Source organism: Acomys russatus, chromosome 16 (assembly GCF_903995435.1).
Source record: "Acomys russatus chromosome 16, mAcoRus1.1, whole genome shotgun sequence".
Classification (NCBI taxonomy): domain Eukaryota; kingdom Metazoa; phylum Chordata; class Mammalia; order Rodentia; family Muridae; genus Acomys; species Acomys russatus.
This window is the reverse complement of record NC_067152.1, coordinates 26,415,013-26,694,921: the sequence shown is the minus strand read 5'-3', so window position 1 is coordinate 26,694,921 and position 279,909 is coordinate 26,415,013. Positions and strand designations below refer to the sequence as shown.

Here is a 279,909-nt window from a genome sequence, read left to right as displayed (position 1 = left end):
CCCCACAGACAGAAACATGGGTGTGGAGCATAGGTCCAACCTGTTGCCCTGCCCCACCCCTGTCCCATAGCTGTCAATCAATTATTCATTCAGGATACGGGGGGGGGGCAGGGAAAGGCTGAAACAGGGAGGGGGCATACGGGAGATAGACTCTCTGTTGCTCATTCTGTTGTGCCCATTGGCTCACAGGTTTCCTCCTCCTCTTTTGGACTACATTGCACACGGGAGGGTAGTGGAGGATATGGAAGAGGAAGAGAAATAGAGCCAAATGACCTAAGACCCACAGGCCCCTGTATGATGGTGTCTGATGCACAGGTAGTGTGTGAATGTGGGGGTGCCTTATTGATCCCTGTCCCCTCCCCTGGGCTTTGCAAACAGGATGTGTTGCGGTTATCAGGAGCAATGAGGCATGGGCTGATGGGTGTGCTTTTCTGCCGAGAGCGTCATGTTGGCTGCCTTGGAACCCCTTTATGCTCCTCTCACCATGGAAACCCTCAGCATCTCCTGTCTTCTTATGCCTTCTATGTTGGGCTGGATCTGCTCAACACTCCTGTACCACCCCCACCCCCAGATCTGCGGCTTAACCAGACCCCTTGTCAGCCCCCTACTCAGAGCCAGTTGGCTCTGAGGGTCTTGCGTTTCAAGACTCTTCCATTTTGCTTTCAGGGGGTAGATGGTGATTTGCACAGAGAGTTCATACCTTTGCACCATAAAGAAATTTATCTTAAATGCTAGGCATGGTGGCAGACGCCTTTAATCCCAGCCCTCGGGAGGCGGATCGCTGTGAATTCAAGGCCAGTCTGGTCTATAAAGTGAGTCCAGGACAGGCAAGGCTACACAGAGAAACCCTGTCTTGAAAAACAAAAAAACAGACAGACAAACAAACAAAATTATCTTACAACGGTTAATGAACTGGGCTGGAGAAGTGGCTCAGTGGTTAAGAGCACTGGCTGTTCTTCTAGAGAACCAGGGTTCAATTCCCAGCATCTACCTGGAAGGTCACAACAGTCTGTAACTTCAGTTTTAGAGGATCTGATACCCTTATACCAACACACATAAAATAAAATTAGAAAAAAATGGTTAGTGAACAAAGGTATTTTCATTTTTTTTAAAGATTTGTTTATTTATTATTATATATACAGCACTCTGCCTGCATGTACATCTGCAGGCGGAGGAGGACATCAGATCACATTATAGATGGCTGTGAGCCACCATGTGGTTGCTGGGAATTGAACTCATGACCTCTGGAAGAGCAGACAGTGCTCTTAACCACTGAGCCAATTCTCCAGCCCACAAAGGTATTTTCAAAGATGTACCAAAAAGAAAACGATACATTTCTTTTTTTTTTTTTTTTTTTTTTTATGATATGATATGGAGAGAGGTAAGAGAGCAATGATACATTTCTTGATTTATTTGATTAAACTCCTGCCTGAGTGTGACTTGCAAGGTTGTAACAAGCTTTAGGCTGTTTTTGCTTTTTTTTTTTTATAAGTGAGACATTTGCTTTTGTTCATGAATCACTGGGCCCCCTTCTTGTCTCAGGGAGCTTTTATGTCCCTTGGGCCTTGTATAAGGGCAGCGGTACCCACGCTCTCAGCCAGCCTTACTGAGAATTAACAGGTGATGAAGGATGCAGGCTGCACTGTGTCCATGGCAACCAGCGCCCGAATGTTCTAGCGAATAACCACTCTAATCCAGAGCAGGACACGGTGACTCAGCAGATGAAATAAGTGGGGGGAAGAAAAAAAAAAAAGATGAAATGCAGTGCAGGCATTGACAGTAATTAATCGAATCACAAAAATCTCAGAGATGGAGGGAATTAATTGGAAGGGGTGGGGGGGGAGAAGGACAGGGTGAGAGCAGCTCTTCTCACGTCCTGGGGGAGATGCTGATGCTGGTGTTGCTATGGTAACCGGAAATTACAAGCTTTCCAGAGAGCTAGGTTGATTTCTGCCCGTGGATCAGGTTATGCCCACTGGTTGTTCTTCCCCCAGGTAGAGGGATGGCAATTATTATAAACAGTAGCTTGTCTCCTACTCAGCAGCGGTGGCTGTCGCTGTGTCCCCTTGGAGATGAGGGGCCTAGCCCTCTCCCTGAGGAGTGCGCATGCTCACAAAATCCAGCAGTTCCATACAAAGGGAAGGTTTCCTGTCCAGGCCCTCTCCTTTTCTAGTTGTTGAGATGTTTTCTCCTCCAGACAGTGAGGGAAAGGACATGAGGAGTGGTGGGCGGATCTTGCGGGCAGTGCAGTACACAAAGCATCTCACACAGCACCCATGGAAATTTAATACATTTTGCCATTTTTTTTTTTTCTCTTTGTGTACTCTGGACCTCAGTTAGCCTTCTCTGTGAAATGAGAGTCATTCATTCCTGTCTCACAGGGCAGGCAGGGGCGGAGGGGAACAGGAGAAAGCCCACACACACACTCCAAGACCAAGCCTCACTTAGTTGTCACGAGAAGAGGCAGCAGAGAGGTTGAGCCTCCTAAAGGCCACTATCCAACCACTGTGCAGGAAGCTAGGTGTGGAAACCAACACTGACCTGCTGGGTTGCCTCTGTGTCCACTTGCTGGGCCTGTGAAGTTGAAAACCAGACCATGACACTTAGTCTCATGCCTTCCTCATGACCCCCTGGGCCCGGCCATCACAATATGACAACGCCGGTGCCAGGCCAGTAAGCCCTCTGCGGGAGTGAATGTAGTTACTCTCAGCCGTGATCCTAGGACCTAAGTCATGTGGCTCTAGTCTACAGATGAAGAAGCGGAGGTCCATGTAGGGGAGTGCTCTCTGGCCTGAGTTCACGCAGATAAAGAGGAGCTGGCTTGGAGCTCCTCCTGGGAGAGATGTGGGAGGCGGAATGATGGTTCCTCTGAATATGTCCCTAAACTGAGCCTTAGAACCTGTTGCAAACGATGTCACGGAAGTAAACTCAATCTAGATTACCTGTCTGCCTGGACCCAGTTTAACCACACAGTCCTGTAAATCGGATGGCTCAGAAGTCCTAAGGGGGAATCCCACAAGCAGCTGTTGGCTGGGAACGGAAGAGTCTACAGGGCCAAAAGACGGGGAGTTAAAATGTTGCAAACAACAAACTAGCCCAGGTGGCCCCGCCCTTAATCCTAGCATTTGGGAGGCAGAGGCAGGCGGGTCTCTGAGTCTAGGCTACCCTGATCCATAGGTAGGACTACATAAAGAGATTTTTGTCTGTTTGGTTGGTTTTGTTTTTTCCGGACAGGGTAGCCTTGGCTGTCTTGGACTTGCTTCATAGACCAGGCTGGCCTCGAACTCACAGCGATCTGCCTGCCTCTCTGCCTCCCAAGTGCTGGATTAAAGGCGTGTGCCACCACACTCTGCTGAGATGTTGTCTCAAAAAAAAAACAAAAAACAAACAAACAAACAAAAAAAAACCACACAGTTGTAAACAAACAATTCTCTTGGGCGGTTTTTGTTTGTTTGTTTGTCACCCCCCCATAGGGTTTCTCTGTGTAGCCTTGGCTGTCCTGGACTCACTTTGTAGACAAACAAACAGAAACCCCCACAAGCCAGGCGTGGTGGCGGGCGCCTTTAATCCCAGCACTCGGGAGGCAGAGGCAGGAGGATCGCTGTGAGTTCAAGGCCAGCCTGGTCTACAAAGCAAGTCCAGGACAGCCAAGGCTACACAAAGAAACCCTGTCTTGAAAAACCAAACCAAACAAACAAACAAAAAAAGCCCATAGATTTAATCCCTAGCACCACAAAGCAAGAAACAATCCACCCAAACCCCAGATAGTCCGAACTTATTCTCTCTATGGGGCACTGGCATAGTGTGAGCATCCAGGTAACAAGGCACCCTCTGGGATGAGAATGTTTAGTACTTTCATTGCCTGGGCGAGTTGAGAGTCCACGGGCACAAAACCAGCCATCACATCCAGGGTATTCCATTAAGATGACTGCCCCTGGTGAAAGGGCTTCAGTTGCACCCCTTCTCCCGACTCCTCCTCCAATCCCGCCCCCGCGCTCCCGGCTCGCTCCTGCCCACCCACACATCCAGAACCATTATTGATGAGCTAAAACCCCTGTCAGAAGGGCTAGTGCCTCAGCTTACTAATTCGTTCTTAATAGCGAGAGTGGGTGGTGGGGTGGGGTATGGCGGTTGTGTGGCTGTGACTCAGCCTCGTCAGGCAACTGGGGCTTGGATGGAACTAAGAGTGACTCGTGTGCGGAGTTCCTGTCAACATGACCATCTTAACTGCCATGCGGGAGTCGCAGGGCCCCAGGGTGGCAGCCGGGACAGAGTTAGAGATGCCTACCTTCCTGCCTACCCTGAGAGGCCCAGCTGTTTCTAGAGAGCGCATGGATGCCCCTCCCTTCCTTAACCTCTCCTGACCTGCCCCTCCCCTCTCTCACCCAACATCCCCCCCCCCCCCCCCCCCCCCCCCCCCCCCCGCCCCCGCGTGTCTCTTAGGTGTGCCTTAGGCAAGGCTTCACAGTTTAATTGCTTGGGGGAAATCCTCAAACCGAATTCTAGGGGTGAGGTGGGAAGTAGGGCAGAGGTCTGCACACAGGATGAGCATCTGGGTGAGTGAAGGGACAGAGCAGAGGACGATTTGGAACCCCAAGCTCAGGTCCTGAGCTGGCTTTAAGGCAAGGCACATGGGCATTCTGGGTCTTAATTTTCCCACCTGTGAAGCAAGGTGCTGTATACATGGTCGTCCTTGAAATCCTCGGCTACCCAAGTCTGAAGATGCTGAAGCACTTTCTGTAAAATGATGTGCTGTTTGCCCTTAACCGGAATGCACTCTTCCATATGCCTTAGTCTTCTCTCATTATTTATGTTTTTCAAATTACTTTTTCTATAACAACAATTTTTTTTTTCGAGACAGGGTCTCTCTGTGTAGCCTTGGCTGTCCTGGACCCACTTTGTAGACCAGGCTGGCCTGGAACTCACAGCGATCCACCTGCCTCTGCCTCCTGAGTGCTGAGATTAAAGGCGTGCACCACCACGCCTGGCTCAGGGAAGTCTTATACCCTCTACTTAGTAAACAAAACAAAATAAACCAAAAAACCTCTCTACTTAGATGAAAATGACCTTGAACTTCTGATCCTTCTGCCTCCAGTTCTGAAGTGCTGGGATTAAAGGTGCATCTTTGGCTCTCATTTGAAATCTAACACAGTGCAAGTGCCAGGTGTAGTGGTGTATACAGGTTATCAAGGCTGAGATAGGAGGGACAGTTTGAGGCCAACCTGAGCTACATATCAAGATCCTGTCTTCTTCTTCTTCTTCTTCTTCTTCTTCTTCTTCTTCTTCTTCTTCTTCTTTTGTTTTTTGGGTTTTTTTTGTTTTTTTGTTTTTTTTTTGAGACAGGGTCTCACTATGTATCTCTGTCTCTAACTCACAGAGCCTGCCTCTGTCTCTCAAGTGCTGGGATTAAAGGTATGTGTATCAACCACTATGTCTGGTGCAAGATCCTGTCTTTAAAAAAGATGTGTGGCAAACCAGGTGTGGTGGCACATGCCTTTAAATCCCAGCACTTGGGAGGCAGAGGCAGGCGGATCTCTGTGAGTTTGAGGCCAGCCTGGTCTACAAAGTGAATCCAGGACAGGACAGCCAAGGCCACACAGAGAAACCCTGTCTCGAAAAACAAAACAAAACAAAACAAAAAAGGTGTGTGGCAACCCAGACATGATGGTACATGCCAGTAATCCCAGCACTTGGGAAGGCAGAGGCAGGTGGATCTCTGTGAGTTTGAGGCCAGCCTGGTCTACAAAGCAAGTCCAGGGCAGCCAAGGCTACACAGAGAAACCCTGGCTTGAACGACCCCCCCCTAAAAAAAAAGCTGTGTGCGTGTGGGAGTGGTGAAGAAATGGCTCAGTTTAAGAGTAGCTTCGACTCTTGCAGAGGCCCCGAGTTTGATTCATGCAGCCAGCACTTGGGATCCAATCATCTCTCTCCTCTGTGGACATGTGCACACACATGCTGCCCCCATACATATACATAATAAAAAAACCAAACAAAATTTCTTTTCTTTTTTTTTGAGACAGGGTTTCTCTATGTGGTCTTGGCCATCCTGGACTCACTTCGTAGACCAGGCTGGCCTCGAACTCACAGTCATCCGCCTGCCTCTGCCTCCCGAGTGCTGGGATTAAAGGGGTGCGCCACCCTGCCCGGCTCAAAATTTCAAATATAAAGAAAACCAAGAGCAAGTTGGGCAGTGGTAGCACACACCTTTATTTTAATTAATTAATTAATTAACTTATTTTTTGTTTTGGTTTTTTGAGACAGGTTCTCTTTGTGTTAGCCTTGGCTGTCCTGGACTCACTTTGTAGACCAGGCTGGCCTCCAATTCACAGTGACCCACCTGCCTCTGCCTCCTGAGTGCTGGGATTAAAGGTGCATGCCACCACGCCCAGTTTGCCACACACCTTCAATCCCAGCACTCAGAAGGCTGAGGCAGAAAGAGCTCTGAGTTCTAGGCCAGCCTGATCTGTATAATGAGATCTTATCTCAAAGAAAATAGTTTTAATGCATAAGTGGGAAAACGAATTGAAAGGTGCTTGCGTGGCTGGAGTCCTTTCTCGGAGCAGCTTAGAAATGGATGAGGACATGTAGGCTAACTAGGTTATTCTCCACAGGTGAGAGATGAGGGAGCTTCGCTGCAAACCTGTTGGGTCTTCTTGAAACTTATGGGTGGCTGGCTGCCTCTCTAGGCTCTCAACCCCCTCTCCCATCTCCTCTTTTTTTGTTTTTTGTTTTTTGTTTTTTGTTTTGTTTGTTTGTTTTTTGTTTTTTTGAGACCGTGTTTCTCTGTGTAGTCTTGTTTGGTGTGGATCTCTTTGTAGACCAGGCTGGCCTTGAACTCACTGAGATCCGCCTAGCTCTGCTTCCTGAGTGCTGGGATTAAAGGCATGCGCCATCACAGCTGACTCCCATCTCCTCTTGAGAAGCCCAGAACTTGCTTAGTCGATCTCTGCTGTGATCTCTGATTCCTCCACCTCTCTGGCTCCTGGCTTATCTACTATCTATTTACTCACTGGGTTGATCATTTCAGCTATAGAGGTGCGCTTGAATTGCTGCCCCTGCCCTGCTCAGAACCTGACTGACTTGTCAGAGGCCACCACCATCCCTTCTTTAGCTCCTCTCTCTCTCTCTCTCTCTCTCTCTCTCTCTCTCTCTCTCTCTCTCTCTCTCTTTCTCTCTCTCTCTCTCCCTCTGTAAAACCTAGCCAGAGAAATTTCCAGAAGTGGCCATTAAATTCAACTGCGAATTATCTGCCGCTGGATGGTTGCCTGGCAACCTAAGTGAATCATCTCCTGTTCAGTTCCAGGGTCATTTGACATCAGTGCCTATCTCCCCACCACGAACACAGTTGTTTGATCCCACTTTCTGTCCTCTTTTTTTCTTTGTCACTGAGCAGCCTGTCACCTTAAGGTCAGTTGCTTGTCAAGACCCTTTGTCTCAGACTCTCCTGGTGCCTTAGAGGCCCAGCATCTTCACTGTCATTCATCTACTCTTTTATTCAACGTTATTATTTGTGCCTCTTGAAGGGACAAGGTTGATCAGAGGGCCTATGCTCCTTTCCCCTGGAGAGGCCAAAGTATGATGGGAGCTTATGGGTCATGGGTGGTGGGTGGAGAGTCAGTAGGGAAGCCACCTCCCTGCATGTCAGGCTTCTGGTGACTAATGATCTTTACCTTTCTATTCCCACAATAACAATGACTGAGCTGGAGAGAGATTCGGTGGCCTGCATGAGATCTTAAATGGCACTATGTCTTTTTTATTTTTGGTTTTTCTAGACAAGGTTTCTTTCTATAGCCTTGGCTGTCCTGGACTAACTTTGTAGACCAGGCTGGCCTCGAATTTACAGCGATCCGCCTGCCTCTGCCTCCCGAGTTCTGGGATTAAAGGTGTGCGCCACCACCGCCCGGCTCATGGCACTATGTCTTCTAAGCCTTTACCACAGCTCCCTGCGGAGGGTACTACGATGGCTTGAGTTTATAGGCAAGGGAAGAGGAGAAGCAGTTAGGTTTGTGATTGCTGAGAAGGAAGGAAGCAACCCACCGCAGGCCCAAGTGTCCCTGAGTATACTGGTTGAGGGTGCCAGGAACGTGCGAGGCCATGACCCTTCTTTGTCAGGAGCGTTTTTTCCGGGTTGTGTGTATAAAGTGCAGCGTGAGGGATGTCACGACTTTCTCAGATACAAAAAGCCGACTTGCTTTCTGCTTACCACAGAAGCTGTTGACTTTGAATTAGAAACTGCTCAACTTTAACGAAATGATAGCATGTGCAGTCTCCATTTGAGTCCCTCTTGAGTCCCACACCCCCAACCTGAGGGGCCAGAGGGAAGTTACGTAAGTCACACTGCTGGCTAGGTTGTAGGCAACAGAATTGTTCATTTCCCAGCTACTCAGGAGGCCCATGTCCAAGAGGAGTTTAGGCCCATCTTGAACAAGATGGTAGGACCCTGCCTCTAAAGTTTTTTGAGACATGGTATCTCTGTGTAGCCCTGGCTGTCCTGGAACTCACTCTGTAGACCAGGCTGGCCTCAGACTCACAGAGATCCATCTGCCTTGGCTTCCCAAATGCTGGGATTAAAGGCAAAGGCAGGTGGATCTCAGTGAGTTTGAGGTCAGCTTGGTTTCTGGAGTGAGTTCCAGGATAGCCAGGACTACACAGAGAACCCCTATCTCAAAAAAGCTTTAGAGATAGGGTCCTACTGTGTTGCTCAAGATGGCCCTAAACTCCTCTGTGACCTTGGCCTCCTGAGTAGCTGGGACTTCAGACATGAGATACTGTACCCAGCTAGAGCCTTAAAACAAAAGCAAAAACCAACCAACCAACTCAGCTGGCAGATCATAACAGGTGGTCTGCTAATTGTGTGGCCTAAACAGGTGTCAAAAGTCTTATTAAATAAATGTTGATAAGATAAAGACTGATTCAGTAGGTCTGGGTGAGGCTAGAAAGTCTGTGGGCCTAACAAGCTCAGTGAGGGAGGCTGTCTCCAAGGTGAACCGAGAGCTGTCCTACGTCACCAGCTCAGTGTGTAGCCGTCCCTGCTGCTTGCTTCCTCTCATCTCAGAGAAACAGAGTGAGAATCAATGCTTGACACACGCAGTGGCTGTCACATTTATGCCCCGTGTTAACTTACTTCTCAACTTCTTCCTGTTTTTAACCAATTGTCCATGATGGGCACAAATTAACCTTGAAAAATGATGATTAAAGACATTGTAAATTGCTGTGATCTGGTCGGCCATGGCTGGGTGAATGGCTTGGCAACAGTATCTGTGGAGAAGGGAAGTCAATGCAGTGTTGTGGGATTTTGACCACACAGTGAGGTCCTGTAGCCCAATACACACTTGTTTTTGATGGGGACATGGTAGTGAGAATTAAGTTGCGGGATTAGAACTGATGACCTTGTGCATGCTGGGTAGGCACCCCATCACTGAGCTATGTCTCCAGCACACACTCTTATTTATTTATTTATATATATGGATATGGTTGTTTTGCCTGCATGTGTTTGTGTACCATGTGCATTCAGTGCCTGTGAGGCCAGAAGGTAGCTTCAGATCCTTGGGAACTAATTACAGATGGTTGTTAGTAGGAACTGAACCCAGGTCCTCTGAAAGAGCAGCCGGTGCTCTTAACCACTGGGCCATCTCTCCAGCCCCTAGTATTTTTTAAGATGGAGTCTCATATACCCCAGGCTGACCTTGCACTCCTGTTGTCATGACTACATCTCTCCAGTTCTGGGATTAGGCATGTGACCTACCATGCTTGGAGGTGCTGGGGTTTTTCTTTTTAAAGGCAGGGTCTCACTGTGTAGCTCTGGCTCACTAGGTAGATCAGACTGGCCTCTAACTCATGCTTATCTGCCTGCCTCTGTTTCTGAGGTGCTGGGATTAAAGGCATGAATCACCACATCTGTTTTTTTAATCCCATATGTTTTAGCCTCAGAAGTTCTATCCTATCTCATTCCAAACAAATAAAATATCCTGGCAGGTTGGCACACTCTGTTAATCCCAGCACTCGGGAGGCAGAGGCAGGCGGAGCTCTGTGTGTTGGAGGCCAGCCTGGTCTACAAAGCAAGTCCAGGGATAGCCAAGGCTACACAGAGAGACCCTGCCTGTCTCAACCCCCCACCCCCACTCCCCAAAAAGGGAAGAAAGTAAGAAGTGGGGTGTGGTGATACATGCCTGTAATCCCAGCATTTAGGGAGGTCAAGACTACACAGAGAAACCTTGTCTCAAATAAATAAATAGAAAAGTAAATAAATAAATAAATAAAAGAGAGAAAGGAAAGAAGAGAAACTCAGAGGTAGGAGAATCTCTTTGAGTTCAGGCCTAGCCCACAGAGCAAGTTCTAGGCCAGCCAGAGCTACATAAGATCAGACAAAGCATTTATTATTTTTTTTCCTGTTTTGTTTTTTCCTGTTTTGTTTTTGGTTCAAATTTTGGTGATAAACCTTCAGTTAATAGACCCTCAAAGGCTTACGGGACTGGACATTGTTTCGCTAATACCCATGGAGCTAAACTGTTTATGGGGGGGGGGGGGAGGAGGGCTAGAAACCTAATCTGTGACAGGATCCCTAAGAAAACATTCTATAATTCTATAAACACTTAAGGCATCATTAAAAGACTTATATTATGAGCTAATTTTTAAGGTTCTCTCTCTCTCTCTTTCCCTGAGACAGAGTTTCTATGTGCAGCCCTGGCTATCCTGGACTCACTTTTGTAGACCAGGCTGGCTTCAAACTCAGTGATCTGCCTGCCTCCGCCTCCCGAGTGCTGGGTATATGTATCTCTTGAAGTTAAAAATGATCAAGAGGGCCTGTGTGGCTTGCACCTGTAGTCCAAATTTAGAAGAACCTCTGGAGCTCAGGAATTCAAGGCTAGCCTGGGCAACACAGAGGGCCATTAAAAGCCATCTCAGCGACAAAGGCTGATTACAATAAATTGTATTTTATACTATTGCCACAAGGGGGCACTGCCGAGACAGGTGTCTCCGTTTGAATTAGGTTTTGATTATTTTTGTGGATTCCTGTGACATTTTAGTTGGCTGTTTTTGTTGTTTTCCATTCTCCCTAGGACTTCAGGAAAGTTAGGCAAGTGTCCTACCACTATTCCCAGTCCTTTTGATCTTCAACTCTAAATCTTGCAGTTACTTTGTAGATCAGGTCTCTGATTCCTCCTTGCCCCAGCCTTCTAAGGAACTGAGATTGTGCGCCACCAGGCCTGGTTTTAACTTTAAATATGGAAGAAACGGACTAGCAGAAAAATATTAGTACGTTTTATTTCTTCATGTGTTGGGACAGTACTTTGCCTTTTTCAACATGGACGAAACAGAACCTGAGACATGTTTTGTCAGTATGTCAAGAAGCTGTTCGTCTTTGTTTTTCTGAGATAAGAGTTTCTGTGTAGCCTTGGCTGTCCTGGACTTGCTTTGTTGACCGGGCTGGCCCTCAAACTCAAGAGATCCACCTGCCTGTCTCCCAAGTGCTGGGATTAAAGGTGTGATGGCCCAGTTTTAATCCCAGCACTCAGGAGTCAGGGGCAGGTGGATCTGGGTTTGAGGTCGGTCTGGTCTACAGGCCAGCCAGGGCTACACTGTTAAATAGTTTCTCAAAATGTAACAATGTGTGTGTGGGCCATGGAACATATGACAAAAGGCCAACTTGTAGGAGTCAGGTCTCTCAAGTCAGCTTTTCAGAAAGCTTTCCTTCTGAGACGGGAGGGAGTAGAGACACCCCATTTTGAGATCCATGGCCTCTTAGCCAAGCCCTTTCTTCCATGTCATTCCTTCACATACCCCATGATTCCTACCACAGCACACTACATCCACCTAGGACTTCAGGGTCTCTTGAGAATGTACAGAATGTGAGACTGAAGTACACTCACAAAATGCTGACCCAGGACACCTATCACTTTACAGACCCTGGGAATTCCCATTTTCCCTTGATAGGGTTTCTCTGTGTAGCCTTGGCCATCCTGGACTTTGTAGACCAGGCTGGTCTTGAACTCACAGCGATCCGCCGGCCTCTGCCTCCCGAGTGCTGGGATTAAAGGCGTGCGCCACCATGCCCGGCTCCTTTTGTTTTTTGAGACAGGGTTTCTGCATACCCTTGGCCGTGCTGGACTCTTGTAGTCCAGGTGTGTCTCCAAACTCAATGATTCTTGGCCTGCCTATGCCTCCTAGAGCTGGGATTAAAGGTGCTGGCCACTGTGCCTGGTTCCTTGACTACTTTTGTGTAAAGTCAGAAAGCCCGTCCTAGAGAAGAGGTCCTTTTGTAGTTTGAGATGCTCAACAGCTCAGCAAAAACCAAAAACCATTCAGAAATTCAAGACGCTTTAGCAAATCATTCTAACATGTCACAGAGCTTCCCCCAAGCCCAACAACTGTATGGTTCCAAGCACCTCAGACACAGAAATGAACACCTTCCATGTTAGATGGAATGCCACGGCTTTGGTTAGATGCTTCCCAACTAAACCCATCTTTGAGAGATTCCTTTCTGTATACAAACAAGCTAGACAGCAGGTATTTCTGAAAACAAGCTTTATTTAAATAAGGGTTTAAATACATTACATAACATTAAAACTGGTAGGGAAAAGAAAACCAGAAGACCAGTTTGTTCCTTCACATGGCACTGGGCAGCTGCCTGTACTGAATCGAAATCTCTGCAGCTAGCCACATGACTGATGGCGTCAGTTTGGTATTTGTTCCCTTGTCAGAAGTTTAAACCCATACCAGACTGGCCTCACCCTTCAGCATCCTTTAGCTAGATTTATCTGGTTAGAGATGACCCCGGCAGATGTTCCAAGCCCCCTGGAAAGGTGGCCCTTCCTGAGTCCTGCCTACCTGGTTAGACACCAGGGGTCCTTTCTTACTGGAGACTCCCTCTAGTGACTTAGCTGGTGGGTGTGGTGTTACCCATCCTCTGGTTCACCTGGGCTGTTCAAGTGGTGACATTGTCCTAGGGCAGGGGGCTCTAGAGGGCCATCTGAGGAGCTTCTGGGCAGACATAGCCTTCTGTGATCTTGGGGTTCTGGGCCCCACTGAAACATTGCTAATGCTTTGTTTCAGGCTGGACACTGCCAGGGCTGACTGCTTGGCCTGTTTAAATGAGGGACTTCCAGACTAGACAGCATGGCTCTTTTCAGTTTATTGCATGAAGGAGTTACACTAGTCCAAGTTAAAAGCGGACCCCAAATGGTTACATTATACAAGCTGTGAGGTTTTTAAACTTGTGACAAGGGACAGAAGGGAAATTCTACTCATTGCAAGGAAATCCTCACTTAAGCTTCAGAGCCACAAGCACTTAAAACCCATGAACCTTCAGCTGGTCGTCCTTAGCCAGTCCAATCTGCAACGAGAAAAGGACAGGAGTTAAGTCCACAAAATGACACCAGCCACTGGTCTGCAATAGGAATCCCACTAATAGGGGGTATGCCTAGCAAACCTAAACCCCCTAGACACAATGGGTCAACTGAGCACAGTTAAAACAAACCTCCCTTCTGACACCCCCCCCAAACAGGGGGCTCACAACTGAAAACTGGCAGGCCTAAACTCACCTCTATCAGGAACTGGCATATGTTCTTGCGCTGGTCACCCTGTAGCTGAATTACTTCTCCATATTCTGGATGCTCAATTACAGTACCATTGCAGGCAAATTTCTGCAAACACAAAGGGCGTATGTAGCTAAGTAGGAGGCCATGCAACGCAACAGCGCTTAATCCCTTTGTAAGTTTGCACCCTCCCCTGTCCGTAGACAATAAAATGTGCTCTTATCTACAGCCGACCCACCTTCTTAAACGCCTTCACTAGTTTCTTTTTATCGTAATCATCAGCGATCCCTTGGACAGTACTAAGGGTCTTCCTGCCGTTTCTCTGTTGAATTCTTATATAGATATAATCCTCCATGCCCGTAGAAAGCAGGTCATCACCCTTACTTGCATCAGCAAAGGGGTCTGGGGAGAAATAGGAACGTTCAGAGGCGTTGTGGTCCCATTTTCTACCGATCTTTCTAAGCATGCAGGTACCCGCACTAAATTCTTATAAGCTCCGGAGGCGTCCTTTGTTGTCCCTCTCGGAACTGGTCAGTCTTGAGCTGTAGGAAAGTATGGGCCCTCCTCCTGCTTGAGGCCTGCCCTCCCTCCGCAGCCCTAGCTCGAGCAGGCAGCGCCCCACCCGGCTGATGCAACCAACCGGAAGTCGGGTGCCCGAGGCGGAGCCTTCCCTCCCCGCTCCGTGACAACGACGGTGACGTAGAGGACGTGACGCAGGGGTGGCAGGAGGGGGCGGGTGTGGCTCGTAGAGAGGCAGGAGCCATTAGTAAATGCGCCACCCGAGACGCCGGGCCCGCCCGGATGGGCTGACCTCCCACCCTTTTCTTCCGGGCATCCTCGGAGGCCGACCCCAGGCGCAGGTCTCGGGCTCGCGGACACCGCCACCTCTCCATCCCGAGTTAACGATGGCCCGCTGAGCTCAGCGGCTTCCCCGAGCCCCGACCTCGCCACCCCCACCCTCACCCAGGCCCACGACCTTCCCCGGGCTTACCGAAAGAGTGGAGGTTCTGGATAGCGGACATACGATACGATTCCTTTTCCTCGGTGGAAACGGCCTGCGGAAGGCGGCTGCGGGAGAAGGCGGGCAGGGGGGACGGAGCGTCGGGAAGCGAGGGGGCTCGAGGGGGAGGCAGCTGAGTCCTCGGCGGCGGCTCAGTGACTGGGGCGGAGGGGCGGCGCCTGTATTCACTTATATAGCCGCCCCTGTGACGCCAACGCGCTGCCCTCACGTCCCGGCCCCACCCATGGCGTCAAGCGCCAGGGCGCCCGTGCGCCGCGCTTTCTATTGGTCGGGGGGCGGAGCCAAGGCGCAGCGCTTGCGCACTGGAGTTGGTGGCGAGAGGGCGTCCTGTTCACTCAGGGAAGGGTGCGGGGTGGGGGCGGGGCGGGGGAGGGAAAGTTTGGTACCTTTGCGCGCTTGCGCAGTGTGGGTGGTAGTTGTCTGGGCGGCCGAGAAACTGGCAGAGGTTTCGAGCGCGCCTGCGCCTTTGGCACGTTCTACCATCTTGACCCTGTTGGGGTGCTGGTACTAGCCCAAAAGTGGGTTTTAGGGTGAGGATCGATTGGCGTTCTTTAGTGGGATAGTACATACTGGTCATCCCAAATTCGAGAGATCCCGGCTAAGCCATAGACCACCCATCAACCCACCTCTCTCCTTACTTATTCACAGATTTAGCCATTTACTTTTTTTTTTTTTTTTTTTGGTTTTTTTGAGACAGGGTTTCTCTGTGTAGCCTTGGCCATCCTGGACTCACTTTGTAGACCAGGCTGGCCTCGAACTCACAGCGATCCGCCTGCCTCTGCCTCCCGAGTGCTGGGATTAAAGGCATGCGCCACCACGCCCGGCTGATTTAGCCATTTAATTCAAAATAAATATAACGAGATTAAAATCTGAACCGTGGTGGAGCACGCCTTTAATCTTAGCGCTGGGGACGCGGGGAAGCGGGGGCAGGCAGAGGCAGGCGGATCTACAAAGCGAGTCCAGGACAGCTAGGGCTCTGTTACAGAGAAACCCTGTTTTGAAAAACAAAAACCCAACCAAACAAAATCTAAACCTTATATAGAGTATCATTTGGATTGGCACGTTTTAATTAAAATTGGTAACCTACGGGGCATGATGGCGCACGCCTTTAATCCCAGCACTTGGGAGGCAGAGGCAAGCGGATCGCTGTGAGTTCGAGGCCAGCCTGGTCTACAAAGTGAGTCCTGGACAGTCAAGGCTACACAGAGAAACCCTGTCTCGAAAAACAAACAAACAAATAAATAAAATAAAATAAAATTAAATTGGTAACCTAAAGTTGTTTAGATTAATTCTTCTAAGGAAGGAAGTAGTTCTCGAGGTGGGAGTGGGGACCCCAGAAAAATCCAGGCACCAGCGCCTGCTCTTTGTACTCTAAGCCTGTATGTGAGGTAAGGCCTTTAAAGAGCTAAGGTGTGCAGGCCTGGTGGCGCACACCTTTTTTTTTTTTAATTAAAAAAATTTTTTTTTTAATTAAAAATTTTTTTTGTGTGGCGCACACCTTTAATCCTACCACTCAGGAGGCAGAGGCAGGTGGATTGCTGTGAGTTCGAGGCCAGCCTGGCCTACAAAGGGAATCCAGGACAGCCTAGGCTACACAGAGAAACCCTGTCTTGGGGAAAAAAGAAAAAGAAAGAAAGAAAGAACAGAACTCAGGGGGCTGGAGAGATGGCTCAGAGGTTAAGAGCACTAACTGCTCTTCCAAAGGTTCAATTCCCAGCAACCACATGGTGGCTCACAGCCATCTATAATGAGATCTGGTGCTCTCTTCTGGCTGGCAGGCCCACTCTCGGGCAAGAGTTGTATACATAATAAATAAATAAATCTTAAAAAAAAAAAAAAAAAGAACTCAGGTGAAATGTTTTTCAAAGCAGTTAACCTTTCTTTTTGGTTTTTCCAGATAGGGTTTCCTTGTGTAGCCCTGGCTGTCCTGGAACTCGCTCTGTAGAACAGGCTGGCCTTGAACTCAGAGATTGGCCTTCCTCTGCCTCCTGATCGTTGGATTAAAGGCATGCACCACCATCGCCGTTAACCTTTCACCTTATTTTAAAACGTAAAACATTTTCTGCAGTGTTTGGGATGGGAAATAGAGCTAGCATTCTACCACTACATTGTATGACTGACCCACAGTCCATCTCTCAGCCTGCTTACTGAAGGGGGTGAGCAGTGAGTAGAAATCAGAGATCTTCCATCTGAAGCCTCTCAGGAGCCAGAGAGATCAGATAAAGGAAGAGGCAGGCAGTCAAATGTGATGTAACCTGGTTCGTGGGCGCGAGTGTGACAGCTAGAGGCTGCACAGGCCGGCTACTGTGCCAGACTTTGTTCCAATGCTCTCCAAAGGGTGCATGCTTACATAGAATCTCAACCTAAAAACCTGCCAACTGCTAGGTAGGATGGTGCACCCTTGCAATCCCAGCTCCAGGGAGAAGGAAGCCAGAGGAAAGAGTTCAAGGTCAAGTGAGTTTGAGGCTAGATTGGCTGCAGGATAATCCTGTTTCCAAATGGTCAGGTGTGATGGTGCATGCCTTTGATCTTAGCGCTTGTGGGATGGCGGAGGGCAGATCCCTGTGAGTCTGAGCCTCACCAATCTATACAGTGAGACTTCGTTTCAAAACAACAACAACAATAAAAAACTGTTGGGCGTAGTGGCTTGCACTTTTAATGCCAGCACTCTGGAGGCAGAGGCAGGAGGATCTCTCTGAATTCTAACCAGCCTGGTCTACAAAGCAAGATCTAGGACAGCCAGGGCTGATTGTTACACAGAGAAATACTTCCAAAAAACCAAACAAACAAAAAGCCCAAACCAAATGAACAACAATAACAAAAAAACTTGTGTGCTGGCCCCATGAACTGTCCAGTTTCTGCTCTGATCACTAGTCTCACTGTCGCCCTCCTGAAGGTAAAGGATAGTAGGACAGACAGAAAACAAACAGACTGGTGGATCGCTGTGAGTTCGAAGCCAGCCTGGTCTATAAAGCAAGTCCAGGACAGTCAAGGCTAACACAGAGAAACCCTGTCTCAAAAAAAAAAAAAGAAAAGAAAAGAAAAGAAAAGAAAAGAAACAGACTAAGATGATACCGGACTGTGAGAGGTACTGAGGAGAGAAATGGGATATGTGGCCAAGTGACACAGAGTGAGTGACACAGGCCTAGTCTCCTCCTTCAGACGGGGTGGTTAGATAAATCTCCTGGGAGGTGGTGACATTACAGCCTGGACTTACAGGATGGAAGGGAATCTGCTGAAAGCAGAGGACAGGAGAACACTGCCTAGGGAGGAAAAGTCGGGTGGGCGTGAAAGAATTTTATTTTTGGGGTCTGGGCATTGAGACCAAGGTCTTGCACATGCTAGGCAAGTGCCCTAGTCCTGAAAGTTCCCCCCTCTGAATCCCCCTTTTTAAAAGATGAACTTGTTTTGGGGGCTCGTCAAGAGCACTGGCTGTTCTTTGAGAGGACCTGAGTTCTAGTCCCATGCCCTGCGGGGTGACTCACAACGGTCTGTAGCTCCAGTCCCCGGAGGTCTGCCATTCATTCTTCTGGCTTGTGGTGTGCCAACATACACACTGGCAAAATACCCGAATACATAAACAAAAAGAGGGAATAAAAAGATTGTGTATGAATGCATGTCTGATGCGTTCAGAGGCCAGAAGAGAGTGCTGGGTCCCCTAAACTGGAGTGTGGACCCCACCATGGTGCTAGGAATGGAACCTACCCGCTCTGCAAGAACAGTACGTGCTCTTAACTGCTGTGCCACCTTTCTAATTTATTAAACATAAAACCACCTCTGCAGCACCCATAAATGTTTGATTCTTATTTACTAAATGATTGACACCCCCCCATCTCTTTTTTTTTTTGAGGCAGGATGTCATACAGCTTTGACTCACTCTTTTTTTTTTTTTTAATAGATGTGACTTTATTATCCATCCTTTACATATCTTTTTGACTCACTCCTAACTCCTGATTGTTACTCTCCATTTCCCAAATGCTTAAGTTCAGGATGTACCATGGAGCAAGAGCTCTAAACAATATTTAGATTAAATAATTTAGCTCCCTTGATGTCAGGAAAGGGACTGCTATAAGTCATGGGCATCTCAATACCATTAGTCCAAGCTTGAAAACCTGAGGCCCCAGCCCATCTGTCTGGGAACCTTCACACCCATGGATGTGGCTCTGCTGGAGAGATCTACCCAGAATTCAATTCTCTGTGTTATGTTAGACCAGAATCTAATCCCCTCTCCCAATATGCATAATACATAACAATTATACTTTTTTAAAAAATTTAATTAATTACTTTTTTTTTTTTTTTTTTGGTTTTTTGAGACAGAGTTTCTCTGTGTAGCCTTGGCTGTCCTGGACTCTCTTTGTAGACCAGGCTGGCCTCGAACTCACAGGGATCCACCTGCCTCTGCCTCCTGAGGGCTGGGATCAAAGGCGTGCGCCACCACTGCTTGGCTCTTTTTTTTTTTTTTTAAAATAAAGTCCACCCTGTCAGGCCTTTTCTGACTCTTCTTTGCACATATGTGTGTGTTCTCCTCCCTTGGCCTGTTTACCCCAGAACCACGCTTCTGCTTTGTTCTTTGGAATTCTTCGGGTTTTTAGTGGTCTTCAGTCTCCTCTTAGCCCAGTGCTTGTCACTGGGCTCCACGTTTCCCACCGCAGCAGTTCTAGGAAGCTCCCCCAGCTTTCTCACCTGAGAAAGCTGATCTAAGATTAGAGCTGGTGATTGTGTCTGCTCCTCCCTTCCTTGGAATGTGGTATTCTCTCTCTGTGGGTTTGACAGCTTCTAGGCCTCCTCCCAGGCTCACTTGGGGGTGCCCTTGTTCTGAGGAGATTGCTTGCATGTCCTCAAATTGGGTATGATTTATTTTGGTATTATGAGACAGGGTCTCATGTAACTAGGCTGCTCTTGAACTCACTATGGAAGACAGGCTTTGAACTCCTGATGCTCCTGCATCTACCTTGAAAGCGCTGGGAGTATGGACATGCGTCATCATGCTGGCACAATGGTATTGATCACAGTGCAATGTGTTTACCTGTGTTTTGAACTAGCTACGTAACTTGCTAGCCTCATTATTAAAATGAAAACAAAAAGGCCTTAGTTCAAAACAGTAAAAGGTTCAAGGCGAGGACAGCAGGGCATACATTAGGTGTCCTGTAAGTGAGGGGTAATTTTAACTTCCATAGGTCACATGCCCTCAAATCTGGCCCCGCCCCTTCCTTTCTATTCCTGCTAGGTTGTAAACCTAAGGAACAGCACGTTTTGTCTCTTCTACTGTGTATTGGAGGCGCTAAATGGACCTGTAGGCATCGATTGTGGATGCTCAGTTACCGGAAATGGCCAACCCCTGGCTACAGGCTCACCTCTGCCACTCTCAAGTCTGGGAGGACAGGAGTGAGGAGAATCCGTTTCTGTAGGTCTGAGTCTGGGTCTCAAAGAGAACTCCTGGGCCTGGCCTGAAGCAGAGCAGGGAGAGTGGCCCTTCCTAAACCACGTTGCCAGCTCTTTTTGTAGGCATCTGGCCAGCTGGAGCCCTTGTGCATGCCTGGTGTGCTAGCGCATGCTTCCAGATCCCGACCTCCTTGCTTGTAAACAGTGATTGCCACACATACACTTTGCCCCAGGTGGGATACAGGTGAGAGGGTGAGTGACTGGGAAGTGAGAGACTGCTTTTGCTGGAAACCGCCGACTCTTCACTCGGCCTTGCAGAGGTCTGGTGGTAACTAGAAGCAGGATAGAGCCCCCCCCCCCCCCCCCCCCGCTCCCCAGCTTGCATCTGGCTAGGTCGTAATATCATTGTCAACCATCTGCTTCTGCAGTATCCAGATCTCTAGAGCAGCCATTGCACTAAACCTCAAGGGCTCACCTGCCTTTGTGGCTAGTCTGTTCTTAGTATCAATGTTTCTTCCACTGTCTTGGGTGTCAGGAACAAGGGGCCTGACTGATGAGCCCCTTACAACAAAGGGTAGAAATGCTCCCTAAACAGCGGAGACCTTCTTAGCCTTGGCCAAGCCCTGCACAGCCAGTCCAGAGATAATAGTCAGAGGTCACCTGACTACAGCCAAGGAAATTCAGGCTGACAGTAACCTTTAGACCATTGGATGTCTGTTCTTTCTAGTGTGGCCAAGCTGAGATTAAAGCTGCCTTCACCAACCTGTAACCCACAGAGCTCTTATAGTCTCTGCCTTGAGAGTGCTGGGATTAAAGGTGGGCACTAGCATACCTTTTTTTAAAAGACAAATTCCTAGCCGGGTGTGGTGGTGTACACCTGTAATCCCAGCACTCGGAAGGCAGAGGCAGGCGGATCACTGTGGGTTTGAGGCCAGCCTGGTCTACAAAGTGAGTCTAGGACAGCCAAGGCTACACAGAGAAACCCTGTCTCAACAAAACAAAACAAAACAAAACACAACAAATACCTAGGTCTTCTAGGCTGACTTTGAACTTCTAAGTATCTGTGGACTTCACATCTAAGGCATTGAGACTATAGGCGTGTACAAACCATGCCTGCCATGAGAAGCAATATTGCTACTACTTTTATTTTATTTTTAATTTTTTTTGTTTTTTCCTTTTTCAAGACAAGGCTTCTCTGTGTATCCTTGGTTGTCCTGGACTCCCTTTGTAGATGAGCCTGGCCTTGAACTCATGACGATCTGCCTGCCTCTGCTTCCTGAGTGCTGGGATTAAAGGTGTGCACCATCATACTTGGCTTTATTTTTAATTTTTGAGACAAGATCTCATGGAATTGTCTTTGTAGACCAGGCTAGCCTAGAACCTGCAGAGCTCCATCTAATTTCTGCCTCCCAAGTTCTGGGATAAAAGGTGTGTGCTATCATATCCAGCCTTTTTTTTTTTTTTTTTTTTGAGACAGTCTCATATAATTCAGACTGACTCATGTTCCACTTGCCTCCACTTCCCGAGTGCTAGAACTACTGTGCATGACTTTCCTTCTTTCTTTCTCTCTTTCCTTCCTTCCTTCCTTTTTTTTTTTTTTTTTTTCCAAGACAAGGTTTCTCTGTGTAGTCTTGGTTGTCCTGGAACTCTCTTGGTAGACCAGGCTGGATTTGAACTCACTGAGATCAGCCTGCCTCCGCCTACTGAGTGCTGGGACTAAAGGTGTGTGCCACTACCACGTGGCTCATTTATTCATTTATGTAGCTAGCTATCCATCCATCAACTTTATGTGCTGTGGCTATGCATCTCAGGTTTGCTTTAAACTCATGGTCATTTTCCTCCAGCCTCCCTAGGCCTTCTCATCAGCTTTCTGGTGACCTAGTTCTCTTATCTGAACTACACTTCTATTCCCTGTGGAACAACTAGATGGTGTGTAGCCTGGTGTAAAGTCCACAGCTCTAGCAGTCAGGTCAGAATCATTTCCATGGAAAGTCTTGAAAAGCTGCGGGCTAAGCAGGAGCCCAACTCTACGGTAAGGAATCTGAGTATCAGGAAGTCCATCTCTCTCTCTCTCTCTTTTTTTTTTTTTTTTTTCAAGACAGAGTCTTTCTGTGTAGCCTTGACTGTCCTCCACCTGCTTTGTAGATCAGGCTGGTCTCGAACTCACAGAAATCCGCCTGCCTCTGTCTCCTGAGTGCTGGGCTTAAAGGTGTGCACCACCACGCCTGGCACCAGGAAGGCTATCTCTTGCCTGGCTGGTACCTGCCAGGCTTCATTTTTCTCTTCTGTTCCATGGGACCAGTAACATTCTTCTTTTAGGCTCACATTGAAGGGATTCATAGAGTGGAATGCCAGTATAAAGATGTAAATCCTAAAAGTACAGGCTGGAGAGATGGCTCAGTGGTTAAGAACATTGACTGCTCTTCCAGAGTACCCAGGTTCGATTCCCAGCACCCTCATGGCAGCTCACAACTGCCTGTAACTCCAATGTCTGACACCCTCACACAGACATACTTTCAGGCAGAACACATAAAATAAAATAAAATAAAGGGTACAAATGTGAAATTTTTATATGACTAAATAGATTTTCTGCCAGTTTCCCTGAGGAGAGAGCCTCCAAGAGCAGCACGGGACAGGAGCGGTCTACACACAAAGGGATGGAGCTGAGGTGGTCTTCTCTTCAACGGGGGTCCTTTTGGGAGGATACTCTGGCTTTTGTGGCCTTGATAGAATTCCCCAGGGCCCCAAATGTGACACCAGAGTAGGAGAGTCTCTTGCCAGGAAGGGGTGGCGTTCTCTGGGGGGAAAATAAGTATCTCCATGGTAACCAGAGAAGATAGATGCTGTGATCCAAGGTGCCTCCCAGAGTTCTCTTATTGCTGCAGAAAACACTGTGATTGAAAGAATGCTGAGGAGGCTGGAGCCCCATTAAACTCAGGCTTGGGTTGTGGAGCAGCCTGCTGGGGGAGCTGATTGGCAAAGAGTTCACTTAGAATCTAATTGCGGATCTGTGTCTGGCATTTCTTATTCGGGACCTCCCGCCCACAAACATAAATGACTAGGATAGTTCCCTCCAACTCCCACCCACTCGGAAGGTCCCAGCGAATGAATGCTGCTATTCTTGCCACTTGGAAAAAGAGGGAAACCCAGGCCTGCTGCAACCCTGACCCAGGCAGCAAGACCTGCTTGCCGCTTGGGACTCTTCCAACCGATGCTGGTAAGGGAGGGAGGGAACCTTAGGGGATGCTAGCAGGCTTTCCTCCTGGAGCTAGGTGGTGAAACATCAGGTGTACTCCAGTGCCAGAGCCGGCTTGGTACATGTTGTAATGTACTCCCTCCGTCTCCCTGTAGCCTAGATAAACTTTCCCTTGCACTCACTTTCTCTGCCTTTGTCAGGGACTTAACTTCTGCCCACTCACATGGGAATTCAGCTCTGTTCTTTTTCTTTAAAAAAAAAAAAAAAGGTACATTTGCCAGATGTGGTGACGCAGGCCTTTAATCCCAGCTCTAGTAAAGCAGAGGTAGGCGGATCTCTGAGTTCGAGGCCAGCCTGGTCTAGAAAGAGAGTTCCAGGATAGACAGTGCTGTTATACAGAGAAACCCTGTCTCAAAATAAAACAAAACCAAAACCAAAACCCAAAACAAAACAAAACAAACAAACAAACAAACAAAAAACAAACAAGAAAGAAAGAAAGAAAGAAAGAAAGAAAAGGTACATTTAAAACTACTTAATTTATTCATGGGTGAGGCTTGCCACAATATCCATGTTGAAGTCAGAGGACAACTTGCAGGGTTTATTCTCCCCCCTCCCTCCTTCCCCCTAACCCCCACTTCCACCCTTCCCAAAAAAAGAGTACAGGCAGTTGTGAGCTTTCTCTCCAGCCCAAGATTTGGGTCTTGCCTTCCACAATAAGGGACCCTGGGATCAAACCTGGGTGGCAAGCACCCTGTGCTGGCTAATTTTATGTCGACTTGACACAAGCTGAAGTCATTTTGGAAACGGGGAGCCTTAGTTGAAAAAAATGCCCCCCAGACTGGTCTGTGGGCCTTCAGTAATTCTTCACCCTTCCCTCCCTCCCTCCTTCCCTCCTTCCCTCCTTCCTTCCTTCTTTTTCCCTCCCTCCTTCCCTCCCACCTCTCTTTCTTTCCTTCTTTCAAGACAGTGTCTGTCTATATAGCTATTGCTGTTCTGGAACTTACCTGGATTCTCCTGCCTCTGCTTTCCTCATATTGTCATTAAAGCCATGCACCACCATGTTTGGCATGGTGCAGTTTCTTGGTTGATTATTGAGATGGGGCCTCCTGGGCTGGATAGGTCCTGCATGCTATTAAAAAAAACCAAAAACCAAACAACAACAACAACAACAAAAAACCCAAAAAACAGGCTCAGCAAACCAGGAGAAACAAGTCAGTAAACCACAGCATCCTCCATGGCCTCTGCACCAGTTCCTGCCCTGACTTCCTGCCCTGACCTCCCTGGGTGATGGATTACAAGCTGTAAAATAATTAAGATGAAGTAAATCCTTTTGTCCCCAAGGTGGTCTTTTTCTTCTTTGTTTCTTTCTTTAGTTTTTTCTTCTTTTTGAGACAGGGTTTGTGGACCAGGCTGGCCTTGAAATCAGAGAGATCTGCCTGCCTCTTCCTCCCAAGTGCTGGGATTAAAGCTCTGTGTGCCACCACACCCAGCCTTCTTTTCTTTCTTTCTTTCTTTCTTTCTTTCTTTCTTTCTTTCTTTCTTTCTTTCTTTCTTTCTTCTTTTCTTTCTTTCTTTCTTTCTTTCTTTCTTTCTTTCTTTCTTTCTTTCTTTCTTTCTTTCTTCTTTTTGAGACATGGTCTCTATGTACCACTGACACACAAGTTCCCGTGAGACTTAATTTTGCACAAAAACATGTTTGTGACTGTCTTTATGAGGTCAAGGTTGATTTCATGTTATGGCCAGAGGGATTAAAAAAGGAAAGCGTTCCGCCCTGGCGGTGGTGGTGCACGACTTTAATCCCAGCACTTGGTGGGGGGGGGGGCGCAGAGGCAGGCAGATCACTGTGAGTTCGAGGCCAGCCTGGCTACACAGAGAAACCCTGTCTCAAAAACCAAAAAACAACAAACAAACAAACAAACAAACGAAGGCATTCATATTGGCTAGTCAGTGTTTATGGTGCTGGAAGGTGCTATGCATGCTCCACAGAACTCTGAAAGTTACAATGGCTGGCCTGATAATGTGCCCAGAGCAGTGGCAGCAATGTTATGAATGAGAGTGACATTTTTGCTGTTGTTGTTTTATCCAAGAGAATTTTTCTGTGTAGCCTTGGCTGTCCTGGAACTTGCTCCATAGACCAGGCTGGCCTGGAAGTCACAGAGATCCACCTGCCTCTGCTTCCCAAGTGCTGGGATCAAAGGTGTGCACTATCATGCCCAGCCCAGGAATAATATTTCTGATTGGCTCTAAGGGCAGCTTCATGACATGGAATTCATACCTGGCATTATTAAAAGGGCCAGGAAGCTGGGACTGGGTAGGCCCCAGGGGAGAAGCCAGGGCTATTATTGAGCTAAGTAGACATAGTATTAAAGTGACTCCTAATGTCTTATTGCTAAATCTCTGGACCAGAGCATCTCTCAGCTCTCATCACAGTGGTTTCTCCTTGCAGTAGACAGCATTTAACATAGAGACCCAAGACCATCCAATGTGCTGAGAACACTATGAAGTGTTAGGCACTACATTGGACATTTGTAGTTCACTCCAAGCCTCAGGGATCTTTGGAGAAGAGAGGAGGGACATTTGTAAGATTCAGATATGGTGGGTGACTTCAAGGACGGCAGCATTTTCCAGACACATCAGGGGAGGTGCACCTATAAATCCACAGCAGTTGTGACAGCACACACAAGACTCAGGCAAGCTCCTGCAGAGAAAATCCCAGCATAGAGGGCGGTGTGTAGAGGGGGTGAGACATGAAACCTGAGGGGGTGAGACATGAAACCCCACCACTACCTGAGGAGCTATTGGCATTTGATAGCTGCTGGGAGAGGGAGGACCAATTTAAAAATGAAAAAAACAAAAAAACAAACAAACAAAAAAAACAACAACAACAACAAAAAAACAAAACCTTGGTAGTTGACCACACACCAGGGCAGGCCTCACTCCCAAGACTAGCTGGGCAACACAAATTAGACTCAATGGGGAAGGGAAAAAAAAAAAAAAAGAAAAAAGTAATCTGAAAGTTGGGTGGGAAGGAGGGGGGGGGGGGGGAGATAGAGACAGTGCTGAGGGAGGAGTTGAAGGGGTAAATATATCCAAAATGCAGTTTATGCAATTGTCAAATAATTAATAAAATATTTTAAAAAGGAGACACATCCTCTGGCTGATGAAGACCTCACTCAGCACATTCCCCCCAACCCCCAACTTTCCCAGTACACTTCCTTTGCCTCCCCATTAAATCCAATCTATATAGGTTTCTGAAGGCAGAACTTTGAGGCCAGTAGCCCCCCTCATCTTCTTGGGACTAGCCCCTGAATAAATGGGGCGCCCTTCCACCAGTGTTCAGCTCTTAGTTATAGGCCTTTGAATGCCGAGGAGACAGACTCATTCGTTTTCCTTTATTTTTAGTTAATTTAATTTTATGTGTATCTGTGTATTCCTGAGTGTATGTATGTACAGCCACGTGAATGCCCGGTGCTTGTGGAGGTCAGAAGAGGGTGTCAGAGTCCCTGGAACCGGAGTCACAGATGGTAGTGAACCACCATGTGGGTTCTGGAAACTTCCGTCCTCTGCAAGAGCAACAGGTGCTCTTGACCACTGAATGAGGTCTTTAGTCCCAGGTTTTTTTTTTTTTTTTTTTTTTTTTTTTTAAATACATTGTTCTGTTTATATTTATTTAGTCTCATGTGCCTTGAAATAAACTGACTGATTTGGGAACTATCTTTGTTACACTGACTTGTCATTTGATTAGAGGATGAGCAGCTGCCTGTCTTGAGGGACAGGGAGGATAACTACCAAGGGCAGATCCAAAGAGAGGCTGGTGGGCTTTGTGGCATGCTGCCTAGATAATCCCAGCACTCTGGGGGGCCGATGCAGCGGGACTGCGAATTCAAGGTCAGCCTGGGCTGCACATTGATAACGCATCACAAAATAAAACAAAAGGATATAACCGAATGGTTTTTACGTGCACATGGCTTGAGTAATATATATTATATAGGTTTATAAAAATTTCATATTATTAGTATTAATTAATTAATTAACTAATTTTGGTTTTTCCGGGACAGGGTCTCTCTGTGTTAGCCTTGGCTGTCCTGGACTCGCCTTTGTGGACCAGGCTGGCCTGGAACTCACAGCGATCCGCCTGCCTCTGCCTCCCGAGTGCTGGGATCAAAGGCGTGCACCACCACGCCCAGCTTTGGAGTAATCTAATAAATAAGGCTAATGACCATTTAGTAAAGATGGATACTCTACCTCAGTTTACTAGTTTAATAAGCCTATATGATTTCTTTTTTCATTTTTCTGTGGTACTAGGGATGGAGTTCATGCTAGGCAAGTAGGCTCTACTCTACTCTTTAGAGCTTTTGGTTTTTTCGAGACAGGGTTTCTCTGTGTAAGAGAACTCAACCCTTTACATGTTTGTTTCCCTTCTTTCTTTCTTTCTTTTCTCTTCTTTTTCTTTCTTTTTTTAAAGGCAAAAATATCATGTATCCCAGGCTGGCTTTAAACTTGCTATGTAGCCAAAGATGACCTTAAATTTTTGATCCTCCTGCCTCCATCTTTTCCAAGTACTGATAATTATAGATGTGAGCTACTAAGCCAGTTTTTTTTTCCCCTGTGGTGGGGTTTGAATCCAGAATTTGAAAGCCTGGTAAGGGCTCTACCAACTGAGCTACAACCCCACCCTCAGCCCTCATGTGATCTGTTTTACAAAATTTGTCAACAAGTAAAATTAGTTAACCAGGTTCCGTGGTTTCCAACTGGTTTGGTGGTGCCAACTGGTGTAATACCAGTTACTGGGGAAGCAGAGGCCAAAGGATCCAGAGTTCAACCCCATCTGAGGCAACATGGTTCAAAACACAGCAGTCAGGCTGGCGCGATGGCTCAGGGGGCAAAGATGCCTGCTGCGCAGGCCGGACAAACTGAATTCCCTTGCTGCGACCCACGGTGGAAGGAGAAGAGCTGGCATGGAGTTCGAGACTCTGGGAAAAGACCACAGACTTTTTTTCTTTTTCTTTTTAAAATTCATTCATTCATTCATTCATTCATTCATTCATTCATATTACATCTAAATTGTTATCCCATCCCATCTAGCCTCCCATTCCTCCCTCCCTCCCACTTTCCCCCTACTCCCCTCCCCTATGACTGTGACTGAGGGGGACCTCCTCCCCCTGTATATGCTCATAGGGTATCAAGTCTCTTCTTGGTAGCCTGCTATCCTTCCCCTGAGTGCCACTGGGCCTCCCCATCAAGGGGACATGGTCAAATATGGGGCACCAGAGTTCATGTGAAAGTCAGTCCCCACTCTTCACTCATTTGTAGAGAATGACCTGTCCCTTGGCTAGATCTGGGTAGGGGTTCGATGCTTACTGAACATATTGTCCTTGGTTGGTGCCATAGTTTGTGCAGAACCCCTGGGCCCAGATCTACCCATCATAATGTCCTACTTGTAGGTTTCTAGGACCCTCTGGATCCTTCTATTTCCCCATTCTCCCATGCTTCTCTCACCTAGAGTCCCAAAAGGATGTCCTCACATCTATCTCACTTTCCTGGTAGGTGAAGATTTTTATGGGACATGACCCTTGGGCTAGTGTCTAGTTATAAGTGAGTATATACTATTTGACGGATCACAGACTTTTAAAGGGGAAAACCACAAGAAGACTTTGAGTATCTGCACGAGCAAGCCAGGAGCTGTTGTACTTTGCTAAGATTAGGTAGTCAAGGCAACCTCAAAATAGTCCTTTAATGTCTGCATAAGGAGGTTCCAGATGCCAAAAAAAACAAAACAAAAACAAAAACAAAACAAAACAAAAAAACCCAACAAAAAACAAAAAACCAAAAAAACCCCAAACCAAACAAAAAACCCCCCAAAACCAGTCATATCATAACAAGTGGGAGGCCATCGCTGTGCAATTTTAGGTGGGGGTCAAGGAGTAGAACTTATCTTCCAGAAATCTGAGGCAGAACTAAACAGCTATTAGGTACCAAGCTGGATGCCTAGCATAATATCGAGCCCTTCAGACATCACAAAGCAACTGCACAAAGTTGTCCTCTGACCTCAACAGTCATGCTGTGGCACACTAGCCCACGCACACCACACACACATCATCTATCTGTTTACACTAGTAACAGCAAAAAACCAAAACCAAAACAAACAAAAAAGCACCTCAGCATCGGCCACCACCAAACAAGTAATTTGACATGACAGCTCGTTTTATTTAGTGTTAAATTCGCCATTAAAAACGTTTTTTGGCAAAAAAAAAAAAAAAAATTTTTTTTGGCGTCAGGGTGGTGGTGGTGGCGCACGCCTTTAATCCCAGCACTTGGGAGGCAGAGGCAGGCGGATCACTGTGAGTTCGAGGCCAACCTGGTTTACAAAGCGAGTCCAGGACAGCCAAGGCTACACAGAGAAACCCTATCTCGGAAAAACCAAAAAACCAATGAACCTACCAACCAACCAAACAAACGAAAACATTTTTGGGCCTGGCACAGTGGCGCCTGCCTTTAGCCTCTGCACTAGGGAGGCAGAAGCAGATGGATCTTTGTGAGTCCAGGCAGCCAGGGCTATTACACAGAGAAACCCTGCCTGGAAAACTAAACCAACCAACCAACCAAAAAAATAGAAAAAGAAAAAAACCCACCACAACAACAACAAAACATTTTTTGGGCCTGGCACGGTGGTACATGCCTGTAATTCCAGCGCTCACAGAGGCTGATGGGTCTCTGTGAGCTTGAGGCCTGACTTTCCTGGACTTGCTTTATAGACCAGGCTGGCTTCGAGCTTGCAGGGATTGCCTGCTTCTGCCCCAAGTGCTGAGATCGTAGGTGTGGGACATCACGCCCGGCCTGGTGGTGCACTCAGGAGATGGAGCCAGGCAAATCTCTCTGAGTTTGAGGCCAGCCTGGTCTACAAATGAGATCTAAGACAGTCAGGGTAAAATATATAGAGAGACTCCGCCTCAAACAAAACAAAATACCAACAAAACAAAAGAACCTAACCCAAAATACAATAAAAACTTTTTTCCTACACCTTTAATCCCAGCACTCGGGAGGCAGAGGCAGGTGGATTGCTCTGAGTTTGAGGCCAGCCTGGTCAACAAATAGAGTCCAGGACAGCCAAGGCTACACAGACAAACCCTGTCTTGAAAAACCAAAAACCAAACCAAAAAACAAACAAACAAACTTTTTTTTCTGGGAAGGGGCATGGTGATGCCAGCCTGATCTGTATAGAATTCTAAAATTCTAGATTGTTACAGGGCCCCAGACCTTAGTGGGCCCTGAGACCTTAACATGACTGACTTCATGATGAAAGTGCCATTCAGGACATGAAAGGCAGCACGTAGACACTACCATCCGCCAAAAAGAAAACAAAGACCCAATCCATCCAAGTCCACAGTTCTGAGAAAGTCTCTAAATGTACTAACCTTGCTTTTTAGCTTCTAGAGTTCTGCTTCTGGCTAATTGTTTTTGTTAACTGAAGTATGCCAACCTAGACTGACTCTCTCTCTCTCTCTCTCTCTCTCTCTCTCTCTCTCTCTCTCTCTCTCTCTCTCTCTCTCTCTCTCTCTGTGTGTGTGTGTGTGTGTGTGTGTAAAAGCTCACCCTGAGAAGGGTTCCATGCTACACTGGGATCCTGAATGCTGTAGTGTAGTCCCTGACTGGCTAATAAAAACTTTCTATTGTCTTAAAGCCATGTCTGAGCACTCTTCTTTGGTGAATACTCACAATATAGATTAGCCAAGGCTATCTAGTGAGATCCTGCCTTGAGTTTTTCTTTCCCAGTGAGGGAAGGGGCTGTTTTTTTTTTTTTAGAGTCAACTGTCATATGATCAACAGTTGTGCTTCTGCACAAATACTAAAGAGAATTTTTAAAGCAAGGACACAAACAGATACTTGTGCCCCAGTGTGTCCATAGCAAGATAATTTCCAAAAGTCAAAAGGTGGGGATAGCAAGTGGCCATGGGCAGAAAAGTGTGCCATGTGCAATGAAACATTATCCAGTCCCCTAAAGGAAGGGCATTCTAACACATCTACAACATAGGTGAGCTTTGGGACATTATGTGAAATAGCCAGACACAAAAGGACAGATATTACGTGGTTCTGCTATATTGGCTAGTTTTGTGTCAACTTGACCCAGCTAGAGCCGTCAAGAGGAGGGAGCCTCAGCTGAGAAAATGCCTCCCTAAGCTTGGGCTGTAGGCAAGGCTGTAGGGCATTTCCTTAATTAGTGATTGATGGGGGAGGGCCCTGCCCATTGTGGGTGGCACCAGGCCTGGAATGTGATTCTGGGTTCTAGAAGAAAGAAGGGTGAGCAAGCCAAGGAGAGCAATTCAGGAAGCAGCACCCCTCCATGGCCTCTGCATCAACTCCTGCCTCCGGGTTCCTTCCTGGCCTGCTTGAGTTCCTGTCCTGATGTCTGTGGAAGTGTAAGCCAAACAAACCCTTTCCTCCCCAAGTAACCCTAAGTAAGACATCTACCAATTTAGGTGTGTGGGGTAGTCAAATGCATGCATGTAAAAAGTAAAGTAGTGGTTACTGCTTTATCAGGGGAGGGAGTAAGGGGAGAGCCAGTGTTTAATGGTTATGGAGTGTTAACATTTAGTGTGTGTGTATACATGCTGATGCACATGTGGGTGTGGGTGTGAACACACACATGCCATAGCAGTGTGTGTGTGTTTGTTTGTGTGAGACTTACTGTTCAGTTGCTATGAAGAGACACCATGACCAAGGCAATTCAGAAGAAAGTATTTACTTGGGGTGGGGGGGGCTGGCTTACAGTTTCAGAGGATTAGTACATTATCATCCTGGAGGGAGTGTGTCGGCATACAGGTGTGTTGTTGGGGAAGTAGCTGAGAGTGTTACATTCTAGCTGGGTGTGGTGGCACATGCCTTTAATCCCAGCACTCGGGAGGCAGAGGCAGGTGGGTTGCTGTGAGTTCAAGGCCAGCCTGGTCTACAAAGTGAGTCCAGGACAGCCAAAAAAAAAAAAAAAAAAAAAAAAAAAAAAAAGAAAAGAAAAGAAAGAAAAAAAGAAAAGAGAGTGTTACATTCTGATCCACAGGCAGCTAAAGGGGGACAGACAGACGGACGGACAGACAGGGCTTAGTATGGGCTTTCAGAACCTCCAAACCCACTCCCAGTGACACATCTACCCCAACAAGACCAGCTGGAGACTGAGAAAGGACTATATGAGCCTGTGGGGACCCTTCTCATTCAACCCCCCACAGTTGTTCAGAGGACAGTTTTCAGGAGTCAGTTCTCTTCCACCATTCGGGTCCTGGTGGTCCCACTTAGCATCTCTATCCACTGAGCCATCGCTCCCGTCCCTCTGCATTGTGATTTTTATTTTTTTTGAGATGGATCTCTCATTAGCCTCATCCATTTGGCTAGGCTGCTGGCCAATGAGCCCCAGGGACCCATCATTTCTGCCTTCCAAGTGCTGGGATTACAGACACGTGCCACGGCACCCAGCTCTCTTCATATAGACTGCGGGGACTGAACTCAGAGCTGTATCCTGCAAGGGTTTTACTGACTGAGCCGTCTCTCACACCCAGCACGTTTAGTTTGGCTGATGAAAGAGAAAATGAGGAACAACAACACGTTCCAGCACTCAGAAGACGACGACAACGGGTTCCAGCACTCAGAAGACGACGACAACGGGTTCCAGCACTGGATCTCCGGAACTCCCCAGGCTGGCCTCGAACTCACAGGGATCCACCTGCCTCTGCCTCCCCAGTGCTGGGATTAAAGGAGTGCGCCACTACCGCCCGCCTGAGACTCCCCCCCCCCCCGCCCCCTTTTTTTTTGGAGACAGGGTTTCACTGTATTCCTGTATGTCCTGGTTGTCCTGGACTTGCTTTGTAGCTGAGGCTGGCCTCGAACTCAGAGATCCACCTGCCTCTGCTTCCCCAGTGCTGGGATTAAAGGCTTGCGCCACCATGCCTGGTGGAGACCCTTGTCTTAAAAAAAAAAAAAAAAAAAAGTCCCACCAAAACCCAAACCCAAAATAACCTTGATGTAGTGTCTCCTCCAGTTTCGTTTTGTTGTTGTGACTGACATCATGATCAAAAGCAGCTCACGGGATGAAAGAGTTCAGTTTGCACTTCTGGATCCTAGCCAATCATTGAGAGAAGGGAATCTCGATTAAGAAAATGCCTTTAGGGGGCTGGAGAGATGGCTCAGAGATTAAGGGCACTGGCTGCTCTTCCAAAGGTCCTGAGTTCAATTCCCAGCACCCACATGGTGGCTCACAACCATCTACACTGAGATCTGATGCCTTCCTCTGGCCTGCAGGCAGGCATACATGCAGGCAGAACACTGTATAAATAATAAATAAATCTTTAAAATACAACAGGTGTCTGTGTCTTAAACAAACAAACAAACAAACAAACAAAAAAAAAAAAAAAGAAAATGCCTTTAAGCTGGGTGGTGGTGGTGCACACCTTTAATCCCAGCACTGGGGAGGCAGAGGCAGGTGGATCACTGTGAGTTTGAGGCTAGCCTGGTCTACAAAGTGAGTCCAGGACAGTCAAGGCTACACAGAGAAACCCTGTCTTGAAAAACAAAAAACAACAACAACAAACCCCACCCCCCCAAAACAAAACAAAACAAAACAAAACAAAAATGCCTCCTTTAATCCCAGCGCTCAGGAGCCAGAGGCAGGCGGATCTCTGTGAATTCAAGGCCAGCCTGGTCTACAAAGAGAGTCCAGGACAGCCAGGGCTACACAGAGAAACTCTGTCTGGGGGGCATGAGAGGAGAAAATGCCTCCATGAGATCTGGCCTGTGGGTTCCATCCCTGGGCTGGTGGTTGTGAGTCACCATATAGGTACTGGGGAATCAAACCCAGGCCCTTTGGAAGAACAGCCAATGCTCTTAACTACTGAGCCATTGCTTCAGCTTGTTTTGTTTTTTTTGTTTTAAAGATTTATTTATTTATTATTATGAATACAGTACTCTGCCTGCACATACATACTGCAGGCCAGAAAAGGGCACCAACCAGTTTATAGATGGTTGTGAGCCACCATGTGGTTGCTGGGAATTGAACTCAGGACCCTTGGAAGAACAGTCAGTGCTCTTTTTAAAAAAATTTTTTATTAATTTATTCATATTACATCTCAATGGTTATTCCATCCCTTGTATCCTCCCATTCCTCCCTCCCTCCCATTTTCCCCTTACTTCCCTCCCCTATGACTGTGACTGAGGGGGACCTCCTCCCCCTTTATATGCTCATAGGGTATCAGGTCTCTTCTTGGTAGCCTGCTATCCTTCCTCTGAGTGCCACTAGGTCTCCTCCTCCAGGGGACATGGTCAAATATGAGGCACCAGAGTACGTGTGAAAGTCAGACCCCACTCTCCACTCAACTGTGGAGAATGTCCTGTACATTGGCTAGATCTGGGTAAGGGTTTGAAGTTTACGGCCTGTATTGTCCTTGGCTGGTGCTATATTTGAGCAGGACCCCTCAGTCAGTGCTCTTAACCTCTGAGCCATCTCTCTAGCCCTTGTCTTTGTTTTGTTTTGTTTTTGAGACAGTTTTTCTGTGTATCCCTGGCTGCCCTGGAACTCACTCTGTAGACCAGCCTGGCCTCGAACTCAGAGATCTAAGTGCCGCTGCTTACTTAATACTGGGATTAAAGGTGTGTGCCACTAACTGTCCAGTGGTCTTGGTTTCTATAAGAAAGCAGGCTGAGGGCTGGAGAGATGGCTCAGCGATTAAGAGCCCTGCCTGCTCTTGCAAAGATCCTGAGTTCAATTCCCACAGGGTGGCTCACAACCACCTATAATAAGATCTGGTGCCCTTTACTGGTGTGCAGGCACACATGCAGGCAGAACCCTATACATGTAATAAACAAACAAACAAACAAACAAATAAAAAAGAAGAAAACAAGAGGAGCAAACCAGACGCAGCACTCCTCCATGGCCTCTGCATCAGCTCCTGCCTCCAGGTTCCTGCCCAGTTTGAGTTCCTGCCCTGACTTCCTTTGAACTAAGATGTGAAAGTGTAAACCAACTAAATCTTTTCCTCCCCAACTTGCTTTGGTCATGGTGGTTCATCACAGCTAACTAAGGAACGCTAAGACAGTGATCTTGAATTAAAAAAAAATATTTATTTGTATTTATATGTGTGTGTTTGTCCCTGTTGGAGTCTACGTGCACCACTGCTCTGTGTGTGTGTGTGCAGTGCCTGCAAAGGCCAGAGCATGCCAGAGTCCCTGGAGCTGGAGCTACAAGTGATTATGAGCCATTTGAATTAGGTGCTGGGAACCCAGCTGAGGTCCTCTGAAAGAGCAGTGAGCCATACCTCAGCCTTGACCTTAAACACCTGATCCTCTGGTTTCCACTATCTGAGTCCTGCAGTCTTGATGACTCAGGCTGAACCTTGGACCCACTGTGTGGTAGACAAGCTCTCTACCAACCGTGCTATAGAAAATAGCTCAAATATTCCCACATCATTTGGTATGGCTTGGACTAGGGTCTCGATAAATGCTAGTCAGTGTGGCTCAACGTGCCTTAAGTAAATACCCTAAATCTCCAAATTCTCTGTGTAAGTAGCAATCCCCTATTGTAGCTTTTATTCATATCTCATTTCTAGTTGCCCCAAAGACCTCTTTTCCTTGACATGGTCTGTCAGGATCCCAAACCCGGGTCCTGGTCTCCCTGAGGCTTGCCAGGCACCCCGACGGCTTCATCATCCTTACATGTTCCTCCTGTCCCCTCCTCCCCCTTGCTGGGTGACTCTGAGACAGTGGCTGCTTTTCCTGCCACCCCCTCTCCTGTGGTCACATGCTCTGTGCCAAAACTCAAGGGCTCACCCTTTAAATTCTCAAGTGACTTTCCCTTGTGACCTGGATTTAGCATCTCCTGATTTAGTGTCACCATGGCCTTTCATTCTGGGTGTAACCTGACTCCAAGTTCAGTTTGCAGGCCACCCTTACGCCTTTTCATCTCTGTATGCCCTGGAGCCCCAGCTGTGTGACCTGTTTAGCTCAACCCAAGAGGGATTTAGAATTTTAGGGCCTCAGCGGAGTCATAGAACAGATGCAATTACAGAGGCGGCCACACGATGGCAGCAAAGACCGGGTTTGGATACCGGGCTCTTGCTGCCTGGGCCTTAGAGTGCAGCAGGCAAGTGTCTGGGCTCCAGAGGTGTGTGGCACAGCCGTCTCTCTGAGGCTGGGGGACTTTAGGACTGTCGCAGGGGCATCAAGGACGGGGTTGTGTGTCTGTGGACCAGGAAAGGACCTGCACGAGTGTGGGCTGTACTATCTTCCACACTCCCAAGAGCAAGACACGATACATAGGGCTGATGAGTCCAGGCCCACACCACACTCTTTTCCTTTTTAGAATTCTGTGTCTGAGCATGGAAGGGAGGATTCCCTCAGTATCAGACAGCCCCTCTCCCATCTAAGGCCTTTTCCATTAATTTTCCCATCAGCGAAAACAATCCAAAAGAACGCCTGGGATCAAGCTTGTGGACCCGCCTTCGATGCCGCCGATGAATACGATAAAAGAGGATAAACGACGGACTCCCCGCAAGCTACCCTCTGATCTCCACAAGGGTGAAAAAGTCTTGCCGTGTGGCCTCGGGCAATTTCTTTGTGTCTCTGGGGGCAGCTGTGCCCACCTGTGCAGGAAGCGGGGGGGTGGGGTGGGGGTCACTCCTCAGGCATCGCTCAAGCGACAAGTGGTGGGCCCTGCCGCTGTCACCCCTGAGGTCCTGACTATAACTTCCCACCAGAGGCTGGGATGCAATTGTGCCACAGGGCCAGCAGAGGGTGCTGTGCTCCCTGGATCTGGCATCGGCTTCTCCAGGGAGTTGTCTTAGTTGTATGTGTGTGTGTGTGTGTGTGTGTGTGTGTGTGTGTGTGTGTGTGTGTGTGTTGTGGGTGTGTGGGTATGTGTGGGGGGTGAGGGTATGGGGGATAAGGGGGTGGGGTATGGGTGGGGGTGGATCTCTGCAGGTTGGCCTGGAATGCAGTGTGTGGCACCTGTGGGTGTTGACACAGCGTGCAACTGATGGCCAGTGTTCTGGGTGGCAACTGTGGGTTTACCTGCGATCATTCATTTATTCATCCATCCGTCCGTCCATCTGTCCATCCATCCATCCATCCATCCATCGATCCATCCATCCATCCATCCATCCATCCATCCATCCATCCAACTAGTGTTTAAGCACCTGTCAAGGGTCAGGCACTGTAATGGGAGCAAAGGCGAACAAACAGGTGCATATGCTGAGAACCATGCTTGTAGTTCCAGGTGACAGGGTTTAGCCAGGGCGCTGAGGGAGTTCAGAGGAGGAGGACAAGGTAAGTTGACAGCCAGGAAGGCGTGGGGAAGCCAGGGACAGTGGGGCTGTGTGGGGAGCTGAAAAGAACAAGAACAGAAGGCCATATTGTCCTCCAACCCACTCCTCCCGGGGCACGTGGAAACTGCTCAGAAACTAGCCTAGCCTACTGCAGACAGCGTGCAAGTGCATCAGTGTGGAAAGGAGTGGGCACATCCCAGGCCCGGGGTCCTGGGAGCTCAGCTAGCTCCGGTGTGTCTCCTCCCCTCTGTAAAGGTCCTTAGGCTGTGTAGGGGAGGAGGGACACTCCTGTCCCTCCCAGCAGAGATTGGACAGAGGTGGCGTGGGAGCTGAAGGCAGCAGCCAGAGTCTAGTTGAGAATGGAGGGGAAAGGGTTGCTGGGAGAGAGAACTGGTGTGGGCAGCACAGAAAGCTGCCAAAGGTTGCCTGGTGGCTCTGGTGGCCTTGGTCAGGTCCGGGGGCTGGGGGTGGGATGAGCCTGGGCCCATGAGGAGGATAAAATGGGGGTCACTTCATTTCCTTTATGAGGAGCAAAGCTCCCTGGTTGGGAGAGGGGAACAGGTGAGGGTGTGTGTGTGGTCATCTTTAGTGAGTGTGTGTGTGTGTGTGTGTGTGTGTGTGTGTGTGTGTGTGTGTGTGTGTGTGTGGTCATCTTATATGTTCTGCGCAGGTCAGAGAGCAGGAGTTGAGGGCACTGGATCTGATGAAGACTATTTCCGGCCACTGAACAGATTCCTTTCTCATGTAGACGGGACAACTAAGGAAGGGGAGCCCACTTTTCTGGGCTGAATTCTCGGTTCATGGTGGAACATTTTAAAATGCTGGACAATCACTCCTAGAAGCTGGTCAGGAAAAGCTCTCAGTATCGAAATCTACTAGGACGTGCTAAGGCTGAGTCCTTCCACCCCAGTCTCTCTCCCATGAGCGGCACTGAAGTCCACAGAGCTCTTGCCTGGCTGTGTGTGTGTGTGTGTATGCCATGTGTGCCCGTGTGTGTGGAGGTCAGAGGACAGCCCCAGTGGTTGCTCCTCAGCGGCTGTCCATCTTATTTCTTCAGGTCAGGTTACTCATTGGCTTGCAGCTAGTGGAGTAGGCCGGCCGGCCGCTGACGTCCACGTAGGAGTCCAACCGTCTCCTCAGCAGTGAGCTTTCACGTGATCACCCCATACCTGGCTTTCCACCTCTCCCCTAATTGGGTAGAGAACGCAGGTTCAGAGAAGTTAAGTGGCAAACCCCAAGCTGCACAGCCTGTAGGAGTCACACCCAGAGCCTGGCTTCCCAATGCTCTCCCATCTGCTTGGAAGGCCACATCTACTAAGGGTCTGCTGGCTAGGCTACCCCGGGGTGAGGGCTGTCCTGGGGCAGGAGTGAGGTTCTTCTGCCTATGGGTACTGGAGTGCTAAAGGAGCCTGTGGGCTGGGAGGCCACTTCTCAGCAGGTCAGAGCTGTGGTCTCTGAATGGATGGCCCCCGAAGAACACGACATAGGCTGCCTTTTTCCTGGAATACACACAGTGGCTCCCTGTTACCCTCGAGCTGGGACGGAATCTTTCCATCTGGTGCACTTCCGAGCTCGGGAGCCACAATTTATCTCATACCCCTTTCCCCTTCAGCCTCAGCTATACCTTGTCTGTGCCACCCCGTGTTCGTGCCACTTGGCCATCTTTCAGCAACTGGCTGGCACTTGTCACCCCTGACCCCTTGTAGATGCAGTTTCCTCTGTGTCTCTGCCTGGCTAATTTCCTCATTTGCCAGGCTGCTGGAAACCCTCCCATGACACCAGCGAGGTGAGTGGCCACAGAGCTGCCTGCTGCTGTGTTGCCATTCTCCCTACGTGTGCCCTTTTATTACCCCTTTGAGTCCTGTCTGGCTATTTTCCCTCCAACCAGGAAGTTGCAGGGGGGTGGGGGTGGGGTGGGACCACACTGCTCATTACCAGGGGTTTCTCCTACAGCCAGCAGAGGACCTCACACAATGCTCAAGGGAAGTGCTGTGTGGTGGCTAATCTTGGTTGCCCCCCTTGACACACTGGGGAGGAAGGAGCTGCCTCCATCAGACTGGCCTGTCCACAGGTCTGTAGGGCATTGTTGGGTTGTTAACTGAAGTAGTACAGCCCAGCCCACTATGGGTGGTGCAATCCCTAGGCAGGTTGGCGTGGGCTATGTAAGAAAGGCAGCCGAGAAATCCATTGAGCAGTGCTTTCTCTTGTTTTGGCTCCAAGTTTCTGCTTTGGTTTTTCTCGATGAAGGACAGTGGGCCAGAGATAAAAAACAAACCCCCTTTGACTTTGGTCGTGTGTATCACAGCAACAGAAAAGAAGCTGAGACAAGTGGGTTGAGGGCCGGGGAGACGGATCAACGGATTAGATGCTTGCTGCACAACCGTGAGAGCCTGAGGTTGGACTCTGCAGAACTCATGTAAAGGAGAGATGCAAGAGTGTGTGTCTGAACTCCAAGCTTGAGGACGGGAGGCACAGACAGAAGCCCAGAGGGCCATGGGCCACTGGCCTGTGTGTGCAGGAAGGAGCAGCAGGAAGCTCTCTCCAAAACAAGGTGAAAGTTGAGATCTGACATTCAGAGGTGGCCTCTGACCTCCACACACATGCATGTGCATGCACAGAGGGGGGGAGAGAGAGAGAGAGAGAGAGAGAGAGAGAGAGAGAGAGAGAGAGAGAGAGAGAGGAAGAAGAAGAAGAAGAAGAAGAAGAAGAAGAAGAAGAAGAAGAAAAGTGGATTGAAAGAACACAGGAATGATTCATAGCCAGATGGTGGGGCCTTTGTTCAACTGACCTCCAAGGCCTCCTTGCTGGCCGTTGATGTTCTCTGCTCATTTTTCTGCGAGTTAGAGATTTAGGGCCTCAGGCAGCATTTGTTAAGCTCCTCCTGGCACTGTCACATGCTTTCTCACCTTTGTTAGTGGGCACTGTCCTGGGGGGCTTCCAGTTCTGCCTACAATGGCTTGCGTTTTTCCTTTCAGTTATTGACACACTTGACTGTACCAGCCTTGTGCTTGCTTCAATGGACCCTTAAGGGAGCATTCCGTCACGGACAGATCTCCTAGATGCGCTTTTCGATGTGACCACCAGGTGGCAGCAGAGGCCAAAAGTCGGCGATCAGGTCAGTTGCTTGGACTGCCGGCAGGCGGCGCTGCTGTCATTCAGACGCGGCAAGCCTGGGTGAACTAAGGAAGGCTGAGAGGTTGAGTTCTTGTGCCAGGCAGCTGGGTGAGAAGGATGGGTGATCCCTTACTCGCTTCATTTATTTGCGCAGAGAGAAAACAAACAAACAAACAAACAAACAAACAAACAAACAAACAAACAAAAAACAAAACATCGAGGCCTGACTGGTCTACACAGTGAGTCCAGGACAGCCAAGGCTAAACAGAGAAACCCTGTCTTGAAATCCTCGCCCGCCCCCCCCCCCAAAAAAAAAAGAAATAAAAAAGAAAACACATTTATTTGTGCAAAGAGTGGTAACTCCTGCTTTATAGGCCCCACAGGCTGACTGTGAAGGGTGCCTTGCCCTCCAGGCGTGAAAGATGCCCTGGACGAACTGCCAAGCTGGTCCATAGGCTGTGCTTATGGGCTACAACTTTCTCAAGTCACAAACCTATCTTGAGCTGGGAATGTGGCTCGGTGGCATGCTCAAGGCCCACCATGCTAAAGACCTTAAAATCACAAAAGGAGAAACAAGTGTCCCCAAACCACAGTGTTGTTTTTCTGATTTTGTTTTTCCAGATAGGGTTTCTCTGTGTGTGTAGCCTTGGCTGTCCTGGACTCGCTTTGTAGACCAGGCTGGCCTCGAACTCACAGCGATCCGCCTGCCTCTGCCTCCCGAGTGCTGGGATTAAAGGCGTGCGCCACCGTGGCCGATGTCTTTAAAAGAGAGACCCTGCCTGGTGTTGCAGTGTTCATAGTGATACTGTAAACTCTGCATTAAGGGGATGGAGGAAGTGGGTAGGAAGTTCAAGGCTAGCCTGGGCTACATAATACCTTTTTCTCAACAAACAGCAACAAAAGGAAAGGCAGAAGCCAAAGAGCTACCTAAATCTGGGCCTGTTGGTAATTTCCTGTAGTCGGAAAACCTTGGGAGGTTGAGCCGAAGCAGGAGGATTGCCTGAATTTGAGGCTAGCCTGGGCAATATAGCAAAGACTGCCTGACCCTCTCCCCCATTTAAAAAGAGATAAACAATCTATAGCAAAGACTGACCCTCCTTCCACAAGGACAAACCATCTAAAATATAAAAATTATTTTTATTTTGTTCACTTTTAAAAAATGTGTATGGAGGGCTGGAGAGATGGCTCGGCAGTTAAGAGTACTCACTGTCTGCTCCTCCAGAGGTCCTGAGTTCAATTCCCAGCAACCACATGGTGGCTCACAACCATCTAGAATGTAATATGATGTATATGCAGGCCGAGCACTGTATACATAATAATAAATAAATTTAAAAATGTGTTATGGATGTTTTACCTGCATGTATGTCTGCACCACTTGTGTGTCAGGTGCCCTCGGAGGCCAGAAGAGAGTGCCAGATCCCCTAGAACTGGAATTACGGACAGGTGTAAGCTGTCATGTGGGTCCTCTGGAAGAGCAGCCAGTGCTCGTAACTACTGAGCCATCCCTCCAGCTCTGTAAAAATCATTTAAAAAAAAATAGGCATTAAAAAAAAGAGATAGGCAGGGTGATCTTGGCCAGGTGATCTTGGCCAGGTGGAGCCTGTAACCAGGGCTGGGCACACAGTAGGTACTCAACTAGGTATAAGTGGTGCTGTCTGTCCCAGAGCCCCCAGTAGGGCCCTGTGAGACTGCATTGGTCAGGATGCTGTTCTCAAAACCAGGAGATTTGGGGCCCTGCTCCCTCAGTCTCTGGGACTAGTGCTCTAGATGGTAGAGGCCGTGGCTGTTGGCTGCCCCTCCATACCTGTGCTCAGCCTTAGCAGTCCCCTCATAGAGAAGCCTTGTTCTTGCTATCGTGAAAGGCCCCTTCGTCTCCTTCTAAAAATGTGTACAATAAAAGACACCTTCTTTAAGTATGGAGTCCACGAAGTATTTCATTTTTACTTAGATTTTTATTTTTCAGATGGGCTATCATATAGCCCAGGCTGGCCTTGAACTTACCACATAGCCAAGGGCGACCTTGAACTTCTGATTCTCCTGCCTCCACCTCCCAAGTGCTGGAGTGACAGGCGTGTCATCCTGCATGGTTTTATGTGGTGCTGGGGATCCAAGCCAGGGCTTTGGGAATGGCTGGCCGGCAAGTTACCAACTTGTTCAGGGCAGAGAATTGCTACAGGCCTCCCTGCCCCCCTAGCATGTCTGTGTCCCTGTTGCTTAGGGACCTTGGTTGAGGTGGGGCCGGTGGGCACTTGGCGAGGCTGTAGGTTGTGGACCAGCCTGTTCCGCCTGTCTCCCTCTGTTCTCCTGTGTGTCTCTCTGCCCACCTGCTCTGCTCTCAGCTGCTCCAGATGTGGACTGAGACTGTGGCCTCAGCACCTCCTGAGTTGCTGGCCATGTGCTTGCGTGCACTTTCTCCCTCCCTAACGGTCTGAGGGTTCCAGGAAGGCAGAGAGTCTCAGGTGCCCTCCTCAGTGTCTCCATCCTTCTGCCCCAGGGGAGCCACAGTTGGATTCGTAAACAAAGAAAGGACAGTGGGAGACTGGAATCTTAGGGAGCAGGGAAAAGGGAGCCCGTGGAAGGGGAAGAGGGGGTGCCTTAAACTTGGTGGGTCTAGTCCTCTACTCACCATGATGGCTTTGGCCCAAGTTGACTCAAGGAGCCTGGGCTCATTTGCATATCATTTGCATATGCTTTCTATTCCTTCCTCTTCTCCAGGCATCTAGAGGAGCAGGCTGGACCTTGGTGGGGGGCCTGGATAGAGCCTAGGAGGTCTCCGGTCTTGGGGGAGGTACCAGGGCCATAGCTCTCTCCTGGGAGCTAAGCTGGTTTCCAGGACTTCCCTTTTCTGGGTCACTCTCCCAGTCTAGGACTGGCTGGGGCAGCTTGGGTGGCTCTGGGCTGGTCCCTCCTGCCAGGGTATGCTCCTCAGGGCTTCCCCTCGCTTCCCTTCTCCCCTGGACTCCCATCGCCATGCCGTGCACAGCTATTCTTGCCACAGGCTCTCTGTAACAATGAGACAGAATGTTGATCTAGAAGATATGAGAGTCCAAAGTGCAGGAATCTGGTCCCACACCGAACGAAGGCACGGCTATGAGCCTCCACTGTTAAATGTTATGGTCACCTTTAGTGGGTAGGGCCTTGAAGGAGGCACAGAGGAGTTCTGGGCAGCTATCACTTTTTTTGTTTTTGTTTTTGTTTTTTGAGACAGGTCTCTCTGTGTTAGCCTTGGCTGTCCTGGACTCGCTTTGTAGACCAGGCTGGCCTCGAATTCACAGCCTCTGCCTCCCGAGTGCTGGGATTAAAGGTGTGCGCCACCACACCCGGTCCGCCCAGCGTTGCTCTCACATTCTTTTGTCCTCTGCATGCTAGTGATGATGTGGGTGGGCTTCCCTTGACGGTTTCATTGAGTTGGACAGTGGTTATGTAAGCATCCTTCTGCATAAAAATAAGCCATGGAGGCCGGAGAGATGGCTCAGCAGTTAGGACCTGCTGAGGACTTGGAGTTCAGCTCCCAGGCCCCCAACATGAGAAATAAAACAAGAATAGGCTGGAGAGATGGCTCGCTCGCTAAGAGCACTTGTTGCTTTTGCCGAAGACCCACATTCAGTTCCCAGCACCCCACATGGTGACTCACAACCACCTGTAACCCCAATTCCAGAGGGTCTGATTCCTTCTTCTGACCTGTACAGGTACCGGGCATGTGGGTGGTGTATATACATACTTTCAGGCAAATACTTACACACATAAAATAAATCTTTAAAAACAAACAAGAAAAAATCCCCCCTCCCCAAAAAAACCTCCAACAGCCAAGAAGTTGCACGAGTCTGGCCCCAACCTTCAACAAGCACCCCATGTTTGTCAGGCCTTTCCAGAAACTCTCTGTCTTCTACTGACCCATAACCCTGGATACCTGATTCCTACGCGTTCCTTTAAGTGTTTTCTGTATCTACTCTCTTTGTCAGCTGTATTGTGAGGCGGCCAAGGGCCTGTGTGTCCCCTGGTGTCCCCTGGCATGGGATATGAACACAATGACTCCTTAATGTCTCTGAGGGCACTTTATCTACTTAGAGGAGATGTTTCTTTGTCCCCAGAAGGCCAGCACCAGTTAAGAAAGGGGCAGCAGAGAGAGTCAGAGGAGGGAGAGCTAACTTGGGGTTGCCTGGATGGAGGATCTCTGTGTCTGCATCCTCAGCAGCTTGCTCTTTCCTGTGATGATGCCCTGGCATCTTTTCCTGCCTGGTCGACTGTGGGTGGCACTCCCTGTGGTCTGTGGTACCACAGAAGTCTGACTCTTTGCAGAATCCTCTCTTCACATCTGAGGAGGAGGGGGAGGAGGCGGCAGGGGCTGTTTTGGACTTGTTTACCTGAGTCTAACTCGCCCCAGCCACTACTTCAGGGCCTCCCTCCTGCCCTGGTTACAGGGACCTGTCAAGAGGCACAGAGCCCCTCTCTGCCACAGAGACTTTTGGTCACTGGAGGACAGGTCTCTGGCCTCTGTGTCCCACCCCCCTTTTTTTTTGTGAGCAGGAGAATACTTCAGGCAGTTGTGAGGCCAGATAAGCTGGTGGGTCCCCATGGGGGACATTAGGGCCTAAGAGGCGTGGTTAGTGAGGGGTCAGCAGGCTGTCACTTTCAGCTGACAGGCAGTGTGATGGCGATGCCTTCCAAAGCTCTGTCCCCAGAGTCCCCTGGGAGGCAGCTGGAAATGCTGGGGAAAGCCAGGGAGAGCCCAGAGGCTGAGTTTGTTTGTTTGCTTTTTTTTTCTTTTATGAGACAGGGTTTCTCTGTGTAGCCCTGGCTGTCCTGGACTAGCTTTGTAGACCAGGCTGGCCTCGAACTCACAGAGATCCACCTGCCTCTGCCTCCTGAGCACTGGGATTAAAGGTGTGCACCACCATGTCCGGCCCAGGGCCCGAGTTTTGACCAACTCTATCCTAACCTGATACAGTCCTGTTGCTCCTCCTTGACTCAGTTTACCCTTTTGTCAATGAATCCTCCCCATGGGATGGAACCCAAGGACCTCATACATACTGTCAGATCTGAGCTACATCCCCCAACAGTAGCTCACACTTTTGGGCAAGTTTCTAAATGTTAGAAATGTCTACAACTCTAGCTCTTGCGTGCACACCCCATAACTCTGGAGTCCCAGCTAGCTGCCAGGATCAGGGCCTCCATATTCTATGCCTATCTCTCCCAGCTCCGTGGGCACTTGAGTGGGTACCTGCTGGCCTCTCTCCAGCCTGGTCCCTGTTCTAATCCAGGACTCTTGGCTCCTGGCAGCCTGAGCTTGGGCCCAGGATCAGCCCCATGCAAGGCCCTCTGAGCCCACTTGGTGTGCAGGCCCGCCCGCCCGGTCTCTCATCTTTCTCTTTTGTTTTGCCAACATGAGGCTTTGAAAGAGCAGGTCTGAATCACACTGGAATGAGCTCATGTGTTTACTCAAAGCAGAAAACTGGGTCTTGGCATTTCCTGGGGTAAAAGGGGCAGGGGGGAAGGCCAGGGGGGTACATGCTTAAGTTAGAGGAGGGTTCTCTCTTGCCCTCCCTGCTGGGGTGACCACCATTCACAGTTTCTCAGGCTGCCTGCAGGGCCCAAGAGACTAGACTCCATCTTACCTCCAGAACGCCCACGCTGGTGGCACTTCTTGGCCACAACCTCAATTCCTTACTTTCCTTGACCCCCTTTGATTTAAACTGTGCCTTCTCCCCAGCTCCCTAAACCACCCCTGCCCCATCAGGGTGGGGGCGGCTCTGTGATGTCAGTTGGCCGCTGGCCTCCTGCATCAGGTTGCGTGCTCTAGGATGCTAGACAGCCCTCCCCCCTCCCCCTCCCCAACACTCCTATCTCTAGCCTGCCTGTGGCTCAGCACTAGTACAAATGCTTGTCTAGAAGGTCTCGGCCTGTGACAGTGACCTGGTAGGCTACTCTGGGTTATTGCTAGGTCGGGGAGAAACTTTATGTCCTGCCTTCAGGGTCAGTGAGGCAGAGGACCATTCCTTTCCAATCCCTTAGCTTTTCAGACTGTAGCCCTGGCCGCTTGCCCTTTACTTTATCTCCTCCCAGATGGGCTCAGTGATACGGAACTAGCCTTTACTTCCAGGGCGCTCCAAGGCCGGTCACAATTCCTTGTCTGGAGTGGGCCCTGCCACCCCTTAGCGCAAACTTGTGTAGCCCATGACAGGACAATGGAGCATGGGAACTCCTTCAAGAGCTACCTAGTCCGTCTCCCGGTACTTCACAGGAGGGGAAACTGAGGCCCAGGTAGGCGCTGTGACCTGCCTGAAGTCACGGATCCTGGTGTTCGGGGCCCCACCTATATATCCAGGAACTGGATCCTAGGTGGCCTGGACAGACAGAGGTATGAAATCAGTCCTAGAGTTGGGGGACATACATCTCGGAGGCCCAGTCTCTCCAAGGCTCCCCAGATTCCTCCAGTCTACTCTGGGCAGCAGAGAGCTGCCTTTCCCCCCAGCACGTGATCCAGCCAGGCTCTCTCTCCCTAGAGCCAAACAAAGCTAGGAGCAAGTCTGAATCGGCCCTGGGAGCTTCGAGTCCCAGCTGGCCCTCCCTGCCCTGGGGCTCAGGGAGAGGGGATGTGAGCTCCACACCCCAAATCCTTCTGCCTTCTCTCCACACCCACACTTCTGCCTGGGGCCCAAACATGGCAGGGAGCCAGGGAACAGGGAGCCAGGCCCTCACCCTCTGGCCTTGGTAACCGAGGCACAACACCCAACACTGGAGACTGTTTGTCCTGCCAACGCCACACCTAACCAACCTGGGCCTGTAGTTCAGTCGTAAGGGTGGCATAGGACAAAGGGCTCAAGGTCCGTGGCCCGGAGACCCTTATCCTTTTACTATACTCTCCAGGAGTTTCCCAGCTTAGAACGCCTGTCTGTGGTCTCAGCACCTTGGCCCCTACTCCATCCCCAGCTCCCATCCCTGTAGCTCTGGTAGAGGAGAAGCAGGGTGGAGGGTCCAAGCGTGATCCATAGCAGAGGGCCAGAGAGGAGAAGTCCCTTGGCCAGTGAGCCACAGCAGGGTCTCAGGGGAGGGACGCCGTAGTCTCTTTCACTCTATAGGCAGGAGACAGAAGGGAGCTTGGCTCCTTCAGTTCTGGAGGGCTCACTCTGCTGTCTGGTGCTCAGGGTGGGAGGAGCTGCGGCTTGGCTGGGTGGGTGAGGTGGTGGGCTGGGGTACCTGGCGAGGCTGGGATGGCATAGCCGAGGAGAGTAGTGTTTCTGGCCTTCCCTGGCCTGTGGTTTTCATATAGCTGCGCTTGGGATTGTGGGGAGAGAGAAAAGCTAATGTGGGGTTGAGGTGGGGCTGGGGTAGGGGGATGGGGGTGTGGGGGTGACACCTCCTGAGGATTTCTTTTCTAGAAAGAACCAAGGTTACTGGGTTTCAAGGTGTACTGGGGATGGTGGTGGTGAGGCTGAGCTGCCTCAAGTGTCACCTGTCCTAGGTGACAACAGCAGAGGATGTCATGGGGCTCAGTCTGTGTTAAGGAGGTTTGTCAGAGTTGGCCAGTACTTCTGTTCTTAAGGGAAGGTCTCCAGAGACTTGCATTTGTGATTTAAACTTAAAAAAAAAAAACAAAAACAACAACAACAAAAAAAAAACAAAAAGCCCTGGCTGTCCTGGAACTCACTATGTAGCCCCTGCTAGCCTCAAACGTGGAGTGATCCTCCTGCCTCAGCCTCCCGAGTCTGGGATTACAGATGAGAGTGATCACAGTAGACTCGGAATCAGACTTCTGACCTCTTTCTGATGGAGGGCAGGGATCCAGGCTTGGTAGGCTCTCCTCTAAGTCACCAGGCCCACTCAGGGTCCTCAGCTGTTTCTAGCTGCCTGTTAAATGTTTCTGGGTTAAGTTTCTTAGCTCATCCCTCAGTTCCACACGGTAGAACCAGAGGCTAAATGCTGCCCAATTTCCTGCTCACAAAGGGGGCCCGGGCTCAGAGAAGGCTCAGGGTGGGGAGTTAGGGTTCAGTGGGCATTGTCTTACAGGGTCCTCTAGCTCTGCTGACCTTGGTGTGTGTGTGTGTGTGTGTGTGTGTGTGTGTGTGTGTGTGCACTTGCACATGTGCATGTGCTCATACCAGTGGAAGAGTTTCAGGGCAGGAGGGTTACTGTGTATTCTGTGCATACTACACACACACACACACACACACACACACACACACACACACACACACAGCCCAGTATAGTGCAGAAGGGTGCACTGTCTAGTGCCCTGCATCTCCTCCTCAGGGTCATGGGCCAGGTAGGTGCTGAGGGCTCTCAGTCCCAGTCTCAGGTCCTGTCCCCTGCCTGGCTCTGGCCAGGGAGAAACTTCGGGCAGGGTGTGGTGGGAGAGACTTGTACTGCTGAGGTTGCAGCTCTGCAGACCCACCCAGGCTGAGTCAGGGAGCTGGCGGGAGCCAGGGGGGTGGCAGCTTTCCCAGGGCCAGCCTGGGCGAGTCTACATTCCTCCCCAGCAGAGCGGAGCGTCTGGGCTTGGCAGAGCCAGGTGTGTTGTGCCTCTCCCAGCCCCGCCTGCCGCCCTCACCCGAGCCAGCTCAGCGCCCGGGCCTTGTTAGGGACTCACCTGGCAGAAGCCTGGAACTGGGTGTGGGAACTGCTTGCCTTGCATGTCCTTGCTGGGTGGGGCACAGGCTCAGGGAGGACCCTGTGCTGGAGCCCCAGTTCCCACAGTGGCCAGGACAATGACAGGGTTGGCGGGGGTAGGTCAGGGGGTGGGTGGAGGGGGCACAAGGTTTCAGTCCTTGCTCACCCCCCTTTGCCTCTGCAGTTGGAGGGCTGGAGTTTGAGGGTCAACACAACATGTTTGGGGCCTTCGCCCTTGCTGGTGGCTGAGGTGATAGTGGCAGAAGGCTAGATGCCCTGTGAACTGTGGTGGTGGGCGCCCCTGCAGAGGCTGGGAAGCTGCCAGGAGGCACAGTATGCTTGCTCTAGAGGAAGTGCCTTTGTTTGAATCGGCTGGCACTCGGGGTGCCAGGTGGGGTCCTGGGGTAGAGGGCTGGAGTGAGATCCTTTTCCCTTGTAGACGTCCAGTTCTGGGGGATGGCCCTGTTCCTCCGGGTCCCAGTTGGGCTGTCTGCATTGGCACCAGAGACTGGGAAGGGATCTGCACAGGGGGTGTAGGTCAAGGTTGGTTCTAGCCAGTCACTTGTGTCAGAGTCTTCCCACAATCCTCTTCTTCCTTCTGGTTCTCGTCCTTTCCTATAGAGTGAGTATAGGAGTCTTTTACTTGCTCCTGCTCTTGGGTAGAATGTGATGACCAGAACCCAACCTTCCCCACCATGGGACCCTGTGTGTGTGTGTGTGTGTGTGTGTGTGTGTGTGTGTGTGTGAGAGAGAGAGAGAGAGAGAGAGAGAGAGAGAGAGAGAGAGAGAGAGAGAGAGAGAGAGAGAGCGCTTCCTGTTTTCCTCTGAGGTCAGGGTATATGCCCAAGTGGGACTAGGCAGGAAACCTCAAGTCTGGGACTTGGGGACCTTTCCTTGTATTTAAGTTTTTCCTTGATGCCTTTGACAGAGCCCACATATCAGTCTATCTGTTTCTGGCCATAAGATGCCCCCTCCCTTTGCTGACATCTCTCTCCCAGGCCTCAGCAGTTTTGGTCACAACTTGTTTGGTCTCTGCGGGATCCCTCCATTAGAATCCTGTGAGCTGCTTCCTGGGAGCCATGTGGACCCTGGCCAGGCCCAGGACAGCTTGGGCTGCAGACAACACTTCTCATGTCTTGGTGGGAACTGACAGGGCTGGTCCTGGCCCAGGGTGGGTGTGGGAATTCTGTCCTGCATGAGGGGTCAGGAAAGGTGGTAGCAGGGTATGGGGTGAGAGAGAGGAGCGCTGGTGCACTGGGCCATTGGGCCTCCCATGTCTAGAACAGGCCCTGTTGTGAGGACTGTAGGCTGCTTGGCTAGGCCTGGGTGGGGGTGGGGGGCACAGTAGGTACAGTTCCTGAGCCCACCCAGCCCATTGCTGGGATGGGAACAGGACTAGCTTGAGTTGGGGATGGAGCCCTCAGGCGCTTTGGAGGGAAGCCTTCCTTCCTCAGATTTTCTTTAGCTGAGCTTCAGGTGGCATTCTAGAGTGTGACCTTGTTCCTGGGACATCTCTAGTGGCTGGCCGCCTCCTCTCTCTCTTGTCCTGTGCCCAGGAGAAGTGGAAGACAACAATTTGTCCTTGAGTGTTGCAACTCTGCGGGCCTCGCTCTGTGTTCTGCACTGGTGTCCTACAGCTGAGGATCGTTGTGTGTGTGTGTGTGTGTGTGTGTGTGTGTGTGTGTGTGTGTGTGTGTATGTGGTGTGTGGTATGTGTGTGCCACTTGGGGAGGTACTTGTTTCAGGGCAGGAAGGCTACTGTGCATTCAGACTGTGATCTCTATACTAGGGGTCTGGACTGCAAAGGATTCTGGGAGCTGTGCCTGAGAGCTGGGTCTAGGGCAGTCTGGGAAATCCTAGGAACAAGAGAGAACAAGCTGGAAGGGAGTGGCAGCTGCTGGAATGTGTGGGCCTGGTGCACCGCACCCTCTCTCATTCAGGGGTGGGCCCCCTTGGTAGAACCAGCACTTAGCCCTTCCTGTGGCTGTCTGCAGCTCTGCCACCAAGCACCCCTTTCCTGATGGCTCTTAGGGGGCACTCCATACCCCCTCCTTGCTTTTTTTGCTGGGCTACAACCAATTGGCTTGTCTGGGAAAAGCTTTGGTGGGAGACTCCAGAAGCTTCTCAGAGTCTTGGTGTGACCCTATAGCCCTTTGCACAGACAAAGCCTCTGCCTCCCATAGCGGCCTCATTCTGAGGAGTTAGGGAAGGTCATAGCTTGTGAGAGGGCTAGTGGGTGGGTTTCAAGGTCAGCCCAGCTCCCCAGGTGGTAGTTGAGGACTTCTGACCTCACTAGTAAGTTCTGTATATTCTGGGCCCCTGTCGCCAACCTCTGTGAGATAAGCATGTCCTTTTCTGTCCTGTACCCACAGCCTGTAGCATCCAGGCCGCTCTCCTTAATGTGGTATGCAGGGTCTCTTGCAGGCTAGTCTCTGCCCACCTCTCTAGGCTCAGCTTCCATCTCTGTCTCCCCTCCTCTGGGTTGTCTCACTCTTCCCTGAGGGTGTGAGTTCCTTGTGGGCCACTGGCCTTCACATATGACAGTCATATCATCTGTGGACAGTCAATGTCTACCTGGGACCCCTGTCTGTGCTGTGATTTCTCAGACTTTCCTCTTTAGCTGTTCTGCCTCCTGGGCTGGCCCAGGGTGCTTAGGTGGCTCCCATAGTTTAGCCTGCTCAGGCCCTCATGGTGCCTCATAAGGTCCATAACCCCCAATGTGTTCCTTTTCAATTTCCTGGCCAGGCCCCACCTCATACAGGTCAAAGATGAACTAGCTGAAAGGGGACTGAAATTTGAAGGTTTCCTCTGAGGCATGGGGACTTGCATATGCTGTCAGCTTGCTCTAGTCTAGGGGGAGACATCATCCTAGCTTGGGGTTGGAGTCTCCTTGGAAGATGCTAGAAATCTCTCCTGGGATCACTGACAGTTCAAGCTTATTCAGGGATAGACCTGTGAGACTGTAAGGTTTTTAGACTACAGTGTCAGTGGCAGCTTTGTGTGAAGGTGACTGAATGAGTGTGCAATGGGAGAACAAGTGATTGAAAGCACGGACCAAGTATTGAGGGCAAAAGTACACCCATGTGAGTGTAGTGTGTGTGTGTGTGTGTGTGTGTTAGTGTGGGGCTGTGTGAGTTCAAGTCTCTAAGCTGGTGAGTGTGGCTGTGTGTGGTCCTGGGGATATGGGCTGTGAGGTATGTGTCTGTGTGTCAAGTGTCAAGGTGTGCATAGAAACATACGCACATGTGCTAGTGCAAGGGCGTGTGACTATATTTGAATGAGGTCTAGTGAGTGAGCCCAAGTGTGAACTGTGTGTGAATGTATGCGTGCTCCATGCAGGTGTGCAAATGTATGTAAGCTCTGTGCACGTGAGTTGCATGTGCACATGTGTGAACTAGTCACTTGCCTTGTGAAAGTGCTGAGCCTGGCCTCGGGCCCCCCCTCCTCTAAGAGCACAGCCAGCCTGAGTGAAACCCAGAGCCTTTCTATTGATTCTGAGGAGTTCCAGGGGACTGCAGGCTCATTTCTTTTTCTCCCAGAGGAGTTTCCACATTCTAAGGAGAACTTGGAGGCTGTTCTTTCTTTTTAAAAAAGCAATATGGGATAGAGTAAAAATAATACTGGCAAATTATGTATGAGATTTAAGATTAAAGACCTAGAACCCTACTATGCAACATTAGACACTCGACTTAAAAATTTAATTTAAAGCTGGACGTGGTGGTGCATGCCTTTAATGCCAGCACCTGGGAGGCAGAGGCAGGTGGATCACTGTGAGTTTGAGGCCAGCCTGAACTACGAAGTGAGGCCAGGGCAGCCGAGGCTAATACAGAGAGACCCTGTATTGAAAAACAAAAACAAACAAACAAAAAATTAAAATCACGCGTGTGTGTGTGTGTCCCCTTATTTGGGAATATGAGAGTAGAAGTACCCATAGAGGTTAGAGGTGTTGAATTCCCCCTAGTTGGACTTCCATGAGCTGCCTAACATGGCTGCTGGGTCCTCTGGAAGGGAAATGCATGCTTTTAACTGCTGATCCATCTCTCCAAGACCATTGACATGAATCTTTTGGCAAAGCCCTTCCCATGCCCCTCATGGCCCAGGAGTCACCACAGCTCCAAGAGCAGAAGAAGCCCGTCCCAGGCCCACAGGCAAATCAACTGCAATGTCTGCCCAGCTTGCCCTGAGCAGCTCAGTGCTGCCCTCTGCAGGCGCAGCGTCAGGACATGGTGCTTCTCAGCTGCAGCCTGGCTGAGAGCGGACCTGGCTCACTCGGTGAGACCCTCAGAGAAGTGGACACACTGGCAGGGCATGCGCACTTGCAGGACAAGCTCAGATTTGCGTGAGGATTTCCATAGAGGCGTCACATGGCCGCTTCTGCCATTGGTTTGTATCGGGTCTCCAGTCGGGAGTGGGGTGGGGTGTCACACCCTGTGTGACAGCTGCTGTTCTCAGCAGGAAATGGGTGTTGCTTATAAAGAGTAGGGACTGATCCAAAGACCCCCCCCCCCAAACTCAGGACAGTGGAAGGCTTTGGGGTGAGCAGTTTCATAGAGGGAGCTGAGGGGCAGGAAGGAAGGAGTGAAAAGTATGGAAAGCAGGGAAAGCCATCCCAGAGATGGTCCTTTGGGAGCTGAGGTGCAGGTGACACATCTTAATGCACAAACCAATTTGGGACAGGAAAAGTGGACACAGTGGCCCAACTGGGGTTTCGTGCACTGGAAAAGTGGGGGACACAGACTAGAGAGAAATGTGCTGAAGGAGGTGATTTGATCCTGGACCCTAGAGAAGATGTGTGAAGGGTCAGTTGGCAGATAGGTAATCCAGTGTCCCCCTGAATTCCTTGCTTCCTCTCTTAGGTACCCTCTGAGGTGTGAGGAGGCGTAGGACCCAAAGTGGCCAGCAGAGGGTGCTCTAGCCACAGGATTGAAGCTGAGGTTGCGCCTTGTTGTGGTCCTTTCCATTCTTGGAAGGAAACTGGAGCCTGGAACCCTTACAGGGATGCCGAATGGTTTTCCCTTTAGGGACAAGAGGGCCTTATTGAGGTGAGCAGGACTCTACAGTGCTCCCTCTGCTTCCTGCTCTGTTCAGTTTCCATTCTCTGTGCCTCGTGGTGACTTTGAAACGACAACCCCCAGGAACGCAATGGTCCCCAGGAACGCGACGACCCCCCAGGAACATGATGACCCCCCTGACCTGCCCCGGAGGTTCTCCTCTAGGCCCCAGGGTCTGTTGAGAGTCAGTCAGCCTTTTTAGAAAGCTCTTGTGTGTTATAACTGGGGGCTCCGCTCGACTCGCTTGCTTCTCGGGATGGCCTGTAGGGGGAGGGCTTCCTTGTCTGGCGTGCTTGTTCAGCCTAAAGCTAGAGTTCTCAGGACCAGACGCAGCTAGTGCCTCGTGCCACAAAGGGGTAGAGACTTCCACGGGGATGGTTGGTGGGCACAGCTCTCCTGCCAGCTGAACCTGGGACTTGGGGCATGGGTGCTGTCCATCGACTGCTGCGGGGACGATGGGGGTTTATGGAGGAGGGACCTTCAGTTGTGACTTCTTATCTGCTCTCCAGCAGGGAAGCGGCTTCTCCAACTCTGGTGACTCATTTAGTCACTTAATCATTTATTTGACAGGGCATTGTTTGGTGCGTCCATGTCTGGCGGCAGAGAGGGAAGTGGCAGGGTCCCTTTGCTAGGATGGAGAAAGCAGTAAACAAGTGAGGATACACAGGTGGTGTATGCTATGAGAGGCGTAGTGTCTCTCTGCTCCCAGCTTTTTCCCGTTTCCTGGATTATGCCTACATGGTAGAGCTGCCATCATCACTGCCCACCTGCTCAACCCGGAAAGCCATCCCTGCCTGCTTCCCACCTGGCCGGGCTGTGCCTTTGCTGGCCACCCAGTTCCTATCTTCATTTCTGTCTACTGGGCTGTCAGCTCCGCCCTTGATGGGTTCTGGTTCCTTCCCAGTGTCACAGTTGCACTAAGAGAAGCTTCTTTCTCAAACTACTGGGGATGGGGGGGTTCACAGCAAAAACAACAAACAAAAAACCAACCAACCAACCAAAAAACAGTGAATGAATGTGATCCAAAGGGACTTTGGGAAAGCCCCACAGACAACCTGGGAAGTCACTCACACAGTGCACGTGCAGAGGCTAAGCCAAGCCTGTGAAACACTTCACCAGTTGGCAAGGAGAAGACAGGCCAAGGTCAGGAAAGGCCACGGTACAGGGGTCAGCAGGAACCCAGGAAGAGATGCTGGAGGGCAAGTGTCCTGGTTGGTTTTGTTTTATGTTAACTTGACACAAACTAGAGTCATCTGATAGGAGGGAACCTCAACTGAGAAAACACCTCCCTAAGATCCGGTTGTAAGGACTTTTCTTAACTAGTGATTGACGGGGGAGGGCCCAGCCCACTGTGGGTGGTACCATCCCTGCGCTGGTGGTCCTGGGCTCTATAAGAAAACAGGCTGAGCAATCTACCAATAAGCAGCACCAATAAGCAGCCTTAGCATCAGCTCCTGCCTCCAGGTTCCTGCCCTGTATGAGCTCCTGTCCTGCCTTCCTTCGATGACGAACGGTTCTGTGGAAGTGTGAGCCAAATAAACCCTTCCCTCTCAAGTTGCTCTGATCATGGTGTTTCATTGCAGCAATAGAAACCCTAACAGACACAGGAGGGATGCTTTGTGTCACCCAGGAGTTAGGAGTGATACCGAGACAACTGGGGAGCTTTGTTACTTTGGGAAAGGTAACCATAGAGCCCGCAGCAGTGGGGATGGCTAGAGCACACTGGTTTCCAGGGCTGGTAAAAGTTAGTGGAGAAGCTCATTCTCGTTCATGGTTGGGGGCTGTGTGTAGAGGTGGGAGGATCAGAGGGTCAAAGGTCAAAGTCATCTTCCACTACACAGCAAGTCTGAGGCCAGCCCAGTTCATAGGAGACTGTTTTAAGAAAAGTCACTGGGCTGGGTGGTGGTGGCACAAGCCTTTAATCCCAGCACTCAGGAGGCAGAGACAGTTGGATCTCCGTGAGTTCGAGGCCAGCCTGGTCTAAAGAGAGAGTCCAGGACAGCCAGGGATACACAGAGAAACCATATCTTAAAAAACAAACCAAACCAAACCAAAACAGAAAAGTCACTGGGTATGGTGGCATGGGTCTTTAATCCTGGCACTTGGGAGGCAGAGGCAGGTGGATCTCTGTGAGTTACAGGACTGAATAGTCTACAGAGTGAGTTTTTGGATGTTCAGGGCTACATAGTGATGCCCATTTGAAGAAAAAATCTAGAGGACTGTAGAGATGGCTGGTGGCTAAGAGCAGGTGTTGCTCTTCTGGAGGACCAAGTTTTCTCCCATCAGCCACACTGAGTGGCTTACAACCACCTGTAACTCCAGTTCCAGAGGATCTGATTACCTTCTGGCCTCTATGAATACATTCAAATACATATATGCGTACACACATATATTCCCAGGAGTTCAAGGCTGGCCTTGGCAACACAGCAGGACGCCGTCTCAACCAAAACCAAAACCAAAACCAAAATGTCACCCTTTAATCCAGTAATCCCATGGCCAGAATCTTCCCAAAGATTATTTGAAAAAGCTCATACCCTCGTGTGTTCAAGGATGTACACTACATCATTTTATGAAGACAGAAAACACTGGAGTCCAGAGATGCTCGTCAGAGATACTGTTGCCTGGGAGACAGGCCTCAAGATACAGTGTTTCCTTCTGTGAAATTAAAACCTATAAGGTCTGAGGATGTATCACAGTCAGCAGAGTGCTTGGCTAGCATGGGTGAAGCTCTGGGATTGGTTTCTAGCACCCTGTGAACCAGTGCCTGAAATCCCAGCACTGCAGAGAGACAGGAGGACCAGAAGTTCAAGGCCATCCTTTTATATATAGCAAGTTTGAAGCCAGCCTGGGCTTTAACGAAACGTCTATACACATAGGCATATTAAGAATAAGAAAAGGCTGGGAACATGGCTACGTAGGGGAATGCATGCTTAGCATGTACCAGGCCCTGGGTTTGGCCCCCAGCACAGCAAGCAGGTGAAGGAACAAATGAGTGAGCAATGCTTGAATAAAATCTAAACTCCTCAGCATCTCTCCCTTGTGGGTTCCTTCTCAACCTTTGCTCCAGTCAATCCTCAGATGCTCTGCAGGCTCAGACATTTCCCAAAGGGGTTCCAGGAAGCTCTCCAGCCACAAAGCTCCTCCTGGAAGCAGCCTGTGTCCAAGGGAGCTTGGGAAGCACTTAGCCCTGTAGGGAGTCTCACACACCTTCATGTCTGTGCAAGAAGCGACCCGAAGCTGTCAGCCAATTCTGCCTTGCCCGGCCCGGCACACTGTGGATCCTGGTTCTCAGGCCTGACGGCCCCCAGAGGCACCACCCTGTAAGCTCTAGGGTAGTGGTTGTCAACCTGGGGGTCATGACCCCTTTGTGGGGGATCCCCTATCAGGTGTCCTGCATATCAGATGTTTACATTATGATTCATAACAGTAGCAAAATTACAGTTATGAAGTAGCAACAGAGGAATTTTATGGCTGGGGTCAGCACAACATGAGGAACTGTATTAAAGAATTGTAGCATTACAGAGGTTGAGCACCGCTGCTCTAGGGCACCAGCCTCTGTCTGGTGATTCTGTCAGCCAGACTTTTGCCAACTTTCAGCCATCTTCCTGGCTCTCTGAAGAGGAGCCCAGCCCAAGTGCCTTTGCGTCTAGAATGTTCTTCCTTGTGCACGGCTGGCTCCTTTCTCAGCTCCCTTAGCCATAGATGAGGACTTCCCTGGCCTCAGAGAACAAATTCTCTGCTTTGATGATCTCACCGGACTGATTGCTCCATTAGGGTAGAGAAGCCCTCTCTGACGTCACCACCATACTCCCAGAGTCAAGGACAGCATCCAGCACAGAGCACGTGCTTAGCCAATAGAAGACGAGCGACATCTCCTAACAGGCTCTGGTTCTCCAGCACTCTGGTTGCATCATTTCGAGATGCTGACCCAGTTTCCGGCCTTCCCCAGACACCCTGGGCATGGTCCCCTCTCTGCCTGGCTCATTGCTTTCCCCCTGGCTTTGAAACCCAGCCTCTCAGTTCCTCCCTCTGAAACTGCCCAGTGCCTCAGTGCAAGTGACTGGCTCCTTCCTCACCCTGCCAAGGTGCTTGTCCACACATACCATTGTCAGGGCACAGTGCTATTGTGCTCACATGAAGTGCGTGTCTGTCTCTCGCTCATTGCTGGCTCTCGTGAAGGGCAGGGCTGGGCTGACTCAGGATTGCGTTCTGAGCACCCAGCCCAGTGTCTGCCACACAATGAGTGCAGTGAGTGGGTGCTGACGAAAGCCTAACTTTGGGAACTCACTGCCTGTATCTATTCAGCTCAAAGGCCAGCCACTGAAGAGTTAGGCGATGGGACCAGAAACCATCTTTTGGCCGTAAAGAATTGCCAGTGTAGAACAAGAAGTGATTTCCTTAACACGTCTAGCACAAGTGAGAATGATTAACACTCAGGGACCAGAGTGGGCTTGAGGAGTGTATTAGTTTTTTTTTGCTGCTAAGACCAATGATCACCTCAGAGGCTTACACACACACACACACACACACACACACACACACACACACACACCCCTTCCCTTTCAGGACTGGAAGACAGAAGCCCAATCAAGGTGTCAACGATGGCCGTCTTTCTCTGGGGACCCTGGAAGAATCTGGTCCTTGCCTTTTCTAGCTTCAGCGGAGTGGTGGGTCGGGGTGGGGAGACTGGGGTCCTCCACTGAAGTCCCTTGAATCACTGGCATCTGCTTCTGGATTTGCCTGCCTGACTCTGCCTCCCAACTCCAGGACCCCAGTGATGATGCTAGGGTTCCATCTTCAGAGAGTCCCCTTTGCTTTATGAGGTATGGACCCCCAGGTCTTGGAGGTCAGGACAGGTACATGTTTGGGGTTCATAAACAAGGAAGATTATCTCTCATTGCTCTTGAGCCATTGAGGTCACTGTACAGTGCCCATCCCTACCTGTTCACCATATCCTTGTGTGTAATGGGTCAGGCAAGCCTAGCCCTCTTGTTCTGCACTGGAGGGGAGGGGGACTGAGATGGAAAGAGTGTCTTTTCTGAGGCCACACTGAGTCCACATTGGACATCAGATTCCCTGACTTGGGTTTAGAGCCTATTTCATGCACAACACAGTCAGCATTATAGATCAGGCGATGTCTGGTCTTGGGGTGTGTAGATGCTTAGGAAGCTGCTGTCCCTCAGAGCCTTGCTAGAGAAGGCGCATGCCTGTGATACACCGATGACTCTGAGCTTTGAGCTGAAGAACTAAGGAAGGCAGCTGGCTTCGATGCTTGAAGTGTAGGAGTTGGGGCCGGGAGAGGCAGTGCATTGCATGAGCCTAGGCTGCTGCAAAAGGGTGTCCTGTCCTCACCATGGTCCTTAAAAGCAGTGGCTTATAAAGCCATGGCCAGGCAGCTCTGAGTGTTAGCTCAGAAAAGTTTAATGTTTTTTTTCTCTCTCTCTCTCTCTGTTTTTTTTTTTTTTTGCTTTTGTTTTTTGAGACAGGGTTTCTCTGTGTAGCCTTGACCATCCTGGACTCACTTTGTAGACCAAGCTGGCCTCGAACTCACAGCGATCCTACTGCCTCCACCTCCCGAGTGTCTCTCTCTCTTTAAAAAAAAAAAAAAAAGGTCTATTTATTTTTTAAGTATACAGATCTCATTATAGATGGTTGTGAGCCACCATGTGGTTGCTGGGAATTGAACTTATGACCTTTGGAAGAACAGTCAGTACCCTTAACCTCTGAGCCATCTTTCCATCCCCATCATTTTCTCTTTTTAAATCTCTTTCTTTTGGATACTGGCTGAAGTCCTAAGTGTTTTCTCCGGCATGTTTGGCTTTCTCCCTCTTTCTCTTAAGCTACCCTGCTTCCGGCATATGGCTGCTTGCTGACCTCCAGTTGTCGAAGACATCAGCTGAAGTCAAACAGGATGGCTTTCTCCTTTTCTCATCTCTATACCCCTCATTTCAGCGCTGCCAGGGTTTACAACTTGCCTGCCCTGTGGTTTCCCTGGCTCTCATCCTCTGTTCCCAGGTCTCCATGCTCTTCCCAGGTCCTTTGGGTCATTCCAGCCCTCCCTGCCTGCCCTCCCTGTCAGTAAGGCTGGAGAGTCATGGCCAGGAGGGTGAGAGAGTCAGCAGCGAGGTCAGTGGCTGCTATCCTGAGCTAGTGTCCACCTCGGGGGCGGGGGGGAGGGGGGAGAAGCACCCGATACATCAGCCCTGGATGAAACCAGATCATGCGGGTCAAAGGCTCTAGCAAGAGCAAATAAGCTTCTCCATCATCAAGGAAAGTTCCCTTTGCAGCAGATAAAGACCACCGTGGAAACCATAACCTATTCCACAACCTATTAAAACACAGAATTGTGGAGCACAGTCCCGGTGGATACATTTACAACACAACTCCTGCACCCGAGGCTCAGGGAACATTGTGGAAGGGGAGGGGGAGGAGGGGGGGTGTCACAGAAACACTGCAAGAGCCAGAGAAACCTGGAGTTTGCTGCGAGAGTGTGTCTCCTAGGAATGTCAGAAACTACACCCAGAAAGACTCACTAACATTGCTGCCTAGACAGGAGCTGAGAAAAAGATAAGAATAGACACGCTGACATTGGTGGGGGGCTGGTCAGCGGGGGGCGGGGGGTGGCAGGGAGGGAGCCTATGAAGCCTCACAGTCCTACACAAAGAGCTATAGTTACAGACAACTAATGTTATACAGACCAACCGGTTGTATTTATGTATTTAGGAATATACACACATATACATACATGCGTGTAACAACAATTCATGAAAAGTAGAGGCCATACATCTGAAAAAGAGCAATGAGGGATAAACGGGAGGATTTGAAGGAAGGAAAAGAGAAACAATGTAATTATATATTATAACATGAAATGTAAAAGGACATGTGGGTGCCCCCTGGTCATCTGGGTCATTCTGGACTGCACGCCCCCTCCCACATAATTCCTGGAAGCTGGTTAGAGAGGGATGGTGGTGGGGTGGGGCAGAGGGGATGAAGGGGAGTTGGCTTCTCCTTGGAGGGATTCCCCCATGACTCTGGAGAGTTTGGGGCCATTAGGGTGTTCACTATCATTACTGTCCTCTCCAAACAGGAAGGAGACACACGGCACATGACTTGTCGTGGGCCCTGAGGAGGTGGAGGGTGCGGTTGCCTCAGGAGCAGGAGACAAATCATTAGTGGGTGGATCCGGGTGGGGCTGAGCCTCGGTCCTGAGCCTGGAAACAGAATGGAGGAAGAAGAGGATTCCACCTGAAGGCGGGGCTGGCAGGTGTGGCTGGCTGGAAGGATGTATTCTGAAGAGTACCTGGCCAGGAGATGGTGAGGGTGGGGAGGCTGTGAGCGCCCGGCTGGCCCTGCCCATCTGACCTCTGGCAAGGTGCCTCCTGATGAACGGCTCTCACTGCGTTGTATTGAAAAGAGCAGGGGGGCCTAGTGACAAGGGCCTGGGAGCAAAGTGATAGTTTCTAGGTTTTTTTTTTCTCATCTTCCAAGCCATGGTTCCAGTAGGAGACAAACTAGAAGGAACTTTTCTCACTCTCAGTCACCCATTTCTAAGCTTTACCCTTTGTCGAGGGAGGTTTCCTACACTCACTTACTACACACAAGCCTTGATCTAGGGACGAACCTTGGGGGTCTATAGGAGCGGGGCAGCTGGGCAGATGTGACATGACCTCTGTCAACATCAGTACGCATTTGTTAAATGCCAACTATATCCAGGGATATGGAGTGATGGTCAGACGGTCCAGCGTAAGGAGAGACAGCCTTCTTCTGCTCAAGTCTGAGGCAGGCCTGGCCGCAGTTCACTCTGAAGCCGGCTAGCTTTTCAGCAGTCTTTGGAATGAAAGTCTTGGGCGGTAGTCCGGCTTGCAGTCAGTTCCTAGGGTTCTGGAGAACATCCAGAGGTCCCCTCCCCCCGTCCCTCCCCCACCGGGCCTTCCTCTTGCCTCTGTCTCCATCTGGGCTTGGCTCTAGCTGCTCCGGTTCTGGTGTGAAGGAACCCCTTGGATCTCATCTTCTTTCCTGCTCGGCTTCAGCGTGGGCCTAGCTGTTGACAGCTGCAGGGGCAGCAGGGGCCTCTCCCTGCTGGGGCGGAGGGCAAGCCCAGGCAGGACATTCACTGGGCCACAGGGCTTCTATGGCACTCTGATGCCTGGACAGGCCTCCTGCCCTAGCAGGGAGGGTGGGAGCTGCTGGTGCTATCGCTAGGTTGACCTGGCAGCGGCCACTCTGCTACCTTGGCTTCCTCATAGTGTTGTTGTGTGGATCTCAGGAAGGAGGCCCAGGTCTTCTCACCCCTGACCAGGGATAGCCATGCATTGCTGAGGGCTGTGGAGAACTTCCTGGGCCCCTGAGCCATCTTGTGCTAAACTTTATTTTTTCTTATATGGATATGGCCTAGGACCTTATACATGTTAGTCAAGTTATCTTCTTAGCTACATGCCAAGCCCCTTTGGTATTTATTTTATTTTTGCATGCTCTCTCTCTCCTCTTTTTTTTTCTTTTCTTTTAGTATTTCAAGACAAGGTTTCCCTGTGTATCCTTGGCTGTCCTACACTCGCTTTGTAGACCAGGCTGGCCTTGAACGCACAGTGATCTGCCTGCCTCTGCCTCCCAAGTTCTGGGATTAAAGGTGTGTGCCACTACTGCCCAGCTTTTATTTTCAAACGTGAATGTTTCTCCTGCTGTCTATCACCTGTGTGGATCTGCAGAGGTCAGAAAAGGGATTGGATCCCCTGGAACTAAGTTACAGATGGTGTGAGCCGACATGTAGGTGCTGGGAATTGAACTCAGGTCCTCTGCAAAAGCAATACGTTCCCTAAACTGCTGAGCCAGCTCTCCAGCTCCTTATTTTATTTTTGAAACTTACATCTATGGGCCTGGCATGGTGGCACATGCATTTAATCCCAGCACTCAGGAGGCAGAGGCAAGCAGATCACTGTGAGTTCGAGGCCAGTCTGGTCTACAAAGTGAGTCCAGGACAGTCAGGGTGACACAGAGAAACCCTGTCTTGAAAAACCAACCAACCAACCAACCAACCAACCAACCAAGCAAAGAAAAAACCCAAAAGCTCTTACACTTATGCTGGGCATGGTGGCAGATGCCTTTAAATCTCATCAGTTGGGAGGCAGAGACAGAAGGATTTCAGTGAGTTAGAGGCCGGCCTAGTCTACGTAGTGAGTTATAGGACAGCCAGGACTATATATATAGAGACCCTGTCTCAAACAAACAAACAGACAAACAAACAAACAAACAAACAAATCAAAACCCAAACAAACAACCTCCCACATAAAGAACAAACAAACCGAAAATATAAAACGACCCCCCCAAACAACAAAAAACCCCTATTTACTCTGTGTGTGTGTATATGCATATGTGTGCATGTGTGTGGATGTGAATGTGAGAGAGTGAGTGTATGTGTGTGTGTGCGCGCGTGCACGTGTGTGTGTGTGTGTGTATGTGTGCAGCACTTGGAGGTCAGAGGATAACTTGTAGGAGCCATTTCTCTTTCTACTATGTGAGCCCTTGGAACTGAACTCAGACTGTTAGGCTTGGTGATACATAGTTTTACCTACCAAACCACTTTTCTAACCCCTGCTTTTTTTTTTTTTTTTTTTTTTGTTTTTTGTTTTTTTGAGACAGTCTCACTAAGCTACCCAGAATGGCCTGGCTTGCTTTGTAGCTTAGGGAAAGCCATGTATTTGGTATTCTCCTGCCTCAGCTTCTCAAGTAGCAGCAACGACAGGCCGGTACTCCGCAAGGGGCTCCTGCTGTCTTGACTGCCTTTTAGCTGGGTAGGGAAGGCTAGCTAGCTATACCGTCCTTCAGTGTGTGAAGCCTGTCTGGGAGGTGGAGTGGCCTGAAGCCTGCGGTCAGGGGTAAGGGACCTCATGGGGCCAGCTGGCAGTTGGTGGTGATGGTGGTGAGGCATCAGCTGGGACTTTTGGAGGGAGACAGAGGGCTAGCCAACTCTGCTTCTCCAACCGTGCCCTTGAAGCACTGGAGGTAGAAATTAAGCATCAGTTCTTCCTTCCAAGATCTTTGAGGGAACGTGGGGAGTTGATGAACTTAGCCAGGTTTTGAGAACGCTGAAGGCCGGGTGTGCTCGGGGCTGGAGTCCAGGTGAGGCGAATAGGGTGACCCACCCCTACCCATTGGCCCGTAGTCGAGGAAAACAGAGGAGCATGGAGGCAGGGGTGTTGGGGGGCAGGGGCTGTAGGGAGAGGTCTAATGGGCAATCCAGAGAGTGGCCAGTATGGGGGGTGAGGAGACAGTCCTAGGGGAGAAGAGGGTTTTTGAGAGCGTGGCTCTGGCAGGGGTGGGGACAGGCCTCCACAGTTGGCCCTTCCCCTGGGAGGGTGGCTAAGGTAGAACTCTGCCCACTCAGGTGAATGTAGATTCTATGAGGTTCCTCTTCAACCCCAAGATAGTCAAGATTGCCAGGAAGTCCTTCTTTTTTTTTTTTTTTTTGGTTTTTCGAGAACAAGGTCTCTCTGTGTTAGCCTTGGCTGTCCTGGAGTCACTTTGTAGACCAGGCTGGCTTCGAACTCACAGCGATCTACCTGCCTCTGCCTCCCGAGTGCTGGGATTATAGGTGTGCGCCACCACGCCTGGCTCAGGAAGTCCTTCTTGATGTCTAACCTTGTGGTGGCCACCTGACAGGCCTCTTTAGTCCTGGCTCTGGGCCTCCCCTACCAGTAGCCTTCACAGGCTAGGTGGAAACAGGATGAGGCCAGTGTCCTGTCCTTCTCTCCCAGACAGTTCTTATAGATCTCACTCTGGTGCCTCAGAGTAAGGGACATCTCACCTGTGAGAGCCGCCACTTCTAAGCAAGAAGACTTTTTGGCAGTCTGGCCTGTTTCCAGGAGTTCTGGGCCATAATGGGAAAGCCAGCTCCCTCCCTGTCGCTGAGTGTGTGGGCAGGGAGCCCAGGCCACCCGTGTGCCTCCCATCTCTGCCTAGGCCCCGGGCTTGGCCACCCCTGGAGGCTCCACATTCAGACAGGTTCTGCTCAGACGTCAGTGTTCTGGCAGCGCCTAAATCATTAGCGCCATAGAGATTAGGCAGCTAATCTTGTTGGGTGGAGCGGGTGCCAGGCTGTGGGATCTTACTGCTCCTCTACAGGGGTGGCTGCTGGCTCCCAGGACTGGGATGTGGCTCTTCCTCGGGGCATGATTCTCACTCAGGGTCACCCTGACAACAGTCCTTCTTCTCTGTGGCTTGCCCTCCCCTTGTGCTATCTCTGGGAATGCTCTGGGTCTGCTTTCCTCAGTTGTGGGGCAAGGGAACGGGGTGACACACCTTCACTCTCTGGTCACAGGTCTTGTCTCCACCCATCTCTATTTGTCATAGCTTTGCCTATGTCAAAAGACCTTGGGAGATAGTAATGATTTCCCCCTTTATTTAATAGTAATTATTATTGTGTGTGTGCACATGCCATAGAGGTCAGAAGACAGCTTTGTAGAGTCGATTTTCCTGCCTTTATGTGGGTTCTGGGGATTAAACTCAGGTCGCCAAGCTTGTACAGCAAGTGCTTTACCCACTGAGCCGTCTTGTCAACTCTGGTTTCCTTTTGTAGATGAAGAAACAGAGATATCGTATTTCCCGGCATATAAGATGACCCCCAACTTTAACTTTTCCAGTTAAAATATAGAGTTTGTAGCCCGAGTCTGCTGCACAGGGTGTGCATTGGAAGAGGGGTAGCCTTATACAGCAAGTATATTCCTAACTGTCTATTTTAACTGGGAAAGTTAAAGTTGGGAGTTGTCTTTTTTTTTTTTTTTTTTTTTGAAATGGTCTACATTTTATTACTGGACAAGCCACACCCCCACTTTAGACAGGACTAAGTCCCCCCGGGGGTTAAAAATGCTGTACTCCATCTGGTAGGATTGATAGATTCAATATAAAGCCTCAGTCTCGCCACTCTGAATCCTTACAGTCCCAGCTTCGTTCTCCTCAGTGTCTTTTCTTGGAGTTGTACCTGATCTTGTTACCAGTTTTCATCCAGATCCATTGAGGAATAGGCTGGTTTTGATTTTGTTTCTTGGCCAAGAATCGCTTATTTCTGAAAGTCTTGTGAGAAGACACGACGAGAAGCTGAGTTTGACGCAGGAGGAAAGGAGGAGAGAGCAGGAGTCGTCTTATACCCTGGAAAATACGGCATGTTCATTGGGTTCCTGAAAAATCTGAGGTTTAAATCTCCCTTTGGCCAGTGGCCATATCTCATCTTTCTTAGTCAGGAAACCCCACGTCCGAGGCTGTATCTTACCTGGAAAGATTGGACTAGTTCCAAGAGAGAAGAGGGCTCTCCTAACTTAAACTTAGGGGGCCCTTCCAGGACCATCGTGTACCAGGGGTGTTTATCCATGTCTTTCTCCCTGAGACCCTGGAATGCTAGGCAGTGGGCCAGATCAGCTTCCAGGCTCCTGGGCCTGTGGAGCCTCGTTTGAGGCCCTTCCCTGCTCTTGGGCTAGAATCTTTGGACTCCCTGCTACAAGAATGAGCTCAGCTGCCTAATTGTGGTTAAATATGGAAGATCACCCTGCCCCAGGGATGCAGCTCCAACACCACCTTTGTTTTGGAACAGAACAATGGACCACTAAGAGGTCACTCATGCCCAGGCTGGGCAGACACAGGAGGGGGGCCTCAGGATACAGGGATGTATCATCACACAAGTCCAGCCCAAGCCTCAGGCCCTGGGTGGCTGGCTGTGACAGAGACAAATTACAAGGTTGGGGTTTTTGGCTTGGACTTCAAGGACCAGGGGCTCTGTCTCCCTTCAGCCTGGCTATAAAGGGTAGCCCAGGGTCTCCATCCAGTCCAGACCCTGTTACTTGACCTGAGGATAACATGGCCACCACTACCAGCATCCGGCAGTTTTCAACCTCCGGCTCCATTAAGGGCCTTTGTGCTCCTGGTGGAGGCATCTCCCGAATGTCCTCTGTCCGTGTTGGGGGTGCCTGCCGGGCTCCCAGCCTCTTGGGAGGTGGCAGCTGTGGCAATATGTCGGTCACATCCTCCCGCTTCTCGGCGGGCTTGGGAGGAGGCTATGGTGGCGGCTACACCTGCAGCCTGGGTGGGGGCTTTGGCTCCAGTTTCGGTGTGTCGGATGCCCTTCTAGGGGGCGGTGAGAAGGAGACCATGCAGAATCTCAATGACCGGCTGGCCACCTACTTGGACAGAGTGCGTGCCCTGGAGGAGGCCAACACTGATCTGGAGGTGAAGATCCGTGAGTGGTACAAGAAGCAGGGCCCGGGACCGGCTCGTGACTACAGCCCCTACTTCAAGACCATAGAGGACCTGCGGAACAAGGTGGGTGCCCCTCACCTACCTTCTGCTGCCTTCCCAAACTCCATTCCCACAGCTGAAGACCTCCTCCCTCCCCGTCATGGGCATCCATCATTTGGCTCTTCATCTCTCCCTTTCTCACATCTCTGGAATAACCCTGAGCCTGTGTGTGTGTGTTTGTGTGTGGTATCCTGGGCTGTGCCATCTTTGGGAACTCTCCAAGAAGATGGAGAAGGACTTGTCTCTTCCCAGGGAGTTTATTGGGGGGTGGGGGGCCGGGCGATAGAGGAAGGCTGGGAGAGCTTCAGGACCGTGAATGCGGCCGTGGGCATTGCAGGTGTGGAGAGTAGCCTGGTAAAGGGCCTGGGAGGTGGGCGGTGTCTGGTATGGACGCCGCGACATGAGACCGGGCATCATCATCTTTCTCCTGGGGCTGCTCTCCTGCAGCCTCACCTTTCTCCAGGTAGCCCCCCTTGGTGGATCGCACTTGTCCTCTATCCCAGGATCTTGATGTTGCAGTCAACATTTTGTTGTTCAGTCTATGCCCTGCTTCTTGTGCGGACTTCAGAGTCTGTGTGTTCTCAAGGCTGCCTTAGTTGTGGGTCTCCCTTCCTATGTGGCGGCTCCTCTGGGGGTTCTGCTTTTTCAACTCTGGAAGCTAGCCTGATAGAGGAGACTCTTGTTGGCCTCTTACATACTTTCTTTTCTTTTTTTTTTTTTTTTAATCTTTTTTTTTTATTAATTTATTCTTGTTACATCTCAATGTTTATCCCATCCCTTGTATCCTCCTATTCCTCCCCCCCCCCCCATTTTCCCATTATTCCCCTCCCCTATGACTGTTCCTGAGGGGGATTACCTCCCCCTGTATATTCTCATAGGGTATCAAGTCTCTTCTTGGCTACCTGCTGTCCTTCCTCTGAGTGCCACCAGGTCTCCCCCTCCAGGGGACATGGTCAAATGTGAGGCACCAGAGTACGTGATACTTTCTTGATCTCTAAGAAAATAGCTTTGGTGTCTGTAAAGGTGGCTGCTCAGGTCTTAGCACAAACTTGCTCTGGGACGGTTTGGGCACTGAGCCCTAGTGGAAAACAGGGGTTGAGGATCACGGAGAGACAGGCTGGCCCCAGACTGGTCCCAGGAAGCTGTGAGGCCACCCTGAATTCTGGGGTAGAGAGCCAGCCCTAAGGCAGCCCAGCGAGGGGCTTCCGTCGGCTCCTGCCCGGGTCCTCCACCTAGCAGGGCATTTCTATAATCTCCTTGGAAGCAGAGTTCCTAGCTGTGCCAGATCAGATACCAGGCTTTGTTGGGGCAGCGGGGAACCCAGGGGAGTCCTGGTGAGTCAGTGCTCTGCACTTTGGCTTAGTCAGCATCTCACCATCATCCTCAGAGCAGAGGCCCCGCACACCCCCATCCCTCAGTTTCTATACCCTACCCTCAACATTCTGGTTAGGCTTCCCGGGCACACTATATACCAGGTACCTGGGTACAGGGACATCCAGGTCTCTGCAGGCTACAGATGATAAAGTTGAAGAAAGGAAGCAAGTCAGCCCCTAGGCTCAGCCTGACCAGACTACTGCATGGAGCTTAGGGCCTGGAGTCGGGTCTTGGGGGTGGAGGACTGAGGTAGCTGCAGATGTGGGATGGTTCCCTGGGGGGGACATCTTCCTCTTGGGTCAACCTTAAACCACGACAATCTCTACCTAGCTCCTGCCACCAGGTGAGTTTTTCTTCTGTACTTCTCTCTCCCTCCCAAACCCAAGACTTGTTTGGGACCAGCCTGAGGCATTTCCAACAGTTTGGACTGCCCTGGTTTTGAGCAGGGGCCGGTCATAACCTCTTCAATCAATTAATTAGTCACATAATTAGACAAATACACCCTGGGGCCTGACTCTGGGCCAGGTACCATGCCCAGGCCTGAGGAATCCAAAGAGAACCAGACAGGTATGGCCTCGTTTCCAGGCTGCTCTGAGTCCACTGTGGCCGGGGGTGGGGTGGGGGGGACTAACAAAAACTGTGGTGGAAACTGGGATAAGGTTGTCCCAGAGAGGGAGCTGAGGTAGCAGATGTGCTATAAGGGAGGCTGCAGGGAGATGCAGGGGTGGGGAGTAGCTGGGGGGAGTTGCAGGGCTTTTTGGAGCAGGTAGGGGTGAACCTGGAGGTGAATTTAATTGAGGATAAGGCCTAGGCAGCTTAGACAAATGAATGTCACTGAGTCATGTCCCATTGCTCTAAGAGCACTTGGGGGCTTGGCAGCTCCTGAAACAACAGTTGGGTGCTCAGAGGAGGAATCCACAGGGACACTTGTCACCCTTCCTCTGCAAGGCCACATCCAAGCAGGGTACAGCAGAGCCTTCTGGGGGGGGCGCTCTGTGGTGGGTGCTTGCTCATAGCGCTCACAATCACCCCCAGATCCTGGCGGCCACAATCGACAACGCCAGCATTGTGCTACAGATTGACAATGCTCGCCTGGCGGCTGACGACTTCCGCACCAAGTGAGTCTGTGCCTACAGCCTGCCCTGGGGAGCTGGTGGTGGGCTCTCGCTCTACACACACAGCACAAACACGGTGTATGGACCGTGCCCGCTACCTCCAACCCTGCAGGTACGAGACAGAGCTGAACCTGCGCATGAGCGTGGAGGCCGACATCAATGGGCTGCGCAGGGTGCTGGACGAGCTGACCCTGGCCAGAGCTGACCTGGAGATGCAGATCGAGAGCCTCAAGGAGGAGCTGGCCTACCTGAAGAAGAACCACGAGGAGGTGGGGCCATCTTAGGAGACGTTAGAGAAGCCTGTTGTGGCACTGGGAACCACAGAACCACTGCAGGCTGGGTCTGTGGACTTGGTCCAGTCCTCATCACCAGTGGGTTCCCGGTCTGGTGCTGACCCTCAGTGAGCCTTGAGTGAAGCTGGAGGCCCCTCCTCCCAAGAGACTTCCGCTCACCCCTGCAGGCTTGGCTGACTGGGCAGAGACAGTTAACTCACTAATGAGTGAATCAGGCTAACACACAGTGCTAATTATTGTAATTAATTGCAACAAGGCGCATTTGCCCAGCATTACAACTGCTGTTACTTCCACTGACACTGAAAACATGGCTGGGAGAAGGAGGCTCTTGCCTTTTTGGCAGCAAAGAGATAGAGGCCCAGAGAAGGTCAGAGACATGTGTAGCACTGCACAGTGACCCGATATCCATTCTCACCCACGTCTGACTCTACCTCTCTTCTACTCTCCATCCCCCGACTGCTTTCTCTAGAGACTTCTGAGTTTCTATGTCCCCAGAGTGCCGTCCAAGGGTGGAGGCCTAAGAGCCCACTTGGGACTCAAGTAGCCTTGTTGTCCTGCCTTTGTGGCTTCCTTCCCGGCTCAGCAACCAGGGCACCCAGAAAGTGTTTCTTTGAACTTTGAGGCCAAGTGCTTAACTCCTTCTCCCCACCAGACCAGCATTGCTTAACAGGGTCTGGCTTGGAAGGACGCTACCATAGGGTGGCTAGCTCCCCGCTTATGCTATATAGGGCTGATGGCTAAGGGGCAAGGCCACGGGGTCAGGAAGTAGGGCGAGGCTGTCTTCGCTTTCTGTCCCCTTTACTGGAGAACTGTCAGCTTTCTCTTATTTCACACAAACTGGAAAGCAGATGGCAGGCATGCTTGTGTCAGGGTGTGTGTTGAGGGAGACTGATGGAATCCGTAGCCCACTGGGTATGAGGCATGTCGTCTGGCTGCAGCTTTACATGGCCGTCCGTCTGTTTCCCTGAGGACCAGGATCTTTCCCCACAATGGCTTCGGGTGATCTCCTGTTGTACTCTCTGCCCAGGAAATGAATGCCCTTCGTGGCCAGGTGGGCGGGGATGTCAGTGTGGAGATGGACGCAGCCCCCGGTGTGGACCTGAGCCGCATCCTGAATGAGATGCGAGACCAGTATGAGAAGATGGCAGAGAAGAATCGCAAGGATGCTGAGGAGTGGTTCTTCACCAAGGTGGGTGGCAGTGTGGGACAGGCGTGCTCCTGGGTGGTTACCGCTCATGACACCTGCTGGTGTGGCTGGGGTCACTCTCAGACTCCTTGGAAACCACTCAGAGCAGTGCTCAGGCCTTAAGGTAAATGTGAGGCCTGGAGATGCTCAGACACTCAAGGCTTTCCCCTGCTGTGGTTATGGCTGTGGCCTGGGGAACGGATCCAGGCCACCCATCCTGGCTCAGGCTCCACCCACCACAGGTGTTTGCTGCACGTGTGTTTGTTTGGATATGTAGGTCGTGTCTTGGATAAACACCTACTGAGTGAACATCTGTGGGTTCTGGGGACAGTCGCTAGCACACCAGTAATCTCTGGTGACTGCTTTGAGGTGTTGTAGTTCAGCAAGGGCCCCTTGCAGGCGCTAAGGGACCTACATGCGTTCCCTGTGGGGCACAGAGGGCCTCTGGGTGCAGGTGACTATGAGCTCCTCTGAGGCCAGGGAGGGGTAGCTCTGGGAGGATAGGGCTTAGGGATAGCTCCCATCCTTCGTCCCCCTTCTGAAAGCCTCCTTTAACTCTGTGTTCCCCCTGCCTTCCAGACGGAGGAGCTGAACCGTGAAGTGGCCACCAACACGGAGGCCCTGCAGAGCAGCCGGACGGAGATCAGCGAGCTCCGCCGCTCTGTGCAGAACCTGGAGATCGAGCTGCAGTCCCAGCTCAGCATGGTGGGCCACTGTCCCTGTCCTGCCTGGTTCTTGTCACTTCTGTTGAGCCCTGCCACACTGAACCCCCACTGGGGGAGCCAGAAACAACCTATTCCTGCCACACTGAACCCCCACTGGGGGAGCCAGAAACAACCTATTCTGCCCATCCCATGGGTCTCTTTTCTGTCCTAGTTTCTTCCCAGCGGTCGTGGGAATACGTAGAAGTCACCTAGGTGGGACCGCTCTCGGGGTGTCTTGTGTGGGGAAGGGTCCAGCTCTTGTCTGTCTTCACTCTCTGCCTGTCCCTTGGACCACAGAAAGCATCCCTGGAGAACAGTCTGGCAGAGACAGAGGCGCGCTACGGGGCACAGCTGGCGCAGCTGCAGGGCCTCATTAGCAGCGTGGAGCAGCAGCTGTGCGAGCTGCGCTGTGACATGGAAAGGCAGAACCACGAATACCAGGTGCTACTGGACGTGAAGACGCGGCTGGAGCAGGAGATCGCCACCTACCGCCGCCTGCTGGAGGGCGAGGATGCCCAGTGAGTGGGGGGTGGGGGGTGTGGAGGGTGCGGGAGTGGGGTGGGGAGGGCCAAATTTAGGCACCTGGCAGGCCGGGCTGGACACTACTTTATCCAGGGAGTGTCAACAGTTAGATATGAGTGTGGAGGTGTATGGGGGTGAAGCGGAAAGGGCGTGCGTGGGCCTGGCTGTGAGGATTGTCATGGGAGCCATCTGAAAGCATGTAAGCGAGGTCTTGTGGGCCGAGGGGAGCCACAGAGTGACATGGAGCAGAAGGCTGGTCATCTAGATCTAGATCTTTGGGAATATTTACTTCAGCTACGGAGGGAAACATGGGCCAACGTGGAAGTGGACAGAGAGGGGAATGACATCAAGAGGCTGGAACAGGGACTCTGGCCAGCTGACAGTTCTCCAGAGCTAGGGGTGGGTTGTGTGGACAGAAGAGAGGGCCTCCTAAAGGCAGCGAGGTGGGGCGGCCGAATGTGTGTGTGAGCATGGCTCACCGTTGATTCTCAATAAACGCCAAGGGGGATACGTGGAGGGGTGGGTAAATATGACTCTGGGTTTCTGGTTTGGATGATAGTCTGCTGTGATTGGTGACATCATTAACCAGGACAAGGTAAGGTGCAGGGCAGGTGACACTTTGATTTGGAGCTGGGAACATTGATCAAAGTCTCCATGGGGAGCCAAGAGTGCCCTGGGGTCTTGTGCTTAGCTGCATAGTCTAGCCTTTGCTTCCAGTAATAGTGAGTTTTGTCTACAGTCTAATCGGTGTCTCTTGTTTTAAAGAAAGGAATCATATTGGGCCCCTCAGGATATGGAAAATCCACTTGTGCAGTGTCACCTTGTAAATCCTGGTTTAGTGGCCACAACGTAGCCACAACAACACGCCCTTGGCTATTTCTTTCCTCCCTCCTGTTTTGAGGAGCCTGTTCCGTTTGATCTTTGATTCGTTCGCTGTGAACTCCTTGCTATGATCTCCCAATCTGTAGGATCTCTCTTACTCTTTTGGGGGCACACCCTAGCAGTGCGCCCAGGGCCTTCTGGCTTGTGACACCCTGGACTGACAGGTTTCCTTCTCCATGCAGCCTGGCCACTCAATACTCCTCATCCCTGACCTCGCAGCCCTCCCGAGAAGGTAAGGGTCGATCCTGTCCTGCATACGGAACATTGGGGGAGATTAGCGATGCTATAGGCCGGGTGGCAGATTGGGTAGGGGCTCTTGCCTGAGGCTTCCTATGCCCCCTCCTCTGCCATCTGTAGCCATGATGACCAGCCGCCAGGTGCGCACCATCGTGGAAGAAGTCCAGGATGGCAAGGTGGTCTCCTCCCGAGAGCAGGTGCATCGCTCCACCCACTGAGGTCCCTTTCTGCACAGTGATAGACTGGCCTCAGGGGTGTAGGCTGAAGCTCCTTGCATCAACTGCCATGCCTGAGCTCCCATGAGCTAGCTGTTGCCTTCTGGGTCTGCTTTGTGCTGCCCCTTACAGAGAGGCCTCTTGGGTTTTCCTGAGGCACTGCTAATAAAGCTTTGAAGAAGTCTGGTCCTTGAACTCGTCATTTGTCTGGTGGTTGGCTCGGGTAGCGTGGGCTGAGAGAGGCTGGGGAGAGTTCACTTAAGCGTCTGGTATCGCTTGTCTTCTGCCTACTGGCTCTGCCCACTCCATCTAGGCCTGGGCTGCCTTTGGAAGTCAAGAGGGAAGGAGGCAGAAGGACTGAGGGTGGAGGTATGGAACATCCTATTTCTAAGAATCTGCCTCTGGGGCTGTCTCCTGGTGCGAGTCCCTGGGAGGACCTGCAGATGTGCTGGGCCCCACACCTGCTGGAGAACACTTGCATTAAAACAAAGGGACAGGGGTCTGTCTGGGAAAGGTGACTTTCTTGGAGTGGTCGAGGGCCTTGATGGATGAGGGGGTGGCAGCCTGGCAGTCTCAAAGCCAGCCGGAGAAGCCAGACCGGCTCTACCTGGCTCCCTGGGGGTGTGTGTGGGGTGGGGCGGCTGTGTTTGTGAGTGTGGGGGGCGTCCTGTTTGCTTTGGTGGCTTGGCAGCTCCTGGGCTATTGGGGAAATCTCCCAGCTGCTGATGGGGGTTGTCTAGACCTGTCTGGGAGGAGGAACCCATCTGCAGTCTGAGACAAGACCACATTCGCCCAGCAGGCCTCCCAGGACCCTGGGACCTAGGGCTGGGCTTAGGACGGCAGGTGGGGCTAAGTGGATCTATGGGGTGGGGCCTGTGGCCCACCCTGGGGAACCAGTTATGGTCTTTGTCCTGGGGAACCTTGCAGGGGTTGGGTGGGGTGAGATTAACAAGGGATATCATTTAGTTTTTTTCCCCTGGCTGTGACCTGAGCGGTCCCATCCTCTTCTGAGGTCTCTCAGGATACAGAAGAGGGTAAGGAATATGGAAGGAAACAGCCCCTTCATGGTCCCCACAGACTCCTTTTAATAAGGCACCCTTCCCACACAGAGCTCTGTTTTCTTCTGACCTTTAGCCGAACTCTTTTCTGCCCACCTAGTCCTGGAAGCTGTACTGGGAGGAAGGAAGTAGGGAAAAGTCTAGAAGGGAACTCTGGGCTTCCTAGGGGACCCAGGGATGGGGACAGTTTCAGAAAACTGGCCAGGGGGAGCCCCATGCTAGGATGTGTCCCTGGGTGTTGGGGCTGCTTACAGGGGTGACTCTTGGGTTGGGGGTGTTGTAGCTGAGAGAAGAGCCAAGGATTCACTGTGCCAGCCCACCGCTGGAGTGAACTGGGCCTGTTTGGACACTGCATTCCTTGCTAAGCCCCGGTTTCCTGCCTGGGTTGGTAACTAGAGGCTCTGAGATAGTTTCTGTGTTGTGTGGTGGGCCTGGTGGGTTTAGACCCAGATTTCAAGTCAGGATGGGTAGATAGTTTTTCTGACTCCCCAGTTCCCGGACCCAGGCTTTTTACATGTGTGGGATGGCACATTGACTAGGGAAGCCAACTCGGATTAGGGGGTGCCTAACTCCCCACCTCATTTCCCCATCAAGGGTGGCAGCTGCCTGGGAGGGCTGAGTGAAGATGACGTCGCCAGTTCCTCATGTCCGTATTAGGTCATGGGAAATCGTAGCTGGAGGGCCTGCCTGAATCACAGGTGACAGGTCTGAGACCAGAGACAGACAGACAGACACACATACACACACACACACGATCATGTCACCTGGTCCAGGGTTTGGTGAAATGAGGCAGAGCCCCAGTGGTGGGAGGGGAGGGGGCCCATAGCCACCTGGGAACTGGCTGGTGGCCAGTGGTGATGAAAGCCCAGGGGAATGGAAAGAGCAGAGAGCCTGTTGTAATCGCTACGCCCACTGGCTGCTCTATAAAAGAAGCGGGCGAGCCTCAGCGCAGCACGCACCTTGGCGCCTCTCTTCCTCCCAAGCCCTCCAGCTCCACATCCGTTGCCCGCTGCCACCACCATGACCACCACCATCCGCCAATTCACCTCCTCCAGCTCCATCAAGGGCTCCTCTGGCCTGGGTGGCGGCTCATCTCGTACCTCCTGCCGACTGTCTGGCAGCCTGGGTCCAGGCTCCTGCAGGCTGGGGTCGGCTAGTGGCCTGGGCAGTACCCTTGGGGGTAACAATTACTCCAGCTGCTACAGCTTTGGCACTAGCAGTGGCTATGGAGGCAGCTTTGGGGGTGTTGATGGGCTGCTGGCTGGAGGGGAGAAGGCGACCATGCAGAACCTCAACGACCGGCTGGCCACCTACCTGGACAAGGTGCGAGCCCTGGAGGAGGCCAACACGGAGCTGGAGGTGAAGATCCGGGACTGGTACCAGAAGCAGGCCCCAGGGCCAGCCCGTGACTACAGCCCTTACTATCAGACCATCGAGGATTTGAAGAATAAGGTAGGGCCGCTGGCAGGAGGAGCATAAACCATCTACCTTTGGCCTTCATCAAGGCCTGTAGTCAACTGGAGCTGCCACGGAGCAACTGGGGCCCTAGCTTGGCTTCCAGGAGCTTGTTTGACTAAAGCCCTCCCTTTGTGGGGCCAACTGACTCGGCCAGGAACGAGCTGGCATCATGGGACTCCTTTACAGTGTCTGTTTCCTCCTGGGGCTGTCCTCGTGCCATTGATGTCTAGATCACGAGGGTATAGGCAGAGGGCTGGTTCCAGAGGGTGGAGCTGGATTTGTGAGTGTCCCACTAAGACAAGGGGTGGGGATTTTGGTGGTGGGCTCCATAGCAACCCTCAGAGAGGAAGTGGGAGGGGGTGGGGCAGGAGAGTCTCATGGGAATGTTCTAGGGGATTTTTCTTTTCTGGCTTGCTTGGTTTTCCTTTTGTCCCTCAAGATGGTGGCTCAGCCATCTCCAAGGTGAGGTTGAGGACCACAGCCCAGATTCACCAGGGGTGGTGATTTGTGGTGTGGGAATCTTACTGGCTATTGCTCCTCTAGCCATCTTTTTTTTCGGGGAGACTCCCAGTGATGCCTTCTGGGGTGTAGAAAAACCAAGGGGTTCCTCACAGCCTCTCCAGGATTTCTGGAGTTCAGGGATAGCCTTTGCCCTGAGGATATTCTGGCATTGTCTAGCTCCCTGCCCCTCCCAGCCTGAGGCCTCCTCAGCTCTGAGGCTGAGCCTGGTACAAGGAGGGGTCTGCATGAGCAGGCAAGCAGTAGGGTCAGGTTTCAAGTCCCAGCTCAATAGACTCCCCCGTTTCCCACCTCTGCCAACAAGTACAACATTGGGTAGGGAGTGGCTGGCAGGAAGATGACTTTTCTCCGAAGGCAGTGAACCCCAGCCTCCAGCCAGGAAGTCTGGCTCAGAACATGGGCCTGGGTTGAGCCACCCTAAACTTAATGACCTAATGGCTTGCCACCTCCCCCAGATCCTTGTGGCCACTGTGGACAATGCCAGCATCCTTCTGCAGATCGATAATGCTCGTCTGGCAGCTGATGACTTCCGTACCAAGTGAGTCCCAGCTAGAGGGTTACAAGCTGAGGGCACGGGGGTGGGGGGCTCCCTCAGGGCACCTGTCCTTACCCTATGACTTCCTAGAGGACAAGGGCAACAGGTTCTGGGAGCTCTGAGCTGAGCCCTTAGTTGGATGAGCAAAGGCAGCAACTTCTCAAGGGGGAGGGGGGAAGAGGAGGCAGAGGAGGAGACAGGAAGGCAGGAAGCATGGGGTCGTGCCCTCATGGTGGTAGTCCTGGGCTCAGCGTGCAACTCGCTTCCATTCCACCCTCCGATTCTCTTCCGTATGTCCTTTCAGCTCTGGCAAAGGGAAGGCAGGGATGACACCAGGACACGAACCTGTGTGTTAGAGCAGCCTGGCCTGAGGTCTCTGGTTTTCACTGCAGGTTTGAGACGGAGCAGGCCCTGCGCATGAGCGTGGAAGCCGACATCAACGGCCTGCGCCGGGTGCTGGATGAGCTGACCCTGGCCAGAGCCGACCTGGAGATGCAGATCGAGAATCTCAAGGAGGAGCTGGCCTACCTGAAGAAGAACCACGAGGAGGTGGGGGGGGCAGGGTCAGGAGGTCAAAGAAGATGAGGAGTGGGTGGCTGAGCCCTGGGGCTGGGCTGCGGTTGAGAGCGTGGGAGAGAGGGCTTGTTGAATTTAGTCATCTGATAGGGCTGCCCTTTCTGTACAGTTCTTGTTCCTGTGGTCCAGGGCTTCCATGCATCCCTGAATCTTAGGGACCTGCTGGGCCTCATAGAGGCCTTCTCTCTTGCCCCTTGCCTCCCTCACAGTGACAGCAGAGGAGGGAGATGCTCAAATGCTTGCTTTAGTTCCAATTCTTAGATCTGGACTCTACACAGGCATTTGGAGATTGGAAGGGAAGTTTTTTTTTTTTTTTTTTTTTTTTTTGTTTTTTTTTTTTTGCAGGGGGTGGGGGGAAGGGGAGGCATGGGTCTGGAATCAGATGTGTCTGGGGAACCCTTTTTCTAATGAGGGAGGCACGGTCTGATGGTAGGGGTAGAGTCCATACAGAGCAAACAAACAAACAAACAAAGTCCATCGGAGGGTCAGAGGGAAGAGGCTAGGCAAATCAAAAGACCTTTGGGAAGAGGGTCAGACCTAGCTGTGGGCTAGGGAAGGCTTGGGAATGTAGAGCCAACACTGGGCCAGAGGACCACATCTTCATTCTCTCTTCTCATAGGAGATGAATGCTCTGAGAGGCCAGGTGGGCGGGGAAATCAATGTGGAGATGGACGCCGCTCCTGGCGTGGACCTGAGCCGCATCCTGTCAGAGATGCGTGATCAATATGAGAAGATGGCTGAGAAGAACCGCAAGGATGCTGAAGATTGGTTCTTCAGCAAGGTGAGAGCAGCTGTAGTACATGGAAGGCTGCAGGGTCCTGAGCCCCAACAGTAACCCGCCATCTTAGGGATGCCCTACCTTGTCAAACTGTGTGGACTCTACAGAGTCAGGATTGCTGATTGCACCACCAGAGCTGGTGTTAGCTAGTCAGTCATCTGGGGGATGAGTGGGAGGTGCTTCGTGGAATCAAGGGAGAGAGTAAAGACCCTGGAAATTTCCACCTTTTCTTTAAGAAGCCAGGAATCAGTTTTAGGACTGGGCTGCATGCCCTGGCTGGTTCTTAAATTTTCTGTTCTATTGCCTCCTACATTTTAAGTGAGCACGTTTCAGGGCTTGGGAAGTGGGGAGCTTGGGGACAAGAGGGATAAAGGCTCAGGGGAGATCAGGACGGTGGTCACAGCTAAGGGATGTAATGTGACTAGATCCAAGGTGCCTGTCTGAGCCCTGGGCAGTGGGGACGGACGATGGAACATCTGACTTGGGGGAAGGGTCCAGGCTCATGCTTCCTGCCCTGTGTCCTGTTTGTAGACTGAGGAGCTGAACCGTGAGGTGGCCACCAACAGCGAGCTGGTACAGAGCGGCAAGTGCGAGATCTCTGAGCTCCGGCGCACCATGCAGGCACTGGAGATTGAGCTGCAGTCCCAGCTCAGCATGGTAGGGATGCTGGCGCTTATGCACACGGGGATGGGTCCAGCACCTGGGAGGCAGCTCTGCCACTCTCACTGACCATCGCCTGCTCTCCTGCAGAAAGCATCCCTGGAAGGCAGCCTGGCTGAGACAGAGAACCGCTACTGCGTGCAGCTGTCTCAGATCCAGGGGCTGATCAGCAGTGTGGAGGAGCAGCTGGCTCAGCTGCGCTGTGAGATGGAGCAGCAGAACCAGGAGTACAAGATCCTGCTGGACGTGAAGACGCGCCTGGAGCAGGAGATCGCCACCTACCGCCGCCTGCTGGAGGGCGAGGATGCCCAGTGAGTAGGGGGTCCACCGGGCTAGGGCCTTAGGGGTGAGGAAGGGACTCTTAGACCTCATCTAATCTCTCCATTTTTTTTTCCAGCCTGACTCAGTACAAGCCAAAAGAACGTAAGTATCTTGGTGACTGAAGGCTGGGGTAGAGGGGTGCATAGGCCAGGAAAGCCACTAGCACATTGCTGGGCTAGGGTCCGTCCCTAAGGAGATTCAGGATATGATGGCTAATCCTCAGTAGGCATAGGAGGAATAAACCTGTTAGGGCTCTGAATTGATGCTCAGAGGAAAGATCAGAGGAGGAAGACTGGACTGACGAGAGAATGGAGAGAGGACTGGTTACCCTGGAGATGACAGTGTGACCAGTAGACTTCATCTGATCAGGAGATGCTCTTTGCTCCTGGCACCCTATAGATGGGCCAGAGCCGTTTTGTCTCTGGGGACTTAAGCCTAGTGGGAGGTAGGGTCCTGGTCCCTGCGGGGCCTCTAGGTCTCAGTCTTGTGTGAGGTGAGGGATATGTGGTCTTAATTCTGGGACTTCTAGTGTAACAGAGATGACGCGGGTCTGGAGTTCGGCTTGGGTATCTCCACGAGGCAGAGGAGATGGGAACACAGTCCTAGCATCAGACACTGCAAATCTCACGCAGCACCCAGTCTCCATAGCCATGCTCTTGAAGGTCAGAGTGGGCCAGAACCAAATAGCCTGTCCAGGGGTCCACAGCTCACACAGGGGTCTCAGCAGAGTACAGAGCAGAAAGGAAGCAGGAGAGGGCGGGAGGGGTATACGCAGAGTGTGATGTAGCGCTGTGAGCAGAGACTGTGCATCATTTGAGAGAGGATGGAGTGGGATGCACTGAGGGCCAAGAGTGGTTTTCTTCATTTGCTCATGATCTGAGCATCTGTTTCTTTTGCAGCCGTGACCACCCGCCAGGTGCGCACCATTGTGGAAGAGGTTCAGGATGGCAAGGTCATCTCATCCCGAGAGCAGGTCCACCAGACCACCCGCTAAGGACTCAGCTCCTTCTGGCCAGCTCCCTGAGGCTGCAGAAGGGCAACTTCCCTCTCTGCTTGGCAGCCCGTAGCCCCTCCAGCATCAGTTTCCTGCTTTGGCCTTTTCCTAGCACTTTCCTGCTCAATGCCATTAAAACTTGCTGATCTGAAGTGAACCGTGTCCTTTGTTCTGAATGCTGAAATGACCATGATGACAATGAGTGGGTTGTGTAGGGTATGGGGGGCGAGCAGTCTGTGGAAACCAATCACTATTCTTGTAGAGAGATAAAGGTCATGGGTCAGCTTAGCCTGTTTTGCATCCCCTAAAGTCATCTCCCCTTGGTGGGGTGGATGGTTCAGGCTAAACCAGCCTTGGAGTAAAGTCAATGCATCAGGGGTGGCCCTAGGTAGCCTCCTCTGGTCCTGTGTGTAGTCCCATAACCTCAGGCAGTCACAGTCTCTTCCTTCCGAACAATCTCATTTCTCATCCATAAATGGATGGGAAGATCTCAGGTGCAGGAACCTGATTCCCCAGGGATGAGTCACCCAACCCCTGGCTCCACCCTGAGAGAGGGGGTGGGCCAGGATGGGGAGAGGCTCAGATGGACTGAGGGCTCAGGCTCCTATGGGAGGCTCATGAACCCACTAGAAGGGCTTTCATGGCCATAGGGCCCGTGCTTCTTGGAAAAGGCAGGCTCCTAGCGGGGACAGGAGGAAGAATGGACTCTTTTTTTAGTTCAGTGTCTCCTCAAGTGGTTAGTCAGCTAAGGGTAGGGGTGACCCGGGGCCCCATGTAGTGCTATGACAGGGAGCATTGACCTCCCCCCACCCCCCACCTAAGTGGTTGATACCCTTGATTCCCCACCTGGAAGGAAGGCGAGGGAGGGAAGCAGATCCCTGGGAAAAGAGAAGAGGGACAGTTCCTGCCCTAGCTGTAGCTAGGACCCTCTGAATGCCAGACCAGATTCATTCTGGTGGCAGTTGTGAGGAACAGAGTCAGGGACACCCTTGGTACCTAGAAGTCTTCCTTTGAGTATAATCTAGAAGTCCCTGGGCAAGGTAGTTGCTTTCCTGGTTTTCTTCAAGCACTGGGGATAGCAGAAGAAGTTAAAAAAAAAAAAAAAAAAAAAAAGGGACTCCCTGTCTAAATTCACTATAGTGATTCGATTTGGGAAAGGGGGCGGAGAATCTTGAACCAGCACCTTAAGATACCTGCTCTCTCCCAGTGCCAGGTGGTGAGAGTGGGACCTAAGGGCAAAGGCACAGGAGGGGTCAGAATCCCAGAGAACTTATGTGGTGGGAGCTTGAAGTCAGGGGAGGTTGTCACGAGACAGCTGTGGACAGCGGCAAGAGCCCCGGCTGCTGGAGTGTGAGGACCTCGGGTGGGTCTCAGGCCCTTCCTAGACCTCAGAGGGTACCGTATGCCATGAGAGGTGAGAGAGCAGTATTAATGCTGATGTGAGGGTGTGAGTTTCTTCTTGGGCTGCAGCAGCATCCGAGGGACTCAAAGCTGCGCAGGCTCTGTGCTGATCAGCTTCCTGAGAGCAGAGTCAGCTCGGATGGGGGCAGGAGGGCAGCAGGTTCCCTCAGCCCCTGCTGTACATCCGGCCATAACCAGAAGAACCAGCCTGAGCCAGGATGGCTCACTCTGGATGGTGAGCTCATTTGTCTGAACCTCAGTCCCAGGAAGCCTGGAGAGTTGGGGAGAGGTGCCTCATTGAATAGATAGGGATACTGAGGCTCTGACAAGCCATGACTCAGCTTGTCTCCTGAAACTTGACATATCAGGTCAGAGGTGGAGTGGGGGAGGGACAGAAGTGGACCCCACTCTCTTCTTCTTACCTCTCCTCAGCTGTTAGGCAGGAAGGGCTTCCCCCTTCTGGAGACTCCTCTTACTGGCATGAGGAGGAGTCAGTGTTGTGGGGACAGGACACGGTCCTGGACTGTGGTCCTCTCCTAAGTGAGTAGGTGGTTATGTGTGTGCGTGTTCTGCGGGAGACGCCCATGGGAAGAACACATGCCTCTGTCCACAGCGTGAGGTCAGACTGCTGTATCGCGTAGCTCCCTAGGGGATTTGTATGGAGAACTTTGGTGGCTTTGTCCCAGGGCATGTCACACAGGTCCTGGCTACAGGGCATAAGTGCCAGAGCCTAGATTGGAGACTGAGTGGCGAGACTCCAGCGAGTGTTTGCTGTTGATCTATACCCAGTCTGCCCACCCCTCCAACTCCCATAGTCTGGTAGAAGCGACAGCCCTATGCCACTAGTAGCCAGGCCTGAGACTCTTCTTCCACCACACTGACTCCCGGCTGGTTTCTGCAGAGAGATGGATGTGGTGAACCGCACTGTCCATGGTACAGCCTGTGCGGAGCCCTGCACTGATCTAGGGGAAGAATGGACAATGACCTGCGGGGACTCAAGGACCTTCACACAAGCTCTTTCCTGGGGACTGCTGAGCAGGGCACAGCAGTGGGCCTGACAGTGTCTAAGTCAATCTCTTTGGGGAGTTGAAGTGGGCAGAGGTCCCAGGGCAAGGCCAAATTCCAGCTAGACAGAACCTTAGGCTCCCTCAAGGGCCCCTTGTTTGTGACTGGTGTGAGGGCCCATGACAGCCTTGCTCTCAGGAAGGGACAACAGACATGCAGGAGAGAGAGGATCATAAAGGAAGGCTTTGATCTATGTAGATTCCTTCTGGATCCAGGACCAGTCACAGAACCAGGGTCTGGGATGGACATTTGTTCACCCGTGAGGACTTTGCTCTGTCTCCTTACATGGTTGCACATGACTAAGACCCAAAGACACAGCACTGGAACTGTCCTTACCAAACTTTCTCACCAATCTGTACATGTGAAGGGCTTCTCTGTCTTGTTCTTTGAGTCAGTGCCTTGCACATAGTGGGTGCTTTATAGACCCCATTGAATAACTGCAGCAATGCTTAGTGGCCTACGCGGTCCTTGCTTTATCTTGTCTTTACTCTAACGCGCCCATGAGACAGCAGTATTATTTCCACATCCGAGAGAAGAAAACTGAGGTTCCCAGAGACTGGGCAGGCTCGCCCCTGCTTATCCCTGAATCCAGGCTGCTGTGTCGTGGCTCGCCACATGTGCACCAGGGGCTGGGGGCTCTGCAACTGCCCCTCTGCTTTATTAGCCTTCCTAGACCCCTTCACCTCACAGCTCCCAGAGCTCCCTCCTGCTTCTCCAGTGTGGGAATCCCCTGGGGGAGCTTGTAAAAGAGTCCCAAGACCAGGCTTGTCTTGGGGAATGCTGAAGCAGGGGTTGGGGCAGGCAAGGAGTCCTCGTAGAGATTCTGGTGATCCCTCGTCCGGTTTGGGAACCGCTGTGAGTTGAGGTGTGGCATTGGCCAAAAGATGTTTCCTGACTGCTTCAAGTGTGACATGACTTCATACCTCAGAAGGGGTGGGGTGAAGGGCGAAGACGGGGGAGGAGTTCGTTGCCTGGAGGTGTGCCAGCCTGACCAGACTTGGTGCCCATGACCTGTAGCTTAGTGGTCCTGGTTCTGAAAACTTTGGAACAAATATGCATCAGTAGCACAAAGGAGGTGTCTCCTACTCCTCTGCTGTCTTGGGCCACCCGAGGCCCAGTCACAGCCTTGCCCTGCCACCATCCTTCACACGGTCAGGAACAGGAGGGCAGATTCTTCCTTTATAGTTGGGTCCCCCCCCTTGTGTATGTGTATGTGTGTGTGTGTGTGTGTGACTTTTCCAGGTGTCTCCTGTGGTGGGTATGGTTGGGGAATGAAGCACCACAGAGCTTTTATACCACCTGTGTTCCTGACTATGGGCTTCTCGCCAGGGCCAAACGATAACTTTCATTTAAGACTGGACTATGTGACTATCTCCTATTCCCTAACTTCTGGGAGTTGGAAACAGTACACGCTTGTGTGTGTGTGTGTGTGTGTGTGTGTGTGTGAGAGAGAGAGAGAGAGAGAGAGAGAGAGAGACAGACAGACAGACAGACAGACAGACAGACAGACAAAGACAGAGACAGAGACAGACAGACAGAGACAGAGAGACAGAGACATAGTATTGGTACGAGCCGTAGCTTGGCAGTTGGACCTGGGTTCAAGTCTCTGTCTCATTTTTTTTTTTTTTTTTTTTTTTTTTACTGTTAAACCTTGGGCAAACATTTTCATTTTCTCTAGTTGATGCTTGGTGGTTTCTGGTCACCAAGATGTCCATTTCCAGTCCTAGGGGAGATGGGTCTGTAGTTGGACATGAATTCCAGGCCTATTCAGACATCAACAGACTGCTTGCCCCCTGATTTTGAGACCCTTTTGCCAAAATTTGGGGGTTGGGTGAGTAGTATTGGGTTCCTTCTAAATTTGTTCTTATTAGGCAGGAAGTTTGCTTCAGAAGGGCCTGACTGATGGGACCCCAAAGATAGCCCATAAAGAAGGTGGGTGGGCCAGCTCAAGGAATAGGATATAAGGATAATGGTGGTAGCGGATTCCACATGGGCGGCCTCAGGACCCCCAAAACACATACAAGAGACAATGCGGGCTGGTGGGCCCTGCTATTTAGATTATACTAAAGCAACTTCAAGACTTACTTTTCAGGATGGGTGGTGGCTCATGCCTGGAATCCCAGCACTCAGGAAGGCAGAGGCAGGCTGATCTTTGAGTCTGAGGTCAGCCTGGTCTACAAAGTGAGTTCCAGGACAGCCAGGGCTACAGACAGAAACCCTCCCTGTCTTGAAAACCAAACCAAACCAAACCAAACCAAACCAAACCAAACCAAACCAAACCAAACCAAACCAAAAAGAATTAGCTTCCAGGAGAGCACGTGTTGAGGTCTGTTGCTCTTCACCCTAATAATCTTTCATTTTAGGGGTGCTTAAATCTTTAAGCATACTCTTGCGTCTTGTACGATGACTTATCACAGACCACGTTCTGGATAAAGTAGGCTTCTGAGAGACGTGCATGTCTTTTCTAGAGGGGCGCACCCTGGCACAGGCACACGGCAGGTGACAGTGTGAAGGGGAACCAGGTGACAGTCTCCTGTTTGCCAGGGTGGAGGCCGTTGCTGCTCAGCTGAGTGCCCTCCCCTCCTGTCAAAAGTGTGTGCTCTTGCTTTCCTTGCTTGCTCTAATTAAAGCCTTCGCTGCTGGATCTACTGCTGTGTCCCGTCTGAATTCTTCTCTTCTCAAAGCCCAGGCCTGGAGACTGCTGCTAGGTCAAGACCAGAGGAGACTGGAGACCTCTGATTGAATGGCCAGTGGGCCAGAATAAGTTGTGGTGCTAATAAACAAAATTTCCTGCCCCAGAGTAGCTCAGCCTCAGGCAAGACTCTTTGGGCTCCTGTCACCTCAAGAGAGGAATGACAGGGCAAGGACAGAGTCCAGTGCCATGGGCATTGCCCCATGGCATCCAAAAGACTGTCTTGGGGCCCAGCTCCGTCTTTCCTCTCAGGCCAAGGCTATGCCCGCCACGGTTAGAGCTCTTACCAAGCCCCTGTGGGCGGATAGGTGAGAATTGGACTCATCTGGCCCCCTGCCTGCAAAGCATCATGGGAGCCTGGAGAGATCTGGCTTTGTGGCTGTAAGCTTAGTGGCATTGCTTGACTCCCACCCTCCTCATGTTCTTTCTTGGTCCTTCTCACCTACAAGGTTAATTTAAGAAAGAGATGTGAAATTTGGAGGTGCAGAGACAGGTTTGGGATGACAAGTCTCGGGGGTGGGGGGGTCTGATGTTCTGGGAGCCCACTGAGCTTCCTCCTGTGTTTCCACTCCTTCACCTGTAGATTGGTGGTGGGAGTGATGACTCCCACCTTGGACCTGCTTCTCAGAACTGTGTAGCAATCCTGACAGGCATTTCTTAGCACTGTGAGGAAACACGAAAGCCCTGTGTACACTGGATGAACAAAGCCACCAGGCCCAGCCTGGAACTGGAGCCACCAGGAAGCCACTGGGCAAGATCGTTTCCACAGGGAGACGCTGAGTTGGGGGGCAGGGGGTAGGGCTGGGAGCAACACAAACAGATCACGGGGTGGGGGAGCACCCCCTGAGTAGGTGAGGGCAGGAGGTGGCGTGGAGGAGCTGTGTACCAGGAGCGGATACATTCCAAGCATAGGGTTCTTATGCTAGGGGCCAGGGTATGGAAATGGGTGAGCCCGGCAGCAAGGCTGGAAAGGAAGGGGGAAGAGGCTGGCCTCTGGCGTAGGGTCCTTTAGGCATGCTTCTTCATGACTGTTATGTGTCCTAAGAGAACCACGGCCCAGAGGGGTGACAAGATCCTCCCGTACTTGGCAGTGAAGTGAGAGGCAAGGGCGGGTGTGTGATGGCATAGGGTGTGGTTGCTCTGGTGTCCATCACTCTGGACATCCTGAGTGTCTCAAAGGCAGCTTCCCAATCCAAATTAGATGCCATGGGAAAGGAAATCCTTTGATATTTACAACTAGAAAGTCTGCAGCACCCTGCCTAAGGAGCTCATGGGATTCCCGCAACGGCACCCCAAGACAGTCTGCAATGGCATCAGTATGGCTCCTGCCACCTAAGGTTCTCACTGTGGGGCAGGGAGGCTAGACTGGTTGACTCACTGCCTGAGGACGCAGCTGCCACAAAGCTGCCTGCATCTAGCCTCACTGATGCTGTCCCCTCAGGCTCCCAGGAACAGAAGCCGACTCCTGGCCACACAGCCTGAGTCAGTACTGACTCTGATTTGTGTGTTTTTTTTCTCTCGGCCCCACACCCCCAGATCTGGGTGGGAACTCTGAGCCAGCGCATGGAGGAGAAAGAGTCCACCCTGGCCTGAATAATCCAGAGTAGGGAGTTGGACGGGACCGAGTGACGAAATCTGCAGGGGAACCTAGACTCAGCAGTAGGAGAGCCCCGCCTTGCCTTCCCCAGGCGCATATAAAGGAACCTGGTGTCTGAGGCATCCACAGCATCCCCATCCTTCACTGGCAGCAGCTCTCTCTTCTCTCTGCTGACTTGCCCACGCTCTTACCAACCGCACCAACATGGCCACCTGCAGCCGCCAGTTCACCTCCTCCAGCTCCATGAAGGGCTCCTGTGGCATCGGTGGTGGTTCTAGCCGCATCTCCTCCGTCCTGACTGGAGGATCCTGCCGTGCTCCCAGCACCTATGGGGGCCTGTCAGTCAGCTCCTCTCGCTTCTCCTCTGGGGGAGCCTGTGGGCTTGGGGGTGGCTATGGCTTCAGCAGCAGCAGCAGCTTTGGTGGAGGCCTCGGTGGTGGTTTTGGGGGAGGCATTGGTGGTGGTATTGGGGGAGGCCTTGGTAGTGGTTTTGGGGGAGGCCTCGGTAGTGGTTTTGGTGGTGGCGTTGGTGATGGGCTCCTGGTGGGCAGTGAGAAAGTGACCATGCAGAACCTCAACGACCGCTTGGCCACCTACCTGGACAAGGTGCGTGCCCTGGAGGAGGCCAACGCTGACCTGGAGGTGAAGATCCGTGACTGGTACCAGAGGCAGCGGCCCACTGAGACCAAAGACTACGGCCCCTACTTCAAGACCATCGAGGAGCTGAGGAACAAGGTGAGTGGCCCTGGTGGATGAAATGCTGAGAGGTCAGCACTACAGTGGCCTTTAGGAAGCCAGTTCTAGAAACTCAATGTATAAGCAAAAAGACTAAAGGCCTTTGGAAGCTAACGGTCACACAAGTGGCAGAGATCCCTTTCAAATGTCCTGTCTCAGCTGGAACCAGGACCTGGACTCTTAATCCTTTTGAGGCTACTTTGTGCTGCATGCTCAGCTCCTCAACTCTGGGCCCAGGGTTAGGGGTGGTGGTAGACACAAGTGAACCCCTACATATTCTGAGCTGTGAGGAGAAGTAGTCATCGGTTGTCTGGGGGAACCTGTAGGAGCTGACCTGACAGCCAGGTGATCACTGGGTTTGGGGAGGCTCCTTGTGCTCTCCCTCTGTCCTTCTTCCCTTGAGCAGTAGGATCCCTGGCTGATCAGAGCTCCTGTCCCTTCATTCTTACTCTAGATTATTGCGGCCACTCTGGAGAATGCACAGCCCATTTTGCAGATCGACAATGCCAGGCTGGCAGCTGATGACTTCAGAACCAAGTGAGCACTCAGCATCCTGGGCTGAGGACTGAGAGCAGAGGGAAGAGGGAGAAGGGCATAGGACAGAGGGCAAAGGGCAGAGGACAGAGGGCAGAGGTCAGGGGCGAAAGACTAGGGCTGTCTATCTGCAGCTTTGATGTGTGGTCCTCCCAGGTATGAGCATGAGCTGGCCCTGCGCCAGTCTGTGGAGGCCGACATCAACGGCCTGCGCCGAGTGCTGGACGAGCTGACCCTGGCCAGAACTGACCTGGAGATGCAGATCGAGAGCCTCAAGGAGGAGCTGGTCTTCCTGAAGAAGAACCATGAGGAGGTGGGGCTGCTGCTGGGTTTGAGGGACGGAGGGCTGGTACCGTGAGGTTCCCAGGAGAGGTGACCACCCCTCTTGTGATCTTTCCTAGGAGATGTTTGCCTTGAGGGGTCAGACTGGTGGGGACGTCAATGTGGAGATGGACGCAGCTCCTGGTGTGGACCTGAGCCGCATCCTGAATGAGATGCGAGACCAGTACGAGCAGATGGCGGAGAAGAACCGCAGAGATGCCGAGGCCTGGTTCTTGAGCAAGGTGGGACTTACCTCCTCCATACTCCCCCAGGACTTCCTGGCCAGGGAGGCTTTGGAAAGCCTCACACCGTCTCCTCTCTCCTGTCTCAGACTGAGGAGCTGAACAAAGAAGTGGCCTCTAACAGTGAGCTGATACAGAGTGGTCGCAGCGAGGTGTCTGAGCTCCGCCGAGTGCTCCAGGGCCTGGAGATCGAACTGCAGTCCCAGCTGAGCATGGTATGAAAGATCTGGCCCTAGTGCAGTCCTCTGGTCACCGTCCCTCAAGGAGGGTACCGTCCAGTCCCAATTTTCCTTTCACAGGAATGAGACTGGAAGCACCAGGTCCCCATTATAGAGATGGGGAACACGGAGCCAGAGTATTGGGAAAACATTTTTTTCCAATTTGTCTTTTCCAATTACTACTCCAGCTGGAGTCAAGATGCGTGTACCTATCAAGAGACATGCCCAGAGACCCACAGAGACAGAAGTGACCACCACCTTTTCCCTTTCTGTAATTCACAGAAAGCATCCTTGGAGAACAGCCTAGAAGAGACCAAAGGCAGATACTGCATGCAGCTGTCCCAGATCCAGGCTTTGATCAGCAGTGTGGAGGAGCAGCTGGCTCAGCTGCGCTGTGAGATGGAGCAGCAGAGCCAGGAGTACAATATCCTGTTGGACGTGAAGACGCGCCTGGAGCAGGAGATCGCCACCTACCGCCGCCTGCTGGAGGGCGAGGATGCCCAGTGAGTCAGCCCTCAATCCCTGTTCCACAGCACCTCTGGCACAGGCTGCTCCCAGCAAGCTAATGCTCCCGTCTCTTTTCTCCCATTCCCAGCAGCTCCTCCTCACAGCAGCACTCATCCGGCCAGTCCTATTCTTCTCGAGAAGGTAAGGGTCCTGGAGCCTCCCTTTCCCCTGCCTGGCAGCTTGCTTAGCTCCCAGAATCCACCTCACTTTTTTTCCTTTCTCTTTTTCAGTCTTCTCCTCATCCTCCCGCCAGCCCCGGTCCATCCTCAAGGAGCAAGGCTCATCCAGTTTCAGCCAGAGCCAAAGCCAGACTTCCAGGAACTAATCCACTTCGCTCAGAGCCTCCAGACCCACCCTGGCCTCACATCCTGGAGGCCTGGGCCAGGACCCTGTTTTCTTAGCGTGGCCCCCCGCTGTCTCCCCTCCCCTCTGCTGGTGGTGGGCTAATAAAGCTGACTTTCTGGTTGATGCAAACTCGTGTGATCTCCATGTTTAAGCAGATGGGGGAAGGGTTGAGAGGACCTCAGGGGAGGGGGTGTGGGCACTCCTCTGGGGTGCTCATACCTACAGAGGTGCAGAGAACAGATTGTGCTTCAGAAGACCTTGCAGAGGCTTCCAGAAGTTCTCAATGCTGGCAGGGAGTGGGTGGGGAGGAGGAACGCAAGGTGGGAAGATGTGTGTGTGGATGGCCACTGCGTGAGACCCTTCTACAGAAGATATCCAACTATCCTCTTCTAGGGACCCTGCAAGGCAGATGAACTCAGGGCCACTGAGCCAAAACTGGGACTCCACTCAGAAAGGGGGCAAGGTCAATGTATACAAGAGAGCTAACTCTTCATACTTCAGATTTTTCATCTTTCCCCCTAAACGATTTTTAAATGAAGCTAAATAATAATAATAATAATAATGATGATGATGATGATGATGATGATAATAATAATAACAACAACAACAACCAGAAGTAGAAGATTAGTATTTAGAAATAAGGAAACAAACAAACAAACAAAAAGCTGAGGTTGAAAGTGGGAGGAAGAAATACACACACATACACACATGTGTACACACACACACACACACACACACACACACACACACCCCATAGGTACATACCACGCCCCCTCCCTCAGAATGACTTTGGCACCGAAGGGAAGGTAGAGCCTTGGGATGGAGTCATGGCCAGGATAGACATCTCTCCTAGCCCATCCTTCCTTCTCACCATATCCGTTCCTCCCTAGGAGTGTTGATGAGTACCTAGGAGGCATCTGCTACTCAGGCCCTCCTCCCCATCCCCATCCATCTCCATGGCTAACGCCGTTGCTGGAGCCTCTTCCCTTCCTCCCAGGAACTGGGTACACACGTTTCTTTCTACCCGTCTCTCCCATTCCCAGTTTCTATCAGACGACCCTCCTAAGAAGAACATGGTCAAAGTCTCTGGAAAAATGAGACCAGCGTCCCCCTACTCAAAGGCCTGTGATGGTCCCCTTCCTTCTTCCACTTGGCCCATCCCTGTGCTGCTCCCATGAGTCAACTCTTCCTGACTAATTGCATGGTCCACACCTCTCAGGCACGGTTCCTTTTTCCTGGATGCCTTCCAGAATTTAAAAGGAAAAAAGAGTTATGCATATATAGTAGCATAATGTGTGTGTATGTGTACATGTGTGTCTGTATGAGCGTGTGTTTGTGCTTGGTTGCATGTAGAAGAGCTATTCCCAAGCTGGCTCTTATTCCATGTCTATCTCCCACTTTCAACCTCAGCTTTTTTTTTTTTTTTTGCTTCCTTATTTCTAAATACTAATCTACTACTTTTTAAAAAAATTATTTATCTCCATTTAAAAACCACTTAGAAGCTGGGCGTGGTGGCACACGCCTTTAATCCCAGCATTCGGGAGGCAGAGGGAGGAGGATCTTTGTGAGTTAGAGACCAGCCTGGTTTACAAAGAGAGTCCAAGATAGCCAAAGCTGCACAGAGAAACCCTGTCTTGAAAAACAAAATATCATTTAGCTTTGTGCTCTGTCTGAAGGATGAGGATTTAGTTCTTTTACATGCGCTGACTTTCCCCACTTTCTGAATAGAGTCATAGTTTTGGTTAGATAAACATTTGCATTATGATGACTATATAATAGTCAAAGTCAAAACATATTTTACATTGTAGTAAATTTCTTTGGAATAAACATTTCCCCTCTCAATTTGTTTAGTTTTTCTATGTAGATGCCATTCATTTGTTCCCCAATTTACTGTTGGATGTACATATGCTCTTAATGTGTTAACATTCTGGGTTTTTACATAATTTCATCTTGAAGATACCTCTTTTGGGATCTTCTGTTCTCTTCCACCAGTCTCCATAAATAGTCATAGTCATCCATTGTTTTCTGGTCTCTGTCTCTCTGTCTCTCTCCCTCTTTACCTCCCTCCCTCCCTCCCTTTCTCTCTCCTCTTCTCCCTCCATCATTTCCTCATTCCTCTCTCCTCTACTATTTTAGGGAATCACATCTTCCAGCTTTTCCCCAAGAATTCATATAGGTTAGCTTTTGTTGTTGTTGTTGTTTAATTTCTCATGTCTGGAAAGATCTTTTGTCTAGGTTTACTCTTGACAGATAGTTTGGCTGGGTATAGAATTCCAGGTTGGACATTGCTTTTCTCCGGCATCTGAGGATCTTCATTGTCTCCTGGTGTTGCTAATAAAAGGTCTCATGCCACTTTGGTTGTAGAGCCTTTGCCTTATTCTATCCTCACTCTCTTTACCGGAAACTTTATTGTCCCTTTTCTACCTTGATGCAGCTGTGTGTTCTCCCATTGGACTGGCCATGGGTGCACACCTCTAGCATAGAGACTCAAGTTCTTTGATTCTGGAAAAATTTCTCATCTTTAGAACTTCCTTTCTCCACTGCCTCTTTTTCTGAAACTGTTTTTCTTTTTCAGGTGTATTCCATACTAGTTTCCATTTAACTTGTCTTTTCTCCACTACTTTTTGAAAAAAAAATTCTTACTTTTGTTAACAAAATGATATTTAAATTAAAAAAATGCTTTAAATATTCCATAGCCCTGAATATCTTGTTACTGGATCTTTGTTTATGGCTTAAGATGTTTTATCCCATTGGGCCTGTTAGTTATGGCTTAGAGAATTCTATTCCTTTTATTTTCTCAGTTTCCTCTAAGTGCCTTGGTTATTTTGGTTTGACCCCGTATTTCACACCAGACATTCTTCTCAAATTCCTTCTGGTCTCTGATAGTCAATTACATTTAAGAGAAAGGTATGAAGGAGTGGATTGGAGGGTTTGTATGTGTGTGTACAGCAGAGGGCCTTGTCTTAGCGTGGATTCATCTTGTGGGGAATAAGCTGTTTCATTGAAGTGTCCACATGTTGTATGTGGAGGCAGTTTCTCTCCAGGTGGTTCTTCTTAAGAAAAGATGTCTCTAATTTCCTGTGTGGAATGTAAAAGTTACCAGCTCTCTGGGAGCTGTGTGGGAGTGGGGGATGGGAAAGTCCCAATTCCACTTTTTATTGACCATTTCAATGTGTTATTCCCTTTCTTGGCCCTGGTTACTGTCTTTGGTTCAGATCCACTGGGGCGTATTTCTTTCTTTTTTTTTTTAGATTTCAGATTTTTCTTGCCCAAAGGGAGAATGGTTGATAGCTATTAGGCACAAAGAAGGGAAGAGAAACTATAGAGACTTCCCCACATCCGCCTAACACCTCTAATCCACTCTCCCATTTATTTAAGATAGGGGTCTCACCATGTAGCCTAGGCTGGCCTTGAACTTCTGATCCTCTTGCCTCAGCCTCTTGGATACTGAGGTTACAATGCATGCACCACCACAGCTGGTTACCAGCCTCCTGTTTCCAGCCTACTCTTAGCTTATTTTCAGAGGTGTTCCAGGTCCTCTTTGGCAGTGACTTTCTGGGGTTCTGATGTGTGATCTGCTTCATTCTTGCTGTCTGCTTGGGTGAACACTCCATTTCCCCCCATCTTTCAGATTCTTTACTGCTGTAAGCTCCTTCTCACTTTTTGTCCCCATGGATTTTATCTAATTACAGCCATCCTAGTGGCACTTAGAAGGCGGAACCTAAACCATACATTTATCTTGTCATTTTAACCTGAAATCCCTGCTTTGCATGGTAAAACCACATTCATCTTTAAAGTTGCTGTGCCTGGCTCATTATTTTACAATAAATAAAGTTTGTTAATTGTTCAGCAAACATCTTTCTCTCTTTATGGTCACCAAGCGTGTCTTTCAGATTATAGGGTGACCCTATGAGTCATACTGAGCCCTAAATCCCAATACCCAAAAGCAACTACTGGCAACAAGTTTCTCACTCTTACACGTATATGAAAATACTTATGTATATTATAATTACAGCTACAGTACATGGAATCCATTTTGCATTCAATTTTCCCCATGGTGCTGTGTATGTACTCTGAGGAACCTCAAGAATGCTAGGCAAGCAGTCTACGACACAGTGACATCACCAGCCTCAGTTTTTATTGGCATTATAAATGAAACACGTTACTATATTATTAAAAGAGGTATCCATGTTTAGTGTTCTCTTCAGCAGCATTTGTGGCTGTTGTTGCCATAGAAAGAGCAGAGCAGTGAATGTCCCACTACAGAACACTTTCTTAAATAAATATTTTTGGGTTATTCCCTTAGGCTGCTTCTTGGAAATGTAATTACTAAGTGAGCAGATAGAAATGTTTCCATGTTCTTGATTTGTGTTGCCACACTGATTTCAAGAGGCATGTGCCATTCTGCATTGCCGCCATCAGTGGAGAATGGGGTGTCCATTGCAAGACACGCTCTCCAACGCTGAGCATGGTCTTCTGAGAACTTCCTTAATAAAGTGCTTCATCTATCTCTTTTAGAGCTGTTGCCATTCAGGGACCCTCACACAGAAACACAGGCTCGGGATGTTGAACGGCTCCTGGCCCACTGCCTGTGCTTAGGAGTTGTTCAGAATGGGATGTCAGAACACAGGGTGCAGATCATACTTTACCTGGGCATGGGAGCTGTTGTAAAGAGTGGCCGGTCCCACCATCCTTATGCAGTTTGCCTCTGATCCGTGGACCCTGGGGAAGCCCATGAGAAAGGCTGCCCCTACATAGACAAGGACATTATAGTTTGGTTTTATTATAATGAGTCATCTGATGCTTCCTAGAGGCATTTGTTTTGGCTCATGGTTTTAGAAGCACAGAGTTCCATTGGCCCAGCCTCTAGTGATGACCTTTTTTTTGCAGGTAGAATCCCAAACTGGCATAGGTCATTGCTGGATGAGACACACAGGAGGAGCGCCCATATTTATGCCTGTGTATCTTGTCTCTCATCTTTTTCTTCTATAGCTGCCTGGTTTCAATAATGACCGTATCTAAACCTAGTCACCTTGTAAAGATGCTCCACCTCCAAACACTGTAGTTGGGTTCTGTGTCCACCCTGCTAATACCGCTGACATAACTGTAGGGGTTGAGCTCCTGGGGGAGAGAGGTCACGGACAGTGTTCAAACCACAGCAAGGTCTGAGATAACCAAGAGCAGGGGCAGGGGGATGTTTTCTTGGGGCTCCTTGAAGAGCAGGAGCAGCATTTTTTCTTGTCCACAGCTGCCTTTGGCAGACACAAAACAGTTGCCTTTTAAAGGACAGTACTGGGCTGTGGAGGTAACTCAGCGGGGTGGAGTGCTTGTGTAGCATGCGCAAAGCTCTGGCTTTGATTTCCCACAGCAATCAGGGCTCAGGAGGTGGAGGCAAGAGGATTAAAAGTTCAAAGTTGCCTTTGGCTTTGTGATTTGAGGTCAGCCCCTGTCTCAGCAAACAAACCAATACACACACACACACACACACACACACACACACACACACACACACACACACTACCCAGCAACACTAAGACAGAGAAATGGGGTTTTGATTCCAGAAGCTTCTTTTAGACATGGGAACCTACTTTTCCACCTGGAAATGCCTGCTGGCTGCTTCTTAAGCTCCAGGGCCAGCATGAAGAAAATGCTATCTCCCTATGTGCGGTTTGTCACTTGTGTGTTTTGAACACACCCTCAGATTCCTTATGCCTGAGTGTCAAAGTTTGTGAAATACTGTTTTAGATAATTGCTAAGACAGTGACTAGCATAAGAGTTAATGATAGCCCGCAACACTCTTCTGCTGATGCAAATCAATTAGAGGCGAGTGTGTGTGCTTTACTTTCTTTGGGCCTTTTGTTTCCAAGAGCTATAAAAAGGTCCGTGCTTCTTCCCAGAGTCTGAGAGAAGCAATTTCTTACGCTAGACCGCCCACTGCTGTGGCTTAAGATCTCTGACGCTGTCAAAAGACAAACAGGGAGCTAGGCGTTTTGTTAGTCAACCCCTTCTTTATGCCTATGTCTAGCAAGTAAAGACGGCTCTGCGGTCATGGGCGGGGTGAAGCCATGGGGCTTTGGGTTAGAAGTCTCCTCTCTCAGGCTTTCATGGAACCTTCTTAGAGGAGTTTCTGGAGGGCAGGCTCATCACATGGGGGCACAGGGCAGCCTCTATGGGTGGAAGCTGATGCTGTAGAAGACCGGTATTCTTTTGAGCCCTGGGGGATGGAGTTCTTGACCTGGCCCTTCCTCTAATGTGTTTTCTGGGTAGCTATGGAGACAGATTTTGCTATGTCCCTTTCCCCAATACCCGAAGGTCCCTGATGGGGATCTTGTGCAGATGAAGGGTGACAGGCAAAGACGCCAGCTGTTCTGGAGACTTCCTTCCCAGTTCTACCTCTTGTTGACACATCTGGCCACAAGGTTCTTTTTCTTCCTCCAATTATAAAATTGTTATACATAAAGTGGATGCCTCTTTCCTCTCCTGCCTTTCTCTATGACAAAACAGAAAATGTAAGAAACACATTTATCCATCACTTGACGCCTAGAGTTTTAAATTTCTCTAGACTATCTTCCAGCCTTGTTATATGTGAATATGTATGAAAGATGATTTTCAAGTTATGCAAGGGTTTCCTTTAATGCTAAATTGATAGGAAAAAAAAACCAGTGCAAAAGGACTTATGAGCCAGAAGCTATGGCACACCTGCCATGCCAACCACTCAGGAGGCTGAGACAAGAGGATTGCCTGAGCCCCAAGTTATTTGGTTGGTTTATTGATTTGGTTTGATTTTTTTTGTTTTATTTCTGTTTGGAGATATTGGAGATTGAACTGAGAGCCTCATACATGCTAAGCAAACACTATACTCAGTCTCTTTCTTCCTTTCTTCCTTTCTTTCTTTCTTTCTTTCTTTCTTTCTTTCTTTCTTTCTTTCTTTCTCTTTTGAACCAAGGTCTCATTGTGTAGGCCAAACCGACCATAAACTCAAGACTCTCTGTGTAGGAGGTTTTCTTCTCAACCCCAAGCTCCCGGAATAATAACTCATGAGATTCAAAATACATTTTTGAATGCCTTGACCATATAACTAGGCTCTTCTCTGATGAGCTCATAACTTAAAATATCCCATTATACTAATCTACATTTTGCCACGAGCTGGTTATCTATGCTCAGCTACCATGCATCTGTCCTCTTCACATCTTGCTAGGAGAATCTTGCCTGACTCTATCTCAGAATCCTTTCTGCCTGATGGATGTTCCACCTCCTATTTCCTGCTTAAGCTATAGGCCATCAGATTTCTTATTGACAGGTGAATTTTCCATACAGACACGAGATAGTCTCTCAACAATTCTACTTTTGCCTTTCAGATTACAGTCATCAACCACCATACTCATCTTTGCAGCCTTTTCAAATTAGGAAATTGATGTGGTATTTATGAAATTAATTCTTTTTTTCATGTAGTTGAGGCTAGCCCAAACTCTACTCAACTGAAGGTGATCTTGAACTCTTGAGCCTTCTGGGTCTACCTCTTAAAAAAATTGAGTTTATAGACATGCATTATCCTGCTCCAATAGATAATTCTTTAGTTTTCAATTTTTTATTTAATTTCTTTTTTTGTTGTGTGTGTGTGTGTGTGTGTGTGTGTGTGTGTGTGTGTGTGTGTATTAGTGAGGCTCATTAGCCAGTTTGGGGTACACAGTGAGACTCTAGTTCCAAAACCCAATCAACCCCTGCGTATAATGCTAGCTTGGTGTACATGAAGCTCTTTCTTCAGTCCCTACAAGCCTCGGAACAAAAATAAAACCAAAACACCAAACCGAACCAGTTATCCAACCAAACAAAAACCCAACCGAAACCACTTTGCCTAAACTAATATTCTTGCTTACCAACATAAAAATATTTGTTTTAAACTTTGTGTGTATGAATGTGTGTGCACCCGAGTGTAGGTATGTGCCAGCTTAGGACAGAAGAGGGCGTTGAATGCCTTGGAACCCTAGCTACAAGCCGTGGTGAACTGCTGAGAACTGAACTTGGATCCATTGTAAGGGCAGCAAGGGCTCTTAACTGCTGAGCCATCTCCCCAGCCCCTGTCCTGTCCAGGGGTAGATTTTTAATTTCTGTTGTGCTCCAATAATATGACTATACAACTTAAAAAAAAAATGATAACCCAAAGCAGGAAATAAGCTGAAGGAAATATGTAGGCCCTGAAGAAGGTGGTGTGGAGCAGGGGTGACCGAGGCCATCCTGCGCTTGGCTCCCCAAGGTGAACACAATACATCTTGCACCTCTCTGAGGCTGTTTTCTCACTTGTACATTTCAGGTAGTAAAACCTAAAGGGGGCAGCCTGGTGTGGTGGCGCACGCCTTTAATCCCAGCACTCGGGAGGCAGAGGCAGGCGGATCACCGTGAGTTCAAGGCCAACCTGGTCTGCAAAGGGAGTCCAGGGCAGTCAAGGCTACACAGAGAAACCCTGTCTTGAAAAACCAAACCACACAACAACAACAACAACAACAACAACACCTGAAGGGGTTCATGTAAGGATCCAAGGCTACAATAAGTGGGCAAAGCACACAACTTATTCACCTTTTTGCCAGTTTCTCAGATGGCCCTGCCCATTGTTGCTCCATCTGATTCTTGCAGCAAGGCTCCAGATAGACATCTGTGTTCTGTTGTCTAACGCTGAGCTGCAGCAAGCACCTCCTCCCCGTTGGCACTGTCAAGCCTTTGTGCCAACTCATGGGCCTGATTCGTCCCATTTTACTGTGGGGAAACTGAGGCTCAAAGAGGTTGGGCAACTTACCCTAGAGTTCATGACTAGTAAGGGGGAGTGACAGAAAGACCCTCAGGTGAACTGACCCCTGGTCTCACTCGATTTGATTAGCATTGCAGGGAAATTATGTTCTAGAGGCAGCCTGGTGAATCCAGCTCATGCCCACCTCAGGCTGCTCCCTGGCAGGTGGTGTGCTGCTGGCCTAGGACAGGTGTAGAATGGGGCTACAGTGATAAATCAAGGGCCACCCTGGCCGTAAGGAAATACTCCCTTACAGCATCACACAGGTGAGGTACTCTTTGTCCTCCTGCTTCAGGTGCCTTTAGGCTGCGGGGGTGGGAAGCCCCAGGGTGGTTGAACTCTTTCTCAACAGCTTGGCCTCAGTTGATCATCTCTCTCCTCCTCCTCATCCTCCAGGCAACGTGGTGGGGGCTGGATGCTGGAACTTACAAAGGCCTACATCATGGCTACTGTCTGCTTTGTCTGCTCGCAGGCGTAGCTGGTTCTAGGTGGTGGGAATAAAGACCTACAAGTTGAGCTGCTTGGGCTGGGTTCCAGCCTCCTCCCACCACCTTCTGGTCTGACTCTGAGGATGAGAAGGGCCAAGGAAGTTGAGACGTAGTCGTGGTAAAGCCTCTCTGCCTATGCGTGACTGAGATGGTCCGCGACACCTCTTGAGTGTTAGCTCTTTAGAGAAAGACCCTAAGAGAGTAAGTAGTTTTACCTCTAAGCAAACCCAAAGGAGAGCCCTTTAAGTTGGGTTTACTTTGCTCATTAAAAGACTTGATGAAGACTTGTCAGTTTTATACTTTCCTTTTCCACCGCCTCTACCATCCCTACCAATACTACCTGTCCAATCCTAGTACCATTGTCATCACCATCACTATACCCTCCCTCCACCATTATCACTACCACTGTCATGACTACCATTACTAGCATCACCATCACTACCACCATCATGTCCACCACCATCACCACTACCACCACCATCACCACTACCACCATCCCCTCCACCACCATCACCACTACCTCTAGTACCATCAATATACCCAGTACCACGATCTGTAGCTCTTTCAAATTCATTTTATTTATGGGTTAAGTAAAGTTATAGACAAAGTCTTGGGACACCAAGATGTCACCCACACTAGGATAGCCAAAGGACAGATGCACCATGGGCGTAGCAGCAAAGGGATCATCAGGGCATAATGACTAATATTCTATTAGTAAGTAATAGAATACTAATGTCAGAAACCTTTGAAAATAGACCAGCCAATAGCTAAGCATAAAGTAGGAATGCCTTCCTCTCTCAGCTCCCCTGGGAGTTCCTGGAGCAGACAAAGCTTGGAGTATCTGGTGAAGGCGGATGACTTCTGCTTTTTTTCACCTAGATTATTTTTATCTTATCTTATCACTAAGGCCACCAACTCTCCTCCCTCCCATCACCTGTACCTTCCCATCTTCCCTTTATTTCATTCAGGGGCAGAGTTGTTTTGCTTGTGATGTGTTTCCCCTCTCAGCTTATTTATGGCCAGAGCTTCAAGGTTCCATGACTCTTCAGAGGCAAGGTTGAATCTTCAGCAATTTTGTGAATAGATTACTAAACATGGTCAGTACTAAAAATTAAACGATGTAAGCATAAGCTAAGTAAAATATACTAAAGCAAAGGTAGTAAACACCTTAAACGTACTACTTTAAATTTATTTGACTACTATCTATGCTCCCAAAGTGACATAACTATTTTATATGTATAGCAGACACACCGTATAATGGCACATTACTGCACATCTCTTCTCAGCTTTAATTCAAATTATCCATCCACTGTGGAGGTATTTATACACAGTGAAAATAACAAACAGTACAAATTGAGGCTTGAGTTATTATTTTATTTTCTAGACTTAAGAACCATATGGAAAAGTGTTAGTAATGAAAATTATTCTTTTTGTTCTGTTTTGTTGTTTTTAAGACAGGCTCCCGTGGGGCGTGGTGGCGCACGCCTTTAATCCCAGCACTTGGGAAGCAGAGGCAGGCAGATCGCTGTGAGTTCGAGGCCAGCCTGGTCTACAAAGCGAGTCCAGGACAGCCAAGGATACATAGAGAAACCCCTGTCTCGAAAAAACAAAACAGAAACCAAACCAAACCAAACAAAAGATAGGGTCTCATGTAGCCCAGGCTGGCTTGGCACTTATTATGCAGCTGAGGATAACCTTGAACTCTTGAGCTTCCTACCTCTACCTCCCAAGTCCTATGGGTACAGTTATGAGCCATCACACCTGGCTTATTGAAAGCTGATCTTAGAAGTGTGTTATGTCTGTAGGCATTAAATTGTGAATAAAAAATTTCAATATTCAAAACAATTCTGATTGTGCATAGGAGTCATTTAGGGTCCTCTTCACTTCCTTTGTGTATGTATGTGTGCTTCCCTGCATATGTTTGTGTACCATGTATGTGCATGGTGCCTGCAGAGGCCAGGGAGGGCGCCAGATCTTCTGGGTTTGGGGTTACGTCCCTGTGTGATCTGCCACATGGATGCTGGGAATCGAACCTGAGTCTTCTGGAAGAGCAGCCAGTGTTCTCAAGCTCTGAGACATCTCTGTAGCCTCCTCACTCAAGTCTTGACGAACAGCACATTTCCACTGGCATCCAGGTCAGAACTACCTTTGGTAACTACAACCTAAATTGCATGAGTTGGGAAGGCATGACACATAAGCTGGTAGAAAAACAGCAATGGCATCTACCATCTCTTCTATTAATACAATTTACAATAAATGCGTGACCAAAGCATAGATTCCATTTGTCTCCTGGGTAACTGGTTGCTAAACAATTAAACATTTTCTGGCATACAATTGGCTTTATTAAAATTCAAAGTTTCAGGGTACCTTGGTTTGGGCTTCCCCCCAAACTGACCTTCAGTACTCACCCTTGAACCTTTCTGACCATGGAAACCCTATTCCTTCCATAGTTCCAAGCCACCTCCCTAAGTTTTGGGGGGGCGCAAATAGATTGCAAGACATTGGATCTTCTGTCAAATCCTTGATTGCTGGAAACGAATCCCTTACTTCACTCTTAAGATAGAACTACTGGGGTTGCTTCTGTCACTCTGTCCCTGTCCCTCAGTCTTGGTGGCTCAGGACTCCTGACATAGCAATTCTGACCCTGGTGCTGACTCTCTAGTAACTCACCTAGTGGTGCTGCAGTTCCCACAGCCCCACCCCTGGCTGGAAATGCCCTCCCTGCTCCACCCTTCATGGCTCTTCCTGCTCTCCGACCCTGAGTCAACGTTTCTCTTTTCAAGAAGCCTTCTGTGTGCCACCTACCCCCTGGCAGCTTCCCAATTCTGGCCTCCCTTCAGCCTGCAGAACAGAGGAATCTTGTTCACCCTCCACCATCAGTCTGCCTCCGTGGCTAAGAGTGGGCCTTCCCCCATCAGACCGGAGCAATTACAGTGAATTAATATGCTAAGTACCTACCAGGTGAAGCACTTCTGCAGCTCTCTAGGGCAAGTAAGTTGAAGGAGGGCTCCGGTCACAGAGACTGAGCAGGGCTGAGATGGTGTGGGAGTGGGGAGCATTGGGGAGCCAGTTGACCTGGTGAAGTCCCCTTGGGAGAGGAGAGGTCTGAGCCAATACTGTTCCGTGTCTGGATAAGGGCAAGCCTTCTCTATGTTTTCTCTTCTGTCTGTCCCTCCAGGTATGTTCCATGAGGATGCCACAGTGGCCTTTGCCAACAGCCCAATAGCATCACTTTCTAGAAGGTCAAGAGAGTCCCAGTGTTGTCAGGACAGAGACCAAGAGCCTCACTACCTTCCTCATGGCCAGTCTCTGCTCTCAGTTTCACCAGGCTGGGCAGCTCTGAGCTGAGAGTTGCAACCAGGCTTAGGTGCTGCCATTTCCATCGGGTTCTTGACTCTTTTGTTCTGCTCAGGTGCAAATGGGATGTCATTCTTCACATTGTTTGATGGTTTGGTATCCCACTGACCCTCAAAGAAGACACTTGCTCCCGCTGCCCTGGCCTCTGCAGACTGCTCTTTCTCAGTGCTTCCTTCACTCATGTGCTCACCCACAATCCACCTTCCTCTGCTTGACCATCTGTCCATCCATCGATGCGTCCATCCATCCACCCACCCAAGCACCCATGCACACATGCAATCGTGCATCCATCCATCCATTCCAGTTTCATTCATTTATTCCTTCTGGTGTTCCCAGCCTCCCCCACACCCTCGATAAAACCCAGAGCCCTATACATACTGGGCAAATATTCTAATACTGAGCTAATCCCTTGGGGCCCCTGTCTCATCCTTCCATTTTGCGTCACTTTATTATTTATTTATTTATTCATCTGCCTACCCTCCACCCATCCATCCATTTGTCCACTTACTTGTCATCCTCACCCTCCATCCCTCTGCCTTTCTATTCTTTGTGAGCACCTGCTCGACCCTGCAGTGTCTATAGAAACTATATCATCTCAAAGCTGTGTAGAGCAGAACTTTGATCCTAAGAAGTGTGAGGGGTTTGGAAAGGGAGAGAGGACAGATGTAGACATTAAGGCTGAGGCTGGGAGGTGGGTGGGAATGACGGTGCTTGTGATGAGCCTGGCCTGTTGGAGGCTTGGATCACAGTGGAGCATCATAAGTAACGGACTGGAGAATGAAAGCTCCGTGTTTCCTGTGCTGGAAGCCAAGGTGGTTAGTCGGCTCCAGACTCTATAGAGGCAAAGCTGGGGTCGTGTCTCTTGGAAATATTTTTGTCAGGAAGCCTGCCTTGGACAAAGGAGGCTTGAGCCCAGGCTAAGCAGGGTTGGGCCTTATGAAGTAGCAACCTTGAGTTGCTACTTGAAGTTGAGAAGTTCCTCACCCCCTGATCTTCATCGGTAGCATGGGACACATTCTCTGTCCAGTCAGCTCTGCCCACATAGCCTGGCAGCTCCGATAGGCTTCAGATGCTAAGGCCTTGGGCTTAGCTCATCTGCTGAGTGAGGCCAGGCTCTTAGAAGGACACATGACCCGGACGGTCAGGCTGGCCTGGGAGACTCTTTGGAGAAGAGGGACTCTAGGCTTTGGGGAGTACACCAGGTTTCTGATTGGCTCCCTGCCTACATCCCTGCCTTGCTGGCCTGTCAGGTGCAAATGTCCCTGTCTTATGGATGTAGAGGGTGCTTAGGGTCCAGTTTCCCTGTAATTGACAGTAAATTTCCCTGTAAATGACAGTTTCCCTGTAAATGACAGTTTCCCTGTAAGTGGAAGTGCTAGGTGACTTCTCTCTGAGGCTTTGACATGCAGGGGGATGATGGGGCTTGGAAGAGACGGAAGGTCCTTTTATGAGGAAAAGAAAAGTCCAGCCTTGAGACTGGGGATCATATTTCCCACCCATGGCTAGGGAGGACCCCACTGCCTATTTCTTTCCCACAGATTGGAAGCCCCACCCCCCCAAAAGTGAAAAAACAGGATGAGGGAAATGCTTGGGCCAGACATAGCTATAATCCCCAAACTAAGGAGAAGCTGAGGCTGGAGGATCACTGTGACTTCAAAGCCAGCCTGGCTACATAGTTAGAGCCTGTTACAAGCAAGCAATCAGACAAACAAAACCTCCAATACCAACACCTCTACCTCCTCCCGCACACCTTCATAACAAAAAAGAAACATATAGTATTTCTCCAGAGGCGTACGAATGTTCTAGACTGGGCAGTGAGAGGGTCCCAGGACATCCAGTCTGACTTGGGGTATAGAGGAAGAAGCCAAAGACTTCCTTCTCTAGGCATGGACCCCTGCCTCCTCCAGACTTCTCCTAATCTTTAGGGACTCCAGAACAAATCAGATTCTTGAGTGAGAAGTGTTCTTTCTTTCCAATGATGGAAGCATAAGTTAAAGGGTCAAAGGTGAAGGTGAACTTAGACTTGTGTGTAGCTTTAGGTCTCTTCTTGGGCAAAATAGAAATCTTAAGGTAGAGAATTTCAGCCTGAGGTCATCTTAGCCTGCATACCCAGCTAACTCAGTGCAACAAGAAACAGTGATGTCTCTGTCCTCTCTGACCTAGGACAATGCTTGGAAAGATACAACATCATTTGTGTGGGTTCCTTGGCAAATGCACCTGTCTGGTCAGGAGAAAGCAGGAAAAACCAGAACAGAGGTGTTCTGCCAGATAGCCAATCAACACTGTTCAAAGGTGTCAAGGTCATGGGCAACAGGGAAGGTGGAGGAGGTGCCCTGGATCTGAGGAGGCTCAGGGGACCAGATGAGGGAATGTAGTGAGGGAACCACTGTGGCAGAGAAGGAACAGTGTTGGAAAACCCGGCAAAATGATAGGAATGTCTGTGGTGGATTAATGACATTATCTGTATCATCATTTGCGAACAGTTTTGAAAACTGTACAGTGCTTTTGTCATGTATTCACATTACAGGAAGCTGGCTGGCTGAGGTACACAAATGTATTCTCTGAACTATTTTTTATTTAACATTTATTATTATTGTTATTTAAGAGACAGAGTCTTACGTAGCCTAGGCTAGCCTCAAACTTACTATATGGCTGACAGTAACCTTGAGGATGATTCTCCGGCCTCCACCTCCCTAGAGCTAGAAATACAGACATACAGCACTAAGCTTGACCAAAGTTTTTTCTTTTTGAAAACTGAGAATCTAAAATTATTTTTAAAAATTCCAGGCATGATGACAAAGGATTGTGATTCTAGCACTGGGAGGTACGAAGTAGAGGCAGAAACTACAAATTTGAAGTCAACCTGGGCTACATAGGGAGAGCTTGTCTCAAAACAACAACAACAACAACAACAAAAGAAAAACCAAATTGAAATAAATTTAAAAGAAAAACCAAAACCAAATTAAAGCTAAAACACACCCTCTTTCTCAGAGCAGCTGTTTGCGGAGATAAGGGGGTGGGGATTGGAAGGCTCCCACTAGTACTAAGAAGCCTGCGTCTTCCTGCTGCCCTGCCCCAAATCCCGGAATGGGCACAGCTCAAAGTTGGCCCTACCCACCCTCTTATCATAATTATCCGTGCCAAGTTTTCCCTTCCTCCTCCAACAGCTGGTTACCAGCACCGCACCCCCTGAGTCTGCTGCACAGTGGAGAGGGTTGGCGTAGCCTCCTCCCAAAGTCAAGGCTACTTGCAAGTAGGGTGTCTGCAGGGACAGATAAAGTAAGGAGGGAGATGAAGTCACGCTGGGGGGGGGGGTGGGGTGGGGTGGGGCACTGAATCCAATAAGTGCAGCTGTAAGAGACAGAAAACCATCAACCGTAAGGCTGTGAGGAGACAAAGGGAGAGTTTGGAGTTTTGCTGCCCCACACCCAGGGACTCCAGGAGACACCAGGAGCTGGTGGAAGCCAGGAAGGATCTTTCACTAGGGTCTTCAGATGGGAGTGTGGCCTCCCTCATCTTCTCTGGGGGCATCTGACTTCCAGTGCTGTTGAAGCTGCAGTGTCTGTGATGTCTCGGGACTGGGAGAAGGAGGACTGTGCATAGTTTCCTCAGGCTCGCTCCTATCTTAGACAACTTTCATTCAGGACGAAGACTTCTGAAAGGCAGCACAGTCTCTTCTAGTATCTCTTCCAGTAGACTAGACTGTGGGCTTCTAGGGCAGGGCTGTGTTTCTCTCTCTTCAGCTCTGGCTCCTCCTCCCTGAAGGTGCAACCCCTTAGCCCCACCCAGGCTTCTGCACACAATGAGGCTGTGTGGGGGCTGCCTGGCCAAGTCTCTTCACCTGTTTGGGTTGGCATGGGTCTCCCCACTACAGGGAGGTGTGAGAGATTCACTAACCACAGAGTGCTCAGGCTACCCAGACCCCTCCTTTCTCTTTTCTGTTCCTGGGCACGTTCGACGAGGGTGGGGTGGGGGTGGGGGTGTGGATATGTTGCTCACATAGAAAGAACATGCTTACAGGAGGTGGAGGTACACCAGGTCTCAGGTCTCAGCAGACAGAGATGCCTATTTGATGCCCATTCCAACCCATTAACCTTTGCTGCCTCGGAGTCTGCATGTCTTGAAAATGCCGCCATCAATGCCATGGAGATAGGAGTGTGTTGTCTTGTTCCTATTTCCCAATTGGCTGGGCCTTTGGCAGCGCCTTGGCCATGGAGTCTGTGAACGTTGGGCTTGGCGTATTCTATCTGGGGGTCCAGAGTCTAGGATGGGGAGGGTTGGCGGAACTCTCCTCTTAGACCGTGTGTGTTTATCTGGCACCCATTTCCTACCATCTTTATCACTTCCCCCTTGGATAAAATGGAGGAGCAGGGGCTTGGGGGGTGGGGTAGGGTGAGGGGGTCGGGTAGGGTGGGGGGTGGGCAGGGAGAGGAGGAAGAAAAGAAGGGTAAGGAGGAGGATTAGAGGAGGAGAAAGAGCGGGGGGGGGGGGAGAGACTGGAGGAGTAGAGGGGTAGGAGAAGAGGAGGAGGGGGGAGAGGTAGAGTGGAGGAGGATGAGCACTGGGAAGGAGCCTAAAGAAGCTATTATAGAGCTGGGCTCTGCAGCCTGCATCTGTCTGTGGATCTCCGTGGATGCTGTCTTTTGCCCTAGGAAGGATAGCCCTGCCCCTTACCCTACCCAATAGCTACACAGTTTCCAACAGCAATCTGCCCATCACCTCAATCCCCTCTGTCTCCTGCTGGGGAAATTGCAGGGCTGGGCCAGGGCTGGGGAGAGTGTTCTCTGGAAGAAGATTAGAAGTGTCTGTCGGGTGGGTGGAGCCGGGTGGGGACCCAGGTTACTCATATCCTTGCTAGTCCTTAGAGAGGCAGATTTGGGGGAGCCCTCGGCCTCAAGAGTAGTCTGTTTTAGCATTGTTTCCTGAGCTCTTAAGCCCTGTTGTGGGGAGGGTGTTGACTTCTGCTTTGGTGGCAGGGCAGGGTCAGGCGGCTTGGCGGTCTAAGGTGCTATTTCCCTTCTGGGAGCAGTTGATACCCAGCAGGGGCTGTTAGGGCCTGTCTGGGAAGATAGGACTTGCCAGGCAGTCCCAGACAAGACCACATTCCTCTCAACATGCCTGCTGGGGTCCACAGAGCTGAGGGGCTGCCAGGAGGGTGTGTGGGGCAGGAAATGGGGTTTCTGGGGGAATTTAGCTGAACCTTGTCATATAAACCTCTGAAGTAGAATTAACTGGGCTTTTGGAGCTATTCCCTGGCCCTCAGGGACTCAGGAGTCAGGGACCCTGATGTCCACTTTGGCTATGCCCTTGGTTTAGTCCTGCCTCACTCCTGGGTGCCATCTGGGGCTGGAAAAAAAAAGCGCTCTAGGCTTGTCCCAGGGCTTTGAGGCTAAAATAAGCTACCACCCTCTGGCCAGACTCCATGCCACACGAAGTTGACAAAACCCTTCGACATCACTGATCCACTGGACCCTCAGGGCTGTCGGCAGTAGAAACAATGGGTGGGTACTCTTTGCTCCCACTTTTCAGAAGAGCAGCCTGAGGCTCTGAGAAATGTCATGTCCTGGGTTGAACATGACTCTGTGCTCTTTCTCAGTGTCTCTGGCTGTGTCTGTGAGATCTTTTGTGACTTAATAGCTAACGTCACAGGTCTACGTGTAGGAGTGTGGTGGATCTTAGGGTCTGTATTCAGGGCTGAGAGGAACTCCCTGGAGTCTGCCCCACCTGGCAGGCTGAGGACGCGACAGGTAGCCAGTCCTTAGTAAATAGTGCTGAGGGTGGCCATGCAGGCGTGCCCCCAGCTAGATGCTAATCTCCTGCTGTGGTGGGCTCCCTCTATGTATAATAAAGGATGAAGGACAACTCTTGTTTAATGGGAACTGGCAGGTCAGCAGGTTTATGGTGTGGTGAGGTCCTACTCTGTCTGGGAGTCCAGAGTGTGGGTTCCTAAAGGCTGTGGTTCCCAGGGCCTCATGGGAAAGTGTAGCCTGCAGGCCCACCCCTCCCTTGATGAATCATGCCTGGCGGGATGAGAAAGCCCCAAACACTTCAAACAATGAGTTTCCAGTAAAATATGACAGACATGATGAGGCGGAGGCAAGGAGGGATCTGATCGGGAGTTGGCACTGGTCTGTGAGTGATGAAAGCCAAGGGGGAATGGAAAACTCCAGGCCCGCCCCCTACTCACGACTATAAAGCACTACCATCCTTTTCTAACTTACCCGAGCAGCTCTCTCTTCTCTCCAACGACTCACTTGCTCACTTGCTTACCATTCTCAAAACTATGGCCACCTGCAGCCGCCAGTTCACCTCCTCCAGCTCCATGAAGGGCTCCTGTGGCATCGGTGGTGGTTCTAGCCGCATCTCCTCCGTCCTGACTGGAGGATCCTGCCGTGCTCCCAGCACCTACGGGGGCCTGTCAGTCAGCTCCTCTCGCTTCTCCTCTGGGGGAGCCTGTGGGCTTGGGGGTGGCTATGGCTTCAGCAGCAGCAGCAGCTTTGGTGGAGGCCTCGGTGGTGGCTTTGGGGGAGGCATTGGTGGTGGTATTGGGGGAGGCCTTGGTAGTGGTTTTGGGGGAGGCCTCGGTAGTGGTTTTGGTGGTGGCGTTGGTGATGGGCTCCTGGTGGGCAGTGAGAAAGTGACCATGCAGAACCTCAACGACCGCTTGGCCACCTACCTGGACAAGGTGCGTGCCCTGGAGGAGGCCAATGCTGACCTGGAGGTGAAGATCCGTGACTGGTACCAGAGGCAGCGGCCCACTGAGACCAAAGACTACGGCCCCTACTTCAAGACCATCGAGGATCTGAGGAACAAGGTGGGTCAGCTGGGCAGCAGGACCTACCATTCCAGTCTCTTCCAGGGTTTCATATCCTCTTTATTTTCCCAGATAGGGAATCCTCTCAGCTCAGATTCCTCTCTCTGAGGTCCTGAACATCCCCAATATGGCTGGTCAGTGAGAAGATGGTGTTCTTTGCTGGCTGTCCCCTGTGGTTTTCTGAGCTCTACACCTTAGCCCACATGAGACCGGTGGTTCCTGCCCTTAACGTTTTTCAGAGGATGAAGTTAAAGTTTGACAGGTGCTGTGACTTGCTAAAGATCACACAACAGAGGAAGGGCAGAGGCGAGCAGTTACCACTCCACTGGGGGGGGGGGGAGGAGGAGGGAGGCTGTAACGGGACCAACCAAGCCAGACACCCAAACCGCTCATTAGCCTGTAAGTCTGGGCTGAGGCTGCCGCCGCCCTTGAGCTTTGACACTAGATAGCCTCTCGACACAGAAAACTCACACTGGTAATTAATCAAGGCCCATACATTTACCTCAAACCAGAGGGATTCTGGTAAGGTCGGACCTCCAGAACCCTTCTCCCCCCTTCGGTTAAGCCTGCTTGGCTCCTGTGCCTCACATAAGGTATGGAAATTAGACAAGTCCCTGGCAGGAACTCCAGTCAGGCTAAGGGATCCATCTGTTTTCTACTCTGGTTTCCTCTTTTCTAATCTCCTGGGCAAGTTGGGGTTTGTCTCTTGGGAAAGTCCCACCTGAGGTCCATGCCCCATGGGCTTAGACAGGAATGTGTGTGTCTGCAGAGGGCTGGCAGGGCTGAGGAGCGTTCAGAAGATTAAGGGTATGTAGGGAGCCTTAGGGGGGCTTTGAAACCACAAGACCCATCTTAGGTTTGACAGGTGAGTGGCAGCAGTAAGACCTGGACTCTAGTGATCTGAGCCTGGGGCCAGACCTATTTGTAGCCTTTCTGTTGTTGGGGAGTCAGACTTCTTCCTGGGTTGGAACTAACTTGGTGGGGTTGTCCCTCAGGCTGCTGTGGTGGACAAAGGCTCACGGGAAGAGAACAGGACCCAAGCAAGAAAAAGAGAGAAAGGCCAGTGAAGGCTGCAGTGATGCCTGCCCGATCTGTTTAACCAATGACCCACGGCTTTTCCATTCTATAGATCCTGGCAACCACTGTGGACAATGCCAGTGTGGTTCTGCAGATTGACAATGCCCGACTGGCCGCTGATGACTTCCGCACCAAGTGAGTCTGCAGTGTGGTGGCTCAGAGCCTCCAGTGTGTGTAGGGTGGGGCATTTTGGATCAGTACATTCTAATGAGAGTTGGTTTGTGCAGGAAGAATCCCCTTGGGGGTGCTTGCAAAAATCCTAGACTGTTGGGCTCCACCCTTAGGGCTGGGCTCAGTTATTTGTAACAGTTTACCTAGGAGATTCTGATTCACAGCCAGGTGTGAAAGCCATCATTTTAGAGAGAGGTGCTCCACACTTCTCCCACCTGTCCCTAAAGTGCAGTGGGCTGTTATATTTGGAAGCTTTGAGCCTTATTGGCTGGCTGAGGCTGGAAGTGCCTCTTTCAGTTGAATGCCTAAGGATGAATTTCCTTATTCCCTGGACCCTAGGCCTGTTCAGACATAAGCAATCAATGGACACTGTGTCTAATAGTGACTCTCCACAACCCCCGCTGGGTGCCAACTCTGGGAATAATGTGCAAAGGAAGAGAACAAAGCTTTCAGTGTTGCTGGAATGGCTAGCTCATTCCTTTTCTCTCGAATCACTCCAGGTACGAGACAGAGCTGAACATGCGCATGAGCGTGGAGTCTGACATCAACGGCCTGCGCAAGGTGCTGGACGAGCTGACCCTGGCCAGAACTGACCTGGAGATGCAGGTCGAGAGCCTCAAGGAGGAGCTGGCCTACCTGAAGAAGAACCATGAGGAGGTGAGAGCCAAAAAGAAAAGCCAGCTTAAAAGGGTGGATGGATGGGCTGGAGAGATGGCTCAGAGGTTAAGAGCACCGCCTGCTCTTTCAGAGGTCAGAGTTCAATTCCCAGCAACCACATGGTGGCTTACAACCATCTATAATGTGATCTAATGCCCTCTTCTGGTGTGCAGGTATCCAGGCAGAGCACTGTATACATAATAAATAAATAAATAAATAAATAAATAAATATTTTAAAAAGGGGTGGATGGAGAGAATCAATGGAATGGCAGGTGGTGAGACAGCAGTCTTCAGGCTAGGATCACCTCTTGCTAGAAAGTCCTGTCAGCCAGGAGGCTCTTGACCATCAGACCTTTTCTGCCTCTGCAGGAAATGGCCTCCATGAGAGGCCAGGTGGGTGGAGATGTCAACGTGGAGATGGATGCCGCTCCTGGTGTGGACCTGAGCCGCATCCTGAATGAGATGCGTGATCAGTATGAGAAGATGGCGGAGAAGAACCGCAAGGATGCCGAGGAGTGGTTCTTCACCAAGGTGGGTGTCATTTAGAGAGGAAAGGATGCAGAGCAGCTGCCCTTCAAGGCTTTCTGGTGTGAATGGTGTCCTCTTTATCACAGACTGAGGAGCTGAACCGCGAGGTGGCCACCAACAGCGAGCTGGTACAGAGTGGCAGGAGCGAGATCTCTGAGCTCCGGCGCACTTTGCAGAACCTGGAGATCGAGCTGCAGTCCCAGCTCAGCATGGTAGGGATGCTGCCTGTCGCACACAAGGGGCCACGCCTGGACTCACTGATGGGGCATGGCCATTCTCAGTGACCCATCGCCCTGTTTCTCTGCCTCACAGAAAGCATCCTTAGAGAACAACCTGGAGGAGACCAAGGGCCGCTACTGCATGCAGCTGGCTCAGATCCAGGAGATGATCAGCAGTGTGGAGGAGCAGCTGGCTCAGCTGCGCTGTGAGATGGAGCAGCAGAATCAGGAGTACAAGATCCTGCTGGATGTGAAGACGCGCCTGGAGCAGGAGATCGCCACCTACCGCCGTCTGCTGGAGGGCGAGGATGCCCAGTGAGTGCCTGGCCCACCCTCTAGTCCATGTCCCTTCTCTTGGCAAATGTCCCCCATATGTCTGACGGTCTCTCCTTCACCTATCTTTGCAGCCTCTCGTCCACCCAGTTCTCCTCATCCTCTCAATTTTCCTCTGGCTCTCAGTCATCCAGAGATGGTAAGAGTCTCTTCCACACTGAGCCTGGGTTTGGGGAACACCTTCAGACATTTCAGCAGATCTAGGACCCAGATTAGAACCTTCTTGGGGGTTTAAGCCTAGCGCGCTTACCCAGTGTCCCCCATGAATCTCTTCAGATAGAAGAAACCATTTCCTAACTCTCCTCAGGGCTAAGATTGGTGACCTTAACCTTGTTCCTCCAATGGATGTCTGGATAGACACAGTAGTTGTGGGCATCAGCACCACGGACAGCACCCCACACTGTCCCTCCAATCCATTTGGGTTTAGTTGGACCTTCTCTTGCCTTTGGGTCTAGTTGGACAGCACCCATTGAGTGCTGCAGTCTGAGGACAGAGACTGTACAAGGCCACAGGGTGCCCTTGCAGCAGCGAGAGAGTTGGCAATCAGGACAGATGGCATCAGGAGACAGTTTACTCCTCAGCTTCTTGGCTTCCCTCCACTTCAGAGCACTCTACCTGTCCACGTCACTAACGCCTTCTCTCTCATTTCCCCCAGTGACCTCCACCAACCGCCAAATCCGCACCAAAGTCATGGATGTGCATGATGGCAAGGTGGTCTCCACCCACGAGCAGGTCCTGCGCACCAAGAATTAAGGCTGCTAGGCACTGCTCAGGCTTAGAAGGCTCCCGCATGGACACAGATACACAGAAAGAGCCCATCTACTGTCCCTAGACACTTCACCCTTTACTTGACCCTTGTCCCTCCTGGCAAGCAATAAAGCTTCTTTTTCTGAGTTGCACAATCACTGTCTCCCTGGTCATTGTCAGGAGTGGGGGTGGGAGAGTGTGGGGAGTGTTGCTTTGGAGCTCCGAAGAGCACCTGGGATTGGGAGAAAGGGCCCCGGGGGCGGGCTTGGCTCACCTCCCAGGTTGGCTTTCAGCACCTCAGAAGATATAGATGGCTGTGTGTACCAGGTCATGGGATCTCTTAAGGCAGAGGCGTATTTCCCCATTCATTCATTTATCCACACATTTACCAGATATGGAGTGTGTTTAGGTGCCAGGCAGTGTGCTAGGTGAAGAATTCTTTAAAATAAAAATTTATGTTTATTATCACAATTACCTTCGTTATTACATCATCATCATCATCATCATCATCATTATTATTATTGTGTGTGAGCGCAGATGTGCCTGTGTCAGAATGTGTACATGGAGGTCAAAGGACAAGTTTGGAGAGTCTGTTTTCCTCTCCCACTGTGGATTTTGGGGGTTGAAGTCAGGCTGTCAGAACTGAGTGGTGCTTCTGCCAGCTGATCCATCTCACTGGCCTTAGGTTAAAGAGTCTTAGTGAATCCGTGATCCCTTAAAGTGACTCTGCATTGGAACTTATGTTTTTTTCTCCAGGAAAGTGGACATCTTTGTGTGTGATGTTATGGGGTTAACTAGTTCCCCCAAACTCTGTGAACCTGAGGTCCACTCATGCTCTCTTGGTGGTCGTACTACCTGAAGTCAACTTAGAGCAATAGTTCTCAGTCTTCCTAATGGTGATCCCCAACCATAAAAGTGTTTTTGTTGCTACTTCATAACTGTAATTTTGCCACTGCTATAAATTGTAATGAGAATGCCTGTGTTTTCTGATGGTCTTAGGTGACCTCTGTGAAAGGCTTGCTAGGCCCCCAACGAGTCACAACCCTCACATTGAGAACCACTGATTTAGAGGCTGTTGATGACCTTCTCCAAGCCTCAGTTTCCATATGTGTAAAAGAGGAGGGATGATAGTTGCATTTCCTGGTCTTGGGGATGTTGACTGGAAGCACAGTCTGTAAAAGCATTGTCCAGCACGGTGCCTGGAGTATGGAGGATCATGGCACGGTTGTGTTAGCAATACTGGGCTCCATTCATGACAAAGGCAATTCTAGAGGCTTCCAGAATAGGCTATCTTGTTTGTTACCTTGGCCTTTCTCTGTATTAGGGACCTTGGAGAGACTGGCTTTCAGCTTCCTCACATGTACAATAAAGATGATGTACCCTGTGTTTTGTGGCTGATATATAAATCTAATGAGTAAGTACACTTTAAGAGCCAGGCTGACCTCTGAGCCTGGTGGGTCACACACACAACCCGGCACTAGGGAGGTGGATGCCAGAGGACTGTTGTGAGTTTAAGGTCCGGCTGGGCTCCGAAGTGAGGGCATTAGGAGTCTCCCCTTGGTGGAGGAGTGGGTTTTGCTTTGTATTGAGGCTGACTAAGGAGTAGGAAGGGGAGGAGCATTATCTGGGTGCATGGCAGAGATGCCAAGGGTGGGGAGGGCTCATTGCCTCCGGCTAGGAAAGACCTGACTAGCTCTGTATCAGTTCCAATAGTTTGTTCATTTGTCTGGATGATGGAAATTTCAAGGTAGAGTGGAATGTGGGGAAAGAAGAAAGACAATTTGGCCAAGGAGGCTAAAACCTTGGGCTTGAGAATCTCTGCTTGAGTCCCGGGGCCCCATCTCCACTGGAGGTGGAGAATTAGGCAGAATACTGAGCCCACACTCCTCTTTCACAAGGTGAAGAGTAAATATGCCTTTACTACATAGTGCTGATGGAAAAATGAGCTTGTGGAGCCAACGAGTTTAGTACCAAGTTTGGTGTATAACCCTTTGTCTGTGGTAGCTCAATATGAGGCATTATTATAAAAAGGAATGGAGTGTTGCTAATGTCCCTTGTCCAAGCTACATGGCAGGAAAGTCATGACTGGTCTATGACTTTGAAATTCTGGAGTCACTTTCAACCAGAGCCGTGGCATCCTGCAAGGCTGAGCTGGGGTGAACCTTATCAGAGGGAGTCTTAGGGATCCTTAGGGAGGAGAAAAGTTGAGAGAACTGCCTGAGGCATGGGAAGGGATGGTTTTCAGGCCCTTGAGAGGTGGGAACCATGTAGGAAGGGGCTTCACGAGGCTTGCGTGGAGGTTGAACCCCAGATATCAGGTTATCCATCAGAGCAATAAGCTTCCTGTCAAGTGACATAGAACATAGGGGGTGATTCACATTTGAGGGGGTTGTATAGAGAGCAAAACACTGCTACACTCATGAGAATGGTATGGATTGCTTGTGGGTCTCCGGTCATCGCCCTACCTGTGACATTTGAGTTTGTCTCCCGAAGGAAGCTGCTTTACAGGAATATGGGCATATGAGTTCCCTAGGCTCTAGTGTGGTAGGGAACATGCTCTGTCCTTGCTTGGGTGGCGGCCACTGCTGTTAGGAAGGAATACAGGGAAACGGCAGACATGCTTGAGGCCATTTGCCTATAAGTAAGCTCAGAACTGGGGAGTGGGGAAAAAATTAAGCAGTGGGCTTGGATTCCAGGGCCTCCAGGAACAAAGGGCAGACATCACAGCAGTTCTGGGGTCTCATATGGATACCTTCCTCTTCTGATTTTCACCATTACATTCAGTGGGAAAGGTAGAGGCAACAACTGACGTCTACTGATGACTAGTTCTCTTATTCACAGAGTTAAAAGGCTACAGCACCCACTGGAGTCCTGGGCTCTGCCCCCACCATCTAAACAGACCAGAAAAGTGACTCGATAGCACCGCTTAGTGGAAGCAAGAGAGGTTGCTTCTCAGAGTCCTGGGGCTAGCCAGATGAGGGCTGTGGCTTCACAGCCCTTGAAAGTAATTTGGGAGGAGCTACTTTCTCCACTTACTCAGAATGGGGTTGTGCTAGCTAGGTGGATGGAGAGCATCACTCCTATCTCCTCCTCTGAGGGAGACCATCGTGCTCCAAGTCATACAGTTTGGACCTTGCTACAACTAGCTTTCCGGTTCCTTGAAGGAGGGGCTATGTGTCCTCAACAGAATCCACTTGACCCTAGGTCTTGATCTTAGGAAGGATCTTCCACACTAGAAGGATGAGCTAATAATAAGTAAAATAATTGACGTCCAAGTCCTCCAGAGCTCCAAAAGGAAGGGCAGAAGCATGCCCGTTGTCACCAAGACTCAGGATAATGTTTATGGTGTGCTGGGGCTCAACCCAGCTAATCTAAGCCTCACATGAAGTAGTAATCGCGTTTACCTTCCAAAATATATTCCTTGATGAAGCTTGTAGCCCTTTGTCCATGCTCGGTATCTGACTTGTGATCACTTTTCTCTTTCCACATCAAGACAATTGGTCCATCTCTCAGAGTGTTTCCATCTATCCTTCTGTCATGATTACTCTTGCTCACCCCTCACTCAGGTGGTAGCTCTCCAGTGACTGCTCCAGATCCCTCAGACAAATAACATTTACTTCACTATTGACTTCTGGGGGAGTCTGATTTGTCCTACAGATGTTCAAGGTGATGGGGGTTGATTTTTATTGGTATGTGTGTGTGTGTGTGTGTGTGTGTGTGTGTGTGTGTGTGTGTGTGTTACGTGTGTTCACACGGATATGCACATGTGTGTGTGGAGGTAAACTTGTATTTGCATAGATGTGTAGGCCAGAAGCCAAGCACTCCACTTATGAAACATCTCTCAAGTCTCACCCATTTGGCTAGACTGCCTATGAATCTCCTTGCCTCTGCTTCCCCAGCAGAGGGAATACAGATGTCCACTGCCAGACTTAGCTTTTTGCATGGGAACTGAGCTCAGGTTCTTATGATTTCTGGGCAGATACTTTATGGACTGGGACTTGTGCACCATTTTATCCTCAGCCCTAAGAGCATTGTGTAGGACACAGTACTGACTCAAGGAAAGACACACCTAACACTTACCATGAGGAGGCTGGTTTGAGGGTGAGGGGAAGCAATATTCCTTAAAAAGATGGAAGACTCAGGGCACCTTGGTTTGGTGGGGTTTGGCTAGGTGGGGCGGTGATAAGTGACAAAGGAGAGTCGCCGTTGAAAGTACATGTAGGCACATCCAGCTGTGCACCAATCCAAATGCCCGCCTGCAGAGGTGGCTCCTGAACGGGTGGGCCCACGAGCCAGGAGAGAAGCCATGAGTCATGTTTGTGTTTCTTCGGCCAGCATCCATCCTCATAATGACTCAGGACCTTCTGGCCCCACCTGAGCTCAAGGACACACAGTGCTGGCGAGAAAGCTGTGGCAGAAGGGTTGGCTGGCTGGGTACAGGCAAGCAGGAGGCTTCTATAGCTAGAGCCTTGTCTCCTCTTTAGTCCCCAAATCCTTAGTAGGGACCACTTTCCCTGACACCTTGCAGGCAGAATTCACTCAGTGTTCCCCTTTCTGTCTCTCTGATTTTCAAAGCCCTTCTTTTCACCTCCATCTGTGCTCTGAGGGCTGGGACTGTACTTGGGAGACTAGTGTGGGGTCTAATTAACTAAAGCAAAGGGTAATAGTAAGCAAGAGGGTTGATTCCACGTCATCCAGGTGGTTCAACGAAAAGGAAAAAAAAAGCATATTAGTGCCACTCACAGTCAGGATAGTGTCCCAAGATGTGCTATAATTTTCCAACATTAACTGCAGTCTGGACATGGGCTACAGAGACAATTTGTTTTTACAAGGACCTGAGGGCAGGGTATCCTGAGTCACATGAGGTGTGTTCCTCACTCATTGCCAGGAGGAGTGGTAAGTAGGGCTCAGAGGGAAGACCCCTGAGCCCTGAGAGAGTAAAAGAAGGAGGTTTCTCATTCAGCCCAGCGTGGTAGGCTCCCTCACCTCTGGCAGTCCCTCTCCCATGGCAGGCAGAGCTGGAAGAAGGGAGAAGACGGTGCAAAACTGCAGTACCAATGCCTATCTGGCCCACAGGAGTTACCCAGCATGGTTGGCTCTTCCTTGGGTTGAAAGTAGATCCAGATGTGGAGAGGGGAAGAAGACCTGGGAGCAGAAAAGATAAGAAAGAAAGAAGGTGTGGGGAGAAGGGTAGGTGGGGAGGGAAGAGCGGGAACAGGAAGGAGAGTAGATAAGAGGAGGAGGGCGGAGGGGAGAGGGGACCTACACACGGGGCAGCTGGGCTTTCATCCTGGGATCCCTTCATTTTGCACTGTATTTAGGTTCCCGGCAACTGTGCAGGTGAGGACTTCCTATGGGGAATCTGACGTCAAGGCCTCAAGGATAGGAAGAGTGAGACAGTCTCACCTCACTGGCACACTACTCTTGTCTCCACTGCACTGTCCCAGGAGGTTTAGTGAGGAGGCCTCTACCTCAGTGGTAGAGGCACTGGAAACACATACAGAGATGCCCTGGATACAGAGGAAATATGTGTGCCTGATTTGAACTCAGACGGGAGAGGATGCTTAGAGGGATCCCTGGATCCATGCAGAGAGGTCTAAAGAGGTGAACCTCAGGGAAAAGCAAGCAGATGCCTGTAATCCCAGAGCTATGAGGTGCGAAGCAGGAGAACCATGAACTGAAGAGCAGCCACAGCAGGTAGACTCCACAACAAGCCGAACGCAAACCACGCCAACCCTGGTTGAGCTACAGCCAAGTGAAACCAAGGCTAGCATTTGCTAAAAGTCAAGGTCATGCAAGTGGCTCCTCTCCCTGAAGCTGCCCACCCCAACCTGCCCTAACCTATCTTCCACCTAGCTCCAGCCCTGGGACTTGGGATTACCATCGGTCCCAGAGTACTGATATCAGTATGTCTTTGGCAAGGCTGGGAGAAAGAACATCAGAGTGCCTCTGGGCCTCAGAGCACATTGAAGCAGGTCTTGGGTGTTTTCATTGGAGCCTGGTGGCAATGTGGGTAGAGATTTAGAACCATCACAAAGGGAGGACGGTACTCAGAATCCCCACTAGCCTTGGTCTAAGAGTGTCCTGTGTGTTAGGCTTGTGAAGATGCTGTTGACACCCTGTTCCACCTACTCAGCTGTCTATTTCCATTAGCATGTTCTGGACCACCCATTTAAATATTTATTTCATTCATCTTCATAAACTAACCCACCTTCCATTTCAACAAGCATATTTGTAGAGGAGCTCTTATATTACTACAGAAAAAAGAAAAAATGAGAATCGATTGTCATTCACAGAATGCGACGAGGCAGACATGTCTGACTAGATGCTGTTGCTTCCTGCAGGTTCTGAACTCATGATAGGCTTGGTTTGATGGGCTAGGATGATTGACAGGGTCGGAGGCTGTTAAGGGGACTGTAGTGTTGATTGAGGTTTCTTTCCTCAAGAATGAGGAGACTGGGAAACAGAAAGGAAATGCTATTTTTACCATGTGAGCAGTGTTATTGCTGTTGTGGTTCTTGTTGTTTTTTTGACATGGTCTTGCTATGTTCTCAGGCTGGTTTCCTTGTAACTTTACTGCCCCAGCTCCTGGACTGTCCTACTACTGTTACTAAACATAGTCTCCAGGCTTCGCCCAGGAGCATCTCTCATATGCTACTCCTTTAAAAAACTTACCATCTAGAGACCCTTTTCCAGATCCTTGTACCCTCCAGCCACACCTCCAAGGCCCCAGGCCTTTGTCTACTCTTGTGGCCTCTCTTCCTATCTTCAGTTCCCTTCCAGCCCTGGGCATCTGTCTGGCAGGGCTAGTTCTTTCTCTTTCATTTGGATCTTACTTGGAGCAGGCATGGGGTCTGGGTGCTAAAGCACGTGCTAAATGAACAGGAACAGGCTTAGAGGAGCTCCTGGTGAGATGGGGGGGTGCAGGGGGTGGAGGAGCCCTTGCTGAAGTGGGGTGGTGCTGCTGGTGGTAGAGGCCATAAGACAAAAGGTAAGAGCTCAAAACAGGACAAAAGAAGAGTGAGAATTCAGGAGAGGAACGCTCAGGAAGAGGACGCCACACAGGTTTGTCAACAGCGAGCAGAATGTTGCCCAAATAGAGACGATAGGAAAGGACGTTTCAGTGAGAGGGACCTGGCGAAGTTTGAGGGTTGTTTAGGAAATGTTACATGATTTGATAGGCAGTGTGCCGATCAGGGAGCAGCAGGGCAAAGATTAGGGACCAGCCTTGCACACCAGGAGTGTGGAGCTTGTCTTAAGAGTGCAAAGAAGTCAGAGGAGAGATGTAGTTTAGAAGGGTCATCTTAGAAAGTTGATGGGGTTGATGAGATGGCTCAGTGGAGAAAGGCACTTGCAGCACAAATCTGGAGACCTGAGTTCAATCCTCAGGACCTGAGTGAACAACCTTCCCTGTAAGGTCACCTCCTGTCTTTACTTGTGCACTGAGGCAGGGGCACCCCCATCACGAACAGGCATGTGCATTACTTAACTCATGGCTTACAAATTTAAAAACAAGGTCAAGAGGCCTGGGAGGGCCAAGGAGAGCTATTAGACACTGACATCTCAGGGCCAAGGGAGGGCAGAGGTATGGGGCACTTAAGAAGTTGAATGACCAGCAGCAGGCTATCTCTCTTGAGCCTTTCCCATGCCTCCTCTCCTAGCATGAGCAAACTGTGTTTTGGAGGAGAGAACATAGGCAAAGTGTGGGAAAGCAAGTCATCACATGGCCAGGGAAGCACAGAGTCTAGATTGGACCCAGGTGATCTGGCAGCAGAGCCCATGGCCTCTTTACCACTCTCTTTTGGCACTGGTGACCAGAATAAGTGTTGGAATTTACCAGTAGCAAGTGTAAGTCACACCATGGTACCCTGACACCCCCAGGGCTGAGTGTAAGACAGGTGCTCAGCCAAGGGGAACTCTATACTCACTGCAGGACTCTGAAAAAGAATCAGGACAGAGATTGGGCAGATGGCCCAGTGGGTAAGGGGCTTGCCATGCAAGCACAAGGGCCTGAGTCTGATTCCCTGTGGCTTGTTGGCCAGGTGGGCTTGATGAATCAGTGGGCTCCAGGATTAGTGAGAGATCCTACCTCCAAAAATAAGGAGAAGAGTGACAAAGAAAGTACACACATGTATAACACACACACAAACACACACACACATACACACACTCAGACAAGGTTGACAGGCCCATTATGTGCCTGCTGTAGTCATCCCACAGCAGCAGGGCTGTACTTAGTGGGTTGGGTTTCCTCTCATAGTTTTCCCGTGTGAATGTAACATGCTGCTCTGGAACCCCGGAGGACGCACAGCGGTGTACCTATCTTCATCTTTTGACCATAGCACTGTCTCAGCAAACTGGCATGCCCTGAGAGCAGTAGCCCTGTCTCTCCCACCACTCTAAAGGATGCTGACAGATGGGGAATTCACCAGGGCAGGTGCTGGATTTCACCTTCTCCTGGCAGTTCCCTGTGGGCAGTGGCTGCACTTTTCCTAGCCTGCACAGTAACTTCCATTCTGGGTTCTCAGCTCAGCCCACGGTGACCACCAGGGTGAGTTCAGAGAGTGATAATCAACCATGAGGGAGTTTTGATCTTAGATATACTGAGAGGGCTGGGTCGTCTCAGGCCCTGCCAAGGTCAAGCAGACACCAGACTGTAGGATATAGGTCACCTCCCTGAGCAGCAGGGCTGATTTATAGTGCCCTTGACAGCCTAATATCTTCAAATTACCCCACACAATGGAGAGAGGCTGGGCTGCTGACGGGCAGTCACTGAGGGACGCAGAGCCTGGGGCTTCCCTGCTGCTCCCAAATCCTAGACCTTCTCTGAGTCTATTAGGGGTGGGGGGGAGCTGGCATAGAATGAGGGCACACCCAGGCGTGCCACTTTCATCAGGGGGCTATAAGTAGGCAGTTCGAGGGACGGCTCAGTACCCAGCAACCCTGAGACTGTGTCCTGCCTACAGACTCCTGGCAGGCAGCATCATGAGTTGCAAACAGATCTCCTCATCTTTCTGGAGCAGCAGCTGCGGAGGAGGAGGGGGAAGTGGGGGTAGCATGAGGTCCTCCTTCAGTCGCTCCTCCCAGGCTGGTGGAGGAGGGGGCCGCTTTCGCTCTCCCAGTGGATTTGGTGGGGGTGGCTTTTCGGCCTGTGGCAGTGGAGGTGGTGGCAGTTTTGGCTCTAGCTACAGTGGAGGATATGGAGGGGGTTTTAGTTCACGGAGTTCTGGCGGTAGATTCCGTGGAGGTTCTGGAAGTGGCTTTGGTGGTGGCTCTGGAAGTGGTTTTGGTGGTGGCTCTGGAAGTGGCTTTGGTGGTGGCTCTGGAAGTGGTTTTGGTGGTGGCTCTGGAAGTGGCTTTGGTGGAGGCTCTGGAGGTGGTGAAGGTGGCATTCTGACTACCAATGAGAAGACTGTCATGCAGAATCTCAACTCCCGTCTGGCCTCCTATATGGATAAAGTACAGCAACTGGAGGGAGACAACACCTCCCTGGAGAGGCAGATCCAGGAATGGTATTCAAAGAAGGGGCCCAGAATCTTCCAGAAGGACTACTCCCCTTACTACAATACTATTGAAGACTTGAAGGGCAGGGTATGCACGAGAGTCTCTCTCTCTCTCTCTCTCTCTCTCTCTCTCTCTCTCTCTCTCTCTCTCTCCTCCCTCTTCACTCTCTTTCTCAACCTGTTTTACAAAAAGGTAAAACACTAGAGTCCAAGCAAAGCCATACCAGAGAATTAAAAAAACAAACAAACCACACTTTCATTAGAAACACACTTATACTTGGTTTCTGAGGTCTTAGGGGCTTGGGCTTGGATTTGAACTTTGATATTTAATTTTGAGTTTGGGCAGAGCGGGGAGGAAGTCTGAGCTAACACTAACAACACTAGGGCCCAACTGGAGCTTTCTTTTGACCTGGTTTCAAGTCAGTCTTATCCTTCTTTTCCCATTTCTCTTGGGCTCAGAGGGTACTTAGGACTTAGATGTGAAGTTTGGTTGGTCAAGTCATAGAGAGGACTTCTGGTTGTGAGGGTGATTCCATCATCCATCCATCCATCCATCCATCCATCATCCATCCATCTGCCTAGTGGGTGACTACCTTCTGCGTTGCACTGAGCAGCCACAGCGATATCCGACACTAATGGAGTCCACAGTTGCTTTCCTTACTGTTCTCACTCATTGCTCCTGATTTTACTTTGCATTTCTGAATGCAGTGTTTCTCCAACTGCAGATTTCTTCCATCCATTTACTCACATGCATCACAGCCATCCTTCAGGACCTAGTTCAATTGTCATCTCCTTCCCAATGTCATTCCTGGTTTCCCAGGCTAGCCAAAGCCATCTTTCCTTTCCATGACTCCTTTGAGATCATTCAGACCTTGCAGCCAATGGTGGGCTCTTGGGATTTGTCCTACACCCTACCCTGTCTTTGAAGTAGACTTTCAAATATTTGCTGAATGAATGAAGGCTTGGTGGGTGCCATGCAACATACAAGCTGATGGAAAACTGCTCTTGCTTCTTGAGCACATTGGACGGGCTTATCCCTTCTGCTGGCTATGTCTGGTCTTCCCACTTCCCTGAAGTTGATCCTATCAAGAGACCATGGCTGATTTCTGCCATCTTCTCTTTCAGATTGAGGATCTCACGGTGACCAACAACAAAATGCTCCTGGACATAGACAATACTCGCATGACTGTAGACGACTTCAGGGTTAAGTGAGTCGTGTTCCCTTCTTTCTCCCTACACCATTGTAATCTGCCCTGAGAGAGCCCCAGCTTCCCCACACCGGCGATTTTCAGAGCTCTGGAGGTCCCAGTAGGATTGGGTGCCCTCTTGATCCTTCTCTACCCATGGCTGGCCTGCAGGTTTGAGATGGAGCAGACCCTGCGTCAAGGGGTGGAAGCTGATTCTAATGGCCTGAAAAAGGTGTTGGATGTTCTCAAGATGGAGAAAACGGATAAAGAGATGGAGCTTGATAATCTGTCGGACGAGATAAAGGCCCTGAAGAAGAACCACCGGGAGGTAGGTAACTGCTGCTGTGGCCTAATTGGAGGAACAGAAGGGCAGAGATAGCAGGGGACACTCTCAGCTCCTTACAGGGTGGCCTGCAGTGGCAGCTGCACTTTGATTTCTCTCAATGGTGTTCCTCTCTTACACTTCGAGAGGACTTGTGAGAGAGCATTAAAAGCTGCCAGGAAGGGTCCCACTTCTAACCTCATGCCCTCTTCCTCCTTGTCAGGAGATGAGCCAGCTCACGGGCCAGAACGATGGAGACGTTAACGTGGAGATAAATGTTGCTCCTAGCACAGACCTCACCCAGGCCCTCAATGACATGCGTGAGGAGTATGAAAAGGCCATTTCCAAGAACCGCCAGGACATTGAGCAATACTATGAGTCCAAGGTGAGCAGAGTGGGTGACTTGCTCAGTCTTCTCACCCTCCTTTCAGCATCCTTCTACTTCCTTTCCCCTGTGTCATCCCTTCATCCTTCTTCCTCTTCATCTCTTGGCCTAGCTCTATTTATCCTCCGATCCTCCGATAGATGCCATGCACCCTTCTTCATTTGTCACACAGAAAGAAACACAGCTGTGGTGCTAGTTATAGGCAAAGCCCTAATGTCCCAGAGAAGAGCCCAATACAATTGTGATCCTTGAGAAGCTCTTAGTTTATTAGTGTCTGTTGTTCAGAGCATGCTTAACTCACTATAATCCCATGTAAGACTCTAGGAGAGACATACAGATCTCCTGCAGTACACTGGGTTTCATGCCTGCTCCCTTCCTCTCCTGTCTTCAAAGCTTGGAAGGGAGCCTGATAGAGAAAGGGTTGCCATTCTGCATGTATGCAAGGAAATAAGACTAGAACAGGGCTTTGGGGACATAGCATAAAGGGCATTGAAACGTTGCTGAAACGGACTGGACAACCTGACTGGTGGAACTCCTGAGTAGCTTCTCCTTGACATGGTCACTGCCTTGCTTTTAAAGGCAAAGATCCTTTAGTGCGTGATGCATAGCCCTTCCTACAGATGTCCTTGCTGCACCTGTTCGTAACTGAGCCTTTGGTTTGCAGATGACCCAGATTGAACAAGAAGTGACAAATAACGGTGAAGAGATGGAGAGAAATATGAAGGAAGTATCCCAGCTGCAGCACAACATCCAGGAGCTGAACATCGAGCTGCAGACTCAGCTTAGCACGGTTGGTAGTCCTGCTCCAGATTCGCTGCCATCGCTGGGCTCAGGAGGGCTTTATAGCATCTTCAGGAGGGGCAAGGAGTGGAACACCCCTCCTGAAGTCTCCTCTTCCTCCCTAGAAATCAGCCCTGGAGAAGGCTTTGGAAGACACAAAGAACCGCTACTGTGGCCAGCTGCAGCAGATCCAGGGGCAGATATGTGAGGTGGAGGCCCAGCTTGCTGAGGTCCGGGCAGAAATCGAGTGCCAGAGCCAGGAATACAGCATTCTACTCAGCGTCAAGACACGGCTAGAGAAGGAGATTCAGACCTACCGCAATCTCCTTGAAGGCGGCCAGCAAGACTTGTAGGTCTTTAGGAGCCTGTAGGTTCTACACAGTAGAATCTTGTAGGAGTCCCCTTAGGCTTCTGACACCATACCTAGCTTTCTGAATAGAAGCAGCTAGAAAAGGTCTTATTTTCAAAGATCTGATGGGTTGAGGACTTCATCCATATATGCATTTGGTGGGAATACTTGGGGCATTTGATCTTGGAAATGAGAATGATACCAATGGGAGAAAGGGGACACCTTCTGCCCCAGAGAGAGCTGCGATGTCTCAATTCATACTTTCGTCTTAATTCTGTCCATGTTCATTCTTGTGTATGTATCAGTGTTTTCCTTTGTCCTCAGTGAATCGTCTGGAGCTGGACAAATTGGCTTTGGAAGTGGCAAAGGAAGACAAGGAGGAAGTGGAGGCAGCTATGGTGGAGGAAGTGAGGGCAGCTATGGCAGAGGAAGTGGAGGAGGCTATGGTGGGGGAAGTGGAGGTAGCTATGGTGGAGGAAGTGGAGGTAGCTATGGTGGAGGAAGTGGTGGCAGCCATCGAGGGGGAAGTGGGGGCAGCCATGGAGGAGGAAGTGGAGGCAGCCATGGAGGAGGAAGTGGAGGCAGCCATGGAGGAGGAAGTGGAGGCAGCCATGGTGGAAAAAGTGGAGGTAGCTACGGAGGAGGAAGCAGTTCTGGGGGAGGAAGTGGAGGAAGCTATGGTGGAGGAGGAAGCAGTTCTGGGGGAGGAAGTGGAGGAAGCTATGGTGGAGGAGGAAGCAGTTCTGGGGGAGGAAGTGGAGGGAGCTATGGTGGAGGTAGTGGATCCAGGGGAGGAAGTGGAGGTGGCCAAAGTAGAGGAGGTGGCTCTAAGGGAAGTAGTGGAGGCAGCTATGGTGGAGGAAGTAGCTCAGGAGGAGGAAGTGGGGGCAGCTATGGTGGAGGGAGTAGCTCAGGAGGAGGAAGTGGGGGCAGCTATGGTGGAGGAAGTAGCTCAGGAGGAGGAAGTGGGGGCAGTTATGGTGGAGGAAGTGGTTCAGGAGGAGGAAGTGGGGGCAGCTATGGTGGAGGAAGTGGTTCAGGAGGAGGAAGTGGAGGCAGCTATGGCGGAGGAAATAGAAGGCCATCTCAGTCCCAGTCCTCCTCAAAATCTGTCGAGTGCGATGATGAGTCACAAGGTAAAGAATTACTGAATTCACGGTCTTCTGCGTACTAGGCTGCTGTTCTTTTTCGTGTATCTTTGGACTTCTTTGGGAGACTGCACAGAAATGGGTTAAGAAAAGTCTCTAGTGAAGCAGCATAGACCCACACTTGGATCTGAACTGACCATTGGATGAAATTGAATCTGCATGTGGTCTGAGTCTCAGTAGTTAGAGGAGATGGCTTGAAAACTGTGCATTGTCATGTTCATTTCTATTGCTGCCTATAGCTAGGCTTTAACACGAGGTTCGGAAGGAATAAATTATCCTCTCATAGCCATGTGATTTCCAAAGGATAGCCTCAGCACTGTGAGGCTCCATGGCCAGTGCCTTCAATCATCATTAGGTTGGGAGGCCTGGAGCAGTGACAACACAGGGGAACAGAGATTCAGAGGTCTTAGTGGTCAGTTAGTGCAGCCAGTGCCGGGTACAACCGTAGAAGGGAGTATATTACTGGTGCCAGCATCTGCCTCTAAGAAGGACTCATGCCCCTAGGGTAGTCTCTAGGTCATGAAATAGTGCAGTAAACATTAAATATCTGGGTGGAGAGATGCTCAGTAGCTAAGGGCACTTGTTGCTTTTGTAGAGGACCTCTGTTCAATTACCAGTACCCATGGTGATTTGCAATCACCCATAGCTCCAGTTCCAGGGGATCCAATGCCCTTTATCTGATGTCTGAGAGCACCAGGCAGACATACACTACACATCCATCCATCCATCCATCCATCCATCCATCCATCCATCCACCCACACATACATACATACATACATACACAGACTCAAAAATACCCATGTAAATAAATAAATAAATAAATAGTAAATAAAGCCATTGCTCTTTAAGCTAGGATTTCACCTTAAAAAATTCACTATGGAGTTATAGTACATGGCTGCCTAACAACACTGCAATGTACAGCTCAGAGAATCCTTCTAGTGCCAGGGAACTGTCTGTTTACAAAGTATCAAATGCGTTTTTGCTCTGAGGGACGGATGTGAATCTAGCAGTGAAGTTGGGGTTCTCTTTCTGAGTAGCCAAAGCATTCACTGGCAAGGCTGTGGGATGGTGAAGGGTCTGGTCCGTGGGCTCTCCATCCCTGCGGTTGTTGTGGGAGAGGTTGGGAATTGGATGGGGCCACAGGCTGTGTGATTTCAGCCCTTCCACCTCAGGGCTCTCCAGCTCTTTGGGATCCAGGTTTCTTACATACTTGTTTCTTCACCTTTCGTCAAATCTCCACCTAAAGTCTCTCTTCCTCCTGCTCTCTCCTTTCCACTCCCCCTTTCACCCACACAGGCCACCAGATGCGATACTAGAGCCTTCGTCAACTTTTCCCACCCAGCCCCAGCTGAGATGGCCCCCGGGGGGCCGAAGCGACACAAAGCATGCTTCCTGCACCCTGACATCAAGACTAGCTGGCAACAAGCCAGGGTACCCACCCGTTTGGAACTGGATGGAGTTGGCTTTGTGCCTCTGGACATCTATTGGCTGTGCTCCTTGCTGGGGAGGCTTCAGGGCTGGGGAGAGCTTGATTCTCCCGTGTGTCCTGGGGGCGACTCCATTCCCTTCCCTCTCCTGATTTCCCAATAAAGCCCTCCTATTGCAAATTTAACTTGGATTCTGACGTGCTTTGTCCCCTGAGAAGAAGTAGCATGATGTTTCATCTCGGTTGTGAACTTGATTGGGCTGAGAATCTCCTGGGAGACAGGGATGCTTGTTCGGGTGTGTCTGTGAGTCAATCTCCAGGGATAATTAACTAAGGGGATGATGATGAGCCATGCTGAATATGGGTGACAACCTGTAAGCTGAGCCCATGGACCAAATAAAAAAGAGAGAGCTAGACAAGTAGCAAATGCAGTCTGTCTGTCTGTCTAGCTGCCACACCTTTGTGCCATCAATATGGGTACCATATGCCCCCTAGACCTGTCCCCCTTTTTGTGTTTTCTTTGTATTTACTAAAGATTCAATCATTATTTTTATTTGCTTATGTTTCTGTGTGTATGTGTGTGTGTGTTTGCGCGCACGCGCGTGCGCACGAGTTTGTTAAAGATTCAATAATTATTTTTATTTGCTTATGTGTGTGTGTTTGTGTGCACATGCGCGTGCATGTGAGTTTGTGTGTACCACATGCCTGCAGGTGCCTGTGGAGGCCAGTGGGTGTCAGATCCTCTGGAACTGGAATTAGAGGTGGGGGCCAGCTGCCCGATGTGGGTGCTCAGGACTGAATCAAGGCCAGCTGCAAGGGTCGTAAATGCCACTAACTGCTGAACCACTCCTGCAGCCCCCTCTTTTCCTGTCCCTCTTCTGGATTGAACATGCTTTGTTTATGCTCGTCAAGCACTCTACTGCTGAGCTACATGCTCAGCTCTCTGGAACCCAGGGAGGCCTTGAACTTGTGACCTTCCTGCTTCAGCCTGCTGAGTATTTGGGATTTACAGGCTCAGGGTGACTGACCTTAAGTTACAGGAAAAACAACAACAACAACAACAACCACCACCACCCCCAAACCTAGTGCGAATAGCGTCTCAGAGGTTCAGGGAGAACTCACTGACCTTATTTCTGAAAAGAGGTGTTAACTTTTCTGTCAGTTAATTTGTGTGAAGAATAAAAAACTTAACTGGGGGATGTGGGTTGGGTGGCTCATGCCTTTAATCCCAGCACTTGGGAAGCAGAGGTAGGCACAAGTGGATCTCTGTGAGTTAAAGGCTAGCCTGGAACACAATACAGAGTGAGTTCCAGGACAGCCAAGGCTACACACACACACACACACACACACACACACACACACACACACACACGTCTCAAAAAACCCAAACCAACCAACCAAACCAAACCAAACAAACCCCACAAATCAAACAAACTAAACAAACAATACCCCCCAAAACCCTAAAATGCTCACATTGAAGTGTTTTAAATTCTTTAAAAAATTATTTTATGTACGTTGATGTTCTGACTGCATATGTCTGTATAAGGGTGTTGGATCCCCTGGAACAGCAGTTAGAGACAGTTGTGGGTGCCGGGATCTGAAGGCCAGTCCTCTGGAAGAGCAGACAGTGCTCTTAACCACTGAGCCTTCTCTCCAGCCCCCAAGACCTTAAATTCTTAAGTGACCATCTTTTGAATTGTCATTTTGCAGTTGGAGACATAGGCGGAGCAGCTTTGCTTTCTCTGATGTGTGTACCTGTGGTCAACTGCCAGGCAGCCAGGTGGCTCTGTCTCTGGGGTAACCCGGGAGCCAGCTGGGGTGGTGAGGATGAATGCAAGATTCTCACCTCCCAGCCAGCTGGCTTGAGCCAATGTCTCAGTGCAGTTGGCGGCTACGCTATGTCCTTTGCAGCGCAGTGACTATGGTTTCATGGTGTTGGCCAAAGTAAATCACAATCTAGTCTAGATTTGAAAGCATGGGCAACAGACTCCTCTTGAGATACAGAGCTGAAAAGTCACATGATAAAATACACAAGTATATAGAGAGCAGTAATGGAGACCATTTTGGGCAAGCAATGTGCTTAGAGGTCACATGTTTGTTTGTTTTTCATTGCTTTTTTTTTTTTGACACATGGTTTCTCCACATAGCCCTGGCTATCCTGGAATTCTCTTTGTAGACGAGGCAGGCCTCAAACTCACATGGATCCACCTGTGGAGGTCAGGTGTGAAACAAGAAAAAAATATAGGGTGAGGCTTGTGCAATGGAAGAGCTCACAGAGAGTGAGACATAGGCCTAAACAAGGTTGTCCAAGGAAGAGCGAAGACCATCCCACAAGGATCTCCAAGGACTCTGACTGGGCCTCACAGTCAAAACTCCTTCACAAGCTGAGAGCAGCCCTCCCTTTTAGGCAATTCTTCAGACACTGTGGCTGCATATCAAGACACTTGTGATGGGCCTGGATTTTTTTTTAAATTTATTTATCTTTATTTTATGTGCGTTGGTGTTTTGTCTGTATGTCTGTGTGAGGGTGTCAGATCTTTGAGTTACAGACAGTTGTGAGCTGCCGTATGGGTGCAGGGATTTGAACCCGGGTCCGGAAGAGCAGTCGGTAGGTACCCCCAACCCAAAGGCTTTTGGGTTGAAGCCCATGCTCAGATAACCTCCCTGTTGGGAGATGTGGAAACTCTAGCGGGTGGGGTAACTAGAAGAAATCTAGGGCATCGACTGCATGTCTTTGAAGGAGTATTGGTACCTGATATCTCCTCTCTCTCTCTCTCTCTCTCTCTCTCTCTCTCTCTCTCTCTCTCTCTTTCTCCCTCTCTTTGCTTTCTGACCACTTTTGTGTAGCAGTTTCCTCCACTTTGCTCTTTTCATAGTTTACTGCCTCCATGCCCAAGGGCCCAGGGCCAAGCTGCTAGAGACTAAAACCACAGAAACAAAGCAAATCTTTTCCTCTATGAAGTTGTCTCAGGTCCTTCATCACAGTGATGGGAATTAACATACGTCTTGAAGCTTGAATGTATGACTAGACTTTAAAAAACACGTGTTCATGTGTATGTGTGGACATATGAATTTGAGTGTGCACGTGGTGGCCTGAGGACAAGCTTGGATGTCATCCTTAGGAACAGAAGCCTCCTGCTTTGAGCCTGCCACTCACAGAGAAGCCCACAAGTCCCAGGATAGTGGAAGTGGAGGAAACCCCGAATGAAGGCCTGAGGGAATGTGTGTTGTTGAGATGGGCATGACCATGTCAATGACCCTAGTCTCAGACCTCCAGGGAGATGGCAACGTCTTTCGTCTCCCACTTTCCCCCAGGTGAGGCTCTGAGGAAAATGGAGAAGCCTTCTTTTCTGGCCCACACAAGCATGTTGATAGTGTTTCCAGAATATGTCTGTCATAGCGCTCTCTTCCCAGATACTCACAGCCTGCAGACTGCTCCCCTTCAGACAGTGCTCCCCCTGAGCTAAACCCCTCTTCTTGCTCCAATAGGTATACCAGAAACCCTGTCTCTGTTTTAATCTCTGTGTAGTGTGGTCGTTTGAATGAGAACGTCCCCCAAAGGCTCAGGTACTTGAACACTTGGTCCCCAGTTGATGGTGCTATCTAGGGGGTGGGGCTTATGGACTCTTCAGGAGGTGGAGCCTTGGTGAAGTAGGAGAATTCTTAGCCTGGCCCAGCTCCTGCTTTGCTTTCTCTGCTTCCTCTTTGCCACTGAAGGTGTGATCTCTCAGTCCTGATCCAGTCTCCCCTGCTCTTGTGGACTTTCCCTCTGGAACTTCACACCCAGACAAATGTCTTCCAGAGGCTGATTTTGGTCATGTCTTATCATAGCAACAGGAGGGAAGACTCACCCATTGTGGGTTGTGTTAGTCCATGGTCCTAGGGATCCTGGACTGTGTGAAAAGGGAACAGTGATGGTTTGAATAAGGATGGCCTTCCTGTAGGCTCAGGTAGTTGAATGCTTAGTCACAGGGAGTAGGTGTGGCCTTGTTGGAGGAAGTGTGTCACTGGGGGTGGGCTTTGAGCTCTCTCTCTCTCTCTCTCTCTCTCTCTCTCTCTCTCTCTCTCTCTCTCTCTGGTCTCTCTCTCCCTCTCTCTGCCTATGGATCGGGATGTAGCTCTCAGCTACTGCTCCAGGGCCTGCTGGCATGATGCCATGCTTCTCACCATGATGACAGATGATAATAGACTAGATCTCTGAAGCTGTAGGCAGGTCCCACTTAAATGCTTTCTTTTGTTAAGACTTGCCATGGTCCTGGTGTCTCTTCACAGCAATGGAACAGCGACTAGGACAGAAACCAAGCATCGGCTTGTGTTTGCTCCTCGGTTTCCTGATTTGACATGATGTGAAGAGCGAGTTTCAAGCTTCCATCGACTTCCCTGCTGGGATGGTTGTAGCCTGAACTGTGAACTAAGATGAGCCTTCTCTCCTCTATGCTTGAAAAGAAATCAAGACAGCCCATTTCTTTCCTACCCAAGCCCTGTCCTGCATAGGAAACACAGCAAAGGCATATACCGATGGTGGCATGCCTTTATCGCACAGAAGGAGAGCATGTGCAACTTGCCATAGCTGGATCAGATCACTGGGGGAGGGGTTAGTGAAGGGGACAGGGCAGTCACAGGCACAGAAGCTCAGAAATACCCGAGATCTTGGCATCTACGGATGGGGTGGAGAATGATGGTGTCTCTTGTATAAGGTGACATCTGGTATGCTTGAGTAGGGGGAATTTGGGGTCCTTCCGTAGTGCTCACCTTGGCTTTCTAAGAGTGCCCTGTGCTCTTTTCTATGTCTCACGTAGCATGGTTAGCATCCAGCTTGAACTCCGGATCCTTCTGTCTTCATCTCTAAAATGCTGGGATTTACAGGCCTGTGCAGCCACATCCAGCTGCCTATGTATTTTTCACAGCCAGAGTCTGGATCAGCGGTTCTTTACTGGTGGCTTGCAACCTCTTGCAAGGGTTGAACACCCTTTCACAGAGGTCATACATCAGATACCCTGCATATCGGATATTTACATCATGGCTCATAACTAGCAAAATCACAGTTAGGAAGTAGCAACAGAAATAAATTTATGGTTGGGGTGGTCACTGTGGAGCTGTATTAAAGGGTCACAGGGTTAGGAAGGCTGAGAACCATTGGTCCCGATGGTGTCTTTTAGGCTCTCCCTGTTGGGAATGAAGGAACAGGTTTCTGTATGAATTGTCACTCAACCTCCACATCTCCCTAGGTACTCAGAGCCCTCCTCTTCAGGATCACAAGGATTCTCTGGGAACAGCTTTATGTTAAATGGATGGAACCTCAGTTCCTGTTAGCTGAGCTACTAGAAGGTACTAGAAGGAAAACTCCATCCCAAAGGGACAAGCTACAACCAAAACTACTCAGGAAATAGATAACTATACCATGGCAAAAACACAATTACATAAGCACTCGACTGGAACCAACATCAAAATTAAGACTCTTAACAGTCACTGGTCATTAATATCTCTCAACATCAATGGTCTCAATTCTCCAACAAAAAGACAGACTAACTGAATGGGTACATAAACAAGATCCAACATTCTTCTGCATTCAAGAAACACATCTCACCCATAACGATAGGCATTACCTCAGGGTAAAAGGTTGGAAAAAAATATTCCAAGTAAATGGTCACAAGAAGCAAGCAGGCGTAGCCATTTTAATATCTAACAAAATAGACTTTCAACTAAAATTAATCAAAAGGGATGCAGAAGGACACTTCATACTCATCAAAGGTAAAGTCAACCAAGATGACATCACAATTCTGAACATCTATGCTCCCAATACAAGGGCACCCACATTTGTAAAAGATCTACTAATGAAGCTTAAACCACACATCAATCCCCATACAATAATAGTGGGAGACTTCAACACCCTACTCTCACTGAAGGATAGGTCATTGAAACAGAAACTAAGCCGAGAAAAAACATCGTTAACCGATGCCATGAATCAAATGGATCTAACAGATATCTATAGCACCTTTTACCCAAACAAGAAATATACCTTCTTCTCTGCACCCCATGGAACCTTCTCCAAAACTGATCACATCATAGGTCACAAAGCAAGCCTCAACAGATACAAGAGGATTGAAATAATACCTTGTATTCTATCGGATCACCATGGTCTTATGCTGCAATTCAACAACAACAGAAATAACAAACAAACCAACACATACGTGGAAACTAAACAACTCTCTGCTAAATGACACCTGGGTCAGGGAAGAAATAAAGAAAGAAATCAAGAAGTTCCTGAAATTCAATAATGAAGGAACAACATACCCAAATTTGTGGGATACATTGAAAGCAGTGCTAAGAGGAAAATTCATAGCACTAAGTGCCTTTAAAAAGAAATTGGGGCCGGGCATGGTGGCGCATGCCTTTAATCCCAGCACTCGGGAAGCAGAGGCAGGCGGATCGCTGTGAGTTCCAGGCCAGCCTGTGTTGGGAGCCAAGAGACCCCTGGCTGAACCGGACTCCAGCTGGCCTCAAGCCTACTGTTGAAAGAACTTATCAAACATCCTGCTTGGCCCTGAGAAGAGGAACATTCAGCATACCGTGACTTCTGAGAAACCACAGACATTCTGCCTGGCCCTGAGAAAAGGAACATTCAGCGTACCGTGACTTCTGAGGAAAGCCACCTATTTCCTCCCCCTCCCCACACATTACCCTGGGGTTCTTACCCCAGAAGATTCTGTACTTTCCCACTGCACTCCTTCCTACCCCCGCCCTCCCCGAACCACGCTTTAAATTCAAACACCTGCTTTCAGTAAACGACTCTTGACAAGTTATACTTCCTTGAGTCCTGCTTTCTCTCTCGCCGGTTCTTCATTCACAGGTCGCAACCCCCTTCAACCCCCCCCAAATAACTGGACCTGTGGGTCAGGTCAGGTGGTGCCCAACGTGGTTGTCGGAGTACAGGTCGCTCCCCGGAAAGATTAAGATTGCGATCGACCCTCGGACTTCATGGTTGTCGCCGCTCGCCCGGCCGCTTCAACTATTAGGTGAGTCATCTGTCCTACTTCTCAGATTGGGTAAGACATTGTCTAAAGAGGCTCAATTCATCAAGGGCCTCAAAGACGCCCTCAGAGAGAGAGTCATAAGGGTTAAAAAGAAACATTTGGTTAATTTTTCATTTTTGTCGATGACAAATGTCCCCTGTTCATTATTGACAGGCTGACCATCGATTCACACAAATGGCAGCGGGTTGGTCGTGAATTAAATGTTTTAATAAATAGGGATGTAAATGAGGTCCTTGGACACAATAGTTTTTCATACTGGGGGCTTATTCGAGACATAATTGAGACCTCCAATTCGGAGACTGGACACAAACAACTCCTTTCTGTTGCTGCATACTGTCTCAAGTCTTCCTTACCGCCTTCTTGTTCCTCCTCTCGTGCCTCTGGCCCTGCTTCTCCTTTCACTCTCATAGATATCCCTCCGGACTCTTCCCCTCAGGACCCCCCTGTCAAGCCATCTCCGGACCCTCCCCAGCTGCCGCCTCCTTCTTCTACGGCCCCTCGCTATCCTTCTCTCCTACCCGCCTATGACGACCCTCTCTCTTCTGTAGAACATGGCTGTTCTCCTTTCTGTGCCCCTGTCTTTCCTGCAGCCAAGAACCCTCCCTCTAACCCCCCTACCTCTCCCTCTGCTCCGCCCGTCATCCTCCTTGCCCAGAATGGTGACGACCCCCTAGATCCGGGGGACGCTGCGACCCTTGAGGAGGAAGCCGCCCGCTATCACTCCGAAGAGTGGCCTCCCTTGGCCCTCCCGACCCTTCCCTCTCCCCTCACTGCCTCTTTGCCTGCCGCGCCCTCTTTACCTTCCACTGCACTCACCGCTATGAAATCTCGCCTGACTCGACAGATTCAAGACCTTATGGAGGTCCTCCAACTTCAAAATCGCCTCTCTCGTCTCCCGTCCGCATCGCCTTCCCTGTCACACACTCCCAGATGGCGCCTGAGTCTGGCCGAGAGACTGCCTCAGCTCCCGCTCCTCCGTCTCAACCTTCCGCTTCCCGGTCCGCTGGCCGTCAGCCTGTCCCCCCTTCCACACCTTCTCAACTCCCCTCCTCTTCCACCTCTGCCTCACGACAGTCCACTCGCAGGGACCCTCCTCCCCTCATTGATCTCCATTCTGACTCCAAGGCGGAACAGTCCACCTCCGACCATAATCCAAATAGTGAAACTGAAAGTGACGCCGATGATCGGGCGCCCGCTCCTACTGTTTATCGTAAACTCCCTTTCATAAAATTAGAAAAGTTAAATACTGCGGTCAAAAATTATGGCCCAAATGCCCCCTTTACCCTCTCCTTGCTTGAGAGGCTCAGTCCGCCTCTGCCGCCATGGCCGCTTGGAGGGCGATCCCTACCCAGGGGTCCGTTCCCTCTCCCCTGACTAAGATTGTTCAGGGAGCTCAGGAGAGTTACAGCGACTTTGTAGCTCGCCTTCTTGAAGCCGCTGAAAGGTCTCTTGGCCCTGGCCAAAATGAAAATAAATTACTAAACCAACTTGCCTATGAAAATTCTAATTCTGCCTGCAAGGCTGTCCTCAGAGGAAAATACAAGGGTAAAGATCTTGATGAGATGGTTCAGCTCTGCCGAGAGGTAGATCCCTTTACTCATAAAGTTACCCAGGCTATCAACCTTGCTGTGGGAGCCGTAACGGGGGCCCCATCTAACAATCAGTCCTGCTTCCGCTGCGGACAGCTAGGTCACTTTGCCAAAAATTGCCCCCAATCTAAACCTTTATCTACTCCTCCTGCTGCTACTGACATGGGCTGCCCACCCCCCACAACGGTCTGCCCCCGCTGCCGCCGTGGCCGACATTGGGCTAACACCTGCCGCTCCAAAACCGATGTCTTAGGTAATACCCTTCCCCCTCATCTGGGAAACGGGTTGCGGGGCCAGCCCCGGGCCCCCCAGCCTGTCCAATTTTTGCCAGCCTCAGGGGTCAGCCAGCCCCAATCCAGCCCACTGTTGCCTCCCCCTCAGCCCCTGCCCCAAATGCCACAAACCTTTGCCGCGCCTCCCCCGGAAGCGCAGGATTGGACCTCTGTGCCTCTGCCTACACAATATTAAATCCTGATTCAGGCGTTCAAGTCATCTCCACAGGAGTCTTTGGGCCCCCGCCGCCTAAGACCTATTACTTAATCCTAGGGCGTGCCTCTGTGGCTCTTCAGGGCATTACCATTTTCCCTTCCCTTGTAGACAATGATTACACTGGGGAGATTAAAATCTTGGCCTCCTCCACGAGAGGGCCCCTCACCATCTGTCAGGGCCAACGTATTGCTCAGGCCCTACCTCTTCCCCTCGATACCTCTACGCCCTCATTGGGGACGCCCAAGGGGCCCTCTGCTCCCGGATCCTCTGACATTTATTGGGTCCAGAAGATTACCAGAGAACGCCCACACCTTAAACTTAAACTTAATGGCAAATACTTTAAAGGCATTCTCGATTCAGGAGCAGATTCCACTGTTTTATCTCAGGCCTCCTGGCCTTCCTCCTGGCCGTGCCAGCCCTCCCTAACCCACCTCCAGGGCATATGTGTGTCCACCAACACCCTCCAAAGTTCTCAGATTCTGACATGGGAGGATCCTGATGGCAATACGGACTGTATCCAGCCATTCATCGTCCCTGGCCTGCCTGTTAATCTTTGGGGACGAGATATATTAACCCAGATGGGGGTTTACCTTTTCAGCCCCTCTCCTACTGTGACACAACAAATGCTAGATCAGGGATTTCTCCCTGGTCAGGGCTTGGGCAAAAATAGTCAGGGATGCCCAATCCCTGTCCAGACCACTGCACTCCAGGCTGATAAGATTACTTGGAAAAATGACTCCCCTGTCTGGATCGACCAATGGCCCCTCCCCACCAAAAAACTCACCGCGGCCATGCAGTTAGTGCAGGAACAGCTGTCCACAGGCCATATTGAACCCTCTACGTCTCCTTGGAACACCCCCATTTTTGTCATCCCAAAAAAGGGGGGTAAATGGCATCTACTACAAGACCTTAGAGAAATAAATAAAACTATGGTTCCCATGGGAGCCCTTCAGCCAGGACTCCCCTCCCCTGTCGCCATTCCCAAGGGATTTTCAAAAATTGTTATTGATCTTAAGGACTGCTTCTTTTGCATCCCTTTACATCCGGAGGATTGCAAGCGCTTTGCCTTTAGCCTACCCATTGTTAATTGTGTAGGACCCTCCCCTCGCTTCCAGTGGAAGGTACTCCCCCAAGGTATGGCCAATAGCCCTACTCTTTGCCAAAAGTATGTGGCCCAAGCCATAGATTCCTTTCGCCTTGAACATCCTGATCTCTACCTTATCCACTACATGGATGATATCCTTTTGGCGGGAGCAGATGGTGAGGAGCTCCTGCAAGTTGCGTCCTCCCTAGTAGCCAGACTCCAAGAGTTTGGGCTCCATATTGCACCAGAAAAGGTTCAACTTCAGCCCCCTCATTTGTTTTTGGGATACGAGTTACATTCTCATAAGATCCTCACTCAAAAGATGGAACTTAGAAGAGATTCTTTACACACCCTAAACGATTTCCAGAAGCTCCTGGGGGACATTAACTGGTTGCACCCCTATTTAAAACTCACCACTGGAGACCGTAAGCCCCTTTATTCTATTCTTCAGGGCGATCCTGACCCCTCTTCCCCTCGACAACTGACCCCTGAGGCTATAAAAATCCTTACAGGTTGTTGAGGCTGCTATTTCAAATCAGACCATTTCATATTACTCCCCCTCTTCCCCTCTCTGGCTGTTGATCCTCCCTACCACTTTTTCGCCCACAGGTTTGCTATGGCAAAATAAACTGTTATACTGGTTACATTTACCCGCTACCCCTTCCAAAGTCCTTTCCTCATATCCTCTCCTAGTGGCCCAAATACTCAGGTTGGGAAGAGAGAGCTCCCTTAAAATATTTGGAAAAGACCCGGACATAGTCAGCCAACCCTATAGCCCCGCCCAAATTCAATGGCTACTACAAACATCCAATGACTGGGCCATCAATTGCTTTTCCTTCCAGGGAAAAATTGATAACCATCTCCCCTCTGACAAACTTATCCAATTTCTCAGTAAACAAGCCTTAATTTTTCCTAAACATACTAAGAGTACCCCTATCCCACAAGCCCCCCTGGTTTTTACTGATGGCTCCTCCTCCGGTGTGGCTGCCTATGTTATTGATGGACAAACTACCAGGTTTCAGACTAATCTATCTTCTGCTCAACTGGTGGAACTGACTGCGGTCTTCCAAGTGTTTTAAACCCTACAGGACTGCCCCTTTAATCTCTATACTGATAGCGCTTATGTCGCTTGCTCCATTCCTCTGTTAGAAACTGTGCCCTTTATTCGGCCAGATACTAATGCTTCCCCTCTCTTTGCTAAAATCCAACAAAGTGTCCAACAAAGAACATGCCCCTTCTTTGTTGGACATATTCGTGCCCATAATGGTCTGCCTGGACCTTTGGCCAAGGGCAATCATTTGGCCGATCTAGCCACCAGAGACACCTTCTTAATTCTGTTATCCCAAGAACGGCACCCCCTTCAGATGGCCCAACAGGCTCATCAACTACACCACCTAAATGCTCAAACCCTGAGACAAATGTTCTCCATTACCAGAGAACAGGCCCGACAGATTGTACGTCAATGTCAACACTGCATTACCTTACTCCCTGAACCACACATCTGGGAATTAACCCTCGGGGACTCACCCCAGGAGAATTGTGGCAAATGGACGTTACCCATTTTGCCCCTTTTGGGAAGCTAAAATACATCCATGTGTCTATAGACACCTTTAGTGGATTCCTTTATGCCACCCTTCAGTCCGGGGAGGCTACAAGGAATGTAATCAGCATGTTCTCTCCTGCCTCACAATTATGCCCCAGCCCTCCACCATTAAGACAGACAATGGGCCTGGCTATAGTAGCTCCTCCTTTAAAAGCTTTTGCGCCCAATTACAAATTAAACATGTTACTGGAATTCCCTACAATCCTCAAGGACAAGGCATTGTAGAAAGAGTTCATCAAACCTTAAAAATATGATTTTAAAACTCAAAAATTCTGGGGGGATATTATACCCCATCAATAATAATCATAAAAATTTATTAAATCATGCCTTATTTGTCCTTAATTTTTTAACCCTTGATAGTCAGGGAAAATCAGCTGCCGATAGATTTTGGCATCCTTCAACCACCAATACTTATGCTCAAGTACTATGGAAAGATCCATTGACTCATCAATGGCATGGACCAGACCCTGTGCTCATTTGGGGCAAAGGACATGCCTGTGTCTGTGACCAGTCTCAACAAAATGCTCGATGGCTTCCTGAAAGGCTAATAAAACTGGCTAACCCAACGACCTCCCCAGGGAAAGTCCCTGAGGAAGATCAATAAATGTGTTTTCTCATAGAATGTCCCTGCTCATCTTCTTCCTCGTTCTCCTGAGCCCAGTGGTAAGTACTCCCCTCTCCCTCCCCCGCTATAATCCCTACGTGATATTCAATTACACATGGGTCATTGAAAACCAGGCTGGCGACATCGTTAATTCCAGTAGCCACCTCGGGGCTCAGCCCCATTGGCCGGTCCTCCAAGTAGACCTATGCTCACTGGCACTCGGGGCTAACCCCGACTGGGGTACTGAGGACATTTTTTGGCCCCCGCGTGAGTCTAAGGCTCCCGAACAGCCCAAAAGAGGAAAAGACTATGTCGGATGCCGCAATGATTTAGAACGAATACTGCTTCATAAGGCTTTAAGAAGACAAGGGTACTGGGGACAAAATGGAGGCCTATATGTTTGCCCTGGCACCTCTCATCATCCTCAGATCATTGATTACAAGTGCGGAGGCTCTAATGATTTCTTTTGTGCCTCCTGGGGATGTGAGATATCGGGAACCACTTATTGGAAGCCATCTTCCTCCTGGGATTATATCTCTGTCACTAGTTCTTGGATACACCCTGAAGCTAATAATCACTATACGCCTGATGACTTAAAAAAGCTTTGCAATAGCGCTCATTCCCCCACCCTCGGTTGGTGCAATCTCCTATCCATCTCCTTCACCGCCCCAGGTAAACGTCAAACTTGAGATATTGCTCAGCCGATGAGATTGTTTGCCTAGAATGCGTGAGACCTTGGGTTTGATCCTGTCAACACGAGCTATCCTGCTGACTCACATCTACAGCCTCAAGTCCTAGGGAGGTGGTAGCAGGAGGGCGGGAAGGTCAAGGTCATGCTTGTCTACCTAGGGAGACTGAGGTCAGCCCCGGCTACAGGGTACCCTGTGTCTGAATAAATTAAATTAACTTAAAAAGAGGAATTGTTGAGTGAGTAATATGAGAGTCAAATGTGTCTCGGTGTCTCTGAAGGCAGTAAAAAAAATAATAATAATGCAACTGTGATTAGGACACGGGACTCTACACGCCCCTAACGGCTGAATGTAGGCATAGGCTAGTTCCTCCTAAGTACAACTGCGGATCCTACGGTAGAAGCAGTGTGCTTAGGGATCTGAGCTACTCATGTTATGAGGCAGAGGAGCTCTCACTTTCCACAATTAGTCCAGAGATTGTTTTATTTCTTGGGCTAATAAGATGGTTCATTGGATAAAGACATCTGCAGCCAAGCCCAAACACCTAAGTTTGATTCCTGGGACTCACATGGTGGGACGGGAGAAGCAAGCCCCACAAGTCATCCTCTGACTCTGACATGTGCATCACACACACGCACACACCCACGTGCTGGGTTTATTAGTTATAATTTTTGTTTATTTCTTGGAGTTACAAAGCTGAAGTAATAAACTCAAATTCAGATTTCCTCAGTCACAACATCACGTTAACACGTGAACTGAAACATTCTCTTACATAAAATTTAAACCAAGTCCGGTCTGGTTGGCACAAGCCGGGGATCCAGGCTACTTGGAAAGCTGAGGCAGGGGAACTGCAAATTCAAGGCCAGCCTGGGCAAACTAGCAAAATCTTGCCTCAAAATTTAGAAAGTAAAAAGAGAACACAATATTTGCTTAGACTTTTTTTTTTGAGATAGGGTTTCTCTGTGTTAGCCCTGGCTGTCCAGCACTGTAGACCAGGCTAACCTGGAACTCACAGAAATCTACCTGCCTCTGTCTCCCCGAGTGCTGAGATTACAGGCGAGTACCACTGTGCCCAGCTTTACCTGACATTTTTGAGTCCCTGAATTCAATCCCAGTGCAGGAGGGTGAAAGTTAGACCATAGATCAGGAAGGATGAGGCCCACAGACTCAAAGCGCTGTCTGGAACACTTCCCATAGCTTAGGGAAATTAATTGACTCATAGTACCCCAAGCTCTAAATTATTCCTAAGATCCACCCTGAATTATCTGCAAAATTATAACTGAGCCAGATCCTACATGCCTGGGGTCGGGGGAGGCCATTTTCAAAGTTCAAGTCTGGGGAGGAAGGTTTGCACAACAGGGCAACTTCAGGGCGCCCTTAGATACTCCCAGCATAACATCAAGACTGGTGAGCTCTTACACTGTACAAGCCTCCCCCTATATTTTTTCTTATTTCACACCTGACCTCCTCAGGTGGATCCCTGTGAGTTTGGGGCCTGCCTCGTCTACAAAGATAGTTCCAGGATAGCCAGGGCTACGTGGAGAAACCATGTGTCAAAAAAAAAAAAAAGGAATGAAAAACAAACAAATATGTGACCTCTAAGCACATTGCTTGCCCAAAATGGTCTCCATTACTGCTCTCTATATACTTGTGTATTTTATCATGTGATTTTTCAGCTCTGTATCTCAAGAGGAGTCTGTTGCCCCTGCTTTCAAATCTAGACTAGATTGTGATTTGCTTTGGCCAACACCATGAAACCATAGTCACTGCGCTGCAAAGGACATAGCGTAGCCGCCAACTGCACTGAGACATTGGCTCAAGCTAGCTGGCTGGGAGGTGAGAATCTTGCATTCATCCTCACCACCCCAGCTGGCTTCCGGGTTACCCCAGAGACAGAGCCACCTGGCTGCCTGGCAGTTGACCACAGGTACACACATCAGAGAAAGCAAAGCTGCTCCGCCTATGTCTCCAACTGCAAAATGACAATTCAAAAGATGGTCACTTAAGAATTTAAGGTCCTGGGGGCTGGAGAGAAGGCTCAGTGGTTAAGAGCACTGTCTGCTCTTCCAGAGGACTGGCCTTCAATTCCCAGCACCCACAACTGTCTCTAACTGCTGTTCCAGGGGATCCAACACCCTTATACAGACATATGCAGTCAGAACATCAACGTACATAAAATAATTTTTTAAAGAATTAAAAGCACTTCAATGTGAGCATTTTAGGGTTTTGGGGGATATTGTTTGTTTAGTTTGTTTGATTTGTGGGGTTTGTTTGGTTTGGTTGGTTGGTTGGTTGGTTTGGGTTTTTTGAGACGTGTGTGTGTGTGTGTGTCTGTGTGTGTGTGTGTGTGTGTGTGTGTGTGTGTAGCCTTGGCTGTCCTGGAACTCACTCTGTATTGTGTTCCAGGCTAGCCTTTAACTCACAGAGATCCACTTGTGCCTACCTCTGCTTCCCAAGTGCTGGGATTAAAGGCATGAGCCACCCAACCCACATCCCCCAGTTAAGTTTTTTATTCTTCACACAAATTAACTGACAGAAAAGTTAACACCTCTTTTCAGAAATAAGGTCAGTGAGTTCTCCCTGAACCTCTGAGACGCTATTCGCACTAGGTTTGGGGGTGGTGGTGGTTGTTGTTGTTGTTGTTGTTTTTCCTGTAACTTAAGGTCAGTCACCCTGAGCCTGTAAATCCCAAATACTCAGCAGGCTGAAGCAGGAAGGTCACAAGTTCAAGGCCTCCCTGGGTTCCAGAGAGCTGAGCATGTAGCTCAGCAGTAGAGTGCTTGACGAGCATAAACAAAGCATGTTCAATCCAGAAGAGGGACAGGAAAAGAGGGGGCTGCAGGAGTGGTTCAGCAGTTAGTGGCATTTACGACCCTTGCAGCTGGCCTTGATTCAGTCCTGAGCACCCACATCGGGCAGCTGGCCCCCACCTCTAATTCCAGTTCCAGAGGATCTGACACCCACTGGCCTCCACAGGCACCTGCAGGCATGTGGTACACACAAACTCACATGCACGCGCATGTGCACACAAACACACACACATAAGCAAATAAAAATAATTATTGAATCTTTAACAAACTCGTGCGCACGCGCGTGCGCGCAAACACACACACACATACACACAGAAACATAAGCAAATAAAAATAATGATTGAATCTTTAGTAAATACAAAGAAAACACAAAAAGGGGGACAGGTCTAGGGGGCATATGGTACCCATATTGATGGCACAAAGGTGTGGCAGCTAGACAGACAGACAGACTGCATTTGCTACTTGTCTAGCTCTCTCTTTTTTATTTGGTCCATGGGCTCAGCTTACAGGTTGTCACCCATATTCAGCATGGCTCATCATCATCCCCTTAGTTAATTATCCCTGGAGATTGACTCACAGACACACCCGAACAAGCATCCCTGTCTCCCAGGAGATTCTCAGCCCAATCAAGTTCACAACCGAGATGAAACATCATGCTACTTCTTCTCAGGGGACAAAGCACGTCAGAATCCAAGTTAAATTTGCAATAGGAGGGCTTTATTGGGAAATCAGGAGAGGGAAGGGAATGGAGTCGCCCCCAGGACACACGGGAGAATCAAGCTCTCCCCAGCCCTGAAGCCTCCCCAGCAAGGAGCACAGCCAATAGATGTCCAGAGGCACAAAGCCAACTCCATCCAGTTCCAAACGGGTGGGTACCCTGGCTTGTTGCCAGCTAGTCTTGATGTCAGGGTGCAGGAAGCATGCTTTGTGTCGCTTCGGCCCCCCGGGGGCCATCTCAGCTGGGGCTGGGTGGGAAAAGTTGACGAAGGCTCTAGTATCGCATCTGGTGGCCTGTGTGGGTGAAAGGGGGAGTGGAAAGGAGAGAGCAGGAGGAAGAGAGACTTTAGGTGGAGATTTGACGAAAGGTGAAGAAACAAGTATGTAAGAAACCTGGATCCCAAAGAGCTGGAGAGCCCTGAGGTGGAAGGGCTGAAATCACACAGCCTGTGGCCCCATCCAATTCCCAACCTCTCCCACAACAACCCCGGGGATGGAGAGCCCACGGACCAGACCCTTCACCATCCCACAGCCTTGCCAGTGAATGCTTTGGCTACTCAGAAAGAGAACCCCAACGTCACTGCTAGATTCGCATCTGTCCCTCAGAGCAAAAACGCATTTGATACTTTGTAACCAGACAGTTCCCTGGCACTAGAAGGATTCTCTGAGCTGTACATTGCAGTGTTGTTAGGCAGCCATGTACTATAACTCCATAGTGAATTTTTTAAGGTGAAATCCTAGCTTAAAGAGCAATGGCTTTATTTATTATTTATTTATTTATTTACATGGGTATTTTTGAGTCTGTGTATGTATGTATGTATGCATGTGTGGGTGGATGGATGGATGGATGGATGGATGGATGGATGGATGGATGTGTAGTGTATGTCTGCCTGGTGCTCTCAGACATCAGATAAAGGGCATTGGATCCCCACGAACTGGAGCTATGGGTGATTGCAAATCACCATGGGTACTGGTAATTGAACAGAGGTCCTCTACAAAAGCAACAAGTGCCCTTAGCTACTGAGCATCTCTCCAACCCAGATATTTAATGTTTACTGCCCTATTTCATGACCTAGAGACTACCCTAGGGGCATTAGTCCTTCTTAGAGGCAGATGCTGGCACCAGTAATATACTCCCTTCTACGGTTGTACCCGGCACTGGCTGCACTAACTGACCACTAAGACCTCTGAATCTCTGTTCCCCTGTGTTGTCACTGCTCCGGGCCTCCCAACCTAATGATGATTGAAGGCACTGGCCATGGAGCCTCACAGTGCTGAGGCTATCCTTTGGAAATCACATGGCTATGAGAGGATAATTTATTCCTTCCGAACCTCGTGTTAAAGCCTAGCTATAGGCAGCAATAGAAATGAACATGACAATGCACAGTTTTCAAGCCATCTCCTCTAACTACTGAGACTCAGACCACGTGCAGATTCAATTCCATTCAGTGGTCAGTTCAGATCCAAGTGTGGATCTATGCTGCTTCATTAGAGACTTTTCTTAACCCATTTCTGTGCAGTCTCCCAAAGAAGTCCAAAGATACACGAAAAAGAACAGCAGCCTAGTGTTCAGGAGACCGTGAATTCAGTAATTCTTTACCTTGTGACTCATCATCGCACTCGACAGATTTTGAGGAGGACTGGGACTGAGATGGCCTTCGGTTTCCTCCACCATAGCTGCCTCCACTTCCTCCTCCTGAACCACTTCCTCCACCATAGCTGCCCCCACTTCCTCCTCCTGAGCTACTTCCTCCACCATAGCTACCTCCACTTCCTCCTCCTGAACCACTTCCTCCACCATAGCTGCCCGCACTTCCTCCTCCTGAGCTACTTCCTCCACCATAGCTGCCCCCACTTCCTCCTCCTGAGCTACTCCCTCCACCATAGCTGCCCCCACTTCCTCCTCCTGAGATACTCCCTCCACCATAGCTGCCTCCACTACTTCCCTTAGAGCCACCTCCTCTACTTTGGCCACCTCCACTTCCTCCCCTGGATCCACTACCTCCACCATAGCTTCCTCCACTTCCTCCCCCAGAACTGCTTCCTCCTCCACCATAGCTTCCTCCGCTTCCTCCCCCAGAACTGCTTGCTCCTCCACCATAGCTTCCTCCACTTCCTCCCCCAGAACTGCTTCCTCCTCCGTAGCTACCTCCACTTTTTCCACCATGGCTGCCTCCACTTCCTCCTCCATGGCTGCCCCCACTTCCTCCTCCATGGCTGCCTCCACTTCCTCCTCCATGGCTGCCCCCACTTCCTCCTCGATGGCTGCCACTACTTCCTCCACCATAGCTACCTCCACTTCCTCCACCATAGCTACCTCCACTTCCCCTACCATAGCCTCCTCCACTTCCTCTGCCATAGCTGCCCTCACTTCCTCCACCATAGCTGCCTCCACTTCCTCCTTGTCTTCCTTTGCCACTTCCAAAGCCAATTTGTCCAGCTCCAGACGATTCACTGAGGACAAAGGAAAACACTGATACACACACAAGAATGAACATGGACACAGTTAAGACGAAAGTATGAATTGAGACATCGCAGCTCTCTCTGGAGCAGGTGTCCCTTTTGTCCCATTGGTACCATTCTCCTTTCCAAGGTCAAACGCCCCAAGTATTCCCACCAAATGCATGTATGGATGAAGTCCTCAACCCATCAGATCCTTGAAAACAAGACCTTTTCTAGTTACTTATATTCAGAAGGCTTGAAATGGTGTCAGAAGCCTAAGGGGACTCCTACAAGATTCTACCATGTAGAACCTACAGGCTCTTAAATACCTACAAGTCTTGCTGGCCGTCTTCAAGGAGGGTGCGGTAGGTATGAATCTCTTTCTCTAGCCATGTCTTGACGCTGAGTAGAATGCTGTATTCCTGGCTCTGGCACTCGATTTCTGCCCGGACCTCAGCAAGCTGGGCCTCCACTTCACAGATCTGCCCCTGGATCTGCTGCAGCTGGCCACAGTAGCGGTTCTTTGTGTCTTCCAAAGCCTTCTCCAGGGCTGATTTCTAGGGAGGAAGAGGAGACTTCAGGAGGGGAGTTCCACTCCTTGTCCCTCCTGAAGATGCTATAAAGCCCTCCTGAGCCCAGTGATGGCAGCGAATCTGGAGCAGGACTACCAACCGTGCTAAGCTGAGTCTGCAGCTCGATGTTCAGCTCCTGGATGTTGTGCTGCAGCTGGGATACTTCCTTCATATTTCTCTCCATCTCTTCACCGTTATTTTTCACTTCTTGTTCAATCTGGGTCATCTGCAAACCAAAGGCTCAGTTACGAACAGGTGCAGCAAGGGCATCTGTAAGAAGGTCTGTGCCTCACGCACAGGCAGTGACCATGTCACAGATAAGATACTGAATTCTGCTTCCCACCAGTCAGGTTGTCCAATCTGTTTCGGCAACGTTTCAATGCCCTTTATGCTATGTCCCCAAAGCCCTGTTCTAGTCTTATTTCCTTGCATACATGCAGAATGGCAACCCTTTCTCTATCAGGCTCCCTTCCAAGCTTTGAAGACAGGAGAGGAAGGGAGCAGGCATGAAACCCAGTGTACTGCAGGAGATGCTGTATGTCTCTCCTAGAGTCTTACATCACATGGGATTACAGTGAGTTAAGCATGCTCTGGACAACAGACACTAATAAACTAAGAGCTTCTCAAGGATCACAATTGTATTGGGCTCTTCTCTGGGACATTAGGGCTTTGCCTATAACTAGCACCACAGCTGTGTTTCTTTCTGTGTGACAAATGAAGAAGGGTGCATGGCATCTATCGGAGGATCGGAGGATAAATAGAGCTAGGCCAAGAGATGAAGAGGAAGAAGGATGAAGGGATGACACAGGGGAAAGGAAGTAGAAGGATGCTGAAAGGAGGGTGAGAAGACTGAGCAAGTCGCCCACTCTGCTCACCTTGGACTCATAGTATTGCTCAACGTCCTGGCGGGTCTTGGAAATGGCCTTTTCATACTCCTCACGCATGTCATTGAGGGCCTGGGTGAGGTCTGTGCTAGGAGCAACATTTATCTCCACGTTAACGTCTCCATCGTTCTGGCCCGTGAGCTGGCTCATCTCCTGCCAAGGAGGAAGAGGACATGAAGTTACAAGAGGGACCCTTCCTGGCAGCTTCTAATGCTCTCTCACAAGTCCTCTCAAAGCGCAAGAGAGGAACACCATTGAAAGAAATCAAAGTGCAGCTGTCACTGCAGGCCACACTGTGAGGAGCTAAGAGTGTCTTCTTAAAAAATGAAGAAGAGGTCTCTCTCCGTTTATGCACTACCATTCCCAATCCTATCTCTGCCCTTCTGTTCCTCCCACTAAGCCACGGCAGCAGTTACCCACCTCCTGGTGGTTCTCATTAAGAGCCTTCAGTTCGTCCTGCAGATCAGAATACGTCATCTCTATATTGCTTGTGCCCAAAGTCAGATCATCCGCCACCTTCCGCAGGCCATTAATATCAGCTTCCATCCCTTGGCGCAGGGTCTGCTCCATCTCATACCTGCAGGCCAGTCATGGGTAGAGAAGGATCAAGAGGGCACCCGATCCTACTGGGACCTCCAGATCTCTGAACATCGCAGGTGTGGGGAGGGTGGGGGTCTCTCAGGGCACATAGCAATGGTGTAGGGAGAAAGAAGGGAACACGACTCACTTAACCCTGAAGTCGTCTAAATTCATGTGAATATTGTCTAGGTCCAGGAGCATTTTGTTGTTGGTCACCGTGAGATCCTCAATCTGAAAGAGTAGATGGCAGAAATCAGCCATGGTCTCTTGATAGGATCAACTTCAGGGAAGTGGGAAGACCAGACATAGCCAGCAGAAGGGATAAGCCCGTCCAAGGTGTTCAAGAAGCAAGAGCAGTTTTCCATCAGCTTGTATGTTGCACGGCACCCACCAAGCCTTCATTCATTCAGCAAATATTTGAAAGTCTACTTCAAAGACAGGGTAGGGTGTAGGACAAATCCCAAGAGCCCACCATTGGCTGCAAGGTCTGAATGATCTCAAAGGAGTCATGGAAAGGAAAGATGGCTTTGGCTAGCCTGGGAAACCAGGAATGACATTGGGAAGGAGATGACAATTGAACTAGGTCCTGAAGGATGGCTGTGATTGCATGTGAGTAAATGGATGGAAGAAATCTGCAGTTGGAGAAACACTGCATTCAGAAATGCAAAGTAAAATCAGGAGCAATGAGTGAGAACAGTAAGGAAAGCAACTGTGGACTCCAATAGGGTGGGATATCGCTGTGGCTGCTCAGTGCAACGCAGAAGGTAGTCACCCACTAGGCAGATGGATGGGTGCATGAACGGATAGATGGATGGATGGATGATGGAATCACCCTCACAACCAGAGATCCTCTCTATGACTTGATCAACCAGACCTCACATCTGAGTCCTAAGTACCCTCTGAGCCCAAGAGAAATGGGGAAAGAAGGATAAGACTGACTTGAAACCAGGTCAAAAGAAAGCTCCAGTTGGACCCTATTGTTGCTAGCGTTAGCTCAGACTTCCTCCCTGCTCTGCCCAAACTCAAAATTAAATATCAAAGTTCAAATCCAAACCCAAGCCCCTAAGACCTCAGAAACCAAGTATAAGTGTGTTTCTAATGAAAGTGTGGTTTGTTTGTTTTTTTAATTCTCTGGTATGGCTTTGCTTGGACTCTAGTGCTTTACCTTTTTGTAAAACAGGTTGAGAAAGAGAGTGAAGAGGGAGGAGAGAGAGAGAGAGAGAGAGAGAGAGAGAGAGAGAGAGAGAGAGAGAGAGAGAGACTCTCGTGCATACCCTGCCCTTCAAGTCTTCAATAGTATCGTAGTAAGGGGAGTAGTCCTTCTGGAAGATTCTGGGCCCCTTCTTTGAATACCATTCCTGGATCTGCCTCTCCAGGGAGGTGTTGTCTCCCTCCAGTTGCTGTACTTTATCCATATAGGAGGCCAGACGGGAGTTGAGATTCTGCATGACAGTCTTCTCATTGGTAGTCAGAATGCCACCTTCACCACCTCCAGAGCCTCCACCAAAGCCACTTCCAGAGCCACCACCAAAACCACTTCCAGAGCCACCACCAAAGCCACTTCCAGAGCCACCACCAAAACCACTTCCAGAGCCACCACCAAAGCCACTTCCAGAACCTCCACGGAATCTACCGCCAGAACTCCGTGAACTAAAACCCCCTCCATATCCTCCACTGTAGCTAGAGCCAAAACTGCCACCACCTCCACTGCCACAGGCCGAAAAGCCACCCCCACCAAATCCACTGGGAGAGCGAAAGCGGCCCCCTCCTCCACCAGCCTGGGAGGAGCGACTGAAGGAGGACCTCATGCTACCCCCACTTCCCCCTCCTCCTCCGCAGCTGCTGCTCCAGAAAGATGAGGAGATCTGTTTGCAACTCATGATGCTGCCTGCCAGGAGTCTGTAGGCAGGACACAGTCTCAGGGTTGCTGGGTACTGAGCCGTCCCTCGAACTGCCTACTTATAGCCCCCTGCTGAAAGTGGCACGCCTGGGTGTGCCCTCATTCTATGCCAGCTCCCCCCCACTCCTAATAGACTCAGAGAAGGTCTAGGATATGGGAGCAGCAGGGAAGCCCCAGGCTCTGCGTCCCTCAGTGACTGCCCGTCAGCAGCCCAGCCTCTCTCCATTGTGTGGGGTAATTTGAAGATATTAGGCTGTCAAGGGCACCATAAATCAGCCCTGCTGCTCAGGGAGGTGACCTATATCCTACAGTCTGGTGTCTGCTTGACCTTGGCAGGGCCTGAGATGACCCAGCCCTCTCAGTATATCTAAGATCAAAACTCCCTCATGGTTGATTATCACTCTCTGAACTCACCCTGGTGGTCACCGTGGGCTGAGCTGAGAACCCAGAATGGAAGTTACTGTGCAGGCTAGGAAAAGTGCAGCCACTGCCCACAGGGAACTGCCAGGAGAAGGTGAAATCCAGCACCTGCCCTGGTGAATTCCCCATCTGTCAGCATCCTTTAGAGTGGTGGGAGAGACAGGGCTACTGCTCTCAGGGCATGCCAGTTTGCTGAGACAGTGCTATGGTCAAAAGATGAAGATAGGTACACCGCTGTGCGTCCTCCGGGGTTCCAGAGCAGCATGTTACATTCACACGGGAAAACTATGAGAGGAAACCCAACCCACTACGTACAGCCCTGCTGCTGTGGGATGACTACAGCAGGCACATAATGGGCCTGTCAACCTTGTCTGAGTGTGTGTATGTGTGTGTGTGTTTGTGTGTGTGTTATACATGTGTGTACTTTCTTTGTCACTCTTCTCCTTATTTTTGGAGGTAGGATCTCTCACTAATCCTGGAGCCCACTGATTCATCAAGCCCACCTGGCCAACAAGCCACAGGGAATCAGACTCAGGCCCTTGTGCTTGCATGGCAAGCCCCTTACCCACTGGGCCATCTGCCCAATCTCTGTCCTGATTCTTTTTCAGAGTCCTGCAGTGAGTATAGAGTTCCCCTTGGCTGAGCACCTGTCTTACACTCAGCCCTGGGGGTGTCAGGGTACCATGGTGTGACTTACACTTGCTACTGGTAAATTCCAACACTTATTCTGGTCACCAGTGCCAAAAGAGAGTGGTAATGAGGCCTGCTCCCAGATCACCTGGGTCCAATCTAGACTCTGTGCTTCCCTGGCCATGTGATGACTTGCTTTCCCACACTTTGCCTGTGTTCTCTCCTCCAAAACACAGTTTGCTCATGCTAGGAGAGGAGGCATGGGAAAGGCTCAAGAGAGATAGCCTGCTGCTGGTCATTCAACTTCTTAAGTGCCCCATACCTCTGCCCTCCCTTGGCCCTGAGATGTCAGTGTCTAATAGCTCTCCTTGGCCCTCCCAGGCCTCTTGACCTTGTTTTTAAATTTGTAAGCCATGAGTTAAGTAATGCACATGCCTGTTCGTGATGGGGGTGCCCCTGCCTCAGTGCACAAGTAAAGACAGGAGGTGACCTTACAGGGAAGGTTGTTCACTCAGGTCCTGAGGATTGAACTCAGGTCTCCAGATTTGTGCTGCAAGTGCCTTTCTCCACTGAGCCATCTCGTCAACCCCATCAATTTTGTACGATGACTCTTCTAAACTACGTCTCTCCTCTCACTACTCTGCATTTTTAAGACAAGCTCCACACTCCTGGTGTGCAAGGCTGGTCCCTAATCTTTGCCCTGATGCTCCTTGATCTGCACACTGCCTATCAAATCATGTAACGTTTCCTAAACAACCCTCAAACTTCGCCAGGTCCCTCTCACTGAAACGTCCTTTCCTATCTTCTCTATTCGGGCAACATTCTGCTCGCTGTTGGCAAACCTGTGTGGCGTCCTCTTCCTGAGTGTTCCTCTCCTGAATTCTCACTCTTCTTTTGTCCTGTTTTGAGCTCTTACCTTTTGTCTTATGGCCTCTACCACCAGCAGCACCACCCCACTTCAGCAAGGGCTCCTCCACCCCCTGCACCCCCATCTCACCAGGAGCTCCTCTAAGCCTGTTCCTGTTCATTTAGCACGTGCTTTAGCGCCCAGACCCCATGCCTGCTCCAAGTAAGATCCAAATGAAAGAGAAAGAACTAGCCCTGCCAGACAGATGCCCAGGGCTGGAAGGGAACTGAAGATAGGAAGAGAGGCCACAAGAGTAGACAAAGGCCTGGGGCCTTGGAGGTGTGGCTGGAGGGTACAAGGATCTGGAAAAGGGTCTCTAGATGGTAAGTTTTTTAAAGGAGTAGCATATGAGAGATGCTCCTGGGCGAAGCCTGGAGACTATGTTTAGTAACAGTAGTAGGACAGTCCAGGAGCTGGGGCAGTAAAGTTACAAGGAAACCAGCCTGAGAACATAGCAAGACCATGTCAAAAAAAACAAGAACCACAACAGCAATAACACTGTTCACATGGTAAAAATAGCATTTCCTTTCTGTTTCCCAGTCTCCTCATTCTTGAGGAAAGAAACCTCAATCAACACTACAGTCCCCTTAACAGCCTCCGACCCTGTCAATCATCCTAGCCCATCAAACCAAGCCTATCATGAGTTCAGAACCTGCAGGAAGCAACAGCATCTAGTCAGACATGTCTGCCTCGTCGCATTCTGTGAATGACAATCGATTCTCATTTTTTCTTTTTTCTGTAGTAATATAAGAGCTCCTCTACAAATATGCTTGTTGAAATGGAAGGTGGGTTAGTTTATGAAGATGAATGAAATAAATATTTAAATGGGTGGTCCAGAACATGCTAATGGAAATAGACAGCTGAGTAGCTGGAACAGGGTGTCAACAGCATCTTCACAAGCCTAACACACAGGACACTCTTAGACCAAGGCTAGTGGGGATTCTGAGTACCATCCTCCCTTTGTGATGGTTCTAAATCTCTACCCACATTGCCGCCAGGCTCCAATGGAAACACCCAAGACCTGCTTCAATGTGCTCTGAGGCCCAGAGGCACTCTGATGTTCTTTCTCCCAGCCTTGCCAAAGGCATACTGATATCAGTACTCTGGGACCGATGGTAATCCCAAGTCCCAGGGCTTGAGCTAGGTGGAAGATAGGTTAGGGCAGGTTGGGGTGGGCAGCTTCAGGGAGAGGAGCCACTTGCATGACCTTGACTTTTAGCAAATGCTAGGCTTGGTTTCACTTGGCTGTAGCTCAACCAGGGTTGGCGTGGTTTGCGTTCGGCTTGTTGTGGAGTCTACCTGCTGTGGCTGCTCTTCAGTTCATGGTTCTCCTGCTTCGCACCTCATAGCTCTGGGATTACAGGCATCTGCTTGCTTTTCCCTGAGGTTCACCTGTCTAGACCTCTCTGCATGGATCCAGGGATCCCTCTAAGCATCCTCTCCCATCTGAGCTTCAAGCAGGCACAGGCCTTTCCCCTGCATCCAGGGCATCTCTGTATGTGTTTCCAGTGCCTCTACCCTTGAGGTAGAGGCCTCCTCGCTGAACCTCCTGGGACAGTGCAGTGGAGAGAAGAGTAGCGTGCCAGTGATTTAAGACTGCCTCGCTCTTTCTATCCTTAAGGCCTTGACGTCAGTTTCCCCATAGGAAGTCCTCACCTGCACAGTTGCTGGGAACCTAAGTACAGTGCAAAGTGAAAGGATCCCAGGATGAAAGCCCAGCTGCCCCGTGTGTAGGTCCTCTCTCCCCTCCGCCCTCCTCCCCTTATCTACTCTCCTTCCTGTTCCCGCTCTTCCCTCCCCACCTACCCTTCTCCCCAGATCCACCTTCTTTCTTTCTTATCTTTTCTACTCCCAGGTCTTCTTCCCCTCTCCACATCTGGATCTACTTTCAACCCAAGGAAGAGCCAGCCATGCTGGGTAACTCCTGTGGGCCAGATAGGCATCAGTACTGCAGTTTTGGAACGTCTTCTTGCTTCTTCCAGCTCTGCCTGCCATGGGAGAGGGACTGCCAGAGGTGAGGGAGCCAACCACGCTGGGCTGAATGAGAAACCTCCTTCTTTTACTTTCTCAGGGCTCGGGGGTCTTCCCCCTGAGCCCCACTCCCATTCCTCCTGGCAATGAACAAGGAACACACCTCATGTGGCTCAGGATACCCTTCCCTCGGGTCCTTGTAAAAACAAATTGTCTCTGTAGTCCATGTCCAGACTGCAGTTAATGTTGGAAAATTCCAGCGCATCTTGGGACACTATCCTGATTGTGAGTGGTGCTAATATGCTTTTTTTTCCCTTTCGCTCGGACCACCTGGATGGCATGGATTCAGCCCTCTTGCTTACTATTACCCTTTGCTTTAGTTGATTAGACCCCGCACTAGTCTCCCAAGTACAGTCCCAGCCCTCAGAGCACAGATGGAGGTGAAAAGAAGGGCTTTGAAAATCAGAGAGACAGAAAGGGGAACACTGAGTGAATTCTGCCTGCAAGGTGTCAGGGAAAGTGGTCCCTACTTAGGATTTGGGGACTTAAGAGGAGACAAGGCTCTAGCTATAGAAGCCTCCTGCTTGCCTGTACCCAGCCAGCCAACCCTTCTGCCACAGCTTTCTCGCCAGCACTGTGTGTCCTTGAACTCAGGTGGGGCCAGAAGGTCCTGAGTCATTATGAGGATGGATGCTGGCCGAAGAAACACAAACATGACTCATGGCTTCTCTCCTGGCTCGTGGGCCCACCCGTTCAGGAGCCACCTCTGCAGGCGGGCATTTTGGGTTGGTGCACAGCTGGATGTGCCTACATGTACTTTCAATGGCGACTCTCCTTTGTCACTTACCACCGCGCCATCTAGCAAAACCCCACCAAACCAAGGTGCCCTGAGTCTTCCATCTATTTAAGGAATATTGCTTCCCTTCACCCTCAAACCAGCCTCCCCATGGTAAGTTTGGGGTGTGTCTTTTCTTGAGCACGTACTGTGTTCTACACAATGCTCTTAGAGCTGAGGATAAAATGATGTACAAGACCCAGTCGGTAAAGCATCTCCCCAGAAATTGTCAGAACCTGAGCTCAGATTCCTTGCAAAAAGCCAGGTCTGGCCGTGCACATCTGTATTCCCTCTGCTGCGGAAGCAGAGGCAAGGAAATTGATAAGCAGTCTAGCCAAATGGGTGAGACTTGAGAGATGTTTAATAAGTAGGGCGCTTGGATTCTGGCCTACAAATGTATGGGAACGCAAGTTTACCTCCACACACACATGTGCATATCCGTGTGCAGACATGTAACACACACACACACACACACACACACACACACACACTCCAATAGTAATCAACCTCTATCTCCTTGAGCATCTGTAGGACGAATCAGACTGCCCCAGTAAATATAAAATTCAAAAGTGAATTAATTGTTATTTCTCTGAGGTATCAGGAGCAGTCACTGGAGAGCTACCATCTGAGTGAGAGGTGAGCAAGAGTGATCAAGACAGAAGAATAGATGGAAACACTGTGAGAGATGGACCAAATGTCTTGGTGTGGAAAGAGAAAAGTGACCACAAGTCAGATACTGAGCATGGACAAAGGGCTACAAGCTTCATCAAGGAATATATTTTGGAAGGTAAACGTGATTACTACTTCATGTGAGGCTTAGATTAGCTGGGTTGAGCCCCAGCACACCATAAACATTATCCTGAGTCTCAGTGACAATGAGCATGCTTCTGCCCTTCCTTTTTGGATGTCAATTATTTTACTTATTATTAGCTTATCTTTCTAGTGTGCAAGATCCTTCCTAAGATCAAGACCCCGTGTCAAGTGGATGCTGTTGAGGACACACAGCCCCTTCTCCAAGGAACAGGAAAGCTGGTTATAGCAAAGTTCAAACTGTATGACATGGAGCACTATGGTCTCCCTCAGAGGAGGAGATAGGACTGATGCTCTCCATCCACCTAGCTAGCTTAGCCCCATTCTGAGTAAGTGGAGAAAGTAGCTCCTCCCAAATTACATTCAAGGGCTGTGGAGCCATAGCCCTCATCTGGCTAGCCCCAGGACTCTGAGAAGCAACCTCTCTTGCTTCCACTAAGCGGTGCTATCGAGTCACTTTTCTGGTCTGTTTAGATGGTGGGGGCAGAGCCCAGGACTCCAGTGGGTGCTGTAGCCTTTTAGCTCTGTGAATAAGAGAACTAGTCATCAGTAGATGTCAGTTGTTGCCTCTACCTTTCCCACTGAATGTAGTGGTGAAAATTAGGAGAGGAGGGTATCCATATGAAACCCCAGAACTGCTGTGATGTCTGCCCTTTGTTCCTGGAGGCCCTGGAATCCAAGCCCACTGCTTAATTTTTTCCCCACTCCCCAGTTCTGAGCTTGCTTATAGGCAAATGGCCTCAAGCATGTCTGTCTTTCCCCTGTATTCCTTCCTAACAGCAGTGGCCGCCACCCAAGCAAGGACAGAGCATGTTCCCTACTACACTAGAGCCTAGGGAACTCCTATGCCCATATTCCTCTAAAGCAGCTTTCTTCGGGAGACAAACTCAAATGTCACAGGTAGAGCGATGACCGGAGACCCACAAGCAATCCATACCATTCTCATGAGTGTAGCAGTGTTTTGCTCTCTATACAACCCCCTCAAATGTGAATCACCCCCTATGTTCTATGTCACTTGACAGGAAGCTTATTGCTCTGATGGATACCCTGACATCTGAGATTCAACGTCCACACAAGCCTCGTGAAGCCCCTTCCTACATGGTTCCCACCACTTAAGGGCCTGAAAACCATCCCTTCCCATCCCTCAGGCAGTTCTCTCACCCTTTCTCCTCCCTAAGGATCCCTAAGACTCCCTCAGATAAAGTTCACCCCAGCTCAGCCTTCCAGGATGTTGTGGCTCTGGTTAAAAGAGACCCCAGAATTTCAAAGTCACAGACCTGTCATGACTTTCCTGCCATTTAGCTTGGACAAAGGACATTAGCACACTCCATTTCTTTTTATAATAACTCCTCATCTTCAGCAACCATAGACAGAGGGCTATACACCAAGCTTGATACTAAGCTCATAGGCTCCACAAGCTCATTTTTCCATCAGCACTATGTAGTAAAGGCATATATATGCTTCACCTTGTGAAAGAGGAGTATGGGTTCAGTATTCTGCCTAATTCTCCACCTCCAGTGGAGATGGAAACCCAGGACTCAAGCAGAGATTCTCAAGTCCAAGGTTTTAGCCTCCTTGGCCAAATTGTCTTTCTTCTTTCCCCACATTCAACTCTACCTAGAAAGTTCCATAATCTAGACAAATGAACAAGCTATTGGAACTGATACAGAGCTAGTCAGGTCTTTCCTAGCCGGAGGCAATGAGCCCTCCCCACCCTTGGCATCTCTGCCATGCACCCAGATAATGCTCCTCCCCTTCCTACTCCTTAGTCAGCCTCAAGACAAAGCAAAAGCGACTCCTCCATCAAGAGGAGACTCATAATGCCCTCACTACTGAGCCCAGCCTGGCCTTAAACTCACAACAGTCCTCTGGCATCCACCTCCCTAGTGCTGGGTTGTGTGTGTGACCCACCAGGCTCAGAGGTCAGCCTGGCTCTTAAAGTGTACTTATTCATTAGATTTATATATCAACCACAAAACACAGGGAACATCATCTTTATTGTACAAGTGAGGAAACTGAAAGCCAGTCTCTCTAAGGTCCCTAATACAGAGAAGGGCCAAGGTAACAAACAAGATAGCCTATTCTGGAAGCCTCTAGAATTGCCTTTGTCATGAATGGAGCCCAGTATTGCTAACACAACTGTGCCATGAGCCTCCATACTCCAGGCACCATGCTGGACAAAGCTCTTACAGGCTGTGCTTCCAGTCAATGTCCCCAAGATCAGGACTGCAACTGTCATCACTCCTCTTTTACAGATATCGAAACTGAGGCTTGGAGAGGGTTATTAACAGCCTCTATTTAAGTAGTTCTCAATGTAGGGCCAAGCAAGCCTTTCACAGAGGTCACCTAAGACCATCAGAAAACACAGGCATTCTCATTACAATTTATAGCAGTGGCAAAATTACAGTTATGAAGTAGCAACAAAAACACTTTTATGGTTGGGGATCACCACAACATGAGAAACTGTATTAAAGGGTCACAGCATCAGGAAAACTGAGAACCATTGCTCTAAGTTGATGGCATAGAATAGACTGAATTCTGGACAGTCCCAGATCAGGGAGATAACGACCACCAAGAGAGCATGAGTGGACCTCGGGTTCACAGAGTTTGGGGGGACTAGTGAACCCCATAACATCACACACAAAGATGCCCACTTTCCTGGAGACAGGATATGTGGAGAAAAAACATAAGTTCCAATGCAGAGTCATTTTAAGGGATCACGGATTCACTAAGAATCCTTAACCCAAGGCCAGTGAGATGGATCAGCTGGCAGAAGCACCACTCAGTTCTGACAGCCTGACTTCAACCCCCAAAACCCACAGTGTGAGAGGAGAAAAGACTCTCCAAAGCTGTCCTTTGACCTCCATGTACACATTCTGACACAGGCACATCTGCGCTCACACACAATGATGATGATGATGATGATGATGATGTAATAACAAAGATAATTGTGATAATAAACACAAATTTTTATTTTAAAGAATTCTTCACCTAGCACACTGCCTGGCACCTAAACACACTCCATATCTGGTGAATTTGTGGATAAATGAATGAATGGGGAAATACGCCTCTGCCTTAAGAGATCTCATGACCTGGTACACACAGCCATCTATACCTTCTGAGGTGCTGAAAGCCAACCTGGGAGCTGAGCCAAGCCCGCCCCCGGGGCCCTTTCTCCCAGTCCCAGGTGCTCTTTGGAGCTCCAAAGCAACACTCCCCACACTCTCCCACCCCCACTCCTGACAATGACCAGGGAGACAGTGATTGTGCAACTCAGAAAAAGAAGCTTTATTGCTTGCCAGGAGGGACAAGGGTCAAGTAAAGGGTGAAGTGTCTAGGGACAGTAGATGGGCTCTTTCTGTGTATCTGTGTCCATGCGGGAGCCTTCTAAGCCTGAGCAGTGCCTAGCAGCCTTAATTCTTGGTGCGCAGGACCTGCTCGTGGGTGGAGACCACCTTGCCATCATGCACAACCATGACTTTGGTGCAGATTTGGCAGTTGGTGGAGGTCACTGGGGGAAATGAGAGAGAAGGCGTTAGTGATGTGGACAGGTAGAGTGCTCTGAAGTGGAGGGAAGCCAAGAAGCTGAGGAGTAAACTGTCTCCGGATGCCATCTGTCCTGATTGCCACCTCGCTCGCTGCTGCAAGGGCACCCTGTGGCCTTGTACAGTCTCTGCCCTCAGACTGGAGCACTTAATGGGTGCTGTCCAACTAGATCCAAAGGCAAAAGAAGGTCACACTAAACCCAAATGGCACCTAAACAAACTCCATATCTGGTGAATGTGTGGATAAGTGAATGAATGGGGAAATATGCCCATTGGAGGGACAGTGTAGGGTGCTGTTCATGGTGCTGATGCCCACAACTACTGTGTCTATCCAGACATCCATTGGAGGAACAGGTTAAGGTCACCAATCTTAGCCCTGAGGAGAGTTAGGAAATGGTTCCTTCTATTTGAGGAGATTCATGGGGGACACTGAGTAAGAGCACTTAGCTTAAACCCCTGAGAAGGTCGTAATCTGGGTCCTAGATCTGCTGAAAGGTCTGAAGGTGTTCCCCAAACCCAGGCTCAGTGTGGAAGAGACTCTTACCATCTCTGGATGACTGAGAGCTAGAGGAAAATTGAGAGGATAAGGGGAACTGGGTGGATGAGAGGCTGCAAAGATAGGTGAAGGAGGGACCGTCAGACATATGGGGGACATTTGTGAAGAGAAGGGACATGGACCAGAGGGTGGGCCAGGCACTCACTGGGCATCCTCGCCCTCCAGCAGACGGTGGTAGGTGGCGATCTCCTACTCCAGGCGCGTCTTCACATCCAGCAGGATCTTGTACTCCTGGCTCTGCTGCTCCATCTCACAGCGCAGCTGAGCCAGCTGTTCCTCCACACTGCTGATCATCTCCTGGATCTGGGCCAGCTGCATGCAGTAGCGGCCCTTGGTCTCCTCCAGGTTGTTCTCTAAGGATGCTTTCTGTGAGGTAGAGAAACAGGGCGATGGGTCACTGAGAATGGCCATGCCCCATCAGTGAGTCCAGGCGTGGTCCCTTGTGTGTGACAGGCAGCATTGATACCATGCTGAGCTGGGACTGCAGCTCGATCTCCAGGTTCTGCAAGGTGCGCTGGAGCTTAGAGATCTCGCTCCTGCCACTCTGTACCAGCTCGCTGTTGGTGGCCACCTCGAGGTTCAGCTCCTCAGTCTGTGACAAAGAGGACACCATTCACACCTGAAAGCCCTGAAGGGCAGCTTCTCTGCATCCTTTCCTCTCTAAAGGACACCCACCTTGGTGACGAACCACTCCTCGGCATCCTTGCAGTTCTTCTCTGCCATCTTCTCATACTGATCACGCATGTCGTTCAGGATGCGGCTCAGTTCCACACCAGGAGTGGCGTCCATGGAGGCCATTTCCTGCAGAGGCAGAAAAGGTCTCATGGTCAAGAGCCTCATGGATCACAGGACTTTCTAGCAAGAGGTGACCCTGGCCTGAAGACTGCTGTCTCACCATCTGCCATTCCATTGTTTCTCTCCATCCACCCCTGTTTAAAATATTTATTTATTTATTTATTTATTATGTATACAGTGCTGTGCCTGCACACCTGCACACCAGAAGAGGGCATTAGATCGATCACATTATAAATGGTTGTGAGCCACCATGTGGTTGCTGGGAGTTGAACTCTGACCTCTGGAAGAGCAGGCGGTGCTCTTAACCTCTGAGCCATCTCTCCAGCCCATCCATCCACCCTTTTAAGCTGGCTTTTCTCTTTGGCTCTCACCTCCTCATGGTTCTTCTTCAGGTAGGCCAGCTCCTCCTTGAGGCTCTCGACCTGCATCTCCAGGTCAGTTCTGGCCAGGGTCAGCTCGTCCAGCACCTTGCGCAGGCCGTTGATGTCAGACTCCACGCTCATGCGCATGTTCAGCTCTGTCTTGTACCTGGAGTGATTCGAGAGAAAAGGAATGAGCTAGCCATTCCAGCAACACTGAAAGCTTTGTTCTCTTCCTTTGCACATTATTCCCAGAGTTGGCACCCAGCGGGGGTTGTGGAGAGTCACTATTAGACACAGTGTCCATTGATTGCTTATGTCTGAACAGGCCTAGGGTCCAGGGAATAAGGAAATTCATCCTTAGGCATTCAACTGAAAGAGGCACTTCCAGCCTCAGCCAGCCAATAAGGCTCAAAGCTTCCAAATATAACAGCCCACTGCACTTTAGGGACAGGTGGGAGAAGTGTGGAGCACCTCTCTCTAAAATGATGGCTTTCACACCTGGCTGTGAATCAGAATCTCCTAGGTAAACTGTTACAAATAACTGAGCCCAGCCCTAAGGGTGGAGCCCAACAGTCTAGGATTTTTGCAAGCACCCCCAAGGGGATTCTTCCTGCACAAACCAACTCTCATTAGAATATACTGATCCAAAATGCCCCACCCTACACACACTGGAGGCTCTGAGCCACCACACTGCAGACTCACTTGGTGTGGAAGTCATCAGCGGCCAGTCGGGCATTGTCAATCTGCAGAACCACACTGGCATTGTCCACAGTGGCTGCCAGGATCTGTAATGGAAAAGCCGTGGGTCATTCGATAAACAGATCGGGCAGGCATCACTGCAGCCTTCACTGGCCTTTCTCTCTTTTTCTTGCTTGGGTCCTGTTCTCTTCCCATGAGCCTTTGTCCACCAGAGCAGCCTGAGAGACAACCCCACCAAGTCAGTTCCAACCCAGGAAGGAGTCTGATTCCCCATCAACAGAAAAGCTACAAATAGGTCTGGCCCCAGGCTCAGATCACTAGAGTCCAGGTCTTACTGCTGCCACTCACCTGTCAAACCTAAGATGGGTCTTGTGGTTTCAAAGCACCCCCCAAGGCTCCCTACATACCCTTAATCTTCTGAACCCTCCTCAGCCCTGCCAGCCCTCTGCAGACACACACATTCCTGTCTAAGCCCATGGGGCATGGACCTCAGGTGGGACTTTCCCAAGAGACAAAACTCAACTTGTCCAGGAGATTAGAAAACAGGAAGCCAGAGAAGAAAACAAATGGATCCCTTAACCTGACTGGAGTTCCTGCCGGGGACTTTTCTAAATTCCATACTTTGTGCGAGGCACAGGAGCCAAGCAGGCTTAACTGAAGTGGGGAGAAGGGTTCTGGAGGCACGACCCTACCAGAATCCCTCTGGTTTGAGGTAAATGTATGGGCCTTGATTAATTACCAGTGTGAGTTTTCTGTGTCGAGAGGCTATCTAGTGTCAAAGCTCAAGGGCGGCGGCAGCCTCAGCCCAAACTTAAAGGCTAATGAGTGGTTTGGGTGTCTGGCTTGGTTGGTCCCGTTACAGCCTCCCTCCTCCCCCTCTCCTGGTGGAGTGGTAACTGTTCACCTCTGGCCTTCCTCTGTTGTGTTATCTTTAGCAAGTCACAGTGCCTGTCAAACTTCAACTTCATCCTCTGAAAAACGTTAAGGGCAGGAACCACCGGTCTCATGTGGGCTAAGGAGTAGAGCTCAGAAAACCATGGGGGAGGAGATCCAAGATGGCGGTGAGCAGTGTGGATCATGTTTAGAAGCTCCAGTAAACAATTCAGGGAATTGCACAGATTTCTGAACCAGGAACACTGATGTCCCCACACCACTGTAGCCGGAGTGCTCCATGGTTCGAAGGAACCAGGGTGCAGAGGACCTGTGTGCCCCTGCACACGGGAGGAGCGTGGATTTTCTTGGATTGGTGCAGCAGTGGCGGCAGCAGCAGTGGCGGTGGCTGAGGTTTGCAGCTTGGAGCTCTCTGTTGGAGGTGATTCATGTGGTGGCCGGTGGGTGTTGCTGCAGGAGAGGGGACTCTGGCCAGGATTTGTGTCATGTGGTGCCCTGAGACTCAAATTTGACTCGACAGACAGTTCAGCCCCTGAGTCCCAAGCTCAGCTCAGTGAGCAGTTCCGCCACAGAGACGCTAGCTCAGTTCAATGCACAGTTCCCCTGCTGGGACACAGGCTCAACTCAGTGCGCAATTCCCCCCAAGACACTAGCTCAGCTCAGCGTGCAGTTCTGCTGCTGTGATGCAGGCTTACGTTAGCACGCAGATTCGGCCTAGAATTCTTAGCTGGACTTGCTGGACAGGTTGGGTCCAGAGACTCTAGCTGAGCTTTGTGTGCAATCTTGGACCTGAGACTCTGGCTGGACTCTCCACGCAGTGTAGGCCCAGAGTTCCGGGCTGAATTCAGCACGCAGTGTGGGTCCAGAGTCCCTAGTTGAGCTCGGTGCGCAATTCCGCCCCTGAGACTCTGGTGGAGCTCGGAGTGCAGTTTGGGGCCAGAGTCCCTAACTGTGCTTGGCGGACAGGTTGGGCCCAGAGACTCTATCTGAGCTTTTGATGTAGTCTCAGCTCTGAGACTCTGGTTGTACCCGGTGCAAATTTTGAGTCCAGATTTCCTGGCTGAGCTTGGCGGCTGGTTCAGGCCCTGAGAGTATAACTGACCATGGCTCGCACTTTGGGCCCAAAGCCCCTAGCCAAGTTTGGCATGCAGTCCCAGCCCAGAAACTCTGGCTGGACTCTGCGTGCATTTTTGACCCAGAGTCCCTAGGGGAGCTTGGTGCGCATATTGGGCCCAGAGTCCCTAGCTGAGCGCAGCAGTCTGTTCAGGCCCTGAGAATCTAGCTGAGCTCGGCAGGTGGATCAGGCCCAGTGTACCTGGCTGGACTTGGCAGGGGACCCAGAAGGCTGTGGACACTTTGGCCTGACCCAATACTCATTCAGAGACCCAGAACGATTGCAAGACCCACAGTACAGGGGAGTTGAGGATCACTGGCTGTGAGAGTCCAAAACGACAGGGCTAGCATCCTGCCATCCAGACCAGTGAAGCATCAGAGCTCCCGGCCTAGGGAAATAGTAAGAAAACAAGTGATTCTATCATCAGACTCCCTCCACCCAACTCTGGAAGCTACCCAACAAAAACAGAGAAGGCAAGATGTCCACAGGATAGTGTAACAGCATACGCAAAAATCCCCAAAACAATATGGCGTCTCCAGTTTCCAGCTATCCCGAAGAAAACAACCCAGAGAACTCAAATACAATGGAAATACAAGAAAATAACCTCAAATCCTTGGTAATGAGGATGATAATGGAGGAAACAAACAAAATTCATAATCAAATGGAGGAAGATGCAGCCAAAGAGGTGAGAGAAATAAAAGAAGCACATAGAGTGGAACTGGAAAAATTTCAGGAAAATTCAAACAGATGAAAGAAATCAATAAAACAATTCAAGCTCTGAAGACCTATAAAGAGGCAATGAAAGAAACTCAGGAATATACAAACAATCAGATGAAAGATATAAAAAAATCAGTTCAAGATCTGAAGATGAAAATGGATTCAATGATAAACACACAGACAGAAGAAAAACGAGAATGTGAGACCTCAGAGAAGAAGGCGAGCAACATAGAGGTGAGCTTTTCTAACAGAATCCAAGAGTTGGAAGAACGAATCTCAGGTCTAGAAGATACAATCACAGATCTTGAAGCAACCATTAAAGAAAATGCCAAATCTGGAAAACTCCTGACACAAAACATCCAAGAAATTAAGGACACCATGAAAAGAAGAAATCTGAGGATAATAGGCATTGAAGAAAGAGAAGATATCAGACTCCAAGGCCCAGAAACTATTCTCAACAAAATCATAGAGGAAAATTTCCCCAATCTAAAGAAAGAGATGCCTATAAATATACAAAAAAGGCCTACAGAATAGACCAGAAAAGAAAAACTGCCTGTCACATAATACTCAAAACACAAAACATACAGAACAAAGAAAAAATATTAAAAGCTGCAAGGGAAAAGGGCCAAATAACATCTAATGGCAAACCTATCAGAATTACACCGACTTCTCAGCAGAGAGGATAAAAGCCAGAAGGGCCTGGACAGAGATCCTGCAAACCCTAAGAGACCACAGATGCCAGGCCAGACTACTTTACCCAGCAAACCTATTAATAACCATTGATGGAGAAAACAAAATATTTCATGACAAAACCAAATTCAAACAGTACCTATCCACAAATCCAGCTTTACAGAAGGTACTAGGGGGAAAACTCCATCCCAAAGGGACAAGCTACAACCAAAACTACTCAGGAAATAGATAACTATCCCATGGCAAAAACACAATTACACAAACACTCGACTGGAACCAACATCAAAGTTAAGACTCTTAATAGTCACTGGTCATTAATATCTTGCAACATCAATGGTCTCAATTCTCCAATAAAAAGACACAGACTAACTGAATGGGTGCATAAACAAGATCCAACATTCTTCTGCATTCAAGAAACACATCTCACCCATAACGATAGGCATTACCTCAGGGTAAAAGGTTGGAAAAAAATATTCCAAGCAAATGGTCACAAGAAGCAAGCAGGCATAGCCATTTTAATATCTAACAAAATAGACTTTCAACCAAAATTAATCAAAAGGGATGCAGAAGGACACTTCATACTCATCAAAGGTAAAGTCAACCAAGATGACATCACAATTCTGAACATCTATGCTCCCAATACAAGGGCACCCACATTTGTAAAAGATCTACTAATGAAGCTTAAACCACACATCGATCCCCACACAATAATAGTGGGAGACTTCAACACCCCACTCTCACTGAAGGATAGGTCATTGAAACAGAAACTAAGCCGAGAAATAACATCATTAACCGATGCCATGAATCAAATGGATCTAACAGATATCTATAGCACCTTTCACCCAAACAAGAAAGAATATACCTTCTTCTCTGCACCCCATGGAACCTTCTCCAAAATTGATCACATCGTAGGTCACAAAGCAAGCCTCAACAGATACAAGAGGATTGAAATAATACCTTGTATCCTATCAGATCACCATGGTCTTAGGCTGCAATTCAACAACAACAGAAATAACAAAAAAAAAAAAAAAAACCTACACACATGTGGAAACTAAACAACTCTCTGCTAAATGACACCTGGGTCAGGGAAGAAATAAAGAAAGAAATCAAGAAGTTTCTGAAATTCAATGAAAATGAAGGAACAACATACCCAAATTTGTGGGATACATTGAAAGCAGTGCTAAGAGGAAAATTCATAGCACCAAGTGCCCTTAAAAACAAATTGGAAACATCGCACATAAGCATCTTAACGACACAACTGGAAGCCCTAGAGAAAAAGAAGCAAAAACACTCAAAAGGAGTAGACATCTGGAAATAATAAAACTCAGGGCTGATATTAACAAATTAGAAGCTAGGAAAACAGTCCAAAGAATCAACGAAACCAAGAGCTGGTTCTTTGAGAAAATCAACAAGATAGACAAACCGTTAGCCAAACTAACTAAAAGGCAGAGAGACAGTATCCAAATCAACAAAATTGGAAATGAAAAGGGAGACATAACAACAGACACTGAAGAAATTCAAAGAATCATAAGATCCTACTTCGAAGGCATATATGCCACAAAATTTGAAAATCTAAGGGAAATGGACGATTTTCTTGATCAATTTCACATGCCAAAATTGAGTGAAGAACAGATAAACAAGCTAAATAGTTCCATTTCCCCTACAGAAATAGAAGCAATCACTGATAGTCTCCCAACCAAAAAAAGCCCAGGGCCAGATGGTTTCAGTGCAGAATTCTACCAGACCTTCAAGGGTGAGCTAATACTGATACTCTTCAAGCTACTCCAAAACATAGAAATGGATGGAACATTACCAAATTCATTCCCTGAGTCTATAATCATATTGGTATCTAAACCGCACAAAGACTCAACAAAGAAAGAGAATTTCAGACCAAGTTTTCTTATGAACATCGATGCAAAAATACTCAATAAAATACTTGCAAAACGAATACAGGAACACATCAAAGATATCATTCACCATGACCAAGTAGGCTTCATTCCAGGCACGCAGGGATGGTTTAATATAGGGAAATCCATCAATGTAATCCACCATATAAACAAACTAAAAATTAAAAACCACATGATCATCTCCTCAGATGCAGAGAAAGCATTTGATAAAATCCAACACCCATCCATGTTTAAAGTTTTGGAGAGATCGGGGATACAAGGCACTTTCCTCAACATAATAAAGGCTATATACAGCAAGCCAATAGCCAAAATCAAATTAAATGGTGAGATACTCAAGGAAATTCCTCTAATGAGATGTAATAAGAATAAATTAATAAAATAAAATTAAAAAAAGAAATAAACAAAATTTACAATTAATCAAGTGTGTGTGTGTGTGTGTGTGTGTGTGTGTGTGTGTGTGTGATGCACATGTCAGAGTCAGAGGATTACTTGTGTGGCTTGCTTCTCCCATCCCACCATGTGAGTCCCAGGGATCAAACTTAAGTCTTTGGGCTTGGCTGCAGATGTCTTTATCCAATGAACCATCTTATTAGCCCAAAAAATAAAAGAGTCTCTGGACTAATTGTGGAAAGTGAGAGCTCCTCTGCCTCATAACATGAGTAGCTCAGATCCCTAAGCACACTGCTTCTACCGTAGGATCCGCAGTTGTAGTCAGGAGCAACTAGCCCACGCCTGCATTTAGCATTCAGGGGCATGTAGGGTCCTGTGTCCCAATCACAGTTGCATTTTTTTTTTTTTTTTTTTTTTCTGCCTTCAGAGACACCGAGACACATTTGACTCTCATGTTACTCGCTCAACAATTCCTCTTTTTAAGTTAATTTGATTTATTCAGACACAGGGTACCCTGTAGCCGGGGCTGACCTCAGTCTCCCTAGGTAGACAAGCATGACCTTGACCTTCCCGCCCTCCTGCCACCACCTCCCTAGGACTCGAGGCTGTAGATGTGAGTCAGCAGGATAGCTCGTGTTGACAGGATCAAACCCAAGGTCTCACGCATTCTAGGCAAACAATCTCATCGGCTGAGCAATATCTCAAGCCTTGCACAGCAGCTCTTTGTAGATAAGTATTTATAAGCTCTTCCCATGCTGGCCTCCATGCTCGGCAGTGGGAGGATGTCACTGACTGAATGAAAGAGCCAAATATTCTGCTACTATAAAATTATATTATAGGTAAGGGAAGGGCAAACCACACCTGCAGGAAATAAAAATAGTGCAGTTATTTTGTGACTTTTCATTTGGACAAGTTATTCAGTGTGATAATCAACAGATCTTTACTAAATACCCTTGTTTTTTTTTTTATTTAAAACAATTAAAAAAATTTTTTTATTAATTTATTCTTGTTACATCTCAATGGTTATCCCATCCCTGGTATCCTCCAATTCCTTAGATACCGTTGTTTTAATTAGCACTGTTATTTACATTTAATATTCAAAAATGAAAAAAATGTGATTTTTTTCAAGTACCAACTTAATAGTTGTGCTTATTTACTCACTTATTATCTTTATATCTATCTATCATCTATCTATCTATCTATCTATCTATCTATCTATCTATCTATCTATCTATCTATTTTTGTGTGTGTGTTTTGAGACAGGGTTTCCGTGTGTAACCCTGGCTGTCCTGAACTTGTTTTGTAGACCAGACTGGCCTCGAACTCACAGAGACACACATGCCTCTGCCTCTATGAGTGCCTAGCTTGTGTTTCTTGTGTTTATTGTTTAAGCTATTGTTTGTGTCCTAGAAAGACCAAGACAATAAAAGAGGAGGTGGCTCCTCCCTTTCTCTCTCTCTCTCTCTCTCTCTCTCTCTCTCTCTCTCTCTCTCTCTCTCTCTCTCTCTCTCTCTCTCTCTGTCTCTGTGGAAGTGCAATGGTATACCAAGTAGCCAAGGCCTGGCTCACTTAGGAGGTGAAGAATGAGTGAGACCTAGAGTCTGGAGGCACGGATGCGGCCAGAGATCCTCCAGGCACACATTACAGGTGTAGAAAGCCCTAAGGTGAGAATGTCTCGGTGTGTTCAAGGGAGATTATGATGCCCGCTGAAGCCAGAGCAGCATGAGAAAGAAACTCCATAGAAGTTGACAAGGCCCCAGTGGGAGAGGTCATGGCTGTCTAAGGAATGTCAGAGCACCTAGACAAAGGCGCGAGCTCTAAGGTGTGAGGGGAGGAGCCTGCCTAGGAGTGCACTGCTTGGACAGGGACCTCAGGAGCGCTGCCCAGCCGGAGCAGATGAAGGGTCATTATGGCAGCTGGTGTTAGCGAGCAGGACCAATATGACTAATGCAGAGGGCTCCGAGCAGGGGAATGACATGCCCTCTGAGAGGAGGCTGGAGCAGAGATGAATGGGGGAGCAATAATCCAGAGAGAGAGAGAGACAGAGAGAGAGAGAGAGAGAGAGAGAGAGAGAGAGAGAGAGAGAGAGAGAGAGAGAGAGAGAGAGAGAGAGAGACAGAGACAGACAGACAGACAGAGAGAGAGGGAGAGACAGAGACAGACAGAGAGAAACAGATAGAGAGAGAGAAAGACAGAGAGAGAGACAGAGAGAGAGAGACAGAGACAGAGAGAGACAGACAGAGAGAGAGAGAGAGGGAGAGACAGAGAGAGGGAGACAGACAGACAGAGAGGCAGAGGCACACAGAGAGACAGACAGACCAACAGACAGACACACACACACAGACAGAGACAGAGAGAGACAGAGACAGACAGACAGACAGAGAGAGGCAGAGGCACACAGACAGACACACACACACAAACACACACACACATACACAGAGGGAGAGAGAGAGAGAAAGAGACAGAGAGACACAGAGAGAGAGAGAGAGAGAGAGAGAGAGAGAGAGAGAGAGAGAGAGAGAGAGAGAGAGAGAGAGAGAGGGAGACAGACAGACAGACAGAGAGGCAGAGGCACACAGAGAGACAGACAGTCCGACAGACAGACAGACAGACACACACACACACACACAGACAGAGACAGAGAGAGACAGAGACAAACAGACAGGCAGACAGACAGCCAGAGAGAGGCAGAGGCACACAGACAGACACACACACACAAAGACACACACACATACACAGAGGGAGAGAGAGACAGACAGAGACAGAAAGACAGAGAGAGTGACAGAGAGACAGAGAGACAGAGAGAGTCCCTGGTGCTCAAAGTGCAGATGGCTAGGGCTTGTTAGATTAGCTACATGATCTGAACTCATTGTCAGAATTTCTTGAAGGACTGCATGGTGAAAAAAAAGGGGGGGGCAGGGGATGGGCCCAGGATACCTGGGAATCTTAGAGTAACTGTCTTCTGCCAGGAGGGATGACTAGGGTGGACGACACTGGTGTGGAAAATGGGGGCCAGCTTTGTAGGTGAGAAACATAGTCTGTTAGAAACCTGAGCCCAGAGACCCTTTCATTATCAGCCATACCCATCCCTGAATTCTGTACCCTGGAGTGTGTGCGTGTGCGTGTGTGTGTGTGCGTGTGCGTGTGTTTCCTTGTGAGGAAAGGACCACATCCTGAAGTGAGGTCACTAGGTGACATTAGGTGAGTCCTAGGACGTCCAGGAAGAATTCTCAGAGAACCGGGCTGCAGTCTGGAGGAAGCCCCTACCTTTGGCACCAAGCTGCAACTGTGGTTCAATAAGCCACCACTGAACCTCTGGCAGTGCCGTTATGGAAGCTGGCTGTCTGGCAGTCACTCTTGCCAGAACAGATTACACTGGGTACCTCATTCCTTGTAACATTAGTACCTGGCTTGCAGGCTTATGCAATGTTTTGGGCTTGGTGAGTCTAGCCATGAGCCTGTGCTCTGTCTAGAAGGCTAATTGATGCCTTCCATCTTGGGGAGGCACAGATTTTAGGTGAAGGCATCTTTTTGGATCAGCCGTGTGACCAAGATTAAGAACAACAATCTATAAGAAGAAGGGGCAGTGATAGACATTTATTGACTGCATGTATCTGTGACCTTGCACAGAAGGATGCCTTCTTCTGTTTCCCTCAAAAGGCCCTGGGTCGGCCAGTTCCAAAGGGAGGGTGGGTGACTGATTGAACAGTGGAGGACTGAGGGTAACAGCTAAGTTGCTGAAAAGCCTCTGGACTCACGCCTTCTGCTAGTCTGACACCCATAAATCTTTGAGGGCTTTGATCTCTGAGTCTCCTCCCTTTGGACTCTGCTGCTTGTTAAGGCTGTGACTGGCTCAGTGAGCTCTAATAGTCCCCAGTTCTGATGCTCTCTCCGAATCTCAGGCCTGAACAGGAATGATGGCACATGCCTGGGATCTCAGCACCCAGGAGCCAAGGATTGAAGGATCCTAAGCCCAAGGACGCTTTCTGCTACTAGTGAGCTTGAGGCCAGCGCCGGATACTCAAGACCCTGTCTCGAAACAAAGCAAAACAACGGCAGCGCAGCGATGACAATAACAGTAACAGGAACCCTTATGGGATGTCTCTTCTATCAGGGAGTGGAAAGGGAGTTGTGACCCGAACAGGCGAGGTCTTCACTCTCATAGACCCGCAGTTCAGGGCTGGAGGCAGCTGTGTGATTAGCTGGAGCTAAATCTCACAGCAGCTGCCCTCATGAGATCACACAGGCTCTCCTGACTCAGCCATAGTGGGCAGGAAGGCTTCAACTCCATGTCCTGGGGTACTCCTGTCATTTACTGATTAGGTTCGGAGGAGGAAGAACATGATTCACCCAAGTGACCTACAGTCAGGTTGCTATGGATCCAAAATCACCCTCTTAGCGTGGATTCTTGGGTCTTTAGACAACCTTTAACTCCTCGTGAGATCAGATCTCTGGTCTCAGGCCCTTCAGAAAAGCACGTCAAAACTTGTGACATGAATGAAGCGTGAGCAATAATCAAGAAACGAGGGTATTGGATAAGACAGGGCCCGGAGACTATATCATTCATTCATTCATTCATTCATCTGTTCGCTCATCCATCACATGATAGTTTCTGTCTTCTGGATTCTCACCAGCACTTCAGCCTCAGTGAGAATACCATCTCCACCTTGGTTCAGGCCCAACCCAATCAACTATGAACGCTCCATTGCTTCTCAGCATGGTTGGGAAGTATCGGGGCATGCAAAGAACTTTTGTCAAGTCAGAGGAAACTCAAGGAAATGACGAAAGAACTTATCAATCTCCAAGAGTCAAGTCTGAGTTGAAAGCGAGGTGGGAGGCTGGTTGGAAGCTCTAGGCGGAGACCCTGTCCACCTTACTGACCCCTTCGTTGGGCATGCACTCATTTCAGATCTGCCTTACGCATGCTGGGACCCGTTGCTGGGATAACCACTGTGCCTGGGGCAGATGACAGAAGCTCTGGCCCCACAGACCTAAAGGGACACCAGCACCAATAACAACAGAATCATATTATAGAATGCTGAATGTCTTTATGAGAAGTTTAGGGACGCGGGGTACCCAGCGAGAATGCCTGACTCAGCCTTGGAGCACGCACGTCTTAGAAGTCAGGCAACATTTCAGTGGGGAGAGGTAAGTGACCAAGGCACGAACGATTGATGGCTTTGGTAAATAGCAAGGAAACAAAGGAAAATTAAAACCCACAGCAAACAGTTAGGTTTAACACGCAGTGAGTGGTGGAGGGAGGTTAACTGAAGAGTCCCTTTCATGATAGTGTGAGCTTCTTCCTGGATTTCTTGGACCTGTGGATTTTTTGGTGTGCATTCCTTTGGGTGTTAATTAAAAAAAAAAAAAAATGACTGGGGCCTGGGGTGGGGGGTCTGGAGAGATGGCTAAGAACACTTACTTCTCTTGCAGAGGTCCTGGGTTCAGTTCCTAACACTTCCAACCACTGGAAATTCCAGTTCTAGGGGATCTGAGGTCCTTGTCTTGCCACCATGAGTCCTGCATGCAGGTGATGTACATAAATCACACACACACACACACACACACACACACACACACACACACACACACAATTGTAAAAAGAAACAAACAAAAACAACAACAAAAAACCCTCCCACAACTCTGAACAAATGAATCATTAGAATTAGAAGTCTAGGGAGTACAATTAATTATTGTTTTAATTTGAATTCATCGAGGCATTTACTTATTTAATCTCTCTCCGGAATCCCCCACCATCCCCTTTTTGGGACAAGTTCTCATTATGTAGTCTTGGCTGGCTCTGAACTTGGTATGTAGAGTAGGCTGGTCTTGAACTCATAGAGATCTGCCTGCCTCTGCCTCCCGAGTGCTGGGGCAAAAGGTGTGCATCACCGTGCCCAGCTCATGGAGGCATCAATTACCATATTCCTGGCTTTGCGGCCAGCCATTCATTTCCCTCTTCCTCAGACACTCAAATGCTTACATTTGTATACAGTGTTGTCTTTTTGATATGCGTCTTACTGTGAAATGTAAATATTTTAAGGGATATTTATATTATAAACTTAAAAGAATGTCTTAGAAGCTGGCTCAGTCAGTCAAGGGAGAGTCTACCCAAATCAGAGAGCTCTCCGTTTAGTGAGAACCCCTGACTCGAAACATAAGATGGGGAACAGTAGAGGAAGATGCTTTATATTGACTTTTGGCCTTCACATGCTCATACACAAGTGAGCACACTTGCACACATGCGTGTCACACACACACACACACACACACACACACACACACCTCTAACAAAATTCTTGAGTGCATATCTAGCAGGGAGAATGGAAGTAAACAAACACCATTTTTTCTTGTTTACACGGCTCTCCATAGACTTCGTTTCCTTAAGTGCCTTTTGAGTTTTGGAACTGCAGGGTGCTCTATTCCATCCTCCGGGGAGCGATAAGCTATGAAGGGTGTCGTTGGGGCAACCAGAGTGTCTCCACTCACCTTTCTCAGCTGGGCAGAGAATTCCTAGGCTGCTCACGGCCCATCAAGATCACTGAGTTTCTGAGAAGCTCTTACCCACAGCAGTGTGCAACGAGGGAAGACCCCTGTGTCTGGACTTGTCTGCATGGAGTTCCCTGTTAGGTGTCACACTGAGGACAAATGGCTAACTGGAGTGCCTATTAACATATTAGAGCAGATGCTGCCTGCCTGGTTCTCCCAGGATCCCTCAGCCAACACATGTAACAGTGTCTGTCTTCCTGGCTGGCACACCCTGTCCCCTATCCTAAACTTCTCCAGCCAGGGACTAGGCTGGGCTGCCTTTCTCCCAGCTGCTCTTCCCTATACAGTCCAGCCATCTTGGCCATGTGGTCCTTTTTCCCTCTTGCCCTCCTGGCAGCTGCTCTTGGTTCTCCCCTCCCCCATCTCCCCTCCTCACAGGGCCCCTGTCAGTTGCCCAGTCATGTCCACTCTGGACCCTTCCAGATGCCTCTGGCTATGCTCTCCCTTCTATCTATAACAAACCTCCTCCACTGCCCCTGGGAGCACTCATGCCCTCCTTTTATTCCCCTTTTTTTTTCATTCGTTATTGTCTAGGGGCTTTGATCCAGTTTGTTTTCTCTGCCAGTTAAAAGAAATAAAAGGCAGGGAAATTGGCAGGTAGCAATGGGGAAATTCTCTAATGTAACAAACAGGAACAGACAGAATCAACCGATCAAAAAAGGCTTTTAAGCCGGGTGTGGTGGCATATTCCTTTGATTCTAAGCAGGCGGATCTCTGTGAGTTCAAGGCCAGCCTTGTCTACAAGTCCAGGACAGCCAGGGTCACACAGAGAAACCCTGTCTCTAAAAAAAAAAAAAAGAAAGAAAGAAAGAAAGAAAAAAAAGGGAGGGGGATGGCTCTTACTATGAGTGAGAAAACACACACACACACACACACACACACACACACACACACACACACACACACACACACGTGTGTGTGTGTGTGAAGGAAGGACAAGGAAGCCAAAGCCCAGCTTCTCCTGGAGGCTTGGAGAGTTTAGTCTTTGAAGAGCTTTCCTCACTAGTTGAGAGTTGGTCCTTTGGCAGAAAGACTGATTGGCTCGCAACTGTTGTCCTGATTGGGTTTGAACCTGTTGAACCAGTCCAGGGGCCTCCTGGCAGGAGGAAAAGCCCACAGCTCTTTGTTTTAAGCTTCCAAGCTTTTGTTTCAGGACAGTATTTGGTCTGAAGGAAAACCCCCAAGCATCCCAAAAGGGGTTAAACTCAAGCTGGAGTTTAGCTGGCTTTCTGGAGGATAGATGAAAGCAAGCATTTCCCAGGAATTTGGGAAACAGGCTTCTGCCTGCACTGATATGTACCTGTGCTGGCCTCCAGGCTCCATAAGTCCCCTACGTTGTGCATTTCAAAGTCCAGGCTAGCCTGCTCCTTCTCCCCTCCCCTTCCCTACTCCTCTCCCCCCCATGCTGGCCCCAGGCTGTTGCAGCTCCCAGCCTTCCCTCCTCCCAGGTACCTGGCCTCTACACAACCTCAAGGCTTTTCCTCTACCCTTTCTCTTCTTACTTCTCCCTCAGATGATCCTGGCCATGTGCAATATGCCTCTTTTTCTCTCTGCTTTGGACTCTTCCAGATGCCCCGTCTGTTCTTTCTTTCTTTCTTTTTTAAAAAATATTTGTTTACTTATTGTGTGTACAGTATTCTGTTTACATGTGTGCCTGCATGACAGAAGCGGGCACCAGAGCTCATTATAGATGGTTGTGAGCTACCATGTGGTTGCTGGGAATTGAACTCAGGACCTTTGGAAGAACAGACAGTGCTCTTAACCCCTGAGCCATCTCTCCAGCCCCCCCCCCAGTTCTCTCTTTCTTATCTACAATAAAAAACCTCCCCACCCCCACCCCCATATCACGGAGCAGCCATTTTGGTGCTTTCTTTACTGCGTCCTCACTTATACACGGGAGGGCGAGAAAGATGCCAGCCGTCTTGGAGGTTCGCCATCTTTATGGCCCCTCTCCTTGTCTGTCTGTCCATCAGGAACTCTATCTAACTGCCAGTCCTTCAACATGGGCAAGGCCTAGATTAGAGGCGGAGGGTGGCTTAACTCCCATGTGGATGCTCTTAGCAGTGTCTCACCTGGCCAAGCACCTGTGAATTTAGAGGAGGCCCCTTCCAGGGCTGTGAAGACCTTCAAATCTCAAGCGGCAGTGGCTCAGCTAGGCGAGAAGTGGCTGGACTAATTTCTGTTAAAGAAGCCACTTCTCAGAGAGGCAGGGGTCGGGGGTGGGGGGGCTGGGGTAGGGAAGGGGGGGGGGGGAGTCTGCAGGCTTGCAGATGTGGTTCACAGCATGCCCTTGAGGGGCCTGAAGCTCATCAAATTTTTTTTCCTTTTGTTTTTTGTTTTTGTTTTTGTTTTTGGAGACTGTGTAGCCCTGGCTGTCCTGGAACTCCTTCTGTAGACCAGGCTGGTCTCGAACTCACAGAGCTCCACCTGCCTCTGCCTCCTGAGTGCTGGAATGTGCTGGCTGAAATTTACCAGTCTTTTTTATTTTTTATTTTTTTTATATTTATTACATATACAGTGTTCTGCCTGCATGTATGCCTGCACACTAGAAGAGAGCACCATATCTCATTATAGATGGTTGTGAGCCACCATGTGGTTGCTGGGAATTGAACTCAGGACCTCTGGAAGAGCAGACAGTGCTCTTATCCACCAAGCCATCTCTCCAGCCCCCAAAATTTACCAGTCTTAAAACCAACATCAAAAAGCTTTGGTATTCCCAACATAGCTCCTCCCCGGGGACACTCATCTCTCTCAACAACATCTCAGTGTCACACCTCATCCTGCCTTCCCAATCTAGAGGAAAGCTGTTCTTTCTTTGACATCTAAACGCAAACGAAACAAACCTTTCTTGGCAGCCCCTGGCCTCTCTTTACTTCATTCCTTGCTGGTCTTGGTTGTACCTGAGCTACTCTGACATTTCCAGAGGAAAAATTTGGCAAACTCAGGAGGGCTATGGGACAACCGAGGAACAGAGCCAATTAAACAAAGGAGATGGAATCCAGTTGACAGAGCTAAGGGGACAGGAAGAAGGAAGAGGGTGGCTTTGAGCCGCTGCCACTCCCAGAAGTCTACACTGTGATCCATACTGTGTCCTTCCAGGTGACTGACGTATTCAACAAACCCTCAGAAGCACACGGTCCCTGTTCCCATGGGCCCCCAATGCCACCTGCAGGTGAGGCAGGAAGCATAGGCAGATGGGAAAGGTATGCAGGCTAGGCAGCGTGGAACAGGGTCACCAATCTATCTGAGGGGAAGGCCATGGGAGAGGTAAGGAGGGAGAACAGTGAAAGCGCTGGTGGAAGGGGGGTGAGGCTGTACACACCAAGGCCCAGAGACACGAGGGTGAACTGTTACTAAAAGCCACACTGGAGTTGTGGCTTCGAGGGGCTCCCCACCTTCAGGCTGTGGGGGCTCACGTCAGATTCAGGTCTCAGAGTCCTGAGACCTTCCTGCCCGTGCCCATGGTCCCTGTCTGTGTATGGTGACACTGGAAAAGGGCTGTGTTTGATAGAGACCCCTAAACCAGAGTTAACCCCTGATCCGGAACGGCTGCCTCTGTCATCCTGTCAAGGTGCTCCTGGGAGAAGCTGAGCCTTGGTGAGTTTTGGCAACTTGTTTAAGGCCAAACAGCTATTTGGGATAGGCAGAGCCTGGATTTTTGGCTGTGTGTACCAGATTCCTACCCTGGTTCAAATCTTACATAAAGGGATTTAGACATGCTTCTGGAAATGTGTTCTTAGACTGTCCAAGGTGGCTATAGGTTTGCTACCTGAGGATCTTATTGAACTCTGTTCCCAGGAGAAATGAGAGGGCTGAGGTATTCCAGGAAGCTTTTGAATATACCGTGGCTGTAGCGGCACAGCTGCTCCTAGTCAGGAGGTTTGGCTGACCTGGAGGCTACAATCTAGGGCAAGCCAGAAGCTGGTGCCAAGCTGCTCCTTTGCTAGCTGCCTCACAGCTATGGCTGCAGCGCCCCCTTGTGGACATACTACACACCAGGAAATTGTCAGACACACTAGCTTCACAGCTGGAAGGAAGCATTCTTTCTTGGAAGACAGTACCTCCTCCATACTTCTGTTGACCAGAGGAGAGACATAAGCTGAGGGTTGCACAGGTGAACTTTGGACTTCCGGCCGTCCTGGGTTCTTCCTCTTGTAATGCTATCAGCTCAGTCCCCTTTGCTGCTGAAGCAAAGCCAGGGAGCAGTCCGGAGTGTAGTTTCTGCTGTGCCCAGACAGGCTTGCTCTCAGGAGTCTTCTGGCCAGCGTAAGGCTTGATCCACAGGACAGAGAAAGGAGCTGAGGGAGGAGGAAGCCTGCCAGACTGTAGAGTGCCAAGTCTCCTTTGGCCTCCAGGGGGTGCTGTGGAGCTGAGTTTTTCCTGCTCTGGCAGCATCCGCCAAGCACAAGGAAGCTTCACCTGAGGACAAAGGGCGTGTGTTTTATCAGCTGACTGCTCTTGCGCAAGGCTCTCAGCCTCTCTGCAAATGTTTCTCAGTCTGCACAGGGATAAAAATCTAGTCCTGCCCCCCTCTACCCCTTACCTGGTATTGGAGGCCCAGAGGGAAGTGCAGTTTGGCCTAGTGGCTTGCAGCAGAGTGGGTGTATGCAGTAAGCCTGTGTAGAGGCCAGGAGCTGACCCTGTCTGAGGCTGGCCTCCGAAGTGGATATGAGTACCACACAGACGTCCCAAGGCCAGGCCACCAGTAGATGACGCAGCCTATACTGCAGGGCTTGGATGCTAAGCGTTGTCTTTCCCCACATGGGTCTTCTGACCTTTGCTTAGGGAGTATGTGAAGGTAGTAGAAGGCCGAGGCTCTAAAGAATCAGGGCGTGGTGGTGCACGCCTTTAATCCCAGCACTTGGGAGGCAGAGGCAGGAGGATCACTGTGAGTTCCAGGCCAGCCTGTGCTACAAAGTGAGTCCAGGACAGCCAAGGCTACACAGAGAAAGCCTGTCTCCAAAAACCAAAAACCAAAAACCAAAGGGGGGAAAAAAAAAGTCAGCTACAAACACACAAGTCTCTGTTTCCTTATCTGTGAAATGGGCGGTAACCATTTCCTCTGGGAGGCTGTTGTAAGGCACGCACATAGTGGCTTTAAAGAGACAGAGAATTGGGGTCAGGGTAGCTAGTTTTTTTTTACTTGTGGGCTCATCCCTGGAGAGTGAGCTGGGACAGTCAGAACCTGCTGTTAGTCCTGACTCCGGTGGAGAGATTCTGGAGTGTCGAGAGTGGGCCTGGGCACAGGAATCAGCGCAGTGCAGGGAAGGATCTAAGAGGGGCTGAGGCCTGGCAGGATCAGGGAAAGGGCAGGTAGGAGGGGTGTGTGAGATGAGTCACTCACCTCCGCCCCCACCCCCCCACCCCCCAGCTTGGTGGGATGCAGAAGGAGTGAGGAGGCCCCCGCTGCCTGGCAGTACCGGGTACAGACAAACCAGGTAGGGAGGCAGCCCTGGGAAAGGACATGGCACTCTGCCAGCCGCACCCAGGGGCCAGGCCTTACCCTACCGTGTTTAACTCATAGGGTGGGGGTGGGAGTGAAGGAGAGACATGGGTGAGGAATCTCAGTGTGTGAGGCAGTGTGGGGATCTGAGGTGAGGGCCCTCTGTTTTCTTCTTCCTGTTACCCCTGAATCCTGAAGCTGGCTTTCTTCCTGCAGGCTGGATATGGAGGAGGAGGAGGAGGAGGCTCACAGCTGCCCCTCCCCCACCTAAGATGTAGGCTCCAGGTGTATCAAGCTTCATGTAGACTTCCAGACACACCTGGTCCCATTGGTTCTAGATGGATGCTCAGGGGTAGTTGTGTGGGCTGTGGACAAAGCACATCCTGTCCAGAGATGCAGACACACGGAGAGCCAGCAGACCCAACAGGCAAAGGAAGTTCAGGTAGGTGATTAGAGGAGGGAGAAAGCGTGGGGTCTAGGCAGGGGGTTAGGTGGGAGAAGAGGCTGCTGGTGACAAGTTACTACAAAACAAGACAAACTCACCATCTCTTTGTTTTGAAGGTGTGTTTCTTTAGTCCAGACTGCAACCAAATTCAGGATCCCCCCTGCCTCAGATGAGCCTTCTGAGTGCTGGGAATGCAGGTGTGTCACCGTGCCTGTTTCAAAACTTGTTTCAGAGTTCTGGGGGCACAAGTCTAAAAATGGGTTGTATGGTTAAAATGACAGTGTAGGTAAAAAACACCTTCCTTCTGGAGGCTGAGGTGGGGAAGGGGTTGAGAATCCATCTTGTTTATTTGTTTGTTCTTCGAGGCAGGGTTTCTCTGTGTAGCCTTGGCTGTCCTGGACTTGCTTTGTAGATCAGGCTGTACTTGAACTCACAGAGATCCACTTGCTTCTGTCTCCCAAGTGCTAGGGTTAAAGGTGTGTGCCACCACATCTGGCTTTGATGGTTATTCTTTTTTTGTTTTTTGTTTTGTTTTGTTTTTTTTTATTAATTTATTCTTGTTACATCTCAATGTTTATCCCATCCTTTGTATCCTCCCATTCCTCCCCCCCCCATTTTCCCATTATTCCCCTCCCCTATGACTGTTCCTGAGGGGGATCACCTCCCCCTATATATTCTCATAGGGTATCAAGTCTCTTCTTGGCTACCTGCTGTCCTTCCTCTGAGTGCCACCAGGTCTCCCCCTCCAGGGGACATGGTCAAATGTGAGGCACCATAGTACGTGAGAAAGTCATATCACACTCTCCACTCAACTGTGGAGAATATTCTGACCATTGGCTAGATCTGGGAAGGGGTTTAAAGTTTACCTCCTGTATTGTCCTTGGCTGGTGCCTTAGTTTGAGCGGGACCCCTGGGCCCAAATCTGCCTATCATATTGTTCTACTTGTAGATTTCTAGGACCCTCTGTAGCCTTTTATTTTGCTATTCTCCCATGTGTCTCTCATTTAGAGTCCCAATAGGATGCCTTCCCCTCTGTCCCCGTTGTTTTTTGTTTTTGTTTTCAAAACAGGGTCTCTCTGTGTAGCCCTGGCTGGCTTGAACTGGTTTTGTAGACCAGTCTGGCCTTGAATTCACAGTGATCCACCTGCTTCTGCCTCTGGAGTGCTGGGATTAAAGGCGTGCGCCACCATGCCCGGCTCTTGATGGTTATTCTTTTTTGTTTTGTTTTGTTTTTTGCTTTTTTGCAACAGGGTTTCTCTGTGTTAGCCTTGGCTGTCCTGAACTTGCTTTGTAGACCAGGCTGGCCTCGAGCTTACAGCAATCCACCAGCCTCTGCCTCCGAAGTGCGGGGACTAAAGGCGTGCGCCACCATGCCCGGCTTGATGGTTATTCTTAACTGCCAACTTGACAGGACTTAGAATCAAGCAGGAGACAAGGCTTTGGGAGCGTCTGGGATCTTGTTTCCGGAGACGTGAGAGGACTCATCCTTAGCATAGCTAGCAGCATTTGTTAGGATGGGGTCCAGGGCTGAAAACACACACACACACCAACCAAAAAGACATCATGTATCAGACCCCCAGACCTTAGCACAATTAACTCCATGATGAAAGTACCATTCAGGCCATAAAACTCAGCGCATGGTACCACCAGCCAAAATGAAGACAAAGACCTAATTCATCATTGTCCACAGTTCTGGGAAAGTCTCTAAATGTACTAACCTTGCTATTTGGCTTTCTGTAGGTCTGTTTCTGATGAGCTGTTCTTGTTAACTGGAATATTATCAACTCAGGATATAGTGTTGGTGCTTAAAACTCATCTTGGGAAAGATTCAGAACTACAGTGAGATCGTGACACACAGTGCAGTCACCACTGTGACTTTCTGCTGGTTTAAACCCGTGTCTGGGTAGTCTTGGCTAGTGGACACCCCACAGTAACAGAGCTGAGCACCAGCCCATGGCTCTCTGCTTCCTAATAGTGGATGTGATGTGACCATCTTCCTGATGCTCCTGTCACCATGCCTTCCCTGCTACAGTGGACTGTCCCCTCAGACCTTGAGCCAACATCAGTGTTCCCTTTGCTACCGTGCTTCTGTTAGGCTCTTTGTCATAGCAACCGGACAAATAGCTAACACACCACTTCCTTGTTTGTCCAGTTTCTAGAGCTGTTTGAATTCTTTCCTTGGCTGGAGGGCCCTTCTTCACTTTACCTCTGTTTCCACGATTGTGTCTCTTCTGACCTTTTTCTTCCCTCCTGCCCCCCCCCTCCTCCTTTTCTGACTTTGATGGTGCTGTCTCCTTCTCATAAGACCTTGTCACTAAATTGCACCCAACCAGATAATCTACCTTCAGTTGCAGGACATTTAACTTTTTTTTTGGTTTGTTTGTTTGTTTGGCTTTTTTGAGACAGAGTCTCTCTGTGTGGCCTTGGCTGTCCTGGACTCGCTTTGTAGACCAGGCTGGTCTCGAACTTACAGTGATCCGCCTGCCTCTGCCTCCCGAGTGGCTGGGATTAAAGGCGTGTGCCTCCACCACCTGGCAGGACATTTAACTTTTAACCACCTTCTCCAAAGTCCCCTTTGGCTGATCCTATGGACTGGCTGTCCCAGGCAGGATGGTGAAGATATAATGCCGGCTTCTCAAACAGCCATGGAAGGTGCATATTCGAAGGGCATGTGCATCTTCGGTGGGCGGCTCTTCTGCAGGTGGCATTGGAAGTGGGCAAAGCCGACACATGGGATGACCCAGGAAAGGGCACTGCAGATGGCAGGACCAGCTGAGCGAATGTGGAATCTGAGGAATCTAAATGGTCCATGACAGCTCCTGTGGGTGATTGCAGGAAGGCGTGGCTTTGGGGACCAGGGTTAGAAACCCTACTTGACATGGCCAGTGCCTTAACCCTGGGCAAGTGTGTCCTGAGTATTAGGATAAGGGTTAGGGGGTCTGAGGCCAGAGAAGATTGTTTAATTTTGTTTTTGAGACAGGTTCTTAGCCTGTAGTCAGACTGTGGCCTGGAACACGCGGGTGATACAGGGATTATAGGCATAAACCACATGCCCGGTTTGAGAGAGAAACTGGGGTTGTGGAATCAGAGGTGGGGGTGGTACACTTGGAAGAAGGAAGGGAACACAAGCTATAGGGAATACGGGGATCTCTGAAGCTGGAAAGGCAATCTTATGGGGTGTCCCCCTGCCCCACAGCTTCCTGAAGGTCAGCTTTTGAAGACACCTTGACTTTAGCCATAAATTGACTGGGGTGGGTTGGTGTGTTGGGTGTTGGGAGTGTCATTGTTCAGGGCTCATCCCTCTCAAGTCTGTCTCTTCTTCTTCGGCTACTAAGCAGGGCCAGTCTGACCATTGTTGTTATCTACCCCCAAATGTCTTCCAGCCTCACCACTGCTGACAGGCGCAGGGGCAGCATCATTATTCCTTTCTCCAGCCTTGTGCCTCTAACGTGCTCCTACTTTCGTGTTCTGAGTTGCCTCTGAACACCCCACATTCTTTCTCCATGCCGGGCTGCCCAACTCTGCACGACTCAGGGATTGAACTGACAGGGGTGACGAGGGAGTGAAGAAAGGACAGACGTACAGACACCCCCCAAAAAGAGCTGGGGTCATGCAGTCTGTGTTCTCTCTGATGAAGGGCACCAACTACAAAAAGACCTGGAACCTCAGCGAATTTACTCTGCGTAGGATACGGAGGAGGAAACTGGCTAGTGTCGGCAGGAGTGTCTGTCTGTAGGTGAGCTGTGCCAGGCTATAAACATCTGGGAAAAGGAAGATGTTCTCCCCACATTCTGCTAAAATTCACACACGGACTAGAGGAAGGCTTTGCCAATTCCTGTGGGTCTGAGGAATTTGGGTTCTCGTCAACAATACACACTTACTCAGGAGTCCATCTGCTCCCTGCACTTTCCCTCAGGGCTCTTTCTCTTCCTCATAGCATGCTTCTTCAGGAAGCTGTCTTTGTGTCAGAAACACTCTCCTCATACCCGTCCTGGCCCTTAGGAACACTGCCTTCCCCTTCCTCCCTCCCTCCCATTGTACAGGTAGCAGAGAGAGCAGGTTCTCACCAGGCTTTGTGGAAACACCCACCTCCGCCATTACCAGGCTTTGTGGAAACACCCACCTCCGCCATTTTGTTTGTCTCTTCTAGCATGATGGATGTGTCACATGCAGTCCCTGAACTGGTGATGGTGACAAGCAACTATCAAAGACTGAGGCTGACTGTGGGCCAGGTACCACTTTACCCACGGTTTGCTCAGCTCCCTCAGAAACTGGAAGGTAGGTATTTTTTTTAGCCCCATTTTAGAGATGAAGAAACCAAGTCTCAGCCCCCCCTCTCTGTTTAGTAGTGCTTTCACAGGATACAGTTTTAAGTCAATGGTGACTCTCCTCAAACCAGGACCACTTGGGTCCAAGGCCTGTGTTCTAAACCTGGACTGTGCTGGCTTTATCTTTGCACATATGTTTTAGGGGAGATTACATAAATGGGCCAGGGTAACGAATGACACTCAAACCAGGTGTGGTGCACTTCGAAGGTCAAGCTGGTCACTGCCTTCCCACACAGTCACTCATTAATCTTAACTGCCAAGCTGCATGCTGCCCAGCCTCAGTTTTAGAGCTCTTCGGACAGCGCTTTCTCCCACCTGGAACTATCCTACTTTGTGGAAGCACCATGGGGCCCGGTCCTGCATCTCATTCGTCTTTGTGTTCTGTACCTGGTGCAGTGGCTGGCTCAGAGTGCGTGCCTGCCTACCTGGCACAGGGGCCAGTAGGGGAAATGAGCGATGCTTCCTGTACACGGCTTTGGGAGAAGCAGGGAGCTGCTCAGGGCTTCCTCTGCAGCCACTAGATCCAGGGGTGGGGGTGGGGGCTGAGACTGTGAACTCCTTCTGAGCCCAGGCTGGGTCCCTGCCCAAGCCTCATGTCCCATAGAAACATTTGGTGTAGGGGGTGTGTGCTTGTCACCCAGAAGTCAGGGGGCTGAGTCAGGAGAGTCAAGAGTTCAAGTCTAGCCTGGGCTTCAGAGTGAGATCCTGTGAGATTAAAAAAAAAAAAAAAGTAATAAAATAAAATCTGATTTGATTGAAATTGTGGTTCTGAATATACTACAAATGTGGAAGTGATCATACATGTGTGATACAATCCAGAAACTTAAAAGTACGAAGGACATAGAGTGGAACAGTAGTCCCTTGGGATCTGGGCTGTCACTCTCTTTGGTAGCCCTCTGAAGATACATGCACCTTTACAGACGTAGATGTGTATATAGATGAACACACATAAACAGTTGCCAACTCCAGGGGCCAGCAGGATAACTCTGTGGGTAAAGGCACCTGGGCTTGCCACCTGTGCTCCATTCCCAGGACCTACATGGTAGGAGGAGAGGACAAGCCCCTGTAAGGTGCTCTCTGACCTCCACACGTGTGATGTGACCTCCACCCTCCGCAATACATAAATAAAATAAAGAACATCACACATGGTAGCAGCCACTGTACTGCTCTGCCCCTTTACTTTTTAGTTTCATGGGATACGGTGAATGGCTTTCCTACTGGCATCACATAGAGTTGTCTTGTTTATTGGTGATTGCCCAGCACACCAGTATACAGGGGCGGCACACAGTAGGTGGTGTATATCAGTGTACAGGGGCAGCACACAGTGGTGGTGTACACCAGTATACAGGGGCAGCACACAGTAGGTAGTATATACCAGTATAAAGGGGTGGCACACAGTAGGTGGTGTATACCAGTATACAGGGGTGGCACACAGTAGGTGGTGTATACCAGTATACAGGGGTGGCACACAGTAGGTGGTATACACCAGTATACAGGGGTGGCACACAGTAGGTGGTGTATACCAGTATACAGGGGTGGCACACAGTAGGTGGTGTATACCAGTATACAGGGGTGGCACACAGTAGGTGGTGTATACCAGTATGCAGGGGTGGCACACAGTAGGTGGTATATACCAGTATACAGGGGTGGCACACAGTAGGTCGTATACACCAGTATACAGGGGTGGCACACAGTAGGTGGTGTATACCAGTATACAGGGGTGGCACACAGTAGGTAGTATACACCAGTATACAGGGGTGGCACACAATAGGTGGTGTACACCAGTGTACAGGGGCGGCACACAGTAGGTGGTATACAACACCAATGTACAGGGGCAGCACACAGTGGTGGTATACTCCAGTGCACAGGGGCGGAGCATGGTGGTGTACGCTAGTGTATAGGGGCAGCACACAGTGGGTAGTATACACCTGTGCACAGGGGTAGCACACACTGGGTGGTTAGGAATTCCCAGTCTTTTGTTGGCATAAACAAACTGTTTATACCACATGTCATTTTGCAAAGGAACGTCTGGATGGATCAAAAATTACCTTTCAGGGTGATGAGACATCTCAGTGGGCAAAGATGCTTGCTGCTAAGCCAAGCAACCCGAGTTCCATCCCTAGGACCCACATGATGGAAGGAGAGAACCCACAATTCTATGATGTTCTCTTACTTTGTACGCATGTGCCATGGCAAGCCCCATAATAAGCGAATGTGAAACATTACATTTAAAACTGAAAAGATTTGTTCTCTCTCTGTCTCTCTGTCTCTGTCTCTCTCTCTCTGTCTCTCTGTCTCTGTCTCTGTCTCTCTCTCTCTCTCTCTCTGTGTGTGTGTGTGTGTGTGTGTGTGTGTCTGTGTGTGTATACAGGTGCCCTTGGAGGTCAGAAGAAGGTGTTAGATCCACTGGAGATGAAGTTACACGTTTGTGAACTACTTGATGTGGGCACAGGGAACTGAACTTGGGTCCCCTGAAAGAGCAGTATGTGTTATTAACTGCCTAGCCATCTCTCCAGCCCACATTAAAACTCTTGATACACACTGGGACTTAATATGTATATAGTTATACTGATTTTACCACAATTGAAGGATGTGTGATGTCCAGGTCCAGGTCTCCAAATCCCTAATAAATAGTAAGCTATCAACATTTTTGTTTCTTTACCCATTTGTTTGTTTATTTACTTATTTCCTCTTCTCTTATTTATTTATTTACTCTTAAGTTTTTTTTTTTTTTTTTTTTCCTGAGACAGGGTTCCTCTGTGTAATTTTGGCTGCCCTGGAACTCACTCTGTAGACCAGGTTGGCCTCCAACTCAGAGATCCACTTGCCTCTGCTTCTGCCTCCTGAGTGCTGGGATTAAAGGCTGCATGGTTTTTATTCTTAAGTCTTGGAAAACCAGGTCTTGTTATGTAGCTGACCTGGAACACGAACTGTCCTTCTCCTCACTCCCAGGTCCCGGGATGTCAAGCACACACCGCCACGCCCAGCACAGCCCTTTCCATAGCTGACATGTGAAAAGTGAGATTTCCTGGCAATCTGCTTTCTCTTCTCTTGTGAGAAGTTGTGTATTTGCTTGCATACATTCAACTGCAACTTGCAAAGCTTTTGGTGGGAGCTGTCTTCATATTCTTTGCGCCTTTCCTTCTGTGGTTACTGCTGTCTTCCTTTTCTGTAGGCATCTTATTGGGCCTCAGGAGTTTAGCCTTGGGTCCATGATAAGGGTTGTGAGTATGTTCTTCGGTGTCACCTCCACTCTTTATGTTGAAAGAGTCTCCACACTCTTCACTTTCCATCTTTGCCTCTAGTTACTTCCTCGTCTTATCTCTTGCAGTGAGAGCCCTCATATCCCTTAGACTCTCACTAGCATTAGCTGGTTTACAGCTTATAATTTCCTTGTGAGATGACTGATGATGTCACCGTGGGAGGTGGCTCGCCACCTGAGCCTCCTTGCACCCGGAGGCACCGACAGTGTCTCTTCCTGTCTTCTCAAAGCGCTTTCGTAGCAAGCTGTTGGCTCTGTTGTGTGATTGTATTTCATCAAGTGAGATTTGATTTCCCCAAGTATGGTTTTGTTTTGTTTTTCCTTGTGATGCAAAACCCATGGCTTTGTATAGCATCCATCAAGGTCAAGCTTTGCATTGTCCCCATGGTACCCGATGGGCAAGGGGACTGGATGCAAACACGAAGCTCAAGCAACTGCAAGCCAATTGTCCAGATTGGCTTGGAGCTCATTAGGTAGTTTAGGCTAATCTTGAACACATGGTAATCCTCCTGCCTCAGCTTCCCAAGTGCTAGAATGACAGGAGAGCTAATAACCACACTTGGAAATCCAGGGCAGTGTGTGTGTGTGTGTGTGTGTGTGTGTGTGTTGTGAACTTCTGTAAAGCTATAGCAAAATAACTTGTTAGCTTGCAAAAAAAAAAAAAAAAAAAAAAAAAAAAGTCAGGTCTTTTCAGCTTGTGGTGATTCAGTAGTTGGGTAAACGGAGGCTGTGACTGAGCTGAAGGTTACCTGCCCGAGAGACTGGGTCTACAGCTAGCTCTCTTAGTTCACACCCTAAGCGTTGCAATGCTAATGTGGCCTTCCCCTGCTCACGGTTATGAGACCCTCCGACTGTGTGATTGCTGGCCTTTTGCATGCTTCCTTGTAGCTTCTTAAGTGTTCAGTGGATCTCCTGCTTTCGACTAGTGGTCTGCAACCTTCCTTGAACTTCTGAGTGGCTTTCAGAGCAGATGAGCAGTTCAGAGTTGTTGGGCAGGGTAGTGCTGTAATCCCAGCACTTGAGAGGCTGAGGGGGGAGGAAATTGAGTATGAGCCCAACTTGTGTTACATAGTGAAAACACTGTCTCAAACCAAGAACAAAACAAAGACCAAACAGAATTAGATTTACTAAATATGTAGCCTCATTTACAAAAATGTAACTTGTGACAAGGTCTATTATGAAAGTATCTCTTACATTCAAAGAGACTGGAACTTTTGCTGGCCGTCCCAGACAAGCTAATGTCTCCTTGAGGTCACTTAAGACTCAAGACTGCCAAGACTGCCATCCGACTGTGTTTGTTTAGCCTGTCTTTAGAGAACACTGTAACAACCAACTGTAATTGCCTTGGATTTCCTGAGCAATCAACTTTTACAATCTAAGTTTATGCATAGCTGCAATCTTAAACTATGTACTCTTTCATGCCCCTGTCTAGAGTAATGCCCGTGCAGATGTGTGTCATGGTAAATACATGGTGGAAACAGCAAATAGGTTGAAAAATATTTTTTTTTTGAGACAGGATTTCTCTGTGTAGCCTTGGCTGTCCTGGACTCACTTTGTAGACCAGGCTGGCCTCGAACTCACAGAGATCTGCCTGCCTCTGCCTCCCCGAGAGCTGGGATTACAGGCGTGCACCACCGAGCCCGGCGATGGAAAGCAATCTTATAAAGTGAATAGCACCATAAATGTTAGAAACACCATGGCTGTAGGATGACAAATCTGCTTGCAGTGATGGTGTGCGAAAGTTTGTCGTCTGGGTTCGTTGGAACTGGTGACTTAATCCCTTATAAAACTCTGCTAAATGTTTCTGCAAAATGCCCCTCATTCCTTCTCCCACGTTATGCTTTCTGTGCCATTCACTAAACATAGAGCAAAGGCCTTTTTTAGTATCACACAGACGTAGATAAAGAAACAGTTCAGGCAGGCACAGTCTCAGATTCATACAACAGACAGGGAACGGCAGAAGACAAGAGAGAGTTAGGGAATTGAAGTCTCAGTTTGTTTCTGGTTGAACTGCTCCAAGGGGAAGTGCCTGTTAGTTCCTTTCCCTAATGCAAACCTGACACATTATTGGTGATGTGTTTGTTATTAGTGCATTTAAATCGACACACTAGCCTGGTAGCAATAATCATGGGACAGCACTGTATTATTTTTTTAATTAATTAATTTCCATTTTATTTATTTATTATTGAGACAGAATCCCACTAGGTAGTCCTGGCTGGACTGAAACTCTATATAGATCGGGTTGCCCTCGAACTCACAGAGATCTGCTTACCTCTGCCTTCTTAATGCCCAGATTAAAGGCAGGCAGCACCACTGCTGGCGAGAATCAGCATTTTAAACAGGCTTTCTTCCCTGGTGCTTCTGCTCAGGTCTGAGAGCACACGAGGAGGAGAGTCTCTGTGGTGGAGCTGCCTGCTAGGGCCAGAGAGCAGGGGGAGATTGGATCAGAGATGGCTTGACATGGGAGGGGGGGGTGGAGGGGGCGGTTGGTTGATGCTGGAGGCCAGCTCTCAGAGTGGTCATGAAACAATGATACTAGAATTATGAGAGGGCACAGGCAGGAACAAAGGGCACTGGGACAGGTCAGGTGGGCAGCATCTCATAGGTTCCAGCTTCAGGGCGCTCTGCACCTGGCTGGCTGACTCACCCCAAAGCTTTGTATGTTTTCCCTTCGGGCTTCACAATTGGCTGGCCTTTTTAGGAAATGGGCTGGGGATCAAATCCAGCAGCCTGGACTTCAACGTCTGCACGGCCCCTGCAGCCTTTGCTACCTTCATTCTTTTTCGGTACAAGGGTTAGGCCTCAGGGCCAGGATCTGTGGGCCAGATCCCCTGAGCTTAAACTCCACTTCTTTCCTTTCCTAAACTCAGTGTACACAAAGGTCATTGGTTTCTTAGTCACTACATCAGAAGGGAGCTGGCATGATTTCAGCAAGCTTGAGTGTGTCCCCCACAAATGGAGTCAGTACATAAAGGGTCAGTCTGTGTCTATAGGGTCACTTGTCACCCCCCCTCCCATCACTTACTGTAGCTCCCTTCTGTTACTCAGGGTGCCCTCCTCCACCCAACATACCCTTCCTGCTGACCCAGGCCTGCCTTCCAGCTGGGACACCCTTCTTCCTGAGTCCCTATAACTCCGTTGTCCCTGGATCTTCATCGACTTCTGTCAGGAGCCTCCAGCAGTTGCCTCTCCCTTCCCTGAGCTTCTGGGATCCGTGATGGGAAATTACACCCCCAGGGCCAGACAGCTTGGGCTCAGAGCTCCTGCCTGATGTTCCTTAGGAAAGTAGCTGAGGACCCATGGGGAGGCCATGCCCTTGCTTCCTCCCACACAACTTTCTGACCCATAAACCCAAGGTTGTGCTGAGGCAGGGGACGGAAACAAAACATTACAGTGTGCAAAATGGATGTGTTGTGTGTGTGCATCTGTACACGCAAAAGGAGGGTATATGAATACGCACGCATGTATATGTGTGTTATATAAGTGTTCATGTGTACCTGTACACCTATATAAATGGGTACATTTGCACACGCATGTTTGTGGGAGTATATGTACATTGTGCATGTGCATATGTGTGCCTGTGTATACATAAACATGGTCAAATGTCTTGATATGTGTGTAATGCATGGTATGTGTCTATGTGTGTCTGCATGCTGGCCTGTGTGTATATGTGTATTTCTATGTGTAAGTTTATATGTATTAGCATGTTTGCATGTGAATAAGTGTGTGAATGCATGTATGGGCATGTGATAATGCATGAATATGTGTTTGTGTGTGAATGCATGTTTATTGGTATTGATGTGTTTTCAAATAAATGTCCACTTATGTGCATGTTCACTAGCATATGAGGGCGTGTATTCACATTTATATATGTGTACCTGTGCCTTTATGTATGTGTGTGCATATGTATGTGCATGTTTGTGTGTCCTCATATGTATGTCTGTATGTATGTGTACATGGATATATCTTCATGGATGTGAGCGTATGTGTAAAAATGGGAGTGTGTCTAAGAGTGTGAAGTGAATGTGAGATGTGTGCAAGTGTAAGTCCACATTTATATGCCAGCGTGAAAATGTGGCGATGTTTTCATCAGTGTATGAGCTAGAGTGTGTGTGTCAATGTGAAAATGTGTTGGTATATTCCTGAAGAAGTGTGTGCATGTGAGCCCAAGTCAGTGAGGAAACATGTCAGTGCTTGTATAAACACGCCAGTATGTGACCGTGCCAGCGCGCATGCGCGCGCGCGCGCGCGCGTGTGTGTGTGTGTGTGTGTGTGTGTGTGTGTGTATGCTGGTGAGTCTGTTTATATCAGTGTGAATGTGTATCAGTATGGAAGAGCATGTCAGCTTGTATGAGTGTGTTACTATGAGTGTGAGTGGATGTGCTCTTGTTCATGAGTGTGCTTATGTCAGTGTGTAACTGTACACCAATGTTTCGGTGTGAGCATGCGTATGGTTACATGGTGTGTGTATGTGAATATGTGTCATTGTGCAAGTATGAGCATGTCAGTGTGTACCACCGTGTGTGACCGCATGCGTGCGTCAGAATGTATGCCGGTGTGTGCATGTGTGTTTTTTTTCATGTCAAAGCGTGGTACGCCTGTGTATGTTGGTGTGAATGCACATGTCAGCCTGGGCATGTTAATGCGTGTGACTGTGTGTGTGCATGTGTGAGTGATTAAACAAGTTTCAGTGTCTGACTGTGAGCCTGTGCCAGTGTATGGATGAGGCAATAGATGAGTGATTTTTGACTGCTTGTCAGTGGTTGAGTGTGAGCATGCTTTTAGTGTGTGTGACAACTATGTGTCCATGTGTTAGTTTAGCGAGTGTGTCAGCAAAGGTGAACATATCAGTATTTGAGCACGTGCCTCAGTGTATGAGTGTGTCAGTGAGTGTGAAATATGAGAGTGTGCGCAGGTGTAAATGTCAAATATTAGTATACCAGTCTGAGCATGCGTGGCAGTGTGTGCAAAAAGGTATCATATTTGTGTCTGAACATACCACAGTGTGATCTGAATATTTGTGCGGCTGTGTGATATGAGCGTGTCAGTGTGATCATGTGTCTGTGTGTCAGCGTGCATGTGCATGTGAGCATGAATGAGCCCGCCCGTGTTTGTCAGTGTGTAGCTCACGGTGCTTTGGTGCTTTCATATTACACGTACTTCAACCCCTTTCTTCTATCCCCTCCCCCCCAAGACCTCCTTTTCCCTTTATGGTCACTTTCTAGTTTAATGACCTATGCCTCCCCACATACATTCACGTGTATAAAACTAAACTCTAGGATCCACGTATGAGAGGAAACCTGTCATTTGTCCCTTTGAATGTGCATTACTTTGCTTAACATAATTTTTAATGTCAAGGTGAGGTTAAGGACAGGGAACCTGGTGTGGTGAGGGTGGAGAATTTTAGGATTCCCTCCACTGCCCTCCTTTCTTTCCTCTTGTGCTCTCCTCATCTCACCCCTCCCCTCTCTGGCTCAAATCCAGCCTTTTGAGCCCAACAGGTACAAGTCTGACTATGGGAAGTGTCTTGGGCCGGTGGGCGGGGGCACAGGGGATGGGTAATTTGGGTTGTGCATTTATTGATTTAGGGTGTGTATCACACCCCTAAACCCTTTGCCTTAATTCCAGGCTGAGTGGACTAAAGAACCCTTTCCTGACTCCCTGGGCACTCCCCTGCAGGATATAGCAACCAGGCAGGACTGACCGAGTGGGGACCAGAGGAAGCTTCCTGAAATGTGGGTCTTTGGTGGATGCCTGTGGTCCCTGGTGTTGGCAGACTGGAACCTTGCCCTGGTGAGGGCTGAGGCTGCTGCTATGGGAAGACTCTGGAATGGGCAGTAGATGCTCGTGGGAAACCATGAGGTGGGTTTTGATGTCTGTCGGTTTCTTGTGTGCCTATGTCTATGGAAGTGTGCATTTCCTCCCAAGGGACTGTGTGTAACCTGTTTAAACTGCTTCAATCTGAGACCAAGCCTGCTGTGGGGTAGAGCACCAGCTGCTTTTTCTCTGGGTGAAGATACCTCTGTCTTCGGGTCCCAGCTCTCAGTAGTCTGATGTTCCCAGATCCTGGAGGCCAGGTTCCAGAGTGACGAGTTATATGGAAGCTCACTTCAGCCAGGAGCATCCAGGACTGAGGCTCAGCGCTCTGTCTTTATAGCCACCCACGTGTCTTAGTAGCACTCCTTCTCCTCCACACCCTCTGCCACGCTGGTGCAGAGACTCAGATAAGCTGATCACCTCCCCCAAACCTGCCAGGCCTCACTTGTGAGCTTCTATCCACACTGGGTTTACCTCCCCTGAATATCCGCTCCACAGATGATGGTACTCCCCTGCCTCAGTGGACATCGGTGTCTGCCATAGAGCTTGTTTTCCTGGGAGCCTGAGCTCCTGCCAGAGCTGATCCAGGAGAACCCCAGGGGTACCACAGTGTTTCTGAGGGGTAATTGGATAAGCCACACACTCAGATCAGTGCAGATGTCATGGCAGTGTCTTTATGACATCATCATAGCAGGTCACTGCTCCCCCAGGCCCTGGCTGTCTCCCACCACTGGCTCCAGATCTTTTCATACTTCACTGTCTTCCATCTTTCCTGGTCTGAGGTCAATGCCCCAGAGAACCTCTGAGGGCTCCCCAGTGCTCCCCTGCTCAGATCTCCTTTCCTTGAAGAGTGACATTCAGCTGCTTGAGGAGACTGCAGAGTCCCTGAGCTCCCACCCAACCTCCTCTTGCTTCGCCTCTGGCACTCTGTCCTGGCTCGCCTCCCAGATGCCTCACCCGTAGCCGCCCTCGAGATGTTATTCTAACACACCTGGCTTCTCTTCCACATGCAGACTCTGCCTGCACTCTCAGCCTGCAAGGCTCCTCAGCGGAAGGGACAAGGCTCAATTCCTCATTGGACTTTCTTTTGCTAGGTCACCCTAGAGATGCCTTCCCTGACCTCCTTCAGTGGCCCCATCCTCAATGTCATGCCTCCTTCTTGCTCTGCTATCCCCTAAGCCCCTCCTCCCTCCATTCCCCTGTGGGGGATGAGCTCCAGCCTCAAAGTAGCTTTAGCTGAGTCTAGAAGGTACCTGACATAGAAGGTAGATCATAATTACTTGCTATGCTAATTTCCAAAGGGTTCCTTTTGCCCTCTGGCCTGGCCAATGACTGCTGAATATAATAACCATTGGAGTCAGCCTGGGGCTAGATTCTATGCGAGCTAGAGGCTTGTGATGTGCTAGGGTGGGGCACATGAGGGGACAGTAGGAACAGGGGGAACTCAGCCTTCGTTCTGAGTGAGCCTGGCACACCCCATACCTCCTTCCAGGTCCCAGAGGCCTTGGCCTGGAGCAGGGGAGGGTGAGGCCGTGCTACCCCTGGCTAAGGAGGGCTGGGCCCCACCTTATGTGGAGAGAAGCCTATGCCTTCTCAAGTGTATGTCCACTCAGGTAAGTCATCTTTAGCCTTCCTAGGATGTGGGATGTGGCACCCTATAGTGCCCCCTCCCTTCACTTTTGCTGGGACAGACTCCTTCCCTCCCCCATGTTTGCTCTGTTTCTGGTCAAGCTGCCTCTTTGTCCCTGAGGGCTCAGAAAGGAACACCATGGGCCATTCTGACTCAGAGCACCTGCCTCTTCTAGTTCCCTTTTGCAGGAAGTAGCTGAGACGAACCATTGTTATGCCCGAGTTCCTAGGGTACCACTCTCTCAGCCTGAGTATATCCTTGAGCTTGGCAGGGCAAGATAGAAAACAAGATTCCCTGTTCTCCAGCAGACACACCCTAACTGTTTGGCATCTAATCCAGTGGCTTCTGATGCCTTACACAAATAATCAGTGGCCCCCCAGTGCCCCACTTCTAACGGCTGGACTCAGAAGGCAAGTGGCATTATCCAATTTACTGCGTCAAGAACTCAATTCCAGCAAGTACCACCCCACACCAGTAGCCCAGTAGGGCCATGTTAGGTAACTTCTTCCTGATGAAGAGGAACCTTACATCCCTCAGGTGTGGTGTATTTGTCCACGGTGCTTTAATCTTAAAAAAAAAAAAAAAAAAAGGATTTAAATATCTTTATTTTATATGTGTGTTTTGCCTGTATGTATGTGTACCCGCATGTATGCCCGGTGCCTTGTGGAGGTCAGAGAGGGCACTGGATTCCTTCATACTGCAGTTATAGACGGTTGGGGGGCACTATGCGGGTCCCAGGAAACAAACTCAGGTCTTCTACAAAAGAAACCATCGCACCGGCCCTGCGGTGTTTGTTCTGTATTAAGACTCCCACGTCAGGTCTGATTTGGTAAATAAGTTTCACCTGTCCCTTGGGTTTGTCGCTCCCGTTGTGACACTCAAAGGTTTGTGGCCCTCTCAGTAGCTTGGCACGTTCCTAGGCTGGAAGGAGCCGAGAGAATGCCCACGGCTGCACACGTCATTATTTCTATGGCTTGAGGTCTAAATAATAGCGGCTAGCTAGATCTACAGGATGGCCCACATGGTGGCTAGCTGCGCCAGTGTTTCTCAAGATTTCTCAGTTATTTTTATAGAGTCTCTCGGGTGCCAGCTCGGTGGCTGCTGGCCTGCTGGCCTGCACAGGGCACACCGTGACCTGTGCCAACCTCATTCCTCTGGTGTTTAGAAGCACTACCCGGAGGACTTCCTGCCCAGTGTGGGAATGCCCCAGGGGCACTGGGAATGCCCCAGGGGCACTCTGACAATGCTTCCAGAGTGTCTGACTTTCGGCGACTCAGAGCAGGAAGGAGTCCTCCTCCAGGTCGCAGGGGGCCTGACGAGCCAACCTTGTATCAGCCGTTTCCAAAATCCTTCTCCACTTTAACCTTGGCTCTCCCTGCTTCATAAAACCAGCTCCAAAGACCCAGGGCTTCCCAGAAGGCCCCTTCTTCCTGTGCCTGTCCCTCCTTTCCAAAACATTTTTTTTTTCTTCTCTCTAGATCAAGACCAGAGTGTCATTGGGGTGTGGGGTGCACATGATGAGGGGAAAGGGTGGTACTGTATCAAATGCAGCTACTTCTAGTTTTTCTGTGTGTGTGTGTGTGCATGTGTACATATGCATATGGGTATAGAGGCCAGAACCAACTGTGTGTGTGCGTGCGTGTGTCTGTCTATCATCTATCTATCTATCTATCTATCTATCTATCTATCTATCTATCTATCTTATCTTTGAGACAGAGATTCTCATTGGTCTGGAGTAACCCAGGCTGGCCGGCCAACAAACTCCAGGGATCCTCCTGTCTCTGCCTTCTAGCATGGAGATTACAAGTTTGCACCACCATACCTGGCTTTATTTATTTATTAATGTGAGTTCTTTGCTTCTGTATTAGTTACTTTTCCATTGCTGGCATAAACATCACAGCCAAGGAACCCTATAGAAGGGAGGGGCTTATTTGGCTTGTGGTTCCAGAGGGGTAAGTGTCATTCATGGTGGAAAAGCATGTCAGAGAGCTGCAGATGTGACATCTGCAACAGATGCCGAGGGCTCACATCTTGAACTCCAAGCACAGAAACTGGGAATGGCACAAGGCTTTGAAACCTCAAGACTTGCCCCCGGCCCACCCCCCCAATGACATACTTCCTCCAGCTAGGCCACGCCTCCTAAAGCCTCCCTAAACAGCACTTCAAGCAGGAGGACCAAGCAATCAAATGCCCAAGACTATATAGGGCACCTCACTCAAGCCACCACAGGCTCCAGCTGAGGCTCTCATAGTAAGTACGGAGCAGTCTCCCCAGCCCTGAATGCAGCCAGCTCTAAAAGTCAGTTACACAGTGTTTCTTAGACAGTATTTAATTTAAATTAGCAATAGCAGCAGCAGCAACAGCAGCAACAGCAACAACAACAACAACAACAACAGCCCGCACAGATGGAAATAAAAATGAAAAACAGATCAATTTCAACTTCTGCCCTTTGATCAGCTTCTCCCTGAAGAAACCTCTCCGGCCAGCCAGTTGTGTACATTATCGACCTGCTTACATCTGTGTTCATATACACCTGCAGAAATAAGTCACCTTCCAACCGTATGCCAATGCGCTTTCATCATATTACGTGCCATGGCCTCCCAGTGCTTTTTATTATACCCAACAACTCACTCTTAGGGTTTCCCAAGTCACTGGTGGGTGTTGACATTGCTCATTCTATTTGATTTCCGCTCCCATTCCTCCCTAGAGGCTATGTACTTAGCTGCCTGCTCCCTTGTGATTGTTTCTGTCTTTTCACTACTGCAACGGGGCTTCAAAGATCCCCCTTTTGTGTGTCCTTCCTGAATACCTTGCAAGGCGTTCTCTGCGGGTAAATAAAAAGAGCCAGCTGGGCGGCTTGTGCGACTTTCTAAAAAAAATGGAAGACACTGGGAAATATGACCTGCCAAGCAGCTGCTGCCACTCACCTCCCTGTAGTTTTCCAACACTTGATAAGGCAGAACTCTGCAGCTCTTGACTGGGGGTGTGGCTCAGTCTCTAGACTGATAGCTTGATGTGTACCAGGCCATGCCAGCACTGCACGAAACCAAGTATAGTGGCATTTGCCTGAAATCTCAGTGCCTGGAGAGTAGAGGCGACAGGATCAGAAGTTCAAGACCCACTGTGGCTACACAGTGAGGTGTCAGCCAGCCCGAGAGACATGAGACCTTGTCTTCCAAACAGACACCAACCCGCCAAGTGCCCCTTTGCATTTATTGAGTCTTGTACCTTTCTCCAGGCTGGGCGTGTGTGTGTGTGTGTGGGGGGGGGGGCGGGGGAGGCAGTGTGTCACCTTGCTTCTTTAACTGGGGGTGAAGTTTAAGAGTTGGTGGTGGCGGCGGCAGGCAGCGGCAGTGCTGCTTGTAGAAACTTTCAGCCAGTCCTGTCCGCCTTCCTTTCCAGGCATTTGGAGGCCTGGATTCCAGACCTCTGAGTTTCTTATTCTTTTTTTTTTTTTTTTTTTTTTTTTTCCTAAACCCTAGGTCTTGAGTCTCTCCTACTAGACCCCCCTGGTTTGGGGGAAGATTGCTCATCTTCTGCTGCTTCTCACTCTTTTTCGGTATCTCTTCACTCTTGTCTCGGCGGGGCTTCCGGAAGGTTCTGATGTTAAACGTGCATGTCTGCCCTGCTCTTTCCCTTTTCTTTTCGTTATTAATCAATCAATCATCAATCAATCAATTAATTGATTTACTTATTTGAGGCAGATATCTCCTGAGTCCCTAGCACTACAAGCGTGGGTCACTGTTTCATCAAAGCTAATCTGCCTCTATAGGTCCTTATGAAGTGACGGGAAAAGTTTGTATCACAGCTGTATCTCGGAACCTAGCAACGTGCCCGGTGAGGACGAAGGAGCTTGTGCATGACTGGGCTCAGTGGGTGAGAGGTACCTTGTGTACTCACTCTTGGTCTCTGGGGAGGTCAGGGGCTGCTAACTCATTCGACGGCTGGCTGGCTGAGTTTGTGAAGTTTCCCTCAGGTCTAGCCTTTCTCTCCGCCGCCGCCCCCCCCCCCCCCCCCCCCGCATGACTCTATCCCTTCCCGTAGGCTGAACTTTGAGGAGGAACTGTGTTTCAGTGGTCCAGTGACCTACCAGATGACTGTACTGGAGCAGAGACATTAAATGAGGCCCTTGGTGGGCGATGCTATGACTTCCTCAATTGGACAAGTCTTTCTCCAGGCCAGTGGAGGAAAGTGGCTTGACCTCTACCCAGTGAAATGGCCGGAACTGAGGCTGTAGGGGGTTATAGGTCTGTGCTTGAAGCCCAGCTTCGCCTCTTACCCCGGTTCACATTGTCAGCCTTTTGAGCCTGAGTTTTCTTGCCTATAAAATAGGGAAATAATATAAAACTTACCAGATCACTGGAGGTAATGAATGCAATTTCTTGCAGAATGACCCTGGATGGTAGAGGTTGGCAAGGATCACCTGCTGTCACCGTTATCACTGTCATTATTATTTTGTCACCGTGCTGTCACTATCATCGTCATCCATCCTGTTCCATTCTTCTCAGGGGCTCTCGCTCCCTGATTTATTTATTTATTTTTAAAGTGATGCCCAAACCTTTCCCTACTTTCTCTGGGATTGGGAAAGTTCCCTACCTTTAACTGGTCTCCTATAAGAACTGGATGTCCTTGCTAAGTGGAAAACTGTCTGTGATAACTCCAGATGGGGGCGTAGAGTCACCACCGACAGCCAGGACTTGCGAGGTAATGTCGGCATTAGACCTCAGACAACCCACCTTCGTTCTCTGAGCACTCTTGGATTGGGTCAGCTTTTCCTGGCTTTTGGGGGTTATTGCTAAGATTCACCAGACAAGGGAGCCTGTGGTCCCCTACATATTGGGGAAATGCAAATTATATTTAGGCGATAATGCTTGTAATTATAATTATGATAACCACATACGATTTAATACTAGTAACATTATATAGTAAAATACCAATAAGGAAGCAATTCGGGTGCTTACCACTTACCAGGGACTCAGATTAAGACCGTCACAAGCACCGTCACAATTATTCTTTGAAATAACCCCATGAAACAGGCCTCCTCCTCCTCTGTCTCTTCTATATCTTACAAATAAAACAGGGTTTCATGGCCTCTAGTTACTGTGCCTTGTGCATCTAAAAGTGCATTAAAAAGTGCATAAAAAGCGCCAGAGCCGTCTATTCCTCTGGACAGGCTCTTCTTCCTGCAAGACTTTCACCACACACAGCTTCAAAGATTCAAGCTTGGCGAGGCTGGATTGAATCCTTCCTTCCTGGGGTTCCTTCTAGCCGACCCTGCACCCCGGCCTGGAGAAGCCTGCCTTTGGAAGAGAGCTTGTCTGACCTACTTCTCCCCTCCTGAAGCCAGAGGAGGCTTTAGGCTATAGGTGATTTGCTGGAGTGAGCCGAGACCCTCAGTTTCCCCTGGCGTCCGTGAGTTCATCCTGCTCTCCTGCTCCTGGTGTATTTCAAAGCCACGTAGTTCTAGGTTAGACACGCTGAGACCAGAGACAGGGAGCAGAGTTTTCTCTCTGTCTTGACCCCCCAGGGACCAGGATCACAGGCCAGTGCAGGGCTGACTGGGTTTTGGGAGTAGGAACCGTAAAGAGTTATTTGGGAACTGGGCATTCTTGGGAGGGCGAGCAGAGCCACTGCCACACTCCGAGTCCCAGGTCAAGAGGTTGGAACCTGGCTCTCTTGGCTGTGCATCTCTGGCAAGTTACTGCCTCTCAAAGTGCTTCCCTCCTCTTCAAGACAGCAGAGAATCTTTTTTTTTTTTTTTTTTTCCCCCGGGCTGTTGTAGGCGCCAAAGAGGTCTGAAAAGGCTTTGTAAGAATCATTCCCTGGGTAATGGCAGTCTGGCAGGAGGGGCAGAAAGCTCTCAGAAGCCGAGGGAGCTGAGAACACAGCTATCTTCTGGGCACTGTTGTCCATTCTACTCTTTGTTACTGGGTACAAAGTCCCTTTCCAAGACCCTTGAGTCAGGCCTGAGTAACAGAGGTGCCACTGGGACCTCGAGCATAGTAACTATCTGGCCAATCTCTTCCTTTTCCTCCCCCAGGGAGCAGGCCTTTTCCTTAGGGCAAGATAAAGAATGACTCACAGTGGCCAGCTAAGCCTGGTCACTAAAACCTTTATGAAGCTTCAGCCACACCCTGCTTGCTGACTGGCCTCCATAGAGACCTTCTACAACTGATTCTTTAATTTATAGTCACTCATGGTAGGCGCGCGTATGGCGTGCATGCTTGCATGTGTGTATATGGGTGTGTGCATGTGTATGTATGTGTATGCATAAGTGTATATGTGTGTGTAAACGTGTGTGTGTCTGTGTGTATATGTGTATGTGAAATGTGTATATGTGTGTGGTATGTGGATGTGTGTGCATGTGTATATGTGTGTGTGTGTGTGTGTGTGTGTATGTGTATATATTGTTGCTATCTTCTTCCTGGAGAAGGTGGTGCCTAGAAGACATTTTGCTGGGTTTTAAAGAAACAGTTCTTCATTCAGTCATAGAAAACCCAGCTACTACTATGAAGAGAAGGGAACCGACTTTGAACACTCTTCATTTCACAGATGGAAACTGGGGCCTAGAGATAGAGGATGGCTGGCCTGTCTCCCTGTCTCCCTACCCCTCTTCTCAGGAGGCACAGGACTTCTGTCCTGAGACAGAGACAGCTCTGACAAAACTAGAAGGTACCACAGGGACACTACTAAAGACTGGTGAGATGGAGTGGGCCGAAGTTGGGGATGAAGCTATTGAAGAACCCCCCCCCCCCCAATGTGTACCAGAGACCCTGGCTCAAGGAAGAGATCCAGAAGGATCTGGAATTGCTGCATAGGGGGCTGGGTGTGGAGAAGGACCAATACGGAAATGTCCCACTTGGGATTGCTGAGTCTAGTCCCTTCTGCTCTTCGCCTGTCCTCTAGGAGGGCTCTGAGGTCCCCTGGATTCAGCGTGCAGCCTTTCAACACCTCCTTGTCAGCACTGCTCCAGGGAGGAAGGCTCCATTCCATTTCTGTCTCTGGATGGCAGGTGCCAAATGCCTTATGGGGAAGTTGTCTGCCTCTGCCAGGCTCAGAGCCTCATTCTGAGAAGATTAAAGAAACCAGTAGGGGTCTTGTTAAGTGCGTCTTGAGCCTGGGGTAGGGAAAGGTGGAGATGTCCTGGTGGGGGTGACAGTTGACTTTCTGAGCTGGTTTGACCATGCTCTGAGCACTTACAGGATTGTGAAGGAGTCACTTTGGTGGCCTGGTGTTCCCTGCAGCTGTACCTACTGTCACCTAGGGCACCGTATAACTACAGCAGGGTGGGGTACCTTTGTCTCAGCCAGGAAGCCTGCAGCTTAGAATGCCCTCAACAGGAATATGTCTTTGTTAAGTGGGGGCCTAATGGGAGGAACTTGGGGAAGGTGGTCTCTACCTGGTGGACTCTGAGAGTCTGTAATTTACAGTGATGTGTGTGTGTGTGTGTGTGTGTGTGTGTGTGTGTGTGTGTGTGTGTGTTTATTATCACAAGCAGGGAGGGGCTTATTAACATGATTCCAGAATGGGCACTCTCAGAGTGCACTGAGTTGGGGCTCAGAAGGGTGTGATTTCTGAGAGTGTCAAATTCTTGGAGGTCTAAAACAGCCAGGGTGATACAGTCACTCCGGAAGTCAGAGCTGTCTAAGCCTGTGTAGTAGGGGGCTGAAGTTCGAGCCAGACTAGGGGCGTGCTGTGTTGGCAGTAGCTTTGGAGTGGGCTGGGGTGGGGCAGCTCCTGGGAGGACTGCGCCCTCTGGCTCCCCTGAGGGGAGAGGTAGGGGCAGAGTCGTCGGGAATTGACCAATGAGGAAAGCGCCCATATTTGTACTAGAGAGTTTGCTAATTCCTGATACCCGCCCCTGCATCCATCCCCCTCCCGCCCAGCCCAGGACATAAAAAGTCTCAGGTAAGGGCTTTGTCACTCTTCCGGCGTCCAGCAGCTCTCAGACCTGCGTCTGTCCGTTGTCTCTCTACTCCGCTCTTCCTCTTCACCATGACTTCCTATAGCTATCGCCAGTCCTCAGCCACCTCTTCCTATGGGGGCATGGGCAGCGGTTCCGTGCGCTTTGGGTCCGGCGGCGTTTTCCGCGCACCCAGCATCCACGGGGGCTCAGGCGGTCGCGGCGTGTCCGTGTCCTCTGCCCGCTTCGTGTCCTCTTCCTCCGGGAGCTATGGCGGAGGCTACGGTGGAAGTTTTGGTGGGACCCTGGCTGTGTCCGACGGTCTGCTGGCTGGCAACGAGAAGATCACCATGCAGAACCTCAATGATCGCCTCGCCTCCTACCTGGACAAGGTGCGCGCCCTAGAGGAGGCCAACGGCGAGCTGGAGGTGAAGATCCGGGACTGGTACCAGAAGCAGGGTCCCGGCCCCTCCCGCGATTACAGCCACTACTTCAAGACCATCGAGGACTTGCGGGACAAGGTGGGTAGCAGCTGGGCCCTTAGAGGTGCACCTGTTAGGGTTGTGCGGCAGGGCGGGGAGGCTGTGGAAACCCAGCCCGCGGGGCAGGTGGGCAAGCCCGTTACAGCAACGCAAGATCCGGCAGGGTGGGGCAGAAAGGCTGGGCTGGCAGGTAAGTGGGTGGGACCTTCAGAGAAGGCGGTGGGGACCTGTTAGGAGAGAGGGTCAGGACTAACGAAAGAGAGAGCAATTCGACACAGCTGTAGTCTACCCAGAGATGAAGACACCGAGCCTCAGCCTCTGCTTGGTGGCTGAAAGATCTAAGTCTGTGGCCTCAGGGTTCACCTGAGCCAGAGACACTTCGGAGCCTTCAGCGTTTTTTTTTAAACTCTGGTTTTCTTCATAGCAGGCGCCCTCCCACTCCTCTCCAGCCCAGGGGACCACCCAGGCTCACAAGGAGCTATGGGAAGAATGTAAAAGAACTGGGGGCTGCATAGCAATCCTCGTCTTTAAAAAAAAAAAAAAAATTCCAGTCAGGCATGGTAGCTCAGGCCTGTACTCCCAGAATCAGGGAAGCAGAGGATAGAGAATGAGTTCATAGCCCTAGTCAGCTACACAGGCTAGTTGGGAATACATGAGTCTCCCCATCCCACCCTGTCCCCCTCCCAAGCACAAACAAACAAACAAACAAACACAAGCAAACAACCCCTCCCCCCACTAGTAGAGAGGGAGGTAGAGGTGGTGACCTCCTGCTTATGTACACTTCTTCCCTGAGGTACCAGGTACGGAGAAGGCAGCCTGCAAGTCTCTCTGGGTCCCAACAGGCTGGCTGGGTGGGGCATAGTCTTCACTCCCAGTGAAGAGCTATGTCTTGAGAGACCAGTGTGGCATTTCACAGCTCCCTCCCCACAAGTTCTCCCAACATGCAGTTCTCCAGAGCATTTTCCAGTGCTGTGCGAACCTTGCACGGAGCTGGGCGCAGATCTAGAGATGCCAGCAAATGGCTAGAGTGTCTTTTAACACGGTGGTGTGCCTCTGGAATCCTAGGGCAGCACACATCCTCTTTCTCCTGCCTTGTCCCTTGCACCCTCCCACACCCCGACAGCAGACATATCTAGAAGCAGTTCTTACTACACTGTGAATGATTTCTGATTTTTATATTCTTCTCTGTTTTCTTCAAACCGCCCCCCCCACCCCATATCTATGTAGCTGAGTGTGGTGGCTTATGCCTATAATCCAGCATTAGAAAACTGAGGCAGGAGGATGATGACATTAATGCCAGCTGAGCTACATAGTGAGACTGTCTCAAAATGTCAAACCGGAGAAAACCAAATCAACCAAAACAAACAAAACAAAACAAAACAAAACAAAAACCCATAAAAGCAACAACAAAAAAATTCATGCAAGTGACTGCATGGTGACACAATGAATTGCCGTGACCTAATCTTTGAGAAATACTGAGCTCAGGAACTTAAATTGGTGGTAGGACTGGGTGATTTGAACGAACCCCTCAGATCAGAGAGCCTTCAGATTGGGTATACTCAGGGTTTCCAGTTGTGTTCAGTGTGGTGCTGACCTGGAGTGACACTGGGTGACTATGAAGGTAAGCCTCAGGTGCCTGCTGCACTATTGGTGCCTGAAGGCAGAATATGCTTTAAGTGTAGGATGCAGACAGGGATAAGTGATTACTTTTTTAAAAAATTATTTATTTTTTATTTTATGTGCATTGGTGCTTTGTCTGCATGCATATCTGTGTAAGGATGTCAGATTCCCTGGAATTGGAGTTGCAGACAGTTGTGAGCTGCCATGTGGGTGCTGGGAATTGGACGTGGGTCCTCTGGAAGAGCAGCCAGTGCTTTTAAATGCTGAGTCATCTCTCCAGCCCCTGGGAAAAGCGATTCGCCCTCCCCTTCCCCCACCCTCCCCCGCCAGACAGGGTTTCTCTGTGTAGCACTGGCTGTCCTGGGCTGGCTTTGTAGACCAGGCTGACCTTGAACTTACAGAGATCTGCCTGCCTCTGCCTCCCAAAGGCTGGGCACCACCAAGGCCTGGCTGGATAAGTGATTCTTAAGGACTTTCTGCTTCATGTTTATAGGCCTCTTTCGGAGCATTTAGGGTTTTTACCTGCACAGGTCTTAGACATGTCCTTCTGGAAGTGCCTCTTTGCCTGCCTCCCTTCAGCCAAGCTCTTGTACAGTGTGTCCCACTACAGCTGTGGGGCAGTGGATCTATGCCAAAGCTTCCAGAGAGCAGGGTAGTACCTAGGGAGCAGGGCCTATTCATTCGGTTTTCTCTCCTTCTCTGAGAAGAAAGTGGATAGGCTGTTCTGGTTTGCCAAACTGGTGCAAACTGCCCGCCCCTTCCCTTCCAGATTCTTGGTGCCACCATTGAAAACTCCAAGATTGTCCTACAGATTGACAATGCCCGCCTTGCTGCAGATGACTTTCGCACTAAGTAAGTGTCACTGCTTTAGGGGCTGTGGAAACCCCAGGCAGTAGGATGGGCGGGATTCCAGTCCTTTGTAGTGCTCACTATAGCTGCAGCCCAGGCCTGGTCTGGCCTGGGCCCTTATCCATTTGAAGCAAACCCCCCACAGGCTCCTAAACCCTAGGGGAGTTGGCAGAGGCACAGAGCCAGCACCAGCCTGACCACAACTATTTCCTTGGAAAGGTTTGAGACGGAGCAGGCCCTGCGCATGAGTGTGGAGGCCGACATCAATGGGCTGCGCCGGGTCCTGGACGAGCTGACCCTGGCCAGGACCGACCTGGAGATGCAGATCGAGAGCCTGAAGGAAGAGCTGGCCTACCTGAAGAAGAACCACGAGGAGGTGGGGTCAAGCTGGGTCCTCTGTCCACCTTGTCCCAGAACTGAGGGACATCATTCTCGTGGACTCACTTGGACCATTAGTGTGCCCCTGGCTTGTGATCGCGCCTCTCACAATCTGTGCAGGGCACTGATGACCAACCACATCTACTCTCCCGTGCTGGCTCCTAGACCTGCACCTCCAAACCAGTCCTCTTTGGCTCAGGCCTTGGGGGAGTAACCTGGCCCAGGGCCAGCATGTTTCGGTCTTGACATGCCCGCTTCTGTGATGTCTTCGCAGGAAATTAGTGCCCTGAGGAGCCAGGTGGGTGGCCAGGTCAGTGTGGAGGTGGATTCCGCTCCAGGAATCGACCTAGCCAAGATCCTGAGTGACATGAGAAGTCAATATGAGGTCATGGCTGAGAAGAACCGGAAGGATGCTGAAACCTGGTTCATTACCCAGGTATGCCGAAAATGTTGGTATCCCGTGAGGGTGGAGAGGAGAGAAGACCCCGAATCCCCCCACCCCAAAGATATACCTTGTTTATTTTCTCCCGGGCTTGTCTTGTTACAGACTGAGGAGCTGAACAGGACAGTCGCTGGCCACACTGAGCAGCTTCAGATCAACAAGACGGAGGTCACGGACCTGCGACGTACCCTCCAGGGCCTTGAGATTGAGCTGCAGTCCCAGCTGAGCATGGTACGTGTCCCCACCCTATGGGCTGCACAAGTGTGCCCTTGCAAACCTCAGGTAGCTCGGCCGGTGGCTGTGCCTGTGTTCAGGAACCTGCCTTGGCTGAGTCACATCCCCCTTTCCCTCCCCCCCTCAGAAAGCGGCCCTGGAAGGCACGCTGGCAGAGACAGAGGCCCGCTACGGAGCCCGGCTGTCACAGATCCAGACTGTGATCAGCAGCATTGAAATCCAGCTGAGCAATGTGCGTGCAGACACAGAGCGCCAGAACCAGGAGTATCAGCAGCTCATGGACATCAAGTCCAGGCTGGAGCAGGAGATCGCCACCTACCGCAGCCTGCTCGAGGGACAGGAAGACCACTACAACAACCTGCCCACCCCCCAGGCCATCTGAGCTGATCTGGGGCTCCTGCCCTGCTACTGGCCAGACTCCCCTGTGGGCGGGGGGGGGGGGGAAACGACTGGGGTGATATGTTTACTCCACCTCTTGACTCCTCAATAAAACTTTCCTCTGAGGAAGAAGGATGTTTGCTTTTCTTTTTTTCCAGCCCATGGAGGGACGGGTCATGGCTTAGCCCCTGTTTTATTTGAGCCAAAGTCCACCCTGTCCCAGGACAGGGAGTAGGAACAAGAGCACACTGTTATAGGGGTGGCAATTTCCATTCATATAGGTCATTTATCTAATCTGTTCTTTAGAACAATTTTGTTTCCACGTCAGAGAGCTAAAGTAGGGCTTAGAGAGGTCCAATGGTTGGTTGCATATATATCTTCTATAATACACAGCAAAAGTGAGGTGTGTGTGTGTGTGTGTGTGTGTGTGTGTGTAGAGGCCAGAGGTTAACATTAAGTAATCACTCCTCCCTTCTTTTGAGACGCAGTCTCTCACTGAACCTATGGCTTATTGACTTCTCTGCGTGGTCTGGCTAGTGAGCTCCAGGGACCCATGTGGCCTCATCGTGTTGAGATAGCAGAAGTGCAGAGCCACACCTGGCTTAAGAATTGTTTTTTCTTTTTATACTAATCTGTTTACTTAGTGTGTGTAGGTTCATGTGCACAAGATGCGAAGGTTAGAAGACATCTCTTAGGAGTCAGTTCTCTCTTTCCACCCACGTATGTATTCTGGGGGATCTAACTCAGGTCACCAGGCCTGGTGGCACACTGCTTCACCCATGAAGTCATCTTGTGGCCCCACACCAGCCTTTCATTTGGGTGCTGTGGATTGGAACTCAGGTCCCCATGTTTGTACAGTAAACATTTCACTGCGGGAGCCCTCTCTCCAGCCTTAAAAGTGGGATTTGAAACACTCTCAGACTTGGTTTCTTTCCGTTGTACTCCCTTGGGTTGAGGTGTGTGGAGGAAATGAACTAAGGTTGAACACCTACTATGTACCATTAATAAAGCAACCCTGAAGGTCAGATGAACTGCATTTTATACAGCAGGAATGGATTAAAAAAGTGAAATCCTTGGTTGAGCCATACCCAGCTCTACAGCACAATCAGAGGTGGTATCGAAGCTGTACAGGCCTTAGGCACTGTGACCCAGGTGGTCTCCTAGAGTTGACATCATTTTTCCTAGTCTGGCTCCATGTGAAGGCTCAGGGAAGGGACCTCCTGAGGTGTTTTGTCCTGATACTTTACTTAACCCACACTGGGACTTTGGGGTTTAGACATTCTGTTCGAAGCAAGGCTGGACAGGGTGTCCTTGTCGGTATATGTTGGTGTGCAGGTACCAACACATTGGTTACGCAGCAGCCCTTTGTAAGCCCATTAACACTCCCCATCTCCTACCTGGGCCCAGTGCCTGGAATGGGTCTGGGCTGTGACCTAGACCTCCCATACAGGCCCCCCCAACCTGGCTTGTCTGGAGCTTGCCAGGAACCCACAAAGGAACAAAGTCGCAGCTTCCTGGTACAGCTCTGTGGCCCGGTAGGTATGGTGACCTGCGTTTTACAGTTCAGCTGCCAAGAGCTGAGGCCAACTCAAGGTTAAGTAAGGGACCCATAACTCAAGATCTTGGCTGCAGAATGCTGACTTTCATGACAGTTGGCAGGGGCCTGTGGGGGGAGGGGAAGAGTGATGAACCCTTGTCTTACTCAGTAACCCATCTGAGGCCTTTTAGGGAAGCACGCAGAATATTGTTGCCCGTGCCATGATTCTTGCCACACCCTGAAGGAGGCGCTCTTTCCTTTCCTCCTTCCTTCTTTTTTTCCTTTCCCCAGGTGTCTCCATACCTTAGCTTGCTCCAAATCATAAAGCTGATTATAAAAGTGTGGTTCCTGAGCCCCGATCTTTCCTGCGCTGCCCACCCCCCCCCCCCAGCCTCCTCCTCTGTCTTGCTACACTCTCTGTCTTCTTCCATCACTGAAATTCTCAGGAGGATTTGGAACTGGGGGCAGAGGGCAGGCCACACCCCAGCCTCAGACTGTCCCTGCCTATCAAAGCCTCCCTTGTCACAACTGAAACCCTCCCTCTGCCGCAGGGGCCCCTGGAATGTGACTGTGGGGCGGGGGTGTGGGTCCACACAGGTGTGGCAGGTGACAGGGTCACCAGCACCGGAGGCTGCAGGTTGGGGTGTGGGACGAAGCATTTCTTTGTATGTGCAGGGTGGAAAGGCTTTGCTGTTTCAGCCTCAGAGCTGTTTATGGGGAGATCTGGGGCTGGAGAAGGGGCTGAGAATAGAGCTGGGTCTTTCCATCACAGCTGCCATTATGGCCACCGCTCCAATTTGCAACATATTTCCCATCAGCCACCTTGCTTGGTCTATGCATCGTTTATGCCTATGTATGGAGTTATTTTCCCTTTTCTGGAATAGACTGAAGTGTAGAAGGAGCTCAACAACAACAACAAACAACAACAACAACAACAACAACAACAACAACAACAACAACAACAAAATACAAAACCCCAAACCCAGAAAGGTAGGATTGTAAGGTCAGAGGTTGAACACTCTATCCCTGGAACCAATCTGGGGTGAGGAAAGGTGTGAATGGGTGTTAGTGTTTAGATAGCTTCCTTCCTCATGTGCCATCTGGGTGAGTGATTATTATGGTTCCGGGGCTGGGCCCTAGCAATTCATTTTGCTCCAGGATCAAGTCTCAGAGAGAACCCAGTTAGTGCTTCCCCACCGTGCAGCGAGGTCTCATCTCAAGGAGGGAGGGGCTTGTTCCAGAGACATTTTCCAACTACTGTGGGCAAAAAGGCCAGAAGCAGGCGCATCATCTCTCTAGCCTGCCGATGAAGAAGCCCCAAACCTAACCCAGATATGTGATCACGGTAGCTGTTTACACTGATCAGACCCTCCCTCCCTCTTTCCTCCCTCCCTCTCCCTCCCTTCATCCCTTCCCCTTTCCTTTCTTCCCTTCCTTTCATGTGTGCAAATAGATGAAGGCCAGAGTTCTTCTTCAATCTCTTCCCATCTTCCTTTTTGAGAGAGAGTCTTTCACAGAGATGGGTGTGGGTGGGTGTGGGGGGCTCTCTGATCAGGCTAGACTAGCTGGCCAGTGATCCCCAAGGGTCTACTTCTCCATCCCCAATCTCCAACCTGGGCTGGGGTTCCAAGCCTGTAACACCATGCCTGCTTTTACATGGGTATTGGGGATCCAGACTCAGGTTCTTATGCTTGTGCAGAGAATACTATATTGACTGAGCCATCTCCTCAAACCCCAGATTTAGAGACTTTTTTGAACTGGGATGGAGAGGAAGGCAGGGCCGCTCCTGGCCTGGACCAGAGAGTGGAAGGAAATCCACCCCAGGGGCTGCTAGCGGAGAGTCAGGGTGCAGTAGGGAGCTGGCAGGAGTCCAGTTCACCCTCACCCTGGGGTGATGGAAGATTAATTGTTCTCTGTGTTAATTGCTGGGGCCGCCATGTCTGCTGAGGCTTTAATGAGCTCTGACTGATCTGGGTTTGATTATTTTTATTTGGAAGGAAAAGACAATATCCTCTCACCCATAAGACAATACTATACTGTCTGAAGCCAGCACCAGGATGCCTGGCTTGCTGTGAAGATGGCGAGGAGCCTTCTCCCTGGGGCCTCTAGTTCTCCTTTTAACCCAGTTCAGACAACAGGAAAGTTTTCTGTGTCTTGTCTGGGTGGGTGGGTGGGGTTCACAAGACCATTACAGCCCTGACAATTCCCTTTTCGGCTAGGCCATCTTGTGTTCATAGCGCCACCCCTTTGAGTCCTAATTTCATTCCTTCTGCAACTTGGGCCATTGCTAAGCTCTGTGTCATGGGATTAGAGGAGACTGCGGATGCAAAAGTACTTTGTCAATCATGAAAGTGTGGGGCAGAAGTAGAGGATTATCCTGTGTTACATAAAAAAGAAGGGCTGTCTGATGGCCAGCTGGAGCTGCTGAGCCTCAGCACGTGGCAAGCCCGAGGACAGAGTTCTTCCTGGAGGGCTTCTCAGGAGGTTCAGGCGTTGCCGGACTTGCAGCCATCACTCCCCTCAGATGGATGATGGACTGACTGGGGGGGAGTCAGGATGGCAATTTTGAGCCTCAGCACTTCCCATGAAGTGAGTGTTCTCTATCACAAAGAAGCTGAGCCTTAAAAAGCGGCATGTGCTGAGTTTTACGGGAGCCATTGATACCGATGGGCAATTAAACACAGGCCCAAGGCATGCTGGAGCCCCATCTACTTTCTCATGTTGCAGCCTCCATTGGGAGCCCTCCTCTGGGCTTTCTCCAGTCTGGGTGGCATTGCCCACAGTGCCAATTAAGCTGGCAGCAGAGGGCCCTCCTGAATGTGAGGCTGACCTTTCTGGCCTCAGTATTACATGTGCCTGATTCCTTGGCCTCTGAACTCTGGTGCTTTCCACCTGCTTGCCAGCGCCGGCCTCCTCTCCCTGCTCCTGCCTCCACCTTCCTCTTAGTACTCAGGCAGGCCAGAACCTCTAATTCAGCCCCTCCTCCAGCTGGCAGCAGTTGACAAGGCAAGTGGGGGTTAATCTGGGCCTGCTAAGCAGCGACATGTTTCTTGCCTGAGAAGGCGGGGGCTTTCTGGAAATTGCCTGCATCTTATCTGCAGAGGTTTTTGCCTCAACGTGTCTTGGGAGCAAGCAAAGGTTTAGTGACATGTACAGTTGGCAGGTGACAGGGTTATCAATCAGACTTCTGTCAGCTTGAACCTTCTGGGCTTTTGTGAGCTAGCCAGGCCATGGGCTGGGGGGGTGTGTACTGAAAAGGTCGGGGGGGCACTTCTGAATTGGAGTGGTGGTGGTGGGCTGAGGAGAGGAGAAGAGAACATTCCCAGGCATCAGGGATAGGACAGAGGGACAGATATTGGCTTTTCTGGTCATCTCCTTTGGAACTTGACTCAGGATTCCCTCTTTTGTCTTCAGCCTGCCCTGTGGACACCTGTATTCTGTATTCTCATTGCTCGGGACTTCCGTGCACAGGCCCTAGAATAGAGAGCACAGAGCAGAAATAGGAGAAACTGAGAGCAGGGAGCTGCCTACCTCTGGGTGAGGCTCACACGCTGCCTGGCCCCTGGCCGTGGGGGGACAGAGCCGGTCTGGCTGCTCTAACGGGATGGGACACAAGAAGCCTTGGGAGCCGTGCTATGGGCGAGAGTTTGCTCTCCTGGAGAGAGAAACAAACCTGTAATCCAAGTGTTAAAACTATAGCCTAGGGCCAAAACCCTATTAATTCTGAATCATCTCTTTTGTTGCATTAAGAAAGAGAAAAAAAAAAAAAAAAAAAAAAAGGGAAAAGAAAAACTCCCCACAAGTGAGCCCTGTGGAGGTGTGCAGGCAGCTGTGTTTGTCTGGAAGGCAAAGGAGTTGGCTCCACTCAGGGGGAGGAGGCGAGGCCCCCACCCCTCCTCCAAAGGGTATATAAGGAGTCCCAGGCTAGGGGTAACAGCACTGAGGTCTGGTTTCAGCCCAGCTCAGAAGCTCCTGCTAGAGTCTTTCCAGCTTGCTTGGGACGTGAAGGCACAGGCTGCCTGACCATGGCCACGACATTCTTGCAAACTTCTTCCACCTTTGGAGGCAGCTCTGCCCGAGGGGGTTCCCTTCGTGCTGGTGGAGGGAGTCTCTATGGGGGTGGTGTGAGCCGAAGCATCTCTGCTTCTTCTGCTAGATTTGTCTCCTCGGGAGCAGGAGGGGGTTACGGGGGTGGCATGAGTTGTGGCTTTGGTGCTGGTGCTGGGAGTGGTTTCGCTGGAGGTTTTGGTGGGGGTTTTGGTGGGGGTTTTGGCGGTGGCTTTGGTGACTTTGGTGGTGGCGATGGAGGTCTTCTCTCTGGCAATGAGAAGATCACTATGCAGAACCTCAATGACCGCCTGGCCACCTACCTGGACAAGGTGCGCGCCCTGGAGGAGGCCAACACAGAGCTGGAGGTGAAGATCCGAGACTGGTACCAGAAACAGAGCCCAGCCAGTCCAGAACGGGACTACACCCATTACTTTAAGACCATGGAAGAGATCCGGGACAAAGTAAGTCTGTCAAACAGAGGGAAACAGGTGGCTGGTGCCCGGGACACAACTGTAACATCAACATTACTGCTGACTGAGAGAAATCCTTTCCTGCTGTGTGTCCTCAGCAAGGTCAGGATATACCTGCTTTCCAGACACTTGTGGGCGCACATCTGCTCCTCTTGGCAGTGCTGAGGGAGGAAGTGGCCTTGGGAATCTGATTTGGATTCATGGGGTTGCAAATGAGAGAGCAATTCCTTTTCTTTGACCCACAAAATCTGCAAGGATTTTGGTAAATGCTTGCTTTAACTTTTTGGCCTGCGTGCTGTTCAGGTGCAGCCTCTTGAGCCCTAAATGCCAGGACCGTCTGCCTCAGCCCTTAAGGATGTCTTTATTGCTAGAAGCGTTGTTGGATCTTAAGGGATCAGGGAACTCATTATAGGCTGTGCCACCCCCTCGCTTTCCCTTTTACTAACTGGGTTTATTTTTCTTAGCTGCAAATGCTTTCATTAGCTGGTGTCCAAGTTCTCAATGGGTTCCGGAGACCAAGGGCTCTGTCAAGGCATGCAGGAGGCAGCCACTGTGAGCTGTGCCCAAGTAGGCTGGTATAGTGTATCTCTGAGGAGCCCTTACCAGACAGAGCCAGCTCTATCCATTGCAGCACTGCCTTGGCTAGCCACGTCCCATAGGCAATTGCAGGCAATGCTGCCTCCTTAGTTTTCTATGCCTTGAAGGTGTCACAGGGATGGTAGCATGGGTCAGCAAGCCCTTAGATACAACTCTCTGTCTCCCACAGATACTGGCTGCCACCATTGACAACTCGCGTGTTATCCTGGAGATTGACAATGCCAGACTGGCAGCGGATGATTTCAGGCTCAAGTGTGTTCCCACTGTTTTGCCCCTTTCCATAGCACACCCACCCCCCCTTTCTCCAGCTTACCTCTTCTCTAACTCAGAAACCTGGGCCCCCTTACCTCACCTGACTATGGCTCCTTTCCTCTCCCCAGGTATGAGAATGAGCTGGCCCTGCGCCAGAGTGTGGAGGCCGACATCAACGGGCTGCGCCGGGTGCTGGACGAGCTGACCCTGGCCAGGACTGACCTGGAGATGCAGATCGAGAGCCTGAATGAGGAGCTGGCCTACCTGAAGAAGAACCACGAGGAGGTGACAGCAGGGCAGGGTGGTGGGAAGAAGAACAGGACCGCTGGTCTTTTGTCATAGTCTGTGAGGGCTTAGTGGCTCAGAAATGCATCCCAGGGGCACCGTGGGGGAGGGGGGTGCTATTCTTTGGTAATTTGGACCCAGGACCAGGTGTAAATTACAAGGTTGCTTGGTGTCCCGGGCTTTATTGTCTCAAGGTCCTTGTTTTATAGGACCCAGAATAAGAGAGATCCTCAGGGCTGAGGGGTGTACATGATCTAGTGGGGAACAAAGATGGAGTGGCTTAATGTGCTAAGGTCACACAGTGAGTTAAACTCAGAGTCAGAGATAGCCCTTAGGGCTTCACATTCTTAAGTCAGTTTTTTTTTTCCCCCCGAGACAGGGTTTCTCTGTGTAGCCTTGGCTGTCCTGGACTCGCTTTGTAGACCAGGCTGGCCTCGAACTCACAGCGATTCGCCTGCCTCTGCCTCCTGAGTGCTGGGATTAAAGGCGTGCACCACCACTGCCTGGCTCTTAAGTTCATCTTACAGCCTTGTCTCTAAATGACCTCCCCCACCTTGCAGGAGATGAAAGAGTTCAACAGTCAGCTGGCCGGCCAGGTCAATGTGGAAATGGATGCAGCACCCGGGGTGGACCTGACCCGCATGCTGGCGGATATGAGGGAGCAGTATGAGGCCATTGCGGAGAAAAACCGGCGGGATGCAGAGGCCTGGTTCTTTAGTAAGGTAGGTCTGACCATAAATCCCCCAGCCCTGCTCTACCCTTCCTCCCGATGCCGTAGGTCTCTGAGGAGGCCCATGAGGCTCATGGTTCTCACCTGTGACTTGCAGACTGAAGAGCTCAACAAGGAGGTAGCCTCCAACACAGAAATGATCCAGAGCAGCAAGACGGAAATCACAGACCTGAGACGCACCATGCAGGGGCTGGAGATTGAGCTGCAGTCCCAGCTCAGCATGGTACGGTGACTCCTGCCTATTGGGTGATACATGTAACCCATCTCCCAGGCTGGTAAAGCCTCACCCGACCCCCCCTCCCCAGCCCCCAGAAAATGGTCACTCTGGGCACGCCATCCTATCCTTCTTACCCCTCTACCTTCAGGGGATGACCTTCTAGTCTGACGGGTCTATGACTCTGTTGCCCTACTAGAAAGCCGGGCTGGAGAACTCTCTGGCAGAGGTGGAGTGCCGCTACGCCACACAGCTGCAGCAGATCCAGGGGCTCATTAGCAGCTTGGAGACCCAGCTGAGCGAGCTCCGCAGCGAGATGGAGTGCCAGAACCAGGAGTACAACATGCTGCTGGACATCAAGACCCGGCTGGAGCAGGAGATCGCCACCTACCGCAGCCTGCTCGAGGGCCAGGATGCTAAGTAGGTGCAGAGGTGCAAGGAGAGACAGGAGGGGGACAAAATGGGCTGGGATCCAGGACTATGGAAAAAGGAAAGCAGGGCATCCCAAGAGCTGTGTGGTTGAGTGGAGAGAGACCCGGAGAGTCTGGAGTCTGCGTTTTGGTGTGTGGCTGTTATTTTGTGTGGCTCCTGTCCACGCTCTAGACCCGTGCTTCTCCTGTAAGTGATGGACAGGGCCGTTATGACAGCTCCGAGTCTGTTTGGGATGGCAGGCCCCATGGACTGGGTCACCAGATGTCCTAGGCCCCTAGAAAAGTCATGGGTCTGCAGAGATCTCCTCAGCTGTCTACCAGGGGTTCCCTTAGTGAGACTAGAACTTTTTTCCTTGGCTAACACTTGCTGTCCCTTCTCTTTCAGGATGGCTAATATTGGTGTCAGGGAAGGTAAGAGATGGTAAAGCCCTTCAGTGTGGGTGGGAGCAGGTTATTAGGGTTGCCATTTTTCTTACAGTGGGGAGGAGAGAGGAAGTGACAAATATCCCAGTAGGGCAGGGTACGCCCATTTCAGGATATACCCTTTCTCCATTGGACCCTGGGTGGGACTGAGATCAGAAGTTTCCTGAGGACATTCCAGCCTATGCAAGCCTTGTCCAGGGCTTGTCTTTCTACCTGATCTTACCTTCATGCTGTTATGACACAACTCTCACAGTCACTGCTGTTCACGCACAGGTTAACAGGCCCTGTATCATTCACTGTTGGGATCCCTGAGGGTGCCAGCTCTCACCAGGCCTCCTGGCAGCTCCAGAGGGATTGATTGGCCAGTGGCTATTCTCAGGGGGTGCTGCCCATTTTCCCAGAGCCTAAAGCCAGCTTCTGGAGGTCCCCCTGCACCCCCCGACACTGAAGCCTGCTCTATGTATCTGCAGCTTCCATGGGAGGTGCTGGTGGCAGTGGTAGCAGCAGCAGCAGCAATTTCCACATCAGTGTGGAGGAATCAGTGGATGGAAAGGTGGTTTCTTCTCGTAAGAGAGAAATCTAAGAATCTGGCGCAGGATAAAAGACCCTTCCACCTCCCTCGCCCCCAGCTCCCAGCCCTCCTCCCTTTCCTCATCCCCCCTTCCCACCCATCGTTCCTCCTGCACTGAGAGAGGTTTGGAAAGGCAGCTCATGCCTTCAGAGAGTCTCTCTGTTTCCCAGTTGTGTGCTCTGCATATTCTCCCGGTTGTAGCTTTCCCTGCTTCCTTATAAGTGTGGAGGTGCACGAAGCCACTGACCTTTGTGTGGTGTCTGTTCCTTCAATAAAGAATCACTTTTCTTTTCACAAATGCCTCTTGGTCATGTGTCTAGAGGGTTTTTTTTTTTTTTTTTTTGTGGCATCTGGTTCTGAGGAGGTCACTGTTCTGACACCTCTATGGTTTTGTTTTTGTTTTTGTTTTTCTCCCTGAAAATACACAATACACAGTCCATTCTTGAGTGTACAGGGTATTGTGGTCCCAGAAGGTGGCTTGCTTTTCTGCTTTATCCCGTGGGATGGGGAAGGATGGAAAGGGTGGAAGTAGGGCTGGGGGATGTTCCCGAGGGTACTTTGGGACATCTAGCACAGAACCCATGTTTATTGATTGTTTTTCAAGTGAGTGGTACACAGCGGTGTCTGGCTGTCACAGGTCTAGGCACACTCATTCACGAGTCTGATTCAGTACTTACACTGTGGGAGGTCAGGGTCTGTCCTTCCCATCTTAGAGATGAGGAACCTGCTGCTTTAGACATGAAGAGCTCACTTAGGAGCCTAGTGGATGGACAGCAAGCACTGGGGCTGGAGCTCATGCTTATGTGACTTTATAACCAGGTCTTACTCTGGGATCCCAGGCCACAGCCCTTCAAAGCTGCAAGACTCTGTTCCTGGCTGTCCTTACCTCACACACTGGACTTTCTTTTTGTGTATAGCTAGATACATTTAGCCTTCAAGATGACCAGCTTTGTCCATTTTTGTCCCTCTGTAAAGCTGTACTTTGTCCCCCTGAAGTAGACACCTCCTTCTAAAGGGCACGTAAGTCACCTGAAGGGAAAGATACTGGCTCCAGGGAAACCCTCTGATTTTCCCAATGTCAAGTCTGAAGCAACTCTAGCTCTTGCTGCCTCCCTTGATCCAGATCTCCGTGCCTGCTCCTAATTCCTGGCATCTCCTGGGGCTCATAGGAACAGCAGTGTCCACACACACCTGCTTATTGCCTCTGGTCTGGGACCACTTCCTCTGAGCCCAGATCTCAAGGCCTTGAATAGAGTGTAGGAAAAGAGGGGCGTGGGGAGATTTGGGTGCCTCAGCTGAGCAATGTCAGGCCCTGGGGTGAGGCCTGGGATGGGAGGGAGATGTGTTTATTCAGTCTTCCTGGGAAGAGCAGGCTGGGAGACACTCTCTCTGGTCCTTAATGAAAGCACAAAGCCCCTGGGGAGGGTCACTGTTTCCTTGGGCAACATCTCTTCTCCATAGACCCTTGATGGAGATAATGCCTGGTTTTCTGAGAAGACCAGAGGGACAGTGTGACTCCAGACAGCACAGGGAGGCCAGACTTCCGTAGGCTGGAGGAATTGGATGGGATTTACTGAGTGTCTACACTATGCTGGGGCCTGGCTTGGGCTCTCTCTAATATACTATCTCATTAAGTCCCACCCCCAAACACTGAAATGGTGTCAGCCTCCAGAATCTGAAAAGGAAACGGAGGCCCAGGAATGGGAAATGATTTGAATGAGGTCACAAGGCAGTGATGACAACACTGGGTCCTGATGAGTCAGTCTCTCTGACCCCAGACCCTTGCCTTTACCCGCAATGATGAGAGGTAGCAGAAGCTGAGACACTCCCCCCCCTCTCCCCCCCCCCCTTTAAAGAGATGCGCTCACTGAAACCCACTTTTGACCGCCAGGAAGTGTGTTCAAATGCCACAAAGAAATGCTGTTAGGAAGATTGTCCTGGCATCTGGCCTTTGCCTTTCATGCCATAGCTTATGTGCACACAGAGGAGGCTTAAGGCATTAACTATAGTCTCTGCTTGTCCCCAGTCTGAGAACTACCAGCATCTGTACCAAGGCTCCTTTGGCCCAGGTAGTAGAAGCTGGTTCTTGTTCTGTCTTTATAGGCCTTTGGGCCCCCAAGGAGAGGCCTCAAACTGTCTGAACCAAGATAGTATTTTTTCTGCCTGCAGTTTGCAAAACAAAAAACAAAGCAAAATAAAACACCAAACAAATACCTCTGCAAACGGTGCAGTAAGGCAAGGAAGTGTACAGAACTGAGGGTGGCATCTGCTTGCTGTCTCCTGCAGCCAGACCCTGAGTATCAAGGAGGAGGCTCAGTGAGTAAAAGAGCTTGCTGCTAAGGCTGATGACCAGAGTTCAGGCCCCAAGATCCACATGGTAGGGAAAAAACAAAACAAAACAAAACAAACAAACAAAAATGAAAACAAAACCCCCCAAAACCAACTTCCGTAGGCTGTCCTCTGACTTTGTTATGTGTACTGAGGACAGCCTCATTAACTCCCCCCCCCAATAAGCAATAAAATAAAAATTAAAACTATTGTGCATGCATGTGGGGGGGGTGGGGAGGGAAAGGGGAGAGAAGAGGGAGACAGAGAAGGAAGAAGGGAGGAAGGGAGGGAGGCATGGAAAGAGAGAGATTCTGTCTGTAGTATCTCTCATTTACCCTTGTTTTTCTTCTTTCTTTCTTTCTTTCTTTCTTTCTTTCTTTCTTTTTTTCTTTCTTTCTTTCAAGACAGTTCTTCCTGGTTGGCCTCAGACTCCTATATAGCAAAGGATGGCATAGAACTCCTCCTGATCCTCCTGCCTCTGCTGGGTTTATGGGTGTGAGCCACCATGTTGGCTTGGAGTAGCTATTCTGCTTTCCTGGCATTGCCCGTGGTGCTGTCAAGATGCTCTTCCCTTGCCTTGGCCCTGAAGATACCTGTACCCTGAGATAGCTCACATCCTGTGAGCCCTTAAATAGTTTCTGGGCAGAAGAGGCACACCTTCTATGTGTCCTGGGCTGAGGTCACGGCTGGGTTCCAGCCAACCCCGGGGAAGCAGGAAGCAGGTGAGACCCCTCCTACTCCTACAGGAGAGCTTGGCTGCAGGACTGGAGGTCCTGGTCTTGGGTGTGGCTTCTGCTTAGGTTGAGTTTCTTAGAGCAGGCATGAGACATGACTACCACAGCTCCCTGAGGACTGAAGCCGGTCTTTTCCCTTCTCTGAGTCTTCATTTCCCACACTGTAGAATGAGGAACATGGCTGGACACAGTGACCTGGAACCTCAGAGAAAAGCCAGGCTCTGCACCCTCTGTAGAAGCCTTAGTGTGGCTGCTACACAGGTGTTTGTTGACCTTGTACATGGAGTTGTTTCTCCTTAAACTGCTCTTGCCTGATACATGGCTCTGGACAGCCTCCAGTCACTTGGATGTGTGTCAACATGGTAGCCACCTGCAAGGACAATGGGAGGGAACAGCCCCAACATGACAGTTTTTTTCTCCTGAGACTGGAAGCTGGGGTGGCTCATTGAATGTTGCCTCTGTATTCCATGTCTCATCAGCTGCATCCACAGACAGAGACACCCCCATGCCTCCTTCCTCAAATAGTTTCTCAGGCTTCTCTGCACCAGGAGCTGTGTTTGGAGATGTGGCCTAGGATTGTGTCCTCCAATAGGGTAGTGGAAGTGATATAGGGAGCCGGTTGTTATGTGCGATTGCTATGGGTGCTGTTCAGGGACCAGAGAAGGAGGAGGGCGAAGCTGTGTGTCAGTGCAGGGTGGAGGAGGCTCAGGAGGATTTTCAGATTGGCCATCTAACAATGAGTTTGCATGTCTTCATGGGGAGGTCTCTTCCTGACCCGTGCCTTTTGCAACTCAAGGTATTTGATAAGCCGTATGTGCTCAGTCATTTCTTACTTGTTTTCCAGCTGTGGCCATTCAGGCCCTAGAAAGTTGAGCAACTTTTGTGAGGTCACACAGCTAGTTGGTGGCCAACGGAGGTCTGTAACTCGCGTTCATCTCATCCGAAGTCTTTGCTGACCCTGCTGAGTTTCTGGGAAGCTGGTGTTGACATAAAGGGATTTTAGAATTAGGCATAGTGGTCGTGCCAGTGCCTGAGGCACAGAGGCTGTTTTGTAGTAATTTCTGAGCAGTTCTATACCAAGCAGGTGTTTCTCAGGAGGGAGAACTGTCTCAAGGTCTCGGTTGACTTGTCAGGAGGAAGGCCTGCCTCTCAGGAGAGGGAGAAGAGGCCCCATGTAAGAAGATACTGCAGGGGATGGGGTGCAAGCCAGGGAGGGTTCTGCATATGAGCAACCTGGTGAAGACAGACACATAGCCAAGGAGCAGAGACTTGGAAAGACAATGTGCTGATGGCAAATATATATATTGTATTCAGCACTCTGTCTGCAGGCCAGAAGAGGGCATCAGATCTCATTATGGATGGTAGTGAGCCACCATGTGGTTGCTGGGAATTGAACTCAGGACCTTAGGAAGAGCAGCCAGCAGAAGCTGCTTTTAGCCTCTGAGCCATCTCTCCAGCCCCTGCTGATGGCAATTTAAGGATGGTGCCACTGTGAGGCTCATGAGAAGCTTTGAAAATCCTTGCATTTATCCTTGTTCCATGCTATCCCAGGCCTCAGATTTCCTAAGTGTGAAAAGAGGGTATCAAGTGGGCAAGTTCTTACGACAATCCCTTGCCGACTAGGCACTCCCATGACCCCTGAGCTCAGGCCAGGCACAGGCACTGGAAAGGCTGACACTGCAAGTCATTAGCATCAGGACTCTCTAGTGGCCCGGTGCTAGAGATGCCGAAGCATAGAGAAACCAGCAGACACTGTTCTTGGTTAGATGGGGTAGAGCTGACACTCAGAAACTTGAGTCCCCACCACTAGGCGTGGTATATAAAGCCAGAGGTAAAATTAAAACTTGACTTCAGGGTATCCTAGGGCAAAGGGATTGCTTGTCGGAAACCCACATGCTCCATCTTAAAAAAAAAAAAAAAAAAAAAAAAAAAAAAGGGTTAAAAAAAAAAAAAAACAAACAAACCAAAACCCAAAAAAAACCAAACCAAACCAAACAACCAACCAACCAAAAAAACAAAAACACCCCAACCCAACCAACAAAAAAGAAAAAGAAAACCCTCTATCTTGCACTGTGGGTAGTAAGCCTACCATGAAGAAAGGCCAACAAACACAGTGTGGTTGCACTTACTTAGTTGGATTCCTAGGACTCAGGATGTGGAGAGAGGAGAAATTCAAGACCATCCTTGGCTATGTCATTTGTTTGAGGTCAGCTTGGGCTACATAACGTTTTTTGTTTTTTGTTGAGGCCAGCCTGAGCTATTCAAAAACTCTGTATCCAAAGTAAAGTAACAAGACAGTGGACAACAACCCTTTCCCATTGTGAGACTAAAATGACAAGAAATTCTGTGATGTCTACTGGAAATCTGATGCAAGGCAGCTCGGTTCTGACACAACCAGAGTGAGCAAAGACCTCACAGGGTAGGGCTCCTCAATCCCATAAGGCTGAACCCTGTTTCAGATAACAACTGTAAGCATTGAGTTCCCAGGCTACTCACAACTTCTGCTCTTCTTGGTTGCAAATTGTGGGTTTCCACTGTATCCTCCTCCAGTTTAAATGCTTAGCAATCTCACAGAATTCAAGAAAAATAATGAGCTTACTATTGCCAATTTACTGTGAAGAATACTTTAAAGACTTATAGTGGTTTACAGGCAGTAAAGGTACAGACCCTGGACCCAAGATTGTTTTATTGAAACTGGTTCTTAAGTATTCCAGATTGGTCTCAAGTATACTGTGTGGCCAAGGATAAGTTTGAACTTTGAATCCTTTTGTCTTCACCTCCCAAGTGCTGAAATTACAAGCATGCACCACTATGCCTGGCTTATGCAGGGCTGGGCATTAAGGCCCAGGCTTCATGCATGCTGGGCAAGCCCTTTACCAAATGAGCTACATCCTAGCCCACCACTGAGAGACTGAACTTGGGCTATGCATTTAACCTAGCTTTGCCTCAGTTTCCCCAGCTGAAGAAAAGAGTATGGCATAAATAGCAGAGTTCTTCTGAAATAAGATTCATATAGAATATTCAACCTGATATTTATATTATTAATTATATGTGTGTGTGTGCGTGTGTACACACATTTATGTGTATGTGAGAGAGTATTCATGTTTATGTGAATGGAAGTGCCATGCGGAGGCCGGAGGACAGTTTTGGATGCTGGTCTTCACTATCTACTTTGTTTAACACAGGGCCTTTTGTTTGCTGCTTCAGCTGTGGTCAGTCCAGCTGGCCCATGAGTTTCCAGGGAATCTTCTGTCTCCACTTCCCACTTCCCTGCAGGAAGGTTGAGATAACAGACACTTACATTATGCATCTCTTACGTGAGTTCTGGTGATTTAAAACCAGGTCCTTGGCCGAGCATTGTGGCACATACCTTTAATCCCAATACTCAGGGAGGCAGAGGCAGGAGTATTGCTGTCAAATTGAGGCCAGCCTGGTCTACAAAGTGAGTCCAGGATAGCCAAGGCTACAGAGAGAAAACCTGTCTGAAAAAAACAAAAAAAACAAAAAAAACAAAAAAACAAAACCCCAAGCCCCCAAATCAGGTCCTTAATCTTAGTCAGCAGTTTCTTTTTACCAGCCGTGTCTTCTTCCTCAAGCTCCTCAAAACAGTGTATAGTGTTTTTTATTATCCTTTGACATAAATGGGATCTTGGTAGAGGATGGCTGACCTCCTCCCAAGAGGTCTCAAGGCTTCCACCAGGGAGGGGACTCTACTGAGAAGAAAACCCCTCCAGACCATTGATCCAGGCCTAGGGGACAGCTACCCTTCCTCAGAGAGGCGTATTTGTCATGGCAATATTTGCAAGTCACTTCAGACCAGCTTCAGGTCCCTGCATATCCCTGAGGTTCACTTCCCTCTTCCCTTTTATCTCACTAACTTAGAACTTGTACATGACCTGCTCTGTGCAGTTGTTTCCCAACCAGCATTTCTGCGATCCTTCCCCCTCTGGAAATTTCACAGATCAGTTCAATTCTGACATCAGCTGGGAGTTAGTACAGACCAACCCCCAAAGGCTAGGGCTCGGGCCCACAAGACTGAACGAACCCCGTTTCAGATGACAATTATAGGCAGCACATCCCGAGGTTAACCGCGATGTTTGTCTCACTTGGTTACAGGTCATGGGTCCCCAAGACTCCCTTCTTTGGCTGAAATTACTTGGTAGAGTAGCTCACAAAACCCAAGAAAACAGTGCAATTGTTGCTTATGGCCCCAAACAAGCAGTGGGGTGAAAAGACACATAGGTGAGGTTTAGCGGGGGCCCCCAGCACAGGAATTATTGTCCTTGTCAAGCTTGTATTCCTCACCCTCCTGGCACATGGGCATGGTCTCATTCATCAGCTGTGAGCTGTCTGAACGGCATACTTTAGGCTTTGGGTAGAGATTTCATCACACAGGCATGATTAATGAACACAGCCTCAAGCTGCTTTCCTCTCTCTGGAGGAAGGAGGCTGGGTGACCAGCTCTCACCCATGAGTCCACTATGAATCATCCACCATGCTCCTGATACCAGGAAAAGCTGGGAGATCGGTGCCTGTCCATGACTAACACCAAAGACCACCTATGAGGACAAGAGATGTGCCCAGTGTCCCTATTGCTTGAAAATTAAGGATCTTAATTAGTATGTGCCAGGAACCTAAGACAACATGTTCGTGTTTTATTCTGAATCACAACATCTTAGAATGAACTACTCAGAGATCCATCACTAGGTTTGGGTAGAGCCAGAAACCAGGTTCAAAATTTGACCTCAAGGTGTGCTTGGACAAGCGGTTTGCTTCCTCGAAACTCACCTGGTTCGTTTGAAAAATCCTCTCATGCTGGGGACGTAGCTCAGTGGGTAGCGAGCTTGTTTTGCACGTATGAATCTCTGGTTTTGATTGCTAGCAGGGAATCTGGTATGGTGGAGCGTGCCTGTAATACTGGTTCGTGCTCAGGAGGTGGACGCAGCAGCGTCAGAAGTTCAAGGCTCTTGGCTACATATAGCCTGAGTTACATGAGACTGTCTCAAAAGTAAAGAGATAGGAAAACAAACAACAACTACCCTCTCCTAACATGAGGCTAAATAACGCTAGTGTTCAGCTTGGTTGTGAATGAATGACGTTTTCTCTCTCCTGCTCTTGAAACAAAACTGGATTTCATGTTATTTTGCCCAACAGCCAAGCAGAAAAAAAAAAAAAAAATCAGACAAAGCAGCACCATTTTCATGAGTGCTGGGGTAGGGACTGGGTCCCTAGATGAGTCTTGGCTCAGCTTCCCCCAGGAGGGGCTGCTCTGTGTTTTCTATCCCAAAGGCACTGGAAGTCACAGTACAGAGGAAGGCATTTTTGTAGCAAGACACCATGAGTCCCTTCTGGGAGAGAGAGAAGCTGTGCCCTGACCCTGTGAGGGGAAGCATGTCACGGCCATCTATGTTTGCCCTGCCAGAGCTTTGGAGGATCTGCGGCATTGTTACTTTTAGAGGCGTTGGCCCCAACCTGCTTGTCAGCCCTGGGAGGTTTGGGGCACCATCACCCCAGGCTTGGCAGGTTTCATTAATCACCTTTTTGTTAGTTTTGATCCTTCATGGAGAGAGCCAGAGCTCTTGCTTTGGGCTGAATCATGCCTTTTCAGTGAGAGAGCTGAGCCATCAGCTTGGCATGGGAGGGCTGGCCAGGGTCAGGGGTCAGCCCAAATCCTGGACACCGTGGTGCTTGAGTACCTCAGTCCACCTTGGGTCTTGCTCTGGCAGGACCACCTGCTTTCTGGATGAACATGAGCCCACTTCCCTACCTCTGAGCATAAGGGTGGCTGGGTCCAGATTCAGGGCTCTCTTTTCTAGTCTCGCTGAATTAGCACAGGGGCTTCTGAGGTAATTTCATACCTATGCCTCCTCTCCTCAGCCCCCTGCCTGCTATTACCCAGCTCTCATACTTCTGTGCTACAGAACCCTGCCCCAGGGAGGCCATTCACAATAAATGGTGGCCCTTTGGTGCTGGGGAGGCTGGTGGCCCTGACTGGGGTCTTCCTTCTCAGTCCTGAAAACTTCTTTTCTAGGCCAGGTTCCGAGAGGGCTCCCTCAAGACCTTTTCTTCAAGCTGGAACACCAAGGCCTCCTCTTGACTGTCTCTGTGTAGTCCCTGAGCTTTGTAGCCACATCCTGGGGGATGTTCAGAAGAGACCTAAGCCTTGCCCCTGAGACCCATCTTTCTAGGCATATCGCAGTCAAATGCTTACAGACTGAAGTGGCTAGCGTGAGAGACGGTCCTGCTCAGGAACCCTAGAGCCTCTGCAGATTTGGAAGGTGCCCCCAAGACAGTCAGAACAATGGGACATTTACCCTGTGTATTGGGCTGACCCACAGCTTCTGAACCTCAGGCCTAAAGACCTCGGGGTGTGGTATTTCATCACTGTAGAGATGTTCCTGAGCATGGCAAGATATTTAGCAACACTGCCCCCTCCCCCTGGCCCCCTTCCCTCCCTTCTGCACAGCAGCACCATCACCTAGAGGTCAAACAACTCTAGACATTGTTGAATGTCCTCTGGGGAGCCAAGGGACCCTTGGTGGAGACCCTATGGACTCATCTCTGGTGACAGAAGTTGGGAGAATGATTTGATTAGGGGCGCAGGCTACAGGTAGATACTCAGGAAAGGTACCTCGAGCTTATGGAATGCTGGAAAGTTCTGGATGGTGGTTGCACAGGAGCACGCATAGGTGACAATGCAGTTGGACACTAGGGTTTATAAACTTTATTGTATACAAAATTAGACCTAAATTGAGCCTTGGGGGGCAGGTGGAACTAGCCTTGGAGTTCAGTTCTGATTCTACCTCAGGACTCAGTTCTCTTGTGTGTAAAAAGGGGCTAACAGAGAAGCCACTTCGTGGGACCACGGCTGAGATCCATGAGACTGAGTGCAGCAGGGCTGGCGAGATGCTCAGCAGACCCGCGTTTCATTCCTGGGACACACATGGTAGAAGGAGGGAACTGACCCCCTGATAGTTGTCCCCTGACTTCCACGGCGCACTGTGGTACCTTGTCCCTCAGTGCACAAAATAAAGAAATGTAATTGGAAACTGAGTGTAAAGTACTTGGTCTCTAAGTGTATTACTCTTCCCATGTATCAGTTTTTTCAACTATGTTTGCTTTTTTAGGTTCCTTAGGGTTTCTTATTAGCGTTGTTTGTTTTATTTTATTTAGTTTAATTTTATTTATTTATTTTATTATTTATTTTTTAATTTTATTTAAATAATTTATTCAGATTACATCCTGATTGTTATCCCCTCACTTGTATCTTCCTGTTCTTTGTCTCTCTCGCTCTCTCTTTTTTTTTTTTTTTTAAAGAAATTTACTTATTTTTATTTCATGGGCACGAGTGTGTGACTGCATGTACTTTGTGCATTGTGAGTGTTTCTGGTGCCTACAGAGTCCAGAAGGAATGAGACCCCCTGGAACTGAAGTTACAGATAGTTGTGAGCTCTCACACGGGTTCTGGGAACAGAACTCAGGTCCTCGACAAGAGCAGCAAGCATTCCTAGCCACGGAGCCAACCCTGAAGACCCCCAGAATCATTTCTTGCTTAGGCTAAAGGTGTTAAAAAAAAAAAAGGTGGTTGATTCTTTGAGAGCAGCAAAGTTTGTCATCAGAGCTGTTGGGAGCACTGGCATAGGTGAAGTTCGAGAGAGTTTCCAGAACATTCCAGCCATACATTTCAGAGGCAGAAAAGAAGGGTCGTGAGGGCTATGGCGATTTCACCCAGCACGAGGCCGCTTTGCAGCCTGAGCCCCCTTCCCCCCTTCCAGGTTCTCTGGAGGCTACTTTGCAGCCTGACCCCCCCATCCCCACTCCAGGCTCTCTGGCAGACCCTTGCAGTTCAGTCTCCATTTCTGATACTGGGTAGGGCCGGGATGGAACTTCTCAACTAGAAAGGTGAAGTAGAATTCGGCTTTCAAAAGGGTAGTCTCAAGCAGAACACTGTTCCCGCTGAATCATCCCTTTTGTTAAGGATTAAAAAAAGAAAGAAGCCACCCCCAAAAGACACAACCCACCCTGGAGAGCAGAGGTAACTGGGCCTGTGGGAACCGAGGTGCAGCTGGCATCAGGTCAGAGGGTGGGGAAGGGAGGAGAGAGGATGTCCCAACCCCGTGGAGGGTGCATAAAAGGCCTGCAGAGCAGGGAAGAGCCACAGTCCTCTCTTGGCCTTGGTCAAGTTCAGCTGTTCAGCTTCTGTCTGCTCGCTCTCTCTCTCTCGTGCTCCCGCCATGAGCTGTCGCTTTCAGAGCTCCTCCGCAAGCTATGGAGGTGGTTTCGGGGCTGGTTCTTGCCAGCTTGGAGGAGGCCGTAATATTTCAACCTGCTCTTCCCGGTTTGTTACCGGAGGGTCAGCTGGAGGCTACGGAGGTGGCATGAGCTGTGGCTTTGGTGGAGGGGCTGGTAGTGGTTTTGGGGGTGGCTTTGGAGGTAGCTATGGCGGGAGTTTTGGCTATGGCTTTGGTGACTTTGGAAGCGGCGATGGTGGTCTCCTCTCGGGCAATGAGAAGATCACCATGCAGAACCTCAATGACCGCCTGGCCTCCTACCTGGAGAAGGTGCGCGCTCTGGAGGCAGCCAATGCCGAGCTGGAGGTGAAGATCCGGGACTGGCATCTGAAGCAGAGCCCAGCTAGTCCAGAGAGGGACTACAGTGCTTACTACAAGACCATAGAAGAACTCCGGATCAAGGTGAGGCCTCTGACGCCAAGAAGGTTTCCTCGGTACAGGGCAGAGCCTCAAAGTCTAGGCCATTCGGTGCCACAGAGGAGCAGGTGTGGATGGGATTCACAGTCTTCTGGCAGGGGGAGAATTCCAACTTTGCACACAGTCTTCTTGCAGGGGAGAATTCCAACTTTGCACTAGCAAGAGTTTCTACTGCTGAAATGTTCTTATGCCGTGACCCAAACACGTTCTCTCCCATACTTCATTTTATTGGTGTCATTACTCCTGCCAATCTTTTTTTTTTTTTAATGGCTTCCTGAACTGTTACTTGTGACTCAGTTGCTATAACCTATGACTGAGGTATTTGGAAAAAAAAAAAAAAAAAAAAAAAAAAAGAAAAGAGCACAGTGAATGGTTTAAACCAATGGGGAAAAGACATCTTCATTTACTGTTTATTTTGGAAGAACCCCATGTAAACTTACTCTCAGTGGGTTGATGACTCAGTTGGCTGTCAAGAGGCAGAGGCTTACGCTGGTACAGAACCTGGAAGCCCTCAGAGAGGCCTGTCGGTCCCACTGTGACACCAACTTGTCAGAGCAGAAATCTACTTGCTTGGGGCGAGCCGCAGTTATGCAGGACAGGCTTTAAGTGCTTAAGACTGTAAATGTTTGGACAAGAGATTCAAGTGCATGGGTTTCCTCTGTGTCCATCTGTGGGAGGCCAGCTCTAGGGACATGGCCAGGACATATATGGAATCACACTGAGCCTCTTCTGACCTTAAGGGGAAGGCTCTTGAGACAGTGGCCTAGAGAGGTGACAGCCCTGAGATGTGACTACTGGAAGATGTCCCGAGTGGGTGTTTCCTCTGGAATGTCCATCACTGGCCTCTCCCACCCTGGCCTCGTGGGGAATGCTCAAGAGAAGAAAGAGGGAGCTGGCCTTGCCTCCTGCTCCACTGAGTGCTTTGTCTCCACTCAAGCACAGTTAAGAAGTTGGGCTTTGCTTTCTAAGCACAGCTCCGGAGCACCCCTTCTGTGTTTTGTAGATCCTAGAAGCCACCACTGACAACAACCGGGTCATCCTGGAGGTTGACAATGCCAGGCTGGCTGCAGATGACTTCAGGCTCAAGTGAGTTTCTTTTCCTCATGTCTTTCCCAGAAGACCCTTACTCAAGCCTCTAAAGTTTAAAGGAGTGCCTTTTTGAAAGGGGGATGGGGCAAGGGCCTTGGGAGTCATCGAGGGGTTCAGTGCACAGGGCAGCCTATGTCGAATGTTACTTGTGTTTTGTTTTCGTCTTTAAAAATATTCCAGGTATGAGAATGAGCTGGCCCTGCGCCAGAGCGTGGAGGCTGACATCAACGGGCTGCGCAGGGTGCTGGACGAGCTGACCCTGTCTAAGACTGACCTGGAGATGCAGATTGAGAGCCTGAATGAGGAATTAGTCTACCTGAAGAAGAACCACGAGGAGGTGAGAGGGGAAGACAGGCCTCCCATGGACTGAGGAAGGGGAGCCCCTCTGCTGCAGGCTGCCGTTGCCATCCACTGAGCATGAAGAGTCTTCTAGAACATTCTGTCTCTCAGAGATAAGGAGAAAGGGGGGGAGCCTCTCACACCTTCCTGTCCTACTCCACAGGAGATGAAGGAGTTCAGGAACCAGGTAGTCGGCCAGGTCAATGTGGAGATGGACGCCACCCCCGGCATTGATCTGACCCGTATGCTGGCTGAGATGAGGGAGCAGTATGAAACCCTGGCAGAGAAGAATCGGAGGGATGCCGAGGCATGGTTCCAGGCCAAGGTATTGGTGCTCCTAGTCCTCCTAGCCAGGTGGTACTGGGGGGGGGGGGGGGGGGTGTGGCCTTTGGTCAGGGGGCGGGGCTTCTTGCTAAGCCCCGCCCACTCCTTTCTTTCTGCTTGACTTTCAGAGTGCAGAGCTAAACAAGGAAGTATCCTCCAATGCTGCAATGATTCAGACCAGCAAGACAGAGATCACAGAACTCAGGCGCACACTCCAGAGCCTGGAGATTGAGCTGCAGTCCCAGCTGAGCATGGTACCCTCTGCTGCCCTCCCCCTGTGATCCCTCACCCCTTGGCCTCCCTCTGAACTGTCTTCCTCCATAACTTCTTCCTTGTCGTCCCATCAGAAAGCCAGCCTGGAAAGCACCTTGGCAGAGACAGAGTGCCGCTACGCCCTGCAGCTGCAGCAGATCCAGGGGCTCATCAGCAGCATCGAGGCCCAGCTGAGCGAGCTCCGCAGTGAGATGGAGTGCCAGAACCAGGAGTACAAGATGCTGCTGGACATCAAGACCCGGCTGGAGCAGGAGATCGCCACCTACCGCAGCCTGCTCGAGGGCCAGGATGCTAAGTAGGTTCCTGGCACCTGGTGTCTTACGAAAGTGGCCACAGGAGAAGTGTCTGGAAGAGCAGGCAGGGTCTTAGAGATGAGCCTCCTCTTGTCAGAGAGGGTCCAGCTTCTGTCTGAGCTTAAATAGTGTGGCCAAAAAGTTGGGGCCAGAGCCCCTTCCTAATCTCCCCAGTTAGACTAAGGAACTGCTCGAAAGCAGACTGGCAGGATTTGTACCTTTGTATTTTCCAATTCAGACCTCTGTTTGTGGGTAGACAGGGAAGGGATGTGCAAGGAACATGGAATCCAGAAGAGCTGTGAGTTAGGATGTGGTTCAGCCAAATAAAGCTGTTCAGATAATGGTTCGAGAGGGTCATATAGCTCACGACAGACTGCCTGCTTGGCTCTACCCCCAGCATCAAGGAGAGATGATGAGTTAATTACTTTCATGCTATTTGTAGAGACCAAACCATCCTTGTGGGCTTAGGGGAAAGGGGGCCAGGGAACCGCGTGAACCAGACACCCCAAATCTTGGGACCAATAGTATCTCCTTTTGAGGGTTTTCAAGACACACAAATTGGCAAGATAGGTAGATAACTCAGGATTCCAGGTGGATGGGGAAGAAGGTCCTGGGCTGGAGATAATGTTGGGAAAGAGTCTAAGTTAAGGCTCTGGAAGGCGACAGAGTCACTCCATCAGAGGACCAGGGACCACCTGTCCTCAGTTGCCCTCTGCTCATGGCTGTTTTCTCTCCTCCCTTCCAGAATGAGCGGCTTCAGCTCCTCTGGAGGTAAGGGGGCCACTCAGGGGGAGATGGCTTGAGCTGCTCTGGAGCTTGAGTGGAGGGAGGGTTGGGAGGGTGGGCAGTGCTGGCTGCTGAGTACAAGGATGGAGGGAATCAGGTGGGACCAGCTCCTCAGTTATTACCTTACTGATTGTGCATTCAAAACCCGGAAGTCTCTGCCCCTCAGAGCTATGGGGTTGCCTTGTTCTCCATCACTGGAGACGATAATGAAACCCCCACCCACATACCTCTCAACTGCTCAGGAGCTTGGGAGCCTTTCTGGGGTCTCGGCTCAGCCTGAGGTGGGGTTTCTCCAGCGTGAACACCTTGTCTTCTCTCTGTCACAGGAAACAGCACTGCTACCGCCAATGCCTCCCTCTCCCCCTCCGCTTCCGGCCGTCCCGATATCCGAAAGTATTAACTCAGCCTGGAGTCCCATCCCTGGCCTTCAGCAGCCTCAGGAGCGGGAGCTGGTGGTGCCTGGAGGATGTAAAGGCCAGTCCTGTTGTTCCCGGGACTGATGGCCCTGACATCCCCTGCGGGTGACCCCTCCTCCTTCTCTCCTGATCTGAGCCCTTCTCTTCCCTTTCCTGCTCTTCCTACTCCTTGGTTTCTCAATGTCTCTAACTATAAAGGGTAGACAATTCAATAAAGTTTCCTGATTTTCTGCAAATGTTTTTGCTTCTGGCCTGGTTTCTAAAGGGTGGCCTCCGCCAAGGCCTGATTTGGGTTATGGGTGAGGTGGGCACAGACGGACTGAGCAGAACTCAGACACTGATAGGGCCAAGGGACTTCTCATGTGAGAAGGACACATGGCACGTGGGCCACTGAGCACAGGGGTGTCGTGATGGCAAACACAGAGGGCACAATGTTATTCATATATTCATATCCATGAGACACGGGAAAATGGAACAGAAAGCAAGGCCAATGAGATGGTTCAGTATCCCTCTCCGTAGAATGGTCAGCAACGAAGGCTGAGGTCATCTGTAGACATGTGTGTCGAGGGGGGGTCGTGGAAGGTAGAGGGCAGGTGTAGAGCAGGCTTCCTAGGCCATTCAAGGGGGGAAGGATCTTGGGAAAATAGTGGCCCAGGACACATATCCCTGCCCTAACCTGCTGCCTTGCAGGCTGATGACTCCATTTTGGCCCGAGATAGCCTTCCTTTCTGTTTTCCTTGGCACACCCCGAGGTCTTACAACTCTAAACTTCCCTGTGGACCAGCCCATCCTTTCACTCAACACCTCAGCCTGTACTGGCCTCTGGCTGCCCTGTCTCTGATCTCCCTGCTCTCTCTTGCCTCCCTAGAGGCCTGGCTCAAAGTCATCGCCTCCTTTGGTTGTGCTTATCCTATTCAAAGTGACTGCACAAATGCTTTCTCTCCACTCTTTACTCTTCCTTGGCTCATCCTGGACATGTCTGTAATCTTAGGTTACTCACTTGTTTGATGACCCCTGCACCTGCCTCTCCAGCTTCACATTGACCTGCCCCATTGTGCAGAGCGCATCTCTTCCTTAGGTCTAAAGATCTACAGGGGCCATCCTCTCAAATTACTCTTTCTCTGTCCTGCTCCCGGGGACCTGGCAATCCAAGGTAGCATCATTTTGGTGCTCTCTTTCTTTCTCTGCCTCTGTCTGTCTCTATCTCTGACTCATTGTCTCTCTGCCTTTCTTTCTCTCTGTCTCTCTGTTTCTATTCTTTTCTTCCATGGTCCTTCCCATGGGCAGTGTTTTTGTTCCTATATCTCCCCGACTCTAAGTCTCAGGATAACTCCCTGCCTCTGTTTGATCTTGTTCTTCATGCTGAGGTGATGAATCGAAGTGTAAAGTCCTTCTATATGTTAGGGAGGCCTCTAGAGAGTTCTATGGCCACCAAGGAAAGGCCAGGATCCTTCGTAGGCCCACAGATCAGATGATCTGACCTCTTCCTGTTTCTTTCCAGCCATGGCTCCTATATGAGCCTCCTTGGTGGACCCCAAGGTCCTGCTATCTCAAGATGCTCTTGGCAAAGTAGACATGTGTTTAAACATCTGGAGAGCTCTTGTTCTACAGGAGACCTCAGTCTGACCCTCCCCTGCTGTCTCTCCAGAGTACATCTTTGTTTTATTGGCAACCATGGGCTTTCCTTAAAATGCAAATTGAGAGGGATGACCCTTCTCTGTGACAGATGTGACATGACCCTGGGTGCTTCCAGGATTGTACCTACCTACACTCACTTTGACAGTATGGTCCTAGGGGTAGGTAGGGCTGTGTCTTTTCATCTTGGGGAGGGTTTAGCTAGTACTTGTTAACAGAAGAGAGGAATGAATGAACTGGGGACCTACCTCTGGGGTGACATTTGGGTTTGGTCACCGAATTTTTGGCCAGAGGGTTGGAGGGTCTCTGGTACCCTTGCCACCTGTCCCTGTTCTCTGGCCTTTCCTTTCCCTTCCTGATGCTCCTCTGAGTTCCCCACCCCACCCTGGTGTAACTTACACTCTTCCCCCTCGCAGACCATATGCAGGGGGCTTAGGCACACAGCGGTCACTCAGGCATGCCTGGGCTAGCTGAAGCAGACAGTATCTATTCTTTCACTCATTTCAGAGCCTTTTCTGTTCTCCACTGCAGATGCAGGTGGGGGATCAGGTCAAGCCTAAGTCCAGAACTCTGCCAGGAGCTAAAGCAGCACAGAAAAGGAGGCCACACTTTTGCTTCCTGAGACCTTTTGGTTTTTGGTTAACTTGTTGAGGCTGTAAGTACCCCTTGAGTTTTATTGCATTCTTGGCACTGGGTTAATTCTGGAGGGAGGGAGGGAAGGAGGAAGAGAGCGAGGGAGGGAGGGAGAGAGAGAGAGAGAGAGAGAGAGAGAGAGAGAGAGAGAGAGAAGGGAGAGAAGACATCTTGTCTTTAAAGGCGTCCTCAGAAAAAGAGGAGTAACTCCAAGCACTTCCTGTCCCACTAATTGCTACATCCCCTGTGCGTTATTAAAGTTGAGGACTCAGAGGGAGGTGACACACTGTAAGTAAGAGCTCACCAAAAAATACCTGTGGTCATGACCTTTTTGGTTCTGTGACTTCCTTTGAGCTAGAAACAGTTTCAGGGCCATCCACATCCTCATTCCTAGTGTGTATGGTACAGGGCCTGAAAGAATGTACTAGATGGAGGATGGAAGGACGATGGAAGATGGAGGAGGTAGCACGCATACTACTCCAAGAACAAGAAGAAATGGGCCCCTCCCCCAGTCAAGGATAGGAGTTCTCAAAGCTGAGCTTCCCTGGAGGGTTCTGACCCCTGAGGCCAAAGCTTCAACTCTGAGGGGAGTCATCCATGTGGAGCAATGACAGCAACTGGATCCCTAAGTCTAGAGGTGACGCTATCTGGCCTGGGAGCCTTTTACCCAGATCCCATGAAGGACTGTGGGAAGCCCCATCAGGGACATTGGGTGGGGCAAGTCAGGGGCAGTGTTTCTGTCAGATTACCCTTTTTGACCCAGCTCTCTGGTCTGGGAGGGTGGAAGGGTGGGGTAGGGAGCCTGTCTTTCTGCCTAGGATTCCATCTATCACTTTAGTCACCCATGTCAGGTGACACTTGAGAGAGAGAAAAAAAATCCTGCTGGGTCAACACTGCCCCACCCTAGGGGGTTGTTCTAGGTGCTCAGGTCAGCTTAGGCTCAGTGGCTGCTTCCCAGAGCTGCAGTAGTGAGCAAACAGCCCTGACCCAGTGGCACCTCACATCTATGTCAGACAGTGTGTGTGTATGTGTGTGTGTGTGTGTGAAGGCAGGAGACCCTAGGATACAGGGTTTCAACTAGACTGAAAAGGCCAACACCCTGCACATTGCCTACTTTCCCCAGAAGTTCAGCTTTATGTCACTTCCTCTTTGATCAACCACTGTCATGTCCCCTTTACACACAGGAAGATCAATTCAGACCTTCTAAGTGACCCATCTAATTCAAAGGATGGGGCCCACAGCTCCAAAATGCTTCCTGAGATGCTGGTTGGTATTTTGTCCAGGGTTGTGTGTTCACTTGCAGTAATGTGGGGGAGGGACAAAACTCTCCAGACCCCAGTGCTCTTACCTAACAAAAGAGTCACCCATATTCTTGTGGTGTCCAGAGCCTCAGAGCTAGGTCGTGTTCCCAGCTGAGCTTGGATGGATTGGTGGCAAAGTCCAACACATGGCAGGTGATGTACCATGGTGGTTTATTGCTACAATTCTTATGCTTCTGGTTTCTTACCTTGAGCAAAAGATACCTCCCCATCCTCAAGGCTCCACCCTTAGTTAATGGACCAGTATGTGTCTGCCCATCCTATGGGGTTGTCTGTCCTGCCTTAGCCCTGCAGAGGGCAGACTCATGCCAGAAAGCAGACTAGGGTCCTTGGTCATCTGTTGGGTCCTAAGGTAGTAGAGGGGCAGGACCTTAGATCATCTGGTCCTAACAGGAGGCTCTGTCCGTCCCCAACATTAGGTGTGGCAGCCAGGCACTTGAAGAGCAAGGTGAGGCTGAGGGCGGAGTTCTGTGGTTGAGACCACCTGGGTACCTGGTTCATCTATTTTAGGTGGCAGCTTTGACCACCCAGACAAGGGTATTAGACTTCCCTCGCCTTCCTGGAAGGGGGATCCCACTGTTCCACCATAGGGAAGCCTGCAGTAAGGTTGAGAAGAGATGTCATTGCAATGTAGTCAATACAGGCTCATGATGTATTGTCCCAGACCCCCCTGCTCCCCCGTCATGTTCCTACCGGAATCCCTTTTCTCTTCCTGCTTTTTGGGTTCGTGTCTCAGGGAGCCTGTGTCCTTTTGGATGGTACACTTGGAACTGATGGTGGCTGGGGTAGAGCAGGGTATGTGGGCTTATGTTCCTTTGAGCAGCTCTTTAGGGACTCTGGGAGAGCTGGGAGCACCATGTCCCCTCATGGAGTTTGGGAGCTGACAAGGTGGATGGTTGCTGAGGCTAATCCAGGCATCTACTGGGGATGGGCTTTTGGGAAAGCTAGCAGTGCCTGGCACGGAATGTGTGGCCAACTTTCATGATCAGTTGTAATAGCCACGCGGCTGCTTTCATCTGAGCTTCTCAGAGACGCTTGAAAGTAAAGCCTGCAGCGTGCAGGGCAGTTAACGATAGCCTGGAGCCTCAACCCAGCCGCAGATATGCTCTTGTTAGCAGGAGGGGTGCTGTTATGTGGCCTGCACAGCATCTGTAAATGCTGACTGCTGAGCCAATCAAATGGGGATGTTGGGGGGTGAGGGGTGGGTTTGCTTTGTGGTTCAGTTAAGTGATACTTGAATGGAGGGGACGCGGACATTGAGGTCTCTGTGACAGGACACTTCCCACAAACCACAGGTTCTTTAAACACATTGGGGGAAGAAAAGCGATGCTGTGGAATTCTCAGACCATAAAAGCTGGGTGAGGGGAGTAAGGGCTCAGTGCCTCTGAGCAAAAGGCCATGTTCTTCAGATGGGAGCTGCTGGCCAGCATGGTTGTTCAGGAAGAGCTGGTCCTCAGGGAAAGGGGCTTTGGGCCCTGAAGCATAAAGGCAGAGCATGGCCACAAGAGGCCTGGAGAGGTATGGCTTTCTGTTGGGCTCGGGGGTTTCCTAGGCTCGCGCTATGGCAAGACACATGGCTCATTCTGAGCTGAAATTACTCCTGGGGGAAAGACTTTTTTATTTTCTTATTTTGGGCAAGAGCATTCTAGAGCATTCTGGGCTCGGCAAAGAGGAAATTTTAAGTTAGGGTAAAATAGACCAGGTAGTAATTTTAAGACCATTTCAGGGTCTTGCAGAATTGTGCCCCTAGGATTTTGAGAGAAGCCACTGTCATTCTTCATCAGCTCCCTTGAAGTCCCTACTTGTCCCCCCTCCCCTGTGGAAGGGCAGATAGGGAGCAGGACCTTCCCCTCCCAATGAAGGACAGCCAAGGGGCAGGTGAAGGACCGTCTTGGTCACCTAGTTTGTGTTTGGACTATCCTGAGTCCAGTAAGGTCTGGTGACAGTGGAGGTTGGCAGAAGTTTGGGCACCTGAGAGATTGGAAATGGAGCAGAGAGAGAGACTTGAGAAACTTGCTCAGGCTGAGTCACCTAGTGGAAGGACCGTGGTGTCAGGGTAGAATGCTCCTGACACGGTCAAGCTCAGAGGGACAACAACGTAGCTGAGTATTGCTCATGGAGTGTGGGCAGGCATACATGGCAGCTGCTGGACCAGGGCACCGAGGGAATCAAATATCATGGCTTTCCAAGGAAAGGCTGACTGATCTTTCCCCAGCATGGAGGAGGGAAGGGACAGTAACATCTTCCTTGGTAAAGGCGCTTAAATAGCGCTTTGTCTCTCCTGAAGACTTCCATGCAGACCCCAGGGTGCTCAGCTGGATGGGCTCTGTAGCTAGACAGTAACAGTTTAGTAGAACCATGTCCCAAACACTGAGCTCTTGCTTACCGAATCTGGCAGCCCTGTCCTTCCTAGATCTATTAAGGGCCTTGAGTTTTTCACCATCAAAACCCACCGGGACATTTCTTGGAGCCCTTTGAAAAGGCAAATGAGTGGTTAGAAATGTCTCCACCACGCTTTCTTCAACTTTGCACCCCAGCTCCTGCATGTTAGTACTAGAATCTGACATCAGCTGGCAGCACACTTGGCAGGAGCTGTGGAAATGGTTATTTAAAGCAGAGTTTATAGTAACCAGGCTTCTCGGAGGTGGGGGAGGAGGGGCTAGAGGTCCCAGGCGCTTCACGCTTGAGCACATTTCTTGTTACAAGGAAAGAACAGTTGTGTGTGGGAGATGAGGGTTAGTTGTAGGTGGGGTTCTGGGTGGGGTCTGAAGAAATTAGGAGAAGGAACCATCTTTCAGGTGTCTTCTATGGTAGAGATTCATCTAGGGCCTGTGTGTGTGTAAACCTCAAGGTAAAAAAACAGGTGATAGGAGAAAACAAGAAAAATAAAGCCTGAGCCAGCAGGCTACTCAAAGGGGACAACCACTGGCCATCTTGAGTGATCTTATTCTCATTCATGTCTGTTGGTAGGTGGCTGTCTCATTGGCTACTGTCTGCCTTGATTTTTCTGCTACCTTTGGGGTTCTATGGTGGTGTGGTGGCCTACATAGTTTGACCAAAGAAGCCTGGAGAAGCAGGAAACATCTTCCGCTTGGACGCATCATAGCAAGCCATCCTTCTGTTTTCTCGGGATGGGAGTGACTGCTCAGAATCAGCTAGGACAACCAGGCTTGTAGCCTTGCACCTGTGTCTAGGCAGAACCTCAGCTTTCATACGCGAGCTTGTTTGAAGGTAGAGACTTCTCTTCAGCAAAGACATCTAGCTGGCTTTTGGTCTGGAGGTTGATAGCGTTCCAAGATCGGCCTGAGAAAAAGCATCTTTTCTGTTCTCTCAGCAGCAATTTTCCTCTTCTCCCTGTCACCCCCCCCCCAACTGAGGTGGGTGGAAGGCAGGTCAGTTCGGGCCCTTCCCCTCTTCAGATGGGTGAGCTGAGGCACACAGTGCACGGGGCTCACTCAGAGAATTGGGGCAGAGCTAGGCCAGGAGTCTCCATTGCCTGCTCCTTAGGATAGCACATGTTTGATGGAGGTTAGAAAAACTGTGTAGCGAGTTTGCTAAGACCTGCTATCTTGCTAGTTTGCATGACAAACACTGTGTGGAGAATGAGGCAAATTGGATTTATATGTTTTTGCCCTGGGCAGGCAGGGCACAGAGACAGCAGGCTCTGCCATGGTTTTCCTAGAAGGTGAAATGGGGGGCAGGGGGGCTTAGAGGAAGTCTGATCAGAACCCCAGTCTCTGTCCTGATAGTTCAGCAGTTGTCAGATTGGGAAGATATCAACATTCTTCCCTTCCCAGGGCACATAGGTAATGTCTCTAGGCAATTTTGGCAACCATAACTAGGCCAAGACGTAATGCAAGTTCTGTGAAGGCAGAAACTTCATCTTTTTCGTTGTCTCTCTGCAACACCTAGAACAAGCCTGGCACAATGTAGGTTCTCAGTGAATAGTCATTGAGTGACTGACTGAGCGAGCAGGCCCAGTCAGCCTGAGAAGGCCTCTTGCGGCCTGCCACCTGGGCCCCTGTGTAAAGGGGACAAGGAGTTAGGGTGAGTGGCCTCCTACCTAGAAACCCAGGGCAAGTGGTATGACAGGAGGGCGAGACAGACAGGGAGTCAGAGAAGAGAGTGGCATCGGGTGGTGGAGATGAGGGATATCAGAGAAACTTTCCAGTGTGCAGGGTAGCCCCGAACAACTCAGAATTGCTCAACCCAGTGTCTACATCACGGAGTCAAGAAGCCCTAGGACAGGGTAGCCTTAGATCTTTCAGGAGAGCTGGGAGATGGGGAGCCATGAGGAAGTCGTGGTGGGACAGCTAGAGCTGTAGGGGGCAGGGGCTGATGAACCCTGGCTCTCTCTACCAGGAAGAGCTGCACAGAGCTGCTGCCGGGCACCTGTGGAGGTGTCTACCCCGTTCTAGGTGTGTCCACCGCAGCTGATCACCCTCCTTGAGTAATCCCAGAGAGAAGCTTATAAAGCATTTTAAGAGGCTGAGAACCACAACTTCAGAAGCACATAAATGCCTCCATAAACGCCAGCTTTGCGAAATGGCTCTATGGGGAAAGAGCAAGCAGGGTCGTCTCCTGTTGTTGGGAAAGTCCAGGCTTTGAGGTGGAAGAACCGAGTTTATTTTTGGTCCACAATTGTCAAGGTCTCTTCTCTTGATTTGTCTAGGCATCTGGTAGCATTTGGTTTTGTTCTTTTTATTCCTTCTCTACCATTGGCCGTCTCTACGATGTGTTTAGGGACCGGGAAGGTCTAAATGGTTTAGGGTCAGGGAAGATGAAGACCACAGGGGAAGTAGGCTTCCGGTCCTGCCCAAGGCTCCAAACAAGTGAATTCATGAAGATCATCAGCTCATGAACTGTCTGAAGGATTGGTTATGGGGTATCTCCTGCCTACCACTGTCCCTTTACTGAGAATATGGGGCACAGAGACCTCAGCAACTCCAGCAGAGTGTTTATACCCATGAGCCTTTGCTGTCCTTACCATAAATCAATATCAAAGACTGTCTTTTTGACGAGCCAGCACTTCTAAAGTACACAGGGGCTTTCAAAGCACATTTGCAGCTGTCTTTGGATCTGTGTGAAGTAGGCAGAACAGCACAATGATTTCTACTGTTCCCACCAGGCCACCAAGGATCCCAGAGAGGTGACCTTTGAATGTTGGTCTCTTGTTCCTAAATTCTAGGTACCCTAAATTGGTATCTAAGAGATCTGTTTTTAGATTTAGGTATTGCCTCTCCCCTCCCCAATTAGCATGAGTGAATGTTTAATCTACAGACTGCAGTTGGTTGAGGGTTTCTGGTCGTGATCAGCTGTGCTCCGTGATTGTTGTGAATCAAAATGGAAGAGTTATATTCCCGAAGACCACAGTTATACCACCACACCTAGTTCTCTGTAGTGAGACTTTTAAAATTTTGGTTTCTTTAAAAAAAAAAAAAAAAAAAAAACCAACACAGAAATATTATAGGACTCTGTTTTCAGTTTAATCCCAGGTGTTGGGATATGGGGCTGCTTCACAGCAGGTGACTAGGATTTGCCTAGCAGAGGCGTGATTTTGACAGTAAGCAGCAGATAGTTTCTGCCATTGTGTGATGTTTGCAATTCCGGGGGACTTTTCAGAGGGTGTATATATGCGAGAGCCCTGATAGGTGGCTGGCTGGTTGGTGGTTGCATGCTGTCTGTTGCAGCTTGTTAAGCTGTCATCCACAAAGAAGAAACAATAAGAAATTAGAAGTCCTGAGTATGAAGATCAAACTTGCCCCAAAGAACTCCACACCCCTAATCAACAGGAAGTAGCCTAACCATAATCTTGCCCACCTTGCCTCTCTGTCCTTTTCTCTCTCCTATCTAGTGCTGTGGGGTTGAAAGGGTGGAAGAAGAGGGGCAGAGAAGGGTGGAAGAATGAAGAACCCACAAAGTAGTGAAAATCAGGTTACAGTTCTTTTATAATTTTATTAATTTAAAATCTAAAAGTTACATATCCTTATTTTGTGTGCATGTGTGTACACAGGTGCATGCAAACCTGGCACACATGTGAAGATCAAAGGGAAATTTGCTGTAGTTGCCTCTTTCCTTCTACCATGAACTTTCCTTCTACTTAGGTCATCAGGCTTGACTGCAAGAGCCTTTACTCACTAAGCCGTTTCCCCGGCCTAGCACATTTTCTCTCTTTTAAAAATTTTACTTTGAAAATGATGATGATGATGTGTGCATGTGAGCACAGGCGCCTATGTCACAGGGGTGTGTGTGTGTGTGTGTGCAGTTCAGAGCGCATCCTTTAGAAATCAGAAATCCCTGAATCCCTTCTACTTTGGATCCAGGGACTGAACTCAGGTTGTTAGGCAAGTGAGCTACCTGTTGGCCCTTATTTTATTTTTAAAATTAGCTTACAAGGTATCAGGTTCCTTACGGAAGGTGTCTGTAGAGATAGATATGTATTAGTTTGGTTTGACCTTGCTCCCCCAGTCCGTTCTTCCTCCATTTCCCTGATTCCTATCCTCTCTTAACCCTTGTACCTCTGCTTTCCCCTTTCTATACTCAAATCACATGTTCTGTTGCCTTCTTCACCCGTGCCCCTTAAAATTTCTCTTATGGGTTCCTTTCTAGTTGTCTGATCTCTTCACACACTCCTACATAAATACACAGGTGTAAACATTGGAAGCTAGGGGAGGGGAATCGGGTGAAAGCAGGAGGGAGGAAGGAACAGGAGGATGCAAGTGATGGGATAACACTTGAGTTGTAATCTGAATAAATTAATGAAGTTAAAATAAAAAAATTGGAAGTTAGAATCCACCAATGATAGAGAACATGTGGGGTTTGTCAGTTCCCTCACTCAACACAATACTTTACAGTTTCATCTATTTTTTCCTGTGAGTTTTATATCTTTATTTTTCTTGATGGCTGAGTAATATTTCATCCTGTATCCTTGACTCTCCTCTCGTGGCTCTGGTGGCCCAAGCATAGATGAACAGCTGTGGGAGTATGGGTGACAGATGGACAGAATGGATTCCTTAGGGGAAGGAAGGTAGGGAGGACAGAAACTGAATGTCATATGCAAGGCCACGCCCAGTTTATGAGATCTGGGGCAAAGACTCTTTGAAGTGGCAATAAAACTTAGTCTTCTAGGAAATGACGATGGCTGAGAGTCCTGACTTAGCAAACCCAGGTGGACAATTTTTTTTTCCCTCTTTTACAAGGAAAGGAATTCTGATGGATAGCAAAAACAACATTCTACTGAGATAGGCTTTCTGGGATCAGAAAAGGGCTTTCCCAAGAGCTAAAGACCGGGAACACGCCAACACCCCATGGAGAGTGTATATAAGCACTCCAGGGAGTCCTGGAGAGCCCACAACCCGAGATCCCGCCTAAGCTGCAACCTTCCTCGTTAGCGTCATGGCCACCCAGATCTGCACCCCGACCTTCTCCACTGGGTCTGCCAAGGGCCTCTGTGGCACCCCGGGAAGCTTCTCTCGGATGTCCTCCTTCCACTCCATGGGCTCCTGCAGGGCCCCCAGTTTAGCTGGCACTGTAGGGTCCGTGCCTTCTTTCAGGTCAGGCTTCTCTGGCCTTGGGAGCTGTTTGCCAGGCTCCTACCTGCCCTCTGGGTGCCACCCCTCCGGCTTCGCTGGGAGCGGGGCCTGGTTCTGTGAGGGCGCCTTCAACGGCAACGAGAAGGCGACCATGCAGGTCCTGAATGACCGCCTGGCCAACTACCTGGAGAAGGTGAGGCAGCTGGAGCAAGAAAACGCACAGCTGGAGTGCCGCATCCGAGAGTGGTACGAGTGTCAGATTCCATACATCTGCCCGGATTACCAGTCCTACTTTAAGACCGCTGAGGACTTGCAGCAGAAGGTAACTGGGATCAGGCCCTTCCAGCTGGTCAGGCAACTGCTGGAAGCCTCCCATTTCAAGACTCAGCCACAGGGGACTGAAGCTTATGGGAAGTCCTTCTGGAAGGGGAGCTCTACTCTCTGGGACTTGGTTCCCTGGGGACCAAGGCATCTCTGTGGGTCTGTGTACCCCGTTACCAGCCATTCTTCTGTTTCCCTCATTGTCTTAGCTTAGGGAGTGAAGGATCATAACCTCCATCCCAACTTGGTGTAGAACAGTACCTGACACCTTTCTAGTAATTGGCTTGCTTATTCTTTATCCTGGAGATATATGGATTACTATACCCATCTAACAGATAAGGAGGTTGAATTTTGAGTGGCTCAGAAACTTTCCCAAGATCACACAACTTGAATGTGGGATGCAGAATCTATGCCTGCCTCACCCTGATATATTTTGTTGGGCCAGCCGGGAGGCTACAGAAGCCAGGAGCGATGGGCCAGTGATGTGGTGTCCCTCCTGGGGCCCGTTCTCCCTCCATGCCTTGATATTTGAAGATGCTGCCTGTTTTTAGAGGCACCTGTGAGCTTGGTTCCCTACTTCATACGTGTCACATTGCTGGGATTTCCTCAGTACAGGGAAAACCTCTTGTTTTTCAGATCCTGCTGACCAAGGCCGAGAATGCCAGGCTGGTATTACAGATCGACAATGCCAAGCTGGCTGCTGATGACTTCCGGACCAAGTGAGTAGGCCAAGCAGGGGAGGTTTGCTCGGTGTTAAACTCTGACCCCTGCCTTTGGGAGCTGGTGAGGTGGGAATGAAGCCAGATACAGTTGTAAATAGGAAGACATGGCAGAGGCCCTGAACCCCTCCTGGGACAAGAGGAAGGACCCCTGTGCTTCTGACTCCACATTAGCTATGGCAGCTTGGCACAGGGCTACCCTTGCTGCAGACTTGGCACGGCTCTGTGTCTGCAGGTATGAGACGGAGCTGTCCATGCGGCAGCTGGTGGAGGCAGACATCAATGGCCTGCGCCGGATCCTGGATGAGCTGACCCTGTGTAAGGCGGACCTGGAGATGCAGGTGGAGTCCCTGAAGGAGGAGCTGCTGTGTCTCAAGAAGAACCATGAGGAGGTGAGATTGCTGCCTCTTGCTCCCCAACATTCCCACCCAGCTGTGGAGTCCTTCCCTGCTCTTCCCTGCTCTTGGACTTACTGTACGGCAGGAAGCACTTTAACCTCTTGGTTCACCCTCACAGTGGTAATTCCATTGTAAGCTCCACTTTACAGCTGAGAAGATGGTCATAAAGATGTGAAACCATTTGCCTACAGTCGCCACGAGACTACACCCTCACCCATGGCACCACAATTCCATTTGGGTTATGGTGTCGGATAACAATTCTATTTGCTCGGTGCTGTGTCATTCCCCCAAATCCTCAGGAGGGGCTAGGTCTAGATAGACCAGTGTTTGGGGCTCCATGTTCAAAGAGGTCAGCTCTCCTGTCTCATGGCATCCAAAGGAGGATGGAGAGTTTGAACCCAGCTCACTGGAATCTACCAAGCCAGCAACCTCTCCACAGCCTCATGCTGTTTTTCTTTGTCACTGCAGGAAGTCAACGCACTCCGTTCCCAGCTCGGGGACCGACTGAACGTGGAGGTCGATGCTGCTCCCCCAGTGGACCTCAACAAGATATTGGACGAGATGCGGTGCCAGTATGAGACCCTGGTGGAGAATAACCGCAGAGATGTGGAGGCTTGGTTCAACACTCAGGTCCGGAGGGCCATTCAGGACTACAGGCTGCGGGGTGGGGCCACCGTGTAAAGGAGGGACTCTAGGTCTGACCCTGCTTTGCGTTCTCTCCTTCTCTGTAGACTGAGGAGTTGAACCAGCAGGTGGTGTCCAGCTCCGAGCAGCTGCAGTGCTGCCAGACGGAGATCATTGAGCTGAGGCGCACGGTCAACGCACTGGAGATTGAGCTGCAGGCCCAGCAGAGCATGGTGGGTGGTCTCTGCCCAACTGAGTGGCCACAGTTCATTGAAGGCCAGTGTGCTGGCCATCACGTTACCACAGGGTCTGACCACAACTCTGTGAAGATACTAGGACAATGGGTACTTAGTGGGTGGGGTGGGATTCCTTCCCCTCAATAGCTCTTCTTTCTCCCCACTCTAGCGAAATTCTCTGGAATCTACCCTGGCTGAGACAGAGGCCCGCTACAGCTCCCAGCTGGGTCAGATGCAGTGTCTGATCACCAATGTGGAGTCCCAGCTGGCTGAGATCCGCTGTGACCTAGAGCGACAGAACCATGAGTATCAGGTGTTACTGGATGTCAAGGCCCGGCTGGAGTCAGAGATCGCCACCTACCGCCGTTTGCTGGAGGGCGAGGACTGCAAGTGAGTGATCATGGGCTTTCCAGAGCTGGGCTGGGAGAAGGGACTGACAGGCTTTTAGAGCTGAGTGGTTGTCACAAGGATGAAGGTAACTGAGCTATAGCCATCGTAGATTCCTTTTGGTCCAGGGCTCTGGTAGTGCTAACCCAAGGTACGAGCCAGCCTTTGACCATCTTTTTTGGTGGAAGTTTCAAGTCTTCCCTCCCAAAGCCCCATCCTCCAATCCTTGGGGGCTCAGAGTCTTTGAGGTGCTCTGATGTCATTCATCGTCAATACCACTGTTCTGCATGGTCCCCCAAACAGGCCTAATGTTGTAACGCCAAGTGCATTACATATGGTTTTGTTTCTTCAGGCTTCCTGCCCACCCTTGTTCCACGGAATGCAAGCCTGCTGTCAGAGTTCCTTACATCCCCTCTACACCCTGTGCCCCGGCTGGACCCTGCACCCCAGCTCCCCAAGTCAGCACCCAGATTCGTACCATCACCGAGGAGATCAGAGATGGAAGAGTTGTCTCCTCCAGGGAGCACGTGGTGCCCCGTGCACTGTGACCACCCCCACCCCCCACCAGTGGGGCCTAGGCCACAGGAAGGAGGACACCTTGTGGCTCTTGGCAGCTAAATGATCTCATGCTTCCTTAGGGCCCTCCTTGCTTAGCAGGTTTTTCTACTAAAACTCACCTATTGTTTCTGGTCTTAACTGTGCTTTCCACGCCATGCAAAACCAGGTTCCCCTGGAAACCTCATACCCAATAAAGTGTTCTCTTGGCATAGCAAATCTGACCCTGGCTGGTTCTGTTGACTCTCACGTGGTTAGCATCCTGGGGTGTTTGGGCATGGGATGCAGTAAAGTTGCAGAGTGATAAAAGATATTTAGCATTGGAGATGCGTCAGGTTCTGGCCAACAGACACTGGCCCATACCCCCACCCGCCATCTCAATCTTGCTGGGTGCTGGCCATTGTTCCCACGATAGCCAGAGAGAAAAAGCAAAGGCTCCCCACTCCAGTGTTCTTCAGCAGTCCTGATAGGATCAGCAGTCGCCTTTTATTCCTTCCTACCAGCTCCATTCCTTAGCTCCTGTCTCTCCTTTCCAATATGGGTCAGTTCAATAGAGGTGAGTCCAAGGGCCAACCAGAAAGGACCAATCTCCGGTAACCCAGCGTGAGCCAGCTATACCATGGAGGAGAGCTGGAAGGTGAAGACAGGAGCATAGGAATAATAGGGGACCCTAGAGGGACAGATAGGGACACTTTTAGAGTCTGTATTATAAAGATACATTTGCGCTCCTTACTGTAGAATGAAGTCAGTACATAGATGTTGCTAGGAGCTCAGCATGTATGCACTGTTAACGGGTTTGTTTGTTCTTGTAACCCCCTAGCTCAGATGCTCCGGGAGGAGCACGAGGTTGACTATGGCAGATGCTCACTAGACTTAGAATTTCAGGAAGCACCCGGGCACAGACATCTGCAGAATGAGGGAGGGGTACAGGGATAGTAGCGGCACAAACATCACAAGTCTCAGGAATGCATCTGACCACCTGACCCAAGAGGCGAGCCTGAGCTCCGGAGTGATTGACAGCTTATATTCTCTCACCCATGTCCCATGTCCCATGTCCCATGTCCCATGAAGTTGAAGAATGGAGATGAGATGTAAGGCAAGATTTTTTTTTTTAAAGTGATGCTAATCTATTATGTTTTCAGCCATCGTTGGAAGGACTCTGCTGTTTGAGGTTGCAGTCCTCCCGGTCTGGATAGCCATTCTGAGCTCTGCATTAAGTGTAGGACTCCCTTTCCCCAATAGGGCCTCCAGCCCTCTGCCTGACTTCATCTGGAGAGTGTCTTTAGACATAGATGCCCTTAACCACATTTGATATGTGGCCCTTGACACAGATCTCTGCTAGCTCTCCCCTCCCTGCACCTATAGGATAATTATCATAGGGACACGTTACCAAATGCAAAAGAAGCATCCTTAAAGTGCCTGGTTTCAACCAGTTATGAACACCTATCCTGGAAGCCCCCCACTCACTCCCCAAGGGCTATATAGCCTTTGTTCTCCCTGAGTAATGTTCAACTAGTTCATGGAGTGTTTGATCTCTGTCATGCTTATGGTCTTCCAAGCCCTCCGCCTTGCCTTCTGCTCCTCTTGCCTCAGTGGTCTGGTGGCCATCAGTCCCCCAGGGAAGAGGAGAACCACGACCCATCTCTCCTAATCAAGTACAACATGGATTTGATTCCCATTTCTGCTCACTGGCTTTTGTGATGACAGGCAGCATCGAACTCCTGTATTTTGGTTACAGGATGTATAGGGTGGCAGGGACAGTATGGTGTAGGAGACAGCCACCTTGCTATGTGGAGTGCCTCTCAGGATGTATGGCTTCTCCTGGCTGTGTTGTGCTTACCTGAGTGTGGAGCTTAGCTGGGCTAGGTTCTGGACATGCAGAAGCAGGGCCGATGAGAAATCAGGGGTCTCCTGCTGGCCTCGCTGCCTTTTCACACGTTCTTTAGCTCAGAACACAGACCCAGAGCCCCCAGTGACTTATCCCAGACCACACGGCAGTGAGGGACTGAGTCCCGGCATTCCCCAGCTCTTCTGCCTTTGCCTCTAGGCTCTCCCTTGATGCCAAGAGCTCTGCCAACGCTGCCATATATTTGGTGACTAAGCCAAACACGAGGAAGCCAGAGGTTCAGCAGAAGCAGACAGGTAGGCCCTATAAGAAGATGAGCACAGGCAGAATGAAGCTCTTGCCTGGGGCCGCTCTGCTCCTCTGTGGCATGTGCCCAGGCATGCCCAAGGCCTCGTTTAGTCTCAGTAGTCCATCTGTGAACTGGAGCTTCTGGGAACCCAGATGGGACAGTATGTGCTCAGCACTCAAATGCGGTGCTGCTCAGAGTTGGTCTGAATAAAAACGAAGAGACTTTGGGCTATACTCAAACAGCCTTGTGTGACTGTGAGCGCTTGGTTTTCTTATGTACCATTGCTTCAATTCTTACTAAATCCTTCAGAGCACTTGGGTTAGGGAAGGAACCCTTCCTATGCTCAACCGCACCCAGGCACCCTTAACTGAGCACACTGATGGGCAAACTGCAATGCTACGCTGCACAACAATGGGAAATCCTAGGACCCTTCGGATCTTTTAACTCCCATCCCATTGCTCTCTCCATGACATCAGGAGAGAGGTGCGATGACGCAGGGCACTTACTTTCAAGGTGGTCAATTTTTTTCTCTACTTTCTAGATATACGCTGTGTGGTCCTCACTCACAGACACGCACGCTTCAGTGAATAAATTAGAAAGCAATGCATGAGGACCTCCCCACCCCACCCAGCAAATCCTATGCTAATGTGCACCGGGCTCAGTCAGAGAGGAGCAGGGGTGTGGAATTAGCTGCACCCACAGTGGATAAAAGGCATGGCTCCCAGAAGGCAAACACCCAATTGTAGACCTCCTTCTCTCATTCCCAGGATCAAGACCCGTGGCAGCAAGAGCCAGGCAGGGAAGGGTTTTGAGTTGTGAGCATGGAGAATACTTGTTGAGTGTTGGGGTGACCAAGGAAGGGTTGGGATTTGGTGGAAACCTTCAAGGATTGGCAGCAAAAGAAGGCAAGAAGGTAGAAGGCATTTTGGAGGATGGCTAAGTGTGTCCATGGCATGCTCTGGGGACAGCAGGGAGTACAGCTGTACAGAGTGCAAAGAGGGGAAAGGTAACAGGATGCTTGCTAACAGTGTTAGTGCTTGCTGATTCAGGGCTCTAGGCAGGTATTTTATTTTATTTATTTTTAAAAAAAGGATTTCTAAGGGAAAGAACAGAGCAGACAATATATAGGCCATTTCGTAGCATCAAGAGCCCCACAAGGAGACCATCAAGGCTGGAGGATCTGTACCCAGGGGGACTGCATAAACTATTGCACCAACCAAGGACAATGCACCACCCCCATTCAGATCTAGCCAATGGACAACTCATTCTCCAATGGACAACTCATTCTCCACAGCTGTGAGGAGAGCGGGAACTACCTCTGATGTGAACTCTGGCGCTCCTGATTTGATCACGTCCCCTTGGTAGGGAGGCACCCAGAGGAAGTGGGAAGCCGGCTGTCCAGATGAGACCTGATAGGCTGTGGTCCTATGGTGAGGGAGGAGGTCCCCTTCTGTCAGAGGTCTAGGGGACGGGAATAGGGCAGCTGAGGGAGGGTGGGAATGGGAATTGAAGGGTATAACAATCAGCGTGTAATCTGAATAAATTATAATAAATTAAAAATTTAAAAAGGAAAACAATACTTATCTGTTTGTCTTTTGTTTTTGTTTTTGTTTCTTTTTAAAGTCAAATTATCTAAAAACATCTTATCAGGACTTTCAGCCACACCTTTGAGTTGGCTCATGGCGATGTCCCCTGTGAGCAGATGGCTTTTGTTCTCTGCTAGGGCCTTGGCCTGTCCAGACACGTGCTGTTGATTCCAGTCTTGGGGTTTCTGCCACCTTATCTCTGAGAGTTGGACTAGCAAAAGTTTCTGCCTTTCTCTCTTCTCCATTGAGTCATTCTTTTCCCCATATCATGCCTTTCCTCCCTCTTATGCGCTCTTCTCCTCAGAATCCTTCACTTTCTTACGCAACACAATCCACTCACTCAGCCACTTACATTTACTCATGCACTCACACTCACTCACACGTTCTGTCACTCATTCATACTCCCTCACACTCCCTCCCTCACACTCACTCCCTCGCACTCCCTCCCTCACACTCTCTCCCTCGCACTCTCTCCCTTGCACTCCCTCCCTCGCACTCCCTCACTCACACACTCACACACTCACTCACTCTCCCTCACACTCCCTCCCTCACACTCCCTCCCTTACACTCCCTCACACACTCACACACTTTCACTCACTCACACTTCTCTCACTCATTCATACTCCCTCACACTCCCTCCCTCACACTCCCTCCCTCGCACTCCCTCCCTCGCACTCCCTCACTCACACACTCACTCACGCACTCACTCACTCTCCCTCACACTCCCTCCCTCACACTCCCCTCCCTCACACTCCCTCACACACACTCCCTCCCTCACACTCCCTCCCTCACACTCCCTCCCTCACACTCCCTCCCTCACACTCCCTCACACACTCCCTCCCTCACACTCCCTCACACACTCACTCACACTCACTCACACTCACTCACACTCACTCACACACTCACTCCTTCACTCCTGCACTCATATTCACTTATACATTCACTCACTTACTCGCTCACTCACTCATTCATACATTCACTCACACACTCTCACTCACACTCACTCGCTCACTCACTAGCTCACTCTTTTGGAGACATCTAGAAGCAGGCACTATTTTGGATATTGCAGGGGTTTCAAAAGAAGTATGAGTTTAGCCCCAGGGCAGCCCCTTGGGGGATCCGTCTGAAACACAAGGCAGAGAACAACAGTTCCTAGAGGTCAAAGGGATCCTCTCCCAGTCACTGCCACGGGTTCTAAGTGTTTGGTGGGCACGGCAGGACTGGAGAGGGATGTTAACCATAGGGAGAAGGAATGGCTGGGACTGAGCCCAAAGAAGCAGAGAGGCAGGGCTAAGAACTGTAGTCCCTGGAGGGACAGGGCTCCTAAGTGAACCTTGCATAAAGTATCCATTGCCCCAACCATTGGCTTTCTGTGGGAGCTGGCACCCTCCTACCCATGCAGTGTGTAGGTGGTGTAGGTGGTATAGGTGGTGTAGGTAAGGGGGGTCTTTCATTTAAGGGGACTGTACACTTTGAACAAGAGCCATTTCAGCCACCTCTGCCATTCCTTGGCTTGCTGACTTTGCGCAGGCTCCTGAGGCACAGCAAATACTCACCTATTCAGTAGGGTTATTGGTAATGCCAGTCTCATGTCTCGTGAGAGTATTGTGAGGACTGAGTGAGAAAGTGTGTAGAAAGGCTGTGTGCGGGGTTCCAGGCGCATCCTGAGTGCTCAGTGGGTGATGGAGGGCCCTGCTGGTATCGCCCTTAATAGAGTGGGTTGGCAGGGTATTCAAAGCTGACAACAGCATTTGGTCCCTATCTGGGCGGCTCAGATGTAAAGCCCCCGCCATATGATCTCCGAGGCTGAGTAGATCATGTGGAGTTCCTAGGCCTTCTTGCTGTGATTTCTGGGGCCACATGACTTTGGAGTGATGAGCTCAGAGAACATCCCCCAGGAGGCTGTGGCCTAGGAGGGGGATGGGTGGGGAATACAAACACCTCAGGAGGCTCAACCAGGCTCTCAGCTCAGCTGCGTCTTTGCAGTGGGGCATGAGGTTCCAGGGAGGAGAGGCCGAGGCAACTCAATGGCACCCTGGGATTATGCTGGGTGGATACTGATCACAATGGGTCCCAGGGTGTGGAAAGGGTACAGTGACTCATGGCACTTCTATATCTACATATGTTCAAACCTATGCACCTGGCCCACGGGATAAGGAACTGTGTGCTTAGAATCTGTCCTTACTCGATAATGATAGCTGCTTGGCAATACCAAGCCCCAGATGAATAAGACTGCAGTTGTCAAGGGATTGGCAGCTGCCACTAGGAGCCCTTGTCATGAGCAGGTGTTGTCTGGGCTTCTTTGGGGTGTGCAGTTAATGTTTAAGGCAGCCCAGGGTGCAAGCATTGATAACTGTTCTCACTACGGAGGAAGAAACAGAGGGACACTCGGAGACGGGACGTCAAAGCAGTTCATGGTGGGACGGAGATTTGAACCCATGAGTTCAGATGCTTCCCTGAGTTCGGACTGCTTTTCTTTGGGCCGTAGAGTGTGAACCGTGTCCTTGTGTATCCTACTCTGAGTTTCTCCCTTTCGTTTAGACTCCACCATATCCAGCAGCCTGGGACAGAATTCCAGGTTTTGCTAGCCACAGGCTGGAGGTGCTAAGTGAGTTCTTATTGTATTGGAGCTTTGATGGCTTCACGGACGGAATGGGGACCACGAGCTCAGGTCTGTAGAGAGCACGTGTGGGAAGGTTTTCAGCACTTGTGCCAGGCTGACTGCTGGTCTCAGCCCACGGTTGCTTCCTAACAGGAAGATAGCAGGTGTTCTTAAGAAGAACTACAGGACCCCAAATTGCAGGACAGCTCAGAAGACAGGTCCTGGAGGCTCCCACCTGACCCATTCCCATCGCCACCTCCACACCTCAGCCCTGGTTCCAGGTCTCGCTAGTTCACACACTGGGCTGGCCAGATGTCCCATCATGCTTTCTAGGCATTGCATTAGCCAGCTTTCCGGGGGCAGAGAAGAGCCTGTGAGGCTCAGGTTCCCTGTACCTGCTGAGGAGATGTGAATCAAACGCTTCCCTTCCCCTCTGCCAATTCAGGCAATTAGGAGCAAAGCCTTCTCCATTTCTCCCTGGGCTGGAAAAGACATGTCGTCCTAAGCATGGCTCTGGCTGCCACCAGGAACTGACTTTGAGTTATTTTGGCTAGAGCTGAAGCTATGTAACAAGAACAAAGCTCCTGGCAAGGACGTAGGGGCATTTCCATCAAGGCTTTGTTGGGTTGAGGGCTACTAATGTCCCATCTTATTATCCAGGACGAAAGGTTCCTCTTATCACATTAAAACTACAGCAGTCCAGAGGAACCTGGGACACTTTTTCAGCATGGCCATATCTTCTGGGCCTATTCAAGTGCCTTTTATATTTTCCCAAGCTACAAGACCGTTGCCTTCTAGCCTCTTTTAGGCTTGCCTCCCACCTCCTTCCAGACTGTCCTTCACTGGAGACGAAGTCGGAGAAGGTGAGATGATGATGGGACTCCCACGCTTGCTTAACAAGGATGCTGAGGTCTGGGTTCTGATGACAGGTCCCTTTGAAGAGCTGATGCACACTGGGCCTTCCCAGGGTGTAGTGCTGTGTGTGTGTGTGTGGGGGGGTGTGAGTCTCCACATAGCCAGCCGTCCAACGGGGCTCCTATTTTACGAGGCCAGGATATGTTCACGGGAAGCTAAATAACAGGCTAATGAGAGGTTTTGATAGAAAGTGGAATTAACTTTAATGAGGAGAAAACACTTTGTAAGGGCCAACCAACGCCCACTGGGTCAGAAGTATAAAGTCAGGCTAGAGAGCTGCCTCTCTGTGTTGGGGTGTCTACTCTCACAGATCTCCCGCTTACATCAGGGCTGCTGTGGCCATGGCTTCCAAGTGCCTCAAGGCCAGCTTCTCCTCGGGATCCCTCAAGAGCCCGGGGAAAGCCGGAGGGGGCTCCCCTCGCATGTCAGCCATGTACTCCAGCAGCTCGTGCAAGCTGCCCAGTCTTTCCCGGGGAGCCCGGAGTTTCTCTGCGTGTTCTGCCAGCCCGGGTAGGAGCAACTACAGGGTTTCCAGCTGCCTCCCTATGCTCTGCCTCCCCACAGGTGGCTTTGCCACCGGCTACAGCATGGGTGGAGGTTGGTTTGGGGAGGGCACCCTCACTGGCAATGAGAAGGAGACCATGCGGTCCCTGAACGAGCGCCTGGCTAGCTATCTGGACAAGGTGCGCCAGCTGGAGCAGGAGAATGCCAGCCTGGAGAGTCGCATTCGCGAGTGGTGTGAGCAGCAGGTGCCCTATATGTGCCCCGATTACCAGTCTTATTTCCGAACCATGGAGGAGCTCCAGAAGAAGGTGAGTGGTTCCTAAGTGGCTTCAGGTCTAGAAGGTGGAACACGTGTGATAGTAGCCTGGCTCCTAGGGGGAGCTTTTGGAGGGAACACAACTTATTCATATCTGGGCCTCTTTTAGTCTTCCCAATAACCTTAGCCCAATCTATCAGATAAAGGACGCTCAAAGCCAGCTTGGTTAAGTGACCTTGGTTCAATTAGATGACTCGGAACTTGACTGTGGGCTGCGTTAACTAACTGGGTGTGACCACTGATACCACTGTCCGTCTCTCTGAATTTTAATGCCCTCGTTTCTACAAAGGCAAGTTGGGTATTTGGTGTATTCAGTGAAGCGTGGTGTCCCCATCTGCAAGGCAGAGAGGACACCCTTTTAAACCCTCATTCCTGAAAGGCTCAGCTGGATCCCAAGGGAGAGCATTTTGGACCAGAGGGCAGCTGTTGGCAGGGGCCTGCCCTGGGCCCACGGCAGGCATGGGGGACAGGAAGGCAGGAGAAAACCTCCCTCCCTCCCTCCCTCCCGCTTCAGTATTTCCTGTAGCATGTCCTTGATTTCTCCCTAGCCCTTGACTACATACACAGCGTAGGCACACCACACTGCAAAGGGCTCTTGAGGTTCCATTGTCTGATACCGGCTCTCGTCTCTCATGGAGCCCCAAACTGTTAAGATTCCAGAATAGGAATCTAACCTCCTTTCATGGGCAGCTCTTGCCAGACCGGAAGTGAGTGTGTGTGGGAGCTCCTACCAGCAGAATGCCCTTTCTTACGCGAAATCACTTCTTTATGTCCACAGACCCTTTGCAGCAAGGCAGAGAATGCCAGGCTGGTGGTGCAGATCGACAATGCCAAGCTGGCTGCTGATGACTTCAGGACCAAGTGAGTGGTCCCACTTGTGCCTGGGCTGGGGCTGGTGTAGCTGGATGCCGGTGATGGTTGAGCTCGGGGTTTCGGCTGCACCCAGTCACCGAGGCATGAGGGCAAGGCTTATAGCACCAGGCCATTCTGGAGGTGGGGCTTGACGAACGGAATCACAGGTTTGGGTGCCTATCTCTGTGTGTGTGCAGGTATGAGACAGAGGTGGCCCTGCGGCAGCTGGTGGAGGCTGACATCAATGGCCTGCGCAGGATCCTGGATGATCTGACCCTGTGCAAGGCAGATCTGGAGGCACAGGTGGAGTCTCTGAAGGAAGAATTGCTCTGCCTCAAGAAGAACCATGAGGAGGTGAGCATGGGGGAGGCAGTAAGCATGGGGGAGGCAGTAAGCATGGGGGAGGCAGTAAGCATGGGGGAGGTTCTAAGCATGGGGGAGGTTCTAAGCATGGGGGAGGTTATAAGCATGGGGAGGCTGTAAACATGGGGGAGGCGGTAAGCATGGGAGAGGCAGTAAGCATGGGGGAGGTTCTAAGCTTGGGGGAGGCTGTAAGCACGGGGGAGGCAGTAAGCACGGGGGAGGCTGTAAGCACGGGGGAGGCTGTAAGCACGGGGGAGGCTGTAAGCACGGGGAAGGCAGTAAGCACGGGGGGGGGGGGAGGCAGTAAGCACGGGGGAGGTTCTAAGCATGGGGGAGGCTGTAAGCACGGAGGAAGCAGTAAGCATGGGAACCAAGTGAGGCCAGGGAGAGGGTGAGCATGAGAAGTAGCTGAGAACGGGGAAGGAGGTATCCTGGGAGGACCAGGTAAAGATGGGGAAGAAGTGAGCATGGAGGATCAAATGAGCAGGGGAGTGGGTGAGAATGGAAAGGAAGCGGGTGAGGTAAGTACGATACATGAACACGGGGGAACAGGAGCATGGGAGAGATGAGAAAAGTGGGGGAGGTGAATGTAAGGAGAACAGGTGAGCACAGGGGGGAGAGAGGTGAGTGCGCGCGAGGCAGCCACCTAGAAACAGACCCTCATCTGCACCACAGGAAGTGGACTCGCTGCGCTGCCAGCTTGGCGATCGGCTCAATGTTGAGGTGGACGCCGCTCCCCCTGTCGATCTGAACCGCGTTCTGGATGAGATGAGGTGCCAGTATGAGACCTTGGTGGAGAATAACCGGAAGGATGCGGAAGACTGGTATGACACCCAGGTCAGTGCAGCCGAGGCCAAGTCGTGACAGAAACGGGATGGAGCGGGTCACGCGGAAGGCCTTTTTCTTCACCCATACTCACTGACTCCAAGTGATCCCTGAGACCTCAGGGGGCCAGATCAGATCCTGGGTGTCTATGTTTCAGACTGAGGAACTGAACCAGCAGGTGGTGTCCAGCTCCGAGCAGTTGCAGTCCTGCCAGGCGGACATCATTGAGTTGAGACGCACCGTCAACTCCCTGGAGATTGAGTTGCAGGCCCAGCAGAGCATGGTGAGCATCGGGATGGGGTGGAACAGCTGCTGTCGCAAGCTTGGAGGCACACAACCCCTAGGTTCCATCCTTTAGCCAACAGACTCCAAGAGTTCAAATTCTTAGCTCAGGACTTCTCCGTGCAAAGAAGAATGTATGAGGGCCAGGGACACATCACAACTGTCCTTGTGGTGAGGGTATGTAGTACTTGATATGTCCGGTAGCCACTCATCTGTTTGCATAAGATCTGCCTTCTGTGTAATTATCACTCTAGGAAGAACCTGCTGTCTGGGTCAAGGGGCTCACAGGTGCTGGGCTGGCTCATCTTTAGTGGTATCTGAGCATGCTTTCTCCTAGTTTCATGGCTCTCGGAGTTTCCATTCTTGTGTTCTGAAGTCCCATTGAGACCCAGTTAGATCTTCCTCGCTAGTTCTCTCGCCGCTAACATCTCTAACCTCTTCCCACAACCTTTGCCTTACCAGAGAGATGCTTTGGACTCCACCCTGGCAGAGACGGAAGCCCGCTACAGCTCCCAGCTGGCCCAGATGCAGTGCATGATCGGCAGTGTGGAGTCCCAGCTCGGTGAGATCCGGGCTGACCTGGAGCGGCAGAACCAGGAGTACCAGGTGCTGCTGGACGTCCGGGCTCGACTGGAGTGCGAGATCTACACGTACCGGGGTCTGCTGGAGAGCGAGGACAGCAAGTGAGTAGGGGCTGCGGGTTCTCACCTCTCCAAAGTTCTTGGGAGACTACATGGTGCCCAAAAGAGCATGAGCTCCTGATTCAGCAACGTTGGGGCTTTAGCTCTCTGGTCTTGCGACAAACTCATTCTGTTGTTCTGGATGGTTCTGTTTTCTCTCTGGGTACCTGTTTCCCCTTGGGTAAAAGGCGCCTTCATGTTTATAGATTCTAAGATCTGTTCAGTGGTCTCAAAACCAGCACCTGGAGTATGTTAATAACATGACTCTCTCTGTCCCCCAGGCTTCCTGGCAACCCGTGTGCCCCTGACTACTCACCCTCCAAGTCATGCCTCCCCTGCCTTCCTGCGCTCTCCTGCAGCACTGGTGCTGCTCACACAACCTGCAGCCCCCGGCCTGTCTGTGTGCCCTGCCCCGGGGGAAGGTTCTGACCGAATGGCAGACCTAGAGGGTCAAGGCCATGGCCTCCAGGGTTCTAACATGGCTTCCAGTCAACTCAGCTCTCACAGCCCAACTCTCTCTGTTCATGCTGGGCCTATGAGAGAGGGGCTTTCTGCAAAATAAATGCCTTACAGTTTCTTTGACACTGTCACCTAAGGCTGGTTGCCCTTCAAGGCCTTGACTTCTCATCATCATTCATTTCAATGGGCTCCAGGGTCTCTGTTCTGGCCTGGCCCCTTTCTTTCCAAGTGTGTTTTTGTAGGTTCTGAAATTCAATATAGTGTATCTGGGGGTGGGACAATAAAGCCATTTGCTCTGGCTCCGCTGGCTCCCATCATTTCTGTGTTGGTTTGTGTCCATGTTGGGTTTAGATTGACTGCTGGGCAGACACATGGGGGATGTTTGACCAAGGGTGACCCTGGGAACAACAGGGTCATTATGCTCCTCATTGGGGGTGGTTAGAAGACCGCAATGGAGCTTTTTTATTTTTATTTTTGCCTGTTTGGGACAGACTTGGGCATTGTTTAGGTTTCATACACTACCCTTACCCGCCTCCCAAGTGCAGACATTGCAAGCATGTGCCACCATGCCTGGCCTTTAAAAATAATAGATGCTGGGGATTGAACTCAGATTGTTGCAAGGCAGGCACCTTACCAGCTGAAGGCCTCGCTGTGAGGGTTTTTGCTTGGCTCCCCTGATGACAACCTTTCTGCAAGGTTCCAGTGTGGTGACAGTTGTTACCCGCTTAACTTCTTGGTATACAGAGCAATCTTGGGGGTGGGGCTCCCAGCATATACTTGATAATGCTGAAATAAGTGTAAGAGTCCCTTTATCAGTCTGTGTACGCTCCTCGCAGGGCACTGATGTGTGCCCCACACTCAGGGTAGTTTTAGGGTTCATTCATATCGATTCTCCCACTCCCCTGCGGCCCTTTCATGAAACCCTTTCAGTTCAGGAGATCTTGGCAATAGTCCACAATTGTGCTACACACAGGCATGAGTGACTGGTGCTGAATCAGGATTTCCACTTGTAACTCAGATGCTCGTGACCTAGGAGGCGCCTGTGTGCTCTTGATGCCTCATGAGCTGTTGAGGCTCAGCTCCAGGCGCCTGTTGTTTGTGTTCAGAACGTCTTCTCTCAAAACTTCAAGCAAAGCACTAAGTTCTCCCAATCCCAATGGGAAAGGGACATGGGTGACAGCATACTTTCTAAGCTAGACAAGAAGGCAGGTGGTCTCCAGAGGGACACATGCTCATCAAAGATGACAAAGGTACCTGCTATGGGACCCACGTGATGCTGAGAGGGCGATCATGGTTCCAAGCTGAAGAGCAGAGTGGAGAAAGAGGCTGCACTGATTTGGGCCAGATCTGCCCCTTTAGGGCGTCAGAACAGTTGACTCTGATTCTGCTACAGACTCGCCTCCCTCACCCCTGTCCCTTCAGCTCCCTGAAAGGGGGACCGGGCCTTTGATATCTGCCAGAACCTGGCTCTCGGTAGCCTGTACCAATGCCTTCTTGGAACACAATGAGCGAATTTGCTGAGGCTCAGGCATTTGCTGCCTCACTCACTTTATTCCACATATTCTTACTGAGCATCAATATGTGCTAGGCAGGATGCTAGGTACCACGGGCAGGCATTAATCTACATGGGAGGGAGGTCTTGGTGTAGCCCAGGGAGGACATTCACTCTTACTTACTACATCTATCTATCTATCTATCTATCTATCTATCTATCTATCTATCTATGTATCATCAATCATCTTTCTACTTTAGTGATGGGAGGAGGCTGTGCCATTATTGTAAGGAATACAGAACTGGGTCAGAGGGACCTGGGTTCAAATCTAAGCCTCACCACTGTGGGAGAGTCAGTTTTCTCCCGAGGAAAACAGAGCAGGTGGCATTTACTTACCATGCTGTAATGTCCCCAGCACTTTACTGAACATAACAGCTGGCATCTGGAAACTGGCCCGTCTTTCTAGCTGGATGCTTGGAGGGTGCCCATCTACTTTTCTCTGCTGGAATTTCATTTTTGAGGCAGCCTTTCCAGGCAGTGGTGCCCAGTTACCTCAGGCCAGCCAAAGTATGTAAAAAATTGTGGGGTTGGAGAATGGCTCAGTGGTGAAGAGTGTTTATTGTTTTTTTGCAGAGGACGGGAGTTTGGTTTTGGTTTCCAGCACCCATGTCAGACAGCTCACCTTGTAATTCCAGTTCCAGGGCATCCAATGCCCTCTGGCCTACATGGGTACCTCATTCACATTCATACCCTCCAATTACACATAATTAAAAATATCTTTAAAAATGCCCAACCAATCATCACCACCACCAAACGAACCAGGAAGTTGCATGTGTTAGCACCAGGTTCAACTCTGACAGTGACGGTCATCAGTAAGATTTGCTCTCTTGAGCTCAGGCTCTAGTGGGGTCTGTTTTGTATAAGCCACACTCTTCTCCCTGGCATCCTCAACATCAAAAGCCACTTCCAAGCTCCAACTCCCTCCCAGCTGGGGCTCACCAGCTCACGTGCGACCCCACCTTCACTTAACTCATTTGTCTCTGCTTTTCAGTTACAATCCTGTCCCCATTCAGCCAGATGTTTTCACCTTTGTCTACACCCCGGGATGACCCACAGAGCTTAGAAATAAAACCCAAACAAACCGAAACCACAACACAACAAAATCAAAAGCAGAAAACAACTCGTTGCCTGTTTTGATCTTCAGCTATCCTGATTCAGTTGGCCTGAGAGTTGCCTAGTACCGGAGTGTCTGACAGCTGTGGGTGACGCTGGTGTAGAGTCAGAGCTGGGAGCCTGTGCGTTAGTTGGAGGGCTTTCTGATAACTTTAACTAGGGAGCTCAGGGCAGATTTATCTACTTCTTAACTTCAGGTACAGTGTTACTAGTTCCGACTGCCGTGATTTCCCTGCCATGATGGGCTATCCCTCATTCCGTGAGCTAAAATCAGCTCTTCTCTAAGTTGCTTTTGTCTAGGTATTTCATCATAGCTCGGGGGGGGGGTGGGGGTGGGAAAAAAAAGCAAAGAATACAGGGATGAAGTAAGTAAAGCAATGTCAAGCACCCCGTGCTGTGCCTGGCTTCCATTTACGTCATTTCCAGTAAGTGCTGGTTATGACGTGGAAGGGCAGCTGAGGTGTCTTATCTTAGGTAGCAGGCATTGCTCGCATGCCTCCTTCCATCTGATGTCACCAGCTTCTCCAAACTGTCAATTGAGATAAAGCTACTGGAACTATGGTTGTTCCAGAGGGTCAAACTGGAAGATCTTTTATTTGGGGTGGGGGATGGCAGGGTCATGAGAGTGGCGGGGTGGAATCCATGCCCTCACTCACTGTTATGCACGCACACACACACATATACACACACACGCACACGCACACACACACACACACCCCTCATCTCTTGAGAGATCATTTAATCAAAGTCAGTTTTCATGAAGATGCTGAGAATGTGGGGAGAGGAAGTGACCTTTAAAAGTTACAGCACACATTAGAAGGCTCTTAAACAGTGAGAGGGCCGGGTGGTAGTTTCCATTTCCTGTCCTCTTGCCAGTGCTTCTGAAGGAAGTAATTGGAAAAGGTAGGGCAAGTGCTTATATCCCGACATTGTATTGAGAAGGGAGTGTGGTGGTCAGTCTGGAGTGACTTGATGGGGTTTGGACTCACCTAGAAGACACACCTCTGTGTGTGTCAACAAGAGTGTTTCTAGAGAGTTTTGAGTGTGGTGAAAAGACCCACCTTGGACATAGCGCAGCGCTATTCCATGATCTAGGGTTCTGAGAGGAATAAAAAAGAAAGCCAGAAGAGGGTCAGCATTCATTTCTCTGCTTTAGACTGGATTTAGGGTGGCCAACCAATCAGGGCAACCAACCAAGCAATCAAGCTCCTGCTTCCATGCCATGAACTGTGTTCCCTTCGACTGCAAGCCTTTCTTCCTTGAGTTGTGTGTGTTTCCAGGTATTTTCTTACAGCAACAAGAAAAGTAACTAATGCAGGAGCGAATACAAAAGTGGTAATAGAACATGCGCCTGTGAGGACACAGCTTTCACAGCTGGAACTGAAAAGCATTCGTTTAGTCTGTTGCTTTAAGGAGATGCCCAAGGCTTTGTAACTAAGTACACCTGCTCCCTGTTTTCTGCCTTAGCATAGAGCATCCCCTTTCAAAGACCTGTTCTTCAGGATTTCCACTTGCTGGGGTCTCAAACTGAGCCCCCCACTCCCGGCCCGTGCTCCCCTGCAGAAAGTAGAAGGAGAACCAATCCTAACTTGTTCAACCTCACTCTTCAAAGACCATAGTCGAACCTTCCACGGTGGCAGTAATCTTTAAGTGGAGAACCCAGAGGGAATCAAGACAGAAGCTCTGCCTCCTGGAAGCATTGCTTTTCCAAGGAGAAAGGCCTCGCCTCTCTCTCTTTCTCATTTGCATCCGACTGAAAAGAAGTCTTAGCTGCTTGGGTGTTTGCATCTTCAGTTCCTTCTCTCTCCTTCATGATGTGTCCTTTCCATTGGTGGGAGGATGTGAGATATTCTGAAGCCTCTGGTCTCTTTTCTATGTCTCCAGATTTACCCCGGTATCGAGGCAGCTTCTGTCACCCACACATTTCCTTGTGAAGGGGCCAGGCATCTGCCCACATGAAATGCTTTCATTAAAGGGCATCTACCTTCCTGCAGGCTTACAGCCTTCCCTAGGGCAGGTGCAGGCGGGGGCGCAGCGGGAGAAGTCCATGGCAACACAGGAGAGGCTGTGACAGACAGTAACTGCTGCCACACCCTGGTAATGAGGGTCCAGGTATAGGGCTGGTCCTTTGAAGATGTGTCTTGATGCTCTCCGTTGGGTGACCAATGACAAGAACCCAGAGTCCTGCTTTAGCCAAATGACAAGTTTGGTTTCTTTTTTTATGAGGAAAGGAACTCCTTATTGGAAACCAAATTACAAATTAATTATCAGCTTCCTCCGGGGCTGAGTGTAAACATCAACACTCCCACTCCCCCTGATGACTTTTTAGTGCGAGCCCCTCCACTCCAAGAGTATAAAAAGGCTTGGGAAGGATGAAGTCTGTAGATATCCAGGGAGCTGCTGGGACATAAAGGACCTTCCTAGCATGACATCCAGCTGCTGTGTCACCAACACCTTGCCAGCCTCTGTCAAGAGCTCTTCACGGCCTTCCTCTGTCTGTTCCGGTAACATGGGCAGCAGGCCCGAGCTATGCTTGGGATATGTCTGCCAGCCCCTGCAGGGCATGCCCTCCTTCTGCATGCCTACCACCTACCGGCCAGCAGCTAGTTGCCTCTCCAAGACCTACCTGCCCAGCTCCTGCCAACCCAGCAACCGCTGGCCGACTAGTTGCATCTCTGGCTCCATGGGTACCTACGGCCTGTTCTGCGAGGGTGCCTTCAATGGCAACGAGAAGGAGACCATGCAGGTCCTGAATGACCGCCTGGCCAACTACCTGGAGAAGGTGAGGCAGCTGGAGCAAGAAAATGCAGAGCTGGAGGGCAAGATCCAAGATGTCTACCAGGCGCAAGTGCTGACCATGTGCCCTGACTACCAGTCCTACTTTCAGACCATTGAAGAGCTCCAGCAGAAGGTGAGATGGCGGCAAGTTGTGAACAGACTATCTGGGAGAGGCATCCAGAAAAGCCAGTACTCTAGATAGGAATCTCATTAAGGTTTTCAGCTATGCTCAGGGAAAAGAGACCTCCCCAGGGCATAGGATTATCTCTCAGTTTGAACATTTCATCCAGAGACGTTAATGCAGGAAAGGGCCCTTGCCATCAGATCTGTCATGGGAATATTAAATAGCTTTGGAGGCCCCCTTTTTCCTTTCCCAGACATCAGTTTCTTCATCTGTAGAACGGGAAGACTACTGGCCCATATTTAAAGAGGTGCTTAAGAGAATTCAGTAGACAACATAGGTCAAGTGTTTGGCACAGCCTCTTTTCAGTTGATGTCAAGGACTTGCCTGTCAGACAGAATAGGATTCTCATGGCACCCACAATGGGACATTTGGAAGATCTCAATTAGCTTAAGATAATCCGCCACAGACAGGCCCATAGGCCAACCCAGTGTAGACAATACCCCCATTGAAGCTCTCTTCTCAGGTGATTCTAAGTTGTGTTAATAGATGTGGGAAGGTGCAGGCCAATATGGGTGGTGCCATTCCCTAGACACAGGGTATTGAACTGTTAAAGAGTGGAGTGACGAAGCTGAGAGCAAGCAAGAAAGCGAGCCAGAGACAGTGTGAGTGAGCGAGAGAGCATGCACCCATGTATTTCTTTCTTTCTGCTCTGGACTGTGGACATTATGTGACTAGTTTTTTGACTTCTCTACAATGATGACCTTTAACTGGAATTGTAAGCCAAATAAATCCTTCTTTTATGTTGCTTTTTTTTTGGTCAGTTTTTTTTTTTTTTTTTTTTTTTTTTATCAAAGCAACAGAAATGCAGCTAGGATGCCTTCACTGTCTTCTTTTCCTTCTGCATTCACCTACTCTGTGTAACTTGGTTGGCAGGTTCTGTGCACCAAGGCAGAGAATGCTAGGATGATCGTGCACATAGACAATGCTAAGCTGGCCGCAGATGACTTCAGGACCAAGTGAGTTTGGCAGGGTACTTGGAGGGAGGGCGTTTCTCCCTCATACATGCTTGGGTTAGCTCTCTATTGGTTCCATTCAGGATCGGACACTGCCAGCATTTCAAAGCCTTCCTTGGGTTCTGTCTACAGTCCTACCCTTTCGTTGCCGACCCCGACTCTTCTTTGTAGGTATGAGACAGAGCTGTCTATGAGGCAGCTGGTAGAAGCAGACACCAATGGCCTGCGCAGGATCCTGGATGAGCTGACTCTGAATAAGGCTGACCTGGAGGCTCAAGTAGAGTCCCTGAAGGAGGAGCTGCTGTGTCTCAAGAGGAACCATGAGGAGGTGAGATGAAAACTAAAGCACAGGTGGGTGTGGGATGCAGAGCAGGAACAACATAGGATTTGGTGTTGGATAGGCCTGAGTTGGACTGGCCATGTGGACCACACATTATTTCTGTGACTTTCTGTGATTCTTGTATCTTTCTGTGTCCCATCACTCACTCATGAAATAGAGCTAACTACCATGCAGGGTTATCGGGAGGATTTAATGATACTACATGGATCACGGGTATGACCCAGACCCTGGGCATTGAAACACCTACCTCTTGGTAGGTGCTCCAAAATGCATCTCTTTCTTCTGTACTTCCTGATGACTGGCACGTTTCTTTAGCAGAGACTGCATTTGCCTTTCTGGAAAGGGCCTCATTCTCGTGGGGCCTAGAATGTCCATCTCTGTCAGGCTGCCTACTGGGTGAGACCGTCCTCTTCCAAGGGTTAGGCTTTGGCATTTTCCATCTCCGTTCTCTCCCCATGTTGTCCACTTCTTGTTTCTTCTGTCTGTGTGTGTGTGATTTATAAGCTTAGGTCATAGACCCTATTTCTTTCCCCTTTTCTCACAGGGCCCCATGTGCTACAAGGACCATTTGCTCTATGGTGCTTTGGTCGGCCTTCTCTGGGTTGACTCTCACACTCTCCACTTGGGATTTGAATGAACAAGTGTCTCTGGATTCTGGTTGGGCTTCCTTAGGCTTAAATGTAAAACAACAATCAGTCACCATGCACTCACTGAATGCCCTGGGGTACCTGACTCATTCCACTAAAACCAGAGAGTTGGGAACAGCACCAAGAAGCCGCTAATGAGGCATTATCACTTACTCGGGTTGCCACAGTGACAACTTTCTCTCACTGACAGACAAGCCAGGGGAGGGGCCCGTTTTCATCTGGACCTTGAGTCAAGTAAAGTCAGGCTCTGTGGCCCTCCTTCCTCGATGAATACGGCTGGTAGCATGATGGCAAAGTGGGAGGACGTCTATAGGTTTCCCATCTTAGTCCATATGGTTAAAAAAAAATGACCTTGGCTTCTGCCCAAGTGACAGGAAGTGTCACCAGGGGTGTTCAACTGGAGCTACAAGGCCACTGAGGCTCCACAGGGTGGGCTTAGGTCCTTGAACCCCTACGTCCCCAATGCAAAGCTCTTCCATGTCTCTTGTAACGTGTTATGTATTTTCCACACTTGCCTGGGGTCTGTGTCTTTTCAGGAAGTTGGCGTCCTCCGACAACAGCTTGGGGACCGCCTTAACATTGAGGTAGATGCTGCACCCCCCGTGGACCTGACCAGGATGTTGGAGGAGATGAGATGTCAGTATGAGACCATGGTGGAAACCAACCGCAGGGATGTGGAGGAATGGTTCAATATGCAGGTGGGCGCTTCTCTCCCAGAGGGTTAAGCTCTTCAGTGTCCCAAGGAAGGGACTTCCAGCCTTCTCCTGGTCTTCTCTGCAGATGGAGGAGCTTAATAAGCAGGTGGCCACAAGCTCTGAGCAGCTTCAAGGCTATCAGTCAGACATCATTGATCTGAGACGCACAGTCAACACACTGGAGATTGAACTGCAAGCTCAGCACAGCCTGGTGAGTGCTGCTGGCAGGTACCTCTTAGCTCTGGATCTGGGCACAGGTCGCAGACAAGTCTGGAGGACAGGAAGACAACCGGATTCAGCCACCAGATTCATACCCCAGCTGACTTTCTTGGAAGGAGGGTTCTCTCAGGAACCAGCTCAGAGATAAAGGGATATGGTCTGTATTGGATGTCAAACATGACCCCCCCCCCCAAGCAGGTCTGTTATCTACTTAGATTGTCCTTCCAAGCCCTTCTCGATGCCACCTATAGAGATAAATAATCCTGACACTTATGATTTTCTCTAGACCAATGGGACTGGAGTTTCTGGAGCCTTGGCTTGGGCCTGGATAATTTTTTCAAGGCCACCTATGTGAAAGCCCTCAGGAAGATATGATACCATTTAGAACACTTGGTGAACTTCAACTCCAAACTTTATAGGAGCAGATTCAGGACTTGGGTTCAAACTCTGGTTCTACCAGATGATTAACCTGGAACCGATGACTTGTTCTGTTTCTGGATGTCTGTTTCTACAGTGGCTTAGTACAGAGGAGCTGTCCATAAAACCAAAGACTTGCCTCTTCTCATGTCTTTCAGAACCAGGCCACAGAAAACAGCTGTCTCTTCACCATTATGTCCTTCCTTTACCTTAGAAAGACTCTCTGGAAAACACCCTGGGGGAGACGGAGGCCCGATACACCTCTCAGCTGGCCCAGATGCAGTGCATGATCACCAGCGTGGAGTCGCAGCTGGCCGACATCCGCTGTGACCTGGAGAGACAGAACCAAGAGTACAAAGTGTTGCTGGATGTCAAGGCCCGGCTGGAGTGTGAGATTGACACATACAGGGGCCTGCTGGAGAGTGAGGACAGCAAGTGAGTGGCTGCGGAGAGGCTCTGTAGGGTGTCCAACAGTGTTGGGTGGGGCCTAGGAACCAAGTCTATCTGTGTTCAAGGGACATCATGGGCTTAGAGTCTGTCAAGATTAAGGAGACACTAGAAAGCTGGCATGCTCTAAAGGAATCCAGGTGATGATGTTTAGGCTACCATCCCAAACCTGGTCCAGAGGAGTCAGCTCTTCTTCAAGCTGACAAACTTCTTTCAACAGGCATTATGGAGGATACTGAGATAAATGAATAGGCAGACAGAACCCTCGAGGTCATTCTTAAGGGAGGAGTTTTGGGGCTGTTGGGTAGACAGGAAGTAGCTTACTGTGATTGACTTCTGGTGGGCAGCGGGGCAGGAATGGTAGGGTAGAGCTCATTCATGGACAAGTACAGAGGACATCTGGCATGTTGGACTGAGTATTTGCTCATCTCCCTGCTGGCTGGTAAATATCTGGAGCACAAAGACAATAGGATACATTTGCTTTCCTGGACTCGGTACGTGACAGATGCTAGATAAATGTTTCTTGTCTGAGCTAAAGAAAAGTCAAGCTGCTGTTTAGGAAGATTATCCTGAGAGATGCAAGAAGGGGCGAGTGGGAGGGGAACCAGGCAGGGATAGTACTCAGGAGCAATGGGGGATCACTGGAATTATCTGCCCCCACTGTTATGCAAGCAGGATCCATCAGCAGGATCTGGTGTCTGTCTTCCAGGTGTAGAGTGTTGTGGGTATTGGATGTGGTAATAGCAGTTGGAGCAATTCTCTCTCTCTCCTTTCCATCCTCCCTCCTTCCTTCTCCCTCACGTTCTCTCTTTTTTAAATCATACATGAATGTGTGCATGTACAAATGTCTGTATTTATGAATGCAGAGGTTTAAGTGTTAACAGTGTATGTGTGCACCATACAGGTGAGAAGGGCAGAGGACAACCTCAGGTTTCCAGTTTGTTTAAGGCAAGGCCTCCTGTACACCATGGCGTACACAAGTCTAGCTGTGCCACTAGCTTCTGGGGATGGTCTTGCATCTGCCTACCCTCTCACCGTATGAATACCAGGACTAGAGACATGTGCTGTGTCTGGTCTCACATAGATTCTAGGGATCCATCTCAGGTCTTCACACGGTGTGAGAAACCCTCTACTAACTCAAGACATCTTCCCAGCCCTTGTAGCAAATATATATATTCCTCTTATGACCAGCTCCACCACATAGGATGCAGAGTCCGTGTTCTGCTGGCCTTCCAGCTGCTCAAAGAAAGCTGGAATTTGTATTTTTCCAAGCTTTAAACATTTCCAATTTTGAAATATATTTAAGTCACTGAAAGAAAAAAAAAGGGGGCTCCAGCCACATTAAATAATTTAAAACTGAATGTGGCCCCTCAGGCTACACATTGGGCTTCTGAGCTCTTTGGTTGCTGTCCAGTGTCCGGTGTGTTGTTTTTGGTTTTGTGCCCCAGCTTGTCAGTGTCTGAGATCATACCATTTCCTTTTTCCATGTATTCATTCCACATCCGTTTATTATTTCTTCTTATTCAATGCATTTATGAAGTATCCGCTTTCTGCCAGGTATACAGAGGGCACACATGGATAACTCTGGACCTTGCTGCTCTGCTAGGGCAGACAGACCCTAGTGGAGTAGTTAGCTATCACTATGGGAGAAGCTATGTGGTGTGACTGAAATATTTAACGCTGAGATATGGGAAAGGTCAGGAGTGATGTGGCAATTGAGTTGAACTTTTAAAGAGAAGGAGTTGATTAAGAGAGTGGTTATGGAAGAGAATTCTAGAAAGAGAAGCCATCCCTTGTATCCTCCCATTCCTCCCTCACTCCCATTTTCCCCTTACTCCCCTCCCTTATGACTGTGACTAAGGGGGACCTCCTCCCCCTGTATATGCTCAAAGGGTATCAAGTCTCTTCTTGGTAGCCTGCTATCCTTCCTCTGAGTGCCACCAGGTCTCCCCATCCACAAGGGATGGGATAACCATTGAGATATAATATGAATAATTCAATAAAATAAAATTAAAAAAAAGAAAGAAAGAGAAGCCATGTATCCCAAGGCCTGATATGGCTAGCTCGTGAAGAACTGGCGGAAGACTGGAGCTCAGACAACATTAGAGCTGTGAGGGAAGGTGAGAGTAGGACATGCATATCTCTTAAAGAGGCTGATGCTTGCCTCAAGCATAGGTGAGAGCCACTGAAAGTCTTAGGTAGGGGAGGGACACAACTAGGCTGCTGTCTACTGGAGACCCCTCTGGCCATCAGTCTTCTGGGGGGTGGGGGTTAGAAAGAGATGCAATAGTGGGGTTGTGGGTAGGGATCGGTTGGGGGGCCATGCAGGTAGGACAGGCAAAAACAAGGGAGATTGAAATAAGGAAAGCCACGGGGAGCTGTACAGTGGAGCCATTAGAGAGGTGCCTGAGGGTAGAAAGTTGGGATCTTTCACTAATTCTTGCCCACCGTGACTTTTTTTTTTTTAAATTCCAGGCTACCCTGTAACCCTTGCTCCACTCCCTCCTGCCAGCCTTGTGCACCCTCCTCTGGGGTACCCCGCTCTGTCTGTGTGCCCCGCACTGTTTGTGTGCCTTGCTCTCCCTGCCTTCAGACCCGCTATTGAAGCCTCTGAGCATCGCTCCGTGTGTGGATCCGGGAGGAACCCGAGTTCTGTGGCCTGGTGCCTCTTCACACCAAGCCTGACCGCAACTCTGAAGACCATGAAAAGAGTGGGGCCAGTTTAGGTGGACCCGAACAGAACCAGGAAGTGGACACTAGCAACATGTTCTGATGCTCCATTGCTTCAAAGCTGTCTCCTCTATTTCCATGGGCAGAAGGCTCTCTTCGGTGATGTCTCTGGTTGTATGCTTTCTCAGCGTGCACAGTTAAACTGCAAATAAAAATCAGCTCACTGGCACTGTAAACTTGTATTTCTCTGTCTCTCATGGTGGTGTACTCACAAGCCGACTCTATTCATTTGGGTTCTAGAAGAAAGTGTCCATATTTTGTATTCTTATGCCTCTTACTTTTAAACTAGCAGGTGATTTTTATTTTATGCATTTGAGCGTTTTGCCTGCTTCCTGTGCGTGTGTACCACATGCATGCTTGGTGCCTGCAGAGGCCAGAAGAGGGTGCTGGATTCCCTCATAGAGCTAGAGTTACAGATGGTTATGAGCTACCATGTAGGTGCTGGAAACCCAACTCAGGTCCTCCTGGAAGAGCAGGAAGTGTCCCTAATTAAACACTGAGCCGTCTCTCTTGCTCTCTTATGGTCCTTCTTATTTCAGCAGAATCAAGGGATATTTACTAAAAAAAAAAAAAAAAAAAAAAAAAAAAGACTTGCATGTCATAAATCTGTTTAAACTAGGAAGTCACCCCAGAGTCAAGTAGTAAAAGAAAGAGAAAAGAGGAGTAGATGGCCATGACAGAGGCCAAGGTCAAACAACTGCAACTGAGAATAATACCCCCAATAAATGGGCTGCCTTGTCCTATCTGGCTGGTGCGATGTGATCATATATGAAACAGGGTCTGCATAAGAGGCCGGCTAAACCAAACGACGGTCTCCAGACACTGCTAGTTTCGCCTCACCTAATCTTTCAAAAAAAGGAAAATCTATAAACAAGGTGCCATTATTTCTTCCACTTTTTAATGAGGAAACCAAGGGCCAGAGGGATTAAAAGATTGGCCCCAAGTCACATGGTTTACGCTAAGAGATACTTAATTAGTTCACATTCAGAGTCTTCAGTGTCCGCAAACTACAGTTGGGTGTGGAGGACGCCAGGAAAAAAAAAAAAATGCAAGTGCTCCTTAGCATCTAGAGGCTTATAATTAGAGGGGGAGCTAAGATCAGAGCATGTGAGGCTCCGCCCCTCCAGCAAGGACCAAGCAATCACAGTAGCAGCAGCAGCGGTGATTGCTACCTCTTCCTTTCTGGCTCTACTGGCAATTGCATGTAAGGTCTCATGCACCGTAGGCAAGTGCTCCATTGCTGAGCTATCTGCATCACCAGCACTCTTAAAACAAAAACAAAACAAAACAAAACAAAAAAAAAAAAAAAAAAAGAAAAAGAAAAAGAAAACTGTTAGCAAAGTCTCACTAAATGGCTCAGACTGGCCTTGAACTTGCCATCCTCCTGCTTCAGTCTCCTGAGTAGCTGAGGTTACAGGCCTGCACCTGCATCACCAGGCCCGGTGCGACTTCTTATGGAACACTTACTCTGCAGTCATCTGTTCTGATTTGCTAAGCATCTTATGAAAATGATACATGCAGTTCCCATGACAACCTCATAAGGTACTGATACCTGTGTTCATTTTGGACACCGGAAATCAGAGCACAGAGAAGGAGTAGCTCTATTGCCTAGGATCACACACAAGGAAAAAGTTTTGAACCCAAGACTAGCTGTATGTCATCATTGTTTTAAGTACCGTGCGAATTCCCACCCAGAAAGAATAAACACTGGCAAAGGTAAGGAGGAAGTCGGTTGCGGGTACCAAGAGGTACCTGTCTTGTAGCTGATGATTTTTGACATGGGCTGGGGATATCGAACAGGATCTACAGAACATAGATGTGAGTGTGGGGTCTTCAGAGAGGCAGTGCCACATTTGGGAACCTTGATAGATGAAGCGTTAGGCTCCTGGGTGAGCAGTCAGTAGAAATAGCTCAAAGGGAGGAAGACATTAGAGTGTGTGTGTGTGTGTGTGTGTGTGTGTGTGTGTGTGTGTGTGTGTGTGTGTTAGGTGTCCATAGAGAACCTACATTCTCTCCCAAAGACAGTGGGAAGCCTGCTGCAGGACTTGAGCCAAAGGATGACACGACCAGAGAGGTATTGTAGAGCATTTCCCCCAAAAGCATAGGCAAAATGGCTCAGAGGTGGGGCCATAAACCAATTGTCCATGGAGGAATGGACAGGGTCTTCAGTAAGGCAGTCAATTCAACCTTGCGGAAAAAAATAACAAGGCTCAGTGTGAAAGACTGACTCCATGAGGGTCTGATTTGGCAATGAACTGGCTATGCAGGTAAAGGAAGACAGCGCCGAGATCTCATTCTCAGAACAAACAAGTCTTCCTTAATGAGCCGAGTGAGGTTTTTTTTTTATTAAGTATCTGTTCTCTGGCCTTGCCAAGAAGTCATGAAACGTGGCCTGGCTCCCATAGAGGCCCTGCGGGGGATCTCCAAACGTGATCCTGCATGCCTGCCTGGCAGACAAGGCCATTAGCCTGACAGCAGAGACACAAATACACTCTCGGGCTAGCTGTGGGTGCTGGCTGGTAAGTGGATAAAGTTTCTGTGCGCTGCAATGCTGAGGGAGAGGGGCATCTGCTGGGTTGGATTTCTTCATAACTGTACACAAACCAGGGATCTTCTCTGTAAAACTTTCTTACACCATGTTTGCCCTGAGACACTTGTATAGAACGTACCAAAGCTTTGGTTCTATAATCCTGATCTGTTCTGTCCAATTTCCTGGTCATACATGCTTATCTAATTTTTTTAACTAATTAAAATTAAATAAATGAGGGGGGAGGCAGAAATCAGCCCCTTTTTTGCAGTAGCCCACACACAGTAGCGCGTACCTTTCCCCAAGTGCAGAAGACCAGTACAGTGCAGAAGGCGGATGTTCTCACAATCACAGACAGAGCTTTTGCTCTGAGCTGCCCTAGACTGCCAGACCAGAAGGAGCCTTCCAGACAGACCACTGGGCCCAGTCTCTCCCATCTCATAGACGAGTAGTCTATGACCCAGAGGGAAGGAAAGATATGTTCACAGACATGCAGCCGGCAGGACAGAATGGAAGCCAAAGGATGCTAGGCCAAGCCCAACATGTCTCTAAGCCCTTTATAATCTCTCCGAGCATCCGAGGCTTATTATTATTTCAGGGTAATAAATATTTCCCCTTTGTTGTCCTTTGGTTCCCTAAGAATGGTGGTAGCTTCTCCAAGATGCTGAAATTTCCCTGGGAGTACAGTTTCCTTAAAAGAAGAAGAAAACAAAGCAAAAACTAGAGACTGCCCCTTCAGATCTTTGCACACTTGCCTTGGGAGGAGAACACCTCTTAGGCTGTGGCTGAGAACTGAGCAAGGGCAATTGGCATAGGAGTCCTCAGTAGGCTGTGAGTCCCAGGCTCTTTAGGGGCGGGGACTTCTTTGGGCTCCTCTCCCCCAGTGTATATTGTCAATTGCAACCAGGCCTGCGTCTTCACACCCGTGTCAGTGCAACTCGCCAAGACTTGTCTGACCACCCAGATGCCTATTAAAGTTAAAACAAAACAAAACAAAAAAACCCAAAACCGAGCCCTACAGACCAGGGCCTGGAATGTGCTTCCTACTGTAAACCAGTGACTGGCGCCCTCCATGTCTGGGTAGGTAACTCCTAGATGACTGCGATCCTGCCTCTCCTGTTTCTCTTACTGATGGGTCAAGAAGCCGTGGGCATGGGTTTTGGGAAATATGGATGCCCTACTAACTCTAGGACCTCCTGGCATCTTCCTCACCTGGCCTTCTCAGAGGAACCTTGTCCTTACAACAAAGCTTCTTTGAGCCTATAACCTTGGTTTATAGAAAACGTAGGCAGGGCCATAGTAAAGTAATGGAAACTTGGTCATATTTGATATTTGGGGTCCTCCTGGTATGGGGTTGGAGGAAGAAAGGGCATAATCTTCAAAGACACAATATTTCCAAGGTCACTAGTCTGGGCCTGGCCCTGGCATTCAGAGTCCTTGAGAAAAACTTCTCTTCAGGGGGTGACAGTCTGTCGGCTGCATTGTCCTTCTGGCCCAAGGGTGACACTTCATGAGAGAAGATCAGGAGTTGAACACAATGTTCAGAGATGATTTGTGGACCCTGACTTACACTGAGTGAGTTTTCTTCTCTCTTTTATATCATCAGAATTTTTTATAGTGTGATAAAACTATGTACTTCCGTGTTATTACTGGGAAATTATTAATAATAAAATATTTCTCTTGCTGGACATGGCGGCACAGAGCTATAGTACCAGAACTTAAGGGAGAGAGACAGGGGGATTGTGAATTGGATTAAATGTCTTAATTACCATCACCACCACCACTGCTACCACCACTGCTGCCACTGCCTCCACCACTGCCGCCTCCGCTGCTGCTGCTGCTGCAGCCATTGCCGCTTCTGCCTCCGTCACTGCCACCACCATTGCTACCATCACTGCCTCTGCCACTGCCAGTGCTACCACCACCGCCACGGCCATTGCCACTGTCACCACCGCAAGGGGGCGGGACAAATGACAGTGGGTTCTCAAAGGCTGCTGATGTGGGTTCTGGCTAATGACATCTTTTGGGAACAGAGCCACAGCCTTCAATTCCATATTGCCTGTTGTCAGCTTTGTGCCGTAATGGTGGATTTAAGTTGTTGCAGTGCCAGGAGTGTATGGCATTCTCCCTGGCTCTTTAACAGGAAATATTGGTTCATTATGGCACTGTGGAAACAGCATGCTGGAGTTAGGAGCCTGGAGAGTAAGCTTTGTCATTAACTTGTTCCACTCCCCGGAGGAACTTACAGCTCCTCACTGGGTTCTGAAGCATGAAGGAACATAACGGTTAATCTTGATGATACATTTGATGGGATTTAGAGTCACCTAGGAGACACAGCCCTGGGGGCGTCTGTGAGTGTTTCCCAGGGAGGTTTAATTAAGACCCATCCTGAGTTTGGACAGCACTGTACTACCATGGGCTGGAGTTCCAGACTGAATAAAAAGGAGAAACTGAGCTGAGAGGTGGCATTCACCTCTCAGTATTTCCTGACTATGGATGCCGTGTGACCAGCCATTTCATGTTCTTGCTGCCATGTCTTCTCTGCCCTCATGGACTACACCCTCGAACTGTGTGCCAAAACACACCTTTTGTTCCCGAAGTTGTTCTTGACTGGTGGTTGGTCATGGCAATGAGAAAAATAACTGTTATAGTGGCTGAGTGGGACCTCTAAGCTTTAACCCCTTGTTATGGTGCAGGCTTCTTCCTTTTTTTTTTTTTAAAGGGTTCTTTCCTTGAGACCAGAGCCCCCTGAGTTTGGGCCAGCAGAGTGGCCTGCTCCATCTTAGGGAATGTCACTAGACTCTAGAGGTGACTCAAAGAATGTAGCTGAGTTATCTTTAAGGAGATAATATGACGCCTTTCGCAAGAGAGGTCAGTAACAGAAAATTGAAATTCAGGTTCCCTCTCCTTTATGAGCTAAGGGGCTATAACTGCTGAAGAGTTGTTTTGAGCATGTAGTGCTAGAGGGGTGTGGCTTGCAGTACTAGGGGGTGTGGCTTGCAGTACTAGGGGGTGTGGCTTGCAGTACTAGGGATATGTGGCTTGCCGTACTGCATCTGTTCACAGTGGGGGAACAAAAGCATTGGGCATGAAAACACTGACATAGCTGGGCAATTGGCTCTTGTAACCCATCTGCAAATCACTTTCCAAAGATTAAGGCTCTGCGTGGCACAAGAATCCCCCCGTTCTGTGAAGAAGTCTTTGAAGATTCTCCACTCCAAGTAGCCTTAGGCAAGCTGCTACCCCAGCACTCTAAGCATTGGTTGCCCAGCCTTCAGTACTGGCACCCATTTCCAAGACAGATACAGACACAGTAACCCTTGCTTCAAACATGCGGACTCTCCCAGTAAAAGTTGACACATCTCAGTGCCTGGCCAGAGAAGAACAAAGAGAGAAGATTGCTGATCAGAGAGCTTCTGGCTGCTCATCTGCCTCTGCTACGGCGGGTCCAGAGGGTGCCAGCCCTGTGCCATTTGGCAGAGGCCCATACAAACAGCTGGTCCACCTGTTGGGAGATGAGTCTGGTCCAGGTGGACAGCAGGCTCAGCAGAGGCCTCTGAGGCAGTAGCTCTGCACTTGGAAAGAGCTGTGAGAAGGGCCAAACTGCTAGAAAATGGCAGAAGCCTAGTAAGGCTGAGCACTAAGTGCAATAGGAATAGGCCTTCTTTGGTTGGTTCATGCTTGGGTCGCTGTCCTCAACAGGCAGAGCCTCTTACCCATCAGCTGCCCTTGTCTCTACTCCAACATAAAGACCTTTCTTCTTGGGAAAGCAGTGCTAGTGAAGGCTATGCAGGCCTCTAGCCCAGTTCTGCTTAGCAGTGGGTCAAAGTAGATGGGCAAAAGACTGACAGAGGTGTACCAACTGCCCTCTGCCATGTGCTGTTTAGAGCCCCAAGGCTCTAAGCCCCTTCCCTCTGTCACAGGTGCCCAGATGCAGCAGTGCAGATGTGGCTCCCTAGAGAGTTCCCTGCTCTTCCTATGTCTTCATTTGGACTTTCTATTTAGCCATGGACTCAGCAGAGGAACAGGGTGAGGTGGGGGCTGGCATACAGGTACCTGGACCATCTATGGCATGTGGCATTCCATTGTTGATTGATTCCTTGCTACATTACAAAGCTTGCCTTAAAAATTCCTTTAAAAAGAATTTCTCTGTCTATATGTATTGGAGAGAGAGAGAGAGAGAGAGAGAGAGAGAGAGAGAGAGAGAGAGACAGACAGACAGAGAGACAGACAGACAGACAGAGAGACAGATACACAGAGAGACAGATACACAGAGAGACAGATACACAGAGAGACAGATACACACACACACACACAGGGAGAGAGAGAGAGAGAGAGAGAGAGAGAGAGAGAGCGGAGAGAGAGAGAGAGAGAGAGACAGACAGACAGACAGACAGACAGAGAGACAGACAGACAGACAGAGAGAGAGACAGATACACAGAGAGACAGATACACAGAGAGACAGATACACAGAGAGACAGATACACACACACACACACACACACACAGAGAGAGAGAGAGAGAGAGAGAGAGAGAGAGAGAGAGAGACAGAGACAGAGACAGAGAGACAGAGAGAGAGAGAGACAGACAGACAGACAGGCAGACACAGAGAGAGAGAGACAGAGAGATTAGAGAGAGACAGAGAGGCACTGAAGTGGAACCGAATGGAGAGACACCTTTCACCTGAAATTCATGTGTGTGTGTGTGTGTGTGTGTGTGTGTGTGTGTGTGTGTGTGTGTATATATATATATGCATGCTTTGGGTTTCAATATACCAATATCTGATTTTCATTTGAGCTGTGCTCACAGGAGTTCAAGTGCATAGTCTATTCTGGAGCTTGCCTTTTCAGATGGGGACCCAGGGTGCCTAGTTTTGGGCGACATGTCTAGTGAGTGGCAGTGCTGAGGGCAGGGCATTTACAGAGATACTTCTTTTAATGGCACAAAACCTCCTCAGCAACCCGGAATGGGATGCTCTAAGGCCAGAAAAGGGAGCCCCTCTCATGTAACACTGGTGAAGAGCACAAAGGACCCCAGGTTCCCTGTCACTGGGTGAGGAAGCACTGGGTGTCTTAGGGGAGACCTAGGCAGAACCAGCAAAAGGGCTTCTATATTCTATAGCTCGTGAGTCTGGCTGAAGTGGCTGTGTACACGCAGACTGTGTAGGAGGCCCCCAGGCCTAAACTATCTCTCGGTTCTAGGAAGACTTGGTCTTGCCTGAGAGCATCTCTTCCCAGCTCCTACTCTCCTCTCTAAACGGGGTGCCCTATGCACCTTGCAAGGGTTTAGAAGCTGCATCCTTGATGCTAGCTTCCTGGATGTCTGTACCAAAGAAGAGGGAAGGTGAAATGTCCTTCCTCCCTCTCTGAGAAAGCCTGTTCTCTGTGGATGATTGACATACTAGATGATTCTCTATGTACCACAGGTGTGTGGCCCTACCCACCCAGACCTCAAGCATTCATCCAAATCAACACTCTAATCCTGGCACGCATGTAGAAGATACCCGCCCCGCAGCAAGGGAGCCAGTTCTTTGCTGAGCCCCAATGTCTGGGCTCTAGTCCAGAGTTTTCAAGGGTGTGGGGAAGACCTTGTAAGCAAACATATTAATAATTCTTCCATGGAGTATTGCTATTTATACCAGTGGGGTAAATAGGCACTGTCCAAAGACAAATGAGTAATGGGAAAGTTTGGTTGTCGGAATGGCAGAGAAAGCCTCGAAGCCTTTTGCCGTTCATGGACAAGC

General features: G+C 49.8%; 11 protein-coding genes and 1 pseudogene across 21 annotated transcripts; 8 read left to right on the top strand and 4 right to left on the bottom strand.

Annotated features, from left to right (window-relative positions):
• Positions 1 to 13,108: 13,108 nt before the first annotated feature.
• Positions 13,109 to 14,716, bottom strand: Eif1 (eukaryotic translation initiation factor 1). The gene is made up of 4 exons (XM_051158613.1): positions 14,527 to 14,716; positions 13,774 to 13,937; positions 13,542 to 13,643; positions 13,109 to 13,333 (listed from the first exon to the last, which is right to left on the bottom strand). Exons 1-4 carry the CDS (start codon positions 14,555 to 14,557, stop codon positions 13,289 to 13,291), a joined length of 342 nt encoding a protein of 113 aa, XP_051014570.1. The 5' UTR covers positions 14,558 to 14,716; the 3' UTR covers positions 13,109 to 13,288.
• A 52,326-nt stretch (positions 14,717 to 67,042) lies between these two features.
• On the top strand, positions 67,043 to 74,195 carry LOC127200384 (keratin, type I cytoskeletal 42). Of its 4 annotated transcripts, XM_051158597.1 has the most exons (8): positions 67,043 to 67,508; positions 69,894 to 69,976; positions 70,086 to 70,242; positions 71,294 to 71,455; positions 72,032 to 72,157; positions 72,454 to 72,674; positions 73,743 to 73,792; positions 73,918 to 74,195. In XM_051158597.1, the coding sequence occupies exons 1-8, from the start codon at positions 67,047 to 67,049 to the stop codon at positions 74,013 to 74,015; spliced, it is 1,359 nt and encodes a 452-aa protein (XP_051014554.1). In that variant the 5' UTR covers positions 67,043 to 67,046; the 3' UTR covers positions 74,016 to 74,195. The 4 variants fall into 4 exon arrangements, with proteins under 4 accessions (XP_051014554.1, XP_051014557.1, XP_051014556.1 ...); XM_051158600.1 differs by lacking the exon at positions 71,294 to 71,455 and having other exon boundaries at positions 72,041 to 72,157; XM_051158599.1 differs by lacking the exon at positions 73,743 to 73,792 and having other exon boundaries at positions 73,886 to 74,195.
• Positions 74,196 to 76,009: 1,814 nt separating this feature from the next.
• On the top strand, positions 76,010 to 218,434 carry LOC127200383 (keratin, type I cytoskeletal 17). 6 transcript variants are annotated; one of them, XM_051158592.1, is made up of 9 exons: positions 76,010 to 76,393; positions 214,753 to 214,884; positions 215,660 to 215,742; positions 215,871 to 216,027; positions 216,588 to 216,749; positions 216,855 to 216,980; positions 217,171 to 217,391; positions 217,788 to 217,813; positions 218,296 to 218,434. In XM_051158592.1, the coding sequence occupies exons 1-9, from the start codon at positions 76,091 to 76,093 to the stop codon at positions 218,406 to 218,408; spliced, it is 1,323 nt and encodes a 440-aa protein (XP_051014549.1). In that variant the 5' UTR covers positions 76,010 to 76,090; the 3' UTR covers positions 218,409 to 218,434. The 6 variants fall into 6 exon arrangements, with proteins under 6 accessions (XP_051014549.1, XP_051014551.1, XP_051014553.1 ...); XM_051158596.1 differs by lacking the exons at positions 214,753 to 214,884; positions 215,660 to 215,742; positions 215,871 to 216,027; ... (3 more) ...; positions 217,788 to 217,813; positions 218,296 to 218,434 and adding exons at positions 76,413 to 76,522; positions 77,503 to 77,585; positions 77,975 to 78,131; ... (3 more) ...; positions 79,994 to 80,019; positions 80,817 to 81,063 and having other exon boundaries at positions 76,296 to 76,368; XM_051158593.1 differs by lacking the exon at positions 76,010 to 76,393 and adding an exon at positions 204,457 to 204,845.
• Positions 87,781 to 113,912, top strand: LOC127200382 (keratin, type I cytoskeletal 14). Of its 3 annotated transcripts, none has more exons than XM_051158590.1 (8): positions 87,781 to 88,401; positions 88,856 to 88,938; positions 89,092 to 89,248; positions 89,337 to 89,498; positions 89,588 to 89,713; positions 89,999 to 90,219; positions 90,315 to 90,364; positions 90,454 to 90,695. In XM_051158590.1, the coding sequence occupies exons 1-8, from the start codon at positions 87,871 to 87,873 to the stop codon at positions 90,546 to 90,548; spliced, it is 1,425 nt and encodes a 474-aa protein (XP_051014547.1). In that variant the 5' UTR covers positions 87,781 to 87,870; the 3' UTR covers positions 90,549 to 90,695. The 3 variants fall into 3 exon arrangements, with proteins under 3 accessions (XP_051014547.1, XP_051014546.1, XP_051014543.1); XM_051158589.1 differs by lacking the exons at positions 88,856 to 88,938; positions 89,092 to 89,248; positions 89,337 to 89,498; ... (2 more) ...; positions 90,315 to 90,364; positions 90,454 to 90,695 and adding exons at positions 111,139 to 111,221; positions 111,758 to 111,914; positions 112,284 to 112,445; ... (2 more) ...; positions 113,068 to 113,132; positions 113,649 to 113,912 and having other exon boundaries at positions 87,795 to 88,401; XM_051158586.1 differs by lacking the exons at positions 87,781 to 88,401; positions 88,856 to 88,938; positions 89,092 to 89,248; ... (3 more) ...; positions 90,315 to 90,364; positions 90,454 to 90,695 and adding exons at positions 109,427 to 110,009; positions 111,139 to 111,221; positions 111,758 to 111,914; ... (3 more) ...; positions 113,068 to 113,132; positions 113,649 to 113,912.
• LOC127200172 (keratin, type I cytoskeletal 9-like) lies at positions 122,726 to 137,253 on the top strand. The gene is made up of 10 exons (XM_051158288.1): positions 122,726 to 123,331; positions 124,369 to 124,451; positions 124,602 to 124,758; positions 124,976 to 125,137; positions 125,802 to 125,927; positions 126,043 to 126,266; positions 126,591 to 127,402; positions 136,466 to 136,884; positions 136,950 to 137,085; positions 137,177 to 137,253. Exons 1-10 carry the CDS (start codon positions 122,726 to 122,728, stop codon positions 137,251 to 137,253), a joined length of 2,802 nt encoding a protein of 933 aa, XP_051014245.1.
• Positions 145,735 to 151,817, bottom strand: LOC127200169 (keratin, type I cytoskeletal 9-like). The gene is made up of 9 exons (XM_051158284.1): positions 151,212 to 151,817; positions 150,086 to 150,168; positions 149,779 to 149,935; positions 149,350 to 149,511; positions 148,575 to 148,700; positions 148,236 to 148,459; positions 147,625 to 147,914; positions 147,061 to 147,366; positions 145,735 to 145,754 (listed from the first exon to the last, which is right to left on the bottom strand). The coding sequence occupies exons 1-9, from the start codon at positions 151,815 to 151,817 to the stop codon at positions 145,735 to 145,737; spliced, it is 1,974 nt and encodes a 657-aa protein (XP_051014241.1).
• On the bottom strand, positions 160,824 to 161,927 carry LOC127200168 (keratin, type I cytoskeletal 14-like; annotated as a pseudogene).
• LOC127200166 (keratin, type I cytoskeletal 42-like) lies at positions 162,172 to 164,540 on the bottom strand. Its single transcript, XM_051158282.1, has 4 exons — positions 164,496 to 164,540; positions 163,371 to 163,453; positions 162,619 to 162,834; positions 162,172 to 162,331 (listed from the first exon to the last, which is right to left on the bottom strand). The coding sequence occupies exons 1-4, from the start codon at positions 164,538 to 164,540 to the stop codon at positions 162,172 to 162,174; spliced, it is 504 nt and encodes a 167-aa protein (XP_051014239.1).
• An 11,206-nt stretch (positions 218,435 to 229,640) lies between the features above and the next one.
• Krt13 (keratin 13) lies at positions 229,641 to 233,722 on the top strand. Its single transcript, XM_051158602.1, has 8 exons — positions 229,641 to 230,151; positions 231,170 to 231,252; positions 231,436 to 231,592; positions 231,758 to 231,919; positions 232,047 to 232,172; positions 232,266 to 232,486; positions 233,230 to 233,255; positions 233,597 to 233,722. Exons 1-8 carry the CDS (start codon positions 229,693 to 229,695, stop codon positions 233,668 to 233,670), a joined length of 1,308 nt encoding a protein of 435 aa, XP_051014559.1. The 5' UTR covers positions 229,641 to 229,692; the 3' UTR covers positions 233,671 to 233,722.
• Positions 233,723 to 238,662: 4,940 nt separating this feature from the next.
• Positions 238,663 to 248,039, top strand: Krt36 (keratin 36). The gene is made up of 8 exons (XM_051158582.1): positions 238,663 to 238,791; positions 244,473 to 245,127; positions 245,763 to 245,845; positions 246,081 to 246,237; positions 246,712 to 246,873; positions 246,975 to 247,100; positions 247,273 to 247,493; positions 247,843 to 248,039. The coding sequence occupies exons 2-8, from the start codon at positions 244,669 to 244,671 to the stop codon at positions 248,036 to 248,038; spliced, it is 1,404 nt and encodes a 467-aa protein (XP_051014539.1). The 5' UTR covers positions 238,663 to 238,791; positions 244,473 to 244,668; the 3' UTR covers position 248,039.
• Positions 248,040 to 255,556: 7,517 nt separating this feature from the next.
• On the top strand, positions 255,557 to 259,734 carry Krt35 (keratin 35). Its single transcript, XM_051158583.1, has 7 exons — positions 255,557 to 256,095; positions 256,882 to 256,964; positions 257,153 to 257,309; positions 257,994 to 258,155; positions 258,301 to 258,426; positions 258,888 to 259,108; positions 259,387 to 259,734. The coding sequence occupies exons 1-7, from the start codon at positions 255,625 to 255,627 to the stop codon at positions 259,532 to 259,534; spliced, it is 1,368 nt and encodes a 455-aa protein (XP_051014540.1). The 5' UTR covers positions 255,557 to 255,624; the 3' UTR covers positions 259,535 to 259,734.
• Positions 259,735 to 264,606: 4,872 nt separating this feature from the next.
• Krt32 (keratin 32) lies at positions 264,607 to 271,761 on the top strand. Its single transcript, XM_051158578.1, has 7 exons — positions 264,607 to 265,140; positions 266,065 to 266,147; positions 266,316 to 266,472; positions 267,668 to 267,829; positions 267,912 to 268,037; positions 268,677 to 268,897; positions 271,385 to 271,761. The coding sequence occupies exons 1-7, from the start codon at positions 264,655 to 264,657 to the stop codon at positions 271,512 to 271,514; spliced, it is 1,365 nt and encodes a 454-aa protein (XP_051014535.1). The 5' UTR covers positions 264,607 to 264,654; the 3' UTR covers positions 271,515 to 271,761.
• Positions 271,762 to 279,909: the final 8,148 nt, after the last annotated feature.

Bases quoted from the DNA above. Each gene is read 5' to 3' on its own strand.
- LOC127200169 (XM_051158284.1), bottom strand. From the start codon at position 151,817: ATGAGTTGCAAACAGATCTCCTCATCTTTCTGGAGCAGCAGCTGCGGA. The intron at 148,701-149,349 runs GTGAGCAGAGTG...TTTGGTTTGCAG, and splicing joins AGCAATACTATGAGTCCAAG to ATGACCCAGATTGAACAAGA. The intron at 147,915-148,235 runs GTAGGTATTTAA...CTTTGTCCTCAG, and splicing joins GAAGACGGCCAGCAAGACTT to TGAATCGTCTGGAGCTGGAC.
- Eif1 (XM_051158613.1), bottom strand. From the start codon at position 14,557: ATGTCCGCTATCCAGAACCTCCACTCTTTCG. The intron at 13,938-14,526 runs GTAAGCCCGGGG...ATTTCTCCCCAG, and splicing joins CCAGAACCTCCACTCTTTCG to ACCCCTTTGCTGATGCAAGT. The intron at 13,334-13,541 runs GTGAGTTTAGGC...TTCTCGTTGCAG, and splicing joins TATGCCAGTTCCTGATAGAG to ATTGGACTGGCTAAGGACGA.
- Krt13 (XM_051158602.1), top strand. From the start codon at position 229,693: ATGAGCTGTCGCTTTCAGAGCTCCTCCGCAAGCTATGGAGGTGGTTTC. The intron at 230,152-231,169 runs GTGAGGCCTCTG...TGTGTTTTGTAG, and splicing joins TAGAAGAACTCCGGATCAAG to ATCCTAGAAGCCACCACTGA. The intron at 232,173-232,265 runs GTACCCTCTGCT...TCGTCCCATCAG, and splicing joins TGCAGTCCCAGCTGAGCATG to AAAGCCAGCCTGGAAAGCAC.
- Krt36 (XM_051158582.1), top strand. From the start codon at position 244,669: ATGGCCACCCAGATCTGCACCCCGACCTTCTCCACTGGGTCTGCCAAG. The intron at 246,238-246,711 runs GTGAGATTGCTG...TTGTCACTGCAG, and splicing joins TCAAGAAGAACCATGAGGAG to GAAGTCAACGCACTCCGTTC. The intron at 247,101-247,272 runs GTGGGTGGTCTC...TCCCCACTCTAG, and splicing joins TGCAGGCCCAGCAGAGCATG to CGAAATTCTCTGGAATCTAC.
- LOC127200384 (XM_051158597.1), top strand. From the start codon at position 67,047: ATGGCCACCACTACCAGCATCCGGCAGTTTTCAACCTCCGGCTCCATT. The intron at 67,509-69,893 runs GTGGGTGCCCCT...AATCACCCCCAG, and splicing joins TAGAGGACCTGCGGAACAAG to ATCCTGGCGGCCACAATCGA. The intron at 72,158-72,453 runs GTGGGCCACTGT...CTTGGACCACAG, and splicing joins TGCAGTCCCAGCTCAGCATG to AAAGCATCCCTGGAGAACAG.
- LOC127200166 (XM_051158282.1), bottom strand. From the start codon at position 164,540: ATGGAGCACTCCGGCTACAGTGGTGTGGGGACATCAGTGTTCCTG. The intron at 162,835-163,370 runs GTGAGTCTGCAG...GAATCACTCCAG, and splicing joins GCTGATGACTTCCACACCAA to GTACAAGACAGAGCTGAACA. The intron at 162,332-162,618 runs TCAGAGGTTAAG...CTTGACCATGAG, and splicing joins GGATGGGCTGGAGAGATGGC to ACCTTTTCTGCCTCTGCAGG.
- LOC127200172 (XM_051158288.1), top strand. From the start codon at position 122,726: ATGAGTTGCAAACAGATCTCCTCATCTTTCTGGAGCAGCAGCTGCGGA. The intron at 123,332-124,368 runs GTATGCACGAGA...CTTCTCTTTCAG, and splicing joins TTGAAGACTTGAAGGGCAGG to ATTGAGGATCTCACGGTGAC. The intron at 127,403-136,465 runs GTAAAGAATTAC...TCTTTCCTGCAG, and splicing joins GTGCGATGATGAGTCACAAG to CCAAGAACCCTCCCTCTAAC.
- Krt35 (XM_051158583.1), top strand. From the start codon at position 255,625: ATGGCTTCCAAGTGCCTCAAGGCCAGCTTCTCCTCGGGATCCCTCAAG. The intron at 256,096-256,881 runs GTGAGTGGTTCC...TTATGTCCACAG, and splicing joins TGGAGGAGCTCCAGAAGAAG to ACCCTTTGCAGCAAGGCAGA. The intron at 259,109-259,386 runs GTGAGTAGGGGC...TCTGTCCCCCAG, and splicing joins CTGGAGAGCGAGGACAGCAA to GCTTCCTGGCAACCCGTGTG.
- Krt32 (XM_051158578.1), top strand. From the start codon at position 264,655: ATGACATCCAGCTGCTGTGTCACCAACACCTTGCCAGCCTCTGTCAAG. The intron at 265,141-266,064 runs GTGAGATGGCGG...CTTGGTTGGCAG, and splicing joins TTGAAGAGCTCCAGCAGAAG to GTTCTGTGCACCAAGGCAGA. The intron at 266,148-266,315 runs GTGAGTTTGGCA...TCTTCTTTGTAG, and splicing joins GCAGATGACTTCAGGACCAA to GTATGAGACAGAGCTGTCTA.
- LOC127200383 (XM_051158591.1), top strand. From the start codon at position 214,399: ATGGCCACGACATTCTTGCAAACTTCTTCCACCTTTGGAGGCAGCTCT. The intron at 214,885-215,659 runs GTAAGTCTGTCA...TGTCTCCCACAG, and splicing joins TGGAAGAGATCCGGGACAAA to ATACTGGCTGCCACCATTGA. The intron at 217,814-218,295 runs GTAAGAGATGGT...ATGTATCTGCAG, and splicing joins TAATATTGGTGTCAGGGAAG to CTTCCATGGGAGGTGCTGGT.
- LOC127200382 (XM_051158589.1), top strand. From the start codon at position 87,871: ATGGCCACCTGCAGCCGCCAGTTCACCTCCTCCAGCTCCATGAAGGGC. The intron at 88,402-111,138 runs GTGAGTGGCCCT...TCCATTCTATAG, and splicing joins TCGAGGAGCTGAGGAACAAG to ATCCTGGCAACCACTGTGGA. The intron at 111,915-112,283 runs GTGAGAGCCAAA...CTGCCTCTGCAG, and splicing joins TGAAGAAGAACCATGAGGAG to GAAATGGCCTCCATGAGAGG.